This window comes from Staurois parvus, unplaced genomic scaffold (genome assembly GCF_062004578.1).
Source record: "Staurois parvus isolate SC_StPar_1 unplaced genomic scaffold, SC_StPar_1.0 ptg000263l, whole genome shotgun sequence".
Classification (NCBI taxonomy): domain Eukaryota; kingdom Metazoa; phylum Chordata; class Amphibia; order Anura; family Ranidae; genus Staurois; species Staurois parvus.
In genome coordinates this window covers 615,525-903,882 of record NW_028318059.1, presented here as the reverse complement: position 1 = coordinate 903,882, position 288,358 = coordinate 615,525, and the positions used below count along the sequence as shown (strand labels likewise).

At 42.2% G+C, this 288,358-nt stretch overlaps 1 protein-coding gene and 1 long non-coding RNA gene across 2 annotated transcripts; both read right to left on the bottom strand.

The window, feature by feature from the left end:
* Window positions 1-491: 491 nt before the first annotated feature.
* Window positions 492-968, bottom strand: LOC149459324 (uncharacterized). Its single transcript, XR_016313295.1, has 2 exons — window positions 787-968; window positions 492-677 (listed from the first exon to the last, which is right to left on the bottom strand). It is a non-coding gene; the product is annotated as an uncharacterized LOC149459324 (long non-coding RNA).
* A 60,101-nt stretch (window positions 969-61,069) lies between these two features.
* On the bottom strand, window positions 61,070-277,685 carry DUSP3 (dual specificity phosphatase 3). The gene is made up of 3 exons (XM_089681291.1): window positions 277,372-277,685; window positions 170,384-170,610; window positions 61,070-65,573 (listed from the first exon to the last, which is right to left on the bottom strand). Exons 1-3 carry the CDS (start codon window positions 277,491-277,493, stop codon window positions 65,368-65,370), a joined length of 555 nt encoding a protein of 184 aa, XP_089537417.1. The 5' UTR covers window positions 277,494-277,685; the 3' UTR covers window positions 61,070-65,367.
* Window positions 277,686-288,358: the final 10,673 nt, after the last annotated feature.

The following is a 288,358-nucleotide window of genomic DNA, read 5'->3' as shown; positions in this document are numbered from 1 at the left end:
ATTTAAGTATTGCCATTTGTTAAGTGGTGGCTGGCTGTGCGTGGGGGTCTGGACATTTCATACGTCATGACAACGTTGTCGTGTTTTAATAGGTGAATGGTGGAGGTATTTTTTTTCAGTCATCTTTTATACTAATAATAGATTTCTTTTGGTCTTAACTTATTTTTGTTGCAGTATTGATTTAGTTATGAGGGTGACACCCCCTGATTTCTTAAGGTGAGTTGGTGATCCATTCAGAGCAAAAATAATGGGTGTGTACCTCCTGTTTCTCTGGTTCTCAGGTTTTTAATTTTTGAGATAAATTCACCACCTGTGATTGACAGCCTCAGCTCTGTTTCTATGTGCTTTGTGAAGGGAGGTGTTCCGTTTGCCTCCACTCAGCTCTCCTCACTGAGTATAACGTCGGCTCCCCGTCCCCTGCATTCTGGAAGCTCAGACAAGCTGTAAAAAATCTGCAGTTTGAAGGGCTGTAGAGATGAGAAGACAGCAGATAAATAAGAACAACTTTATGTAGGAGAATTTGCTTCATCTCTGTGTATCACCTGAGGCTAGTCACTTCACTTGGTATACAGTATGAAAGGGTTTACAACCACTTTAAGGTCAGCTGATTTAGTATTTAATATCCTCTTCTCTAATGTTCTAATAGCCAAAATTAGAACATTAATGGCGTTGATCATCTAGAAAAAAAAGTAGTATTTTAAAATTACTGAAGGGGGGGGACTAATAAAGCTGCAGTATAGCAAAAATGAAAAAAAAAATCCCTACAGCTATAGTTGCATCAGTTACCTGTAATGAAACATGTCATGCAGGCATCTGGATCCTGGAGAAATCTTCATTACATGGATGCCAGTCCTTTTCCTATCTCTGAATTTCCAGGGCAGCAATGGTTAACAGTTTCAGATGGTCCGATGGGGACATGTTCTCTGCTTCCTCCTCCTCCTCCTCCTCCACTGAGCAAAGTTTTTTCATTGATTACACTGCATGTAACATGATCTGTAAATGGGGGAGAGAATCCTCTAACTGGTCAGTCTCTCTCCATTTAACACCTTCAGTTACAGACAGTAGTGTCAACATTAAACTTAAGGCCATGCAGATTAGTCCTGTTCACTATTCCAGCCCTATATATTATAGCAGTCACGGGACTTCTTTATAAAGATACAAAAAAGGCGTTCCCTTTTTTTTTACATTGCAATTTTAATAGGAGATGCTTCCCTAATGTGCACAGATGTTCTTTATATGGAATTAGGAATATGGTTGTACCTGGTCTACCTGAAGGAATGTTACAGAATATACTGACAATAAAAATCAAATTGGAATCTCAATTTATAGTGTTAGACATAGAACTATAGATGAACGAAAAATGTTGACTGGGCTTCTATTACAGAAACTGAAGATGTAGTAAAACAATAGAATTATTTTCTTCATAGCCATAAAACACCTGTTTTGTGGCAAGTTTATATTTAAAGACACTACAATGAGAAATAAACCATGCATTAAAGATCTATTTTTAAGATAAAAGCAAGCATATCTGCTTCTCAACAGACCACAATTCCTGATTACAGTATATTCAAGACAAAATGATTATGCATCTTTACGTTCCATCTCTAGTGATGAGACTGAGCTATGGCAGCAGACACATTAAATTATTATTATTATACAGTATTTATAAAGCGCCAACAGTTCGCTCAGTGCTGTACATTACAAAGGGAGACAGAACATGCGACAGTACAATAACAATACAATGTGATACACGAGGGGATCGAGGGCCCTGCTCCTTTGAGCTTACAATCTAGGAGGGAGGGGATAGTGGTACAGGAGGAAATAGTTGTGGGGGATGGGGTGGTAGGAGTAGTGGAGGAGGTCGGCAATTAGCAGGGGGTGGGGTAGGCTTCCCTGAAGAGGTGGGTTTTCAGAGTGCGCCTAAAGGAGAGGAGAGTAGGTGATAGTCTGATGGATGGATTGGGGTAGGGAGTTCCAGAGGATGGGTGACTCCCTGGAGAAATCCTAGGAGGTGTGCATGGGAGGAGGAGACCAGGGAACTAGAGAGAAGGTCTTGTGAGGAGCGGAGTATGCGTGTTGGGTGGTACTTCGATATTAGGTCAGTAATTTGGGCCAGTATTATGGACAGCTTTGTACGTCAGGGTTAGGATTTTGAATTTGATCCGTTGTGCAATCGGAAGCCAGTGGAGGGATTGGCAGAGGGGGGTGGTGGAAACGGAGCGGTTGGTATGGTGAATGAGTCTGGCTGCCATATTCAGGATCGACTGAAGCGGGGATAGCCTGTGGTGAGGCAGGTCAGTGAGGAGGGAGTTGCAGTAGTCCAGTCGTGATATGATGAGGGAGTGGATGAGCTGTTTAGTGGTTTCTGGGGTGAGGAACATGCGGGTTTTGGCGATGTTGCGGAGGTGGAGTCTGCATGAGTTTGTTAGAGATTGGACTTGGGGCTGGAAGGATAGGTTGGGGTCCAGAATGACACCAAGTACTCTGGCCTGCGGGGGTGGGCCTGATAGTGGCATTGTTGGACGTGATGGAGAAGTCAATGGGGGGTGGTGTGCGGGCTGGGGAGAAGACTAGGAGCTCGGTTTTGGAGAGGTTCAGTTTAAGGAAGTGGAGCGACATCCAATCTGATATGTCGTTTAGTAGGTTTGTGATTCAGGCAGAGACTGAGGGGGTGAGGCGAGGGGTTGAGAGAGAGATTTATAAATAAGTAAAATCTTCAAGTTACAGTATATTTTGAAAAGCAATCATGGCAAAGTACATATTTCCTGATAGTGTCTGGTTACTGTAGAGAACAGTTGAGAGGAAATATTCTTATATGCTCTTATACTATTATGCACTACTATGCACTATTATTGGCATTAATATTATTAAAGCAGTAGTAAACTGAAAAAAAAATCCTCTTCCTGCAAGTTATTATCATAATGTGCTAGTGTGCATCACATACGAACACATTATGAAAAGCTTGCAATAAAACAAATCCCTGACAGGGCTTCCATCTTCTGCTGGCTGTGATGATGCCACTCCTGTGCATGTGTGCGGGAGACACCGCCATAGCACAGCTCTCTCAATGGATGGCATGGCATGCCGTCCATTGAGAACACAGTGAGCATGCATCAGTGACATCACTGGTGCTGCTAACGTAAATATCTCTTAAACAGTGCACAATTAGGAGATATTTACTGTACCCACAAGTAAGCCTTAATATATGCTTAACTATAGGTATAAATCAATAAAAGGACATTACTACCGCTTTTAAGTCAATTTAGTGAACCGTGTTGGAATGATGCTCTGCTGCACTTGGTGATCTCAAACCATGCAGAGCTTATTACGAATTTCCATATAAAAGAACATCTGGGTAGCAGTGACCATAACATGATTTAATTTGTTAGCTGTAAACAGCAAGCACATACGGGAAAAATAAAAATGCTCAATTTTAAGAGCGCTAATTTTCCGAGGCTGAGAACTACTCTCCAAGACTTAGACAGAGAGGGAATATTGGCATCGATAAACACAACACAGAAATGGGAGTTCTTCAAAAAGACGGTATGTGAACACACTGCAAAATATATTCCCATGGGCAACAAGTTTAAAGGCTAAAAATCAAACCTATGTGGCTTACGGCCAAAGTTAAAAAAGCTATAGATAATAAGAAAAGAGCTTTTATTAAGTATAAAAATGGAGAAATGCTATCATCATTTAAACATTACAAAGAATATAACAGAACATATAAAAAAGGAAATAAGGGCCACAAAAGAATGAAAATGAATGACAGATTGCTAAAGATAGCAGGACCAACCCCAAAAATTCTTCAAATATATTAATAGTAAAAAGGTTCGGTCCAAGCATGTAGGACCTTTACAAAATAATCTAGAGTGGGTGACTGGGGACAAAGAGAAGGCAAATTTATTAAATATCTTCTTCAGCTCTGTGTATACAAAGGAGCCTGGGGGAGCGCTTGTCCATAATGGGCATGGTATTGACACAGCTCAGATGATCCACATTGGCTCACAATTGATATGATTTAAAACTATTTAGACAGAATAAAGGTGAATAAAGCATCTGGACCGGATGGCATACACCCACGGGTACTTAAAGAATTGAGCTCTGTCATTTCAAAGCCATTGTTTCTAATTTTTAGGGACTCTTTAATGACTGGCATAGTACCACTGGCTTGGCGTAAGGCCGATCTGATGCCAATATTTAAAAAGAGGTCAAAATCTTTACCAAGTAATTATAGACCTCTTAGTTTACCTTCTATATAGTTGGGAAGATACTGAAGAGCAGGGGCGGACTGACAACTCATGGGGCCCGCAGGCAATAGGGGATCATGGGGCCCGTGTCCTTGCCCAAACTCAAAAAGCCTATGAAAAAGGTACCGGGGCATCTCATGGGGCTCCCTACTGACCCCTGGACCTCGGGCAGTGCCCGATTTTCCAAATGGTCAGTCCACCCCTGCTGAAGAGTTTAATAAAATACCACATAGATGAGTTCTTGCTGGAAAAAAATATTTTAAGCAACAGATGGCATGGAAAGACAGAAGTTGTCAAACAAATCTGATTTCTTTTTATGAGGAGGTGAGCAAAACCTTGGACAAGAGGGGTGGACGTGGTATACTTGGATTTTGCAAAAAATTGGACACGGTTCCCCACACATGGCTAATGTGTAAGGTAAAGTCTACGGGCTTGGAAAAATCCATATGGGATATGTGAGACGTCTTTAACTATAGCAAGTTTTTCTTCATTTAGTGCTGCAACATAGTTACATAGTTGGCTGAACAAAGACAAAAGTCCATCCAGTTCAACCATTAAAAAAAAAGTTATAATCCTATACCCACAGTTGATCCAGAGGAAGGCAAAAAACCCCAGCAAAGCATGATCCAATTTGCTCATGCAGGGGTAAAAATTCCTTCCTGATCCCCCAAGAGGCAATCTGATATTCCCTGTATCAACTTTACCTATAAATGTTAGTATCCAGTTATATTTTGTGCATCCAAGAAAGGAATACAGCCCTTTTTTAAAGCAATCCACTGAGCTGGCCAGAACCAACTCTTGAGGGAGTCTATTCCACATTTTCACAGCTCTTACTGTGAAGAAACATTTCTGTATTTGGAGATTACATTTCTTTTCCTCTAGACGTAAAGAGTGCCTTCTTGTCCTTTTGTGATGACCTCAAGGTGAATGAACCACTGATGTATTTATACATGTATATCATATCCCCCCTTAATCTCCTCTTCTCAAGAGAGAATAAATTCAGTTTATCTAATCTTTCCTCATAGCTGAGCTCCTCCATGCCTCTTATCAGTTTGTTTGCCCTTCTCTGCACGTTCTCCAGTTCACCATTATTCTTTTTGTGAATTGGTGCCCAAAACTGAACTGCATGCCCAAGGTACAGTTTTCTATCGGTATTATCTTTTGAATACCTACAGTGGATATAAAAAGTCTACACACCCCTGTTAAAATATCAGGTTTCTGTGATGTAAAAAAATGAGACAAAGATTAAATAATTTCAGAACTTTTTTCCACCTTTTTAATGTGACCTATAAACTGTACAACTCAATTGAAAAACAAACTGAAATCTTTTAGGGGGGGAAGTAAACATAAAAAACTAAAATAATATGGTTGCATAAGTATGCACACTCTCTTATAAATGGGGAGGTAGTTGTGTTCAGAATTAAGCAATCACATTCAAATTAAATAGGAGCCACTACACACCTGCCATTTTTTACAGCACCTTTGGTTAACCCCAAATAAAGTTCAGCTGTTCTAGTAGATTTTTCCTGACATTTTCTTAGTCGCATCCTACAGCAAAAGCCATGGTCCGCAGAGAGCTTCCAAAGCATCAGAGGGATTTCATTGTTAAAAGGTATCAGTCAGGAGAAGAGTGCCAAAAAATTTACAAGGCATTAGATATACCATGGAATATAGTCACCATCAAGTGCAGAAAATATGGTGCAACAGAGACATTACCAAGAACTGGACGTCCCTCCAAAATTGATGGAAAGAGGAGAAGAAAACTGGTGTGGGAGGCTGCCAAGAGGCCTAAAGCAACATTAAAGGAGCTGCAGGAATATCTGGCAAGTACTGGCTGTGTGGTAGATGTGACAACAATCTCCTGTATACTTCATATGTCTGGGCTATGGGATAGAGTGGCAAGACGGAAGCCTTGTCTTACAAAGACAAACATCCAAGCCTGGCTAAATTTTGCAAAAACACATCTGAGGTCTCCCAAATGCATGTGGAAAATGTGTTAAATGTCTTATGAAACCAAGGTTCTACTTTTTGGCCATAATTCCAAAAGATATGTTTGGCACAAAAACAACACTGCACATCACCAAAAGAACAGCATGCTGGTGGCAGGATCATGCTTTGGGGCCGTTTTTCTTCTGCTGGAACTGGGACTATAGTCAAGGTAGAGGGAATTATGAACTGTTCCAAATACCAGTCAATACTGGCACAAAGGCAAGCCAAAATGTGATTGCAACTAAATGGAATTTATAGGCACTTGAACCTCATAATTTTGTAAAATCTTCTCTTTATTGACAAGTCACATAGTTACAACATAACAGATAACAATGATATCTAAAATATGATACTGAATAAGTACCACAATTTACAACAAGAAATTGCACCTCAATATTTGTATAATTTGAAGTCCTACCACTCCTAATTGACCATATAACCTGATTGGTACCAAAGTGGATCATTAATGGTTAGGATGATCTTGTAGTTGATTGAACACATATATTGTCATAGTACAGAGCTAGTACAACCTCAGTTGAACAGTGGCTCTACATGTTTCACGACTCTCGCTTCTTCAGGAGCTATGAAAAGGTGCATCTACAATAAAACTAAATTTGATTGTTGACCTGTGTATACAAATATATAATCCAAAAACAAAGTAAACTTCTATATCTACAGAATCATAAACTGGACAAATATCCACTTACAGTTGTTTGCACTAAAAACACATATTTTGTAGTTCGTCATCAGAGGGAACAAAATGTGTGAGGTGGGTATCCAGACATGGAGGCACATCAGGGAGGCGGGGCAACATCATGTAATAACATTGCATTCTGATATGATCAACCAAAATTGTAGTATTTAGCAAATTGCTAAGCATAACAGTGTGTAGACATGCATCTACTACGTGCACCAAACGCACTCAAAATGAGGCATAATCAAACATCGTAAACAAAAAAAGATGAAAGATGTGTATATATACTTACTAAGTCACATAGGTTGGAAAGTATTAATTGGTCTCCAAGCAGACCCTAAGTAATATAATGGATTTGGTAATTTTCTGAAAAAAGGGAAATGGGTAAATGATGCCCCGCATTGTCCCCTATGCTGGGGGATGTCTGTCATGACAATAAAAATAAAAGATTGGATAAAGGTACCTCCAAAAAATATGTATAGATATCTGGTCATCAATGAAGACCCCAATAAGTCAGTAAATGCGTACTCTCCAATCCCCGCTGGACACAATGAAAACTGGTAAGGCCTGCACACCCATTACCTCTCAGTATGGGCAACACTGTAAGGAACAAAACCCAAAGTCAATGTCCCTCCCTTTTATAGCATTAAAGGCCCTTATAACACCTAAATTGTACCCCCCAAATGAGGCTTGACCATTACTTCCATATCCATTACCTGGGATCAAGCTGGCTGTGTCCACTCTGGACAATAAGGCCACGATAGTGGCTCCACAGGTGCCGTTGTGCCACCTCACACTAAATATCCCCGATCCGGGTGCACACACTACTGATGGCAGCATGTGATGTCACACAATCTGACCCAAAAGGATTGCATGCGTGCGGGTGAGCCTCGCAAGTGCAGTGAGATGGTCGCCTTCCCTTAAGCCAGCCACGGCACTGGGAAGGACCGCACATGCGCAGAAGGGCAGGACCTCCCTACCGAGGAACGCACAGTCGAGGGTGGGGAAAGGCATTCCCCAAACCTCCTTATGAGGGCAGCAGTGCATGACCACATGTCTGGACACAATACCCACCACAACTGCTCCCCCTGATCAGTAATCATTTCGACAAATTACAACCTTAAATATAACTAGGCATGTGAACAAGTGTTATCTTACATACTGTATGTATACATTCCATTAGAAATTTCATTCCAGAATCTTCACAAATAAGCCTTGAATTGTTTTGCACCTCTGTTTACTGGGACTTTGACACTTCTACAAACTCTAGATGTTAACTCCTATATCTCTGCTTAGTACCTTAAAACTCCAATCAAATTTCCCAGAAAAGGCTTATAAGACAAAATTTCATTAATGCCCCGGGGGTGGGTGGCATTGAGACGTTCAATCCACAATATTTTTTTTTTAAGTATTCTTTTATCCTAATTCAAATCCCGTGGGTCCTTGGGCACAACATCCAAAAATCATATCTGTGAGGTATCAAATTTATGGTACAATCCTAAATGTCTACTAACTGGAGTTAAGACTTTACCATTACTGGAATAATACATATGATCTTTGATTCTTTGTCTAAATTGGCGAATAGTTTTCCCAACATAAAAGGACCCACACGAACATAGCATAAGATAGATGACCCCCTATGTATCACAGTTAGCATAAAAACATGGAGTGAATGGCTCCCCATTAGGTAAATCAAAAGGCCTACCCTGCTGTATGCACGGGCAAAAAGAGTATTGGCCACATTGAAAAATGCCTCTCTGGTCTATATAGACGGCATGTGATTTTTATCTCCTATGGATGGAGTTTTCCTGAAGACTATCTCTGGTTGTTTTTAAACATATTTGGTTAATTCTGGGTCCTCAAGAAGTAGATGCCAATGTTGCTGCCATTTGAAATCCTCAAATATTGGCACAAAACCTTCAGGCTTCTGCTAGAAAGCTGAACATGAAGAGGAACTTCATCTTTCAGCATGACAACGACCCAAAGTGTACATCCAAATCAACAAAGGCATGGCTTCACCAGAAGAAAATTAAAATTTTGGAATGGCCCAGCCAGAGCCCAGACTTGAATCTGATCGGAAATCTGTGGGGTGATCTGAAGTGGGCTGTGCACAGGAGATGCCCTCGCAATCTGACAGATTTGGAGTGTTTTTTCTCCACACATAGTGTTGTGTGTTCTTCCCAAACAACTCAATCTTGGTTTCATCTGTCCACAGTATATTTTGCCAGTAGTGCTGTGGAACATCCAGGTGCTCTTTTTCAAACTTCAAACGTGCTGCAATATTCTTTTTGGACAGCAATGGCTTCCTCCGTGGTGTCCTCCCATGTACTCCATTCTTGTTTAATGTTTTCCTTATTGTAGATGTGTCAACAAAAATGTTAGCATGTGCCAGAGATTTCTGTAGGTCTTTAGCTGACACTCTGGGATTCTTCTTTACCTCATGCAGCATTCTGCGCTGTGCTCTTGCTGTCATTTTTACAGGACGACCGCGCCTAGGGAGAGTAGCAACAGTGCTAAACTTTCTCCATTTGTAGACAGTCTGTCTTACCGTGGACACATGAACATCAAGGCTTTTGGAGATACTTTTGTAACCCTTTCCAGCTTCATGCAAGTCAACAATTCTTGATCGTAGGTCTTCTGAGAGCTCTTTTCTGCGAGGCATGGTTCACATCAGACAGTGCTTCTTGAAACCAGTAAACCCAAAACAGGTGCGTGTTTTTTAAGGGCAGGACAGCTGTCAGCAACACATCCAATATCATCACACTGATTGGAGTCAAGGTTGGCTCACTCCTGGCTCCAATTAGCTCTGGGAGAAGTCATTAAGCTAGTGCCTCACATACTTTTTCCTCCCTGCACTGTGAATGTTTACATGTTATGTGCAATTAAACCATGACAACATCTAATGTTTGTGTAGTATTATGTTCAGCAGACTGTGTTCTTCTATTGTTGTGACTTAGATGACGTTCAGAGCACATTTTATGCCCAATTCATGCAAAACTCCACGTAATCCCAAGGGGTTCAGATACTTTTTCTTGCAACTGTATACTAAAGGAGTATATATCTCTATCCCATCCATCCATCCATCTGGGGTTGTACACCCAGGTCCTTAGTACTGATTACCAGCCACATGTATGCTTATGAGCACGATCGTTTCCCTCATGCAGTACGATCGTTTTACTGTTTATACAGCAGTCTCCCTGCACAGCTATAATATGCGCTTCCCATCCACGGAAAAATGGCAGACCTCGAGCCGCGCATGCCCATTTGGAACAGCTACCCACTGTCTAAAAGGTGGTTCTCATGGACAGCTATTTAATGCATTCCCCATCCACGGCAAAATGGTGGATCCGGAGTTACTCCGACAAAATTTAATTTAATTCTCATTTTTGTTTTATTTTATTACTTATATCTGAACTCTACCAGAGGACATTTTAGTACACCCGTTAGGTTTTTGTGCTAGAAATCGCACAAATATTATTATCTCTAGTGCTACACCCCATATTATATTGTTTATTTTAAAGGTTTTAGATTGGTACCTTTTGGTGTTTTAGCAGCTACCTTTTAGGAGCGCTCACTATCTCTATTTTTTTAATAACCATAATACATCAATAATCACTAATAAAACAATGTCTAGTTCAATATTTAAGCCATTAGGTGTTAAAGCATCAGTAAGGAAAATCCATTTGGTTTCCCTTTTTTAGAGAATTCCCTCACCCTAGTAGAACCTCGCCAAGAACGGGGGATGGTGTCAATTCCCCAAAATTTAACACAAGAAGGATCCCTATTATTATACTTTCTAAAATGCAAGGACACACTGTGATATTTAAATCCGATACATATATTGTGTAAATGTTCATTAATCCTTTTCCTAAGATGCCTTTTGGTACGTCCAATATGGATGAGACCACATGGGCACTCTAATGCCTAGACAACATGAGTTGTCTTGCATGTGATGAAAGCCGAAATCTCAAATAACTTCCTATTTGTCCTAAATTTGGCGAGTCCCCTGAACTTATTCTTCATCCTGTTACATGCAGAACATTTACGGCATGAAAAGACTAGTTACCTTGAGAAGAAACCATCAAACCAAACAAACCATATTCACCAATGCTCTATTTATTTATCTTCAGGAGGACTGAGAAATACCAGGTACTTCTGTGTATCCTTCTCACCTTCCTTCCAGGATGCAAATCACTGCCATGTGAAGGAAAAGGGAGGTCATTAAACCTAGAAATAGAAAAAATACGAGCGCTGGATAATCAACCAGAGAGCGGCTAGCATGAAAGGCAAATACCAGGAGCTTCAAAAGTAATATATATGTGGCCACATCAGGATTGGTTAAACTCCCCCTGGTGGTGAGACGACTACACGCCTTCTGATATCTGGTGTCCCTGAGGTTGTGATGTTTGCCCGGCTGATGCAGGCCTGATGACCACTCTATGATCCAGTTCCAGTTTGCAGTAGCCGGATGACCAGGAGTTGGTTAACACTCAAATGCGCATTAAGATTGTGCTCTCTGGTTAGTGCAATCTACACTCATTTCTGCGGGAGGAATATGGTCACAGAAGTCACATATTGTGTCACCTTTTTGTCCTAAAAATGTTTATGTATTATGCACCACAAGAACACTCTTGTTAAAAGATTTATATTCACCATCATTAGTATTTCTGGACTTTTTAGATAATTCTTAAGATCCTTTCTAATATTAAGTGGTGTTTACTTTATTACCTGCACCAAATGTTTTTTTTGCATGCATCATTGTACTTATTAGCGCTGCATGGTTGTTTGATATAGGTCATTAAACCTGTGTAAGCTCTTAATCGAACCTTACACAAGGTTTATACTAGTGAGGGGTGGTCCTTTCTAGATAACTTGCCACTTTGCCCTGAATGGGGACAACTGTAGGTAGTGGGTTTACTCCACTTTACTTATTTATTTTGGTGCCTTTACTATTGGTTTTGCAAACAAGGTCAGAGGCAAAAGAGCAATGTGGCAGCGGGGAGTGAAGAGGATTCTTATTCTCAGTGGCAGTACTGTTAGCCATCTGCTTAGAGAAAGATACCAGAAGTTTGTTTTAAAATGTAATTTAATAATATCTTAATTGTCTCTTTATATAAAGTTCACAAATCCAAATTCTGTCTTTACTTATGATACACATATTCTAGAAATTAGCAATTACTCAGGTTGCCATGTGTACCAAAAGGGACTGATCCCATAGTTGCATAATTTTTAACACCTAGGTTTCTTCCAATTTTGGGCAATTTCTGCTGAATCCGTCAAAATACTAGTTGTGGATGGCTTTGCAAGCACCGCTTGGCTGTACATAAGTCAATTTAAAAATCAACTGAACCAGGTGGGAATTAGCTAGAGAAAAGTGCCTGCATCCTACCAGATGTATATATCTATAAATGTTGCGCTCCTATTATCCAATTATATAAAGTGTGTGAAATATACTATTATATATACAAACTGACAAAAAATTTTTCAATATATCAATAAAGTGATCATAATAAAAAACAAAAAATAAATCCGTTTATCAAAAAAAAAGTGCACATTTGTGATAAAATGATTAAAACATAATACAGTGACTTTCTGTGAAACCTTCAGTGAAATTAAATGTGCGCTCACCTCCTTCTAAGCCTATTATACAGGCTTAATAAACTTTTGGTTCACATATCCTGGAACCTACTAGAATTGCTGCAGTATATGATGGATGTTGGGAACTTCTTGCAAACACCTTTCCCCTTTAAACTCTCTATATCCCTGCAAGGATTTCTCCCTCCTTCAGCAAGTTGGTGAGTTTGGGAGCAATTACAAAATACAGGTGTGTGTAACTTGCAAGCCAAACAAAAAACTTTAGGGATCACTAACAATTAACACATACTCCAACTGTGCAATTTAAACCATATATCTATAAATGTTGCGCTCCTATTATCCAACTATATAAAGTGTGTGAAATATATACAAACTGACAAACAATTTTCAATATATCACTAAAGTGATCATAATAAAAAACAAAAAAATAAATCCATTATCCAAAAAAAGTCCAAATTTGGACTTTTTTTGGATAAACAAATTTATTTTTTGTTTTTTATTATGATCACTTTATTGATATATTGAAAATTTTTTTTTGTCAGTTTGTATATATAATAGTATATTTCACACACTTTATATAGTTGGATAATAGGAACGCAACATTTATAGATATATGGTTTAAATTGCACAGTTGGAGTATGTGTTAATTGTTAGCGATCCCTAAGGTTTTTTTGTTTGGCTCGCAAGTTACACACACTCCTACCAGATGTAGTCACTGTTCAGCAGAGCCGCTGTAGTCAGGCAGCTAGAGAGTGGAGCAGCTGCTGAATGGAATTGCCTTCAATGAAGATTCCTCTGTCCATGCTGTTTAGCATAGATGGGGTATCAATTAACCACTTATGTGATAAAGTGCAAAGTGATCACTAATTATTTATCCTAACCATCTGACATGATAATGAAATAAATAATATGTTGTATAAGGTATATCACCACCAGGTGATTGTAAATGGTGAAAAATTGTCCCAAAAAAGACATGAGGATCTCTTCAGGATCACAATCAACGTGCATGGGTAACTGATCTGAGGGTGCCAGATGAAGTGACTAAATAAGCAAAATGCGCACTCACCAGAAGTGCGCTATAAACACACATTTGAGATAATATCCTGTCTCATCAGGTATACTCAGGTCATCTGCTCCCAAGTTTGGCCAGGTTCCAATACACCGTTAGGGTCCTAAGGCAGGTATCACAGCATCTGGTCAAGTCTGTGTGAGGTTCTCTGGGGTCCCTTAGCGTGTATCACCGCATTTGGTCATCACTCAAATGGGTTCTGCAAATGATGGCGCTCACAGAGGAGAGCCCAATGAAAGACACCAAATAGCGTGATACTGCAAAGGGGTGATTTTTATTCCACTGAAAACAGGTAATATAAAAGGTAAAATACACTGACCATGAATGTTCAGGATGGCCACCAGCGGTGGCGTGACGTCTAGGATGCTGTAGCCCCCCTGACACGTTTCGTGCTAGGCACTTAGTCATAGGGTGCGGGCTTACAATAATCAGTATAATAACGTAGGTCAATGTAAAATAACATCCATTAAATTACAATTAAAAAATAAAATAAAAATAGTCCATAAAGTTCTGATTTTATTTCTACTATAATTTACTTATCAGTGTGCATAAAAACATACAAAATCTTTATAAAACTTTTATAAAATTCTATAAGATGAACCCCAAAAATAATGCATAAAGATAAAAATTAATAAAATAGTTAAAAGATTTGCGCTGATAGAATTTTATAAAGATTTTGTATGTTTTTATGCACATCGATAGGCTTTATTTCTACTATAATTTACTTATCAGAACTTTACGGACTATTTTTATTTTATTTTTTAATTGTAATTTAATGGATGTTATTTTACATTGACCTACGTTATTATACTGATTATTATATGGATTGTTTTAATTTATACATGTTATTTATACTGACATATACTGTATGTTTATTATATTGATTTTATTATCATGTGATTTTATAATGTTTCAGCTCTGCTACATTGAGTTCACAGTTCTTTATATAACTTATTATTCATTATTTATTGATTTAATTCTTGTATATACATATAATCAAGATTATTCAATTATTTGAATAGCAGGGAGTTAATTGTGGTGCATAAAAAGTCCTCCTTTGCTCACATTAGATATACATTGACGATCCTTAACTTACTTCCTTATTTCGGGCTGAAGTTTTCTCCCTTTAATTGAATATTATTGTGAACCGAGATAGATGGCAGCCGAACTGTCTCATTAATCTGTGTTACCTGCCAATAAAATGCCGCCACTGTGCGCGCATACCCGCCATAGACACAGGGACATGTTACTGTGATTCCCGGTCTACGGCAAAATGGCACGTGACATATTGCGCATGCGTGGGGAGTCGGCAAAATGGTGGGCGCGATAATCGCGAGCGCCATTTTCAAAGATAAATAGAAGTGCTTAGTCATAGGGTGCAGGCTTACAGCAGGAGATGTCTACGTGCCTAGCACGAAACGCGTCAGTGTGGCTACAGCATCCTAGACGTCATGCCACTGCTGGTGGCCATCCTGAACATTCATGGTCAGTGTATTTTACCTTTATATTACCTGTTTTCTGTGGAATAAAAATCACCCCTTTGCAGTAACACGCTATGTGGTGTCCTTCATTGGGCTCTCCTTTGTGAGCGCCATCATTTGCAGAACCCATTTGAGTGATGAGCCAACGCAGTGATACACGCTAAGAGACCCCAGAGAACCTCACACAGATGTGACCAGACGCTGTGATACCTGCCTTAGGACCCTAATGGTGTATTGGAACCTGGCCGAACTTGGGAGCAGATGACCTGAGTATACCTGATGAGACAGAATATTATCTCAAATGTGTGTTTTATAGCGCACTTCTGGTGAGTGCGCATTTTGCTTATTTAGTCACTTCATCTGGCACCCTCGGATCAGTCAATCATGCACGTTGATTGTGATCCTGAAGAGATCCTCACGTCTTTTTTTGGGACAATTTTTCACCATTTACAATCACCTGGTGGTGATATACCTTATACAATATTATTTATTTCATTATCATCTCAGATGGTTAGGATAAATAATTAGTGATCACTTTGCACTTTATCACACATATGTTCTTGTTTTAACGCTGCACCTTTCTTTGATTATCTACATTTTAAGGTTGATTTTGGTTACCTTTGGTGTACCAGCAGCTGTTTTTGGTAGTAGCGCTCGCTGATACTTTCTTTGTATATATCAATTAACCATTGTCCTCCTGAGGATTTACCCCCCTTCCTGACCAGGCCTCTTTTTGCTACTCGGCGCTGCACTAATTCAACTGATAATTGCGCGGTCATTCAATGCTGCTCCCAAACGAAATTTACATCCTTTCTTTCACACAAATAGAGCTTTCTTTCGGTGGTATTTGATCACCTGTGCGCTTTTTATATTTCACGCTGTAAACAAAAAAAGAACAAAAATTTTGAAGAAAAACAATATTTTTTACTTTCAGCTATAAAAAATATATAGTAAACTCAAAGTTAGTTATAAATTTAGGACAAAATGTATTCTGCTACATGTTTTTGGTAAAAAAAAATCCCAATAAGTGTATATTGATTGCTTTGTGTGAAATTATAGCGTCTACAAACTATGGTATAGATACTGCAATTTACACCCTTTTGCTATACAGCACTGCGCTAGTTTAACGGACAATTGCGCGGTCATGAAATATGGTACATAAATGAAATTTTATGTCCTTTTTTTTCACACAAATAGAGCTCTCTTTTGGTGGTATTTGATCACCTGTGCACTTTTTACTTTTGGCGCTATAACCAGAAAAAGCTTTGAAGAAAATATGGTATAGATAATGAAATTTACACAGCTTTTACTTTCTCACTGCCCATCACATTTCTTGAGGTGCTAAAATACCAGGATAGTACAAACACCCTCAAATGATGCCTTTTCGGAAAGTAGACAACCTAAGCTATCTGCTGAGAGGCATATTGAGTCCATGGAAGATTTATTTTTTTTCCACAAGTTTCTGGAAATTGACAAAAACATATTATTTTTTTTTTACACAAAGTTGTCATTTAAATGATTTATTTCTCACACAAGCCATGGGTATATGTGGAATTACACCCCAAAACACATTCTGCTACCGAGTATGGAGATACCACGTGTGTGATACTTTTTTGGGAGCCTAGCCACATACAGGAGCTTGAAATCCAATGACCACTTTGAAAGCCTGAAGGTGCATAACTTCCTCATTACACTTCCTCAATACCTATCACAGTTTTGAAGGCCCTGACATGCCAGGATAGCACCAAACCCCCCCCCCCCCCAAATGACCCCTTTCTGGAAAGACACCCCAAGGAATTTAAAAAAAGCCATGGGTATATGTGGAATTACACCCCAAAACACATTCTGCTACCGAGTATGGAGATACCACGTGTGTGATACTTTTTGGGAGCCTAGCCACATACAGGAGCTTGAAATCCAATGACCACTTTGAAAGCCTGAAGGTGCATAACTTCCTCATTACACTTCCTCAATACCTATCACAGTTTTGAAGGCCCTGACATGCCAGGATAGCACCAAACCCCCCCCCCCCCAAATGACCCCTTTCTGGAAAGACACCCCAAGGAATTTAAAAAAAGCCATGGGTATATGTGGAATTACACCCCAAAACACATTCTGCTACCGAGTATGGAGATACCACGTGTGTGATACTTTTTGGGAGCCTAGCCACATACAGTAGCTTGAAATCCAATGACCACTTTGAAAGCCTGAAGGTGCATAACTTCCTCATTACACTTCCTCAATACCTATCACAGTTTTGAAGGCCCTGACATGCCAGGATAGCACCAAACCCCCCCCCCCCAAATGACCCCTTTCTGGAAAGACACCCCAAGGAATTTAAAAAGAGGCATGGTGAGTATTTTGCAGATCTATTTTTTTTCTCACAAGGTTTTGAAATATAAAAAAAGAATAGAAAAAATGTTTTGTTTTTTTTTTCTTCATTTTCCAAAAACTTGTGCCAACAAATGAGATCTGCAAAATACTTACCGTGCTTTTTATCAAATTCCTTGGGGTGTCTTTTTTCCAAAAAGGGGTCATTTGGGGGGTTAGGTGCTATCCTGGCATTTCAGGGCCTCAGAAACTGTGATAGGTAGTCTGGAAGTGTAATAAGGAAATAAAGCCCTTTAAAAGCCTGACGTTGCTTATTGGATTTTGGGGTCCTGTTCTTGGCTAGACTGCCAAAACGTCTCTCACATGTGGTACCCACATACTCGGGATAAGTAGCAGAATGTATTTTGGGGAGTAATTCCACATATACCCATGGCATTTGTTTGAGCAGTAAATCATTTAAGTGACAATTTTGTGTGAAAAAAAAAAAATATACAAATATTTTTTTTTTTGTCATTTTCCAAAAACCTTTGGTAAAAAAATAAATTCTTCTATTGATTCATCATGCCTCTCAGCAAATAGTTTGGGGTGTCTACTTTCCAAAAAAGGGTCGTTTTGGGGGGTGGGGGCATTCTATGCCCAGCATTAGAAGTTTATGCCACACATCACTCACTCTTCTAACCACTTGAAGACCAAACCTTTTCTGACACTTTTTGTTCACATGAAAAAAATCTCTGTATTTTTTGCTAGGAAATTAATTTAAACCCCCAAACATTATATATTTTTTAAAGCAGACGCCCTAGTGAATAAAATGGTGGGTACTACAATTTTTTATGGCGCATAGTACTCGCGCAGCGATTTTTCAAAAGCAAAAAATACACTTTGTTTACTTTTAATGCACAAAAACACAATATATTAGCCAATTATTTGGTAAAATATAAAAGATAATGGTATGCTGAGTAAATAGATACCAAACATGACATGCTTTAAAACTGTGCATACCCCGTGCAATGGCAACAAACTGCAAACATTTTTAATATCCATAGGCAACGCTTTAAAAGCCTTTAAAAGCTACCATTTTAGATTTACAAAGGAGGTCTAATGTTAGAATCACTGCCCTTGATCCGACGTTCACTGCAATACCTCACATGCATGGTGCAACCGCTGTTTACATACCGGCACAGAGTCAAGGCTTGTGCACACAGGTGTGCGCACATGGGAGGGGCAATTTTTTTATTATTTTTACATTGTACCTTTCATTTTCTTTTTTTGATCACTTTTAATGCTATAACAGGGAATGCAAATATCCCCTATAACGTCAATGGGCATTGTCATGCATTCTTTTTTGAGAAATCTGGGGTCTATCAGACTCTGGATATCTCCTCTGCCCTTACATTATCTAATCAAACCAAAATCGGTGTGATCAGATGCTTTCCCAATTTACAAATGGCGCTGTTTATATCCTGCGAAACTGAAGTGATGAAATGCTTGTAGCTTGCAAATTCTTAGACTATAGAGATGATTGACACCACTCTGGTCTCCAATGAGCTCTATGGTCAGCTGGCAGAAACACCGGCTGCATTCTCAGGTTCCCCTGATGGCATGGGACTGCCCGAGAAGGCCGTGGGAGGCAGCGGGGGAGGGGGGGGGGGCATCATTTCCTGCTGCTTGTAAAAGCAATCCTGCAGCTAATTAGCCACTAGGAAAGCCGATCTCCAGCTGAAAAAAACAATACCAGGATGATGCCTGGAGCTGTAGGCATCATCCTGGTATAACCATTCAAAGTCCAGTGATGTACCAGTACGTTGCTGGTCCTTGTTGGGTATATATACTATATTCTTCTTCTTTTATTTTTTTTTTTTGTATGCAGCCTGTGGACTGAATGAAAAAAATGAGAAGAAATCTCTGCCAGAGAAAGTGTGTGGTATGCCCACCATTTAGAATATACCGTCCTGCATCCACCCACTTCTAATGGTCACACTTTGCCACAAGTGCCTGGTCCAAGATTGAACAAATGTCTAAATAGTGGCACACTTGAATAAAAATTGTCCACGTAGAAGTGGTACCCCATATGGAGAAGGATGACACCAAGTCCCAAACTATTTTGCCACTGCTCCCCATGTAGTCTGGGCATCCAGGGGGCTCCACAAGACTATCTTTTCCCTCGTAAATCCAAAACTTATAAGTATAGGCTGTCGCCCTCTCACAGGTCTTCTACATCTTGACCCCATATCTGGCACGCTTGCAGGGGAGAAATTGAATGCAAGGCGGCCAGAAAAATTAATGAGGGACTCATCAACGCAGATGTTTTGCTGGGGAGTATAGACATTTGCAAATTTTTGGTTAAGGTGATTTGCGAGGGGCTGAATTTTGTGGAGCTGGTCAAATTCAGGGTTACCCTGGGGATGACAGTGTATTGTCGTTGAAATGCATAAAACACATTATGCTCTCATATCTATGCCTGGCCATGGCAGCAGAGAACACGGGCATAAGATCATTCGGGTCTGCAGACCAATACAACTGCAATTCATTTCTTTTAGTAATGCCCATGTTGAGGGTTAGGCCAAAAAAAAATGTAAATTCGAAAACCGTAATGCGTTTCCATGCGAATGGTCTGGCAAGGTTTGAATTTGGGTTGGCGGCGATATATTGTTGTGCATATAAATTGCTTTGATCCACAATCAACGCATACAGATATTCCGTGAAAAACAGCTCCAAAAATGTGAAAGACCAGGATGTACTAGACCGCTGGTACTCGCCAGTTCATCAAAAGGTAGAGCGGCACTAGTACTGGCACTCTGCTGCATATGAGAGTCATCAAAATTTACCGGCAAGTGCTAACAGAGATCAGGCCTGATGCTGCGAACACTGCGGTTGTGTGGGCAATGTATCAAGTGACAGTGACCTACTGACACTGCACTTGCTGGGGGAGAAGGGGGGTAAGTGTAGGGGCTAAATGCAGGTGCCGGGGCTGATCCCGCTAACGCTGTGTTTTTGGGGATGCTATACTAATGTGAACGCTGGTATAGTGCTGATCTGATCAAAGATATTGACCCGATCAGACACTATACTAGCAATGGAGGTTTATTGTGCATGAGCGTGCTCCTGGCAATCAAGGGGTCAAATGTGATGACTGGTGTACTGACAGGCAATCTGATGCTATCTGGGAGGGGCGGGAAAACCACGGGAGCACGAATCACGTGTGTGTGTGTATGTATATATATATATGTGTGATTTTACACACCCATGCCGCCCTGTACAGTAGTAGTATTTCTGCTATAGGGCGGTCAGGAAGCGGTTTGTGTTACGTCGCTGCGTTACTTTAACTGACAATTGCGCGGTCATGCAACACTGCACCCAAATTAAATTTACATCCTTTTTTTCCCACAAACTGAGCTTTCTTTCGGTGGTATTTGATCGCCTGTGCATTTTTTATTTTTTGCGCTATAAAAAAAAAGACTGACAATTTTGAGACAAAAAACAATAATTTGGACTTTTTGCTATAAAACATGTGCAGTAAAAAAATGTAAAAATCAAATTTAGTCATAAATTTCTGCCAAAATGTATTCAGCGACATGTCTTTGCTAAAAAAAATTCCAATACGTGTAAATTAATTGGTTTACGTGAAAGTTATAGTGTCTACAAATGGCGGGAAAGATACTGCGATTTTTAATTTTTTTTTCTAAAAGTAATAATGGCAGTGATCAGCGATTTATAACAGTGATCAGCGACTTATAGCTGGACTGCAGCGAAACATTTTGACACTGGGAGGGAACTGACTTGGGGTCACTGACATCCCCAGTGACACCAATAGAGTGATCAGTGCAAAAAAAAAAAAACACTGACACTGTACTAATGGCACTGGGGAGGAAGGGGTTAACATTTTTTAAGGTAATGAAAGGGTTAACTGTGTGAGGGGAGTGTTTTACTAGTGGGTGGGGGGTGTGTACTTCAGGGGATGCTGATCCAGAGAGATAAGCTCTTCTCTCAGGATCAGCGTGTGCTTGGAACTGACAGATAGCAGAGCTGCAATGTAAACACTGCAGCCGTGCTCTTTGTCAGTGATTCCCGGTAATCGCCGGGACTCGGCGGGTAATGACCTGCTGGGACCCGGTGATGGACAGTCGCTACTGCGATCGGCGGGACAGGTAGGGCGGGCACACGCCTCGTGCACGCCCCCTACCTGTTTTGCAGAGTGACATTAAAAGATGGCGCTGTGCGCACAGGTGCCGCCCTGCCGCAGTAAAAACACTGCGGCTGGTCGGCAACTGGTTAAAGCCCATGGGATGAGCACGCGGAAACTGAGCCATGTATGGCTAGTATAAATTTTGGTGCATCTGGATTAACAGCTGGTCAGTCTGATTGTAAAACTGCTGCATTCCGAATCTCTTCCTACTGAGCACTGGCCATCAGATGTCAGACTGCAACTCTAAAACTGCAAATCACATCCTAAAAAATAGGTCTTCCATCTTGTTTTGCCACATAACATTGTTGTGTGCTGTAAAATGAAAATCAAGGGAGGTAATATGATTCATGCAACTATCAACAAAATGAATCACCTCTTTAAAAGTTTATTGAATCCATCTTTAATTTGTAACTACTGACTGAGCACAAAGAATACACACTGACTTTAATTTTTTTAGATATTGTTTCAATGGCTAAATAAAAAATGAGCTGCACAGGAGTGGTTTTGAATCTCCTGTAACAGTGTAGTCAGTGTTGAATTTCTGACCAATAGGCAGTTGCCTAGGATAGCAAGGCTGACAGCATCGCAGCATGTGGGTAACCTTGTGCCACCCCTATCAGTAACACATTCTGATATATAAGTAAAGGTTCCAGACTGCCACTTGCCAGTGTAATACAGCTGGGCCCTCATTGTTGCTGTCTCTACACAGTTTAACCATCTTTGCCGATTTTTGAACTGTGGAGATACATTTTAGTCACTTTGAGGGGACGGTCTGCCCTAATTTTCTAGTCATTGGCTCTAGGCATACTGGTGTAGAAAAGCATATTTGTCTATTTTTGCTGTTCTTTCCCTGAACTTTGAAGTGTGTTGTGTGGCTATGACATCAGCGCATGTTAGTGTGATACAAAATCTAGCCAGTTGACTGAGATAGGGGAAGGTGGTACAGGACAAGTGACCTAGTGTAATTCAAGCCTTGGCCGTAGTGACAGTGTTCTTTTCCTTTGCTGTTTACATTGTCCAATTAGAGAAGGTGGAAGGATCCAGTGGGCTGTTTGGCTTCTTAAACCAAGCCCAAGCAAGTGAAAAAAATTATGTAAGTGTCTTGCTTACATACTGTATGTATAGTAAGAAGAAATGGCACCTGGTCATATTTACTGTCGCAACAAGGAAAGCAAAGCTATCACAAAGAAGATTCTGTGGAGACAGGCATGATTCTGTGCTAGGAACTTCACCTGTTTGTCAGAAAATTAGATTTTTTAACACCTGAACATTTTTAATATGGTGCATTACCACAAACTATGTAAGTTAAACTAAACGGAGTATATATCATCAATACCCTCTCCTCCAACCCTCACCGGCTCTTCTCCACCTTCAACTCTCTGCTCTCTCCGCCCCCTCCTTCACCCAGTACCTCACTCACCGACAGGGGCGGACTGACCATTTGGAAACTCTGGAACTGCCCGAGGGCCCGGGGCCAGTAGAGGGCCCCATGAGATGCCCCTGGTACCTTTTTTGAGTTTGGGCAAGGACACAGGGGCCCCATGATCCCCTATTGCCCAGGGGCCCCATGAGGTGTCAGTCCGCCCCTGCTCACCACCCACGAGATTGCTAACCACTACAAAGCAAGATCGACGCAATTCACAGGGACATCACCACTGCTCAGACTTCCGCCCCACCTAGCATCCCTCACACAAAAACCCCCTCAACACTCCTCTCCCTTGACCTCGCCACCGTTTATACCTCTACCCCGCCCAACACTCCCCACACTCAAACCCCCTCAACACTCTTTGACCCTGCTACCACTGACGAGGCCACTAAGGTCTTCTCTAAATCTCGCCCTACCACCTGCCCCCTTAACCCTGTCCCCACACAACTCCTACAATCACCCTCCTCCTCCATCCTACGCTCCCTCACATCTTCAATCTCTCCCTCTCTACTGGCACATTCCCCTCCCCTCTGAAGCATGGGCACATCACTCCCATTCTTAAAAAACCCTCCCTGGATCCCACCGACCTAAACAACCTTTGACCCATCTCCCTGCTGCCATTTACATCCAAACTCCTTGAGTGCTTAGCCTATAATCGCCTAAGCTCCCACCTCACGACAACAACCTCCTTAATCCCCTACAATCTGGCTTCCATCCCCTACACTCCACCGAAACCGCCCTTCTCAAACTCACCAATGACCTGCTAACCGCCAAAGCCAAAGGCCACTACTCAGTGCTACTACTCCGCTACTACTCCTCGACCTCTCTGCAGCTTTCAACATGGTCGACCACCCCCTCCTCCTCAAAAAACTATACTCTTTTGGCCTCAGAGACTCCGCTCTCTCCTGGCTCTCTTCCTATCTATCACAACGCTCCTTCAGTGTTATCTATAACACTGCTACCTCCCCCTCGCTCCCCCTCTCTGTTGGGGTCCCCCCCAAGGTTCTGTCCTCGGGCCCCTTCTCTTCTCCATCTACACCTCCTCCCTTGGTCAACTGATACACTCCCACGGCTTCAACTACCATCTCTATGCTGATGACACTCAAATCTATCTCTCCACCCCTCACCTCACCCCTTCAGTCTCCGCCCGAATCACTAGCCTTCTGAATGACATATCAGACTAGATGTCACTCCACTTTCTCAAACTAAACCTTGCTAAAACAGAGCTCCTAGTTTTCCCCCCAGCCTGCGCCCCCCCCCCGACCTCTCCATCACGACCAACAACGCCACCATCAGCCCCACCCCGCAAGCCAAAGTACTAGGTGTCATTCTAGACTCCAATCTGTCTTTCCAGCCCCAGATCCAATCGCTGACAAATTCATGCAGACTCCACCTCCGCAACATCTCCAAAATACGCACGTTCCTAACTCCAGAAACCACAAAGAAACTTATCCACTCCCTTATCATATCACGACTTGACTACTGCTACTCTCTCCTTGCTGGCCTACCCCAACACAGGCTATCCCCGCTTCAGTCTATCCTGAATTCTGCGGCCAGACTCATCCACCTCACCAACCACTCCGTATCCGCCTCCCCCCTCTGCCAATCCCTCCACTGGCTTCCAATTGCCCAACGCATAAAATTCAAAATATTAACATTGACGTACAAAGCTGTTCATAACACTGCCCCAAACTACATCACCAACCTGATATCCATCTACCACCCAACACGCACTCCTCACAAGACCTCCTACTCTCCAGTTCCCTGGTCTCCTCCTCCCATGCCCGTCTCCAGGACTTCTCCAGGGCTTCCCCCATCCTCTGGAACTCACTACCCCAATCCATCAGACTGTCACCTAACCTCCTCACCTTTAGGCGCACCCTGAAAATACATCTCTTCAGAGAAGCCTACCCAGCCCTCCCCTAATTGCTGATCTCCTCCGCTCTACCCACAACTCCATCCCCCACAGCTATTTCCTCCTGTACCACTCTCCCCTCCCTCCTAGATTGTAAGCTCCAAGGAGCAGGGCCCTCAAACCCCTCGTGTATCGCATTGTATTGTTACTGTACTGTATCCCACTATAATGTACAGCGCTGAGCAAACTATTGGCGCTATATAAATACTGTATAATAATAATATCTTGTATCAATAATTAGGGAGTCCCACCAAATTCTTATCTGCTGAGTTGATCACCTCCAACAGTATACATGTTGATTTGCTTGACTGCCTCAATATTTTGTTAATATAAATCACATCAGCAAAGACAACTCAAGAAAACTAAAAAAAAATTCCATCAGGCAGACCTTGTGTGAATCCTTCATCTGGAAGTGCTTTACCCTCAGTAAACCAGGTTTGTTTGTGTTTTTTTTTTTTTTGCCATTGCATGTGCCTAGCTTATATGTTGTTACGACTGGGATCTGAACCCAAGTCCTCTGCTGCATCCAGAAGTAGCTCATGTGAGATGCTAGACAGTGTGCTGTCTAAACTCTTGGGTAATCTTGTCTCTCACCTTGTTTCTGGTGAACCTTGCATTCCTTGCTCCTCCTAAGATCTTCCTATTTAAGCTATACCTTTGCACTTCCTGTTTGCCAGAAAATTGTACACTCTCCAGCTGATATCTTGCTCCTTTGCATGCCTGCAGCTGTCCTTATCTCCACTCATTACCAACCATTGGAGATAACAATTGATCCCAACCTGCAACCACTTGTTACCAACCTAACTGCTATGTCTGCTACTTGGAGGCTCACCTCCTGTCCTGGTGGGGCAATCCTGAGGACCATTACCTGGGAGCCTACAGAACAATCCACCAGCGTGCTCACAGCCTCATCCATCTAGCGGTCCAGGACCGGTACTGATGACAGCCATATATACACAGCGTGATGGGCCCATTTAAATCTTCCTTTTGTGAGTGCATTACTTTGTGACCATTAAAACATTTTTAATACTACATCTAGATGGCACTTGTTCTCCATCCCAAGGGTCAAGGATGTATGGCTATAGCTGAATATTGGCTATAGCCTAAATGGATGTGATTAGAATCTGAGCTTGCTCACTGTACTGTATATACTGTATATGTTTGCCACTGTTTTTTACTCACAGCATATGCAGTATTAAGCTCCAGTACATAAACCTAAACCATCTAATCATAAACCACAGGACATAACATTTTTAAAAACACTTCCATTACATATACTTTCTGTCTTCACCTAATGTCAATAAAGCACATGGGAGCGAATTACCAACAATTGAGACTAGAGATGAGCGAATCGAACTTGGCGAAGTGGAATTCGTTTTGAATATTAGGAAAAATTCGATTCGCACCGAATCCGAAAATTAGCAAACTTCGGATGCGCGAATCGAATTTTCCCCGATCGGCCGATTTTCATCCCTTCTACAGCCGGCAAAAAGTGTCCCTGCAGAGAGCTCCGCTATTTCTGACAGTTCTCTGACAGTTCCTTCACATTTACAGCGGTTGAAACATTGTATCTATTTGTTTCCATTTAGGATACAGATGTTTTTATTCGGAAACAAATAGATACAATGTTTCAACCGCTGTAAATGTGAAGGAACTGTCAGAGAACTGTCAGAAATAGCGGAGCTCTCTGCAGATACACTTTTTGCTGGAATGGAATTCTTCTTATTTTCATCCTACTTCTTCTTCTTCTTCTTCTTCTTCATCCTCATCCTCTCCTTCTTCTTCTTCTTCATCCTCATCCTCTTCCTCTTCTTCTTCTTCTTCATCCTCATCCTCTTCTTCATCCTCATTCTCTTCTTCTTCATCCTCTTCTTCTTCATCCTCATCCTCTTCTTCTTCATCCTCATCCTCCTCTTCTTCTTCTTCTTCATCCTCATCCTCTTCTTCTTCTTCATCATCATCCTCTTCTTCATCATCATCCTCTTCTTCTTCTTCATCCTCCTCTTCTTCTTCTTCTTCCTCATCCTCATCCTCTTCTTCTTCTTCTTCTTCTTCTTCTTCTTCTTCTTCTTCTTCTTCCTCATCCTCATCCTCATCCTCTTCTTCTTCATCATCCTCATCTTCATCATCCTCATCCTCTTCTTCTTCTTCTTCTTTTTCCTCATCCTCTTCTTCTTCTTCTTCTTTTTCCTCATCCTCTTCTTCTTCTTCATCCTCATCCTATTCTTCTTCTTCTTCTTCTTCCTCATCCTCATCCTCTTCTTCTTCTTCTTCTTCTTCCTCATCCTCATCCTCATCCTCTTCTTCTTCTTCTTCTTCTTCTTCTTCCTCATCCTCATCCTCTTCTTCTTCTTCTTCTTCTTCCTCATCCTTATCCTCTTCTTCTTCTTCTTCTTCTTCTTCTTCATCCTCATCCTCTTCTTCTTCTTCTTCTTCTTCATCCTCATCCTCTTCTTCTTCTTCATCCTCATCTTCTTCTTCTTCCTCATCCTCATCCTCTTCTTCATCCTCATCCTCTTCTTCTTCTTCCTCATCCTCTTCTTCTTCTTCTTCATCCTCTTCTTCATCCTCTTCTTCTTCTTCTTCTTCCTCATCCTCATCCTCTTCTTCTTCAATTGAAGCTGCTTCTGCTCCGCCACTCTGCCATTGGACTCTTGATAGTCGTCTCCCCACACTGCTGCTGGGGGGACTTTTTAACATAGGCCTCTGTATGGCCTTCAATTTAAGCTGCTTAGGCTTCGCCACTCTGCCATGGGCCCCTGTACCGCCTCCTCATGCTGCTGCCAGGTCCAGAGTGTGTCATGGGTCCCTGTACGGCCTCCCATTGCTGCTGTCTCCATCGCCACACTCTGCCATGTGCCACTTTCAGGTCTCCTCACACTGCTGGTGGGTTCCATTTTGTCATAGGGTGTTGTATGGCCTCCCATTGCTGCTGCCTCCACCGCCACACTGTGGCTCCACACTCTGGTTTTGGCCCCGTGACTGCCCAAATGAGTGAAGTGTGCGGTGATTCTAAGATCGACGGCACTCATCTGCATGTCATACTGACTGACAGTATTAGTTCTCTTCCCCAGCAGACTCCAAGGGCATTTAAATTAAAGGTACAGTGTTCTGCACTAATATAAAGGCTCTCTGAAGCCTAGAAACCCTTTTAATAAGTTAAATTCGCAGCGAATAAATTCGCATCGAATCAAATTTATTCCGCAAATTCGGCGAATCAGCCGAATCGAATTTTTGAATAATTCGCTCATCTCTAGTTGAGACAATAAAAACTCCTTTTGGGGGCCACACAAATGACCCCTTCAGATCAGCAGTTCCCAGGTGGATTCACTATGTGAGGCAGAAGATGCCATAGGAGGAGCCACTGTGCATACCTGTCCATGATATGTAAATCACTGCCACCAGTCTGCCGCAGTGGATAGTGATAGGTAGTGGGCAGGAATGGCAGTTGTGACACACAGGTGGTAGGTGGGTACAACATTGTGGCCAACTTTTGGCCACCATCTATATCCAGTTGTGGGTGGGCTTGGTGATGTCATACAGATCAGCTCCTACAACTAGTCAGTCAGTTTCAATGGAAGAAAAAAAAAGGAACAGTCTTACCTAAATACAGTAGGTATAGAAAAGAATCATCCCCCTTTAAAATAATCACAATTTTATTGCTTTACAACCTGAAATGAGGACAGACACGGTTTTTGTTTTATCCAGCTGTATTTACTCAGTGCAACATATAACATCCAAGTGAAAGATATAACACCAACATATTAGAACAAACTTCAGAAATTCAAAAACAGAATCACTGAGTTGGAAAAAGGATCACCCCCCTTCAAAAATGACTTGTATACTCAATCAGGTCTAGCTAATCACCTTCTTAATAGCACAAAAAGCCATTTGACTTTAAACTGTGATCAGCTGTGGTCATTTTGATTAGCTCAGCATGAAAAGCTTTCCTGGAGCATTTCAGTCCCTGATACAATTGAAGCAAACAATCAACTAGCAGTGGCAAGGCACTCTCAAGATCTCCGGGATAAAGTTGTGCACAGACACAATTCAAAGTCTTTATCAATGCCTAAAAGCACCATGAAGTCTATTATTAAAAAGTGGAAAGTATTTGGAGCGACGTCCTGATCCAGGGAGAGTCTGCAGTTGCAGGAATTTATGACAAAGGGTGGTCATTGTGTACATGTGACAACAATTTCACAAATGGGGCTTGTATGGGAGGGTTACATAGTCTGGCTGAAAAAAGACAAAACTCTATCCAGTTCAACCATAAAAAAAAAGTTATAATCCTACACCCACAGTTGATCCAGAGGAACACAAAAAACCCTGCAAAGCATAATCCAATTTTCTCCTGCAGGGGAAACATTTCTTCCTGATCCCCCGAGAGGCAATCAGATATTCCCTGGATCAACTTTACCTATATATGTTAGTAACCAGTGTTTTCAACACAATTCTGTGTATTCAAGAAAGAAACCAGGCCTTTTTTAAAGCAATCCACTGAGCTGGCCAGAAGCAACTCTTGAGGGAGTCTATTCCACATTTTCACAGCTCTTATTGTGAAGAAACCTTTCGGATATGGAGATTAAATCTCTTTTCCTTGAGACGTAAAGAGTGCCCTCTTTGTCCTCCTCCAAGGTGAATGAACCACTGATGTATTTATACATGTTGATCATACCCCCCCCCCCCCCGTAATCTCCTCTTCTCAAGAGAGAATACATTCAGTTCCTCTAATCTTTCCTCATAGCTAAACTCCTCCGTGCCTCTTATCAGTTTGGTTACCCTTCTCTGTACTTTCTCCAGTCCCCCAATGTTCTTTTTGTGAATTGGTGCCAAGAATTGAACTGCATATTCCAGATGAGGTATAACTAATGATTTGCACAGAAATTATCTATGTGGTCTTTTACTAAACTCTCCAGTAGACCACATTGGCCTTACGCCAATCCAGTGGAACTATGCGAGTCATTAAAGGGTTCCTAAAAATTAGAAACAATGGCTTTGAAATGACAGAGCTCAATTCTCTAAGAACCCTTGGGAGTATGCCATCCAGTCCAGGTGCTTTATTCCCCTTTATTCTGTCTAAATATTTTTGGATCATATAAATTGTGAGCCAAAGTGGATCAGCTGGAGCTGTGTCAATACCATGCCCATTATGGACAAGCGCTACCCCATGCTCCTTTGTATACATAGAGCTGAAGAAGATATTTAATAAATGGGCCTTCTCTTTGTCACCAATCACCCACTCTAGATTATTTTGTACAGGTCCTACATGCTCTGACTGGACCTTTTTTTACTATTAATATATTTGAAGAATTTTTGGGGGTTGGTCCTGCTATCTTTTGCAATCTGTCATTCGTTTTCAATATTTGCAGCCTTTATTTCCTTTTTTGCATGTTCTGTTATATTCTTTGTAATGTTTAAACGATGATAGTGCTCCTTTATTGTTATATTTAATAAAAGCTCTTTTTTCTTATCTATAGCTTTTTTAACTTTGGCCGTAAGCCGCATAGGTTTGATTTTTAGCCGTTTAAACTTGTACTCCATGAGAATATATTTTGCAGTGTGTTCACATAGTCTTTTTAAAGAATTCCCATTTCTATGGTGTGTTCATCGATGCCAATATTCCCTCCCTGTCTAAGAATGGAGAGCAGCTCTCAGCCTTGGAAACTTAGCTCTCTTAAAGTTGAGCATTTTTATTTCCCCCCCGTATGTGCTTGATGTTTACAGCTAACAATAAATTAAATCATGTTACGGTCACTGCTACCCATATGTTATTTTATATGGACATTCATAATAAGCTCTGCATGGTTTGAGATTACCAGGTACAGCAGAGCATCATTCCTAGCTGGGGCCTCTATGAAGTGTACTATAAAATTGTCTTGTGGTAGGTTTATAAATGTTTGCCCTTTTAACTGTTCCTGCAGTACCATTACTCCAGTTAATTAAAATCCCCCATTATTATCACTGTCCTAGCCCTTGCAGCCCTTTTGATCTGTGCAAGGAGCTGAGTCTCCACCTACTCATTAACACTGGCAGGCCTATAACAAACTGATTACCTTTGTAGTATGCAGCCCCATTGTGCAGTTCCACCCATAATGCTTTAGCCTCATCACACACTCCATCAACTAGGTCCTCTTTCCAAAGATTGCAAGAAAAAAAATCCACTCCAAGAAAGGTCACATGCAGTCACCACTGAGCTTTGCCAAAATGCACCTTGAAGATTCTGAGGCCACACTGACAGAGAGATCCCAACAGACTAAAGACTGTAATTAAAGCAAAAAGTAGTTCAACAAAATGCTGACACAAGGTGGTCGATCCTTTTTTCCAACTCAGTGATTCTGTTTTTATTTTTTTTTCTGATATGTTGGTGTTCTGTTTTTCACTTAGATGTTGTTATAAGTTGCACAGCTGGGTAAAATAAACTGTGTCTTCATTTCAGGCTTGAAAGCAACAAAATGTGATTATTTTAAAGGGGGTGATTCTTTTCTGTACCCACTGTAAGATGCTGGATGAACTATTGGTAACCCTAGGTGTGACAGTTAATTAGTGGTCATGGTCCCAATACAACTAAAATGTTTAAAACCCGGAACAAATCAGCACATGCCCAGGAACCCAGCTAAAATGGTTGGAGGATCTACTATATTTAACTTTTTTGGTTGAACTAGATGGACTTTTGTCTTTTTTCAGCCAGACTAACTATGTAACTCTAAACTTTTTTTTACATTTTTAATTCAGTAAAGATACCCTTATTTACCCATTATCTGCTTTATATTTCTTTGAAGACTGCTGTACAACAAATATTTAAAACAACAAAACACTTTTGTGCTTGTGCAGCTTTAGTATTCTTTGTTCTTCATTCTCCATAGCGCTATTCTTTTGGAAAGATATGGAGCACTATCCCAAGTAACCCTGGATGCAAGTTCTTTGTCACCAGGAAAAGATGCAAACTCAGTATTGGCTGCTGCTCTGCCTATTCTCCCAGTATTATCATCTCCAACTGTTCTCCCAGTAGTCCTCACAAGAACTCATGCTCTTAATCCTCTATTTTCCTTCTGGTCTTTGATCGGCTTATGCCTTCTCTCCCTTTCCTCCTTGACCCAGTTATCTGCTGCTCTGCTAATCTTCTAATGCTCCATGGTCATCTGCTTTTGTTACACCCTCCTAGTCTACAATCTGGTGCCATTTTCTTCTTTTCATCTACCCAATTCACAGTCATTTGCCACTCTTCTCCTTTCTCCCCACTCTACATGGTCAACACTTCCTCTGTTCCATAAGCTTCCCCCACCAGCACCCAGTTGCTATCAGTTCTTTCTGTATCTCCTTAACCATTTCATAACACAATCTATTTCTACCTACCTCCCATAAGACCACCTAACACCTGACCAAATAGTGAATATAAATATACACTATATTTCCAAAAGTATTGGGACACCCCTCCAAATCATTGGATTCAGGTGTTCCAATCATCTCCATGGCCACAGGTGTATAAAATCAAGGACCTAGGTATGCAGACTGCTTCTACAAACATTTGTGAAAGGATGGGTCGCTCTCAGGAGCTCAGTGAATTCAAGCGTGGTAGTGTGATATGTTGCCACAAGTCCATCTGTGAAATTTCCTTGCTACTATATATTCCACAGTCAACTGGTAGTGGTATTATACCAAAGTGGAAGCCACTGGGAACAGAAACTCAGCCATGAAGTGGTAGGCCACGTAAAATGACAGAGCGGGGTCAGCGCATGCTGAAGAGCACAGTGCGCAGGAGTCGCCAACTGTCTACAAAGTCAATAGCTAAAGACCTCCAAACTTGGTGTGTCCTTCAGATTAGCACAATAGTGCATAGAGAGCTTCATAGAATGGGTTTCCATGGCCAAGCAGCTGCATCCAAGTCTTACATCAAGTGCAATGCAAAGAGTCGGATGCAGTGGTGTAAAGCACATCACCACTGGACTCTGCAGTGGAAACGTGTTCTTTGGAGTGACAAATCATTCTTCTCTGTCTGGCAATCCGATGGACGTGTTTGGCTGTTGCCAGCAGAACGGTACTTCTCCTGTTTGTGTAGGCCAGTCAAATTCCTGTACCCCAAAGCCTTGACCTCAATCTGATAGAACACCTTTTGGGATGAATTAGAGTGAAGACTGCAAGCCAGACCTTCTCGTCCGATATCAGTGCCTGACCTCACAAATTTGCTTCTGTAAGAATGGTCAAACATTCCAATAGACACACTCTTAAACCTTGTGGACAGCCTTCCCAGATGAATTGCAGCTGGTATAGCTGCAAAGGGTGGGTCAACTAAATATTGAACTCTACGTACTAAGACTGGAATGCCATTAAAATTCATGTGTGTGCAAAGGCAGGCATCCCAATACTTTTGGCAATATAGTGTACTGTATATATAACCATTTGATGTGGAATTAAATTTGATAAATCAAAATGAAATAAACGTATAGAGCATAAAGTAATCAAGGTATGTAAAAAAAAAATAGGACACACCTACTGAAAGTATAAATAAGTTGTTAATCTTTGTAATGCACTGTAGACATTGAAGTCTAAATAAAAACTAAGGTGTAAATGTGATAAATGTTTGTTGCAAAGAAAAAAGGGAATATGTGATAACATAAGATATGGCACAGGCTGTTCTGAAAAGATGATGAAAAGAAACTGTACAAAGTGAATAATGAAAGAACTAAATACTTGTAAAGAAGCACTATGATCAAAAACAGGCTGAATCCAAAAATGTTCAAATTGCTCTGTAAGGCCTTTTTTACACTTGTGGTTGGTGTGGTAAAAACACATGGTTGAGCTGCGTTTTTAACTGCTTGCAAACAGCTCTCTCTTAAGACAAGGAAACTCATACAAATGAGCGCAGAGAGGCCACTCCAGGTGGAAACATGTGAACAGTTAATCATTAACTCACCACTGCTGCCTTGTTAATCATTTGCATGATGAAGAGAACTGGAAAACATAGGCGCTGTGGAAAATGCTCTCAGACAAGCACCTTAGTGATGGTGCATCTTTATTGGGTGAGACAAAAGTCTGAGAGACTTGACAAAGCACAACTGCGCGAAACATATCGTCTTGGTAACCCTACATATGCTCCCAGCTGAAGCCAACGACGACATGTTTCGCGCAGTTGCGCTTTGTCAAGTCTGAGAGACTTGACAAAGCGCAACTGCGTGAAACATGTTGTCTTGGTAACCCTACATATGCTCCCAGCTGAAGCCAACGCCGGACACTGCCTTCGCTTGCCATGGTGACACCACCCAGGACGCTGGTACGCTGACACCACGTGATTTGAAGCTGACAGGAGTATTCTCTGATCTCAGCTCCCCTCAGAGCGGATAGGCCGTCCATTGGAGTCACACTGTCCACTTCAGGCTGGTCAATTTTATTATATTTGCTACTTTGTCTCACCCAACAAAGATGCACCTTCACTAAGGTGCTTGTCTGAGAGCATTTTCTACAGCGCCTATTTTTTCCAGTTCTCTCTAAAGACGGGCATGCAATGGAGGGGATGTACATACAGTTGTGTTCAAAACAATAGCAGTGTGTTGAAAAAAGTAAATAAAGTTTAAAATCCTTCTAATAGCTTTTATTTCCATACATACAAATGCATTGGGAACACTAAACATTCTATTCCAAATCAAACATGAAGAAAAATATATCAAATGTGTGTTGTTCCTCTAAAAAAATTTAAGAAAAGTGAATATTAGACTGTTAAAAAAAAATAGCAGTGTTTGTATTTTTTTTTACAAATTCAAACAAACATTCACTATATAAACTGAAAAATGTTAGAAGATTTTGCTTTCCTTTGAATCACTTAATTAATATTTAGTTGTATAACCACGGTTTCTGAGAACTGCTGTACATCTGTGTTGCATGGAGTCAACCAACTTCTGGCACCTGTGAACATGTATTCCAGCCCAGGATGATTGGACTACATTTCACAGTACTCTATTTCTTGGTTTTGCCTCCAACTGCATTTTTGATGTCACCCCACAAGTTTTCTATTGGATTAAGATCCGGGGATTGGGCTGGCCACTCCATAACGTCAATCTTGTTGGTCTGGAGCCAAGATGTTGCACGTTTACTGTGTGTTTGGGGTCGTTGTCTTGTTGGAACACCCATTTCAAGGGCATCTCCTCTTCAGCATAAGGCAGCATGACCTCTTCAAGTATTCTGATGTATTCAAACTGATCCATGATCCCTGGTATGTGATAAATAGGCCCAATACTGTAGTATGAGAAACATTCCCATATCATGATGCTTGCGCAACCATGCTTAACTGTCTTCACAGTGTATTGTGGCTTGAATTCAGTGTTTGGGGGTCGTCTGACAAACTGTCTCCAGCCACTAGACCCAAAAAGAACAATCTTCCTTTCATCAGTCCACAAAATGTTGCGCCATTTCTCTTTAGGCCAGTCAATGTGCTCTTTGGTAAATTGTAACCTCTTCAACACGTCTTTTTTTCAACAATGGGACTTTGCGGGGGCTTCTTGCAGATAGCTTGGCTTCACATAGGCGTCTTCTAATTGTAACAGTACTCACAGGTAACTTTGATCTTCCTGGAGCTGATTGTTGGCTGAGTCCTTGCCATTTTGGCTATTCTTCTATCCATTCGAATGGTAGTTTTTCGCTTTCTTCCACGTCTTTCAGGTTTTGGTTGCCATTTTAAAGCATTTGCGAGCATTTTAGCTGAGCAGCCTATCATTTTCTGCACTTCTTTATATGTTTTCCCCTCTCCAATCAACTTTTTAATCAAGGTACGCTGTTCTTCTGAACAATGTCTGGAACGACCCATTTTCCTCAGAATTTCAGAGAGAAATACACTGTAACCAGCATGTACAACATTTGCTGCCTTCCTTCCTTAAATAAGAGCAATAATTGCCACCTGTTTTTCAAAGAATGAACAACCTCACTAATATAACTCCACACTGCTATTATTTTGAACATGCCCCTTTCATTTAGTGATTCAATTACACAGAATCAGCAGCATGCATGTCATGACTGTTGGATTTCTATTACTCTACTACACCTGCTAGTAAATTATTTGCCATGTAGAAATATAATTTCTACCAAAAACAGTGATTGATCAGGTTAGTGATGTCTGACTGCTATTATTTTGAACACAACTGTATGTGGCTGCCACTATGTTTTGCATCATGGTGTGGAAAAATGATCTCAACTGTTGCATTCTTCATGCAGTACCCCCTGCTGGACGAAACCCATTCAACTGAATTAAGGTGCCCTGCAACAACGTGCAATACATGAATTTGCAGCATTCTGATGTGGAGTTTAGGGTGTTAAAACAGTGGGTGAGCAGCCCATTATATGCCTCTTCACTGCCTGTCCAATGCTCTATGAAAAGAAACCCAAACATGGATCATTCTTCAGAAGGCATCATATGCATAAATGAGGACTGATTACAAGTGAATACAGTATTAGAAAAAAAGTTTTTTTTCACTTACCGTAAAATCTTTTTCTTCTATTAAGTTCATTAGAGGACACAGGAATAGAATAATTCTTAGACATTTTTATTATATTGTCCATAGAGGAGGCTGGGACACTAGTAAACAAAAAACTGTTAAGTCACCCCCTCTAAAATTCCACTTCCTAATGTCATACCTCAGTTATATGAGCAAGCAGTATATAAGGCCAACAACACAAAGGGGCGGGACCAGAATAGACTTCAAGAAAAAAATTACAGTAATCAATTTAGTCCATTGAGGGACACAACAATGTAGTAAATCGTAGACACTTGGCAATAACCAATGAGAGATCCAACAGACCATACTACCGAAATCTGACAAGAGCAGCACCTCACTGAAGGCCTGATGACGAAGGGCCAATCAAATATAGAAAATTATCAAGATGCCTGCTACAAGAGTTTAGAGTAGCAGCGTGAGAACCCAAACTGCAAAAAGTCCGGAAGTGACGAAACGCGTTAGCGGAGTGACGTCAAGACGCACGTACGTAGACCGGAAGTGTCGCCACGGCCATTTTGTTGGTTTTCAACACATGGTTTTCTATGGTGTTTGGTTGGAAAAGTTTGAAACCATGTCTGGAGCTGATAATTTTAAATCTAAATGTAAGTGATGAATAAAAAGTTATCCCTATGCTTGGAATATTAGTCCTGAGACCCTTCTTATCTCTCTGAGGACCTTGGAAAAAATATCTTGGAAGATAAGGTGGAGGAATACTTTTCCATAGTATTGTCTGAGCATTTTCAATACTCATAGAGGGTAATAGTATTTAGTACTACTGTGTGTTGGTTGATGGTAGACACTGATTTGCAGTGACCACAGAGTGCTCACAGTTTGATGTGTGTGATTATATGCACTATAATAAAATATTTTTTTTTTTTGCACAAAAAGCTTTTTTGAAGTGTATTTTGGTTGCACGGGGTGATTATTGTTATTATTATTGAGGTAATGCACTAGATATTTTTATATTTTTTTATTTTGAGGTGCGTTTTGGATGAAATAGCAGACAATCCTTTCAGTGGATGAAAAGAGTGAATAAATTTGGGATATTTGTGGACACTATTTTGGACTTCTTTTTGGACATTTTTTTGGATCAGTGGGACTTTGTTGCACATTATATGTTTAAAATTAATTTATTTTATTTATTTATTTTCGTAATTCACAAAAAGATTGTATATATATATATATATATATATATATATATATATATATATATATATATGACCACTAGAAGTATTGTGTGATGTTGTCAAGGACAGACTTGAAGGGACACCTCTCCTTTAACCATTAGCCGCCCGGCCAATGGCCGTTTGGCGGCTTCAGATGTGCTCCTCCATTCCGGGTGCACGCCATTTGGCGTGCTCCCGCACATGCGCCGTTTGCGCTAGTGCAGAGTGGCGCAGCAGTGCGATCTGTCGCCGGCCGTGCACCTCGGACACGGCCGATGACAGATCCGAGTAGCTCCCGTTGCTGGTACCATGTGACCTGCTGTGACCAATCACAGCAGGTCACATGACAGTTGTATACATGGATGGCTTCATTCATGATGCCATCCATTGTATACTAGTGCCTAGCTGTGAATGGTCACAGCTAATCACATGCACATGTCATGTGATTAGCTGTGACCAAATCACAGCTAAGCACAAAAAAAAAAAAAAAAAGCTGAATGAATCGATTTCATTCAGGTAAATGCTTGCTTATAGCAAAGTAATTCTTTGCTATTAGCAAATTGTGTAAAAAAAAAAAAAAAATACTGATCACTTCCCTAAAGTAGTACAATGTTACTATGGTAACATTGTACTATTTTGGTCATAGTAAAATATAAAAAAAAATCTTAAAAAAAATAAACAAAAAATGTAATAAAAAATTAAATATAATAAAAAAAATATATATATATATATATTTTTTTTTTTCATACTGTCACCAGTCAGTGTCCCTGTTCACCGCCATGCTAGTTATATGATGACGCTGTACTGCACTGGTGACACTATGTAAAAAAAAAAAAAATAGTGACAATAATTTTTTTCATTTTCGGAAAAATTATGACAAAAAAATACAACTTCAAAAAACTCGCCATGCCTCTTATGAAGTACATCGGACTGTCTACTCTGCAAAAAGGGGTCATTTGGGGATATCTGTACTATTCTGACATTCTTGGACCTCAAAAAATTAGATTGGCCGTCAGTACTTCAGGATTGATCAATATTCAGATCTATACCATAGTTTGTGAACTCTGTAACTTTCCTACAAACTAAATAATACATCCTAATTTGGGTTATTTTCACCAAAGACATGTAGCAGAATACATCTCGGCCTAAATTTATGAAGAACAATTATTTATTTGTAAACTTTTATAACAGAAAAATGTGTTTTTTTTTCAAAATTTTTGGTCTTTTTTGTTAATTTAGCAAAAAATAAAAAACCCCAGCGGTGATTAAATACCACCAAAAGAAAGCTCTAGTTGTGTGAAGAAAATGATAAAATTTTAGTTTGGGTACAGTGTTGTATGACCGCGCAATTGTCATTCAAAGTGTGAGAGCGCTGAAACCTGAAAAATGGCCTGGGCAGGAAGGTGTAAAATTGCACGGTATTGAAACGGTTAAAGAATGAATAAAATCAGATGAGCCTTGGTTGTATCTTTGACAGCCCAAGCATAAACCCAAAGTGCCCTCCTATCGCTCATGCAAGACACAAGCTTGCTAGAGACCATAATAGCTGAATTGGGGCTCCAGAAATTTCATTCAAAAGCTCCAGGACACAAGGGTTTGTCCTTAACATAGGGGGTCTCTTTTATTAGATTTCATCCACGGTGATATGAGTTCACAAATCTGGTTGTTGTGTTGGCAGCCAATTCAAAATAAATGGACTCCCTTAATTCAGTGCATAAATGGGAAAATGTAAGGGCCCCGTGCACACTTCAATGTCAATGTGTATTGCAGCAACGTGCATGTTACTGGAACGTATGGTAGTGCATTACTGCGTTGTGGATCAACATGTGGTAGAGCTGTGCTGTTTTAGCATTTTGGGGTGCCATGCAAATAGAATAGCGCAGCTAATCACTGACACGTGTAATATTATTGCATCACAATGAACATGTGTTATTCAGCCTTTACTGTTCACATTGGATCCTGCACCTCTGCAAAATAATGGTCTCCTTACTTTCAAAGATCATTCTTCTATCTTTCAGTGCCAAATAATTAGACTTTAAACTTTGAATTCGTGCATCCGTCACTTGTCTTCACAAAATACATCATGTTGAAGAGCTAATCATTCACTTTCAGGACCTCAACACATGCTCGAATATTTCACTTCACCAAGAAATTTACTCTTCAACTTTAACAAGGAACTGAAGCTCTGATGAAGGACTAGTGACAAGTGGGTTTCCTCCCACACTCCAAAGACATGCTGGTAGGTGAATTGGATCCTGTCTAAATTGGCCCTTGTATGTGTATGTATGAATGTGAATTAGGGACTGTAGATTGTACACCCCTTGAGGGTTAGGGAGTGATGTGAATGTGCATATATATGTAAAAAAGTGCTGCATAAATTGACGGAGGTATATAAGTACCTGAAATAAATAAATAATAAATAAGTATTCCCTGTGCCAGCAGCGTGTCCTTGTGTGGAGGCAACTATCTTGGTAGAGGAAAGGCTTTGCTCCTTCTTGTCAGATCCTTTATCAAGGAGAACAGTGAGCAGCACAGTAATTACTGTACATCTCCAAATCTCACCCCAAATCCGAACATTAGCACCCAAAGGCAGAAGAGCTTTAGATTCACACTTCATATGTACAGCTATGAGGTTCTAGGCACAAAAGTGTCTAGACACGCCCATACAGTATATTAGGAAGTGTACTGCTATTTTTCAGGAGTAATTCTAGACAAAAGGTACATTTTTAGGGTACTGCTTGGACAAAACTGACATTTCTAAATGTTCCCAGTAACATAGAAAATCCTCAATGTTCCCAATAACATAGCAAATCCTCACTGTTTAGTTCTGCTTCAAAGGATTACACGCATGATACTACACAGAGTATAGATGTAATCCAACCACAAATTACATATAAATGAGTCACTGCTTATCTCCATTGATTTTTATATTACATCCCCAAGAATCTCTATAATCGCAAGCCTGCTTTACTTTTGCCTCCATTATTTTTTTAGACTGGTACACATCTTAACCACTTTAGCACTGGGTCTATTTTTTTTTCCTTTTTGTTTACATATAGAAAATTCTTTAAAACCCCAAACATTATACTTTTTTTTTTTTTTGCTGGAATGGTTTTCAGTGACATTATAAAACATTTGCAGGGGCTGAATCTGCCTTTTTTTCCCTCTTTCTTGGATTTGGAGGATGTCTACGAAAATGGGTTTTCCTGAACCTTTCTTGGGAGGGTTGTTTTGTGGGGCACACTCCTAGTGTGGGAGATTTTGGTTCTGGGTAGAATGAACGGGATTAGTCCCAAACATTACCATTTCTGTATATGATATTTCTTTGGTGGGATGCTGGTCCCTTTTTCACTGTACCAATGCAGGGATTATTATAACATTTTATATTCAAATAGTTTTTATTGAAGTTTAAACATACATAAGTAATATATGATAGTCGGACATTTTGGTTCACATCGAGAATAACATTATACGAAATATAAAGACAAAAGAAAAAGTTGGAGGTTCCCCACCAAGTGGCCGGGGAACCTGTAGTTCTGTGATTCAGTTACATGAGAGGTATGCTCTGTATGTTGTGAACCATTCTAGGAGACTAGTGGGACATAAAAGTGGGGAGAACATGAGGGTAGTGGAAAAACTGGGAAGGAAGTGGGGGGGAAAGCACCAATTCTAAATGAGCAGAGATTATTGTATTCCTTTCGAATAGTAGTCATTTTATTGAGCAACTGGGGTTATTTAACCATCGTGACCAATGGGCTATAAATTTATGATAGGAGGAGTTATAAAGTGCGGTTCTTCTTTCCATCTCGCATTGGAGGTTGAGATCGGAGATGAGGCGGGATAATAAAGGAGTTGTGGTGGATCTCCATAGTTTGGTGATGTTAATTTTTGCAGCTGCTAGAATATGGATGATAATAGTGCGTACACTTACAGGGAATATGTCTATTCCAACGTGGAGAAGAGCTAGGGCGGGATTTGGAGTAATTGAAGTTCCTGTGAGTGATGAGATGATCTGGAAAACCTTGTTCCAATAAGATTTAAGGGATTTACAGTCCCATAGTATGTGAAGGAGAGATTCCTTTTCTCCACAGTGTCTCCAGCAGAGTTGTGAGTGTTGAGGGTAAAATTGTTATAATTTAGTTGGTGTCAGATACCATTGGTGTAGAATTTTCAGGTATGTCTCCCAATGGGAGCTACATTTAGAGGCTTTAAAAGGTGACAGTGAATGTTTTTTCCCAAGTGTTTAGAGTGATTGGTTGGGAGAAATTCTTTTCCCATTAGTGAATAGAAAGTCGAAATTCCTTTCTTAGGGTATTGTGTCTTTTGGAAGAATTGTCCTGCAGTTGCAGGAATTTCTATTTCAAATGGTAATTGTGTTTTGTGAAGAGAGTGGGCAATTCGCATATAGGTATATTGTTCTTTGTCGGGAAGATGAAATTTCTTTTGGAGGACGGAGAATGAGTCTAGTTTGTGTTTTGTGTAGAGATCTTGGATATGAATTATACCAAGGCTGCTCCATGTTGATATGTTTAAGTGAGGAGTGAGAAGGCGTAGGGATGAAAAGGGGGTGGGAATTTTCACATTACCCTTGTTTGCTTGATTGTGGGCTGAAAAGTCAAACCAAGCATTTAAAGAAGCCTGGAAACACGGGTGCGTTTGCAAATTTTTAGGTAGGGTTGTCCTGGGTATGTACAGTATGTCTGTTATTGTGTGTGGTGAGCATAAGGAGTTTTCTAATTTGGTCCAGATCTTCTCGTCGGTTGGGTGCCACCAAAAGAAGAGTTGGTCTAAGAGGACTGCTTGGTAATATGATTTTAGGTGGGGGAGACCTGTCCCACCTCTGGAGGGTGGGCGTAATAATAAGTTAGTGGAACATCTGGGTCTTTTAGAATTCCATAGAAATTTATTCAGCATAGCTTGAACTTTAGAGAAGAAGGTATGAGGGACTGGTATAGGAAGCGTTCGAAAAATATATAGTATTTTAGGTAATATACACATTTTTATGGTTGCTACTCTACCTAAAGTTGATAGTGTGGTAGTGCGTAAATTTTTAATTTCTTGGGGGATGGTTTCTAGTAATGACTTGTAATTAGTTGCGAAAAGTTGGCTAGTGATTGCGGTAAGTTTGATCCCTAGATAGGGTATGCTATGTGATTCCCAGGTAAAGGGGAAATGTTTGGAAATTAGAGTTTTAGTATCAATAGGTGTATGCAGGTTGAGTATAGATGATTTGGGTTCGTTGAGTTTATAATTAGAGATGAGCGAATCGAACATGGCGAAGTGGAATTCGTTTCGAAGATCAGGAAAAATTCGATTCGCGCCGAATCCGAAAATTAGCAAACTTCGGATGCGTGAATCGAATTTTCCCAAAAATGGCGGCGACATGTGTGGCAACGGAGCGGGGATCTCTGGGAAGGCGCGCAGACAAGGCGCGCTGACCCATAATGCATTCATTCATGACGTGATCGCATTAGCCAATCAGCAGCCAGCCAGCCAGCACTGTGTAATGGTGGAGCTATAAATTGTGGCCATCTTAGAATTCTCCATTAGCCTCCGGTCATTCAAGAGAGACAGACCTGTCTGTATTAGGGACAGAGTTAGGGCCACAGAGACTTTAGGGCCACAGAATCGTTACTCAGGGACACAGAATCGTTACTCAGGGACACAGAATAGTTACTCAGGGACACAGAATTGTTACTCAAGGACACAGAATTGTTACTCAGGGACACAGAATCGTTACTCAGGGACAGACACAGAATTGTTACTCAGGGACACAGAATTGTTACTCAGGGACACAGAATCGTTACTGAGGGACACAGAATCGTTACTCAGGGACACAGAATCGTTACTCAGGGACACAGAATCGTTACTGAGGGACACAGAATCGTTACTGAGGGACACAGAATCGTTACTCAGGGACACAGAATCGTTACTCAGGGTCACAGAATCGTTACTCAGGGACACAGAATCGTTACTGAGGGACACAGAATCGTTACTGAGGGACACAGAATCGTTACTCAGGGACACAGAATCGTTACTCAGGGACACAGAATCGTTACTGAGGGACACAGAATCGTTACTCAGGGACACAGAATCGTTACTCAGGGACACAGAATCGTTACTCAGGGACAGACACAGAATCGTTACTCAGGGACACAGAATCGTTACTCAGGGACACAGAATCGTTACTCAGGGACACAGAATCGTTACTCAGGGACACAGAATCGTTACTGAGGGACACAGAATCGTTACTCAGGGACACAGAATCGTTACTCAGGGACACAGAATCGTTACTGAGGGACACAGAATCGTTACTGAGGGACACAGAATCGTTACTGAGGGACACAGAATCGTTACTCAGGGACACAGAATCGTTACTCAGGGACACAGAATCGTTACTCGGGGACACAGAATTGTTACTCAGGGACACAGAATCGTTACTTTCTGCTTCACAACCACTATTGAATTAAAGAGTATGTCAGACAACACGCAGAGGAGTGGCAGAGGAGGCAATGTTTCAGGAGCGAGCAGACGTGGCAGCAGAGGAAGGGGTCGAGGCAGCACTAGTCGCAGCCAGAGGCCAGTGCTCCCGGTGTCATCCAGCGGTCGTGTCTCCACCGACAACCCTGCCGTCATCGATTGGTTGACTCGGTCGTCTTCCTCTTCCCAGGTCACCTCTGACACCTACAGCCAACGGTTGGTGGGTACGTCAGACACAACCATTAGTTGGCATGGCCCGGGAGCAAGCCCACTGAAATCACGTGTCCTCTACCTGCCCCTGTCCTTTGGTGTTCCCTCACCAAGCGAAGTATCGCATGCTGTGGGCTCAGCCCCACTGTACAGTGAGGAAGAGCTAACAGAGGGCGGTCAGGAACGGGGGGAGACATCTGCCTCTTCAGCAGCCAGGCGAAGAAGTAGTGGCGAGGAGAGTGGCTCGGTAGCCGGTCTAGAGACAGGTCTGTCTCCTGACCCACACGCAGCCGAGGGGGCTAGTAGTGACGCGGAGACCCTAATTGATGATGATGAGGCTGATCGCACTTGGCAGCTTCGTCGTCATCAGGCTATTGCTTCCGCATCATCAGGAGAAGAGGGTGCCAGCTTGCAAGAGAGCAAAACAGTCGGTGGGTTGCCCAGGAGGCAGCAGGGTCGCAGCAGTGTCAGTGGAGGCAAACGGCCACGGAGTAGAGCACCAGCTCCACTGCAGCCTACCACCACGGCCAGTAGTGGTGCCGGTGTGCACGGAGGAAGTAGCAGTCAGCCAGTGAGGAGTAGCGGGGGCAAAGTTTCCTACTCGGCGGTGTGGCAATTTTTCGTCAAGCCGCCCGAGGAAGTAAACGTAGCCGTATGTCGACTATGTGGCCATATTCAAGTGTGGCCAGGGGGCCCATGTTGGGACTACAGCGTTGCGTCAGCATATGCAGCGTCGCCATTCGGTGGCCTGGGAAAACCGTGATAAAGATACGGCGGTTCTGCCTGCCCCAGCCCCCGCTCCATCACCCGCTCCGTTACTTGCTCCATCACCCGACGTCAATCGCCCTCTATCAGCCAGTCAAGGCTCCAACACCTCTGCTGAGGGGAGTTGTCGCTCGTTGGCATCTTCCGCTCGTTCAGATGCTCCTTCTCCTGCTACTCCTCTTCACGGATTCCGTCAGCAGTCTTTCTTGGAATCCGTTTCCAAGAGACAACAGTTTGCGAGCACGCACCCGACGGTGCAAAAGCTGAACGTCCTCCTGTCCAAGTTGCTGGTGCTGCAGTCCCTCCCTTTCCAAGTGGTGGACTCAGCACCTTTCCGAGAAATGATGGCTTGTGCCGAGCCGCGGTGGAGAGTGCCAAGCCGGCATTTCTTCGCCAAAAAGGCAGTGCCAGCCCTGCATTCACATGTAGAAGAGATGGTGGGCCAGTCTTTGAGCATGTCGGTCTCTGCCAAAGTGCACGGCAGCGCTGACGTGTGGAGCTGTAACTACGGTCAGGGACAGTACATGTCATTTACGGCCCACTGGGACTTGGACAGGTCACGCCGCTTTTGCCTCCACGTTTGCACGTCCTTGGTCCAGCAAAGATGTCCGCCTCTACCACCTCTTCTTCCGCCGTGTCCTCAGCCGCCACCCCCGTGCCAAGTCCCATTACCCGACCGGCATATCACATGTGCAGGGCGCAACGGTGTCACGCTGTGCTGCACCTGGTATGCCTTGGCGAACGTAGTCACACAGGGGAGGAACTTCTGAGTGTAATGAACAGAGAAATCGACAGATGGCTGTCTCCGCGCAAACTGAAAATCGGAACCATGTTGACCGACAACGGAAAGAACATGGTGTCTGCTCTGCGTCAAGGAAGGTTGTGCCATGCGCCATGCATGGCTCACGTGTTCAATCTGGTTGTCAAGCGGTTCCTAAAATCCACCATCCCACTGCAAGACATCCTTAAAATGTTACGTAAACTTTGCATGCATTTCAGCCATTCCTACACCGCAAAGCACACCCTCCTTGAGCTGCAGCGGCAGAACGGAATTCCACAGCATCGCCTGATCTGCGACGTTGCAACAAGGTGGAATTCAACCCTACATATGTTAGACCGCCTTTACGAACAGCGAAAGGCCATCACCGATTTCCTGATGTTACAAGCGGATAAAGGTATTCCCCTGTGTAACTTAGATGTCAGCCATTGGCAGCTCATGCGTGACACCTGCCGCTTGCTCAGGCCCTTTGAGGAGGCCACGCTATTCGTGAGTCGGCAGGACTATGGGATGAACGACGTCATTCCTCTGTTGCACGTCCTGGAACAAATGCTGTTAACAATGGCTGGTCAGGGTGCGGTAGACGTGGTGCTCAGGAATTATTGAGTGAAATGGGTGGTTTTTCCACTCAGCGGACAGGAGTGGAGGAGCAAGAGCATCTGGTAGAGGAGGAGGAGGAGACAGAGGACCCAGACGCACCATGGCAGTATGCTGTGGAGATGGAGGCAGGGAGTCCCTCGCATTCCTTGGCACAAATGGCCCATAGCATGCTCGGTTGCGACAGTCGACGACTATCAAGAGTCCAATGGCAGAGTGGCGGAGCAGAAGCAGCTTCAATTGAAGGCCATACACAGGCCTAGGTTTAAAAGTCCCTCACAGTTAATTCCAATAACGAACTCTACTCCTCCGTGCAATCTACTTACGAGACCCTGGGCAGGTCTGGGTCCAATTTGTGGTAGAGACTGGTTTTGTTCAGCCATGCTTGAGCGAGTAATAACAGGTCTGTGCTGCCCTTTGGTGTCTGGCTTAATGCGCACAACACTGAACGTCCCAGCGTTTGTCAACGATTTGCCGTTAAGTGATGCAAACCCGCTGAACCACGTTCATGAGGAGCCGGTACAGGGGGCCATGAATCAGTATGGACCTGGCAGCAGCGTGAGCAGACGACAGAGGCACATGGCGCAGGGTGGCGGTGTAGGCAGCATTATTCTGAAGCCATACACAGGCCTAGGTTAAAAAGCGGAAGCCGTCAGCAGCGTGAGCAGACGACAGAGACACATGGCGCAGGGTGGCGGTGGATGCAGCAGTATTCGGAAGCCAAACACAGGCCTCGGTTAAAAAGCGGAAGCCGTCAGCAGCGTGAGCAGACGACAGAGGCACATGGCGCAGGGTGGTGGTGGAGGCAGCAGCAATGGAAGGCCATAGAGCACCCTATCACAAAATGGAACCCACCAACAGTGTAAGGAGACCTGAAAGTGGCACATGGCAGAGTCTGGCGATGAAGTCAGCAGCAATGGGAGGCCGTACAGGGACCCATGACACACTCTGGACCTGGCAGCAGCAAGAGGAGGCGGTACAGGGGCCCATGGCAGAGTGGCGAAGCGTAAGCAGCTTAAATTGAAGGCCATACAGAGGCCTATGTTAAAAAGTCCCCCCAGCAGCAGCGTGGGGAGACGACTATTAGTCGTCTCCCCACGCTGCTGCTGGGGGGACTTTTTAACATAGGCCTCTGTATGGCCTTCAATTTTAGCTGCTTACGCTCCGCCACTCTGCCATGGGCCCCTGTACCGCCTCCTCATGCTGCTGCCAGGCCCGTAATCTGCCATGGGCCCCCGTACCAACTCCTCATGCTGCTGCCAGGCCCGTAATCTGTCATGGGCCCCTGTACCGCCTCCTCATGCTGCTGCCAGGTCCAGAGTGTGTCATGGGTCCCTGTACGGCCTCCCATTGCTGCTGTCTCCATCGCCACACTCTGCCATGTGCCACTTTCAGGTCTCCTCACACTGCTGGTGGGTTCCATTTTGTCATAGGGTGCTGTATGGCCTCCCATTGCTGCTGCCAGGCCCGTAATCTGCCATGGGCCCCCGTACCGACTCCTCATGCTGCTGCCAGGCCCGTAATCTGTCATGGGCCCCTGTACCGCCTCCTCATGCTGCTGCCAGGTCCAGAGTGTGTCATGGGTCCCTGTATGGTCTCCCATTGCTGCTGTCTCCATCGCCACACTCTGCCATGTGCCACTTTCAGGTCTCCTCACACTGCTGGTGGGTTCCATTTTGTCATAGGGTGCTGTATGGCCTCCCATTGCTGCTGCCTCCACCGCCACACTGTGGCTCCACACTCTGGTTTTGGCCCCGTGACTGCCCAAATGAGTGAAGTGTGCGGTGATTCTAAGATCGACGGCACTCATCTGCATGTCATACTGACTGACAGTATTATTTCTCTTCCCCAGCAGACTCCAAGGGCATTTAAATTAAAGGTACAGTGTTCTGCACTAATATAAAGGCTCTCTGAAGCCTAGAAACACCCTTTTTACACGTTAAATTCGCAGCGAATATATTCGCCTCGAATCGAATTTATTCCGCGAATTCGGCGAATCAGCCGAATTGAATTTTTTAATAATTCGCTCATCTCTATTTATAATACGAAACATCCGCATAACTACGGATATGTGAACTTATCGAATGAATTGATTTATAGGGGTTTGTAACCATAAGAATAATATCGTCTGCGAAGAGACTTAGTTTGTGCTCATGTTGATACATTTTAATTCCCGTAAAGTTTGAGTCATTTCTAAGATTGGTTGCTAATGGCTCGATGAGTAAGGCAAAAATTATGGGGGATAGTGGGCATCCTTGTCTGGTACCATTCGTTATACAGAAAGGTTGTGAAAGTGTGCCGTTAGTCAGTACTCTGGCGGTGGGCTTGGAGTAGAGGGATAGTATCGCTGAAAGCATCCAGTCTGTTATTCCAAATTTTTGTAATGTAAGGTTCATAAATTGCCAATGAATTCAGTCAAATGCTTTTTCCGCATCTAATGATAGAAGAAGGGATGGTTGTTTTGTGGTCTCGAGGTGATGCAATATGGATATAATTCGTCTTGTTGCGTCTGGGGCCTGTCTACCGGGTATAAATCCCACTTGATCTGGGTGGACTAATGTAGGTAGATATGGGAGTAATCTTAGGGCGATTATTTTGGCATATATTTTTATGTCTGTATTAAGTAATGAAATTGGTCTATAATTTTGTACTAATTAGGGATCTTTGCCCGGTTTTGGGATAGTGGTGATTATGGACTGTAGCATGTCCGGAGGAAATTCCCCATAGGTTGCGACATGATTATATAAGGCCGCTAGGTGGGAAGTAAGATTGGGTGCTAGTGATTTGTAAAATTCGTTAATAAAACCATCGTTTCCTGGTGATTTGTTTAAAGGGAGAGTATTTATAGTTTTTTTTTAATCTCTAAGGGTGTTATCGGCATAGAGAGAGATTCAAGTTGATGAGGAGTGATACAAGGAAGATTTGTGTTTTGTAGAAAGTTTCCAATGGAGTTGTTGGTTGGATTGTGTTTGGGTCATCCTTTATATTATACAGATCTTGGTAATATTTCGCAAACGCATTAGCTATGTCCTGTGGGTTTGTTAATATGGTGCGAGTGTTAGGGTGTTGAATTGTGGAGATTTTAGCTTTAAGTCGTTTTTGTTTGACAATTTTGGCGAGGAGTGAGTTTGCTTTATTTCCTAGTGCGTAAAATTTGTTTTTTGTTTTTTGAAGATTGTTATCATAATTGTGGAGTAGGATGGTTCGTAGTCTGTTTCTGTCTAGGGTGAGGGCCGCGGACGTGGAAGGATTTGGGTTCTTTTTGTTTATCTCTTCATGTGCGCGGATGGAGGTCAGTAGTTGGTCAATTTGTTGGGATCTGTGTCTATTTGTGCGGGAATTCAATTGTATGAGGATACCTCTCATGTAGGCTTTGTATGTTTGCCAAAGTGTAGTAATAGAAATATCAGGAGTAGAGTTTGTTTCAAAAAAAAGGTTGTGAGCTTCTAGGATATGTTTCAGGTTTTCTGGGCTTCTCAGTAGTGAAGAGTTCAATCTCCAGATGGGTGGTATTGCTGAACGTGGATTGTCATCTAAGGATATACTGATTGGAGCGTGATCTGACCAAGTTATGATACCGATGTTAGATGATCTCACATGCTGTAATGTCCATTTGTCAGTGATGAAATTGTCGATTCTTGAATAAGAGAGATGAGGAGGGGAGTAGTAGGTGTAATCTCTCTCAGTGCCATGCTGACATCTCCAGATATCATATAAGTCGTGGTCATGTAACAAATGGTTGAAGTCAGGCTTGGTGGATTTTTTAGTGGAAGACGAATCTAAGAGCGGATTACCCATAATGTTAAGATCGCCTCCGATGATAAGTCTGCCTTGTTTGTGTTGTGATATGATTTTGTGGAGTTTGCGGAAAAAAGACAGTTGTTTGCTGTTCGGGCCGTATACATTCACTAGCGTGTAGATGATATCGTCTATTTGGCACACCAAAATATGGTAACGACCATGCGGGTCGGCTATGGTTGAGATAGTTCGGAATGCAATAGAGTCTTTAATGGCGGTGAGAACTCCATTCTTTTTTTTAGTATCAGTTGCCATAAATACTTTGGAGAATCTGTGTAGCTGTATTGTAGGAATTTTTCCTGTGGCAAAGTGGGATTCCTGTATAAAGAAGATGTCGGCTTGGGATTTCTGGACTTCTTTGGAGAGCATCGATCTCTTGAAGGGAGAATTAATGCCTTGTACATTAAGGGATGTGATTTTAATCATTTAATGGTCTTTTCTTGAGGTGTATATTTGAGTGGCGTGTTGTTTGAGAGAATCGTAGCTCAGTGTATGGCCATATGCGAGAAGAGAGGGTTCTGATTTTGTTATGCGGAGTAGGTTCAATTGGTGGATTAGAATCAGTCTTCCATAAATATTCAAGGTAAGCAGGTCTAGAGTTAATGTTGAGTACTAGGTGGTGCCACATTAGGGGAAGGTAAGGGACACAAAGAACAATAGTAAAAAAAATCTTGCGCAAAATGCAAGCAAACCAAGTAGCTTCCTTAGCTACTGCAAAACGGGGGGTTTGAACGGGCTTTGACCGTCAGAAGGGTCAAACCAGATGTAAACACGTAAAACAATTTTCATCGGTTCTAGGCCGATCGCCAGTAACTCGGTATTGAACTAGAGCCTCTGGGGAAGAGCGTGAATATAAGTTTGTTTCAACTTATCTTGATCTTCGTCGTTAGTCATGTTGTCTCCATATGTTGGAGGGAAGGTAGTGCAGCTCCCTGCGAATCTCTGGGTATAATGTTCCATGTTTTAAGTAGGTCTAGGTCTGCTTCTAGAGATTTGATCGTGAAAATTCTGCCTTGGTGTCGCACTGTTAGCTTCGTGGGGAAACCCCATTGGTAAGCTATGTTATGGTTTCTTAGGGCCTTGGTAATGGTAACCATTTTTTTCCTGTTGAGAAGTGTAGCTTTTGATAAATCAGCATATAATCTAATATTTGCATGTGTTGTTGAGAGTGACGGTGGATTTCTGGCCGCCGTCATGATTCTCTCTTTGATATGATAGAAATGTATACGAGCCAAAACATCTCTTGGAATAGCAGCGGATAGGAATGAAGGTTTGGGCAACCTATGGGCTCGATCGATCGCCAGCTCCAAGTCAGGGATCGTTGGAATGAGAAGCTTAATGTACTGTTGTAGATAAGGTAGTAGTGTCTCATTAGTAACAGATTCAGGTATCCCTCTAAATTTAATGTTGTTGTGGCGCGATCTATCTTCTAGATCGGCAAGTTTTAGGTTGATTTGTTCAATTTCCGAAGTGTGATCTGCGTGAGCATCAATCAAATCGTTATGTGCCGTTATGATATCTCCCATATTAGTTTCTATATGCTGTATTCTGCGTTCTTGTTAACCTATAATGCTCGTAAGTTGGTTGAGCGACGTGGAAATATCAGTATGTAGGGTCTGACGTAATGATGATGTCAGGAATCAAGGAATGACCAGAAAGGTGTGGACTGAAACAGGGAAACACAGGGTTCAGGTATAGTATTGTAATACAGGTTATTATTAGCCACCCAGATATATATATATATATATATATATATATATATAAAGGCACAGTGAACAAACCAACCTTTCACTAATCTTAGTAGGTGCAGGAACACAGGCGTAGTCAGGGCTGGAGAGGTGGAACGGTCAGGCCGGCCGTAGGGTTCTGTAATGACCGTTTGGTGGTACCTCTAGTGGTCCCCAGGACAGGATTCCCCAGGGAGCGGAGTCTAAGTCCCAGTCTGCTTATTCACCAGGGCCCCTGATGGTGGGGATGGACTTGGAGCAGACAGGAACCAGGTCGCGGCCCCTGAGTACACCTGCTAGTGGTAGAGGGATCCGCCAGAGGTATGTGCAGGTACAGCTGGATCCGTGCAGGATGGATGGATGGCAGAGTAGTTAGCGTGGTCAGACGGGCCAAGTCAGCAACGTGCGGGCAGCAAGGTACCAAAAGGAGCAGGCAGAGAATGGTCAAGGTCACAAGCCGGGTTCAGTAACTCACGGACAGCGCGGTACAGGGGATCAGGCAGAAGGATGGTCAGGCAAGCCAGGGGTTCAACAGGAGACGGTCAGCAGAGGTCAGGATCAAGCCAAGTCAGCAACGGAGCAGGAACACAGGATACCAGGTACAGAGGCTCATGGGAAAACATACACCAAGGCCCAGAGCACAGGCCTGATCATGCCTTAAATACACCTTTCTGCAATCAGCCCCAGGTTTGGCTGATTGTGAGCTTCTGGCTGCTAAAAGCACCCGCTGGTCAGCTCTGGTACTGCAGCCCACACGGCAGGTGAGTCCCACCACCAGTGCCGAGAGCACCCGCTGGTCAGCTCTGGTACTGCAGCCCACACGGCAGGTGAGTCCCACCACCAGTGCTGAGTCCATTCCTGACAGTTGAGAGCATGTTTCTCATGCAAATCTCTGTCAGCGGTTGGTCTGATGCAGGGAACGCATCAATTTCAGTAAAGGCTGCGTGTGGCGTTGGAGATGGGAGATTTAGGGCCTGATTGTCAGGAATGGACTGGCCAGCAATAGTGGGACTCAGCTGCCTTATGAGCTGCAGTACCAGGGCTGGCCAGCGGGTGCTCCCAGCAATCAGAGACTCAACCTTGCAGCCAGTCAAACACCTGGAACTAATTATACTGGTGTATTTAAGGGACATTCAGACCTGGAGACTCTGCCTTGGTGTTGTGTTTCTCCTGGGCCCTGTATCCTGTTCCTGCTCCCGTCTGATTCTCTGCTGACCCTGCTCTGATCCCTGGCTTGTCTGACCATTCTCCTGCTCCTGATCCCTGGCTTGTCTGACCATTCTCCTCTGCCTGACCCTCTGTACCACGCTGCCCGCTACCTGCTGAACCTGGCTTGTGACTCCGACCATTCTCCGCTTGCTTCCCCTGTACCTACCTGCCCGATTGATATTGACCCGGCCTGCCTAACGACGCTTGCATTGTATGTACTGTCATCTGTGGGTGGTTGGTTTGGTTGCACTGTGTTATGTTTTAGTATTGCACTGCGTTTATGTTTGTATTGTTAGTGTTAATAAATTACATTGTTTATAACATATCTGAAGCCTGCGTTTCCCTGCGTCAGTCACACACCTCTGGTCACACCCGGGAGCCCTGACACTGATATGCAGGGTCAGGGTCATCATCTAAGCGTGGCCGAGATTTGGCTGGGCTGCTGGTTGTGGGGGACAATGGGGGTGACAACTCATCAGGGTCCCCTGGGTATAGCTGCTGCCTCAATCTGGGATCCGTATGCTGGGCCCTGTAGTCCTCCTCAGTGCTGCCTCTGTCTCCCTGTGTGCTGTTGCGGGCGCCATCTTGGATTCCCGGCCCGACCGCCGGGAAGAAGTTTGTCAGCTTCCCGGGTTGCCCTGGGGTTTTCCTCCTGCGGGGCATATGAGTAGAGGTGCGGGCACCCTTCATGAAGGGCTGTAAGCCGTTAGTGGTCCCCAGGGTCGGTGTGTGCCGCTTAGTGCTGGCGGATGGACGGAGCTGCCTTCAAAGCGCTGCCATCCCGGAGCCGGCCGCGCATGCGCCCCCCATTTATAACATTTTAATGTATACCCCACTACACGTTTTGTAAACATGTTCCAAATGTATTCTGCACTCTTCTTTTTTTTTTAAGAATAATAAAAATGACAAAGTATTTTTCAAAGCAAAGGCCCTAGTGAATAAAATTGTGGGTGTTGCACAAGGTATATGCGTTTGAGAAAAAATACACTTTAGAATTTTAATGCACCAAAAGACAATATAATATAATTTGGTAAAATTATAAAAGATGATGTTATGCTGAGTAAACATGTCACACTTCAAAAATGTGCACACCCATACAAAGGAAGCAAACAATGTACATTCTATTATCCATAGATGATGATTTAAAAGCCTTTACAGGTTACCACTTTAGAATTATTCAGGTCAGAGTTATTGCTCTTGATCTTACTATCTCGGTGATATCTCACGCTTTGGTGCGATTGTTGTTTACATACTGAAGCAGAACTGCCCTGTAGATTTGCCTTTGCGCATGAGCTCGGGGGAGGGAGGCAGGGGATGTTGGATGGGGGGGGGGGTCAGGGGCACTTTAATTTTTATTTTTTTTTTTTTACACTGTCACTGATTTTTTTGAATCACTTTTATTGTTATCACAATGAATGTAAACATCCCTTGTGGTAATAGGTAGTGGCAGGTCCTCTATGGAGAGATCTAGAGAGATCCCAAATCTTTTCATTGCCTTTAAAAGCTTCGGACCATACCAAGATTGTTATGATCTGATTTTGTTGATATCTGGAGAAACCAGAAGTGATTAAATACCATACCAAGATCGTTATGATCTGATTTTGTTGATATCTGGAGAAACCAGAAGTGATTAAATACTTGTCACTTCTGGTTTCTCAAACCATAGAGATGATTAGGGCCATGGAGGTCCCTGGTCAGCTGGCAGAACTGCTGGCTGTGCATTTGGGTCTCCCACTTGTAAAAGCAATCCAGCGGCTGCAAAAAACAATACCGGGATACCCACGGCTGTAGGCATCATCCCAGTATAACCATTCAAAGCTGGACGGCATACCCATATGTCACTTAGCATTTGTCTTATCAAAGTACTTATTTAAATGTCTTGGTAGAGAAGTCAAGCTCAGTGCTGTTGCTGTGAGCTTAATACCAGGTTTAAGAGCTGGTAAAGGGCTAATAAAAGTGATTGGGTCTAGACTAAAGCCACTCAATCACTTTTACAAGGCACCCAAATGAATGCCCCCCTTCTACCAGCAGCACCCGCAGTGGTTCCCAGCCCCTTCAATTCCACTGGGAGCCTGGGACCATGGGAAACTGCTTCCTTGGTGAGTGCAGGAGGAACTCAGGAACATCCATTCCCCAATCCCTCCTGTGACTAATGACCCCAGAAGCAATGTGTATTATGTCTCTTCTGAGATCACAGCTGTCATTCCCTGGCTAGTGTAGCTGAGGATGCAGCTCTTCAAAGACAACCTGCGTTTAAATAATTGCATTGGAGGGAAGGGGAGAAGATAGGGGCCATGCTTGTTAGACCCCTTTAATATAGTAATAAAGTAAAAAAAACGTGTGAAAAAAGAATTGCATAAAATAAACAATTTAAAATAAAATGAATGCACCCCATCACATACCCTTTATAAAAAGCTCAGTGTAGGTTGAGCACAAATACATAAACATCAATTGTGATAAATATGTGAGCTAGTGTTGCAAATGTTGGAATGAGAGCAATAATTCTAGGGCCATAGTTTATGGTCGACTCTAACCTGATGAGCTGTAAAGGCTTTTAAAGCATTGTATATGCAGAATTCTGGGTACCATAGTTTTTTTTGCAATTTTACAGGCTTGAACAATTTTATTGATGTTTGGTAGCTATTTTTTAAAAAATGGGTATAATATTGTATTTGCACCATTTTTATTTTCGAGGGTCTCTGCTATAATTTCTAACAATAAAATGCAGATTTGAACTTGTGTGCAAAAAATGAATAATTGCCCTGCTAGACAAATTGATAGAGAAATTTTACTTGTGTTGAGAAAAGACAATCCCCTCTGGGTGATCAATGCACATTGCTAGAGTTTGGTAGAATCCCTGCAGATTCATTTGTATTGCTCTGAAGTAATAGCGGTTTGTTTCACAATGTGCAGACTGATTCCGAATGGGAGGGTCTGGTTCATATCAGTTGGTGCACTCTCCTGTCCTGATGAAAAAAGCTGCCTGTATCGTTTTAAAAGCATTTAACCCTTGGGGAGTATCTCGCCAAAACTGAAATTCTTATTGCAGTGAGTGCCTAAAATTTGACATGCATCTTAACCCCTTGACATCACACAAATATGCGGCATCACAGAACTAGGCTTTTTTTTCCCCTGGGGCCACATATTTGTGTACCTGTCATTCTGCTAGGATTGTGCCGCACAGTGCGCTCCCAGCACAAAGACCAGGGTGTCACTGAGAGCCCCGGGTCATGTTCTAACCAACAGGACCCGGGAGTACAGATTCTCTCTGTCAGAAGTTAGAGAGATACAATGTATCTCTCTCCTCCATTCATAGAGAAAAAAAAGTTTGTTAAAATAAATAATAAAAAATAAAGAAATACCTAGATCAAGGTTCGATCTAGTTCAGTGCCAGGGTAAGTGTTTGGGTCAAAGGTCAGGGTCAAAAGGTCAGGATTTTTTAAAAATTAAAATTGGTATCAGTGTTAGTGTGTTTTTAGGTAAAAACAAAAGGCGCACTATTGTTTCTGGGCTGTACTGCGGGTACAAACAACAAATACCATACACATATATGGTATCGCTGCAATTGTCAAGAGCTGCAAAATTTTATTTTGGGTTGTTCTTTGGTGGTAGGTTATGGTAGTAACAAGAAACACACAGCTAAATTAAAAAAAAATATTTTTTATTTTATTATTTTGTGCCAGTTTTCCTTTGATAATAAAAAAAAAATCAGGAGATATCCATTACCATTTACCACCAAATGAAAGCCCAATTTTGTCCTGAAAAAAAACAAGATATAATTCACCTGGATGTACAAAGTAGTTGTGATGATATGTATGGTTTTACTAACACGTCAACTTTGCAAAATTGTGCTTGGGCATTAAGATTTGTTTTACCCATAGGCATGAAGGGGTTAATGCAGACATCTAGGAAAATTAATGAGAAAATCACACAAGCAGAAAATGACATTTCTTGGGGTGTTCTGTAACCAATAGTGTACAGAACACCTCAAGGTAGCCATATTGCATTAACATTATGGAAAACGGCAGCAGCTGCAGACTGAAAAGGAAAGATAATTTTAATTAATATTAAATTACAATATGGCTTGTGTAGCAATTGTATATGCTATATTTTTTTATTTTCTATATTTTTCCCTACAAAAGTGGAGTTACCCTTTAAATATTACCAAATATTTTTAAACAGGTACTGTTGAAAGAAGAAAGTACCAAAGAAGCTGCTGGACTCATTGTACTGTGCTCTTAGCCCTGGTTCACACTGCTGTTCATCACAGAAAGTCGCATGACAAATCAAAACACAATTATTTCAATGGGTGCCGTCTTAATTGCAGCGGCTCAGAAGGGGCTATAGTGTTGGTGTGAACTAAGTGGCATGTTTGAAGCCAGAGTGAATGGGAAATCAGTCCCTTCGCCAAAAAAATATTGATTTCACATTCACCCTGGATTCAAGAAAGCCACTTTGTTCACACCAACAGTGGAGCCCCTGCTGATGTACTTATTCCCGCTGTCTCTAACCTCAATTGGTTTAACTCTCCATGGATGACTACTTTTTGTAACAGACTCTTTCATTCCAGCAAGGTTCATCATTGGCTTACAGAATTCAAATGCCAGAAATACTCAGACACGTTGTGTATCTACTCTATAAACCTCTACAACTGCCCAGCTCAAACAATGTCATCCACTTTGTCTGCTTGGAAGAGGGAACTTAGCACAAAGCTCACCTCAGAGGATTGGCGAGGATCGCCGATCCCCTCACATAGCACTGCTTTTGGTACTTCCTGGACTAGACACTCAGCAAAAATCCCTGCTCATATGGCATTTCCTCTCAGCTGGCAGACAACTAATCTCCCAATGTTGTAAGTCCACCGTCAGCACCCTTTGGTGAAATGAGTTGCTCAAGTTAATGATATTATGAGAATAGAATTACTTGAGTTTGATATGGACACCTCCCCCAAGTTTTTCATCCTGTGGACAGTGTGGATTATCTACTCAGATCCCACCGCCTTAAAAATTAGGTTGCATTCCTTCCCTTCCATCTCCCTTCTGCATGTTTGGAAATTTCTGCCCTCTGCAATACTTTTTTTTTTTTTCCTGATGTTCCTGTTGCAATATTCTGCTCAGGTATGGACCCTGCTTTCTCTTTTCCTTCTTTCTCCTCCCTCCCATGCTTTTTTTATTATCCCTTTTGTTTTTGTATATCTCCTAGTAGCTTCCCTTTACTATGTCCTCTTGGTCGGTATATTTAAAGAGTTACTAAACCCAGGACCCTGCATTTACTATATCTGGTCTCCCACAGTACATGGAAGTGCAATTATTTTAGTAACTATAAACTGCTAAATACCTTTTCTCATAAGCAGTCTTGTGACTTCTATCAGTGTCCATCTGAGCACTGAATAAGGCTGCCAGGAGAAGTTTTCATTCTTCTCTAGAAGGATACAGAACCCCTGACCTTTGTCTGGACAGCGCTGATTGGCCCTACGCTGATCACATGCACTCTCCCAAGAAAAAAAAAACCTCTCTAGCAATACACACCAAACTGAGCATGTGCAGAGTGACTCCACACAATGTCTTAGGAGATAGGAGGGGGGAACTGGAAGGGGAAGATCAGAGAAGTCAGGATCAAACAGCGTGTTTACACAATGCAGAGGATTAATCCCTTAGGTCCTACAGTGAGTATAATAAGCATGCTTTACTGCATCTGCAGACTGATTTTACTGTTATAGGTTTAGTAACACTTTAAGAAAATTATGAGGCTCCAACATGACTTTCAACATTTATATTTCATGGCCTGTGTTTTGGCAATATCTGCTTGTTTGTCATAGGCGATGGCATTTCCTTTTTTGGTCTCACAGCTTCAATTGTTTTGATTGCTATATACAGTCAGGTCCATAAATATTGGGACAGCGACACAATTCTAACATTTTCGGCTCTATACACCACCACAATGGATTTGAAATGAAACGAACAAGATGTGCTTTAACTGCAGACTGTCAGCTTTAATTTGAGGGTATTTACATCCAAATCAGGTGAACGGTGTAGGAATTACAATAGTTTGCATATGTGCCTCCCACTTGTTAAGGGACCAAAAGTAATGGGACAGGATAATCATAAATCAAACTTTCACTTTTTAATACTTGGTTACAAATCGTTTGCAGTCAATTACAGCATGAAGTCTGGAATGCGTAGACATCATCAGACGCTGGGTTTCATCCCTGGTGATACTCTGCCAGGCCTCTACTGCAACTGTCTTCAGTTCCTGCTTGTTCTTGGGGCATTTTCCCTTCAGTTTTGCCTTCAGCAAGTGAAATGCATGCTCAATCGGATTCAGGTCAGATGACTGACTTGGCCATTGCATAACATTCCACTTCTTTCCCTTAAAAAACTTTGGTTGCTTTTGCAGTATGCTTTGGGTCATTGTCCATCTGCACTGTGAAGTGGCGTCCAATGAGTTCTGAAGCATTTGGCTGAATATAAGCAGATAATATTGCCCGAAACACTTCAGAATTCATCCTGCTGCTTTTGTCAGCAGTCACATCATCAATAAATACAAGAGAACCAGTTCCATTGGCAGCCATACATGCCCACACCATGACACTACCACCACCATGCTTCACTGATGAGGTGGTATGCTTAGGATCATGAGAAGTTCCTTTCCTTCTCCATACTCTTCTCTTCCCATCACTCTGCTACAAGTTGATCTTGGTCTCATCTGTCTATAGGATGTTGTTCCAGAACTGTGAAGGCTTTTTTAGATGTCGTTTGGCAAACTCTAATCTGGCCTTCCTGTTTTTGAGGCTCACCAATGGTTTACATCTTGAGGTGAACCCTCTGTATTCACTCTGGTGAAGTCTTCACTTGATTGTTGACTTTGACACACATACACCTACCTCCTGGAGAGTGTTGTTGATCTGGCCAACTGTTGTGAAGGGTGTTTTTAGCACCAGGGAAAGAATTCTTCGGTCATCCACCACAGTTGTTTTCTGTGGTCTTCCGGGTCTTTTAGTGTCACTGAGCTCACCGGAGCGTTCTTTCTTTTTAAGAATGTTCCAAACAGTTGTTTTGGCCACGCCTAATGTTTTTGCTATATCTCTGATGGGTTTGTTTTTTTAGCCTAATGATGGCTTGCTTCAATGATTGTGACAGCTCTTTGGATCTCATCTTGAGAGTTGACAGCAACAGATTCCAAATGCAAATAGCACACTTGAAATGAACTCTGGATCTTTTATCTGCTCATTGTAATTGGGATAATGAAGGAATAACACACACTTGGCCATGGAACAGCTGAGAAGCCAATTGTCCCATTACTTTTGGTCCCTTAACAAGTGGGAGGCACATATGCAAACTGTTGTAATTCCTACACCGTTCACCTGATTTGGATGTAAATACCCTCAAATTAAAGCCGACAGTCTGCAGTTAAAGCACATCTTGTTAGTTTCATTTCAAATCCATTGTGGTGGTGTATAGAGCCAAAAATGTTAGAATTGTGTCGATGTCCCAATATTTATGGACCTCACTGTATAACTGCCTTGTTGTCAATTCTGTTACCACCCTATTAATCCGCTATACTGCTTATGGCTATATGAGCTTTCCATTTATCCACAACAATTTTTTTTTTTGTTACAATAAAAAATATATTCACCCTTAATTGTTGCAGCTTAATTTGTTCCTGCACTACTTTTCTATGCCTTCCTTGCAACTGACTGCATCAAGTCACAATGCAAAGTTGCACTGGAAATTGCATGACTTTTGAGGTCGCAGCAGTGTGAACAGAGCCTCATTCTGCACCTCCTTTTTTTTTTTTTTGTCTCAGCAGAAATGCAGGAAATCCTACCTTCACCTTTCCAAATTCCACTCTCTCTTGCTCAAACAACATTCATGACTTAAATATTCATTCTTGTATTTTATTAAAATTAGAGAATAAAACACAAACTCTTTTGCAGTAGTTGTTTAATCACACAAAACATTGACGTTAACATGCACAGGCAAATGTGAGTCATTTTAGTCTGTCAATAAAGCACAGATTTCACGTTTACCTATGCATGCCTCAATCATGTAGGCACCCGTATTGTAAATTAAAAGACACACAGTTAAAAAAAATATCACACATTACAGCTATCAAGACTGATAGAATTGTTTCATAAAAACAGGTGAACTTAGTTAAAAATGAATGAGTCTATGTATGAGTCTATGTATCAAAACAGCATGGAAGGATAAAATGATCACATTTGTTCAGGCTCTGTGGAATTATTTTAGTATTCAAAATATTGTGCTTAGCTTGAGTGAGGTATCTCAGTGCAGTACTTATGAATATCTAAAGCTAAAACGTTTCTGTATTGAACTGTTTTACCAAACTGTAGAGATTGTATTGCTGCCAATGTCTTTTAGGAGCATGCGCCAAGTTCCTATTCCAAACTCTGAACTTGTGATGGCATTTGGTACAAGACTTCAGTAATCTCGCCTTGCCTGTTCCTGTAAAACTTGCCTTGTCATCTCTAGATTCTCCTGTTGCTGACCCCTTCACAGATTACTCTCCCCAACTGCTGTCTGTCTTGACCCTCTCTTGGATAATGATCTTCTCTTTGATGCCTGTTCTGACCCTCACTTGGATAACAGACTCTGCCCACTGCCAGCCAGTCCTGACCACTGCATGTTTTGCATCCTCCCATTCCTTGTCCTGGACTCTCCTGCATTAGGCACCTGCTTTGTACTTTTTCCACATTGTGAGGATATTCACCTCCTTGCTCCAGTGTGATCAGATAGCAGTGAGGGATTGGTGAGCTGTCCAATCACACTACTCAGCAATAAAAACACAGATTTAAACAGGATCAAGTGCTATGTTCACTGGTTCCCCTGGATGATTTAACAAGGGTTTTAGAATTCTGTCAGTACTTGTTCTTTATACTCCATGCACACTGGGCCTTTTAATAACGCTGGTAACGTTAGCTGTGTAAAGTCACGTTAAAAACCTGAGTTTTTCAGCATTTTTTCATTAGCGTTTAGCCGCGTTTTTTGCATTTTTTTTCTCTAAAAAAATCCAAAAACGCTGGTTTGCCGCATTTTTCAACGTTAGATCGTTTTTCCAGCTAAAAAACTCCTCTAGAAACCCACTATTTCTGGGGTTTTTTTTCCAGCCAAAAATCCCCCCTGCCAAAAAAAGGGGATTACCATCTGTGTGCATAGACACATAGGATAACATGCCGGGGAGTTTTCTAGCTATAGAAAAAAATGCCAAAAGCCAAAAACAGCAGCTGTAAAAACCAGTGTGCATGAGGACTTAGGGCCAAAGTCCACTTTTTAATTTAGAAGAGATTTCTCTTTTTAAATCTACATTACGTCCCACACAGGAAAAAAATGTGTTTGCATAAGTTGTTACTGATCAAAGGTAATTTTATATTGATGTATTAAAAAAAAAAAAAAAAGTCTATATATCTTTCTTCACAGGGGTATTGATGAAGTCAGAAGTATCCACCCCCCCATGCACCCCTTTAACAAAAGATTATATACGATAGGAATTTATTGCTATAAAGCAATGAAAAATATAGAATAATCTGCTGTTGAGGGGGGGGGGGGGGTAGGCAGGGCAGGACTGAATCAGATATGCCCTACTCAAAGATGGCTGACCTCCTTTTAAGTAAACTTGGTGCGCTATGCATTGCATGTATTTCATTTTTAATACTATAATACAATATTTTTGTTGCCTGTAAGACCATTAAGAATATTATATGTGTCCACACTTCTAGGCAGCAGGGCTATAATAACTAGTAAAATGTAAAGGTTTCCCTGTGGTGCGAAACATGTAGTGAATGTGGTCCACAAGCACTAGTGTGGGCAATACTGGCATAATGTATTTGTCATTTGTCAAAAATATCTTTTCTTTCTAGGAGTGTTAAATTCTATTGTATCTAGTATCTTGGGTATCAACTTCCCATTATGCTAGGTGGTGCAGTAAATTAAATTGTGGAACTTTCAAGGCTTGTTCACACAATGTGAAGGCATACATGTCGATGTGCCATAAGCAGCACATTGCACTGTAACCTTTTTTGGTTAAAACTTTATCGAAATGTCATACAGTTCCACTAGCCGAAGGGCAGTGCAATTCAGTGGATTATGTTTTACCACACTGTGCTGAGAAAAGTACTGCATGCTGTAATTTTTTTCAACACACACAACCAGCAAGGTGGTGTGCACTGCCATAAAAGGAACAAGGCTTGTCTGTGCTTCGGGACTGTGCTGGGCAAAGCTGCCCAGTATGGCACAATGCATTTGGTATGGCCGTGCCTTCAAGGTCCCTGATAAGCACAATGCATGTAAAAGGTTAAACAAATAATGTTAAAAATCATTGCGTACCTTTTGTTAATATGCAAGTTAAAAAAATCTAAATTATATAATATTTTTTGCAGCATTCAACCATATCTTTACCCATTATATTATTAAGAAGTCATCAATGAATATCCACCATGTCTTGTCTTTTACTCATTTAATAATAGGGAGTTTGTAATAAAGGTTTTCTCAACATGTTTCTCAGATCATAAGTCTGCTTCTTCAGAAGATAAATTAGAGGTGAAATATGACGATATCTGGAAATGTTTATATATAATATATTAATACTCTTTCAATCAGAACTATTAATAGTTAACCATAGATATAGACGTTGTGATGAAGATACTGTGATACAACTTACATCAATGTGCATAGAATCTCAGTGATATTTGGTCCACATTAAGATATGCCTTGGGAAATCCCTCTGTACTATATGTTTTATTATTCTTTTTTTTACTAATAAAATGTGGAAATTTTGATATGTTTTCAATGCATTGCATTTACCTTGGAAGTTACCAACATGGAATGTGTTCTACTGTCACAATGTATGCTCAGTTGAAAAGTGAGACGCTTAAAATAAAAATACTGAACTGAAAAATCATTAGAGGATGCTTCCTAAAATTCTTCTTAAAACTTCCTTCACAGCGATACTACTTCAGTATCACTTCTGAGGCTTGCAATAACAGTGTAGATAAGGCAGCGCTTTATACCTATTATTAAATGTGTTGATACATAGACCCCAAAAATATCAAACAAAATGAACCCAAGAGGTTGAAATAGAAAAGGTTAATATTGAAAACAGAATGGCATTGAACAAAGCAGTGCTAAAAGGAACGAGTCATGCTGGTTACAGTAGTTATCAGTGAAATAGATGAAAGGTAGTCCCTTATGTTTTCTTTTGTATATAATTGCTGTTGCGAGAAGTGGTGGTTACAAAAAATAAACCAAACTAAAAAGGATTGTTCAACTGGACTTCAAAAAGTATACAGCTAAGTGTATTTGGCAACTCAGTTACGAAAAGACGAACAACATTAAGCCACTAGGAAGACCCTAACTAAATATTTTTATATTTGTTGCTTTTAATTAAAGTGATCCTATCATCCACACCCAGTGGAGGTAGCCATTTTTGCCTTTTCAACTGAGGTGTGAGTTAGTAAAAGCTAAGTCCACACAGATAATATTCCACTGCTTACCTTTTAAATGCTATTATTAATCTACAGCCTGTGTTCTTCATATGTATAGTATAGCTAGCTTACTCTACAAACTGTAGATTTTCAAAATCTACTAATATTTCCTTACCATTTCCCAAACTATAGAACATCTACCACAACTCTACTACTAAACACCTACCCCGTTGTTCCTCAGTTACCAAAACAGCAGATTGTCAGAGTAATACTCTACAAAGTTTAGTTATCCCCAGAAGGAGATGGAGAGACATTAAAGAACTGACCCACCTAATAGATTCCCACCATGTCCAATCGCCATGCACAGACATGTACCTGAGCTCTACTGCCTAAACACCTACCCCATGTTTTCTCAGTGCTAGAGATATAATCTATATAGTTTAGTTAGACCCAACAAGAGATGGACAGTGAGAAAAGGATTGATTTCCACAGGCAGCTCAGGCACTTCTAATTCCTACGTTTAGCCTATTTCAAAACTTCAGCTAGATGACAATTTAAAATAAATAAGAAATGCTCAATTGCAGGTATCAACAGGTTGAATGATCATCGGGGTGTATTTTAGTGTAGACTCTTTTTTATTTGTTTGGAGTTGTCTTTAGAATACAATCTCACCCCTACAAAAATGGCCACCTCCTCTGTATGCAGGTTATGGTGTCTACTTTAAAATTCCTGCTATGGGAATACATTGTACTTATAGCACTAATACGGTAGTTCTGGGGTGGTATTAACTCTTGACCTTTCCCTCTGACACAAGCTTTTCATTGAGCTGGCAAAGCTGTTTCAGAAAACCATCATTAGGTCCAATCTCCCTCTTCTGCCTGACTGTAGCCACAGCTGTTTTTACATCCATCTTATGACGTAGCATGAGGTATGCTATGACCAACGTGGGAGAACGGCTGTAGCCCTCACGGCAGTGGACAAAGACCCGACCTGAAAAGGGAAAAACAAAAAGACACAGATTTGATGTAATTAAAATCAGATGAACGTAAACAAGATTCTAATGAAAACAATGACAATGTGGTATTCTGAAAAAAAAACTTGTGTTTCATGTTTTACAGTAAGCAGGATTGCTCAATTTAATATTCAGCAATGACAGTTTATATGATCAATTACATGACTTAAAGTGTATGTATAGCAAAAGATTGTTTTCAGTTTTGGATAAAATAAAGAAGGATCAAAAACCCTATCAATTGTTTGTTCCTGTGTCGTCTGGGATGAGGATATTTCCTTTTGCTTCCTGTTCTGCAGATGCAGCAGGTAGAGAGCGGAAATCTCAAGAAATGTAGAATTCTACCTTTATATATTGGTTTCTGTGATGGAATGCCTGGCACCCAACTTGTGCCTTCCATCAGAGAACTGCTTCCTCGCCACTGGACACAGGACCAAGGTATTATAGCTGGGCATTGCAGCCAATACTAGGCGACACTAGCTTGATGCAAACTCTTTATTGAACAGAAATTCAGTTTCTATACACTTCAGAAATATTGACCCCCCCACATGAACAATAAAACAAATATTACATCCTACACTGATTAGATAATGAGGTGAAGCTGATGGCAGTCTGATCATGTAGGAACCTCCAGGAGGACTTGCCAACAGACCCACAATAGGTGACTCAATTAACAAGGGAATGCACATTTAGGAGGCACACAATGGGAAAAGATAAGAAAACACATAACACCTTAATAAATACATTGGAGCAAGAGTCACCACATCAGGTCGTTTTGCTAATTACATCAACATCTTCTTAGAGTCTCTGAGTCTGGGAAGGAGGGGGTTGGGCAGTCAATGCTAGTTTGGGCACAGAGACCTCAAATGTGTATGTTGATCCTCCAGTTCTCAGAGTCTGTGTTTTGGGGAGACATGAACTTGAATCCCACGTAAACTACCCCAAAGGTCCCCCCCGAGACACACATTAAAGAATAGAACCCCCTCAGATGCCAGGGCCATGGTCAGTAGGCAAGAGGCTAGCCTGCAGTACCCTCCAAAAGCCCCTGTCCTGGTTGGTTCTGTTACAGTTTCCCATCGATTTTTTGTTTTTGTTTTGGTGATAATGGTTACTAGGACAAATAGAGAGGGCAACTCTCCCAAAGAGGAACACAGACAGCAAATAAAACTTGTAACAAATATATTCCCTTCCCTAGACCCCTACTTCCACAGGTGGGGGGTACATACTGATACTATATTAATAATAATAAAAAAAAACAAACAAAAAGCCAGCACTTAACCTATAGACCCCAAAGTTTTTTATTGAGATCCTGTGATGGATTTGGTAAAATGCCTATTTCGTTTCCTATTGAATATATATATATATACGCTATTTCTATAAGTTTTATAAATATTTACTTTTATACTTTAATACATATGTTGTGTGAATATTTTCTGCCTGCTGGGCTTTGTGGTACTTTAAGAAATCCTTGCTTAAAAAATATTTGCTCACAGGAACAGACCCCCTCCCATCGTGTGATTTGGAAGACAAAAGAATGTTTTTCTCTTTTTAAGATAAGACTGAAGAAGATCACACCTATACCATGACGGAGATTGTTTTCGTGTAAAGTGACCAATCAAAGACTAATATAATCCTTATGCTGTTATCACGTGATGTTCGCATCATTTTTCATATATAAACTCACGGTTTCATTTCAATAAATTAGAGAGAAGTTTTCACAGACCAAATGTGTCAGTGTGAGTTTCTTCATGTGCGCACATTCCAAAAGCTGGCCAGCATCATAAATTAGGACAGGAACAGATAAGCACTGGACAATTAAGTCCAAGACTAAAACAATTTGGTGCCGAAACCCGGGAACTGAATAATGAACCTGCAGCCAGCCGCCATGAAAAGGCGTTCGGTGTCAGTCAAACTGGACAGGCCGGAGAGCTTGATCACCTCTCGGAGCATGGTAAGATATATTTTGCTATCTTACCATTGCTTATCCTGTCTTTGTTGTTGATTCATACCTGTGCCTAGTACGGCTGCTAAAGGTCAATAAAGGCAGGTAACCTTGTATGCCCGGAGTTTATTTACATATACCTGCATGTGCTTATCTGTTACCTGGGTCTCTGTTGTGTGTTTTTATGTATCAGTCTTGAGGTGGAAGAGGAGTGGACCTACTGAGGGTTTTGACACATAATTTCTCTTGGGTGTGTGGTAACCTTGTGTGTTGACCACAACAGAGGAGGTGTCGGTTTACGCTTCACTGTAGTGTGACAGCGGGGTGCCGTAACTGTTTGTTTGGGTTACGATGGATGAGTTACTCAGTGATCTGTACTCAGAGCCCACCAAGATAGACTGCTATGTTATGTCCTAAATGTGTGTCTGTAAGCTAATGTTTGCCATTCATATCAGAAGGTTGGGGTTTGTTAAGGGTTAAGGAAAGTCTGGACAGCAGCCTGTGAAGTGTCTTAGATTTGTTAGGAAGGACCAGGGACAGGAGATGGGTCAGACGCTGATAAGACCCCTAGAAAGGAATGTTAGCACGTGACCTGGTTGCACAGAGGGAGGGGGAGCAGTATGTTAAAGGGATTAGTTAAGTTAGAAAGTATGTGGAATCAAAGATAAGGAGGTATGAAAAAAAAAAAAAAGAGAAGAAAGATGTCTTAGTTGACAAACATGTGCTGAAGACAGTAAGAAGTTTGGTATAATGTAGCCAAAGTTATCCACAAAGCGTAGTGGACAGAACAGGTATTGCTACAGGGAACAAAAAAAAAAAAAAAAAAAAAACTGTTTATGTGTACCATTAATGTGTTAAATATTGAAAAGGATTACTGGCATGTCATATTGTGAAGGAAGTGAAGCAGTTAAAAAGTTATCTAAAGTAACGAAAGTTTGTAAGCTGAAGGTCAGGACTGGCATAAATCATTGTAGGAACAGAGAGGAATGTTATGTGAAAAAAGGTTTGCTGAACGTGACAGAAGCTTGGTAAAAAAAAAAACAAAAAACAAAACTGTAAAAGCGTCGCATAAAGGATAGTTGGAAGAAATTCAATAAAATGGCGATTGTATAATGTATCATAAAAGTGAAAATGGAAGCCCTATGATGATAGAATTCAGGACAAAGGAGGGGAGGGACAGCCCTGCCCTTTTGTCTAACGCCTACTTTATTCCCATAACCCCAGCCCTGCCCAGTACACTTCCTGCTAGCAACCATCTTGCTACACCTGTGTTGTCATTTCCTGCCCTGCCCAGTACACTTCCTGAAGGCAGCCATCTTGCTGCTCCTGCTTTGTCCCTTCCTGCCCAGCCCAGTACACTTCCTGGAGGCGGCCATATTGGTACACCAAATTAGACAAATGGAAGGCCAACGCCTTGAGTGAGCCGCCTCTACCCAGTGTGTCCGGTCTTACAAGTCAATGGTATATTCTACGTAGCACCGGATGTGCTGAGCAGAATCCCAAGTTGTCTATGGTCCACAGGACCCGAAGATATTGGACATTTAAAAAGGTACCCCCAATTATGGTGGAACTGAAGCCTGGAGCTCCCCTACCCAGGAAACCACAGTACCCACTGAAACCAGCGCAATCCAAGGCCATTTTGAAGCAGGTCAAGTCCCTTGTGGCAAATGGTGCACTCATACCTTGTACCTCTCCATGTAATACACTTTTGTTCCCGATAAGAAAAGAAGACACCCAAAGGAGAACCAGAGTACAGGATGATACAGGACCTCCGAGCAGTGAATGAAGCCACTGTCTTAGAGACACCTATCGTTCCAAATCCCCGCACTTTACTTACAGGGGTATCTCCAACAGCAAAGTATTTCACCGTGGTGGACCCGGCAAATGCATTCTCCAGCGTTCCCTTGTATCCTCCCTGCAGATACTTCTTCGCTTTTATCCATGAGGGGCAGCAATACACCTGCACAGTTATGCCACAAGGGGGCGAAAAATTCCCTGAGCCAGTTTGCCAAAGCCATGACCACCATACTGGGCACGTGGCAAAAGGAACATTCGGCAGTGGTCCTTCTTCAATATGTGGATGACTTTTCCGCTGTGCTGATGACCTGCCCATGGCTGAAGAAGCCTCAGAGAGTTTACTATGTTACTTGGCACACCAAGGCTGTAAGGCCTCTAAACCGAAGTTGCAATGGTGCTCTACAACAGTCGTATTCTTGGGCCACTGCCTCTCACATGGAACAAGGCATCTTACGGAGGAAAGAGTTAAGGCCATCCAGAACTTGCCACTCCCTTTAGGCCAGAAGCCATTCCATGCCTTTCTTGGCCTCATATCCTACTGTAGGTCATGGATTCCTGATGTTTCTTGGTTTATGCAACCACTCTACAATGCTCTCAAATCTGAGCCCTTCCATCTGTCCGAAGAGGCCGACTCCAATTTTTTGGCTCTAAAACGTTTATTTTCTTCAGCCCCAGCCCTAGGTCTACCAGACTACGAGAAACCTTTCAAACTGTTCATGTCTGAACGCCAAGGCCATGGCACAGGAGTATTGGCCCAGTCACACGGAGACTGCCTACGATCCGTAGGCTACTACTCATGCCGTTTAGACCCAGTGGCTAGAGGAGCACCCTTGTGTCTGCGTGCAGTTTTTGCTGCTCCAGCTCTGCTGGATAAGACCTCTGATATTGTACTGGGACATGAACTTGTTCTTCTGGCACCGTATGCCATTGCTGCCATTTTAAACCAAGTCCAACCTAAACATTTGTCCACAGCGAGGCATCTTAGACTACAGTGTTCCCTCCACCTTCCTGATAACGTCACTCTCCTACGTTGCCAAACCCTGAATCCGGCCACTCTCCTCCCAATTGCTGAGGGGGGTAATGAAGGTAATGCAGAAAGTGGAGAGGATGATGGAGCCACTGAGCCTCATAATTGTCTTGAAGTGATGAAAATGGAAATCTTCCATCTCCCCACAGTGAGTGAAACACCTCTGCAGGATCCAGACTTCACTTTCTTTGTTGATGGTTCCAGATATGCAGATGAAGGAGGCAAATATTATACAGGATTTGCGGTCACTACTGCAGACACAGTCCTACAGGCAAGAGCCCTATCGCCTGCAATATCTGCACAGGGAGCTGAACTTCAAGCACTTACAACAGCATGCCAGATGGTGGAAGGAAAAAGGGCCAATATCTACACAGACTCCAGATACGCCTTTGGGATGGCCCATGACTTTGGACCCATATGGAAGGCAAGAGGATTTATGACTGCGGCAGGTACATCCATAAGACATGGAGCAGCCATTGGACGACTGCTGGAAGCACTCCTTCTACCCATTCAAGTGGCTATTCTGAAGGTAAAAGTTCATGGGAAATTAAACTCTTCAGAAGCCAAAGGCAATAATCTGGCAGATTTGGCGGCAAAACGAGCGGCCATGGGACCACCAGAAATGGAAGGAGAGGTGACCGGAGAGTGGGAACCAATGTTCACTTTACAGACCTTACCTGTGGACAGAAACTACTTCAAGGAACTCCAAGAAGCAGCAAGTCCAGAAGAAAAAGAAAGCTGGAGACGGAGAGGAGCTATTCTCAAAGACGGTCTGTTTGAGTGCAACAAGAGGCTTTGTTTACCCAAGAATATGTTTCCAGCTGTAGTCCAGTGGGCACACGGAGCAGCCCATCTGTCAAAGAGCCTCATGAACTCTGTCATCAACAAGTACTATGTAGCGCCTGGAATCACCACATTGACGAACAATTTTTGCAGAACATGTGCCATCTGTGCAAAATGCAATCCGGGACGCACAGAGAAGACACCACAGAAACACTTGGCCAAACCCCTATACCCTTTTCAAAGGATACAAATTGATCATATCCAGATGCCAAAGAGTGGGCGGTTGAGTACACCCTAGTGGTGTTGGACATGTTTTCCAGTTGGCCAGAGGCCTTTGCTGTAACTAACATGATTGCCAAAACAACTGCGAAGAAACTCCCCACTGAGGTTGTATGCAGATATGGGCTTCCAGAGGTGATAGAGAGTGACCAGGGCCCTGCCTGCACAGCTTCAGTAACCAAAGAAATATGGGCGGCATTAGGCGTTCTCTGGCGTTCCAGTTCTCTGGCGTTCCATACCCCCTATCACCCCCAAACTAGTGGGAAAGTAGAAAGAATGCTAAAAGTAGCCCAAGAGACTGGCATGAGTTGGCCAGACAGTCTGTTTATTGCCCTATTTAGTGTCAGATACACACCAAGAGAGAACACTCCCTATCCCCTTATGAGATTTTGTTTAGCTCATCCCCCAGATTTGGTTGTTATTTTCCACAACAGTTGCAATTACAATTTGATGTGTTAACTGATTATGTGACTGTATTATTACGTGAATTAACCCGTATCCATGTCCAAGTGTTTTCTCCATTCCAGATTCTGAGTCAGATACAGGAACTCACAGCCTATTACCCGGAGACTGGGTATTAATAAAGACATTTATGAGGAAACATTCCCTTGAGCCAAGATATGATGGTCCATTCCAAGTTCTGCTGACCACAGCCACTTCTGACAAGGTGGCCAGGAAGAACACTTGGATACACGCCTCCCACTGCAAGAAAGTCCCGAACCCTGAGGGAAAGGCGTCATCTACACCATGACAACTATGTTGTATATCCTTTTTCTAATGAGTCTGACAGAGGCTCAACAGGTGGATATCACTGAAATAGGTGACTCCACTATATTTTGGTACAACTCATCCAACACTCATGTAGCTATTTTCACCTTTGATTTCTGTAGTATAGATCCCATGTGGTGCTATGACCATAATCTATATGATCTTGACATAATGAGCATGTTCCGATAGTAGTGAGTAAATATACATATGTGTCATGGATGATTACTGGGGACCAAAAGATTAGAACCAGATTGGAAGGGATTTGGACTGGTGAGTATGCCCTTGCAAAGGCCATTATGCCTCTCCACATCCTAGCAGAGAATACCCTGACCCAACGCCTGGCCGTAGGAGGAAACGAAAAGCTCCTTCTGGCAGTTTTGACCCACATGTGTATAGATGCTATTGGAATCCCAAGGGGGGTGCCTAATAAATTTAAAGCCAGAGACCAAGTAAAGCAGGTTTTGAATCCCTGATTCCCATGATAACTGTTAATAAAAATGTAGATTGGATAAATTACATATACTACAACCAACAGAGGTTTGTGAATTACACCAGGGATGCCCTTCAAGGAATCGTTGACCAGCTAGCCCCTACATCCTACATGACATTCCAGAATAGAATGGCTCTGGACATGATTTTAGCAGAAAAAGGAGGTGTCTGTAAAATGATAGAAGGAACCGGAACATGTTGTACATATATTCCTGACAATACTGGCCCGAATGGTAAGGTTACTCTGTCTATAAAGAAATTGGAAGATCTGTCAGTTGAGTTGAAAAAGAATTCAGGGATCACAGACTTGTGGGATCAATATTTCATTTGGATGAGTGGGTGGCAAAAGATACTTGCCCAAATAGGGGTAACTGTACTAATAATTCTGATTCTCCTGGTCCTGGTTGTATGCTGTCTTATACCATGTGTGAGGAAATTGATGAGCAAAGCTGTAGACAACAGAACATTTACCTTCCTGAACCAGGAGCAAGAGGATCCCCATATGATAGATGAAGGAAAACCTTATACCCCATTACGGTCCCTCCCCGCCAACAGTAATCTCACAATTTTGTAGGGATAGCATCTGACTTCCTTATGTACAAAGTCTGTGGCAAGGGAGGTGATGAAATAGTCATCACTTGTCTAACGTACGGCACAAAAGAGTTACAAGGTACATAAGGACAGATGAGCGAGGCTTTATAGGGACAGAGTAAAATAGTCATTTTAAGGGGGGACTGTGATGGATTTGGTAAAATGCCTATTTCGTTTCCTATTGAATATATATATATATACGCTATTTCTATAAGTTTTATAAATATTTACTTTTATACTTTAATACATATGTTGTGTGAATATTTTCTGCCTGCTGGGCTTTGTGGTACTTTAAGAAATCCTTGCTTAAGAAATATTTGCTCACAGGAACAGACCCCCTCCCATCGTGTGATTTGGAAGACAAAAGAATGTTTTTCTCTTTTTAAGATAAGACTGAAGAAGATCACACCTATACCATGACGGAGATTGTTTTCGTGTAAAGTGACCAATCAAAGACTAATATAATCCTTATGCTGTTATCACGTGATGTTCGCATCATTTTTCATATATAAACTCACGGTTTCATTTCAATAAATTAGAGAGAAGTTTTCACAGACCAAACGTGTCAGTGTGAGTTTCTTCATGTGCACACATTCCAAAAGCTGGCCAGCATCATAAATTAGGACAGGAACAGATAAGCACTGGACAATTAAGTCCAAGACTAAAACAATCCTACTGCAATCGTGGCAGCAAATACAAAATACAAGCTATAATACACCACAAGAGTTTCGGGGCTACAACAGACTTTTCTGCTATTATAAAAAAAAAGGGTCCCGAAATGTTGGTGGTGTATCATGTCTGGTTTTTCATATACTGATGTCACCATCACGATATGACCTTATCTAAATTCTGAGGTTTATGAGTTGAGTACTGGGTTTTTCTGTTTTTGAGCAATAAATACCTGACAGGTGCCCTAAAGGCCTTGTAACACAAGGCAAGCCACTACTGTACTGAATAGGGACACTCACTGCCCTGCACTGTCAGTCAACAGCAAAGTGGACCTGAAGGGAAACTAGTATTTCAACCCCTACTACAAAATTTGTCAGCCATGCTCCTGGCAATGTGAGTACACTGAGGAGGGAGGGTCCAGTATAGACACTCCTCAGTGCATGTCCCCAACAAATTAATGCACCTGCAATTTTACTGCAGCGCCCCAATGAAGTTATAAAGAGAGAACAGCCTGTTTGCCCTTAGCAAATTAACCCCAATGTGTGTAAAGCCATCCTGGTTTACATATTTACACCCCATAGAAATTGTTGATCTCTCCAACATATTTGAAGAGGCAACACCAGAGATCTTTATTTAAAGAGTAACTCCAGTTTTGTTGAGAAAACAACCATTCCTCTCTGGGTAATCTACAGTCAGGTCCATAAATATTGGGACATCTACACAATTCTAACATTTTTGGCTCTATACACCACCACAATGGATTTGAAATGAAACAAAGAAGATATGATTTAACTGCAGACTGTCAGCTTTAATTTGAGGGTATTTACATCTAAATCAGGTGAACGGTGTAGGAATTACAACAGTTTGCATATGTGCCTCCCACTTGTTAAGGAACCAAAACTAATGGGACAATTGTCTTCTCAGCTGTTCCATGGCCAGTTGTGTGTTATTCCCTCATTATCCCAATTACAATGAGCAGATAAAAGGTCCAGAGTTCATTTCAAGTGTGCTATTTGCATTTGGAATCTGTTGCTGTCAACTCTCAAGATGAGATCCAAAGAGCTGTCACTATCAGTAAAGCAAGCCATCATTAGGCTGAAAAAACAAAACAAACCCATCAGAGAGATAGCAAAAACATTAGGCGTGGCCACAACAACTGTTTGGAACATTCTTAAAAAGAAGGAACGCACCGGTGAGCTCAGCAACACCAAAAGACCCGGAAGACCACGGAAAACAACTGTGGTGGATGACCGAAGAATCACAGTGCAGATGGACAATGACCCAAAGCATACTGCAAAAGCAACCAAAGAGTTTTTTAAGGGAAAGAAGTGGAATGTTATGCAATGGCCAAGTCAATCACCTAACCTGAATCCGATTGAGCATGCATTTCACTTGCTGAAGACAAAACTGAAGGGAAAATGCCCCAAGAACAAGCAGGAACTGAAGACAGTTGCAGTAGAGGCCTGGCAGAGCATCACCAGGGATGAAACCCAGCGTCTGATGATGTCTATGCGTTCCACACTTCAGGCTATCATTGACTGCAAAGGATTTGCAACCAAGTATTAAAAAGTGAAAGTTTGATTTATGATTATTATTCTGTCCCATTACTTTTGGTCCCTTAACAAGTGGGAGGCACATATGCAAACTGTTGTAATTCCTACACTGTTCACCTGATTTAGATGTAAATACCATCAAATTAAAGCTGACAGTCTGCAGTTATAGCACATCTTATTTGTTTCATTTCAAATCCATTGTGGTGGTGTATAGAGCCAAAAATGTTAGAATTGTGTCCATGTCCCAATATTTATGGACCTGACTGTATGTAAACAGATTCCTCCCTTTTGTTATTCAGAAGAAAGAGCTGTTTGTTTGTCTGTGTCCATGTGCAAAGTGAATGTGAATGGGAGTGATTTTATCATTATCAGCTGTTGCACTTCCAGTGTTCTGAGGAAAGTGGCAAGATCTGAATTCCTTTAGACCTAATTTCCTTTTGCACATATCTCACCAAAAATTAAATTTTTGTTGCAGAGGATGCCCTAAATCTGAATTGTGTCTCAGTGCAGACTTCTGGGGAAAATCAGAGCCAATCACACAAGCACCACATGGCATTGCTGGGGGGGGGCATTTACTAAAGTGCATAAACGGAGTCTAGGCGCACGCCCGTAGGATAAAGTCTACTTTTCATTGGAATCCATCTACTTTTAGACGGCAAAGGCATTTACTAAAGAAAGCGTCTAACAAATAGACACAAAAGCAAATTTACTTATAGACACAATAAAGGAATCCGTCTAAAAAAAAGCAGACGTCCTAGAAGCACATTTAAAAGGAATGAAAAATCGCCGTAGAAACATGTTCACATTGAAATTTGGTTTCCCAAATATCTGGACTTAACTTTAAAGAATATACACGCATAATTCGGTTTACAAATTTAATTCATTCTGTGAGCCTTTTTGTATAGCAAAAAAATTGTAAATGAAAAGCCATTCCCTTTAGGAATGCATTGAAAACCGGAAAAAAGTAAATGCTACTAAAATATTGCATTAATTATTTTATCAAGTAATGCTGTATTTTAGCAATGACAACTATGTGTTAATGTTTCAGCTGTCAGTGGGGTTAAAAAACGGTGTGGGGTCCCCCCTCCCATCCATACCAAGCCCTTCGGGTCTGGTTTGAATTTTGAGGGGAACTCTATAGTTACATAGTTAGTCAGGCTGAAAAAAGAAAAAAGTTCAACCATTAAAATAAAAAAAAAAAAATATAATCCTACACCCAAAGTCGATCCAGAGAGAGGCAAAAAACCCCCCAGCAAAGCATGATCCAGTTTGCTCCTGCAGGCAAAATAATTCCTTCCTGATCCTCCGTGAGGGAATCGGATATTCCCTGGATCAACTTTACCTATAAATGTTAGTATCCAGTTATATTCTGTGTATCTAAGAAACAATCCAGGCCTTTTTTAAAGCAATCCACTGATCTGGCCAGAACCAACTCTTGTGGGAATCTATTCCACATTTTCACAGCTCTCACGGTGAAGAAACTTTTCTGTGTTTGGAGATTAAATCTCTTTTCCTCCAGACTTAACCACATGCCGCCCAGCCACCGCATATAAACGGTGGCAGGGTGGCGCTCGTAGGCAAAAGCACGTTTTAGAACGGCTGCCTTCAAAACAGGTAGGGGGCGCGCGCGAGGGCTGCATTGTTTACACACAGCCTGCTCTGTGACAGTTCACCTACAAGCTGCAGAGGGAGAGAAGAGTTTCTCTCCCTTGATCAGCTCCCCCCTCCCCCGTCCAGTACACACCCCCGCCCCCTAGTAAAACACTCCCCTTACACAGCAAATTCTAAAAATGTTAACCCCTTCCTCCCCAGTGACATTAGTACAGTTTCAGTGGTTTTTTTTCACTGATCACTGTATTGGTGTCACTGGGGATGTCAGTGACCCCAAGTCAGTTCCCCCCCAGTGTCAAAATGTCTGCCTCAGTCCCGCCATAAACCGCTGGTCGCCGCCATATGTCGCTGATTGCCGCTATATGTCGCTGATCGGTGCCATTATTAGTATAAATAAAAATTAAAAATCCCAGTATCTTTCCCGCCATTTGTAAACGCTATAACTTTCACGTAAACCAATTAATTTACACGTATTGAGTTTTTTTTTTAGCAAAGACATGTCGCAGAATGCATTTTGGCAGAAATTTATGACTAAATTTGATTTTTGCATTTTTTTTTTACTGGACATGTTTTATAGCAAAAAGTCCAAAATATTGTTTTTTTTCCCTCAAAATTGTCAGCCTTTTTTTTATAGCACAAAAAATAAAAGACGCACAGGCGATCAAATACCACCAAAAGAAAGCTCAATTTGTAGGGGAAAAAAAGGATGTAAATTTCATTTATGTACTGTATTGCATGCCCGCGCAATTGTCCGTTAAACTACCGCAGTGCTGTATAGCAGAAAAATGGCGTAAATTGCAGTATTTATACCATAGATTGTAGACGCTATAACTTCCACACAAAGCAATCAATATACACTTCTTGGGATTTTTTTTACCAAAAACATGGAGCAGAATACATTTTGGCCAAAATTTATAACCAACTTTGAGTTTACTATATATTTTGTATAGCAGAAAGTAAAAAATATTGTTTTTCTTCAAAATGTTTGCCATTTTTTTTGTTTATAGCGTGAAAAATAAAAAGCGCACAGGTGATCAAATTACACCGAAAGAAAGCTCTATTTGTGTGAAAAAAAGGACGTAAATTTTGTTTGGGTGCAGCATTGCATGACTGCGCAATTATCAGTTGAATTAGTGCAGCGCCGAGTAGCAAAAAAGAGGCCTGGTCATTAAGGGGGGTAAATCCTCAGGAGCTCAAGTGGTTAAAGAGTGCTCCCTCGTCGTGGATACAGAGGGCAGGGGAGGAGCCCGAACATGGCGGCCGAGGAGAGCGTGAGGCACTAGCACTTTGCTAGGCTCCGCTTTCCATCCTTCTCAGGGACCCTCGGAAACAAAAAAATGAAGGGGCAGACTCACCGGAGTTAGGTGGGCCGAGCAGGAGAGGCTGGAGAGCAGGGGAGCTGAGTGGCCCGTGAAGAGAGGCAGGAGCCGGGTCAGCCGGGAGACGAGGAGACGCGGCGGGACCATGTGACAAGCCGCGGAGGATCTCTGGGAGGAGGTGAGACCGGCCGGCATCCCGAGCAGAGAGGGAAGTGCCGGCTCACTCCTGGCCTCATTCCCCGGCGTGCAGACTGGCCCTGGACCCTGGAAAATTGTGAGAAGCAGCCTGTAGCCTTGTGATGACCTCCAGGTGACCGAGAGGCCAAAGGAGACCCGGAGGAATCCCCCTGGGACTGAGAAAGGCCCTTTACCCGACGACCAGAGCCTCTTACAAGTAAAGAGACGGGTGAGTGTGAGCGGCTGGGGCTTTTTACATACTGGAATATTGTGTGTGTACTATAATCTCCTGTGGCAGAGGGGAGGAAAAAGGTGAAAGAGAGGAGGGGGGATTCCCAAGGGTCAAGAAGAGGTGGAGAAGAGAAGAGGAATAAGGAGACACAGAAAAGTAAAATAAAAGGAAAAATAGCAAGGCAAGGCTGGGTTAACAAGCCATAGACATATGACTTATATTTGTATAAGGGGTCATAGAAGAAAACAAGACCCATAGAGGACATGAGGAATAAAGGAATTAAAGGAGCAGGGCTCAAAGGGTCCCAAACGGGAACGATCAAGAAATATACTACTCAAGGAAATAGTACTCCAGAAAGGCCCCAAGATACTAGTGAAAAGGGTGAAATGGAAATCAGTCTGGGAAGTAACCCTAGATTATCACTGGACATGAATAGCAGCTGTAGTCAACAAACGGTGGAAAGGCTGGAGAAAAACGAACCTGAGGGTGAACTACATGTACCAAATAAAAAAGAGATGACTGAAATGTTTCAAAGTCTGGAGAAAATGATAAAGCAAGAAATGACATCTATTCGGAATGATTTGGGGCACCTGTTGCTGAGAGTGGAGGAAACAGAGGAGAAAGTTAAAAATCAGGCCCAAACCATTGTTAAACTAGAAAGGAAGATAATAAATATGGACTTTATTCAGAAAAAACTTCTTTATAGGATGGAGGTTCAAGAGAATAAAGAAAGAAGGAGTAATCTTAGGGTACGAGGAATCCCAGAGTCTGTAAAAGGGGAATCACTGTATGAACTAGTTAGTAAAATTCTAAACTCCATAATGGATAGAGCGGAATCAGAAGTGATTAATCTGGATGGAGCGTTCAGAACAGGAAAGTTCAAACAGATCATGGGGAAGGAGAGACCGAGGGATACAGTTGTTCAATTTCAAAAATCTGGGGACAAAGATAAGATTTGGAGGAAGATTAAAGGAAGATCAATAATTAAATATAGAGATTTAGATATCCAAATCTATGCGGACTTAACATCAGAGACCCTATGGAGAAGAAGATCCTTGAGACCTTTATTGGAACAAATGAGAAAGCAGAAGGTGCAGTATAGATGGGGAACCCCAGAATGCCTAATTGGATGGAGAAACGGAGTCACAGCCTATCTGAGATTTCCAGAGGAACTGAGAGTCTTTTGTGAGAGATTGGACTTGCAAAGAATGGAAATAGAAGGATGGGAAGAAGAAAAAAGAGAATTAGAAGATATAAGAAAAGAGGACTGGCTGCGGGTTATGGGAAGAAGAGGGGGCGGTTTGGGGCGGGGGAGAGAGAGAGGGGAGAAATAGAGACTCAAATTTTTTATTTTTTTTCTCTCCCTTCCACTCTCCTCATTTCCCACCCACCCCCTTCTGAAAATAGGGTATTTCTTCTGGACTGATTTAATCTTTTTTTTTTTTTTCTGAGTCAAATTTTTAGAGAGAGGTAAACTGGGGAGGATGGAGGAGAGGTGAGCCGCCCATGGGCGGAGGTCAACCCCAAAGTCTTAAATCAAGGGTGGGAATGATCCCACAAATGATTAGTAGGCACTTTACAAGCCTAAAAAGGGGTGGGGGGAAGGGGGGGAGGGAGGGGACGAGAGTTGGGTGGGAGGGAGGGAGGGGAGGAGGTATTGGGTAAATACTCTGCATGACAGAAGGGATAAAGAGGAAGAGGCAATCTGGAAGAGAGATGGAGTTAATTGGGAATGATGGAAGAAATACAGTTTATAACCTATAATGTGAACGGGCTGAGTTGTCCAGGGAAGAGATTTAGGATGTTTAATGAGTTACATCATAGGGCTACGTCAGTGGTATTTTTACAGGAGACGCATTTTGAGATAGAGGCAAACGTGAAATTGAAATCCAAACACTACCCAACATGGTACTATGCAGATTCTCCAATTAAAAGAGCAAAAGGGGTTGCAATAGGTTTGGCAAAGAATATGAGATTTGAGCTAGAGGATAGAAGAACCGACCCGGAGGGGAGGTTTTTATTCTTAAAAGGTAGTCTCCAGGGGATTGAGTGTACTTTAGCCAATATATACTGCCCTAATAAAAACCCGGAGATGTATATGAAGGGTCTGCTGAAAAAATTAATGGAATTTAAAAAAGGGCGCCTGATAGTAGCTGGAGACCTAAATTTCTGTATGGACCCACAAAAGGATAATACCTCTTCCGTGCAAAGAGAGGGGAGTAGGTCTCTGAGAGCTCTGAAAAAAGTGATGCATGAATATCAACTAGTGGACACTTGGAGAATAAAGCATATGAAAGACAGAGACTATACCTTCTTCTCTAATGCACATGAGATATACTCGAGATTAGACTACATCTTAATAGACCATCAACTTATAGATCATCTGGTTAAAATTGACATAGAGACAAGGACATTCTCGGACCATGCTCCGGTTGTAATGAAAATGGGATGGGGAAGAAGGTGGACGGGAGGATTAGGGTGGAGGTTAAATGAGGGTCTTCTTCTGGATGAAGATGTAGTTCAGAAAATCGAGAAAGAGATTAAGGTATACTTTAAGGAGAACGAAACAGAGGAAGTATCGATAGCTACAGTCTGGGAAAGCCATAAGGTATTCATAAGAGGAATCTTGATTGCGGAGGGAGCAAGGAAGAAAAAGGAAAGAAGAGAGATGGTCAGTGGGCTCTTAAAAGAAATATTGGACTTGGAGCAGATCCATAAGAAGAAAATAACAAAAGATACGAGACAGAGGTTATCGGATAAAAAAGATGAGCTAGAGAGGTTGATGGATGAGGAGAAGAGAAGAGTATACAACAGGGTTTTGAACGAGAGATATAGATGGGGGTACAGACCAGGAAGATATCTAATGAGAGCTTTGAATAAAAAGAAAAATAGGAACTATATAGAAAAGATAAAAAGTTCAAAGGGGGAGTTGGTCCACTCAAATAAAGAGATTATTAAAGTGTTTATGGAGTATTACAAAAAGTTATATAATATTAGCCCCCAAGGCCCCCTAAAAGAAGCCCAAGAGGGAATTAATGAAAAAAAGATGACATACTTAAAAAATGCGGGATTACCAAAACTAAGTGAAGCACAGTTGAACTCCCTAGATGCAGAAATCTCCCAGGAAGAAATTAAAATAGCATTAAGAAGCACAGGGGGGGGAAAAAGCCCAGGCCCGGATGGATATACAGTTAAGTACTATAAGAAATTTAGTGAAGTACTGCTACCCAAGTTGGAGAAATATATGAATGCTCTGGGAGGTGGGATGGAAGTGAGGAGAGAATCCCTACAGGCCCATGTAGTACTTATTCACAAGGAGGGAAAAGATCCATCTCCGTGCTCCAGCTATAGACCTATCTCATTATTGAACACAGACACTAAACTGTATGCAAAGGTGTTAGCAAACAGGTTGAGGGATCTGATGCCTGAATGGATCCATGGAGACCAGGTGGGCTTTGTACCGGGGAGAGAAGGTAGAGATAACGGCTTGAGAACCCTGATGCTTATTCAGAAAAGTAGAAAAGGGAAAGCCCCGGTGGTGCTCTTGTCAATTGATGCAGAAAAGGCATTTGATAGAGTGGACTGGGGCTTTATGATGGACAACTTAAAAGTGCTGGGGATAGGTGATAGAATGCGAGAGTGGATAAGTAAATTATATAGGGAGCCTACTGCAATCATCACGGTAAATGGGGAGAGATCAGAACCCATCGGAATGTCTAATGGTACAAGACAGGGCTGTCCACTGTCCCCTCTGCTATATGTATTGTCACTCGAACCTCTGTTGTCAATAATAAGAAATAGTGGATCGGTAAAGGGAATTCAGATAGAATCCATAGAACATAGAGTAGCGGCATTTGCGGACGACTTATTGTTCTATGTGGAGAATCCCCGAATAACTCTCCCAAATATAATGAAGATACTGAAGGAGTATGGTGAACTATCAAATTTAAAAATTAATCCAACGAAAACAGAGATTCTGCATATTAATATACCAAAGAATGAAAAAGAAAAACTACAAAAAGAATTCCCCTTTATATGGAGAGAAAAAGAGATAAAATACCTAGGAATAAAACTCACTGCCTCATCTAAGCATTTGTATAGATTAAATTATATCTCTGTGATAAATGAGATCAGGGAAGATTTAAAAAGATTAGAAGGAGGAAACCCATCCTGGATAGGACGTATAAACTTAGTCAAAATGGTAATTATGCCTAAAATACTGTATAGATTTCAAATGGTACCAATTAAAATTCCAGAAGCCTTCTTTAAGATAATGAAAAAAATGTTAACAAGATATATTTGGAAGAATAAAAAACCTAGAATAGCATATGAAACATTGAGTAGGACTAAAGAGAAAGGGGGAATGGGCCTACCAGATGTCAAGAGATACTATAAAGCAGTGGTTTTAGCAAGAATATATGACTGGACATTTAACCATAAGGGGAAAAGTTGGGTAACAATTGAAAATGATCTTAGTGGCAATAGATTGAGTCAGATGATATGGGTTCCACCACAGTTCAGGGGAATTAAAGAAAGCACAAGTATCTACACTTTAAATGTCTTTAGGGTATGGGACAATTTACACAAAAACATGAAATGGGAATTTCATTCTATATTAATGCCTCTCACAAATACTGAGTACTTCCCCCCGGGAAAGAATAAGATATCAGGGAGATGGTTTAGAAAGGAGGATACCCAACTTAGAGATGTTTTGGTGGAGGGAGAATTGAGATCACTTAAAGAGTTAATAGAGAAGAAGGGAGATATTTTTATTAGAATAGATGAGTGGAAATATCATCAATTGAAAAGTTTTATTGGAAATCTACCGAAACCCCTGAGAATAAGACGGGAGTGGAATATGTTTGAAAGGTTGTTAGAGACACGAAGGGATGGGAAGCACGGTATCTCAAAAGTGTATAGAATACTCACAGAATTGGACACAAACACAAAGTTAATTTTTATGACAAAATGGGAAAGGGATATGGGAGTTGGGTTTGATGAAGATAGACAGAGAAAGATGTTTAGATTGATACACGATAATGTTAGTATGAGAGAGGTTGAGGTTAATTATAAGTGTGTGACAGGATGGCACATTACACCGAGTGTAGAGCACAAGATGAATGGGGAAAACTCAAATATGTGTTGGAGAGGATGTGGAGAGATAGGCACAGTGTTTCACATATGGTGGGAATGTCCGAAAATCCAGGCTTTTGGGAAGATAATAGTTAAATTAATTGAAGAAATAACTGGAATTGACATAGGGTTAGACCCAACGACGTGCCTCCTACACAATGTGGAGACATCTGTAAATAAATATAAAGATTCAGGTATTTGGTACTTCTTGAATGCGGCGAAAGGGTTGATACCCAAGTTTTGGCGGAAAGCTGAGGTACCGAAGGAGGTAGACTGGATTAATAGAGTAAACCAGATAGGTAGAATGGAAAGATCATACCATATGCAAGAAGACAGGATGAGAGTTTATTCCAGGAGATGGGAAAAGTGGGAAAGAGCAGGATTGAAAGAGAAATATAGGAAGATATGAACTAGGATGTTAGCAAAAAAATTAATAAGCCTCAAGAGATTAGAAAGGGCTAGAGCCTGCAGAGGGGGAGGAGGGGCGGGAGGGGGGGGGGGGGGGGGGGTAGTGGGACGGGAAGGAAAAGAGTTTTTAGTAAGGGAAAGGTAGAAATGTTATATAATTGTTTACTTGTATGAGAATTATTTCCCTTTTTTTGTTTTCGTATTAATATGAAAAATTTTATAAATATTAAAAAAAAAAAAAAAAAAAAAAAAAAAGAGTGCTCCCTCGTCCTCCTCTGTGATGACCGCAGGGTGAATAACTCTACACTGTGCTCACTATATGAACCACTGATGTATTTACAGTGAAGGAAATAAGTATTTGATCCCCTGCTTATTTTAAAAGTTTGCCCACTCACAAAGAAATGATCAGTCTAAAAATCGAATGGTAGGTGTATTGTAACACTGAGAGACAGAATAGCAACAAAACATTCAAAAGAAATGCATGTCTCCAGGCAGCTGGGACCACAGTCACCAAGAAAACAATTGGTAAAACAATTGGTAACACACAACGCCGAGAAGGATTGAAATCCTGCAGTGCCCGCTAGGTCCCTCTGCTCAAGAAAGCGCATATCCAGGCCCGTCTGAAGTTTGCAACTGAACATCTGAATGATGCAGAGGAAGACTGGTTGAAAGTGTTGTGGTCAGATGAGACCAAAATCGAGCTCTTTGGCATCGACTCAACTAGCCATGTTTGGAGGAGGAGGAATGCTGCCTATGACCCCAAGAACACCAACTGTCAAACATGGTGGTGGAAACATTCTGTTTTGTAACTTAGCATGCTCATGGACTTTGAATTTTAGGAGATATTACTAAAATGGTGGTCCAACGGCACTTTTTTAGCAACATCTAAAAATAAACTTAAGCCAACCCCCCTCAGCTGTCCACACGCACAACACACCAAACCAGCTCTGCTGGAAAACTCAAACTTACAATTAAAAGGAATACAAATGTTATGCTGTGTTACTAAATGAGACGTGTTGGGTATATGTATCGTAATCCCAAATGTTCACAATATTATCCCCCAAAATGTGTTCGCCCCTGTCAATGTTTGTTGGTTTCACTTTGCAATAGTGACGTTACCCTCTCTTTTTTATTTACAGCTTTTTTCACTCTGATTTTGGTACACATAGCACATTTTGGAGGATAATAGGACAGTATTAGTATTGCAATCCTTTGTATTGGGATACATAGAACCAACACACATCTGAATTGGCAACATAGAACAACATTTGTGTCACATTTGAGATATCTGGCTTGTTACACTGACCTTGCCCAGGGACTTAGGGTTCTGTCTAAATTATCCCTAGTATGTGAATTAGAATGGGGCCTTGCCCATGCTACTTCAAGGCTGGGCCTTATGCGAATGTCAAACGATGGTGCAAGATAAGGGCCTGGACTAATGATTTATTTGATATTGCTGGTTTGCAATCTGCCCCTTTTGGGAAGGGTTTGAAAAGCCATGAGCTAAGATTCCAAAGGCAAAAAGAGTAAGAAAGTGTGTGAGTGAGAAGGGGGGAGTGCCCTTTGGGCTAAGTCACTCAATGGGCACAATTCACTAAGCGGAATCTTATTGCATCCAAGTATGCAGTAGGATCCCGCACAGCATTTTTTTAAAAAACGATTGCGTTCCCTAAAAAACGCTACCGAAATACTGCATGAGTTATTTTATCTAGTCATGCGGCCTTTTAGTAGTGAAAACCATGCGTTGTTTCAGTTGTCAGCGGGGTTCCCCAATGACAGCTGAACATAAAAGAAAGAATTGCCGGCAATTAAAAAAAAAAGCACCTTGTCCCCATGTTGATCACATCGTGACTGACTCTGGATCTACTTCGGGGGACATTCTTTTCGTTTTCTTCTTTTAATAAAGGACTTGTCAAAGACTGTCTCCTGTCTTTTTTCACACTAGTTTTTTTTGTGAATGCGTAGCAGTACCATGTAGTACTCCATATTCATTCACATGGGGGGGGCGGGATCTGGGGGCTTCCAGATTCCGATAAGCCCATCACCCGCAGGCCCCCACAACCACAGGCCAGGGTTGTGGGGAAGAGGCCCTTGTCCCCATCAAGTTGATAGCATGTGGTCTGGTATGGTTCAAGATGGGGGTGGGGGGCGCTTGCACGTCTCTCCCCTTTCCTGTCCTGCTGGGCTGCATGCTTGGATAAGGGTCTGGTACGGATTTTGGAAACCCCACGCCATTTTCTGGTTTTCATTTTGGTGTGGGGCTTCCCCCGAAAATCCAAACCAGTCCCGAAGGGCTTGGTATGGATGCCCACGCCATTTTTATTTTTATTTCTTAAATGTTGACCTTTGTTTATTTTTAGATTCAGCTGACAGTGGGGAACCCCACTGACAGCTGATGGCTCACAGTTTTTGGGGGACTCCGAGGCCCCCCATTCCTTAACAACTCATGACAGTACTGACAGATACCAGTACATACTGCATGCCTGGCCTGCTACATAAATACCGAATGCATTTATTTCCTTTGGAGAATTAACTAACCCCCATTCACATTGGTGCAACTTGGCATGCGATTTGCATGCCCTGCAACTTGCAAATCGCCAAACGCACCCTATTGTCTGTAATTTGAGTGGTCATATTGGTGTGCTTCCGACTTGATCGGAGCCACACCGACTTCAAAAGTAGTACATGCACTAATTTGGTGCAATTTGCATAGACATCTGTATCAGATGCCTTGCAAACTGCATCCTAAAATTGGCGGTCCCCCGATCACGTCAAAGCCGATTTTGAAATCGTGCGACTTACACTTCGGTCACATCAAGGCCGACTTTGAAATCATGCAACTTCACTGTAAGTCGCACGATTTCAAAGTAGGGGGACATGTCGATTTTAAATTCGTTTTGCAAGACATCTGACACAGACGTCTATGCAAATCACACAAAAAGTAGTGCATGTACTACTTTAGAAATCGACTGAAGTCAGAACTGTACCGATTTGACTGCTGTAATTGTGGACAATAGGGTGCGACTTGACATGTGATTTGCAAGTTGCCTGGCATGCAAATCGCATGCCAAATTGCCACGATGTGACCGGGGGCTTACAGTGAAGTCGCACGATTTCAGGTGACTTGCCGATTTCCTTGTGATTTGCAAGACATCTGACACAGATGTCTATGCAAATTGCACGAAAAGTAGTGCATGCACTACTTTAGAAATCCGAGCGGCTCTGACCCGCACCGATATGACCGCTTTAATAGACAATAGGATGCGACTTGGCCTACGATTTGCAATTTGCCTGGCATGCAAATCACATGCCAAATCGCACCCGATTTGATGGGGGCTTAAGGTCTTTTTATGCAGTATTTCCGAATTTCAGGAAATACCGCATAGCAGCAATAGCGAATTGACATTTTCAGTATCGCATGCGAGATGTGGTCATGTGACTGACTTAACTCATGTGAGAAGCTTTAGTGAATTGTGCCCATAGTGTCAATACATTTTGCCATGGGGTTCCCCTTCACATCCCTGTTCAATTTTCTGTTGTATGCTGCACAGGTACACTTGTTTTACTGTTGATTTATTTCTGGCCATGCTAATGGACTCTGATTTGTGGGGCCTGTAGACCACAATTGATGCACATAACCAAGGGTTAATGCATGTGGAAAGAGGATTGGTGCCGGCTAATCAGATGCAATGTTTCTCAGACCAAATGAATGACAGTGGTGGGTGTGGCCTTCATTGGGCATGGGGCCTTGTTTGGCATGCTCCAAATCCAACCTACAGTATATTATATAAATGGTTGCAGTAGCTAGGGTGGCTTGGCCTGGTAATAGGCCAGATTATTTTCAGCAAGTCCTTCCCTGTGATTTTTTTTTTTGGGGGGGGAGGAGAGATAATGGGCCGAATTGCCCCAGACTCCACCAAGGCTGTGTTTTGATGTGGGCTGCAAATGTTTTGCATTTTGTCCTTCTATAAAGTGTGTTTTGGTGTGTATTATTCTACAATGATTGTGTGTTTATGGTTTGGGAATATCTTTTGATACTTGCCTTATTCGTAACACTAACAAATGTCAATTGCTCTGCTCTTACAACTCCTAACTTTGATATAATTTGCTTGCTTATTTAGACCGATATGCAGCTTTATACCAAACATAATCAGAAATGTATGTGTGGGGGACTTGGGGAGGTGGGAGGCGTTGGTTGTGATATTTGCACTTTAATATGCTGTTTTATTTAGATATTTTGATCTCGAGACTGTTTAGTAAATAAATAATCCTGCATCTAACCAACTGATTGTGTGTGCTAAGTTTATTGCCCTGAAAATGTTGTCCGATTCATATTACCCGTTTGTTTGCTGCTGTATCCTGTTAACGCACTGTTCATTAGGTGTGGTCTTTTAGATCGTAAGCTCTTATAAGCAGGACCGTTCTATTTTAGCAACATAAATCCTACTGGTTTCTTTTCCCCAAGAAATTGAATGCACCTACTTGTTGCTGCTATCAAAATAAATGTTGACTATGTATTGCATCAATAAATCTTTGCACTACGTATTTGAATTTTTTGTTGATTGCATGTTCTAGTTGAATGTATTCACACCCACACCACTTCTTTTGACCTATATAATAGTATGCACAAATATTTAGATTGCACATATGCAAGTATTTGAAAAATACCCAACCAAAAGCACCCTCTTGTACTACAAGATGGAATGTTCTGTAAAAATGAATGCAGCTAATAGATAAGTAGTGTTCAATGTGCAGCTAGCCATTATTTTGAAACAATCCTCCTAACAGTAATAATTTGTGACTTAAATGTGTTTTGCCTTTGGCCCTGTGCCACAAACGAATTCACCAATGTGATATCGGCATACAGGGAAAACCGCTATGGTGTACAACAAAGAACCATAGTGACTGCCAGACCGGAAATACATCATTACATTTGTGGAAGGACGTTTGCGTACACCCAGAAGTAGTAGTGGGAGCTGGAAGGATAAATTTACTAGAAATAGATATGGCAAGATCTCTGTTCTCCACAGAGAAGCTGCTGCTCATTTGCAAAGTAAGTGTGGCCATTGCTCTAATATTCATGGCATGTGGGGGTGATGTGATAGGTAGATGCTGTTTTTTTTTTTTTACACAGGCCAATGTGTAGATTTGCGGGGGCTAGCTGCCCATCACTTAGGAAGTAACGTGTGTATGCACATGTGTGCTGTTTATCTGCACATTAGCGTTCTGGTATTTATCGGTCACAGATCGTAAGCATCCCAGCACCTGGGCCTTCATGTTTAGACTTGGCATATCTGTGTGTATAATGTATGCATATGTGCCAAGAGCACTTTTTCTGTGTGTTCCAGGCACATTTCCCAGGGCCTCAGCCAAAGCTCCCAAGTTTTCTGATCATGTGACTGCTTTGACAGCCAATCACAGTGGGCACGTCACGAAACTCTGCCTCTCAGCATCCGATGTGCCAAAAGGTTGGAAACTTCTGGGAGTTGTACATGCTCACGTAAATACAGTGTGGATGGTATGTGTGTATATATCTTAATTTGGTAAAGCTCAGCACACGCTGATGGTGTTCCACAAATCATGGAGATTACTTTAAAAGTCCCCAACAAACATTTTCTAATGTGTGTGTGTGTGTGTATGTATATATATATATATATATATATATATATATATATATATATATACACACACACACACACACACACACACACACACACACACACACAGTTTTGTTCAAAATAATAGCAGTCAGACATCACTAACCTAATCAATCACTGTTTTTGTTAGAAATGATATTTCTACATGGCAAATAATTTACTAGCAGGTGTATTAGAGTAATAGAAATCCAACAAACCCAACAGTCATGACATGCATGCTGCTGATTCTGTGTAATTGAATCACTAATTGAAAGGGGCATGTTCAAAATAATAGTGTGGAGTTCTATTAGTGAGGTCATTCATTCTTTGAAAAACAGGTGGCAATTATTGCCCTTATTTAAGGAAGGAAGGCAGCAAATGTTGTACATGCTGGTTACAGTGCATTTCTCGCTGAAATTGAGGAAAATTGGTCGTTCCAGACATTGTTCAGAAGAACAGCGTACCTTGCTTAAAAAGTTGATTGGAGAGGGGAAAACATATAAAGAAGTGTAGAAAATGATAGGCTGCTCAGCTAAAATGCTCGCAAATGCTTTAAAATGGCAACCAAAACCTGAAAGACGTGGAAGAAAGCGAAAAACTACCATTCAAATGGATAGAAGAATAGCCAAAATGGCAAGGACTCAGCCAACAATCAGCTCCAGGAAGATCAAAGAAGGTCTAAAGTTACCTGTGAGTACTGTTACAATTAGAAGACGCCTATGTGAAGCCAAGCTATCTGCAAGAAGCCCCCGCAAAGTCCCACTGTTGAAAAAAAAGACATGCTGAAGAGGTTACAATTTGCCAAAGAGCACATTGACTGGCCTAAAGAGAAATGGTGCAACATTTTGTGGACTGATGAAAGTAAGATTGTTCTTTTTGGGTCTAGTGGCCGGAGACAGTTTGTCAGACGACCCCCCAAACACTGAATTCAAGCAACAGTACACTGTGAAGACAGTGAAGCATGGTTGCGCAAGCATCATGATATGGGGATGTTTCTCATACTACGGTGTTGGGCCTATTTATCGCATACCAGGGATCGTGGATCAGTTTGAATACATCAGAATACTTGAAGAGGTCATGCTACCTTATGCTGAAGAGGAGATGCCCTTGAAATGGGTGTTCCAACAAGACAACGACCCCAAACACACCAGTAAACGTGCAACATCTTGGTTCCAGACCAACAAGATTGACGTTATGGAGTGGCCAGCCCAATCCCCGGATCTTAATCCAACAGAAAACTTGTGGGGTGACATCAGTGATTCAAAGGAAAGCAAAATCTTCAAACATTTTTCAGTTTATATAGTGAATGTTTGAGCTTGTAAAGAAGAATACAAACACTGCTATTTTTTTGAACAGTCTAATATTCACTTTTCTTCAATTTTTTTTTTAGAGGAACAACACAAATTTGATATATTTTTCTTCATGTTTTGATTTGGAATAGAATATGTAGTGTTTCCAATGCATTTGTGTGTATGGAAATAAAAGCTATTAGAAGGATTTTGAGCTTTATTCACTTTTTTCAACACACTGCTATTATTTTGAACACAACGGTGTGTATGTGTATATATATATATATATATATATATATATATATATATATATATATACACACACACACACACACACACGCATGCTGTCCTGCCATAGGCCATGTACTATGCCAGCGTAGCACATGCATGCACCATCATGAAAATATGTCATGGTGTAATACAGGGGTCCTCTACATATGATCTGCATGCTGAAACCTGTCCGCAAAAGTTATTTCCCCAGACCTTCCAAAAAAATTACCAAAAACTTCTCCAGGAAATAGCTAAGTTGCTCGCAGGCGGGTAGGAGCCAGCCAGTGGCAGCAAGATGAGGAATCACCACGTGACTTCAGGCTGATTTCTATGCAGCCAGAAGAGCAACAGGAGAGGAGGAAAAGAGCACACCAGGTACAGTGTACAGTGCATTACAGTCAGGGCCACTGATAAGGGAGTACCCCTGGCCCTCCTGTAGGGGGCCTGGCCCCAGGGCCGCTGATAAAGGGGTACCCCCGGGCCTCCTGTAGGGCAGCTGACAATCCCATCTGCAGCTGCTAAATTCCATTATTAGCCTCCTGTCATTCTATCACACAGCGACTCAGTGTTATGTTAGAGGCGCTCCTACTCTGCTCCACAAGTTTGACACTTTCAAGTTTCCTTCTGTTTATAGTTGATAGCAACTTTGTTTCTTCCTCACCCCCAGACTGCTGATCCCTTTCTGTTCACTGCTCAGTTCTTTTTATGTAACTATTTATTTACTGATCTAGTTAATGTATCCCATTTTCTATCACCTACAGCTCAGATCTAGCATCATTATAAGATTCCTAATTGTATCTCACCACTAGTCTGATTGCATTCACAATTCCTGGTCAGTCCCATTCCCTTACCTATAATAACCTTTAGGGCCAGTTCACACTACATGCGTTTTCAGCTGCTTTTTTCTGCATCCAAAACATACAGAAAGTAAGTTATATGGTTGTCAATGTCATAGTTCACATCAATGCTTGTAGTTCCAGTGTGTTCCAGTTGCAGAAAAAAAAGTAGAACAGGCTGCATTTTTTTCTGTACAGAACTGTACTGGAATGCGGTAGAACGCATCAAAAATGCACCGGAACACACCAAAAACGCACCGGAATGCACCAAAAATGCAATGGAACGTACATGTCCCTAATTAAATTGAAGAAAAAGAGAGGGGGAAAATGCACTGGAACTTATCAAAAACACACCGGAACACGCTAAAAATACACCACAAATGCCCATGCGAAAATGCATCCAGAACACATCTAGACTGCATTTCTATTGTGTGAACTGGCCCTTAGGACTTGTTCACACCATTTGTGGTGCAGAAACGCATGCAAGAGCATGCATTTTCCTGCACAGCAAAGAAATACAATGACCTCTGCAGATGTGCGCAGGCACCACGAAAACTTCATTGCACCTCCACACTTCTAGTAAATACAGACGCATTCACAGCCACCAAATCGCATGTTACCTCACTACTGTGCGGTTAGGTGCAACACACGTTTAAAATAATATGCCTGCAGTATTTTTGCATGTTCCCACATGTTAGGCAGCCCATTGAAATGAATGGGCTGAGGAAAAAAAAATGTCAAAAATGCCACATTCACACAGGTTCTCTGACCTGTACAGCATGAATGAGTGGTTTGTTCACGTGGCTGGAGCCACCTGTTACTCTATGGGGACACAGCAGCTGTATGAACACAGGTTTTAATCTGACAGGTGTGGGGAAGTGGCCCTGAATGCTCAATGTATGTGTTTAGGGCTGTACATCTGCTTGTCAAATTGGGACCTGCAGCATTTCCATAGTGTAACATAGGTTGCCTGCAAACAGCTCCAAGCGGCTCCAGCCACATAAACAAACCACTGATTCACATTCTACAGGCCACAGCACCCATGTGAATGAGCCCCAAGACATCAATTACGCACAGAACTTTATTTATTAACTTAGTACAGTTTTATCATTTTAGATTTAACAGGAATTTTGTTGGGATTGTGTCCATTAATAAAGTTTTTAGTGTATTTTTACCATAAATAGAATTTTGATCTTTTCAAATATCATACAAATCACAAAGTATTAGCAGAATGTTAGAAGAGATGAAAAAAAAAAAAAGAGGCTAGAGATAAGACACAGCAAAAGCAAAGGGGGAAGGGGGACAACACTCACATCACAGAGGGAGTCAAGCTTGAGCTGATAGTCATAAAACTGTTGGATAATGATTGAGGAATCCCATATCCAAATTCAGGCCATTATCTCTTGTGTCAAATAGAATTATCATTCTTAGTTCCAAAGTTTTTCTTTCCTGAATGGATTTGAAATTTCCTTTAAGAACTAAAATATTGAGGTCTCCCATTGTGTGGTCTGGTTGTGCGAAATGGTGTCCCACAGGTGTGCAGAAGTCATCTTCTTTATGTCCCTTGATGGTATGTCTGTGCAAATTCATCCTTGTTTGAACTTCTGTCCTGTTTCGCCAACATAAGATCCTTTGCTGCATTTTCTGCACTGGATAAGATACCCAACATTACTAGAGGTGCAGCTGTATGATCCAGAAATATTGAAGATCCCTTTTGAGTGTCTGACACTTTTTGATGGATTGATTTGGTTGCACAGTTTGCAGTGTTTTTTATTGCAGGGTTTGCTTCCGTTATTTGTGACATCTTGATCAGAAGGAAGTTTCCTACTGATTAGTTTATTTCTGAGGTTGGGGGGTTGTCTGAAGGCCAGTATTGGGGGTTGCTGGAATATTTCTTTCAGTTCCATCCTCTGTTATGATGGGTTGTAAATCTTTGATTATTTTTCTTATCCCTTCTAGTGCTGGGTTGTATGTGGTTACTAGAGGTACACGGTTGTTTGTTTTTTTCTCTTTGTACTGAAGTAGATTTTCTCTTCGGGTTCTCAAGGCTGTGTTTATGCTGGTGTTGATAGTTTTGTCCTTGTAACCTTTCTTATGGAAGGCGTCTGCTAGTGTCCCGAGATGTTTTATCTCTGTCTCTTGGGTCAGAACATATTCGGTGGTATCTAATGGCCTGACTGTGTATGATGACACGTTTTGTGTGTTGGGGGTGGAAGCTAGAACTGTGGAGGTAGTTGCATCTGTCAGTGGGTTTCCTGTATATTGAGGTGTGAAGCGTATCATCCCTGATGTATACTGTGGTGTCTAGGAAGTTGACGTGTGTGTTTGAGTATTCCATTTTTAGTTTGATTGATGGATGAAAAGTGTTGATCAATGAGTAAAATTGTTTTAGGTTTTCTTCACCTTCTGTCCATATGTTGAAAATTTCATCAATATAACGATAGTCTCTCTATGGTTTTTGTTCCATGCTGTTCAGGAATTTTTCCTCCAGGTCAGCAATAAATAAATTGGCATATTGGGGAGCCATTTTACTTCCCATCGCAGTACCCATACATTGAAGATACAGTTGCAGGAAAAAGTATGTGAACCCCTGGGGATTATGTGGAATTTTGCATGAATTGGGCATAAAATGTGCTCTGAACGTCATCCAAGTCACAACAATAGAAGAACACAGTCTGCTGAACATAATACTACACAAACATTAGATGTTGCCATGGTTTAATTGCACATAACATGTAAAAATTCACAGTGCAGGGAGGAAAAAGTATGTGAGGCCCTAGCTTAATGACTTCTCCCAGAGCTAATTGGAGCCAGGAGTGAGCCAACCTTGACTCCAATCAGAGTGATGATATTGGATGTGTTGCTGACAGCTGTCCTGCCCTTAAAAAATACACACCTGTTTTGGGTTTACTGGTTTCAAGAAGCACTGTCTGATGTGAACCATGCCTCGCAGAAAAGAGCTCTCTGAAGACCTACGATCAAGAATTGTTGACTTGCATGAAGCTGGAAAGGGTTACAAAAGTATCTCCAAAAGTCTTGATGTTCATGTGTCCACGGTAAGACAGACTGTCTACAAATGGAGAAAGTTTAGCACTGTTGCTACTCTCCCTAGGCATGGTTGTCCTGTAAAATGACTGCAAGAGCACAGCGCAGAATGCTGCATGAGGTAAAAAAGAATCCCAGAGTATCAGCTAAAGACCTACAGAAATCTCTGACATATGCTAACATTTTTGTTGACACATCTACAATAAGGAAAACCTTAAACAAGAATGGAGTACATGGGAGGACACCACGGAGGAAGTCATTGCTGTCCAAAAAGAATATTGCAGCACGTTTGAAGTTTGCAAAAGAGCACCTGGATGTTCCACAGCACTACTGGCAAAATATACTGTGGACAGATGAAACCAAGATTGAGTTGTTTGGGAAGAACACACAATACTATGTGTGGAGAAAAAAATACACAGCACAGCAACATCAAAACCTCACCCCCACTGTAAAACATGGCGGAGGGAGCATCATGGTTTGGGGCTGCTTTGCTGCCTCAGGGCCTGGACGGATTGTTGTCATTGATGGGAAAATGAATTACAGAGTTTATCAAGACATTTTGCAGGAAAACGTACGACCATCTGTCTGCCAACTGAAGCTCCGCAGAGGATTGGTGATGCAACAGGACAATGACCCAAAGCATACAAGTAATTCAACAAAACAATGGCTGCAACAGCACAGAATACGCCTTCTGGAGTGGCCCAGTCAGAGTCCTGACCTCAACCCGATTGAAATGCTGTGGCATGACCTTAAGAGAGCGATTCACACCAGACATCCCAAGAATATTGCTACACTGAAACAGTTTTGTGAAGAGGAGTGGTCCAAAATTACTCCAGATCGTTGTGCAGGTCTGATCTGCAACTACAGGAAACGTTTGGTTGAGATTATTGCTGCCAAAGGAGGGTCAACCAGTTAATAAGTCCAAAGGTTCACATACTTTTTTCTCCCTGCACTGTGAATGTTTACATGTTATGTGCAATTAAACTGTTAGGATCCGCCAGGCGGAGCCCTCCGTCTGCCAGCTGGTAGACCTACCCAGAGCGTGGGGTCTAAGCCCGGGCTGTGCTTTCACCAGGGCCCCTGATGGTGGGGATGGACTTGAAACAGTCCCGGGCCAGGTCACGACCTCTGAGCGGGCCACCAGCGGCCGAGGAGGCCTCCGGGGATGTATGTAGGTACCAGGAGAGCCAGCTGTGAAGAGGATGGCGGCCCCAGCAGGGTGGTACGGATTGTGGCCCGTGGGGTAAGCGGGGTACCGAGTCGGCGGGCTAGGAGTAGTCGGATCACACGCAGGGTCAGCCAGGTAAATCAATCCGTAGGGACAGTCGGGATAAGCCGAGTCAAAAACGCAGGAGCAGGCAGAATAGTCAGAACAAAGCCGGGTCAATCACAGGAGCGGGTAGAATAGTCAGAACAAAGCCGGGTCAATCTCAGGGGCAGGCAGCGTAGTCAGGGTCAAAAACAGGGTCACAGCAGGAGCAGGTATTCAGGATCACGTATAGACCTTGCGGCAATTTGTGACAGTGCAGGGCATCTTTAAATAGTGCGCCCTGCACTGTCATTGGCTGGCTAGGACGCGCCCCCGGCTGTCATTGGACGCCTGAGGCGCGCCCGCGGTTTCTACTGCGCATGCGCGGCGTCCTGTCAGCCGCGGCTCGCCGGGACCTAGTTCCTGTGTCCCGGCGTGATCTGCCGCCACTGCGTATGCGCGGGGGACCGAGCCGCGATTGCGGCAGACGGAGCCGGGATCCCTGACATAAACCATGGCAACATCTAATGTTTGTGTAGTATTATGTTCAGCAGACTGTGTTCTTCTATTGTTGTGACTCAGATGACGTTCAGAGCACATTTTATGCCCAATTCATGCAAAACTCCACGTAATCCCAAGGGGTTCACATACTTTTTCTTGCAACTGTAGATGTCTTTATTGAAGGCAAAGTAGTTGTGTGAAAGTATGAATTCAACGAGCTGTGTAACATCCTCAGCAGTGTATTTGTGGTTTGGTGAGGATGATAAGGATCATCCACAAACTGTATGGAAAAAGGGTAACTATCAGAATACAAAAGCAGTCTTTGTTTGAAACCCTAACATCATTGGACCCTACCAACATTAACCAAATCAAGAATGAATTGGAAACTTTACAAAGACAAAACACAAAAACTTGCCATGAATGGGAAACAAAAAAAACTTCAGAAGTTACACCAAGAGCAGACCTTTTGGATACAACCTAAACATAAAAACAACCCAACATCTATACCTTCTACTATTAGTGACCTGAAATCTAATCTGGAATCCCAAGGTACCCATTGTGTACATGCTGACCTGACTAAAAATGTGGATATAACAGAGGAACTTGGAATCATCAACTTGTCAAATTATAAACTTTCTGAACCAGAACCAGGCTGTATGCTTGGATAAGGGTCTGGTATGGAATTTGAGGGGACTCCTACACCATTTTTTTTTTAATTTTGGTGTGGGGGTTCCCCTCAAAATCCATACCAGACTCGAAGAGCTTGGTATGGATGGACCCCACATAGTTTTTTAATTAGTTTTTTTAAATTGCCGGAAATTCGTTCTTACATTCAGCTGTCAGTGGGGAACCCCTCCTGACAGCTGAAACATTAAGGCATGTTTTTCACTACTAAAATACTGCATGACTTGATAAAATAACTCATGCGGTATTTTAGTAGTGTTTTTTTGTGAATTCAAACTTTTTTTAAAAAATGCTATGTGGTTTCCTATCGCATATTCAGATGCGGTAAGGTATCGCTTAGTGAATTGTGCTCAGTGAGCCTCTCACCAGGTCCCCTACTAACCCTGGGTCCTCAGGCAATGCCCAAATGGTCAGTCCGCCCCTGGGCTCGAGTAAGCATTAGTGTGCATGGGGGAGGGGGACCTTGTGCCTTTCCAAACACTGTAATTGCTCCAAGAATGTTTACTTAAACTCCTGAAATGGTAAAGAATGAAAAAGACACTCTAGCTAGCCTGCACTGAGAAGTGATTGTCATGATGAAATGTCAATGATTTTTTGCTCTCATTTTACAGGAGTGGTCCTGCTTGCGGTTCAAGCTAGGAGAAAGCCACCTTTATGTCTTCCACTCTCCTTCATTTGTGGACAGTGGATATTTTGTGGCGCCAGGCCAGAAATGGCATCAAGGGCCTGCATAAACATCCTGGCATGCCAGAGGTGGCTTGGAAGCAGCACAGCAACTTTTCCCTCCATTTCCTCTATGCTGCTTTTGGGGGTGCATAATTGCTTCTCGTTCCCGAATGGGGAGCTTGCAGGCATGTGTTCACATCAGGCCATGTATTTGCCTTTTTTTGTGTCGAATAAAGACTATATTTTTGTTCCTAAAAACAGTGTCATATACTCTTATTCTATTTCCTAGACTTAAGATGGCCAGATAATATGCAGTCGGATTGCTGAAAAGTCAGTACAATTTCCTCCACATGTAGCTAAAGTCTGTAATAGGAGGACCTACCGGAACAATCCATTCATTTAGAATGGGCCAGGCCCATACAGTACATAATTGAGTTTTGCTATGAAGGAGCATTCACATTTGGAAACCTGAGCTCATGTGATTTGGGTCCAACTATTTCAGGTCATTGCAACGTTTTGACTAATGCAACTCAACATAGATCAAGCATAAATAAAAGTCTACCTTGTCCATAGAATAGCCACTGGGAGGTCCAATCTGGGCACACAGATCTGGCCTATGCATAACTGGGTACATTCTGGCAAATGGGAATTTGGGATGCTTTATAATACTAAGGGGTTAGTTCATGCTTGCTTCAGGGGAAACATTATTAATAATCGTTGTATTTTCAGTAGAAAACATGTCCGATTCCTAGATACTTTGAGGTACATAGCAGAGGTTCAAGGTATTCCATAGAAGAAGTTATTATTCTTCCTAACTATACAGGTGGCACAGACACAAACATACACCAGTCAGCTCTTCTACTCCCTTTCCACTTTCTAGTCAGTAGCCAAAATCTTAACTGATTGATCAATATTCCTGGCACTGACAGAGCCCAGGATATTGACCTCCATATTTTGGGCTTTCACAATAGTCTAACATCAAGAAGCTTACAATCTAAGGCCACAAATTCATGCATAAACTAGGCCCAATTAACCTAACAGCATGTCTTGGGAGTGTTGGCAGAAACACACCCGAACAGAGAAAGCATGCAAACTCCAGACAGGTGCTGCAATGACTGGGATTAGAACCTATGACCCAAGTGCTGTAAGCTATGAGTGCTAACCACTAAGTCACTGTAACAGACAGAGTTTGAGCTGGAATATAGAATAGTAACATGATTAAAGAGAATGAAGATATAGAATTAGATTGGGAAATTGGAAATAGACATTAAAATTATTTTGGATATAAGTCTGAAAATGTTTGACATTCAAAAATAGGATGTATGACTTTGTAACATTGATTAGGAAATGTATTTTTGGGCAATCATTTTTGGAGAAAAAAAGGCAAGAAAATTAATAGAGGCAACAATAATAGCAGCAACCCCCCCCCCAAAAAAAAATAAAATAAAAGGCCATTAAAACAAGCACACCTGCAAGGTTTCTCATCTGGCATACAAATAAATGCAACGGGAGAAAGCCTGCGATTGTGCCCCACCTAGGTACCATAGCCGTCATTGCTCCTACAATTGTGTCTAGTCAGATCAGACATTTATCAAAGACAATTCAGTCTACCCGTAGACCTTTTTATGTTAATCACTGAAAGATCTTAATTGATTTAATTGGGTCTGGCTGAATGTTCAGTGTCTGCTGCTGGACACCATTCTTAGTAAATCAGGTCCAATGCGTCCAGGTTGCCATATTGCATTAGATTTTACAGAAATTTACAGCTCTGCAGATTGGAAAGGAAATGTAGTTTTTAATAACATTCAATTACAATATGACTTGTGTAGCAATTGTATATGCTATATACTATATTAGTCTGGAAAGGAATGTTTCTGGGTCTGGATCCAAACCGCAATCACACCCGATGTACTGACTGCCTATCTCATTTCTTGAGGCCCTAACATGCCAGGACAGTACCAATACCTCCCAAATGACCCTTTTTTAGAAAGTAGACAGTCTAAGGTACTTAGTAAGAGGCATGGTGAGTTTTTTGAAGTTGTAATTTTTCCCACAATTCTTTGGAAAATGAAGAAATATTTTTTTTCCACAAAAATGTCATAAGTTATTTCTCACACACGGCATAGGCATACTTGCAACTACACCCAAAAACACATATGCAAAATCAGTATTTTTGCTAGAAAAACTACTTAGAACCCCCAAACATTACATATTTTTTAGCATAAGCCGCAGAGAATAAAGTGGGTTCTGCATTTTTTTGTGTCACACAGTATTTGCTCAGCGGTTTTTCGAACACAATTTCTTGGGAAAAAATAATGAATTTTAATGCACACAAACAGAATATAATATGCATTTTTGATAAAATACAAAATATGGTGTTGAGCCAAGCAAATAGATACCAAACATGTCATGCTTTAAAACTGCACATGCTTGTGGAATGGTGGCAAACTACGGTATTTAAAAATAACCATATGCAACACTTTATAAGCCTTTACAGGCTACCAGTTTAGAGTTACAGAGGAGGTCTGATGCTACAATTATTGCTCTCCCTGACATTCACCGCAATACCTCACATGTGTGGTGCGATTGCAGTTTAAGTATGCATATGGGATCAGTGCATATGTTCTCCTTTGCACATAAGCTCAGGGGGGAGGGGGATGGGGGTTGGGGACACACTATGGGACACTGGTACACTATGACAGATGTTGGTCGATTGACAGATGTTGATGTTGCAATGGGACACTGATAGATGCTGATGTTGCAATGGGACACTGACAGATGTTGATGGGACACTGGTAAACTGTCTGAGGGATAAAGCCATCATGGAATCATGCTGCTGCTTGGACCTGGGTTCTGACGAGGCGTATAGGTATATCCAGTCAGAATGCTGTTTGTCCCACCCGGCCATTTATGTACAGATTATTAAAATCAATGCATCATGTCAATTCTGTCATTTGTTCATGTATATTACCATTATCTGTAGACATTGTTTGACTCATAATCTAGTGTTTGCCTGTTCAATTACCATAGGATGCACTTATTTTTTCACATGACTGTACATGCATGTGCAGCATAAACAGAAAATCTCAAAAGGTAAATTTTTTCATTTCCCTCACATTCCTTCCTGCATTTCAGTATAGCTATCTAGCCCTGCAAGTTATGACTTGTCTTGATATCAGAAAATGAATTCATACTCTACAACTTGATCACAAAGTGAAGGAAACATGGTGGTTATATAGCTACAAATTGCAACAGTAGCAATAAACAGAATAAATCGACCTGTCAAGCCTGGAATTTAATTACTGCTGATGTTCACACTTTGCGAAGGAGAAAAAAAAAAAGAGCCAAGAAAGAACCACATCTAGGACATCAGTTTTCTGCCAATGAAGATGACTGCATGTGGTCGTCTTTGCATTGGAATGGTTGTGTATTTGATATAATGTCTTTTGCTAATGTTTATTTAATGTGACAATTAGGTTTTCTTTCAACAGACATAAAACATCTTTTCAAATGGCAGCTGAAGAGCAAAAAAGTGATGTCTCAACTAGTTACGGCTGCAGAGGAAAGGGAATACATATAAAGGCGATAGAATAAATTAGAATTTTGGAAGTCTTGCAACCTATTCAATTTTAGGCCTGCTGATAAGGACTCCTGGAGTGTGAATGTCAATGAAGTCTTGGCTTTTTTTCCCATTTACAAGCACAGTGGCATTTACGGTACCTTAGAGTAGAAAAACTAAGGCTACCCAAAATAGATTTTTCCATACTGGATAGATGCTACACATTACAACACACAAGTGTTCATATGTCATTGGTAAAATGGTCGTAAGGCATTCTTGATTGAGGTTGTCATGCTCCTTATGCTGAATTCTTAAGCACTCTGTTTAACTTGTTCAGCTTAACCCTGTAGTGACTGAGGGTAAAACAAATGTTAATACCTGAACAAAATTTAGCAAATTTGACATGTGTTAGTAGAACTGTACATATCATCACAACTACTTTGAGTATCCAGGTGGATTATACCTTGTTACCCGTAGTACAGCCCAGAAACACTAGTGAGAATTTTGCTTTTTTTCCCCCCACCTAAAACACACTGGCACTGACTCATTTGATACTAATTAAAAAAAAAAATCCTGCCCAAAATATACTGACCCTGACCTTTGACCCAAACACTACCCCTGGCACTGACCTATCCACTTGCCGACCACTCATGTACCTGATACGTCACTAGACTTCAAGAGGTTGTACTGGGATGATGTCTGTAGCTGCGTCCGGTGGTCGGTTGTCTTGTAACAGCAACTAGAGAAACTAACTAGCCACTTGATTGCTATTACAAGCAGTGGGAGGGGATTTCCCCCCTCCCGTGGTTTTAACAGGATCTCCCATCCCACCGGGAGCCCCGATTGACCAGCCGATGCTTCCACCAGCTGATCACAGAGCCAAACCAAGACTAGATCAGCTTTATTCGGCTCTATGGTATAGTGACCCAGAAGCGATGACCTTACATCGCTTCTGCTTAACTTGGAAATAAATGGCACCATTTTTAAAAAAGAAAAAAGCATTTAATCACACTAAGATTGGTGTGATTAAATACTTAAGGACAGGGGAGGGATTTGGGGTCTTACTGACCCCAGATCTCTCCATAAAGAGTACCTTTATCTGACAGCAATAACAGTGATCGAAAAAAAAAAATGTTTTTAAAGTGACAGTGTAAAAAAAAAATGAAAGTGACCCCGTCCCCCCGTGCTTGCTCGCAAAGGGGAATGTAAACATTGATCCCACACACATGCAAACAATGATCATGCCACACATGAGGTATCACCACAAACGTCAGATCATGGGCAGTAATTCTATTACCAGACCTATTCTGTAAATGTAAAGTGGTTAAGGCTTTTAAAGCATCGCCTATGGATAGTAAAATTTACATAATTTGTTGAAGTTGCGTGAGCGTGCGCAATTTTAAAACATTACATGTTTGGTATCTATTTGGCGTAACATCTTTTATATTTTACTAAAAAATGGAGTATTTGTGTTTTCTTGCATTAAAATTCAAAAAAGTTTATTTTTTCCTAAAAAATAGTGTTTGCACAAACAAAAAGTTGTGCAAATTCTGTGTTTCACAAAAAAATTGTAAAGCCCACCAATTGAATCTCTAGGGCCTTTGCTTTAACCAGTTCCTGCCAGCCCTTTAGCAGACTGATGGATGGGCGGGACTCTTCGCCTTCGCAGTGGACATGAGATGATGTCCTCTCAGCCATGGCGCTCGTGTGTGCCCCTGACTGGTAGTGAGCTGTGTCCCTCGGACACAGCGCATCACTGATCAGGGTAAAGAGCCAATGATATTGGCAATTTACCATGTGATCAGCTGTGTCCAATCACAGCTGATCACATGTAAACAAATGCTGGTTATAAGCATTTTCTTTCCTCAGTGCTATCACTGTTTGAGGAAAAGAAAGCCAATAACCGGATTTCCTGTGACAGGGGACATTTACACTGATAATCAGGGTACTGGTCATCAGTGTCCTGATTATCAGTGCAGCTTCATCAGTGTTAATCTGTATCCCATCAGTGCAGCACATTAGTGCGCATCAGTGAAGAAGAAAATGTACTTATTTTGAAATTTGTATAAAAGAAACTAAGAAAAAATTTTTTTTTCCTAAATTTTGAGTTTCTTTTTCTCTTATTTAGAAAAAAAAACATTGGTAATTAAATATCACCAAAAGAAAACTTTATCCATCTCAAAAAATGAGATGTAAAAGCACTGGAAGTGGAAAATTGGCCTGGGCAGGAAGAGGGTGAAAGTGTCCAGTAGGAAAGTGGTTAAAAAATATATAGTGCCCAGCATAAATGAGTACATCCCAACAGATCCGTCAGAATCTACATTTTCTATTGGACACTATACTACGAAGTACTCGCACAAATGTGGGCTATTGATTGCAAGCAAGATTTGTTAACCACTTCCCATCCGCCCTATAGCAGAAATACTGCTACAGGGCAGCACAGGTGTGCAAAATCACGTATATTTATGTGAATTTGCATTTCCAGGTAGGGGGCACGCGTGTGTCCTACCCGTGCTACCATTCGCGGCCGCGGACGTCAATCACCAGGGCCCGGCCGGTGCTTACCGACAATCACCTATGGGGAGGAGGGCTGCTTTATTTACTAACAGCCCTCCTCCCACTCAGCTCGAGCACACTGCTCTGGATTGCTGTTCAGTGTGAGTACAGTGAAGCACACACCCCCTGCCCCCTAGTAAAGCACTGCCAGCACACAGTTAACCCTTTGATCACCCCTCATTGTCAACTCCTTCCTGCCCAGTGTCATTGATACAGTATCAGTACTTTTTTTTAGCACTGATCACTGTATTGGTGTCAATGGGGATGTCAGTGACACCAAGTCAGTTCCCCCCAGTGTCAGAATACACTGACAGAAGTCACTGATCGCCACCATTATTAGTAATTAACAAAACAAACAAAAAAAATTCCAGTATATATACCGTTTGTAAAAGCTATATCTTTCATGTAAACCAATTCAATTTTTTTTAGCAAAGATATGTAGCAGAATACATTTTTGCCTAAACTTATGCTGAAATTTGATTTTTAAATTTTTTTTTACTGGATATGTTTAACTGTTTCTGCGCCACCTATAGTAGAAATACTGCTACAGGGAGGCACGGGTGCACAAAAACACACACACATACAGTTGTGTTCAAAATAATAGCAGTGTGTTGAAAAAAGTGAATAAAGCTCAAAATCCTTCTAATAGCTTTTATTTCCATACACACAAATGCATTGGGAACACTACACATTCTATTCCAAATCAAAACATGAAGAAAAATGTATCAAATTTGTGTTATTCCTCTAAAAAAATTGAAGAAAAGTGAATATTAGACTGTTCAAAAAAATAGCAGTGTTTGTATTCTTCTTTACAAACTCAAATATTCACTATATAAACTGAAAAATGTTTGAAGATTTTGCTTTCCTTTGAATCACTTAATGAATATTTAGTTGTATAAGCACTGTTTCTGAGAACTGCTGTACATCTGTGTTGCATGGAGTCAACCAACTTCTGGCACCTGTGAACAGGTATTCCAGCCCAGGATGATTGGACTACATTCCACAGTTCTTCTCTATTTCTTGGTTTTGCCTCAAACTGCATTTTTGATGTCACCCCACAAGTTTTCTATTGGATTAAGATCTGGGGATTGGGCTGGCCACTCCATAACGTCAATCTTGTTGGTCTGGAACCAAGATGTTGCACGTTTGCTGTGTGTTTGGGGTCGTTGTCTTGTTGGAACACCCATTTCAAGGGCATCTCCTCTTCAGCATAAGGCAGCATGACCTCTTCAAGTATTCTGATGTATTCAAACTGATCCATGATCCCTGGTATGTGATAAATAGGCCCAACACCGTAGTATGAGAAACATTCCCATATCATGATGCTTGTGCAACCATGCTTCACTGTCTTCACAGTGTACTGTGGCTTGAATTCAGTGTTTGGGGGTCATCTGACAAACTGTCTCCGGTCACTAGACACAAAAAGAACAATCTTACTTTCATCAGTCCACAAAATGTTGCGCCATTTCTCTTTAGGCCAGTCAATGTGCTCTTTGGCAAATTGTAACCTCTTCAGCACATGTCTTTTTTTCAACAGTGGGACTTTGCGGGGGCTTATTGCAGATAGCTTGGCTTCACATAGGCGTCTTCTAATTGTAACAGTACTCACAGGTAACTTTAAACCTTCTTTGATCTTCCTGGAGCTGATTGTTGGCTGAGTCCTTGCCATTTTACTATTCTTCTATCCATTCGAATGGTAGATTCGCTTTCTTCCACGTCCTTCCGGTTTTGTTGCCATTTTAAAGCATTTGCGATAATTTTAGCTGAGCAGCCTATCATTTTCTACGCTTCTTTATATGTTTTCCCCTCTCCAATCAACTTTTTAATCAAGGTACACTGTTCTCCTGAACAATGTCTGGAACGATCCATTTTCCTCAGAATTTCAGCAAGAAATACACTGTAACCAGCATGTACAACATTTGCTGCCTTTCTTCCTTAAATAAGGGCAATAATTGCCACCTGATTTTCAAAGAATGAATGACCTCACTAATACAACTCCACACTGCTATTATTTTCAACATGCCCCTTTGATTGATCAGGTTAGTGATGTCTGACTGCTATTTTATATATATATATATATATATATATATATATATATATATATATATATATATAGTTTCTTGTTGATCACACAAAATTATACTTATTTAATAACACTCAGCAAATAATTAAATATGACATTGTTGATACATGGCATAGTAATAGTACTGTAACTAATTCTTAGGCTAGGTTCACACCTATGCAGTTTGCGTTTGATCCGTTTCTGCAGTGCTTTTTGCGGTGCATTTTACATTTTTGCACATGCATTTTTGATGAGTTTTTAATTTTTTTTTTCTTGTTGCTAGGCAAATTAAAACGCAAAATGCCTCAATAATGCATTAAAAAAAAGGCATCAAAAACGCACTACATGCTTTTCTGCAGCATCTCCATTGAAGTCTATAGAAACAAAAACACAACTTTTTGCATTAAAGTACCTGACTCTTTCCAAAAAACAACCAGGTGAAAACGAGGAGATGTAAACGTGTCCCATAGGAAATCATGTTAAATAGACTGTAGTGCATTTCTGCAAAACGCTGTGGAAAATGCTTAGGTTTGAACCTAGACTAACTCATAACCAATATCACTAACTCTAATACATTACACAAAATAACTGTTGGGGAAACAGATCTGGGGATGGATTTGGAGAATGTGAGTAGATCACTAGAGCACTGTAAAATTAAAGGAGATGTACAACCAAAGCTTTTCTGGCTGTACGTCTCCTGTGGATCACAGGAGTACAGTTCGTTCTGCACTCCTGTGACCCATTTTCAGCTGACAGCAAACTGAATCCAGCTGTCAGCTGACATCCCTTAGCCGGTCCAGGCTTTAAAAACTCTAAGCAATCTACTCAAAGCCTGAAGCAGCCGCTCCCCCTCCCTCCGCAGCCCAGCACTCCAGTGAGCGTGGGCTGTGAGAACTCAGTGATTAGCGGTCATGTGATCGCTGAGTTCTCACACTTAAAGCTTGTGGGGGGACCGATGCTGCAATCCACCTAGGTAAGTATAACTGGGGGGAAAAAACTTATCTTTTAAAGTACTTTTTATTTTTAGGTGTACCCACACTTTAAAAAGAACAATATGGGACATTGACAGAGGGGATCCACACTGGAGACGGAGTTTATACCAGGAAACCATTTAATATGGAATGAGTATGAGTGCTGTTGACCATTTATGGTCATTTGCTAAAAGGCTCTTTTAATGGTGGTGCACGGTGGTGGAAGCACTGGTTTTACACTTGGAAATAGAAGTGTGGAGACACCATGGGGTTTATTTACTAAAGCTGGAGAGTGCAAAATCAGACTCACTTCTGCATGGAAACCAATCAGCTTCCAGGTTTCATTGCCAAAGCTTTTTTGAACAAGCTGAGGTTAGAAGCTGATTGGTTTCTATCCAGAAGGGAGTCTGATTTTGCACTCTCCAGCTTTAGTAAATAAACCCCCTTGAGTCAATACATGAACTGTTATATGCTATATAGTTTTTATTTGGTGAAAACCTTATGAACCTAAGTACTAGCACTTTAATTTGTAGTTTGTTATGCACTTGCACTTTTTTTTGTATAAGGTTCATATCTATGCACTTTTTGCATTTTACATATGAACTGTGTGTCTTTATAATTTGTATTTGAGAATTTAGCACTGCTTTAAAGTGGTTACACAGGCTGAAGGTTTTTTACCATCATGCATTCTCTGCATAAAGGTAAAGACTTTTCTGTGTGCAGCAGCCCCCCCCCCCCACACCTAATACTTACATGAGTTCCATCACAATCCAGCGATGTGCGTGAAAGCCTCTGCTCTCCAGGGACTCTCCCTCCTCATTGACTGAGACAGAAGCAGGAGCCACTGTCAATCACAGCCAGTGAGGAAATGAGGAAAGAGAGGTGCAAGGTAGAGCCGTGGCTCTGTGTGTGAATAGACACATAGAGCAGTGTCTCAGGAGCGAGCCTGCTTGGGTGCTCCCATTGCAAGATGCTTGCTGTGAAAGTACTTGGCAGGAGGGAGGGGAGAGTGCCGACGGGGAACCTGCACAGAGCAGGTAAGTATGATATGTTTGTTATTTTTTTTATTACATAGCCTTTAATAAAAACACTTTAAAGAGTTTGGAAATAATTGGTATCACAATCGTATGGTGGCAGCTTCATTCTGTGTTTTTTTTAATTAGATTACTCGAGTGCAACTTATTTTCCTATTTTTTTTCTTTTGTCCAGGAAACTTGTTTACTTTATGCAAACTTGGTGGCATTTGTGAGTGGCCGACCCTAATGAACATGCCCATTCTTCAGTCTGATTAGCTATGTAACTATGAGGGGTTTGATGTCCAATATGTCATCTAAATATCCAATATTTTATTACGATACCACGATAGCTGCAATGTGTATAACAATGGCACATTGTATCCACATACAGATGGCAAGGCAGATGGATGAGACACAAGCCTTCATCCTGTCAAATGGCAACTCAGAAACTGACAGCACATAAGAGCTATACAGTTGGTAGAGAATGCTGTTAGCGTGGGTTTGGCCGGACATAGTTTAGGACTAGTATTTTAGTATTGCATATTCATACCATGTATGAAAACTTTTTGGAATCATGGAAATGTTAAGGGTCATTTATGTAGTTGTACATTTCACAAAACAAAAAATTTACACTGCTTATTTGAAAAGAACCTGGCAAAACCAAATATGAGAGAGGTAAGCAACTAAGGGTTACAGTTATGGGCCAGGCAACCTCCTGTCTGATAAACATCACATGTAAGCATTTGCAATTGGTAAAAGTGTAAACGGGTGACTTCAATTTTATCTTCATGAATTTGTAATGTGTAGCTGTGGTGGCATTAGACTGCTAAATTAAATGCATACAATGGTTTTATCGAATTAAAAGAGTTGGATGTGAACCTACCAACCCTTAATAAAATAAGTATAAAAACTGACATCTCAAAGTTAAAGAGTGTTCAACAGCTTCAGATAAGTTGAGCTAGATATCTACAATACAAGTTTTCTATTTGTTTTGGAGCTGTATTTTTTCAGTTACTCTGTTGATAAGTGGACCACTACACAAAAAATTTATTTTCTGACAGTAATACCAATTTCTGGGTACCCTTGGGGTATTTCAGACGCTACCTACTGGTATGGCCAGATTAACTAGTTAATTGTAAGGGAAGTAGAAACAAAGTATCAATTGGTCACATGAGGTGTTTTTAACAGATTATTATTTTAAAACAAAATCCTTTTCCATTACACTGGAGTTTTCTCCCATCCTTTTAAAGTGAAAAATGGATTTGCCCTTGCAGTCCATGTCATCTAAGATATTAGAACCTGTTCCCAGTTTAAAAGGTTTAGTGGCATACTGGTGGCAGCTAAAGAAGAACTAGGTATGAACAGTTATTGGAAACACCTTTAACCACTTGCCCTCCTGAGGATTTACCCCCTTCCTGACCAGGCCATTTTTTGCATTACAGCGCTGCATTATTTTAACTGACAATTGCGCAATCATGCAACGTTGCACCCAAATAAAATGTACATCCTTTTTTTTACCATGAATTGAGCTTTCTTTTGGTGGTGTTTGATCGCCTGTAAGGTTTTTATTTTTTGCGCTATAAAAAAAAAAGACCGACAATCTTGAGAAAAAAAACAATATTTTTTACTTTTTGCTATTAAATCCAGTAAAAAAATCAAATTTCGTCATAAATTTAGGCCAAAAAGTTACTTTGCTACATGTCTTTGGTAAAAAAAAAATCCCAAAACATGTAAATGAATTGGTTTACGTGAAAGTTAGAGCGTTTACAAATAGTGGTATATATACTGGATTTTTAAATTTTTTTTTACTAGTAATGGCGGCGATCAGCGACTTATACCGGGACTGTGGCAGCCATTCTCACACTGGGGGTAACTGACTTGGTGCCATTGACATCCCCAGTGACACCAATACAGTGATCAGTGCTAAAAAAAAAATCACTGACACTGAACTAATGGCACTGGGTAGGAAGAAGTTAACATGAGGGGCAATCAAAGGGTTAACTATGTGCAGGGAGTGTTTTTCTAGGGGGCAGTGTGTTGGTGCTTCACTGTAAGCACAGTGTTTTGGATGGCTGTGCTGTGCACATCCATCCACAGCAGTGTACCCGAGCTGACAGGGAGGAGGACTGTTACCAAACAAAGCAGCCTTCTTCCCCGTCGGAGATCCTCAGTAATCACTGGGCGCCGGCGGGTAATCAGTGGTTGGAACCCGGAGACTGAAAGACGTGGCTGCGAATGGAGGCGCGGGTAGGGTGCGCGTGCGGCTCGTGCACGTCCCCTACCCACAAATACAAAATCACGTATATATACATGATTTTGTGCACCCCTGCCACCCTGTAGCAGTATATCTGCTATAGGGCGGTCGGGATGTGGTTAAAGTGGTAGTAAAGTCTTGTTTATTTATACCTACAGGTAGGTACAGTAAATATGTCCTAAACGTGCTGTCCATTGAAGGAGCTGTGCCACAGTCGAGACTAGTGCGTGCATGCACGGGACTGACATCATTGTGGCTTGGCCGCAGTCTGAGAACCCAGAAGGAAGACTGGGTGAAGATGGAAGCTCTGGGGAACCAAGGCTTTGTTTTCAGGTAAGTCCTTCATAATGTGCCAGTATACGATGCATTCTAGCACATTATGCTCTTAACTTGCAGGGAAAAGATTATTTTGTTTTATTTTTTGCGGTTTACTACTGCTTTAAAGAAAAAATGTGCATGGGCAAATTTCAGGTTTGCTTTAATAGCTGCCTTTCTGTCAACTTCCCTCTGTTACACTTGAGATGCACCATCCCACCAGCATTCGGAGCAGGCAGGTAGGTTAGCCAGGAAAAGAAGCAGCTTTTAAAATAATTGTGTTGTGTACTAGGTACAAACATCTACAATTGTTATAGCAATCTTGTCACTGTACAAAAGTAAAAAATCAAAGCAAGCTATATCTGTAAAAGAATACAGTATATACATGCCTGCTTTTTGTACCACTGGACTCCTATTCAATGCTGGAAGAGCTTTCTGCTGAAATCCCCACTCAAATTGACACATTGGTACAGACACACATTAACGTCACTCGCTGTGGTCCCTCGCAGCTTTTACTGGTTTTTCCTGCTTACCTCTGCTTCACTACTGTATCCTGTAATGAATGGAGGTCAAAAGATGGAACCAGTAAGAGCTGTGGGGGACCCATCAGATCAACAATCCTGGAAGTGTTAGTTTTAGTGCAAACTTCAGCAGTACATTTCTCAGCATCAAAGACTTTTTATAGCGACACAGGAAAAAGAGAGAATGTACTTTCATCTTTGCAGCTATGGCTCAAAGGATTTTCTTTTAAATATAGAAACAGCGTTATTTTAAGGTAAACATGTCATGCTCTTGTTTTTATTAAATTAGCAGCAAGTTCTAATATCTGTTGGAGGATATTTGCACATAATGGTCTCCTACCAGGGGCAGACTGACCATTGGGAAACTCGGGCACTGGCCGAGGGCCCAAGGTCAGTAGGGGGCCCCATGAGATGCCCCTGGTACCTTTTTCATAGGCTTTTTGAGTTTGGGCAAGGACACAGGGGCCCCATGATCCCCTATTGCCCGGGGGCCCCATGAGTTGTCAGTCCGCCCCTGCCTCCTACTATTCCCTCCTCCAGCAATAATAGCTCTATGATCCTTTCCTCGCTCCATCCAATGCTGCCACTATTTCCACCTATGCGTCTGCCAGATCCAACAACTCTTTGGCCACAGGACAGCCACTAATGATGTAACTCCTGTGCATTGCCCCCTCTATTTTGGGGATGCTGAGAATGAGTCAGGATGTACATTGCATGGTGCCATGCAGTGTACACTGTCAGGGATGTTTGAGAAATTGTGTCAGCTACAGTCTATCAATCGCTCAATCAATGTAACAGTGCCTTTAATACAAAATAAAAAATAACTAAGTGACGTATTAATTATTCCTGAGATTCTTTGCCCTATGTGGATATTTTTTTAAAAATACGGACTGCGAAACTATAACATTAATTAAAATTTATTTTACAATAGTCACTTTACAAACACCATAAATCCCAGTGAAATCGGTATATGACACAGACACTAAGATTTCACTCAGAATTAATTTCTAAAGAATCAGTTACCACATCTGTATACTATTACAGCAAACAACTACTTCCCCCTCATAGATACCCTAACTAGCTTTATTAAATTTGGCAGACAATCTGCATTTAACCAACTATATCCTTTGGTCCACTGCTGCTGGATCTGTCCGTCTAAAATTTTGCCAGTATGGCTAAAATATAATATTCTAATCATTAAGGGTCAGGATATCACAAGGGGGGTAGCAAATTACTCAGTAAAACAATTGCAACTGGAGAACGAACAAAAAGATAAAGAAAATCAGAAGCTATAGTTACCCTCCCAAAGTAAATGTAATGAAATGCAGGGTAGAAAAGATAGGCCTTAAAATGGATACTGACCAAACCCTCAAAGATGACTGCCAATCAATGGGTGGAGACGGGCCGAGCTTAATGTGGAGTCTGTTTTCCCAATTCCCAGTTTGTATATCCCTCTCTGAGCTTGAATGTCTCTACTGGCTCCCTGAGCTTGCTATAGATTAATTGAAAACAATACCCCTATTGAAACCTGCCCAGAGGGTGTAGCTGATATTATTTACTTACTTATCACTGATGGGTCAGATTATTGATTGACTAATTATTTGTATAAGCACCAGCCTAAACTTGGCCACCAGGTGGCACTCTGAGACCAGATATCTCTATACTCAGGCTTTTAGGGAGAACTAGTTTTCTAGCATCTAATCTGTATAGGATAAACTCACATTTATTCTATAAATTCTGAACTATGTTATTTTACTTGGAGAACATATAACTGTCCTTCTCGGAGGATTTGGTGTTTTTTTAATTTGATATTTAATCTTTTGGGTATATTACCATCTAAACGGGAAATCTTAACTACAACGAGGTGTAATTTCATACACAGAGATCCATAATTTAAATATTAATGATACACACAAAAATTATCTGAACACTTTAAACTATTTCCATTTTCACTATTGGGTATGTCTAAATTCTAAAGCACACATATTCCTAACAATAATAATTACAAACATAAAGACCGAACTCCTTTTTTCAGATAGTAGGACATTTTGCCATTATTAAATAGATGGCATATGTCATGATTAATATGATATATACAGTGGATATTAAAAGACTACACAACTCTGTTAAAATGTCTGTGATGTACAAAAAAGACACAAAGATAAATCATTTCAGAACTTTTTCCACCTTTAATGTGACCTATAAAAGGTACAACTCAATTGAAAAACAAACTGAAATCTTTTACGGGGAAGAAGTAAACATAAAAAACTAAAATAATCTGGTTGCACAAGTGTGCATACCTTCTTATAACTTGTGATGTAACTGTGTCCAGAATTAAGCAATCACATTTAAAATAATGCTAAATAGCTCTCAGTACACACCTGCCATCATTTAAAGTGCCTCTGATTAAACCCAAATAAATATCATCTGTTCTAGTAGGTCTTTGCTAACATTTTCTTAATCGTATCCTACAGCAAAAGCCATAGTCCACAGAGAGCTTCCAAAGCATCAGAAGGATCGCATTGTTACAAAGGTATCAGTCAGGAGAAGGGTACAAAAGAATTTACAATGCATTAGCTATATCATGGAACACATGAAGACAGTCATCATCAAGTGTAAAAAATATGGCGCAACAGTGACATTACCAAGAACTGGAAGTCCCTCCAAAATTGATGAAAAGAGAAGAAAACTGGTCTGGGAGGCTGCCAAGAGGCCTACAGCAACATTAACTAGTTGCCGACCGCAGATAGCCGAATGACGGCTGCACTGCGGCCGGCCAGTTCTGGGTGGACGTCATATGACGTCCTCCCAGAATGCGCTCTCCTGCGCGCCCCAGGTGGCGCGCACCCGGCGATCTCCGTGATCGCTGTGTCCTACGGACACAGCTGATCACGTGATGTGGTAAAAGGCCAATCACAGCGGCCTTTTACCACATGATCAGCGGTGTCCAATGACACGCTGATCACAGGGAAATGCAAGTGCCGGTCCTCGGCTGCACTTTCCTCACGCTGTCAGATCGTGAGGAAAGTACTGCCGAGAACCGGCAGTTGTCAGAGCGAGGATCGGCACCGATCATCAGGGCACTGATGATCAGTGCCCTGATGATCGGTGCCCAGCAGTGCCACCCACAAGTTCCGCCCACCTGTGCACAGCAGTGCGCCCACTAGCTCCGCCCACCTGTGCCCAGCAGATCACCCACCTGTGCCCAGCAGTGCATCCACCTGTGCCCAGCAGTGCACCCACCTGTGCCACTCTGCAGTGTCACACACCTGTGCCCAGAAGTGCCACCTACCTGTGCCCAGGAGTGCCACCCACCTGTGCCCAGCCACCTGTGCCCACCAGTGCCACCCACCTGTGCTCACCGACCAGTGCCACCCACCAGTGCAGCCCAGCAGTGCTGCCAGTCAGTGCCCAGCGGTTGTGCCAGTCAGTGCCGCCAGTCAGTGCCCAGCAGTGATGCCAGTCAGTGCCGTCTATCAGTACCCATCATCAGTGTCACCTATCAGTGCTGCATATTAGTGCCGCCTATCCGTGACACCTCATTAGTGCTGCCTATCAGTGCCGCCTATCCGTGCCACCTCATTAGTACTGCCTATCAGTGCCCTTTAGAGCTGCCTATCAGTGCCCATCAGTGCCGCCTATCAGTGCCCATCAGTGCTGCCTCATCAACGCACATCAGTGAAGGAGAAAAATTACCTGTTTGAAAAATTTTATAATAGAAACAAAGAAACTTTTTTTTTTTTTTCAAATTTTTTGCACTTTTTTTATTTATAGCGCAAAAAGTAAAGCGCCCAGTGGCGAATAAATACCACCAAAAGAAAGCTCTATTTGCGAGAAAAAAATGATCAAAATTTCATATGGGTACAATGTTGCATGACCACGCAATTGTCAATCAAAGTGCGGCAGCGCTGAAAGCTGAAAATTGGCCTGGTAAATAAGGGGGTATAAGTGCCTGGTAGGCAAGTGGTTAAAGAAACTGCAGGAATATCTGGCGAGTACTGGCTGTGTGGTTCATGTGACAACAATCTCCCGTATTCTTCATATGTTTGGGCAATGGGGTAGAGTGGCAAGACGGAAGTCTTTTCTTACAAAGAAAAACATCCAAGCCTGGCTAAGTTTAGCAAAAATACATCTTAGTCAAGGTGGGGGGAATTATGAACAGTTCCAAAAATCAGTCAATATTGGCACAAAACCTTCAGGCTTCTGCTTCTTCACTAGAAGATTAAAGTTTTGAAATAGCCCATCCAGAGCTCAGACCTGAGTCTGATCGGAAATCTGTGGGGTGATCTGAAGAGGGCTGTGCGCAGGAGATGTCCTCGCAATCTGACAAATTTGGAGTGTGTTTCCAAGGAACAGTGGGCAAATATTGTCAAGTCGAGATGTGCAATGCTGATAGACTCATACACCAAAAAGACTGTGTGTTGTAATAAAATCAAAAGGTGCTTCAACAAAGTATTAGTTTAAGGGTGTTTACACTTATGCAACCATATTATTTTAGTTTTTATTTTTACTTCCCTCCACCTGAACAATTTCAGTTTGTTGTTCAACTGAGTACAGTTTATAGGTTGCAGTTCTGAAATGATTTATCTTACATCACAGAAACCTGACAATTTAACAAGGGGTTTTATATCCATATATATATAGATAACAGGGATTCACTATTTAAAGTCCTTACTTCTGAACATGTCCATGATATCTAAAGTTATTTTGCCTGATAGAATTTATCATATCTTTGGCTTGTAAACAGTTCTTTGTAGGTGCATAGATACAGTATGTAATATATAGTTGTGTTCAAAATAATAGCAGTGTGTTGAAAAAAGTGAATAAAGCTCAAAATCCTTCTAATAGCTTTTATTTCCATACACACAAATGGAACACTACACATTCTATTCCAAATCAAAACATGAAGAAAAATATATCAAATTTGTGTTGTTCCTCTAAACAAAGTGAAGAAAAATTGAATATTAGACTGTTCAAAAAATAGCAGTGTTTGTATTCTTCTCTACAAACTCAAACATTCACTATATAAACTGAAAAATGTTTGAAGATTTTGCTTTCCTTTGAATCACTTAATGAATATTTAGTTGTATAAGCATTGTTTCTGAGAACTGCTGTACATCTGTGTTGCATGGAGTCAACCAACTTCTGGCACCTGTGAACAGGTATTCCAGCCAGGATGATTGGACTACATTCCACAGTTCTTCTCTATTTCTTGGTTTTGCCTCAGAAACTGCATTTTTGATGTCACCCCACAAGTTTTCTATTGGATTAAGATCTGGGGATTGGGCTGGCCACTCCATAACGTCAATCTTGTTGGTCTGGAACCAAGATGTTGCACGTTTATTGGTGTGTTTGGGGTCGTTGTCTTGTTGGAACACCCATTTCAAGGGCATCTCCTCTTCAGCATAAGGCAGCATGACCTCTTCAAGTATTCTGATGTATTCAAACTGATCCATGATCCCTGGTATGCAATAAATAGGCCCAACACCGTAGTATGAGAAACATCCCCATATCATGATGCTTGCGCAACCATGCTTCCCTGTCTTCACAGTGTACTGTGGCTTGAATTCAGTGTTTGGGGGTCGTCTGACAAACTGTCTCCAGCCACTAGACGCAAAAAGAACAATCTTACTTTCATCAGTCCACAAAATGTTGCGTCATTTCTCTTTAGGCCAGTCAATGTGCTCTTTGGCAAATTGTAACCTCTTCGGCACGTCTTTTTTTCAACAGTGGGACTTTGCGGGGGCTTATTTCAGATAGCTTGGCTTCACATAGGCGTCTTCTAATTGTAACAGTACTCACAGGTAACTTTAGACCTAGATAGAAATATCATTTCTACCAAAAACAGTGATGTCTGACTGCTATTATTTTGAACACAACTGTATATATTACAACTGTATAATAAGGTCTTAACCTTCTGACTTGCAATAGAATCCGTAAAATTGACTCTATTTGAATATTTTAAATATAAAACAGATCCAATCTCTTCTGTAGCAAGGCTTCAGGCATTTCCTTTTTTTAGTTTCGTTCCCTGTATCTTCTCGAATTGTTAATTGTTTTGTCCACAAGTGGTACGATGCATATAAATCTCTGTACCAGAAGTCCTTTTTCTTTCAGCTGGTCAAATAACATTTGTTGGTTTGTAAACATAGACCAGTTTCAGATTAACCGCTTGCTGCCCACCCACAGTAGTTGAACTGTGAGCGGGCATGAGCTCCAGGCCATGCGGCGAACCTGTATGCAGTGATCTTAACCACACCTCTGAATGCAACAGGTGACAAGAGGTACAAACTAAACACAACCAAACTTCTAGATGAATAGAGCAATCACACTCAGAATGTAAAACCTGTGATAAGGGGCCAGAGGGCGTAATCCTGACAATCATATTCTGAAGCAGACTCTGGATGGCAGCACTTTTGAATCTCTGCACTGCCTATTTCCATCTGAAGCTGTCTGAGAGGGGTGCCCCTTACCATGACACTGGATATTGAGCCTTTATTGTTATGCTGCCCTTTTATTTTTTTTATTATAAAATGTTTAATGCGCTACTACACTCTTGGCCCCTCTGAGCTACTTTGTTCATTGTAAGAACTATGCCCATCTTTGGGGAAAAGGGTTTCCCTGACCTCAGTGCCAGGTTGGAAATCCACCACATCAGGGAAAGTTTGAATTTGTAGGTCAGACGCATTGGCGTAGTCCAAGGATCATGTCTGTTTATTGCATGCTGCCAAAGACCCTCATGCAAGCACAAATTGAGGGTTGACCCTTGGACCAGAACATAACAACAAAAGTTTGTTTGGAAGTGGAAAAATTCTGGAAAGGGTCTAAAGTCAAAGCCAGGCCTAAGTAGGCTATGTGAGTCTGTGAATTAGTTCCAGTGAAGGCTTGAAAAGGTTGAGGAACTCCCTGAATTTCTGCAGGGTCTGCACTGTCTCCTGGACACTGGCTGTCAGGGTTGGGGAGGACTTGTCCATTAACAGGAAATCACCCAGTTATCCCACAGCATGAATACCCTGAAAACAGAGTAGACCTAAGACCGGTGCGAACACCTTGGTGAAGGCCAGGGGGTTGCTAATCAGTGTATTGTGACTACAGTGGGAGCTGCTGACAGAATAAATGGCCCTGAGGGGGGTTATTCCTTCATCTGTTAATTTTTTTTTGTTTAGCCAGCTGGCTGAACATCCCCCCCCCCAAAAAAAAAAACTATTTCTTTTTCTTGGTGGAAATTGTTGCATTGTCTCTATTTCTGCTTCTTTTATATTTCCCAAAAGATAAAAAGCCAAAATAGTTTTTTTTATAGAGAATCTCAAACTTAATTACACTGATAAAAATCCTTTTAATTCCCCCATCTCCCACTGATATATCACTGTTGATCCTGCAGTCAGTAGTTGGTCAGAAGTACCCCAATCTTTTCATCTTGTCTTAAATTTAGGAAAATCTCCATTTTCATACAGGAGATCTGGCTGTAGATGAATTTGAATGATCTTACTCATTCATAATACTGCGAAATTCGCTGCCATCTTGTCTCCAATTTGTGTAACCTCGACTCCACAAAGGACCAGTGTTTGGGAATGAGGTACATTAGGAACATACTGAAGGTTGAAGCAAAGTACTGTGGTATAGCACTGGTCAAAATGGTAAACTTGGAAGGCCAATACCCAGCCATATCTTTTTTTTAATTTTACCAGACTGCAGTCAGTCTATAACAAGAAAAAATGATTTCATGAAATAAAAACTTTGATTGCTAAAATAAATTAAAACATATTACAAATGTTTGTTGAGACCCCCTTCACATGTGAGCATTTTGCAGCTCGAAACTCAGAAATGCTCAACAAAATCCCATTATTTCCAATGGCCGCTGTTCACACTTTCTGTTCTGTTGCCTGTAGCAAAATGCCTGTTGCTCAAAAAATTACTTGTGCTACTTCAGGCAGATCTGAGCATAAAATACTGAGCAATTGCTTATCTCTCATAGGTAATAAATTAGATAAATATTAATTCTCTTGTATTATTCGACCAAAAGGCAAGTTCTGAACAAAATTAGCACATATTTTTTTTCCCAGTATATCTATTAAAATGAAAAAACCTTACTCGCTATTCCAAAGTCCAAGGTTCCAATAGATACATTTTTGTACTTACTTAACCTTTTTCCTGAAGTCCTTGCTAGTCTCTATATGACCCCACCTCCAAACATGCTTCAGTTTAGTGGGCAAGTAGTAGAAGAGCTAATGACACAGAAGATTCAAGAAAAAGATTTTATGGTAAGTACAAATATCTCATGTTTTTATTATCGATTGAGAGACACAGGAACAATTAGAATATCCAAAAGCAGCACTGCAGAGGTGGTTATCACTGATCCTGGGGGGAGGTATGTGGCTATTATCTTGGACATCCATTCCCATTGCCTAGCCCTGGTAAATGTATATATTCCCCTATTTTCTCTAGTTCTATCCTCTATGAAACATTGGATAAATTAGCACCCAACTCATAGTTACATAGTTAGTCTGGCTGAAAAAAGACAAAAGTCCATCCAGTTCAACCGTTAAAAAAAGAAAAAAAAAAAAGTTATAATCCTACACCCACAGTTGATCCAGAAGAAGGCAAACAACCCACCAGCAAAGCATGATCCAATTTGCTCCTGCAGGGAAAAAAAATCCTTCCTGATCCCCTGAGAGGCAATCAGATATTCCCTGGATCAACTTTACCTATAAATGTTAGTATCCAGTTATATTCTGTGTATCTAAGAAAGAATCCAGGCCTTTTTAAAGCAATCCACTGAGCTGGCCAGAACCAACTCTTGAGGGAGTCTATTCCACATTTTCACAGCTCTCACTGTGAAGAAACCTTTCCGTGTTTGGAGATTAAATTTCTTTTCCTCCAGACGTAAAGAGTGCCCCCTTGTCCTCTGTGATGACCACAGGGTGAATAGCTCAACACAGAGTTCACTATATGAACCACTGATGTATTTATACATGTATATCATATCCCCCCTTAATCTCCTCTTCTCAAGAGAGAATAAATTCAGTTCCTCTAATCTTTCCTCATAGCTGAGCTCCTCCATGCCTCTTATCAGTTTGGTTGCCCTTCTCTGTACTTTCTCCAGTGTTCTTTTAGTGAATTAGTGACCAAAACTGAACTGCATATTCCAGATGAGGTATTACTAATGATTTGTACAGGGGTGATATGATCTCTCTCTCTCTGGAGTCTATACCTCTTAATACAAGAGAGGATTTTGCTTGCTTTAGAAACCGCATAACCGTGTCTCATGCCATTATTAACCAATTCAATACCGTGCAATTTTACACCTTCCTGCCCAGGCCATTTTTCAGGTTTCAGCGCTCTCACAATTTGAATGACAATTGCGCAGTCATGCAACATTGTACCCAAACTAAAATTTTATCATTTTCTTCACACAACTAGAGCTTTCTTTTGGTGGTATTTAATCATTGCTGGGGTTTTTATTCTTTGCTAACTTAACAAAAAAGACCGAAAATTTTGAAAAAAAACCCACGTTTTTCTGTTTCTGTTATAAAAGTTTGCAAATAAATAATTGTTCTTCATAAATTTACGCCGAGATGTATTCTACTACATGTCTTTGGTGAAAATAACCCAAATTAGGTTGTATTTTTTAGTTTGTAGGAAAGTTATAGAGTTCACAAACTATGGTATAGATCTGAATATTGATCAATCCTGAAGTACTGACGGGTAATCTAATTTCTTGAGGTCCAAGAATGTCAGAATAGTACAGATATCCCCAAATGACCCCTTTTTGCAGAGTAGACAGTCCGACGTACTTCATAAGAGGCATGGCGAGTTTTTTGAAGTTGTATTTTTTTTGTCATAATTTTTCGGAAAATGAAAAAATAAAAAAAACTATTTTCACTATTTTTTTTTACATACTGTCACCAGTGCAGTACAGCGTCATCATATAACTGGCATGGCGGTGATCACGGACACTGACTGGTGACAGTGTGAAAAAAAAAATATATATTTTTTTTATTTTAAGTTTTTTTATTAAATTTTTCTTCTTTTTTTTAAGTTTTTTTTCTCATATTTTACTATGTCCAAAGTAGTAAAATGTTACCATAGTAACATTGTACTACTTTGGGGAAGTGATCAGTATTTTTTTTTTTTACACAATTAGCTTATAGCAAAGAATTACTTTGCTATAAGCAAGTATTTAGTATTTCAGGGTTTTTTTCATTTTTGTGCTTAGCTGTGATTTGGCCACAGCTAAATCACATGACATGTGCATGTGATTAGCTGTTACCATTCACAGCTAGACACTAGTATACAATGGATGGCATGAATGAAGCCATCCATTGTATACAACTGTCATGTGACCTGCTGTGATTGGTCACAGCAGGTCACATGGTACTGGCAATGGGGGCTGGTAATCAGATCTGTCATCGGCCGTGTCCGAGGTACACGGCCGGTGACAGATCGCGCCGCTGCGCGGCTCTGCAAGCGCGCGAACTGCGCATGTGCGGGAGGACGCCATATGGCGGCCTCCCGGAAAGGTAATACATTTTTGCGGATGCCATTTGGCCATAGGCTGGGCGTCAAATGGTTAAGCTTGTGATCCAACAGAACTCCCAGATCCTTCTCCACCATTGATTCCCCCAGTTGTACTCCCCCTAGCATGCATATTCTTAGCCCCCAAGTGCATAACCTTACATTTATCAACATTAAACCTCATTTGCCACATAGTTGCTCCCTTGAAAGTGTTTGTCGCCAGGGATTTTAACAATATATTAGATTATGTCCTAGACACCTCCAATCCACATAGGTCACTCAATCATTAGCTATCCCACTGGGCTCTCTCCACGGGCCTCACTGAAATTTAGTAATGGAAGCACCCTACCACTAAATGTTATTCCTACCTGTCCCCAGTGTTAGCTTCCTCCTCCAGAATTGATCTCACATTCTCTACTGCTGCCAGAGATACTGGATTCTTCATACCTTCCGAGGGATTATCAGATCATACACCGCTACAGGTGATCCTGCAATTGAAGAAATGTAGACCTCCTGGGTTCTGATGTCTATCATCTGGTTGAGTGGGAGAACAATCGCATGAATCCTTTTGGCAGGTCAACGAGGGGTCTTCTACAACATATATACGGAATGGGATGCCTTAAAGGAAGCTACTAGAGGGATGTGTATTTCTCCCCATAAGGAAGCACGAGTCAATCATAATCACGCTACCTCTTCTTTACAAGCCAAAGTGCAAGAACATGACCGAGTTCATGCTATTTCATCCTCCCCAGAGAAGTGGCTAATTTACAATTTGGTAGGCAGGAATTCCATCTGCATTAACTGGATCTCACCCATTGCTCCTTGTGGCAGAAGACTAAGTGTATTTTTGAAAAGGGGGACAAAAATGGGAAGCTGCTAGCACTTCTCACAGCAGATGCCGTGCCCCTAATAGTCATCCCCTGTATTTCCTCCCCCACTGGTGAATTAATAACATCTAGGGATGGTATTCTCCAGACCTCTGTGTCATTCTATTTGGACTTTTATTCACCTATAGCACCTCAGGAAGACCTAATGGCTATCCTTGAGCCGTTGTGCTTACCTACCTTGCCTGCTGAGGGTTGCAGCTTACTAAATGCCCCCTATAAGGAGGAGGAAGTTGCTACTGCTCCTTTCCTAACTGCAAGGCACCTGCCCCTTACGGGTTGCTGGTTGAATGGTATACCTAAAGAAAGTGTTGAACTTCTTTAGCCAACGATCCCACTGTTATATCATGATTGTTTTAAGCAAGGCTATCTTCCTCCCTCCTTTTATGAGGCCATGTGGTACTTGTAGCCAAAAAGATAAAGATCCCCTTCACTGCGCGTCATATAGGCCTATTTCCCTATTTTTTAAAACATGGATTTTAAGATCCTTACGAAAATGTTATCTAGTTTGCTCATGTCTGTCCTCCAGTATGTTATTTTCACAGATCAAACAGGCTTTATGCCTCAGAGGACTACAGACATAAACCTCAGAAGGGTTATTTTCTCATATCCAATTCAGCCAGGAAATATCTAGTGGGGGTATATCAGTGTTTTTGGACGGACACTCCCCATCCAACCTGATGGAGCTTGAGAGGTACTGCAAAGAAGAATGGGAGAAATTGCCCAAAAATAGGTGTGCCAAGCTTGTAGCATCATACTCAAAACGACTTGAGGCTGTAATTGGTGCTAAAGGTGCTTCAAAAAAGTATTAAGCAAAGACTGTGAATACTTATGTACATGTGGGTTTTTTTTTGTTTTTTATTTTTCATAAATTGAAAAGATTTGAAAACTAACTTCTTTCACATTATCATTATGCGGTATTGTTTGTAGAATATTGAGGGAAAAAATTAATTTAATCCATTTTGGAATAAGGCTGTAACATAACAAAATGTGGCAAAAGTTAACCGCTGTGAATACTTTCTGGATGCACTGTACCTCGCTGTCTGCAGTCTTGTCTATTTTGAACACTTTCACCACATTAAAGTGAATTGGTGCAAGTCCCAAGTCTTATCTCTTAAGGTTCCCTCTCCCACCATTTGTTCTCCTGATAACTGTCCACTTCAATGGGTTGATAAGGTCAAATACCTGGGTCTCGTAATATCCAATTCAGTATCTGATTTTAGTTCTATTTCTCTTAATGTTACCCCCCACTCCAGACTAAACCACAAACTTCAGGCCTGGCAGAATCTCCCACTATTCCTGATTAGGAAAATTAACATACTAAAGATACATACTACTCTTTACATCTGGAGGAAAAGAAGTTTAATTTCCAAACACAGAAATGTTTCTTCACAGTGAGAGCTGTGAAAATGTGGAATAGACTCCCTCAAGAGTTGGTTCTGGCCAGCTCAGTGGATTGCTTTAAAAAGGCCTGGATTCTTTCTTAGATACACAGAATATAACTGGATACTAACATTTATAGGTAAAGTTGATCCAGGGAATATCCGATTGCCTCTTGGGGGATCAGGAAGGATTTTTTTTCCCTGAAAGTGCAAATTGAATCATGCTTTGCTGGTTTTTTTTTTACCTTCCTCTGTATCAACTGTGGGTACAGGATTATAACTTTTGTTATAACCTATAATGGACTTTTGTCTTTTTTCAGCCAGACTAACTATGTAAAGATGAAATTCTTCCCCTTTTTCCTTTACATTTTCAGGAATTTGCCTGTGTGGATCCCTAAAACTATTTTTAAAAGTATAGATCATTTGGTCTCGTCTTTTCTGTGGCAAGGGAGCAACCCCCGAATCAAACTGCAGATGCTTCAGCAACCGTGGAAAGAGGTTAGTTTAGCAGTGCCTAACTTTTTTCGTTACTTTTTGGCGGATCAGCTGGTCTTTGTACATAGGTAGTATGAGGATGAAACAGCTGAGGCTGCTATTGTCGGATCCTACGAGGCACTGTCTCATCTGGTATTTAGGGGATGTAAAGCCCCCTATTCTCTTAGGGCATCAAAGCGCTCTACTATCTGGGCGTGGGAGATGACTAGGTGGGCTGAAATCAGGGATGTTCACATTGTATCGCCCCACATGCTATTGTGGAAAAATCCTCAGTTTCTCCATTTTTACACCTATTCCGACCCTATCACTTGGACGAAATTTGAAGTAAAAAGGTTTAGAGACATAGTGAGGGACAAGGTGCTGTTCTAGTTTGATGTCCTGAAGTCCCAACACCGGTTACCTACCTCCCACCTATTTAGTAACTTACAGTTTGACATGCTTTTTATGCCTAATTTGGATTCTCCAGGATGTCTATGAGGGTTGGGGATCTAGAGGCCTTGCTATGGAAGGAAAAACTGTCCAAGGCACTATTTACCATATACAAACAGTTGTTTATTGATACTGGCAAGGTCCTCATGCCATGTCGGAATTCCTGGTTGGTTGCTTTCCATCAGACGGATGGTGACGATTGGGATGATATATGGGAAGCCCCCTTTACTAGACTTGTGTCAGCAAGAGATCACCTCATCCACTATAAATTCCTGTATAGAATATATCTGACTCCAGCCAACTTCATTCACATATTTTAGGATTGCACGGCTATCCAACAATATTGGCTGGAGGTTGTGCAATGTGTTCAGCCAGTCACGCCGCTACATGTCCAACCCTTGGTTGAAATTTGTCTCCTTGGCCTGGCTGACTCCTTAGCCCCCACAAAGGTGATATGTACATTACTGTTCTACTATGTTAGAAAGCTTATTATTCTCTCATGGAACAAAAAAACTACCCCCCCGTCTGTGTTGGCCTGGAAAGCGCTCATTAATAAAGCTTTATCCACATATGCCAGCAGAGGTGAGCCAGCTAAATTTGACAAGGTGTGGGGTGGTTAGGTAAGCAACATATCTATGGTATCTGATTGAGAATATGTATCTACTGTGCTTTTTTATCTAACTCAATATTGCCTTGCCTTTTTTTTATGTGTTGTAAATGTACTTTAAGACCCATCAAGTTGCTTGTTTTTTTGTAGTTACAGTTGTAACTGATGCTTTGTATACTATTGTTGAAAATCAATAAAAAGAATTTCCAAAAAAAATAATATCTCAAAGTAGTCCAGCTGAGGGTGGGTGTCACAGCCGCGTCCCCCCCGTCAGGGTGACCTTCCCCCCCCCCATGTCTCTCGTCCTGCCGTGGCTCTTTGAAGCTGAGCCGCGCAGGACAAGAGGCGTGGCCCCTCTCACCTCTGCCACTATCTTGTCCCCATCCGGCAAGGCTGGAGGAGGCGGGATAGCGAGGTTCACACCTCTCTGTGGACTGGTGGGGACTTCCTGCAGAGATGAGAGGAATCACGGCGACAGGCTGACGCCGCACAATCCCTGTCATCCGCAGCATGGGCACGGGAAGTTCCAAACTCTGCCTGAGACCCCCAAGTCTAGGGGGAGATCGACCACACCTGCCTGAGACCCCAAGCTAAGGGGAGATTACCTGCCAGCTGCCTGAGACCCCCAAGCCTAGGGGGAGATTGCCTGCCAGCCTGCCAGAGACCCCCAGCCCGGGGGTAGATTGCCTGCAAGCCTTGCCTGAGACCCCAGCATAGGGGGGAGATTGCCTGCCTGTTGCCTGAGACCCCAGCATAGGGGGGAGATTGCCTGCCTGTTGCCTGAGACCCCAGCTTAGGGGGGAGCTTGTTTGCTTGCTGCCTGAGACCCCAGTCCAAAGGGAGAGACCCCTCGCCTGTCCTGGACCTCCAACAGGTAGATGTGTCTTACTTTCTTATCCCTGGGAGACCCGACACCCTGTCGGATCCATGGGCATATGCTTTCCCCTGTTTTCCCTGCTCTGTACCTGTGATGATCCCCTAACCCCCCTGTTGGATTACAATCGTCTACAGAGACTTTTTCTTTGCTCTCGATACTGGACTCCAAGTGTTTTAGCCCCTCTTTGCTATTCCCCTACTGGCGAGATCACCTTCCCTGCCATTTCCCCATTGAGTGACTGTCATTTTGTTGTCTCAATAAAGCTTTGTGCGTTTGCCATCTGCTCTGTGTGTTCTGTCCTGCCTACCCTCCGTCACAGTGGGCAAAACCCATTAAGAGACCCAGCAAATGTAGAGATTATATTACAAGTGTATCTGAATGAATTATACCCTTAAAGAAAACTAGTCAAAAAAAAGGTCCACCAATATAGAAACTGCCACAACAAAGTGGAGGGCGCCAAGGGCAACTTGCACTCCAGAACAGGACTGATAATCACAATTAAAGGAAAGAAAGTGCTACCTGAAAGAACCACATGCCTCAAAAAGTAAATGGAGGATCACCTGTAATCCACAAGAAAATAAAAAAAAGGTGGAAATGCACCCTATTTGAAGTAGAAAAAAAACGAAACCAAAAACTAACGTGGTCAACAGAAAGTAATGTTTGAATGCATTACGGTAAAAACCTTAAGGCTTTACCACCACTTTAATAGTTCCATAGTTACGTTGAAAAAAGACACTAGTCCATCTAGTTCAACCAATTAAAAAAAAACAAAAAAAACCACACACAAATAGAAAAGCTCTATATACATAATCCTATAACCAGAGTCAATACAAAGGAAGGCAAAAAAAACAAATAAAGCATGGTCGCTCCAGCAGAGGAAAAAAAATTCCTTTCTGATTTCCGAAGAGGTAATCGGATATTCCCTGTATCAACTAACCCTGGTGGTTTTACCTCTAAATATTAGTATCCAGTTATGTTTTGTGCATTTAGGAATGTATCCATCTCTTTTTTAAAACAATCTACTGAGTTGGCCAGAACTAGTTCTTGAGTAAGCCTTTCGACTTCGGTTAGACCTTTTTTCCTCCAGACGTAAAGAGTGCCCCTTGTCCTCTGTAATGACCTGAAAGTGAATAACTCTTCACCAAGTTGAGGAGGCACGCTGAGGGGGAGAAGATGACAAGCTGAGCAGGCACACTGAGGAGGAGGACATGGAACTCTGAGGAGAAGCAGACAGGAGGAAGAGTCGTGCTGCGATTCATGGGAGAGGGAGGCACAGAAAGCTCATTGCCAAACAGGGAGATCAGATAGAGAACTGCGGACTGGCGCAGAGGGAGACTAAGGTGGAGAGCACTGACAGCTGGAGAGGGTGGAGCAGCCAATGACAGGTGAGAGAGGGTGCATGAGTTAGGACCGTGGACCGGAGCTGAGGGAGACAGAGTTGGAGAGCACTGACAGCTGGAGAGGGAAGAGCAGCCAGTGACAGGTGAGAGAGGGCGCAGGAGTTGGGACACATAGGAGGGTGCGGGTGCTGTGACAGAGCAGCTGGCATTTGACAGGTGGCAAGGGACATACTGACAGGAGGAGCTGCAGGCATGCTGTGAGTAACTCTGAGTACCAGATGTAAATTGGAGTACTGGGAAAAATCTGTTAGTGACTTGGAGTACTGGGAGTAATAAAAAGTACCTTGGAGAACTGGGAGTAACTGCAAGTGCCTTGGAGTACTGGGAGTAACTGCAAGTGCCTTGGAGTACTGGGAGTAACTGCAAGTAACTTGGAGTACTGGGCGTATTGGGAGTAACTCTAAGTAACTTAGAATATTGGGAGTATCTTGGAGCATTGGGAGTAACTTGAAGCATTGTGGAAAACTGAGATTCCTAATATGTGATGTAGCGCAGCTGACAGATAATAAAAACATGTATAAATGTGTGAATTACATCATAAAAAGCATCAATCCATCAAACTGTACCATGCTATAATACTGACAATCCATATATGGTAAATAAAACGCATATACATTGGGGCAAAAAAGTATTTAGTCAGCCACCAATTGTGCAAGTTCTCCCACTTACAAAGATGAGAGAGGCCTGTAATTGGCATCATAGGTAGACCTCAACTATGAGAGACAAAATGAGAAAACAAATCCAGACAATCACATTGGCTGATTTGGAAAGAATTTATTTGCAAATTATGGTGGAAAATAAGAATTTGGTCAATATGAAAAGTTCATCTCAATACTTTGTTATATATCCTTTGTTGGCAATGACAGAGGTCAAACGTTTCCTGTAAGTCTTCACAAGGTTGGCACACACTGTTGCTGGTATGTTGGCCCATTCCTCCATGCAGATCTCCTCTAGAGCAGTGATGTTTTGGGGCTGTCGCTGGGCAACACGGATTTTCAACTCCCTCCAAAGGTTTTCTATGGGGTTGAGATCTAGAAACTGGCTAGGCCACTCCAGGACCTTGAAATGCTTCTTACGAAGCCACTCCTTCATTGCCCGGGCGGTATAGTTGGGATCATTGTCATGTTGGAAGACCCAGCCATGTTTCATCTTCAATGCCCTTGCTGATGGAAGGAGGTTTGCACTCAAAATCTCACGATACATGGCCCCATTCATTCTGTCCTGTACATGGATCAGTCGCCCTGGTCCCTTTGTGGAGAAACAGCCCCAAAGCATGATGTTGCCACCCCCATGCTTCACAGTAGGTATGGTGTTCTTTGGATGAAACTCAGCATTCTCTCTCCTCCAAACACGACGAGTTGCGTTTCTACCAAACAGTTCTATTTTGGTTTCATCTGAGCATATGACATTCTCCCAATTCTCTTCTGGATCATCCAAATGCTCTCTATCAAACTTCAGACGGGCCCGGACATGTACTGGCTTAAGCAGGGGGACACGTCTGGCACTGCAGAAGCTGAGTCCCTGGCAGTGTAGTGTGTTACTGATGGTAGCCTTTGTTACGTTGGTTCCAGCAGGTCATTTACTAGGTCCCCCCGTGTGGTCCTGGGATTTTTGCTCACCGTTCTTGTGATCATTTTGACCCCACGGGGTGAGATCTTGCGTGGAGCCCCATATCGAGGGAGATTATCAGTGGTCTTGAATGTCTTCCATTTTCTAATTATTGCTCCCACAGTTGATTGGTTCACACCAAGCTGCTTGCCTATTGCAGATTCAGTCTTCCCAGCCTGTTGCAGGTCTACAATTTTGTTTCTGGTGTCCTTCGACAGCTCTTTGGTCTTCACCATAGTGGAGTTTGGAGTGTGACTGTTTGAGCTTGTGGACAGGTGTCTTTTATACTGATAACAAGTTCAAACAGGTGCCATTGATACAGGTAATGAGTGCAGGACAGAGGAGCCTCTCAAAGAAGAAGGTACAGGTCTGTGAGAGCCAGAAATCTTGCTTGTTTGTAGGTGACCAAATACTTATTTTCCACCATAATTTGCAAATAAATTCTTTCCAAATCAGCCGATGTGATTGTCTGGATTTGTTTTCTAATTTTGTCTCTCATAGTTGAGGTCTACCTATGATGCCAATTACAGGCCTCTCTCATCTTTGTAAGTGGGAGAACTTGCACAATTGGTGGCTGACTAAATACTTTTTTGCCCCATCTGGGATCCCCCAGATGTAACTATATTAAAGAAAAGGACCTCCAAGGTGGTATTCGCAGAAATACTGCCTGCACCTCAAGCCACACCCAGAGAGGCAGCATGAGCTAAGAGAACTTAACAAGTGGCTGAGGAATTGATGAAAGAAAGAGTTTTGGGTCCCTGGAGAACTGGGCTGACGTTTAAGTCAGATACCAGCTCTATAGTAGGGACAGACTGCACCTTAATGGGGAGGGTGCAACTCTGTTGGGGAAGAGGATGGCCAAAGAGTTGGAAAGGCTTTTAAACTGGGTGTATGCGGGGGGGGGGATCAGAGGAAGCAAAGGTCAGAGGGTGCTATAACCATAATAAATAAACCCAGGATGAGTGGGTAGGTAAAGCATAATCACAGCCACAAAAAAAACTAAAAAGGAAATTATAAAATTAAGAGGCATGTACGCAAATGCTAGAAGTTTAACTAACAAAATGGAGGACCTGGAGCTGCTGATACATGAGGAGAATTTTGCCTTCATAGGAATATCAGGAACTGGGTTTCATAGCCCACATGATTGGTCAGCATCTAACAGGGACATTCCTTGTATTGGAGGGACAGGGAGGGTAAAGAGGAGGGGTTTGCCTGTATATTAAAAATTATTTGCTAGTAAACGTGAGGGACGACATTGCAAATGGGGTGCAAGATGAGGTGAAATCCATGTGGGTGGAATTCCAAACAGAAGAGACATGCAGGAAAAAAAAAAGTGGGGATATGCTACAGGCCCCCTAACCTGAAGGATAAGGTTGGATCTCCAATCACAGGTAGAAATGGCAGCAGGGCAATGTCATCACAATGGGGGACTTCAAACTACCCAGATTTTTGACTAGGCAGAAGAACTGCTGACTCATATAAGGCCAGTCATTTCTTAAATGTCTTACATGACAACTTCATGAGCCAGTTGGTGGATTCCCCGACTAGAAAGAATGCATTGCTAGATCTATTAATTACAAACAACACAGATCTGGTCGCAGATGTGAAAATATGGGACACCGTGGGAAACAGCGATCATAGGATAATTACATTCAGCATAAATCAAAGGAGGCACAGGGGTAATACAAAAACACTGAACTGCAAAAGAGCCAACTTTTCTAAACTACGCTCAATACTACAGGAGATTAAATGGGACCAAATTCTAGAAACATTGAACACTGAGGAAAAATGGGAATACTTTAGGAACATATTAAATAAAAGTATTATCCAGTGTATTCCATTGGGCAATAAATATAAAAGAGTGAAGGCTAAACTTTAACATATGAAAGAGAAAAGAATGGATTTCAAGGAATATAAGGCAGAGGGGTCATTGTCAGCATTCCAACACTAGAAAGAATACGATAAAGAATGTAAGAGAGCAATCAAGGTGGCTAAAATAGACTATGAGAGACACATAGCAGAGGAGAGCAAAAAGAATCCCAAGAAAATTTTAAAATACATTAATAGTAAAAAAGCGAGGTCTGAAAATATTGGATGATTAAGGAAATCTGCTTACAAATGACAGGGAGAATACATTCTTATCAGTTTTTACAAAGGAAAAGGAGGGGTATAGCAAACAGGACTGTATCATTAGTAACACACCACAGAATGTACCCTTGTGACTAACAGAAGACAATGTCCAAAAAAAGACAAATACATCTCAACACAAATAATAATAAATCACCAGGACCAGATAGCTTACACTCAACAGTCCTCAAACAACTCAGTCAGGTTATAGCCAGACCGTTATACCTAATTTTTATGGACAGCATACTGACAGGAATAGTACCAACTGATTGGCAAAGGGCCAACGTGGTACCACTATTCAAAAAAGAGCATATACCTGGGAACTACAGACCAGTCAGTCTAACATATAGTATGTTTACTAATTGAGGGGATGATAAGAGACTACATCCAAGAATTTGCTGAAGAAAACAGTATAATTAGCAGTAATCAACATGGATTTCCGAAAAGTCGTTCTTGTCAAACCAGTCTGTTAACATTCTATGAGGAAGTGAGCATCCATCTGGATAAAGGAAGGGCGGTAGATGTGGTGTGTCTGGATTTTGCAAAAGCGTTTGATACAGTTCCACATAAAAGTTTAAATTACAAAATAAGATCTATAGACATGGACCACAGGGTTTGTTCATGGATAGAAAACTGGTTACAGGGACGTGTCCAATGGGCGGTGATAAACATCGAGTACTTGACTGGACTGAAGTGGTAAGTGGGGTACCACAAGGCTCTGTCCTGGGGCCAATTCTGTTAAATTTTTTTCATAAATGATATAGATGTTGGTATAAAGAGCTCAATCTCGATACAAGGCTAAGTAGGGCAATAATTTTACAAGAAGATATAGAAACTTTCAGGGATGTTCAATTTGTATCGCCAGTTGCCCGGAACATGTAGCTTCTTTTAACCTTTAGCCCTGCTGCGGGCAAGCGCAATGTTAAAATTATTACACGTTTAAGTCGCCATAAAGCCCCTTTTGTTTTTAAAAGCCCCAGACATTCCTAAAATCACCTCAGCTGTAAATACCGTTTTGGCTAATTTTTTTTTTTTTTATCTGGACAAGTAGATTGGAATTTTGTCCCTGGACAAGTAGTTTTTTTAAACATTTCCACACCCCTGATTTAGAAGACCCTCATTAAAATAATGGGCAAATACATGGCAAATTAAGTTTAATGTAAAATGTAAAGTGGGGGCTAAAAGTATGAACGCAAATTACTCTCTAGGAGGAGAAACTCTGGGGGAATCCAGGATGAAAAAATATCTTGGGGTCCTAGTAGATGGCAGGCTCAGCAATGGCACATTGCAAGCTGCAGCAAGCAAAGCAGACAAAATATTAGCGGGCATTAAAAAGAAAATTTATTCAAGAGATAAAACTATAATCCTGCCACTTTACAAAACTCTGGTTTGGCCGCATCTGGAGTATGCTGTCCAGTTCTGGTCACCAATCTTCAGAAGGGAACTGGAGAGAGTCCAGAGAAGGGGACTGGAGGATCTCGGTTATGATGAATGATTACAAGCACTAAACTCATTCTCCCTGGGGAAGAGACTCTTAAGAGGGGATATGATAGCAAAATACAATTATCTTCATGGTGATTCTAGTATAAGGAATAAACTATTCAGTCTCAGGGAGTGTAATAAGACACGGGGCCACTCAATGAGATTGGAAGAGAAGTGGTTTAACCTTAAACTGCGTAAGGGGTTTTTCACTGTCAGGGTGGTAAGGATGTGCAACTCACTTCCACAATTGGCAGTGTCAGCAGGAAGCAGATAGGTGTTAAAAAACTCTTGGACATGTATCTTGACAAACATGATATACAGGGATACAGGCAATGTTCTTGACATGAACACACACACACACACCACCCACAAAGGTTGAACTGGTGTCTTTATTCAACATTACCAACTATGTAAGTTCACTATATGGATCACTTAGGTATTTATACTGTACATGTTGATTAAATCCCCACTTAATCTCCTCTTCTAAAGACAGAATAAATTCAGTTCACCTAATCTTTCCTCAAAGCTGAGCTCATCCATGCCTCTTATCAGTTTGGTTGCCCTTCTCTGCACTTTTTCCAGTTCATGGATATCCTGTTTGTGAACTGATGACTAAAACTGAACAGAGTATTCCAGATGAGGTCTTACTAATGATTTGTACAGGGGTAAAACAATATCTCTCGCTGGAATCCATACCGCTTTATCCACATCAGTTTCAGAAGATTTTACCCCCCTTCATAACCAGGACATTTTTTACACTGTGCTACTTTAACTGGTAATTGCGCAGTCATGAAACGCTGTACCCAAAAAAAAAATTATATATTTTTTTCACACAAATAGTGCTTTCTTTTGGTGGTATGTGAGCACCACTTTTGCAATATAAATGAAAAATACCAAAAATGTTTCTGCTATAAAACCAATATACAGTTAGGTCGATGGAACCACCTGCCTGGAGTTTGCATGTTCTCCCTGTGACTGCGTGGGTTTATTTCTGGGTACTCTGGTTTTTCCTGCCACACTCCAAAGACATGCTGGTAGGTTATTTGGCTCCTGTCTAAATTGGCCCTAGCATGTATATGTATGAATGTGAGTTAGGGACTTTAGATTGTACGCTCCTTGAGGGTTAGGGACTGATGTGAATGTACAATATATGTATGTAAAGCGCTGCGTAAATTGACGGCGCTATACAAGTACCTGAAATAAATAAATATATTTGGACACAGGCACAATTTTATATTTTTTCAGGTATTGACCAAAACATATTCAAGCTATAGTTATATATAGTTATATGGGCTGAAAGAACACGCTCTCAGGTTTAATTTGAGGGTATGCACATCCACATTGGAGGAAGGGTTTAGGAATTATAGCTTCTAAGAGTAGCCACTCCCCCCCCCTTTTTTTAAGGGACCAAAAGTAATTGGGCAATTGAATATAATCATAATTAAAATGTATAATCATAAATCAAATTTTTTATATTTTGTGGAGAATCCTTTACTGGCAATGACTGCCTGAAGTTTGGGACCCATGGACATTACCTAAGACAGGGTTTCCTCCTTTATGATGCTTTGCCAGGCTGTAACTGCAGCTGTCTTCAGTTGTTCTTTGCGGGTATTTCTTCCTTTAGTTTTGCCTTCAGCAAGTGAAATGCATGCTCAATTGGGTTAAAATCAGGTGACTGAATCGGCCATTGCAAAATTTTCCACTTCTTTTCCTTAAAAAGCTCCTGGGTTGCTTTTGCAGAGTGTTTTGGATCACTGTCCATCTGTATTGTGAAGTGCCGTTCAATCAACTTTGCTGCATTTGGCTGAATCTGGGCTGACAGTATCTCTCTAAACGCTGCTGAATTCTTCCGGCTGCTTCTGTCACATCATCAATAAGCACCAATGACCCAGTGCCACTGGAAGCCATGCATGCCCATTCCATCATACTGCCTCCACCATGTTTTACAGATGACGTTGTGTGTTTTGAATCTTGAGCTGTCCCAAGCCTTCTCCACACTTTTTTCTTCCCGTCATTCTGGTACAGATTAATCTTAGTTTCATCCTTCCAAAGAATGTTTTTCCAGAACTGATCTGGCTTTTTTAGATTTTTTTGGCAAAGTCTAATCTGGCTTTTCTATTCTTCAGGCTTATGAATGGTTTGTACCTTGGGGTGAACCCTCTGTATTTGCTCTTGTGAAGTCTTCTCTTGATTGTAGACTATGACAATGATACGCCCACCTCCTGAAGAGTGTCCTTCACTTGTCTGGATGTTGTGAATGAGTTTTTCTTTACCATAGAGGGGATCCTGCCATCATCCACCACTGTTGTCTTCTATGGACGTCCATGACTTTTTATGTTGCTGAGCTCACCAGTGCATTCTTCTTTCCTCAGAATGTACCAAACTGTTGATCTGGCCACTCCTAATGTTGCTACTATCTCTCTGATGGATTTGTTTTATTTTTGAAGCCTTACAACAGCCTTTTTCACTTGCATGGACAACTCCATTGAACACATTATTTAGGTTCACAGCAATAGATTCCACATGTAAATACCACACTTAGAATCAACTCCAGACCATTTACCTACTTAACTGATGAAGAAATAATGAAGGAGTAGCCCACACCTGGCCATGAAACACCTTTTGATGCAATTGTCTAATTACTTTTGGTCCCTTGAAAAAGGGGGTATGGCTACTCTTAAGAGCTGTAATTCCCAAACCCTATCTCCAATTTGGATGTACATACCCTCAAATTAAACCTGAGAGAGTGCACTTTCAGTCCATATCCACTATATAACTATAGCTTGAATATTTTTTGGTAAATACCTGAAAAAATCTACAATTGTGCCTGTGTTCAAATATATATGGACCTAACTATATGAACCGAAGACTATGTAGCAGCTTTGCAAACCCGAGCAACTAACACCTGGTGGCGGATAGCCCAAAATGCCCCCACACTCCTGGTAGAGTATGCTTTCACCTGAAAGGGTGGAACCTTGCTCTTCAAACCATAGGCTAGAATGATTAACTGATGAATCCACTTAAATATAGCTGATTTGGATGCCGTCTGTCCTCTCCTGGGTCCATCAGGCAAAATAAACAAGGAACCAGTCTTTCTAATATGCGCCATCATTCTCAAAAAGACCTTATTGCCCGAACTACCTCCAGGGCATGCAAAGATCTTTCTTTTGCCGACTAAGGCCTAGGAAAGAATTAAGGCAGAACAACGTCCTGATTGAGATGAAAACTAGAAACCACCTTTGGCAAAAAAGTCGGATGAGGCCGTAACATCACCTTATCCTGATGTAAAACCAAAAATGGCTCCCTACAAGAAAGGGGCCAGCACCGATGCCCTTCTTGCAGAGGTGATTGCCACCAAAAACAGAACCTTTAGAGTTTGCAGAACGGCATTTCTCTGATAGGTTCACATGGTGGTTTCTGTAAAACTGCTAAGACCAAGAACAAGTCCCAAGGACACAGGGGCTGTCTGACAGGAGGAAGTGTACGCATTACTCCCTGTAAAAAAAGTACAAACCAAAAAATTAGAAGCAATTGGTCTTTGGAAGAAAACAGCCAAGGCTGAAACCTGGCCCTTATTAGTACCAACAGCCAACTTATTTTCTACTCCAGATTGGAGAAAAGATAAAATTCTCCCAATCAAATATTTCTGGGGTGCCAATTTTGATCCACACACCAAGAAATACATGCCTTCCAAGTTCTATAATAAATGTTACTAGAAACCAGCTTCCTAGCATTCAACATTGTGTGGATAACCGAGTCTGACACTCACCTATCTTTCAAAATTTGAGTCTCAGCAACTATGCCATCAAATTCAGTGACCGTAAAGCTGGGTGCAATATAGGTGTACTCACTTTTGTTGCCAGCGGTTTAGAGATTAATGGCGGTGTGTTGAGTTATGTTGAGGGGACAGCAAATTTACACTGTTATACAAGCTGTACACTCACTACTTTACATTGTAGCAAAGTGTCATTTCAGTGTTGTCACATGAAAAGATATAATAAAATATTTGCAAAAATGTGAGGGCTGTACTAACTTCTGTGAGATACTGCAGGTGCACAGTATTGTCAGTATCTTTCTGTGCAGTTCTTGTATACCTAATCTTACTTCTAATGTTTCATTAGACTTTCAAGGAACCCTTTTTCTGCAATTTGTGAAATTGCCTATGAAGTTTATTATTTTTCTAAACATGAATAAATGATTATCCTTATGAAAGGTACTAAAATGCTTTCTTGGCACTCTCCAATTTGCTTTTCATATGCTACTGACAATCTTTGTGCCTAGTTAATTCAATGACTTAAATGTTTTGCTTAAATATTTTGAGAGTAGGCCAAGAATCTCATTGAAGTTCAGTTCCATGACAAGTTCTAGACTTTGGAGAATTACAAAAACACAAGGAATTGTTGTAATATGCAGCTCTGACAGTGGCAAGACATTGGTTCAAACAGGGAGATTCAGGGGCTGATTCATGCAAACAAGAACAAAAAAAAACATGTTTGTTGTTGCAGCACCCTGATTACTCTTCGGGTTATGTACACTGCAAGGTAGGGGGGCTGGAAGAGAGGGGCAGAAATCAATCCTTTCCCTTGCAAGCCAAAACTGTGTTGTGTCAGGATGCTCTTGTCAGGCAAGGAGTCGATGGGAAATCTTTCCAATACATATTATTAGAGTGGGCAAAAGTTAGAACTTCTAACAATGTTTTCATAGCTGTTCATGCTCCCTTATCCAGGTGAAACCACCCCCTCCCATACAAACATTTATTGTATGGTACTATTGTGCTCACAGTGACTTGAAGTGAGGAAGAAACTTTCCAATAAGGTCAGGTAAGAGATAAACCTGTAGAGGTAAATATTTATTTAGGTGCAACAAGGGTTCATCAGATAGTGGGAAGCAATCGTGTAGCACATTCAATAGTGATATAATTGAGGGGAAAAAACTGAATTAACCACATCCCCACCGCCCTATAGCAGAAATACTGCTACAGGGCAACATGGGTGTGCAAAATCAAATTCTGGGTAGGAGGTGCGCACGAGTCGTGCGCCCTATCCATGCCGCCATTCGCAGCCACGGCTGTCAATCATCGGGCCCCAGCTGATAATTACTCGTCGGCGCCCGGTGATTTCCGATGATCACTGATGGGAGGACGGTTTTGTTTACTAACAGTCCTCCTCCCTGTCAGCTTGTGCACACTGCTCTGAATGGCTGTGCAAACCACAGCCATCCAGAGCAGTGTGATTACAGTGAATGACACCTAGTAAAACACTCATGTTAACTCCTTCTTGCCATTAGTACAGTGTCAGTGCTTTTTTTTTTTTTTTAGCACTGATTACTGTATTGGTGTCACTGGGGATGTCAGTGACACCAAGTCAGTTCCCCCCAGTGTCCGAATACCCGCTGCAGTCCTGCAATAAGTCGCTGATCGCTGCCGCCACATCCCAGAGGCAGTGCTGCGGACACCCAAAAAAGGACCCCAGGAAGTAAACAGGAGAAGAGAAAAGGGTTGCCGTGATTGCAGCTTGGGGCAAGTACTGTAAAACTGGCTTTTGGATAGGCTTTTTTTTTTTTCCTTTCATATCAGCGGTTAGAGGGGGCAGGAGTGCTGGGAAGAGCGATTGTTAATATTGTGGAGTTAGGCTTTAAGAAAAGAAAAACCTCTGCCCAGAAGAGAGATAGAAGAGAGATAATAGAAGAGAGATAATATTCAGGTGGAAAAGCTAATTGCCCTTCTCATACATATTTTACTTTTGTTATAAACTAATCTTTGAGAATTTACCATAATGAGTGATATATTACAGCTCCCAGCATATCCCATGTTGTATAAGCAAAGAGCATCTTTCCTGCATTCACAGAATACAATTTATAACATAGGTAAATTTCATGGTTCAGTGGCAAAAAAGAAGATAAAATCATGCCAATTTTATGCATTTCTCCAGTGTCGAGGCTACAGACACTGGCACTGTGTGAGGCTTGTAAAATGAAAAGTAGATTAAAGATTAATAAATTCTTCCAATTTATAGTTGAGGCCAGATATATTTTAAGGCAAAGACTTTTTCTTGGCAGAAGCACATAAAAGGGTTCTTTATATAGTGCAGTCAAATGGCAGATATAAAGGCATAGAAATACCAAATTACTTTTCACTTTTTAAATCACCCCTAAATGATTTCTAAACCCAGGAACAAAAATGTACAATATTGCAGTTTATGAGGAAGTGTATTACTGGTTTCTATGCAGAAGGGAGTCTGATTTTGGACTCTCCAGCTTTAGTAAATAAACCTCATGGTGTCAAATTGGGGGCCCTCCAGCTGTTGCGAAACTACAAGTCCCATCATACCTCTGCCTTTGGGAGTCCTGCTTGTAACTGTCAATCTTGCCATGCCTCATGGGACTTGTAGTTTGGCAACAGCTGGAGAGCCGCCATTTTGACACCCGTGATCTAAAGGCTAGAAAGTGTCAATTTATTACAATAAGGGCTTGAGATATGTTTCCAGCCATGAAAGATCACTATGAATGCTTCATTTACTGCAACATATGAACAACCCAAGAGCAAGACCAAATTGCAATGCCTGTGGCAAGTAGAAAAGCTTTTGGAGTATCTATGAGATACTGGATGGTCCTTATAACTTTTGTATCATCTAATGTTGGTATTCTTCCATGATTTTTATCTGGAAGTGTTTCCAAGGGTCATTGATGGCCATTTAACCACTGGCCCTCCGGATTTACCCCCTTCCTGACCAGGCCATTTTTTGCTATCCAGTGTTGCTGTATTTCAATTGGTAATTGCGTGGCCAAGCACTGCTGTACCCAAACGAAATTTATGTCCTTTGTTTTCACACAAATAGAGCTTTCTTTCAGTGGTATTTGATCACCACTGGGATTTTTATTTTTTGTGATATAAATTAAAAAAGACCGAACATTTTTTAAACTTTTTTTTCAACTTTCTGTTATAAAGAAATATCCAATAAACTCAAGTTTAGTCATCATCAATTTAGGCCAAAATACGTGCATATTTATTGGTATGTGTGAACGTTATAGCCTCTACAAACTATGGTATACAGTATATATTGGAATTTATGCAGCTTTTACTTTCTGACGACCTATCACATTACTTGAGGTGCTAAAATGCCAGGGCAGTACAAATAACAAACTTTGTCACTTAAATGATAAATTGCTCGCACATGCCATGGGTATATGTGGAACAACACCCCAAAATACATTCTGCTACTTCTCCCTAGTAAGGGGATACCACATGTGAGAGACTTTTTGGCAGCCTAGCCACATACAGGCCCCAAAAATCCAATGACTACCCAGGCTTTCAAAGGGCATATTTCCTGATGTCACTTTCTCATTACCAATCACAGTTTCAGAGGCCCTAAAATACCAGGATAGTACAAACCCCCCCCCCCCCCAAAAAAAAAATCACTCCTTTTTGGAAAGTAGACACCCCAAGGAATTTGATAAGAGGCATGGTGAGCATTTTTCAGTTATCATTTTTGTATCAGGGTTTTGAAAAAGAAAAGCAAAAATTTTCATTTTCTTTCTTCATTTTCCAAAAACTTGTGGAAACAAATGAGATCTGCAAAATACTCACCATGCCTCCAAATACCTTGGAGTGTCAACTTTCCAAAAAGGGGTCATTTGGGGGTGTGTTTCTACTATCCTGGCATTTCAAGGCCAACATTAGAAGCTTCTGCCACACATAGCCCACTCTTCTAACCACTTGAAGACCAAGCCTTTTCTAACACTTTTTCTTTACAGTTTTTGCTAGAAAATTACTTTGAACCCCCAAACATATATATATATATATATATATATATATATATATATATATATATATTTAAAGCAAAGGCTTTAGAGAATAAAATGGTGGGTGTTGAAACTTTTTGACACACAGTATTTGCGCAGAGATTTTTTTGAAAAAATAAACTTTTTTGAATTTCAATACATGAAATCACAATATATTGCCCAATTGTTTGATAAGATATAAAAGAGGATGTTATGCCAAGTAAATAGATACCAAACATGACAAGCTTTAAAATTGCGCACGGGGAGGTGGCTGTGATTATTATTATTTTTTTTAATTATCTTGCATTTTTGTTATTTTTACACTGTCCATTTCATTTTTTTGGATCACTTTAATTGTTATCAAAGGGAATGTAAATATCCCCTGTGATAGCAATGGGCAGTGACAGGTACTCTTTTCTGAGAAATCTGTGGTCTATTAGACTCTAGATCTCTCCTCTGCCCTTAAAGCATCTGATCACACCAAGATCGTGTGATCAGCTGCTTTCCCAATCTTAAAACGGCGCTGTTTATATCTAGCGAAACGGAAATGGTGAAATGCTCATAGCATCCGATTTCTTAGACTATTGGAGCTATTCTGGTCTCCAATCAGCTCCATGGTCAGCCAATGTGTGTGCTTGTAACATCCCTTCCCGCTGCTTTTAAAAGCGATACAGTGGCTAATTAGCCACTAGGATTGCTTTTACATTAAAGCTAACTGCCAGCTAAAAAAACGATACCAGGATGATGCCTGTAGCTGCAGGCATCATCACGGTATAACCACTCAAGGTCCAGTGACGTAGCAGTATGTTGTTAGTCCTTGTTGAGCATATATGTAACAGTAGAGAACATGGGCATATGATGAATCGGGTCTGTGGTTTAATATGGCTGCAATGTGTTCTTTTTTGCAATGGCCATGTTGAGGGTTAGGCCTAAAAAGTTTTAAATTCAGAAAACGTGATAGGTTTCAATGGGAATTGTCTGGCAAGAGCTGAATTTGGGTTGGCGACCATGAATTTTTGTTGTGCATATTTGGCCCACAATCAATTCATACAAATATGTGAAAAACAGCGGAGGGTCTAAACGCTAGTGCTGGCAGTGAAGGGGGCTGATCCTAACACTGCGTTTTGGGGGACACTATACTAAGTAGGCAGTTTTCTGTTCGTGATCAATATATTGATCAGTACAAACACTAGTAATAGCAGTGATCAGCGACCTACAGTGTGAGTGCAATAGTGTAAGGGCAATCTAATGCTAGCTAACCCTGGCTGGGATGGGTACTTACAGACCTTGACGCTATCTGAATTTTTCTACATACTGACACGTACTAATGGCAGTGGCTGAGTGACTGGGGTGATCAAAGGCTTAATAGGGGCGATCAAATGGTTAAATGTGCTAACGTGTGTGCGTGTAAAATGTAGTGCTTGTTCTCTCTTCTCTCCCTGGACTGGCATAGGGAGCAGCAGGGGATTGCATGCACACCCGGAAATAGAAAGCAACTTAAGGTAAGTTGCTTTCCTAGAGCCGACAACTATTTTATTTCATTTTTTTTACATTATTTTTCTTTTTTAACTATTTTTTAAAGATAATGCTTTTATCAGAGTAGTGCAATGCTGCCATAGTAACATTGTACTAACATTGATTGGTTCCAGCTAGTCACATGGTGCAGGGTGCTGTGATTGACCCATGTATCATGCAAGAGCTGTGGGCCAATCACAGCTCACCAAGAAAGAAGCAAAGTTGTTATGAATCAACCTTGCCCGCTCAGGTGCACAGTGCCCCCCCATGTTAGTACAGGCAGATTGATGTACCGATTTCTTTGCCTGTAGCTGCCGCCTGTCCACAATAAAAGTACTGTGATCAGTCTGCAAGTGATTAAGAGAAACAGTCTAGCAATTATGTAGCTTATTACCCTGCCACTCTTAACTTGAATGTTAATCTTCTACCTTGGTGGTGAATTAGTTTTAATAGCTACAGTACCAAGGTTTTCATTCATTAAGGTAAGAGGACTTAAAGAGGAGCTTCACCCAAAAGGGAAAGCTCTGCTTTAAGGCCTCCACTGCTCCTGTTTATGAAATGGCATTTTTTTTGGGAGGGGGGAGTAGGTACTTAATTTTGATAGGTACTGCTTCCATTTCCGTCCTTACCGCTAGAGCGAAAGTTCTCCTCCCTCCCTTCTCTCCCCACAGCCTTCTGGGATATGTCAAAGGTCCAAGAAGATTGCGGGACCATTCACAATGCGCAGCATAGCTCCCGCATGAGCAGGGGGCACCAGGCTGTGAACCAGCAAGCTTTCACAGTCGAATGCCCATAGCTAAGATGCCAGCGCTGGAGACAGAAGATGGGAGGTGAAGGTGGCTGGGATGAGGACAGTGCTGTATCATGGGACAGATGAGTGGCTGTTTAATAAAAGTCAGCAGCTACAGTTTTTGTAGTTGTTGACTTTTAAATTTATACACAGAAAACTGGAGCTCTTCCTTAAAAATAAAACATTTTAGGAGTTTTTTCAGTCAAATGTGAAATAATGGGTATGTGTATTTTCATTTTCAGCCAATACTGTGGCTCTCATTTTTAAATTTGACAGACTGGAATTTCCTGTTTCATCTGTCCCCTGCCACCTTTAAGACCAAGAACCGAGCGAACAAAGACCACTGATAATTCAGTTCTCAGTCTTCAGTGAGCAGAGAGCGGATAACTGTCAGTCACTGGCTCTCTGCTCTGCCCCTCCAGTACTCACTGGAGTGCCGGGCTGTGGAGGGGGCACGAGCGGCTGACTCAGATTCTCAGCAGCTCACTGAGAGATTGAACCAGCTGCTGTTTAGGCATCTGGGTGGGTCACGACATTATATTCAGGATCACTCCAGAGCATGGACTGGCTGAGTGACATTAGCTGACAGCAGGATTTAACATGCTGTCTGCTGAATATGGGTCTCAAGAGTGCAGGAAAAAAGTGCACTGCTGTAACCTACAGGAAAAGAGCTATGACCATACTTCTCCTTTAATGAAAATGAGTAAAATGAACTACTGTAAAATACCTGGACCTGGAGTAGAAGATACAGATATGAGTAAATCATTGAATGAAATCTTGGTTGCTTTTCTGTAATACTGGAAACTATTCAAGGTATATTTAAGAAATTCCATGGTCACAATGTGATGAGTGCTCCTGTCTTTGCATTTAATATAATATATTTTCCTGTTTCTAAACACTTGGTGCTGAAAAACACGCTGTATACATTTTAATCAATATGGAAATGTTATAATTATGCTAGACAATATACCATTAAGTAGCAGATGCCAAGCTCTATTGCTAATAGATCCTGTGCTTATCGCCATCAAGCTGTATTTTTCATTAATAATGTTCATATAGATTGGTCATCTGCCAAATGTAGTGAACACTGCAGCTGTGCTGGACTGTATTTATGGTAAACATTACATTTCTATTTCCAAAAGGAACAATTTATAATGACAACTACAGGCAATAATCCTAGGTTTTTGCTCCATCTACATGTAGATACTATGATTAACATTATTTCCATTGTTACTAAATTTGTATGCAGAAAATCACTACACTTTGTATGAATTATTTTCACTGAATGTTATCAAAAGACTCTGCTTTACTTCTTCCAATGCAGCTAACACCTATCCCCTTCTTAAGAATTATAATCCTTTGTTTATCTCTGTGTGGTCTACCACAGTGACACCTCTCTGTATGAAGCTCACAGAATATCTGTACTTCAGACCAGAGGCATAAATAGAACATCAGTTGAAGAAACCATGAAAGCCCCCCTGACCTCTGCTCCTGGGACCCTTCCTTTTGAGCCTAGGGCCCTTCCCTCCAAGACCAGGGCCCTTTATTCTTCCCATTGTGAGGCCTCTTATTACAGTCCCACAGCAGGACCCTTAAACATGTTCTGCAATGGGCCCCATTCCTACCGTCTTTGGTAGGGTTGCTAATTTTTCTTCAAGCCAAACCCAAACAATTTAGTGGTGCACGGCAATTATTTTTTACACTATACATATATTTTGTGATTATATATCATCCCTAATTCCCTAATTATTTGGATTTAATCACAAGAGTGCCCCTTTACATCAGAGTCAACAGAGTTCTCTGTTTACATCTATTTTCCAAAGAGGTCTCCTTTACATCTAAATTGGCAGCGTTCCCCTTTACATCTGAATCCACAGAGTTCCCCTTTACATCTGAATTCGCAGAATTCCTCTTACATCTGAATCCGTCTGCTCAGGCAGTCTGAATCTTTCATCCTCAATGCCTGCTGCTGGGCTTCGGGTTTCCCACTCACATCCCCCTTCTGAGGCACAGTGCTGATGGGGATTGGAGTGTGGGCGGGCAGACACAAAAGGAGAGGGGCAGGAAGAGGAGGAACAGATCAGCTCTCTCTCTCCTCTCCCAACAGTGTGTGTGTGTGTGTGTGTGTGTGTGGGGGGGGGGGGGGCTATACAACTGCAGCCTGTAACCCAGCTGGAGAGCCACTGTCCGGGCCCTTGGGGTCCCCCCTACACTGTAATTCTGCCACTACTTCTTAACCTTTTTGCCGTTATGACAACTTTTAAAAGTATGCAAAATCTCAAGACACTCCTGTCTACAATGTAAAAAACATGGGATGGGAAACCTGAGCCTTGGAGAATGCACACAACTGTCTTGATGAAATTAACTTCACATTAAAAGCCCCCTTCATATCAGAGGTTCCCCCATCACACATAAGCCCACCCACCCACATCAGAGCCCCTTCTTCATTTCAGTATTTCCCCATACGTGACAGCCACCCAGTCACAGAGTTCCACCTATACATGACAAAGGCTCCCCATTGTCACAAAGCCCGCTATCCAATCACAGAGCTCTCCTAACACGGAGTCCTCCCAATTACACTGTCCTCTCTTTACAAAAAGGATCAATAAAAGATAATTTATGGTAAATGTTAAGAGTTAAAAGTAAGGTTATAAAACCTGTCAGGTTCTCTTGTATCCCATTGGGGAGATTTTCCTTCACTTCCTGCCCCATAGCCACAACAAGAAGTAATCACCAGGGTCACATTAACTAGTGTTCCCATTGGACGATTTATCTACTATTCCTGCTCTAGTGACCACTTAAAATATGGTATTTTCTTTCACTTTCTATTTGGTGATAATGGTCATCAAGACACCATAGAGGACGAGGACACAACAAGCAAAAACGAAAAAAAAACAAAATTGACAGATGTTTATTCTACTCTAGAACTAAAAAAAGGCTTTGACTTCAGTTACACTAAAGTTTAGGGGTTAAAGGCTAAGTTCAGCTTTTAGAATATATTACATGTTACACCCATATTTAGTGTGCCAAAAAATGCAAAATGGTATTAATTTAACAAGTTAAATACATTTTTAGGGAGGCAAATTAGTCATACAGTATAGTTTCTAATGCGAGCAAAATCCTCTCTTGTATTAAAAGAGGTATAGACTCCAAAGAGAGAGATATCATATTACCCCTGTTTAAATCATTAGTAAAACCTCATCTGGAATATGCAGTTCAGTTTTGGGTACCAATTCACAAAAACAACATTGTGGAACTTGAGAAAGTAGAGAGAAGGGCAACTAAACTGATACGAGGCATGGAGGAGCTCAGCTATGAGGAAAGATTAGAGGAAATGAATTTATTCTCTCTTGAGAAGAAGAGATTAAGGGGGGATATGATTAACATGTATAAATACATCAGTGGTTCATATAGTGAACTCGGTGTAGAGCTATTCACTTTGAAGTCAGCACAGAGGACAAGGGGGCACTCTTTACGTCTGAAAGAAAAGAAATGTAATCTTCAAACACGGAAAGGTTTCTTCACAGTGAGAACTGTGAAATTGTGGAATAGACTCCCTCAAGAGTTGGTTCTGGCCAGCTCAGTGGATTGCTTCAAAAAAGGCCTGGATTGTTTCTTAGATACACAGAATATACCGTATTTTTCGCTCCATAAGACGCACCTGACCATAAGACGCACCTAGGTTTTAGAGGCAGAAAACAGGAAAAAAAAAATCTGAACTAATGGACTGCAGACATAGTAGAGGAGATGACCAGAGACTGCGGACAGTACTGGGATGACCAGAGACTGCGGACAGCACAGGTGATGACCAGAGACTGCGGACAGCACAGGGATGACCAGAGACTGCGGACAGCACAGGGATGACCAGAGACTGCGGACAGCACAGGGATGACCAGAGACTGCGGACAGCACAGGGATGACCAGAGACTGCGGACAGCACAGGGATGACCAGAGACTGCGGACAGCACAGGGATGACCAGAGACTGCGGACAGCACAGGGATGACCAGAGACTGCGGACAGCACAGGGATGACCAGAGACTGCGGACAGCACAGGGATGACCAGAGACTGCGGACAGCACAGGGATGACCAGAGACTGCGGACAGCACAGGGATGACCAGAAACTGTGGACAGTACAGATGACTGCTGACCTTTGGGGAGGTGGGGAGCGGGTACCTGAATTTGACAGGTACCCACTCTTACTTCCACAGAGTTTTTTTTTTATCTTACCTGTTCCTCGATCCAGCCGCGCGCTGTCTTCCCGGCTTCTGTAGTGTGGGCGCTCAACGGACCCGGGTGCCCAGTGCGCATGCGCGAGAAGCGCTGCGCTTTGTGATTGGACCGGCGGCTTCTGGGATCTGTCATGTGTCCCAGGTACCGCCTTACCATTCACAAAGAGCACTGCTTCTTGCGCATGTGCACTTGGGACCCGGCTGTCACGCACACTACAGAAGCCGGGAAGACAGCGCGCCGCTGGATAGAGGAACAGGTAAGGTCCCACTGCAGAGCTGAGCAGCCGGCCCAGTATTCTGACACGGCGGCGGTGGAAATACCGGACCGGCCGCTCTATATTCGCTCCATAAGACGCACTGACATTTTCCCCCCTTTTTTGGGGGAAAAAAAGTGCGTCTTATGGAGCGAAAAATACGGTAACTGGATACTAACATTAATAAGTAAAGTTGATCCAGGGAATATCCGATTGCCTATCAGGGGATCAGGAAGGAATTTTTTCACAGCAGGAGCAAATTGGATCATGCTTTGCTGGTTTTTTTGCCTTCCTCTGGATCAGCTGTGGGTATACGATTATACCTTTTTTTTTTTCGATGGTTGAACTGGATAGGCTTTTGTCTTTTTTCAGCCTAACTATGGAATACCCTTTTCCACATTAAGGGGTCTATATACAGCAGTGAATGTACTTTTATTGAACATTCTCTTCTGGATAATCTTCCTTATGTTCTAATTGAGAGTGGTTGATTTTCTACCTTGGCCTCTGGGGCTTCTTTACATCCTGTACTGAAAATCCTCTGTCTCCTGGCCACGCCTGAACAGTAGATTCCCACAGATGTTTATGGGGCTTGTCTCTTTGTGTCTTATGGCCGGGAGAAAAAAACAGAGAAGCCCCGCAGAAGTCTATGCGTCTCTATTGCACAGGCATAGCCAGTAGGCAGAAGGCTTGCTGAAAGGCATGTGAACAATCCCCGGAGGTCATGGGTGTCAGAGTTTGGTAAGTATGCATTTCTGGAGAGGACAGTGGGATTTCTAATGTCAGCAGGTGAGCAAAAAATACAGTAAGTGCACTTTGTATGAAAGTGTGCTCATTCTTTAGGTTGGTAAAGGGTCCTTTAAAACACACATCTTACTATACACAAAATACACACCTTCAGACCATAAAAATAGTCTGACTTTGATTAAGAAAAAACTGTAAAATATATAGAATGATAATTATTATCTCAATCCAGTCTCTCTCCAGATTGTCATCTTTTGGGATGCATTGAAAACTAGTCTAAAAATGTCCTCCTGTACAGTCCTAAAAGACTTGAGCTATACAGGAAAAAAACATTTTTTTTTGAATGGACTCGGAGATAAGATTAAACTCTTAGACCCTATTTACATATCAGAGATGAATTAATCGCTTTATTTATGCACAAGAAGAAGGCCATGGGACAATTTGTAAAGATTAGCGGTTCTACAAATCTAATAAAGCTGTCCAGTTGCTTTTTATTCTGCTCAGATCCATCTGGGAAAAATCCATTCCAAGAGAAGATTAAATAGATTAAACAATCTACTTTGAAATATTAGTAACATGTTTAAATAATAATTGAATTATTTATATTACATGTCAGAAGAGGACCTGTCATGTCTCCCAGTATTTCTGGTTTGAAGTTTCTGACTTGTATGATAAATGCTGTCATGATAAAAACAAATTTCTACATACATAGGCGTAAAATGTACTATTAACACTAAGGTTATGGGGGCCACTTTATGAACTTTATCAAAGAACTACAGTGGATATAAAAGTCTACACACTCCTGTTAAATTGTCAGGTTTCTGTGATGTAAAAAAGTGAAACAAAGATAAATAATTTCAGAACTTTTTCCATCTTTAATGTGATCTATAAACTGTACAACTCAATTGAAAAACAAACTGAAATATTTTAGGGGGGAGGGGAGTAAACATAACAATTTGGGACAATTTGTAAAGATTAGCAGTTCTACAAATCTAGTAAAGTTGTCCAGTTGCTTTTTATTCTGCTCAGATTCATCTGGGAAAAATCCATTCCAAGAGAAGATTAAATAGATTAAACAATCTACTTTGAAATATTAGTAACATGTTTAAATAATAATTGAATTATTTATATTACATTTCAGAAGAGGACCTGTCATGTCTCCCAGTATTTCTGGCTTGAAGTTTCCAGCGACTGCAGAAACAGACTTGGAGCTATTAAATAAATCATGGAGGCCAAATTAAAAATGTAAACATTAACGCCTCTGACCCGATGGGTTTGGTGCTTCCTTCTAAAATATCTACCTTGATTTGCACTTACAGAAGCTTTAAAGTCTATTCTGGTTACAGGACACAAGCCTTCAGGAAGAGTATTTAGCATCACTCAAATAATAAATTAAAATAAAGATCTTTTTCTTCCTGAGTCATATCATCTTATAATGGTTCTGAATCTAGACATTAGAGCAAACTTATGTCGAAAGAAGGGCTGCAATTGCTGACCTCCTTATGAAACTGCCAGTGCTTTTCATTCATGCTGGTACACTGACCTGAGTACCTTCTGAGCTACTGGCCTGCGACAGGCATGTAGTCAGTGAAACCAGAGCTCCTTAATAACATACCTGTTCTGGGTGAGTGAGTCAGTAAGTACTAAAGCCATTGGATCAGTGTGACAATGCCCACAACCCCGCAGTGCATGCATTTAGTTACTGAATTTGATGGAAATCTTTATTATGTAAGGTATAAAACTATAAAGTGTGTGGACAGGTAAATGTTGCATGTTTTGGGATGCATTTAGCTTTTGTAAGAGATCAGGTTGAAAAGTTTCTGAGGCCATACTAAGTTCCTCTATGGTTGTATGTTGATCTCATTCTGACCTGTATTTAACCTCCTTAAAAGATTCTTCAAGGAGTGGTTGGATATGGAGAGAAGTGCTTTTCCATTGACTTGTATGAGAAATGCTGTCATGATAAAAACACATTTCTACGTACACAGACATAGCATGCACTATTAACACTAAGGTTATGGAGGCCACTTTATGAACTTTATAAAAGAACTACAGTGGATATAAAAAGTCTACACACTTCTGTTAAAATGTCAGGTTTCTGTGATGTAAAAAAGTGAGACAAAGATAAATAATTTCAGAACTTTTCCACCTTTAAAGTGGAATTCCACTCTTGCTGTCAAAAAATAAAAGTCAGCAGCTACAAAAACTGAAGCTGCTGACTTTTAAAAAACAGCCACTTACCTGTCCCTCAGTGTGTCCCCTACAGCCCGTTTCATCGGCCGTCTTGTATTCCAGGAGGTTGGCACCTTCAGTATGGGCACTCGGTTGTACATGTGCGACAGGCGCACTGTACATGCGCGAGTAGCGCTGCGCTTCATGAATGGTCCTGTAGTCTTCTGGGACCTGTCACGTGTCCCAAAAGACTACAGGGAGGGAGGACACCTTCCGCTTCCGATCGCCTAGGTGATCGGACCGGAAGTGGGAACAGGTACCTGTCAAATTCGGTTACCCATTCCCCCTGCCCCCCAAAAGGTGCCAATCCTTAATGGGGAGCAGTCCTTAAAGCGAAACTTCCCCTTTTGGGTGGAGCTCCGCTTTAATGTTACCTATAAACCATACAACTCAATTGAAAAACAAACTGACATATTTTGGGGGGGGGGGGGAGTAAAGATAAAAAATTAAAATAAAGTGGTTGCATAAGTGTGCACACCCTCTTATAACTGGGGATGTAGCTGCGTTCAGAATTAAGCAATCACATTCAAAATCATGTTAAATAGGAGTCAGTACACACCTGCCATCATTTAAAGTGCTTCTAATTAACCCAAAATAAAGTTCAGCTATTCTAGTAGGTCTTTCCTGACATTTTCTTAGTAGCATCCTACAGCAAAAGCCATGGTCCACAGACAGCTTCCAAAGCATCAGAGGGATCTCATTGTTAAATGTATCAGTCAGGAGAAAGGTACAAAATAATTTCTAAGGCATTAGATATACCATGGAACACAGTGAAGACAGTCATCATCAAGTAGAGAAAATATGGCGCAACAGTGACATTACCAAGAACTGGACGTCCCTCCAAAATTGTTAAAAAGACAAGAAGAAAACTGGTCTGGGAGGCTGCCAAGAGGCCTTCAGCAACATAAAAGGAGCTGCAGGAATATCTGGCAAGTACTTGGATTGGCGTAAGGCCAATGTGGTGCCAATATTTAAAAAGGGGTCAAAATCTTTATCAAGTAATTATAGACCTGTTAGTTTAACTTTTATATTTGTGAAGATACTGGAGAGTTTAATAAAAGACCACATAGATGAGTTCTTGCTGGAAAAAAAATATTTTAAGCAACAAACAGCATGAAAGATTCATGAAAGACAGTAGTTGTCAAAAAAATCTAATTTCTTTTTATGAGGAGGTGAGCAAAACCTTGGACAGAGGGGTGGCGGTGGATGTGGTATACTTGGATTTTGCAAAAGCATTTGACACAGTTCCCCACACATGGCTAATGTGTAAGGTAAAGTCTACGGGCTTGGAAAAATCTGTATGCAAATGGATAGAAAACTAGCTAAAAGATCGTATTCAAAGTGTAGTGGTTAATGATTCATACTCTGAATGGTCTAGGGTTGTTAGTGGTATACCCCAAGGTTCAGTGTTGGGACCCTTACTTTTTAATATATTTATAAATGATATAGGGTCTGGGATTAAAAATACCATTTTAGTCTCTGCAGATGACACCAAACTGCGCAGTGGAATAACGTCCTTACAGGAAGTCTTCAATTTCCAAGCTGACCTCAATGAACTGTTTAATTGGACAACTATGTGGCAAATGAGGTTTAATGTTGATAAATGTAAGGTTATGCACTTGTGGGCTAAGAATAGGTATGCATCATACATACTGGGGGGTACAACTGGGGGAATCAATGGTGAAGGATCTTGGAGTTCTGTTAGATCACAAGCTTAATAATGGCATGCAATGCCAAGCTGCGGTTTCTAAAGCAAGCAAAGTCCTCAATTGTATTAAAAGAGGTATAGACTCCAGAGAGAGAGATATCCTATTACCCCTGTAAAAATCATTAGTACCTCATCTGGAATATGCAGTTCAGTTTTAAGAGGCATGAAGGAGCTCAGCTATGAGGAAAGATTAGAGGAACTGAATTATTCTCTCTTGAGAAGAGGAGATTAAGGGGGCATATGATCAACATGTATAAATACATCAGTGGTTCATATAGTGAACTCGGTGTAGAGCTATTCACCCTGAGGTCATAACAGAGGACAATGGGGTACTCTTTACGTCTGGAGGAAAAGAAATGTAATCTCCAAACACGGAAAGGTTTCTTCACTGTGAGATCTGTGAAAATGTGGAATAGACTCAACAGTTGGTTTTGGCCAGCTCAGTGGATTGCTTTAAAAAAGGCCTGGATTCTTTCTTGGATACACAGGATATAACTGGAAAATGTATATTATATAGGGTGAGCTTGTTAGAGCCCAACCTCTGTAGCTGTAGGATAAAGATGCCAAATGGATATCAGGGATGGATGAATGGGAGCAGTAACACTGAGGCAGCTCTTCTTAGAGTGGAAGCAAAGCTCTAATGTAGTAAACATGAAAAAGAGAGGAAGGCGCCTCTAAGTGCAGTTTTGACAATTTATTAGTGAGCAATAGATAAATTGCACTTACAAGATAAATAGTTAAAAAGACTCATCGTGTGGTGTAATAAGATCCAGGTAAGGCATCCAGCCGTCCAGCAGCAAACTCTGTCTATAGGATCAGGAAGTAAAGCCTAGGATGTGCCTGTGTATAAAAATGAGGCTAGGAGAGCAGAGTCGGATCTGGAGGTGAAGGGGGGCGGTAACACATTCCGGAGCATGCTCAGTAGGCTCCTTCTTCAGACTTGAGCCCCAATAGAATGCTGGCATTTTTATAGTGTGAAGGGAATGGGAAGGAGACAAGTAGTTTCTGGCTCCTAAGGATATACATGTTTTCCTGCATTGTGCAGAAATAAATACAGATATAAAAACAGAAATAAAAACACAAGAGAGAATAGATCTAATGTTTTTGGGTTAAAAAGTATACGAGTGTGTATGTATACATATAATAACATATATCTAAAAAAAAGGGCATATTCGACATAAGGGAAATAGAAAATGACAATTAAATGAATTATAAAAATGATTTAGAATAGAAAAATGGAGGTGAAAATAAATGTTCATAATAAGGAATAAATCAATGAGATAATGAAAAAGGTAGATTATTTTACCATAAATAAAAAATAAATATAAAAGCAAAATTAAAAACAAAGGTAGAAAAGCGCATTTTAATAAATGGACTTGCTATAAAATAGTATGTGAATTTTGTGTATCTTCCTATTATCCCTTTGTGATGTACTAAAATGGATCGTAGTTAAATGAGATAGGGATAAGGAAGGGATATACCTAAATTTGTTGGAGGAAAGGACTACTAGTGATAAAGTACAAACAGCTGTATAAGGATATTGTGTTGATATTTATAACCACTATTTGGAAGGCGGTAGTATAGTCATATTAAACCGTAATGACTATCTTTCGGAAGTGCATAGACTACATTCAGATACAGACACATATACTAAAATAAAAAGTGATCCACTCCTTACATTCAGTATCGAGGCCAAACAATTAGCAACCCAAGCGTTTAATGATGGTATAATTTCTAAAATAGAAATATCCTTTGTGATCCGAGAATGTTACTACACGTCGTATTTCTATTGATTGCCCAAGGTGCATAAAAATACCACCAATCCTCCTGGCTGACCCATAGTGGCCGCCTCTTTACATATCTATACCCCACCATGTTGACATACGGGCCATACAACATTTTTTATCAGCGGATGCTACCATTAACCCTAGACAGGCCACATTTGTTCTCAGTGCTACACTATTTTGCCTTACTCATAACGATTTTCAATTTGATAGAGATTTCTTCTTGCAGCTACAAGGCACAGAGATAGGAACTAATTTTGCTCCCTCATATGCCAATCTCACTATGGGCCACTGGGAACATCTTTATATCTGGCATAACAACCCATATCTATCCCACATTGTGTATTATGGTCACTACATTGACTATAGTATAATTATTTGGGATGGAAACATTACTGACATTCAGGACTTTGTATCCTATTGTAATATCAATGATATGGGCCTGGCATTTACCCATGTAGTTGACAAAGACAACCTAGCCTTTCTTGATCTTGATATTTATCACAGCAACAATCAGATCCATGCCAGGAACTACACCAAACCCACAGCCAGAAACTCTTTTTTACATTAGAAACATTCCTAAAAGCCAATTTTGTAGATTGCACCATAACTGCACCCAGCAATCTGACTACATTTTACAAGGTACAATACTTAAAAATAAATATATCGAGAAGCGTTACCCATTGAATGTTGTAGAAGAAGCCCACACACTTTATACTAATGGCTCTACAGCATCAGAACATCCTACTGACAATATGCCATCACAGATTAGATTTGTCACTCAGTTCCATAGTCATCATAAGCAAATGGAATATACTACACGCAAACACTGGCCAATCTTGCACCAAGACCCTTACTTCAAATCACTTTTATCACATCAACCCAAGTTTTCGTACAGGAAAGCTCCCAGCTTAAAAGGGAAAATAGCACCTAGCAACTTAAAACTAGGTATGTATCAGTGCAAAAAACCCTTATGTAAGACATGCCAATTTATCCATCATGGACAAAAGGAGTTCACTGTCAAAGAGATTATATCAGATTAAGGAATTTTACACATGCTCTTCTGATTACGTGATCTATTGTCTAATTTGTCCTTGTGGTCTGAAATATGTGGGTAGAACCATGCGTACCCTTCGTAAACGTTTTGGAGAGCACCGTCACCTTATAGAGGATGGAAAAGATCAGCATAGCGTACCCAGACATTTCATTGAATGCCACGGAAAATTCACTGATGGTCCTAGTATGTGGATCATTGAAGGAATGCCACAGGACCTCCCTCTGGCAAAGCGCTTTTTGCGTCTCTGTCAGAGGAAAACTTTTTGGATCTACACCTTGGATGTGTTATTCTCTGGTGGCCTAAATGAAAAGCTTGAAATAAGCTCTATTTTATAGAGACATTCGCTTCCTTCCAAATGATGGTTATATATATCAACACAATATCCTTATACAGCTGTTTGTACTTTATCACTAGTAGTCCTTTCCTCCAACAAATTTAGGTATATCTCTTCCTTATCCCTCTCTCATTTAACTACGATCCCTTTTAGTACATCATAAAGGGATAATGGGAAGATGCACAAAACTCACATACTATTTTATAGCAATTTATTAACTTGTTGCCATCCAGCCACTGTATTAAAATGGCCACAGGGCGGCACCGTTGTGCAAAATCACATTTTAAAACGTCATTTTGCAAAACAGGCAGGGGGAGCACGAGGTGCGCGTCCGCCCTACCCGCGCCGCCGATCGTGGCCACGGGTGTCAATCATTGGGTCTCGGACGGTCATTACCCGCTGGCAATCAGTGACAGGGGGTATGGCTGCAGTGTTTACACTGCAGCTCTGCTCCCTGTCAGTTCCCAACACACTGTTCCTGAGAGCAGAGTTTAGCTCTGGGGATCAGTGTGTTCCTGTGAAGTACACACCCCCCGCCCACTAGTAAAACACTCCCCTCACACAGTTAACCCTTTGATTGAAGAAAAAAAATGTTAACCCCTTCCTCCCCAGTGCCATTAGTAGAGTCAGTTCCCCCCCAGTGTCAAAATGTCCGCCGCAGTCCAGCCATAAGTCGCTGATCACCGCCATTATTATTATTAAAAAAAATCCCAGTATCTTTTCCGCCATTTGTAGACGCAATAACTTTCACGTAAACCAATTAATTTACACTTTTTTTTTTTTTTTAGCAAAGACATGTTGCAAAATACATTTTGGCTGAAATTTATGACAAAATTAGATTTTTACTGGACATGTTTTATAGCAAAAGTCCAAAATATTGTTTTTTTTCTCAAAATTGTCAGCCTTTTTTTTTTAACAGCGCAAAAAATAAAAACCGCACAGGCAATCAAATACCACCAAAAGAAAGCTCAATTCATGGGGAAAAAGAACGTAAATTAAATTTGGGTGCAGTGTTGCATGACCGTGCAATTTTCAGTTAAAGTAACGCAGTGCCGTAACACAACCCGCTTCTGTAACCGCTTCCTGACCGCCCTATAGCAGAAATACTGCTATAGGGTGGCATGGGTGCGCAAAATCACATATATATACATGATTTGTGCTCCCGTGGTTTTCACGCCCCTCCCAGATGGCGTTAGATGCCCATCAATACACCAGTCATCACATTTAACCCCTTGACTGCCAGGAACATGCTCATGCACAATGAACCTCCATTGCTAGTATAGTGTCTGAACGGATCAATATCTTTGATCAGATCAGCACTATACCAGCGTTCACATTGGTATAGTGTCCCCAAAAATGCAGTGTTAGTGGGATCAGCCCTGGCACCTGCGTTTAGCCCCTACGCTTATCCCCCCCCCTTCTCCCCCAGCAAGTGCAGTGTCAGTAGGTCACTGTCACTTGGTAGATTGCACACAAAACCGCAGTGTTCACAGAAGCAGGCCTGATATCTGTTAGCACTTGTCGGTAAATTTTGAGGACTCTCATATGCAGCAGAGTGCCAGTACTAGTGCAGCGCTACCTTTTGGTGAACTGGCGAGCACCAGTGGTCTAGTACATCTTGGTCTTTCACATATCTCTTAGATTGTAAGCTCCCAGGATCAGGGCCCTCCTAACCCTCTTGTATTGAACTGTATTGTCTCCCGTTATACTGTAAAGCTCTGAGCAAACTGTTGGTGCCATATAAATCCTGTATAATAATAATACCAGCACTGCAGTATTACTTGGTGACGTGGCGAGTCCCATAAGTCCAGTACAAGCCGGTGCGGTGGCGAGCACAAGTATTGTCCCGCAGCCACCAAGAATTTGCACACAGGCCCATAGAGCTCCTAGTATCCTTCTGCATGTGCTTGCAAATCCCAATAGACAGACCACGAATTCTGCAGCACCTGTACTTCCCCCATTCACTGCCCAACCGGAATTCAGGTGGAAATAGCAAAGTTAACTACTCCCCTTGATTTTTGGAGCTGTTTTTCATGGAATATCTGGATGCATTGATTGTGGATCAAATCAATTTATATGCACAACAATTTATCGCCACCAACCCAAATTCAAACCTTGCCAGACCAGTCACATGGAAACTCATTACGGTTTCCGAATTTAAAATTTTTTTGGGCCTAACCCTCAACATGGGCATTACTAAAAAAATGAATTGCGGTTGTATTGGTCCACAGACTCAATTCATCATATGCCATGTTCTCTGCTGCCATGGCCAGGCATAGATATGAGAGTATAATGTGTTTTATGCATTTCAACGACAATGCACTCAGTCATCCTTGGGGTAACCTTGAATTTGACCACAAAATTCAGCCCCTCGCACATCACCTTCACCAAAAATTTGCAGATGTCTATACTCCCCAGCAAAAAATCTGCGTTGAGTCCCTGATTAATTTTTCTGGCCACCTTGCATTCAAACAATTTCTCCCCAGCAAGCGTGCCAGATATGGGGTCAAGATGTAGAAGACCTGTGAGAGGGCAACAGGCTATACTTATAAGTTTCGGATTTACGAGGGAAAAGGGGAGCCCACTGGATGCCAAGACTACATGGTAGTGTAGTGACAAGATAGTTTGGGACTTGGTGTCATCCTTTTTCCATATGGGGTGCCACTTATACGTGGACAATTTTTATTCAAGCGTGCCACTATTTAGACTAATGAGATCTGCAAAATACTCACCATGCCTCTTTTTAAATCCCTTGGGGTGTCTACTTTCCAGAAAGGGGTCATTTGGGGGTGTTTGGTGCTATCCTGGCATGTCAGGGCCTTCAAAACTATGATAGGTATTGAGGGCTGGGAGTATCCGCTGCCACCCCCTAATACTCTGGGGCCCAGATTACCCACTGTGCTGTATGCTGGAACTGCTTTGCTGGGGGGCCCCACGATACCCTGCCTAATACTCTGGGGCCTGGATTACCCACTGTGCTGTGTGCTAGAACTGTTTTGCTGTGGGCCCCATGATACCCTGCCTAATACTCTGGGGCCCGGGTTATCCACTCTGCTGTGTGCTGAGGAGGTTCACACCCCCCCTTTTTGTTTCTGTCGCCTGCTGTGAGTCAGGACATACCTGCCGGAGCCGTGAGTGTCCGCAAGCCACCTACCTCACTGGAAGCCGCCTGCTGCTGAGCACCCACAAGTCGCCTACCTCCCTGGAAGCCGCCTGCTGCTGAGCGTCTGCAAGCCGCCTACCTCCCTGAAAGCCACCTGCTGCTGAGCATCTGCAAGACGCCTATCGTGAGTGTCCCTAGAAGCCATGAACTGCCCCTATTGTGCGCTCAGACCACCCTTAATATGAACTGCCCCTATTGTGCACTCAGACCACCCTTGTCATGAACTGCCCCTATTGTGCGCTCAGACCACCCTGGTCATGAACTGCCCCTATTGTGCGCTCAGACCACCCTTGTCATCAACTGCCCCTATTGTGCGCTCAGACCACCCTTGTCATCAACTGCCCCTATTGTGCGCTCAGACCATCCTTGTCATCAAATGCCCCTATTGTGTGCTCAGACCACCCTTGTCATCAACTGCCCCTATTGTGCGTTCAGACCACCCTTGTCATGAACTGCCCCTATTGGTGTCCCTAGAAAGCTGTGTGGGAGGTTTGCTGAGGCCAGGCCCCACATCCAGAGTCCCGTTGAGTCCCCGTGAGGCTGCTGTTGTCCCTAGAAAGCTGTGCGGGAGCTTTGCTGAGGCAAGGCCTCACAGCCAGAGTCCCGTTGAGTCCCTGTGAGGCTGCTGTTGTCCCTAGAAACCTGTGTGGGAGCTGTGCTGAGGCCAGGCCCCACAGCTAGAGTCCCGTTGAGTCCCCGTGAAGCTGCTGTTGTCCCTGGAAAGCTGTGTGGGAGCTGTTGTGAGGTCAGGCCCCACAGCCAGAGTCCCCGTGAGGCTGCTGTTGTCCCTAGAAAGCTGTGTGGGAGCTGTGCTGAGGTCAGGCCCCATAGTCAAGGTCCTGTTGAGTCCCCGTGAGCCTGATGTTGTCCCTAGAAAGCTGTGTGAGAGCTGTGCTGAGGTCAGACCCCATAACCAAGGTCCAGTTTAGTTCCCATGAGCCTGCTTACTGTGAGTGTCCCTACAAGCCACATGTTGCGGAGTGCCAAGAGCTGCCCCGATTGAGTGCCTTCCATAGTTCAATAAAGCTTTGTGTGTTTGCCATCTTCTTTGTGAGTTCTGTCCTGCCTACGCTTCCGTTACAGTACCGTATTGCATGACAGCACAATTGTCCGTTAAACTAGCACAGCGCTATATAGCAAAAAAATGGCGTAAACTGCAGTATCTATACCATAGTTTGTAGACGTTATAACTTTTACACAAAGCAATCAATATACACTTATTGGGATTTTTTTTTTACCAAAAACATGTAGCAGAATACATTTTGGCCTAAATTTATAACTAACTTTGAGTTTACTATATATTTTTTATAGCTGAAAGTAAAAAAATATTGTTTTTCTTCAAAATGTTTGGCTTTTTTTTTATTTACAGCGTGAAAAATAAAAAGCGCACAGGTGATCAAATACCACCGAAAGAAGGTTCTCTTTGTGTGAAAAAAGGACGTAAATTTTGTTTGGGTACAGCATTGCATGACCGCGCAATTATCAGCTGAATTAGTGCAGCGCCAAGCAGCAAAAAGAGACCTGGTCATTAAGGGGGTAAATCCTCAGGAGTGCAATTGGTTAAAATGCTTTACTAACTTTGTTTTTTATTTTGCTTTTATATTTATTTTTATTAATTTTTTATTTATGGTACAATAATCTACCTTTTTCATTATCTCATTGATTTATTCATTATTATTAACATTTATTTTCACCTCCATTGTTCTATTCTAAATCATTTTTATAATTCATTTAATTGTCATTTTCTATTTCCCTTATGTCGAATATGCCCTTTTTTTAGATATATGTTATTATATGTATACATACACATTCATATACTTTTTAACCCAAGAGCATTAGAGCTATTCTCTCGTGTGTTTTTATTTCTGTTTTTATATCTGTATTAATTCCTTTACAATGCAGGAAAACATGTAGGTACTTAGGACCCAGGAACTACTTGTCTCCTTCCCATTCCCTTCACACTATACAAATGCCAGTGTTCTATTGGGGCTCAGGTCTGAAGAAGGAGCCTACTAAGCATTATCCGAAACACTTTACCGCCCCCTTCACCTCCTACATCCGACTCTGCTCTCTAAGCCTCATTTTGATACACAGGCACATCCTAGGCTTTACTTCCTGATCCTATAGACAGAGTTTGCTTCTGGATGGCTGGATGCCTTACCTGGATCTTATTACACCACACGATAAGTCTTTTTAACTATTTAACTTGTAAGTGCAATTTATCTATTGTTCACTAATAAATTGTCAATACTGCACTCAGAGGTGCCTTTCTCTCTTTTTCATATAACTGGATACTAACATTTATAGGTAAAGTTGATCCAGGGAATATCCGATTGCCCCTTGGGGGATCAGGAAGGAATTTTTTTCCCTGCAGGAGCAAATTGGATCATGCTTTGCTGGGGTTTTTTTTGCCTTCCTCTAGATCAACTGTGGGTATAGGATTATAACTTTTTTTTTAATGATTGAACTGGATGGACTTTTGTCTTTTTTCAGCCAGACTATTTATATAAGTATGTACTGGCTGTGTAGTACATGTGACAACAATCTCCTGTATTCTTCATTTGTCTGGGCTATGGGGTAGAGTGGCAAGACAGAAGCCTTTTCTTACAAAGAAAAACATCCAAGCCCGGCTAAATTTTTCAAACACATCTGAAGTCTCCTAAAAGCATGTGGGAAAATGTTTTATGGTCTGATGAAACCAAGGTTGAACTTTTTGGCCATAATTTCAAAAGATATAGTTTGGCGCAAAAACAACACTGCACATCATCAAAAGAACACCATACCCACAGTGAAGCATGGTGGTGGCAGCATCATGCTTTGGGGCTGTTTTTCTTCAGCTGGAACTGGGGCCTTAGTCAAGGTAGAGGGAATTATGAACAGTTCCAAATACCAGTCAATATTGGCACAACACCTTCAGGCTACTACTAGAAAGCTGAATATGAAGGAGGAAGGACTGACTTCCACAGCCCAGACCTGAATCCAGGTGAAAATCTGTGGGGTGATTTTACAACTTAAAATCATACTAGTGGCTCTGATAATGGTTTAAAAAATATAATCCCTTGTAGGGTTAGAGCAATACAATGTTCCCAAGAAGCCCCGATCCGTTTCAATCATTTCAATTTAAGAATTTCTTCAGGGTGCATGAAAACCAAAGGGATCTAAAACAGCAATTGAACAGCTGATGTCTATTACGGTGATCTTAAAAACACTGGCATTCAAAATAGGATTGCATGATCCAGCATTCGATGGTATGAGCAATTAGGTGGACAAGAGTGGTCACATGTACAACTCATAATATTGGCGTCAGAGAGGGAAAAGCAGGCCACCCTCCCAAATCCTTCATATATGGATTCCCTTGGTGATCTAGTCAATAACACACCTCCTGTATTAGAGCACCCCATTCTTGACGAGGAAGCAACAGGACTGTGCATGTAGGTAAACATGTGCAGTGGACGTAAGCTTGATGGAGTGAATTTTCCACCTTATCTCATAACACTAGGTAACAAGCCTGTTACATCACTTAGCACAAGGAATCCTGGTAGAAGCGACACTCTGCCCATGAGTGCCCACACGTTCTCCTGCCTATCGTATCATGTACTCTATTGCACCAAGCTTGCAAGAATTGTATTGAGCCAAATGACTTGGCAAAAACAGTCAGATAAACATATGCTTCCTGCCAACAGTAGCAATATACAGTGGGGATCGAAAGTTTGGGCACCCCAGCTAAAAATTTGTATTAATGTGCATAAAGAAGCCAAGGAAAGATGGAAAAATCTCCAAAAGGCATCAAATTACAGATTAGACATTCTTATAATATGTCAACAAAAGTTAGATTTTATTTCCATCATTTACACTTTCAAAATAACAGAAAACAAAAAATGGCATCTGCAAAAGTTTGGGCACCCTGCAGAGTTAATATCTTGTACTGCCCCCTTTGGCAAGTATCACAGCTTCTAAACGCTTTTTGTAGCCAGCCAAGAGTCTTTCAATTCTTGTTTGAGGTATCTTTGCCCATTCTTCCTTACAAAAGTCTTCCAGTTCTTTGAGATTCCTGGGCTGTCTGTCACGCACTGCTCTTTTAAGGTCTATCCATAGATTTTCAATTATGTTGAGGTAAGGAGATTGTGAAGGTCATGGCAAAACCTTCAGTCTACGCCTCTTGATGTAATCCCCCGTGGATTTCGAGGTGTGTTTAGGATCGTTATCCATTTGTAGAAGCCATCCTCTCTTTAACTTCAGCTTTTTCACAGATGGCATCAAGTTACCATCCAAAATTTGCTGAAAATTTATTGAATCCATTTTTCCTTCTACTCGTGAGATGTTCCCTGTGCCACTGGCTGCAACACAACCCCAAAGCATGATTGATCCAACCCCATGCTTAACAGTTGGACAGAGGTTCTTTTCATTAAATTCTGTGCCCCTTCTTCTCCAAACGTACCTTTGTTCATTACGGCCAAAAAGTTAAATTTTAACCTCATCGGTCCACAGAACTTGTTTCCAAAATGCATCAGGCTTGTCTATATGTTCATTTGCAAAGTTCAAACGATGATTTTTGTGGTGAGGACGTAGAAGAGGTTTTCTTCTGATGACTCTTCCATGAAGACCATATTTGTACAAGTATCTCTTTATAGTGGAATAGTGTACCCCAACTCCAGTGTCTGCCAGATCTTTCTGGAGGGATCGTGCAGTCAAACGCGAGTTTTGAATTGTTTTTCTCACAATCCTGCGAGCTGTTCTGTCTGATATTTTTCTTGGTCTTCCAGATCTTGCTTTAACTTCCACTGTTCCTGATGACTGCCATTTCTTAATTACATTAATTACAGAGGATATTGACATCTGAAAACGCTTTGCTATCTTTTTTTTTTTTAGGCCAAAAAGTTTAATTTTGGTTTCATCTGACCAGAACACCTTCTTTCACATGCTTGCTGTTTCCCCCACATGGCTTCTTGCAAACTGCAAACAGAAATTCTTATGGCTTTCTTTCAACAATGGCTTTCTTCTTGCCACTCTTCCATAAAGGCCAGATTTGTGGAGTACACGACTAATAGTTGTCCTGTGGACAGATTGTCCCACCTGAGCTGTGGATCTCTGCAGCTCCTCCAGAGTTACCATGGGCCTCTTGGCTGCTTCTCTGATTAATGCTCTCCTTGCCTGCCAGTTTAGGTGGACGGCCATGTCTTGGTAGGTTTGCAGTTGTGCCATACTCTTTCCATTTTTGGATGATGGATTGAACAGTGCTCCATGAGATGTTTAAAGCTTGGGATTTTTTTTATAACCTAACCCTGCTTTAAACTTCACAACTTTAATTCTGACCTGTCTGATGTGGTCCTTGGCCTTCATGATGCTGTTTGTTCACTAATGTTCTCTAACAAACCTCAGAGGACTTCATAGAACAGCTGTATTTATACTGAGATTAAATTACACACAGGTGGACTCTGTTTACTAATTAGGAGACTTCTGAAGGCAATTGGTTCCACTAGATTTTAGTTAGGGGTATCAGAGTAAAGGGGGCTGAATGCAAATGCACGCCACACTTTTCAGATATTGATTTGTAAAAAAAAATTTGAAAACCATTTATCATTTTCCTTCCACTTCGCAATTATGTGCCACTTTGTGTTGGTCTATCACATAAAATCCCAATAAAATACATTTACGTTTTTGTTTGTAATATGACAAAATGTGGAAAATTTCAAGAGGTATGAATACTTTTTGAAGGCAATGTACAGTGGGGATCGAACGTTTGGGCACCCCAGCTAAAAATTTGTATTAATGTGCATAAAGAAGCCAAGGAAAGATGGAAAAATCTCCAAAAGGCATCAAATTACAGATTAGACATTCTTATAATATGTCAACAAAAGTTAGATTTTATTTCCATCATTTACACTTTCAAAATAACAGAAAACAAAAAAATGGCGTCTGCAAAAGTTTGGGCACTCTGCAGAATTTATAGCATGCACTGCCCCCTTTCCAAAGCTGAGACCTGCCAGTGTCATGGATTGTTCTCAATCATCGTCTGGGAAGACCAGGTTATGTCAAGCTCAAAGGTTTTAAATGCTCAGACTCATCTGACCTTGCCCCAACAATCAGCACCATGGGTTCTTCTAAGCAGTTGTCTAGAAAACTGAAACTGAAAATAGTTGACGCTCACAAAGCTGGAGAAGGCTATAAGAAGATAGCAAAGCGTTTTCAGATGTCAATATCCTCTGTTCGGAATGTAATTAAGAAATGGCAGTCATCAGGAACAGTGGAAGTTAAAGCAAGATCTGGAAGACCAAGAAAAATATCAGACAGAACAGCTCGCAGGATTGTGAGAAAAACAATTAAAAACCCACGTTTGACTGCACGATCCCTCCAGAAAGATCTGGCAGACACTGGAGTTGTGGTACACTATTCCACTATAAAGAGATACTTGTACAAATATGGTCTTCATGGAAGAGTCATCAGAAGAAAACCTCTTCTACGTCCTCACCACAAAAATCATCGTTTGAACTTTGCAAATGAACATATAGACAAGCCTGATGCATTCTGGAAACAAGTTCTGTGGACCGATGAGGTTAAAATTGAACTTTTTGGCCAGAATGAGCAAAGGTACGTTTGGAGAAGAAGGGGCACAGAATTTAATGAAAAGAACCTCTGTCCAACTGTTAAGCATGGGGTTGGATCAATCATGCTTTGGGGTTGTGCTGCAGCCAGTGGCACAGGGAACATCTCATGAGTAGAAGGAAAAATGGATTCAATAAAATTTCAGCAAATTTTGGATGGTAACTTGATGCCATCTGTGAAAAAGCTGAAGTTAAAGAGAAGATGGCTTCTACAAATGGATAATGATCCTAAACACACCTTGAAATCCACGGGGGATTACATCAAGAGGCGTAAACTGAAGGTTTTGCCATGGCCTTCACAATCTCCTGACCTCAACATAATTGAAAATCTATGGATAGACCTTAAAAGAGCAGTGCGTGACAGACAGCCCAGAAATCTCAAAGAACTGGAAGACTTTTGTAAGGAAGAATGGGCAAAGATACCTCAAACAAGAATTGAAAGACTCTTGGCTGGCTATAAAAAGCGTTTACAAGCTGTGATACTTGCCAAAGGGGGCAGTACAAGATATTAACTCTGCAGGGTGCCCAAACTTTTGCAGACGCCATTTTTTTTGTTTTCTGTTATTTTGAAAGTGTAAATGATGGAAATAAAATCTAACTTTTGTTGACATATTATAAGAATGTCTAATCTGTAATTTGATGCCTTTTGGAGATTTTTCCATCTTTCCTTGGCTTCTTTATGCACATTAATACAAATTTTTTGCTGGGGTGCCCAAACTTTCGATCCCCACCGTACATATATATATATATATATATACACATACATACATATATATATATACACATACATACATACATACATATACACATACATATACATACATACATATATATACAAATACACACATACATACATATACATATATACAGTCAGGTCCATAAATATTGGGACATCAACACAATTCTAACATATTTGGCTCTATACACCACCACAATGGGTTTGAAATGAAACAAACAAGATGTGCTTTAACTGCAGACTGTCAGCTTTAATTTGAGGGTATTTACATCCAAATCAGGTGAACGGTGTAGGAATTACAACAGTTTGCATATGTGTCTCCCGCTTGTTAAGGGACCAAAAGTAATGGGGCAGAATAATAATCATAAATCAAACTTTCACTTTTTAATACTTGGTTGCAAATCCTTTGCAGTCAATTACAGCCTGAAGTCTGGAACACATAGACATCACCAGACGCTGGGTTTCATCCCTGGTGATGCTCTGCCAGGCCTCTACTGCAACTGTCTTCAGTTCCTGCTTGTTCTTGGGGCATTTTCCCTTCAGTTTTGTCTTCAGCAAGTGAAATGCATGCTCAATCAGATTCAGGTCAGGTGATTGACTTGGCCATTGCATAATATTCCACTTCTTTCCCTTAAAAAACTCTTTGGTTGCTTTTGCAGTATGCTTTGGGTCATTGTCCATCTGCACTGTGAAGCGGCATCCAATGAGTTCTGAAGCATTTGGCTGAATATGAGCAGATAATATTGCCCGAAACGCTTCAGAATTCATCCTGCTGCTTTTGTTAGCAGTCACATTATCAATAAATACAAGAGAACCAGTTCCATTGGCAGCCATGCATGCCCACGCCATGACACTACCGCCACCATGCTTCACTGATGAGGTGGTATGCTTAGGATCATGAGCAGTTCCTTTCCTTCTCCATACTCTTCTCTTCCCATCACTCTGGTACAAGTTGATCTTGGTCTCATCTGTCCATAGGATGTTGTTCCAGAGCTGTGAAGGCGTTTTTAGATGTCATTTGGCAAACTCTAATTTGGCCTTCCTGTTTTTGAGGCTCACCAATGGTTTCCATCTTGTGGTGAACCCTCTGTATTCACTCTGGTGAAGTCTTCTCTTGATTTTTGACTTTGACACACATACACCTACCTCCTGGAGAGTGTTCTTGATCTGGCCAGCTGTTGTGAAGGGTGTTTTCTTTACCAGGGAGAGAATTCTTCGGTCATCCACCACAGTTGTTTTCCGTGGTCTTCCGGGTCTTTTGGTGTTGCTGAGCTCACCGGTGCGTTCCTTCTTTTTAAGAATGTTCCAAACAGTTGTTTTGGCCACGCCTAATATTTTTGCTATCTCTCTGATGGATTTGTTTTGTTTTTTCAGCCTAATGATGGCTTGCTTCACTGATAGTGACAGCTCTTTGGATCTCATCTTGAGAGTTGACAGCAACAGATTCCAAATGCAAATAGCACACTTGAAATGAACTCTGGACCTTTTATCTGCTCATTGTAATTGGGATAATGAAGGAATAACACACACCTGGCCATGGAACAGCTGAGAAGCCAATTGTCCCATTACTTTTGATCCCTTAACAAGTGGGAGGCACATATGCAAACTGTTGTAATTCTTACACCGTTCACCTGATTTGGATGTAAATACCCTCAAATTAAAGCCGACAGTCTGCAGTTAAAGCACATCTTGTTTGTTTCATTTCAAATCCATTGTGGTGGTGTATAGAGCCAAAAATGTTAGAATTGTGTTGATGTCCCAATATTTATGGACCTGACTGTATATATACACACACATATACAGACACACACACACACACACGTGACACTCGAAAAATTAGAATATCGTGCAAAAGTTAATTTATTTCAGTAATGCAACTTAAAAGGTGAAACAAATATATAAGATAGACTCATTACATGCAAAGCAAGATAGTTCGAGTCGTGATTTGTCATAATTGTGATGATTATGGCTTACAGCTCATGAAAACCCCAAATCCACAATCTCAGAAAATTAGAAGATTGTGAAAAGGTGCAATATTCTAGGCTCAAAGTGTCCCACTCTAATCAGCTAATTAAGCCATAACATCTGCAAAGGGTTCCTGAGCCTTTAAATGGTCTCTGAGTCTGGTTCAGTAGGAATCACAATCATGGGAAAGACTGCTGACCTGGCAGTTGTGCAGAAAACCATCATTGACACCATCCATAAGGAGGGAAAGCCTCAAAAGGTAATTGCAAAAGAAGTTGGATGTTCCCAAAGTGCTGTATCAAAGCACATTGATAGAAAGTTATGTGGAGGGAAAAGTGTGGAAGAAAAACGTGCACAAGCAGCAGGGATGACCGCAGCCTGGAGAGGATTGTCAGGAAAAAGCCATTCAAAAGTGTTGGGGACTTTCACAAGGAGTGGACTGAGGCTGGAGTCAGTGCATCAAGAGCCACCACACACAGACGGATCCTGGACATGGGCTTCAAATGTCGTATTCCTCTTGTCAAGCTGCTCCTGAATAACAAACAATGTTAGAAGCGTCTTCCCTGGGCTAAAGAAAAACAGACCTGGTCTGTTGCTCAGTGGTACAAAGTCCTTTTTTCTGATGAGAGCAACTTTTGCATCTCATTTGGAAACCAAGGACCCAGAGTATGGAGGAAGAATGAAGAGGCACACACTGCAAGATTCTTGAAGTCCAGTGTGAAGTTTCCACAGGCTGTGTTGATTTGGGGAGCCATGTCATCTGCTGGTGTTGGTCCACTGTGCTTCATTAAGTCCAGGGTCAACGCAGCCGTCTACCAGGAGATTTTGGAGCACTTCATACGTCCTTCCGCAGATTAGCTTTATGGGGATGCTGACTTCATTTTCCAACAGGATTTGGCACCTGCCCACACTGCAAAAAGCACCAAAACCTGGTTCAATGACCGTGGGATTACTGTGCTTGATTGGTCAGCAAACTCGCCTGACCTGAACCCCATAGAGAATCTATGGGGCATTGCCAAGAGAAAGATGAGAGACATGAGACCGAACAATGCAGAAGAGCTGAAGACCGCTATTGAAGCATCCTAGTATTCCATTACACATCAGCAGTGCCACAGGCTGATAGCTTCCATGCCACGCCGCATTGAGGCAGTAATTGCTTCAAAAAGAGCCCAAACCAAGTACTGAGTACATATGAATGCTTATACTTTTCAGAGGTCCAATACTGTTCTATATACAATCCTTGTTTTATTGATTGCATGTAATATTCTAATTTTCTGAGATTGTGGATTTGGGGTTTTCATGAGCTGTAAGCCATAATCATCACAATTATGACAAATCACAGCTTGAACTATCTTGCTTTGCATGTAATGAGTCTATCTCATATATTAGTTTAACCTTTTAAGTTGCATTACTGAAATAAATAAACTTTTGCACAATATTCTAATTTTATATATATGTGATTTTGCACAGCCCTGCTGCAGTAGTCCTGCTATAGGGCAGTGGAGAACCGGTTAATCTATCCACTCATGAGACTCTCAAAATTATAGAGTTATGACGTAGCCACGGCAGCTTACACACATATTTGCAAATGTGTGAAAACTAAACCCCTTGTTTTAACGTGACCTGTTAGACAGGGTTAATTTGATTTGTAGCAAACTGGCTGGTAAGCTAGCTGGAAACTTTGGTTTGCAGTTTTTTGACAAGCGTTGCCCTTCCATGTGCTCCTTGTTGGAAAGGCCAGTTATAGATTGGGGTGGTTGTCATTTGTTTGAAAAGTCAGCAGAACTTCACTTCATTCACTAAGCTAAATGAAAATAATTTTTTTTTGAGTAGAATATACAGTATGGCAGATGTAAATTACAAATTAAATATCTAAAGGTACTCACCATCTTTTTGCGACAATGCTTTATCAATGAAGTCTGAGGCTTCTTCAAAGTAAGAGCTGAGGTCAAATGTTGGTCTGTCATTAGCTTTAATACCATGGTAGGTAATGCCTGTTCCTTCATAGAAAGCAGTATTTGTGTTTACATGCATGAAGGAATTCCCTTCTGCAGCATTTAGGATGTGAGTAATTCCAAGGCGTTGTAATCTCATTATGTTCTGGGCAATAAACCTGAAAGACAAAATGTTTCTACATTAAAAAAAATCCGGCTTTTTTATTAACACACATCAACAAATCAGAATGTATCTTTATGAGCCAGAAACAAATAGGCATTTGAAATAACCTCAGTCTCCACTCTTGAACTGTTTCTGCATCCTGTTTACATCCACAGTGTAGTGATATCATGAGAGATAACATGACACTTACTTTGAGTATGGAGACTGAGACAGAGCTCTGTCCAGCACCTCCCTGCAACAGCAGATCATCACTTAAATGATCTATTAATGGCTGATTGCACTGACCAAATCCAGACCTTGAAGAAAAGTAAGGATAAAAAGATACAATAATTTTCTTCTTTTTTTTTTTAAACAAATCAAGATTTCCCTACCTAGATTAATCCCCAAGACCCAACAAGAACATACTAATTTACTGTGTAAGTTCCGAATTCTTACAGTGAATATAAAAAGCCTATGAAAAAGTAATCCTATGCTAATGTGTGTCTTCGCCAGCCCAACTTGATTTTATCTTAATGTTATGCTACCAATTTAGCCAAACCAATATTTTTGCCTGTGTGTACCGCAATACAGTGTGGAAAAGGGAATATAGCTCTCCTAAAAAAAAAGTTATACGTTTACTTTGAGCTGCATTATTATTATACAGTATTTATAAAGCGCCAACAGGTCGCTCAGCACTGTACATTATAATGGGAGACAGAACATGCGACAGTACAATAACAATACAATGCGATACACGAGGGGTTCGATGGCCCTGCTCCTTGGAGCTTACAATCTAGGAGGGAGAGGATAGTGGTACAGAAGGAAATAGCTGTGGGGGATGGAGTGGGAGGAAGAGTGGAGGAGGTTGGGAATTATCAGGGGGTGGGGTAGGCTTCCCTGAAGAGGTGGGTTTTCAGGGTGCGCCTAAAGGAGAGGAGAGTAGGTGATAGTCTGATGGATTGGGGTAGGGAGTTCCAGAGGATGGGTGACAACCTGGAGAAGTCCTGGAGGCAGGCATGGGAGGAGTAGACTAGGGAACTAGAGAGAAGGAGGTCTTGTGAGGAGCGGAGAGTGCATGTAGGGTAGTACTTGGATATTAGGTCGGTGATGTAGTTTGGGGCAGTATGATGGACAGCTTTGTACGTCAGTGTTAGGATTTTGAATTTGATCCGTTGGGCAGCCAGTGGAGGGATTGGAAGAGGGGGGTGGTGGAACGGAGCAGTTGGTAAGGTGGATGCGACTGGCTGCCATATTCAGGATTGACTGAAGCGGGGATAGCCTGTGGCGAGGCAGGCCAGTGAGGAGGGAGTGGCAGTAATCGAGTCGTGATATGATGAGGGAGTGGATGAGCTGCTTAGTGGTTTCTGGGGTTAGGAACGTGCGTATTTTGGCGATGTTGCGGAGGTGGAGTCTGCATGAGTTTGTTAGTGATTGGACTTGGGGCTGGAAGGATAGATTGGAGTCAAGAATGACACCATGTACTCTGGCCTGCGGGGCGGGCCTGATGGTGGCATTGTTGGACGTGATGGAGAAGTCAGTGGGGAATGGTATGCGGGCTGGGGGGAAGACTAGGACCTCAGTTTTGGGGAGGTTCAGTTTAAGGAAGTGGAGCGACATCCAATCTGATATGTCGTTCAGTAGGCTTGTGATTCGGCGGAGACTGAGGGGGTGAGGCGAGGGGTCGAGAGATAGATTAGCGTGTCGTCGGCATAGAGGTGGTAGTTGAATCCGTGAGAATGTATGAGTTGGTCAAGGGAAGAGGTGTAGATGGAGAAGAGAAGGGGCCCGAGGACAGAGCCTTGAGGGACCCCAACAGAGAGGGGGAGTGAGGGGGAGGTGGTAGCATTATAGGTAACGCTGAATCCTCCTAGAATGAGAGAACCATCTTGCGTCCGTCATATTACTATATGGCGGGCGGAAGGTGGTTAATATTCACACATATTAGTTACAAATAGCAGCGCTACATCTCTTAGCACTATTATCTTTTGTCCCTGATTGCTAGGATGCAGGCAGCCTCTGCCATTTTGCATCCTAGGTTATTAAGATGCAGTCAGCGTCTGCTGCCTAGCATCCAAGGTTGCTGGGACAGAGACGGCCATTCAGTGCCGACATTTCAATTTAGAAATATGTAATCAGGCTAACTGCACATTGCTGATATTCACATGTTGACCCTGGAAATTTGTGCTGTATGCTGAACACATGAACTTTAGCACAATTACCTACATTTAGCGCAAAAAAATAATTACATATGCAGGACTATAGATGCAGATTTTTCTATTCTATTTTGACTTTATGGATCAGATCGCAGAGCAAATTTACTGATTTTTACACAACTGTGTGCACAGCAAACAAAAATTCCCCCAAAAAATTATGTACTGATAAAAACATGGCATTTTTTAGCAATATGAACTGTAATATGAAGTTCCCCATAGTGCTGTTAGCTGGAAAGCATTTATGCTATGACTTCTGCTAGAGAAATAGGATGCTACGTGAACATCAATTTTGCTGTTCTAAGTGAATCTGTGAGGATTAATTAGTTGCTGCAGAGTCTATTTAGTTCTCCTCACAAAGTCCTAGGGGGTGTTCCACAAATATGATAAGGCATGCTAAATATAAGATATACATAAAAAGTACCCTGCACTCTGTACTCTCAGTGCCAACCTGGTACCTGATTTTGTACTTCATTGGTCATACAAATGTGTAAGAAGGCTTTGTACATTTCTGTATATTTTTGCACAGAAAATGTCTCATATATAGTCAAAACAGACAGGCAAGATAGAATAAATACTTCTAGTCTGTCATCATTTCGAGAAAAAAAAAAAAACATGCACAAATGGAAGAAGCACCAGATAAAGGAGTCCACATTCATTTGTTAGTTTGCACTAAATCATTTTGCATGGCAGCCAAGCTGGCAAAACCAACATACTCAAATGCACCATGGCACACTTAAAATGTAACTCCATTTTTTTTTTCTTTTTTTTAGAAAGATAAACATTCCTCTCTGGGTGATCTATGTACATTGCAAGGATTTTAACTTTGGTGCAGATTCCTACCTTTTGTTAATTTGAAGAAATAGCTGTTTGTTTGTATCGATGTGCAGAATGAATGTGAATGGGAGTGACTTTTTCATTAATGATCAGCATGCAGGATGAGGAAAGTGGAAAGGTCTGAATCCATTTGGACATGATTAACCCTTTGGGAACATCTCACCAAAAATTACATTCTTGTTGCAGGGGATTTCTAAAATCTGACTTGTATCTTAGTGCAGACTTCTGGGAAAATAAGTGATCCAATCACACAAGCAGAAAACAACATTTACAGGGGGTGTTTTGTACACCATCTGTGTACAGAATGCCTACAGGTAGCCATGTTGCATTGCAATAAACAGAAAATTACATAACTGCAGACTGAACAGGAAAGGTAATTTTTAATAACATTCAGTTACAGTATGACTTGTGTAACATTTGTATGTGGTATATTTTTTATTTTATTTGCAATTTTTTTTCCCACAAAAGTGAAGTTACCCTTTAAAAAAAGATTTCTAAAGACCCTTTAAACCTGTGAAGTGAAAAAAAAAATGGAAAAGAGGCAAATACTTTTCTTTCACAGCGCTATGATAAAAAAAATAATGAAATGTTCTTTTGAAGAGCCAGATTTTTGCTTCTCTGGCCTGCTTAAATTAACCTTAAATGATATTTATTCTCCAAAAAAAAATCCAATCACATCCACTACTTAATGGCCCTGTTATGTATTTTTTTATGAAATCGTTTCTAAATGCATTTTTCTGCCTCCTTGTAACATCCTCTGTGAGCTCCTGAACTTTTAATTTTCCCCATAACTTCTGTTTGTTGAGAATGAGCAGTGCATGTTAGTTGTGGTCATGAGCACTGTTCTATGTGCACAACAGACTACAGTCCTTAAGTTGCTCATACATGGATCTTTTTTTTTTTTATTCAGCCGCAATGCTGAATGAAAAAACCAATCTGATACCCCAATCCACACATTCTGTGTGGATGGGAGAATCCCCCCCCACAGTTTCTTTGTATTTTGACGGTTGGGAGACTCTCCTACCTTCCTGCTGCCACAATGCACTGATCAGTACCACAACCTATTGGCTGCAGAGCTGATTGAACTGAAATTTTCCAGCAGTTCCGTTCGTGAAAAGTTGATCTATAGATTTTCTAATGAACAAGAACCGCCAGACATGTATTAGAGTTAAACCTGTTCCTGCTGAATTGGTCAAAATTTGATCCACATATGATCAGCTATTGTCACTGGTCCAACTTAGAAGCAAGCGAGAGGAGCAGACTTTGTTCCTATATACAGTGGGACCATGGAGAGCAAACGCAGCCACCCTTTAAAAAAGAAGCTGGATCACAGCAGCAGAAGAAAAAGAATTTGAAGATTTGGAGGAGGCGGAGAACAATAGAAGGGACATAGAGCTAAACCAAAGTTTAGTGTTACTTTATGTACTTTAACCACTTCCTGCCCGTAGGACATCATATTGCATGCTAGAATTGCAGCTACAGGTACCATCCCAGTATCTTTTTTCTTTTAGCTGGCAATGGTCTGTAATGTAAAAGCAATCCTAGTGTCCAATTAGCTGCAAGATTGTTTTTACAAACAGTGGGAGGGGTGCACCCCCCCCCCCCTTCTCTGATGCCTTCCCAGGCTCTTCTGTCCCATTGGGAAGCCCAAAACCGAAGACGGATCACCACAGAGCTCAAGAGGAATCCGAATGTCCCCCATCATCTCTATGGTATAAGAAATCGGAAGCAATGAGTATTCACTTCTAGTTTTGCAGGATGTAAACAAAGCCATTTTTGGCTAGAGAAAGCATCTGGTCACACCGATCTTGGTTTGATCAGATGCTTTTAAGAGCAGGGGTCTAACAGACCTCTGATATCTCAGTAAAGAGTACCTGTCGCTGCTTATTACTATCACCAGAGCTGTTTATATTACTTGTGATAGCAATGAGTGATCAAAAAATATAAAAAGGGACAATATAAAAATAAATATAAAAAAAAAAAAACATTTTAACATGCCCCCGTCCTCCCATACAAAGGCAAATGCATACGTAGTGTACACATATGTAAACAGTGTTCTTACTACACATGTGAGGTATCGCTGTGAACGTTATAGCAACAGCAATAATTATAGCACCAGACCTCCTGTGTAACTCTAAACTGGTAACATGTAAAGGTGTTTAAAGCGTTGCCTATGGAGATTTTTAGGTACCATAGTTTGGTGCCATTCAAAGAAGCATACACAATTCTAAAGGGTGAAATGATAGGTATCTATTTACTTGATGTAACATCAACTTTCATATTTTACAAAAAAATGGGTTTATATTGTGTTAGTATGCACTAAAATGTATTAAATTGTATTTTATCTAAAAAAAATTGTGTTTGAAAAAAACTGTTGTGCAAATACAGTGTGAAAAAGTAGCAAAACTCAACATTTCATTCTCAAGGGCCTCTGCTAAAAAATATATAATGTTTGGGGGTTCTAAATTATTTTCTAGCAAAACACTTTTTCATGTAGGAGAGAAGTGTCAGAATTAGCCCAGCAGGGAAGCAGTTAAAAATGTAAGAAATAGCAAGCTGTTATCCAAAATTATTTGTCTCAGCCAAAAAACAACAAATGATTGGAGGATTCCCACCATCCCTAAAACACTGAAACATAGTATAATTCTGTTAGAACTATGTACGGTGTTTCAGTTTTCAACATTGAAAAACTAATTTACTGCCCCTCTTGGGAGGATTACAAATTTCTCTTTTTAATAATAAGAACCATTACTTCATTCCTCATCCCAAGGAGAACTCTCTATCTGCATTTTGTGAGAGGGATACAGTGTCATCTTTCAAACAGTACACAAATAAATCGAATAAAATGGAATATGCAAATATAAAGTCACATTCTTCTATTACATTTTATCACCTAAATAAATTAAAGCCTGCCTAGGCTGCTCTCCTAATCCCTGTAGAGGTCTTTTTATTATTCTACTGCCAATCTTAACAAATGCCTCTCAACAGTATATAGTAAATAAGATGAAATGTATATTCAAAGGTTTATATGTGTGTCCTTCATTGTTGCATTTGACAGGCAGCTCAGAGGCAATATGTCACCTTAACACTTTTGTTAAACATTGAATGCGTGCCATGCCGCAACCGCATGCTATACACATGGTTGCAGAGCAGTTCTGGCACAGCCCTATTCACTTTTAAGACCTCAAGCACACTGGGGCTCTTGTAAATGCTTTTTTTTCCTGGCAGGAGAAAAGCAGCTTCAAAAACATGCCCTTGAGAGTGTATTCACTTCATTGGTCAGAACATTAATTTATTCTGACCGTTGAAATGGCGAAAAAAAAAGGTTCATGCGCTAAAGGCCTTTTTCTGCCTCTAAATGCCCCTGCCTTTAAACTCCTATGGGTTTATGGACACATAGGCTAACGTGGGTGTTTTTGAGCTCAAGTGTGCATGAGGCCTAATAGGTTTTGTTAGGTGGAGGTACTGACTCTGGAATGCAATGTGTCCTATCAGTTATACCACATCGGCATCAGCAATTGGGATTTACTTTCACTTTCACTGATAACAGAAAACAGGAAAGATAGAGAGGGTAAACCTTACTAAAGCAGGCACAGGCAGCAATAAAAAAAACTTGATAGCTGTTGAAATCCCTCTCCATTCCAAACTAAAAAGTAAAAAATTGCCTTTAGATCTACGTCAAGAAAAATAAACCCACAATAGTAAAACCAGTCTGTATATGCAGTAACCCTAAGGGGTTAATCCTCTGCATTGTGTAAAAAGGCCATTTGATCCTGACTTTCAAATGTCCATGTCTCCTGATAAGATAGACTGAACTGTAGTCATTCTGCACATTCTCAGCTTAGTGTGTATCGCTAGAGAGGTTTTTTTTTTTCTTGGGAGAGTGCATGTGATCAGCACAGGGCCAATCAGCACTGTCCGGACAGAGGACAGGTGTTTTGCATCCTCCTAGAGCAGAAAGAAAACTCCTCCCACAGGTTTTAATCAATGCTCTGCTGAACACTGATAGAAGTCACAAGACTGCTCTAATTGCTGATGAGAAAAGGTATTTAGCAGTTTATATTTACTAAAATAATTGCACTTCCATGTTCTGTGTACTGTAGGAGACCAAATATAGTGAATGCAGGGCCCTGGGTTTAGAAACACTTTAAAGAAGCTTGCACTAAAAACGCACATGTTTGTGCATCTTTATTGCATGTTTTTGTGCATAAGCGTTTTTTTTTCACAAATACTCCCCGCATTTTTGAATTCCCAAATTACCACAATGCATTAAAAACTTAGTTCCAGTCACCATTTTGATTGAGAGAGAGCATTGTGAGAGCAGAAATACATTTTTATTTTTTACTGCATTCATCACGGATTCCCTTTCTTTAAAGCAGTGCTACTGCTTATGTTATGGAGGCTGCTACTTCTCAGAATGCAGCTGCAGCACAGGCCAATTTGTCATTATTGCTACTGGACACATCCTTTGCTTTTGCACAATATTCTATCTGAGCCCACTGAGGCATCAACGAGATCCCAGGAATGCCTTGTTTGCAAATGGTCAGCATGCAGTTCATGCCCAGCGTCCCACAGCTGTGGAAATCGTTGCATGGTGGCAATTAGCTACATTTGGATACTGTCCTTAGCCATTTTCTAAGAACAAAATGGTAGTACCACGACCAGCTCTCAAAAGGACATGTAGCAGAACAATAGGAGGCAGGGCCACTGTGAACTTCGTATACCTCCCACGGCTTCCAGTATTTTCTTTACCACTGTATATGAAAAAAAAAAGTTTTGCTTATGCGTCTTTTCTGCTTAACAACTCTCCTCAAAATTATACGTTCGGTGGGGGTTTTTTTCTGCTTGTAAGCTCATATGCCTGCAAAGTCCTATAAACACCTATAGTGTGCATTAACACTTTGGCTAACATGGAGAGAAGATTCCAGACAGAGAAAAAGCTCAAAGGCCTGTAGGAGCAGCTTCTTTGAGCTGTAGTGTGCATGAGCCCTGAGGCTTTTTAATCTGTCTTTAAACTACTATACATTTTTTCAAGAGTAGATTGCCCGCATAGTACAAGTGAATCTTGTGTAGCACCCTCATAGATAGGCAGATGCCATGACCTATTTTTGGCGGGAGGGGTAAATGTAGCACCCTCCTAGATGGGTGCTAGGATATATGGATTTGAGTTGGTTCCTCTGCTTAACAGAAGAACTGTTAGGAAAATTGAATTAGGCTTTCTGCTTAACAGAGCACTGCAATTGTTTAGTAATGCCTGCTCAGTGAGTTCATGTGCTGCTAGTTCTGCCTCTGCCTTCCTCTGTATCCAAGTAATTTATGAAGGTTCTGGATGTATAGGTGAAACTCATGCAAAACACAATATGAATATCAATGCCACTCTAGCAAATCCCAGGCAGTGTAGCCCTGAAGGATGGTGGGAGAGGGTATTTATTCTTTGGGCACACTGAGCCCGGGTCTTTTCTGGAGAGGATTGTACCAGCTTGGGGGAAGACATGCTGCGTCCCCAGGCACCTGCTGCCATGCGGCCTCAGTTGGGCGACCTGAGGGCTTGAAGTTACATAGTTAATCTGGCTGAAAAAAAAATACCAAAGTCTATCCACTTCAACCAAAAAAAAAAAAAAAAAGGATCCAGATGCAGCTATGAGGGCCGTGGCGTAACGCGTAGAAGCGGCGTGGTGACGCACTTCCGGTCCAGCGCCATCTTGCTACTCCAGAGTGTTTTCAGTACACCCTAGAGAGGTGATACACACTGAGAACTGTCTTTCCTGCAAATTGTGAGTCTGTACTTGGCGGTTTTATCTATATTAAACCTGTTATGCAGTTTTACACTATGGAGGATCTTTGTGTTTCTGTTGCATGATCCCAATACCACGAGTTTATAAGGGTATATACAGTACCGTCTGTCTATGAGAAACAACTGAAGGTGGAGTTAAGGCTACTGAGAATGGTAGAGCTATCTGTATCCTGAAAGGAACGTGCAGGATCCTGGGTGATTCATAAGGCGTTGTGGCCCCTGTGGGTCGCAGGGGGACGGTGAGCGGGCATGCCTGCCATTTAGGATATCTCTCACCACCTGCACCAACACAGGAGCATGTTTTAGAAGAATTATGTGTGCCATTTATATGTGAAATCACTGGTTGCTGTGGACATTAGCTATAATATCACCTATTATGGTGTTTTTTTTCCCTGTATAGGGAATCACTGTGTGCCACTTTATCTTGGAATTAACACTTGAATATTCTAATTTGATAGTGATTGCACTAATTACTTACAAATGTCACCTGAATAGATTTGGATGTTATCTTGTATCACTATAACAACTTGCACTAAAGGTAACAGTTTTACGTATAGCGCTACTTCACTTTTATATTACAATAATTTTGTCTGTCTTAAGGGGAGGATTGGATGTTAGCAGCCGTGTGTGTTTTTTTAGGCATAGCAGTGCAGGAGGATTTACCAAATATTGAGAGAATGGGATAGCTTACGTAGAGGTAGGCCAATGAGGAGGGAGTTATAATAGTCAAGGCAAGTGATAACAAGTGAGTGAATAAATTGCTTAGTGGTTTCAATTATTATATTTTGAAGATGTTACGGAGGTGTAGTCTACACGATTTGGACAGTGATTGGATTTGGGCCTGAAATGAAAGGTCAGAGTCCAGGATTACACCTGGTACCCTGGCATAAGGGGAGAAACTGATGGTTGTGCTATTGATCTTGATGGAGAAGTCAGGGGAGAGGGCATGGGCTGGAGGGAATAATATGAGCTCAGTTTTAGAAAGACTGAGTTTGAGGCTTATCATTGAAGACAACAAGAAAATGTGTGGGTGTGTGTACCTGGCTGTGGAACTACCTTGTACCTGCCTGCAACAAAAAAAGAGAAGACCTGGTCAGTATTACAGTGGCTCCTATGGAAGTAGTGTTACACTTGCACTGTTTGCTTTAAGTATGATCACCAGCAAGTCAAGTTTAAGTGAGCTGCTGTTGTGGAGAAAGGACAGCTGCTTGCTGAAGAGTTTCAACACTAGTGCTTAGGAGGAAAGATTTTTCTGTCAAAAGCTTCTCCAATCAAGATATCCAGAACTACAACCTGGAGGGGGTGAACCGCTTGTTTATTATGGACACTGCAAAGATCTTTAATTACTGGACACTTTGCAAAGATCTTTGCTCTGAAAGTTATTTTGCCCAACGGAGGAAGGTTCCCCTGCAGCGTCTTCATTACTGCTTAAAGGGGCAGATGTTCCTGACACCACAGGGAGCAGTGTTGCTGCAGCTGCCGGGTGAGCTAGGCTTCCAATCCTCTGTCTCAGCCCCTGGACTTTGGCTAGCAGAGCCTGGGCCTCAGCTTTGAAAAAGGACTTTAACTTGTTTGCTGAGTCTATTTTTCATTACATGCTTAGGTAGCCAGATTAGTCAGGATGTCCACCTGTTTTCTTTTAGGGCCCTGAGAGACAACATGTCAAGAGTTTGCCCTTCAGGGGCAGTTCCTGTGGTTTTGTCTGCTACAAGAATGTTTGCAGCAGATGCGGTAGTGTTGCTTATGGTAAAAGGAGGAAGAGGATACTCCCATGCCTTATTTGTAGATAGGATGTCTAACCAATGTGTTTGTACAGTGTGTGTGTGTGTGTATATATATATATATATATATATATATATATATATTTATTTTTATTTTTTTTTTTTTTTTTTTATTTTTCCCCTTTTCCTTTTCCTGTAGGACTGCAAGGAATCGGTATGCCTCGGCTGAGGAACTCTATCGTTCTATTACTGTATATTGATGAATAATGCCTTAAGTATTGTTAGCTAGCCTAGGATGTAGTTAAGTATGTGGTTGTTTATTTTACTCCCCCAATTATTTACATTTTTGGGGTGCACAAAAGTTGCACTTGGTAGGGATCTATCAAAAAACCTGTGTATACACAATTGTACAGCAGATACTATATTTTTGCACTACCAATGTATTTGTATTTATTGCCTATATTGGCTCTGTACATTTGTTCACATCAAAATGAGCACGTGCAGAGTGACTACAGATTCAGTCTGTATCATGTGGACATTTCAACAAGAGGAGGAACAAGAAAGGATCAAACAGCATTTTTACACAATGCAGAGGATTAACCCCTTAGGTTCTACAGTGAGTATAACAAGCATGCTTTACTGCATATACAGACTGATTTTACTGTTGTGGGCTTAGTGAAACTTTAAGAGAGCGCTGCAATTGTTTAGTAATGTCTGCTCACTGTGTTCAATTGCTGCTAGTTCTGCATCTGGCTTCCTCTGTATTCAAGTAACCTAAGAAGGATCTGGATGTATAGGTGGAACTCATGCAGAACACAGTATGGATATTAATGCCACTTATTCTTTGGGCACAGTGAGCCCTGGGGGTGTTTCCTGGAGATAACTGTACCAGCCTGGTGGGAGGCATGCTGTCCCCCCAGGAACCTGCTGCCATGCAACCTCAGGTGGCTGACCAAAGGGCCTGAAGTAAGAGAGAGAGACCCTGGTTCTTCAGAAAGCTGACTAAGGGGACCTATAGTGGCTCTCTCCTTGCTCCCACAAGCTTTGATGAGGCAGCAGGAGATTTTGGCTCTTGCTGCTGTCAATCAAATCCTGTGAGATGGGAGTGTGGTGTAGGCCTGAGCCTGTGTGTGTTAATGGATGCACACAGACCAGCTCAGAAGCTAGCTCACAGGTGTGCCACTACAGGAAGAGAAGGAGCCTATAATGCCAGCAGGGGACCCCAGAAGAGGAGATTCTGGGCTGCTCTGTTTATTTAAAAAAATAGCCTTTACAATCACTTAAAGATATTAAAAAAAAACTAGATTGGACACTGAATTTTCTACAATAGACTTCTAATTGACCCTGAATTGAAATTTAGCTGAAGAATAAATCATAACAAGTCATGCCATAACATTTCACACAGAGAGCAAAGTACAATGCAGACGTTCGTGAATGGCGCAGTGATTATTGCTGAAACTTGGCGATCATTCACTCAAATCTGCAGGAGATGCAGTAGGAGTTTTTATTTTTAGTTTGCACAACAGGACAGCTTAAAAAGTAACAGATGTCACCTTGTACATAGCATAATACAAAAGTGGGTCAAATCCTTGTGCAAAAAATAACTGAAAGTCATCAGGATACAGTACTTAGTAAAAGTGTTGCCATTTTCTTTATTCTATATTTCTATTCTGACGTTTTTTTTTATTAAATGAACCGGTCTGTTGTCAGGTATAATAGTATAAAAAAAAAAGAGTTTGGAACAAAATTGGACGAGCAAGACAAAAAAAAAGGGATTTTGTAAAATTTGTTATAGAAAACGTGTGATTGTAATATTTGAATTAATTGTTTGATTTGCAAAGTAAAATTAATAAAAAATGTAATTAAAAAAAAAAAAAGTATAAGAAAAAAAAAAAGAAAAAAGCTACTCTGTTACACATGTTGTGTATGTAAAGTCATTGGTGTGAGAAAATAATAACATTCTAACTAAAGGTGATCTCTCATTATGACTATAGTCTCCAAACTTTCCTCCCCTGTACAGCACGTCCCTGCAGAATTTTCCCACTTATTTCCATCCAATAACTAGAAAACTCTTCTTAAAGTGTATTTCCACTCTTGAAGTCAGATTATAACACCTACTTTATATTTGTTACATGTCCCAATTCTCATAGCATAACTTAATAAAACAAATTTAACAACTGGAGTTAACCAATTGTAAATGCTCTTTTCTGGAAACATCAGAAAAATCCTACTTAAAGAGGAGCTCCACCCAAAAGGGGAAGTTCCGCTTTAAGGACTGCTCCCCCACTCCCCATTAAGGATTGGCACCTTTGGGGGGCGGGTATCCGAATTTGACAGGTACCCGCTCCCACTTCCGATCCGTTCACCTAGGTGATCAGAAGCGGAAAGAGTCCTCCCTCCCTCCCTGTAGTCTTTTGGGACACGTACAGGTCCCAGAAGACTACAGGACCATTCATGAAGCGCAGCGCTACTCGTGCATGCGCAGTGGGTACCCGGCTGTGAAGCCGCAAGCAGTCAAAGCCGGGTGCCCACACTGAAGATGCCGGCCTCCTGGAATACAGGACGGCCTGTGAAACGGGCTGCAAGGGACACACTGAGGGACAGATAAGTGGCTGTTTTTTTAAAAGTCAGCAGCTACAGTTTTTGTAGCTGCTGACTTTTATTTTTTGACAGGGTGAGTGAAACTTCGCTTTAAGCTAACCACACACCTCCTGAAATTAGGGCACAATGTCATAGTGATGCCAGGTATGGAGCAAGATAGATACAAAATAGAGGACTGTTTTCACTAAGAGGACATTGCTGCATTTAAGCATCATTTTACATGGCACCGAGGATGCACCCTGGATTTTATATAGGATTTTAAAACAGAATAAAAAAATATTTATATAAAATGACGTTATATTCTAACACAGCATTTACTGACCTAGAATCAAAGCCTAACATTAGAAGTCGGACAGTAGATACCTTGGTATTTCATTTCCCCAAACTTCTTCAGTATCATGACAAGGCAGTTTGATCTTCAGTTAAATGAAGGCAGTGGTCATCCTGGGGATAAAGTAGTTTTATATGGTGTTGGAAGGCAACATGTTTTATATCAGACAGTTATGGATTTTTACTGCCTGGTTAACAAAGAGCTATTTGGCCTGTTGGATGTGGGAGTCACTTTGGGTGGGGGGCCCATGGAACACAGCCCCCTTTGGAGAGGTGGGGAGACCCCTGTCTCAGCTCCCCATATCCCAATTTTGTGTAAGTCACCCTGTGCCTGTTAGGGGTACAGGGTGGAATGTTCTAATATTGGGGTGGGGGGTGTTCATTGTTCACTGCCATGGGGCTGCATCCCATTGTTCTAGTGTGTGTCTTGCTTGGGAGCAAACTATTATGGGATGTATGGGTTTGTGTATTGTCTACTGCCAGGTGGTGTATCCCAATGTTCTATTTTGTGTCTTGCTTGGGAGCAAACTATTATGGGATATATGTGTTTGTACTGGCTTGGTGGGGGGTATTTCCAGCAGCCCTTCCCCCTGATGGGACGGCCTGCTGATGTGTTTCCTGTTACTGGATTTATTTCCCCGCCCTGTGTATTTATCTTGTATCTATGTTAAAATAAAGCAGTCCATTTTCTGTTTTAGTACAAGTCTGGTGCTGTTTCGTTTTGCATGGTCAGCGGTGGTGTCCGTGGATCTGTGTTCGGACAGGGAAGTGGGAGGCTAACGGAAATACCCTAGTGCAGTCGGAGTCCAGTTCCGTTACAGATGTTATCTTGGAATATCATTAAAACAATAATTTACAAAAGGGCATGTGTAACAAAAGACTGCATACCAAAATCCTGGTCCTGGGAATTCATGCATACCCCCTAGTGGTGGGGCATGGAGATAACAAAGACTCAGCCCAGATTTGCTGGTGATGCAGAGATTAAAATGACTGACTGCATGACTTATAGCAAGAAAGAAGGAACCAGATGTGGACTGGAATGTTGACCTAGGTCAAGGCATTTTGATCGCAGGCTGACACTGCCCCCTAGTGGAAGACAGCAACATACTTCCTGGAGGGTGGTTGGGGTGATACCATACTTTCTAGTGATTAGGGAGGACAGCCCCCTTATAAGTTATGGATTGTCGCTCATTGGATGGAGGACTACACAGGGTGGGCAGAGGGCATTGTGTGGGTTGTGTCTGTGATTGGTTTAAAATGCAAAACCCAGACATGCTTTCGCTCTCTTTCTATGCAGAGTCCAGCCAGATACTGAACTTCGAGGACGAACTTACGTAATGTATCATCTTTGCCTTTTTTTTCTATATGCTCTATAATATTCGTTTAGATTTCTCTGTTAGTGTTTTACTTTCTTTGTAAATAAATTAGACCTTGCTTCTGTGAGCGCTGTGTATATTATAGTTAATACTGTAATATATTACTACCATCAATATTGTCATAGCTTAGATATACTAGCTAATTATAGAGACTAACAAGATACATATTTTTAATATAAGTAAGGGAAATTCAAAAGCCACCCCCTATTTATGTCATATGGACTTTAAGTAAATAACAAACAAATTAAAGCCCAGCTCCAGCTAAAGGGATTTAAGCATGTACAGCAACAGTTTTGGTTTTCTTATGGGAAAAAGGTTTAGTGTTTGTAAAGGCAACATTTTTATCTTTTAAAAATAACAAATATGTTATACTTACTTGCTCTAGGCACACAGTCCCAATCCTTCTCTTCTCGAATCCCCTGCTGAGTGCACCCTAGCAAGCTGCTTGCTATGAAGGCACTCATGTGTACCCACTCTCTGTGTCCATAAGAGTGTGGCCCAGCCCTGCCCCCCACTTTCTCCTCACTGTCTATTATTGACAGCAGCAAGAGCGAGAGACCTGGGGGATCTGCTGCTATCATGAACATAGCTGAATTGGGATCAGGCTCAGGTAAGTATTAGGAGAGCTGCACACTGAAAGATTTTTACCTTCATGCATAAAACGCATGAAGGGTAAAAACCTTCAGCCTTTGGAACCACTTAACATCCTATTCATAAAACCAGAGAGGCGTAAGCACCTCCAGCAGTGTTAGGATTTGTTCCAAGCCTAGTAACTATAATTTCTGATAATCCAAACAAATGGAAACCTCCGCGCTAAACCAAATATACAGTCAGGTCCATAAATATTGGGACATTGACACAATTCTAACATTTTTGGCTCTATACATCACCACAATGGATTTGAAATTAAACGAACAAGATGTAATTTAACTGCAGACTGTCAGCTTTAATTTGAGGGTATTTACATCTAAATCAGGTGAACGGTGTAGGAATTACAACAGTTTGCATATGTGCCTCCCACTTTTTAAGGGACCAAAAGTAATGGGACAATTGGCTTCTTAGCTGTTCCATGGCCAGGTGTGTGTTATTCCCTCATTATCCCAATTACAATAAGCAGATAAAAGGTCCAGAGTTCATTTCAAGTGTGCTATTTGCATTTGGAATCTGTTGCTGTCAACTCTCAAGATGAGATCCAAAGTGCTGTCACCATCAGTGAAGCAAGCCATCATTAGGCTGAAAAAACAAAACAAACCCATCAGAGAGATAGCAAAAACATTAGGCGTGGCCAAAACAACTGTTTGGAACATTCTTAAAAAGAAGGAATGCGCCAGTGAGCTCAGCAACACCAAAAGACCCGGAAGACCACGGAAAACAACTGTGGTGGATGACCGAAGAATTCTTTCCCTGATGAAGAAAACACCCTTCACAACAGTTGGCCAGATCAGGAACACTCTCCAGGAGGTAGGTGTATGTGTGTCAAAGTCAACAATCAAGAGAAGACTTCACCAGAGTGAATACAGAGGGTTCACCACAAGATGTAAACCATTGGTGAGCCTCAAAAACAGGAAGGCCAGATTAGAGTTTGCCAAACGACATCTAAAAAAGCCTTCACAGTTCTGGAACAACATCCTATGGACAGATGAGACCAAGATCAACTTGTACCAGAGTGATGGGAAGAGAAGAGTATGGAGAAGGAAAGGAACTGCTCATGATCCTAAGCATACCACCTCATCAGTGAAGCATGGTGGTTGTACTGTCATGGCGTGGGCATGTATGGCTGCCAATGGAACTGGTTCTCTTGTATTTATTGATGATGTGACTGCTGACAAAAGCAGCAGGATGAATTCTGAAGTGTTCTGGGCAATATTATCTGCTCATATTCAGCCAAATGCTTCAGAACTCATTGGACACCGCTTCACAGTGCAGATGGACAATGACCCAAAGCATACTGCAAAAGCAACCAAAGAGTTTTTTAAGGGAAAGAAGTGGAATGTTATGCAATGGCCAAGTCAATCACCTGACCTGAATCCGATTGAGCATGCATTTCACTTGCTGAAGACAAAACTGAAGGGAAAATGCCCCAAGAACAAGCAGGAACTGAAGACAGTTGCAGTAGAGGCCTGGCAGAGCATCACCAGGGATGAAACCCAGCGTCTGGTGATGTCTATGCGTTCCAGACTTCAGGCTGTAATTGACTGCAAAGGATTTGCAACCAAGTATTAAAAAGTGAAAGTTTGATTTATGATTATTATTCTATCCCATTACTTTTGGTCCCTTAAGAAGTGGGAGGCACATATGCAAAGTGTTGTAATTCCAACACTGTTCACCTGATTTGGATGTAAATACCCTCAAATTAAAGCTGACAGTCTGCAGTTAAAGCACATCTTGTTCGTTTCATTTCAAATCCATTGTGGTGGTGTATAGAGCCAAAAATGTTAGAATTGTGTCGATGTCCCAATATTTATGGACCTGACTGTATATAAAAAAACCATACAGTGGGGCAAAAAAGTATTTAGTCAGCCACCAATTGTGCAAGTTCTCCCACTTAAAAAGATGAGAGAGGCCTGTAATTGGCATCATAGGTAGACCTCAACTATGAGAGACAAAATGAGAAAACAAATCCAGACAATCACATTGGCTGATTTGACAAGAATTTATTTGCAAATTATGGTGGAAAATAAGTATTTGGTCAATACGAAAAGTTCATTTCAATACTTTGTTATATATCCTTTGTTGGCAATGACAGAGGTCAAACGTTTCCTGTAAGTCTTCACAAGGTTGGCACACACTGTTGCTGGTATGTTGGCCCATTCCTCCATGCAGATCTCCTCTAGAGCAGTGATGTTTTGGGGCTGTCGCTGGGCAACACAGACTTTCAACTCCCTCCAAAGGTTTTCTATGGGGTTGAGAGATGGAGACTGTCTAGGCCACTCCAGGACCTTGAAATGCTTCTTTCGAAGCCACTCCTTCGTTGCCCGGGCGGTATGTTTGGGATCACTGTCATGTTGGAAGACCCAGCCACGTTTCATCTTCAATGCCCTTGCTGATGGAAGGAGGTTTGCACTCAAAATCTCACGATACATGGCCATACTATTTATTCTGTCCTGTACATGGACCAGTCGTCCTGGTCCCTTTGCGGAGAAACAGCCCCAAAGCATGATGTTGCCACCAGCATGCTTCACAGTAGGTATGGTGTTCTTTGGATTCAATTCAGCATTCTCTCTCCTCCAAACACGACGAGTTGTGTTTCTACCAAAACAGTTCTATTTTGGTTTCATCCGACCATATGACATTCTCCCAGTCCTCTTCTGGATCATCCAAATGCTCTCTAGCAGACTTCAGATGGGCCCGGACATGTACTGGCTTAAGCAGGGGGACACGTCTGGCACTGCAGGATCTGAGTCCCTGGCGGCGTAGTGTGTTACTGATGGTAGCCTTTGTTACGTTGGTCCCAGCTCTCTGCAGGTCATTCACTAGGTCCCCCCGTGTGGTCCTGGGATTTTTGCTCACCGTTCTTGTGATCATTTTGACCCCACAGGGTGAGATCTTGCGTGGAGCCCCAGATCGAGGGAGATTATCAGTGGTCTTGTATGTCTTCCATATTCTAATTATTGCTCCCACAGTTGATTTGTTCACACCAAGCTGCTTGCCTATTGCAGATTCAGTCTTCCCAGCCTGGTGCAGGTCTACAATTTTGTTTCTGGTGTCCTTCGACAGCTCTTTGGTCTTCACCATAGTGGAGTTTGGAGTGTGACTGTTTGAGCTTGTGGACAGGTGTCTTTTATACTGATAACAAGTTCAAACAGGTTCCATTGATACAGGTAATGAGTGCAGGACAGAGGAGCCTCTTAAAGAAGAAGGTACGGGTCTGTGAGAGCCAGAAATATTGCTTGTTTGTAGGTGACCAAATACTTATTTTCCACCATAATTTGCAAATAAATTCTTTCCAAATCAGCCAATGTGATTGTCTGGATTTTTTTTCTCATTTTGTCTCTAATAGTTGAGGTCTACCTATGATGCCAATTACAGGCCTCTCTCATCTTTTTAAGTGGGAGAACCTGCACAATTGGTGGCTGACTAAATACTTTTTTGCCCCACTGTATATATTATGTTGCAGTTCCTCACTGTTGTGCATTCAAACATCAATAGATATCAATATAGAAAAAGTGTAGCGCAACTACAATGTGTATACTCCAATATAAATGTGCAATAAAATTGTGTTTGATGCATTCACATGCGTTTGTCTTTTTTATAAAAAAAATTTTTTATTGCACATTTATATTGGTTTATACACATTTTTGTTGTGCTACCCTTTTTCTAAATTGATATAATTTCTGATAAACAGCTTGATTTGCATGAGTGGTTGGCAAGAATATAAATAAAAACCTGTGAAATAAAAGGGGAACTATTATCCTGAATACTATCATAACAGGGGTGTGGAAATTTTTTTAAAAACTACTTGTCCAGGGAATAAATCTGGGTCCCAATCTACTTGTCCCTCATGACAATCTACTTGTCCTGATAAAAAAAAAGAAAGCAATTTTAACCCAAGCCATATTTAAATCTGAGGTACTGTTAGGAATGTCTGGGATATTTAAAATCAAAAGGGGCTTTATAGCAACTTAAACGTTTAATTTTTTTAAGATTGGGTTGTATATTTCCTCCTCCCCTCCCTGCCTGTCTCCAGCACCGTACCCAGGAACTAGCAGGGAAGAGAGAGACCTTGCAGTGTAATGAGCACTGATTGGGATGCTCCTCAGGAAAGGGGAGTGTCTGTCTTATCCTTTATCCAGAGCCGTTTTTGTGTTTTTTGTTTTTGAGTTTTTTGCACACGTTTAAAAAAATCATTTTGTGCTTAAAGATTGCACAAAACCCCCAAACATGATATATTTTCCAAAGGCAAAGACCCTAGAGAATTAAATAGCGGTAGTTCCAATTTTTCATGTTGCAAGATATTACAGGAGAGGTCTAGTAAACACAAAATTTCAGTAAAAAATACTTTTAAAATTAATTACCATATTTTTTGGTAAAATATAAAAGATGAGGTTGCGCCGAGAAAATAGATAGCCAACATGTCAAACCTTAAATTTGCATGGGCTCGTGAAATGGCAACAAACTTCAGTACCCTATATTTTCTATAGGTGACGCTTTTAAAGTCCCTTATAGGTCATTAGAATAGTGTTATGGAAGAGGTCTGAGTAGATGCTAGAATTATTGCTCTCATTTTGGCATGTGCTGCGATATGTAACATGTGTATCGCAATGAACATTTTCATGTGTAGGCTCTCTGGCGCGTGATTTTACTTTTGTACATGCGTGGGGTTCAAAATTTTTTTTGTTCTTTTTTGAGGGGATGTTATGTGCTTGGGTGCAACTTTGATCTTTTTACTATTAAAAACATTTTTTTTTAACTTAACTTTTTTTTTCATCACATAGGGGCCAAAAAAAGTCCCCTATATGATGACCCCCAATGTCTCCCCTGAATGTAATGCAGTGTACATCACACTGCATTACATTCTTTCCCAGTCCCGATGGCCGGGAAATTTGTGAACGGAGACCCGGAAGGGACATCATAACATCAGGACAAGTGCCCGCTCTCCTCCTTCCGCTCTATCTGCCTGCGCACACTGAGCCAGTCCCGGGCCCGCAGATGGGCAAGCGGAGCCCAGGAGTCTTAGCGAGCGGGGGGGGTTCACACGGGGGGGGCGGAGGCTGGCACCGTGGTGAACTTTGTGAAAGCAATCGGGCGGCAGCGCTGCCATCCAAATGCTGCACCTGACAGGTAAGCCCTGCTGCTTCCCCGCAGCAGGGCTAAAGGTTGAAATAAGCTACCTACCAGCACCCAGAACTACATGTCCCAGGTGTCGGGCGATACAAATTCAACATCCCTGTATTAACCACATACAGTTACCATAATATAATATTTTTTAGTTATAGTGGGCTTAGCCAGGTTATCTAGTAACAAGCCTTCCAAATGCGGATGCCACTGCCCATAATACTTTCAAGATCTCTAGAAACTGACATCCAGATGCCTGCAATCTGTAGATTACCACTCTTTTTTGTTTTCAAACTTTTATTATGAAAATGGTACCTAAGGTACATACAAGAGACAATGAAAGGCACTGTAATAACAGGCTTGAAACAAAGTGGACAAGTATAAAAAGATATCCTTATGGCAGGAAAAAAAAAATTTCCATATACCATATATAAGTCTGGTAGAGGGAGACTGTACATAAACCATGGGTTCCACCTGGCATCAAAACGTAGTTTTGATTCATGAAGCATGTGAAAGATTTGTTCCATCAACATAATAGCATCCATTCTACAAATAACTTGTGAAAAGGGTATTGACGGTGACTTTCAGTTGTATGTTATTACCCAATGCACAGCCACACAAGTATGTATCGAATTCTGCAGAGGTCGGGGAAGAGAGGGGATTGAGGTGAACAATAGGCATTGGGATTGAGTCAAAGTTATCTGCTCCCCAATTAGTTTAGAGGCAAGCTCTGAAAGCTAAATCCAAACTAGAGACACCTTCTCATGGCTCCAAAAAAAATGATGAAAGGACCCAACCTGAGGGCAACCACAGAAGCGGTGTTGGGGAGTCTAAGGATATATACAAGAGAGCTTAAGAGGGGTATCGGTATCTTGAATTGTTAAAGATTTGGTACATCTCCTGAGATTTATCCACATAGTGTCCCATTCCTGCTCCATAAATTGCTCCCCAAGCTCCTCCTCCATTAAATCATGTACTGCAGTACTGTTGGACCACAGAAGTCCATGCAAAAAATATGGCATAATAGAGGAGCTTTCAAATCTTAAGTCATGGTACCTTAGAGTCTAAAATATTTTATTCAACTAAGTGTGTTTGTCGATAAGCCAAATAGTAGAGCCAAATAGTAGAGGGGTAAATAATAAGTCTTGAGTATCTAATGGCCTTATTTTGCCAAATAAATTTGTTTAAGTCTGATGGAATTTTGATAGATATACGTCTTGCTAAGTCTTGTTGGTAGGGCTGAAATAAATATAACAATTTTGGAAGAATGGTCATTTTTACTGCCGTTGCGCTTCCAAGAAATGATATACGGAAAGTCGACCATGATTTAAGCAATTGTTTGACTTTAGAGAAAACAGGAGGATAGTTATATTGAAACAGTTGAAAAAAGTCAGTTAATCCCCAAATAGGAGATAACAGATGGAGACCAAATAAATGGAAAATTAGTACTCAAAGATTCTCTCATGGGATGGGGCAGGTTAATCAGAAGTGCCATAGATTTGTTAAGATTGACAGAGAGACCAGTTCAAGTAGCAAATTTAGATAGGAGAACCATCAGATTAGGGAGAGACACAGTAGGTTGTGTAATATAAAGTAATAAGTAATCAGCGTACATACATTATTTTTAACTCTCAGTGCCCTTCCCTTGACATCAGGGTGAAGCAGAATGGCAGTGGCCAATGGCTCAATCGCCAAAGCGAAAAGAAGAGCCAAAAGCGGGCACCCTTGTTTTGTACCCCTCCCTAGAGAGAACTCGGAGATACAACCAGGTAGCCAGATTTGTGTTTTAGGTTGAGCATACAAAGCTTTAAAGCCTCTAACAAACTCTCTGCGTCAATCATAATGGTGTAAAAGTAAGGCCACATAGTTTCAGGTTACACTATCAAAGGCTTTGTTGATATCCAAACTTAAGAATAAAACTACCCTAGAAAAAAGGTTAGCATCTTGGATTACATTGGTGGCCAATCTAATATTGTCTGTGATCTGTTTATTGGGGTTAAAACCTGATTGGAAGGGTGAAATAAGGGTAGAGATAATAGAAGAAAGACTATCTGCTAGAATCGTGCTGAATAGTTTAAGATAATTAATTACTAAAATAGGACTGAAGTATTGAAGAAGAGAGTGGTTTTTGTTAGCCTTGGGTAAGAGGGACATATTAGCAAGTAACATTTGGACTGGAAACGAATGGCCTGACAGCACATAGCTCAATAAGCGAACAAAGTATGGGGAAAGCTCAGAAGCAAACATTTTATAATAACTAAAGGTAAAGCCATCAGGGCCAGGAGCTGAGGCTTGAGAGATTTAACCCTTTCACTGCCACGTCCGTACAGTGTATGGACCTACTTTCCTCCTGTGATATACTGTAAGCTTATGTCCACTTCAGTGACCATGACCTTGCAGCAGAAATGTTCAGCAGACCCTGCTAAACAAAAGTATAGCTCTGATCAGTGGCTAATCTCTGCCCTGTGTCTCCCATCTCTCCACCCACCTCTGCTGACTTCTAAAAAGTCCCCCCCTCTAACTTTCCCCTACCACAGCCTTAGCCTGGATGCCCTGCTTACTCTCCCCCACAGCACTGATCCCCCCCCCTCGCAAAACCACAATCTCTCTGTGGCTGCCCTGCAGCTGCCAGCTTCCATCCTCTGCCTTTCCCGCTGGCTTTCAGGTGTCCCTCCTTGAAGCTGCTATCTGGCTCTCCCACCGCTGCAGCCGTTGACAGATCACCCTCAGCTTGGAGAGGGGGGCACCCTTCCTCTTCTGAGAGCAGGGGCTGGTAAACATGTGTTTACCAGCCCCCTTCCTTTCCTCAATGAATATAGACAGCGATCAGATTGCTTCTGCATTCAATAATCACTGACAGATAGTAAATTGTTTTTACTATCTGTTAGCTTGTGAATGAAACGGTTTCATTTTATAAATGAAAGGAGTCTATACAGACTTCCTATCTCATTCATCTTCAGTGCAGCTCAGGCTGCAGAGAAAGGGACTGTCTTCAGTCCCTTTCTCAGTCTCAAAAAAGAGACATTAGAGGTCTGTTTAGACCGCTGATATCTCTCCCAAACAAATATTTAAAAAAAATGTAATATGCATATATAGATTCACACTAGTGGGGGCTCGCATTTGTGTAGGCACGGCAGCCCTTTCATTTGAATGGGATTCCGTGCTGCTGTTTTGTACAAAACAAAAGGTGCATGCACCATTTCCGAAATGCATCCGCAGGGAAACCACATGGTCTTTTTTACCATGTGGTTACCGCAAAGGGGATCACGCTATGTGCTGAGATGAATGGGGGTGCCATTCAGAATGAACACACAAAAAATTAATGAACTCACAAAAAAATAAAATGTAAAAAAAAAAACGTACCTCTACTAATCAAAAAATTAAGTTGTAAAAAAAAACAAAAAACACATAATAAGGGTAGATTTAGACATGCGTCTAAATCTCCCTTGCTTCTGAAGCATGACGGCATCACTGCCTATTGCAACTTAAGGGGGGGCATTTGGCAGGCAGCAGAAATGCACATAACTGCGCATTTTTGCCGCCCCCAACTGCAAGTCTAAACAAGGCCAGAGGTCTCGTTCACGTGGGGCATACTACAGCGAGGCCATGTTTAGCTGCACCGGGATACCCAGGTGTTCCGTGCACCCCATGCTGGCAGTCCCATTGATGTCAATTGGGACGCAGCAGTTGCACGGGAATACACATCTACTGCTCCCAACTTGACATCCATGTGAGTGTATGTCCCTGAACTCACACTGTCTGCATTTGGGGCCATGGACCCATACTCGCATGGATGTCAGACCTGTACTTGCAGCTGCTGCATCCCAGTTGACTTAAAGAGGACTAGCTGTGCATCCCCATGCGAGTAAACATGGACCTCCATGGACATAAACTGTGGTACACCCTACTGAATAAGGCCTTAGCAGGAATTTTATCAATTATGTTGTGGTTTTGTATGCAAATAAGGATTTTAGTGGGGGTTTTTTAAGTGAAAATAGTGATTTGATAAACATTTACGCAACTATTGTGGTGCCAAAAAAAAAATATCACCTTTTTATTCTACTGGTCATGTGCTTTTAGAAAATATATGTTTTTTTGGTATTTTACAAACTTTGAAAGCTGTAAGTGAAAAATTAAAACCTCCAGATTTTTAGAGGAATTTTTGCGTATGTACGATTTTCACCATTTCGCAAAAAGTCACAATTTAAATATTGACAAATATTTGGTAAATATTACTTCAAAACATGTTGAGCTTTTATATTTTGTAGGAATTTAGCAGGAATTTTGTAAAAAATTGCTGTGTTCCTTTCTGCTAATAATGATTTTAGTGTATTTTTAGCGGAAATACTGTTTTTATAAACATTTGCGCAAATATCGTGGGGTCTTAAAAATCAGTAGCACCTTTTTTTTTATTCTACTGGTCATGTGATTTCAGAAAATATATGGTTTGGGGGTCTTTTACAAATTCTGAAAGCTTTAAGTGAAAAATAAAAACCTTCAGATTTTTAGAGAAACTTGCATACAAGTTTTCACCATTTCGCAAATGGTGCAATTTAAAATTGACAAATATTTCTGTTTTATTAACTCAATACAGGTTAAACTTTTATATTTAGCAGGAATTTTATTTTATGGTTTGGGGGTCTATTACAAACTCTGAAAGCTGTAAGGTAAAAATGAAAAAGCAATGGAAAAATTACAAAAATGGTCTAGCCAGCTGTGTTTAAAAGTGGAGCACAGGGCCTGGCAGCGAAAGGGTTAAGAGTGGCCTGTAATTCTACATCTGTGATGGGGGGAATTAAGTTTCGTAAGTTGAGTGGGAGTAAGGGTGGGGATAGGAATATTAGCAAACCCCACTCCTCCTCAGCGGCCGCCGTAGAAGGGAAGACCCCGGGGTGTCTTTCTCCTGGTACTCTCCCGTCACTCCACAGGCTCCGACCGTCCCCGGGACTCCGCCGACCCTCTCCAGCAGGTGAGTCTCTGCCTTCAGTGCAGCTGATCCCTCTAACGAGGCCCCATAGGGAGATAGACAAGGGGGAGGCTAACGGAGAGTACTAACTACACCCTCTCCCGTGCCGCCATGTACAGGCTCCACCCCCTCCTGCTACCTCCTGTCTCATTAGCAAACCAAGATAAAGCATCAGGTGGAATAGAGGAAGATAGAGCTAAAAGGTCAGAATAGTATTTTACAAATGTATCTAGGACCTCTTTTAGGTGCGTGATAAGTTGGCCCGAGGTGGTACGTATCTTGTAAACATGAGTGGGACAGATAGTTTGATTAAGCTTTCTGGAAAACATAGAGGAAGAGGTATTACAATAATAGATTAGCAATCTTAAGCAAGCCATAGACAAGTCAAAAATTGAATGAAAATTCTTAGTCGTTCATTTTTTGCATCATTAGTGTGCCAGCTGCGACACGTGATCTTTGTGTCACAATCAAAAGTGCCTGATTCAAAATGTTGGATTTTGTTTCGAAAAACTAAACAAGTGATGGCACAATTGTATGCGCCATTTTAATTTTTTGATCGACAGAACATTAGACTAGTATATGTCCTCCCTTAGGAACAGGGAATCATGCCAGGAGACCATTATTATTATTCCATTAAAGCACACAAAGCTTTGCACTTCTAACATACTATGGTGATCGCACCGGTTTGCCTGACCCAGTTGCTGAATATCAGTTGAATATCAGAATTCTGTAAACCTTAGTACATCCTGCTCAAACTGTAATATAGCATTTGTCATGGCAAAAATAATCCTGATGTATTCCTTTTACACAAGAGGAGTGACAGTTATACTGTACATCTCCCAGTATACATTTTATTCTAGATATGTACATCAACAGGTAGAGCATATAACTATTTGAATAGGGAGTACATACCAACAATAAAAACTGGGCAATAAAAGAAACACTATGAGGTTCCCCAGCCTCAAAACAGATCCCAAAGGGATAATTGGACAATAGGTCCACAAGGAAAGACTAGCTGGTCCAGGAATTACAAAAAGCCAAGCCTTAAACTTCCGACCATGTACATTGTCAGAGGTCTTTTCGGCATCCAAAGTAACTATAGCGATATCTCTCTGGGGAGGGTGGTAAGCTTATTCTAACACTGTACAGAACTTACGATTATTTGTTACCCATGACCTATCCTTAATAAATCCTATATGGAAGGGGTGGAGTAAATATGTAAGTGAGGATGTCAGCTGCTTTTGCTATTATTTTGGACATTTTTTTCTTCATCTAAGAAAGTTGCACTAAAGGCAAATCTTTTTTGTTCCAATGTTTGGATAGCATGGGGAAGGATTAGAGGTTTTAAATTGTAAAGGCTGGAGGTTTTTTACCTTTGTGTATCTATGTATGAAGGTAAAAAACCTTCTGTGTGCTGCTCCCCCCACAGAGCCCCCAATACGTACCTGAGTCCCCTCTCAATCTAGCCATGTGCACGGAAGCTGCCTGCCTGTACATTTTGCTGTACAACACGATAAAGACCCCACTGGTATTAAAACTGTGGGGATCGATGAGTTTATGCCCCATTGGAGGGGGAGTAATAATAGAGAAATACCATTGCGTGATGTGCTGGATTTACTAGATGAAAACCTATAGTCCCTTTAAAGTAATTATTGAATGGGACATCAATTGTTTCATTAATAACAGTTTGGGTAGAATTAAGAGTTTTAGTGACGATGGAATAGAGAATCAATTTAGATTTTTTTGTGCATCATTTTTATATGAAATAGTGATCTATATGTGCTCTTTGTAGTATGAAATAAATATACCAATTTTAGGGTGTTTTTAATATATCTGATGTATTTCTGGATGTATTTTTAGACGTTGTTATTTAATTGAGAATTATATTATAGTATTTTAATGCATTTAGTAATATATATACTCATTTCTGCAGATGGCACTTTTAGCATGAATAGTATTCATATATTTAAAAAACAAACTGTAGTGAGCGCTCTAATATAGCTGAAGCAGCTAGAACACCTAAGGCAACCACAATGCCTATGGAATATAAGTATAAAGATAAATAAAATGGTGCAGCGCTTGTAAATAAATCCAATGCTGAAACAGCAAGAAAGCAGCAAGAAAAAACAACAAACTGAAAGTCAATCAAGTGTCCTTGGTACTCGCAGGGGTAGTGAGGATATCCAGAGCTATACTGCCTCAAATAATAGCAATGCGCACTCACCAGAAACGCATGGATTATGCGCATGTAACAACGATCATCCTAGATGATGGATCCGTCATAGAGCGGGTGGTGGGCATCCCTCTCATGGTGGGTCATCCAGGGCTCCAACTCAGGTCCAGAGATCCCCTTAAGGTCAGCCAAGTAATCCTCTATGGTGGTGGTGATCCCTCCTCTAGATGGCATAGGCACCCTCTCTGTGGGAGTGATAGCTCCACATAGGAGCCCCAAAAAACAAGTGCCAGAAATAGTGTAGTATGTTCAAAAATATAGTATTTATTAAAGAGCTAAACACAGGGTAGTATGCATGTCACAAAAAACGATTAAAAGTGCAAACAGCAGTACTGACCCATTCAAAGATGGCCGCCGGGCCTCCTCGTGGCTCCGGCGGTGAAATGACGTCACGCTCTGCACAGCTCCTCCTTAGGCCTTTCGTGCTATAAGCACATCATCAGAGGGGAGGCTGTACAGATGTGCTTATAGCACGAAAGGCCTAAGGAGGAGCTGTGCAGAGCGTGACGTCATTTCACCGCCGGAGCCACGAGGAGGCCCGGCGGCCATCTTTGAATGGGTCAGTACTGCTGTTTGCACTTTTAATCGTTTTTTGTGACATGCATACTACCCTGTGTTTAGCTCTTTAATAAATACTATATTTTTGAACATACTACACTATTTCTGGCACTTGTTTTTTGGGGCTCCTATGTGGAGCTATCACTCCCACAGAGAGGGTGCCTATGCCATCTAGAGGAGGGATCACCACCACCATAGAGGATTACTTGGCTGACCTTAAGGGGATCTCTGGACCTGAGTTGGAGCCCTGGATGACCCACCATGAGAGGGATGCCCACCACCCGCTCTATGACGGATCCATCATCTAGGATGATCGTTGTTACATGCGGATAATCCATGCGTTTCTGGTGAGTGCGCATTGCTATTATTTGAGGCAGTATAGCTCTGGATATCCTCACTACCCCTGCGAGTACCAAGGACACTTGATTGACTTTCAGTTTGTTGTTTTTCTTGCTGCTTTCTTGCTGTTTCAGCATTGGATTTATTTACAAGCGCTGCACCATTTTATTTATCTTTATACTTAGTATTCATATATTGTTCTGATTAACATTTCTAAATGTAAATTATTTATTTGTGATGATCTTGGTGGTAATTTTTAGTATGCATTAAATTTTGATTGATATACTGGCCAAACGCTGTCTCTATTAATTGGTTTCATTTTCATTCCATCTTGTGTTCATCCTGTATATGTTTCTGTGCTGATGTGGCTGGAAGAATCATCAGTGACCTCTGGAGACTGTAATGTGCAACCTATTTAGACAATACTGTGTGCCTTCATCCCTACTCCATAGCCCCTTGGAAGATATCCTGTAGTACAAACTCAAAGGATGGAGTTTAGTAGTGATGTCATCATGCTGGGAGGACTGGCGGCTGCTTGTACCATGCTTGTTTCTTTTCTCTGTGACTACATGCTAAAATTCAGTTGGGATGGACTTTACTATGTGCATTCTCCTTGCTCTCTTCCATGTATGAGATATTGTGCTTTATAAGTGTGAAAGCCATCCATCCACTGGGGATCTGAGTGTTCCTGGGAAGTGCTGTGTACTATGTCATTATCACTATTGGGGATTGAGTGGGATCTTGGTTTTATCCTTAAAGTGCTTTAAGACCTCCTATATATTTGTGGTGGATTTTTACTTTACTTCTTGGGATCCATTTATTTGGAACTATTTGGGGCTTTGAATGCTTTTTAGATTTTTTTAACCTGTATTTATGCATGTATAAATATATATTTTTATGTGTGTACTTAAAAGACGTAAAAGTGCAAAGGTGAGCCACAATGGGGCATTGTAGTAATTAAGAGTACACCTTTTGTAGTTGAAGTAGGAAGGATAGTTTAGTACATTTATCATCGTGTTTCAGTCGAGTCCCCGCAGAAATACATTGGCCTCCCAAAAAACGTTTTATATGTGCTTATTTGAAAATATTCTGTAAGAGCCCTAGATTACTTGTTTATGGATATCCACGTTTGAGGAGGGACTCATTCAACCTCCAATGACATTTTCTAGTGTGGGTAGTTGAGAAAACCAGTTCCAGAGTTATGGGACCAGAATGTTTAGCAATGTGGCTGAGACAAAAAAGTGATCTAACCGGGAACAAATTGTATGCACTGCAGAGTAGAAAGTGAATTGTTTGTGAGGAGGGTGTTTATTCCTTTTCCAATAAGTGATATTCCCTCACCAGTTTACAAAAAGAGGTAGATAATGTAGATGTCTGAATGGCATGGGGTCAAAGAGAGACCACCTGTCTCTGTGTAGTGATGTAAATTCATTGCCAATCATGATGAACACTGGCTGTCGACCTGCAATAAAAAAAAAACGAAGCCCTCTGAACAAGACCACTCCCATTGCTTGACACACACCAAATGATGTGGTCACCTGATGATATCATGACCCTGCACCATGACATCACTCGGAAACCCCATCCCATAACAGGCCACACCCTAAGACAAAACCCTTTGACTCCATTTAAAAGGGGCTTCCAGATTCCAAAAGGCTACCCCCCGCACCTCTCACAACCACCTGACCCAAGTGTGTGCGGAGAGGCCCTTGTCCTCATCAACATGGTGACAAGGCTCTTTGCCAGAGGGTGTCCCCCCACTGGCAAAAGCCCCCATGTTAAGGGCATGTGGCCTGGTCTGGTTTGGAGGAGGGGGTTTACTCTCATCCCCCACTTTCCTGGCCTGCCAGGCTGCATGCTCGGCTAAGGGTCTGGTATGGGTTTTGGGATGCCCCACACCATTTTTTAGGTGTGGGGTCCCCCCTTAAAAGCCGTACCAGGTCCAAAGGCTCCCTAACACCTGATGATTCATCCCTGCAGCTGAAAGCAGGGATAAATCACTGGTTGTTAGGATGCTGGCAGATGCCAACTCCTTAACAACCATTGACTCATCACTGCTGGCTGACAACAGGGATGAGTTACTGGTTGTTAAGACACTGGCGGGTGCAGACTCCTACCAACCAGCATAAATCTCTTTGAAAAAACACATCAACATTTGCATGCAGATGCAATTGTGATGCATGTCCATTGAAGTCTATGGACCTCACAATCATACTGCACCAAACCAAAGTCACACAGGACCCTTCTTAACCACTTCAATTTCGGACACTTTCACTCCCCTTCCAGTCCAAGCCAATTTTCAGCACTATCACGCTTTGAGTGACAATTACGTCATGAAACACTGTACCCATATGAAAATTGTATCATTTTTTGAGACAGATAGAGCTTTCTTTTGGTGGTATTTGATCACCACTGGGTTTTGTTATATATTGCTATATAAATGAAAAAATACTGAAATTTTTTTTAAAAAATATTTTGTGCTTAGTTTTTGCTATACAGTTTTGCAAATAGATCATTTTTCTTCATAAAAGTAGGTCAAAAACTAGTCTGCTACATTTTTGGGATAAAAATAACCCAAAACAGTTTATTTTATTTAGTCTATGTGAAAGCTATAGAGTCTACAAGATATGGGACATATATTTGGAAATTCATCAGTTGAGATCCTAAAATGCCAGACACTGGTATGTCATATAGCAATGATCAGGACATTAGCATGAGGCATGGCAGTGATCAGGACGCTGGTATGGAAGGTGCTGGTATGGTGTATGGCGGTGATCAGAGTGCTGGTATGGTGTATGGAGGTGATCAGGGTGCTGTTATGGCATATGGCAGTGATCAGGGTGTTGGTTTGGGGTATGGCGGTGATCAGGACATTGGTATGGTGTATGGGGATGTTTGTGCACACTGGGACAGGTGACAAGGCCTCCCTGCATTATTTGATCTTGTGGGGCAGTGATCAGGGACACAGGAACACTAAACTAGGGCACTGGGGTGGCAGGCTGTACATTCACACATTGCAAGATCGCTTCTCTCAGCTCTCACATTGGGAGCAGAATGGAGCGATCTTTACTTTCATTTTCATTGTTTACTATGTGAGTGCTGTGATTGGTCACAGCATTCAAATGGTAAAACAGCATGTGATCGCCCAAACACAGTGGTAATGTGATCCGCTCTGTGAGCTGCGCATGAGCCATCGATGCGGGCTGACGTACAGAAATGTTATCCCACTTTGGCGCTGCTTCCCGTCCGCCATCTATGTAGAATGGGCAGATGGGAAGAGGCTAAAGTCAAATCGCAGTCGAACTGCAAGCTCCATAGAAACTACTGTTATTTCACTTGTCATGCAATTCAATGCAATATAAATTACATTAAAAATTGCATCAGTATGAAGCAGGGCTAAGAAAGACAATATGACCCATGTTGGGAGCATAATCATTCAATATGGTGAGGGGAGTGTCCACAAGTGTGCAAGTGTATTAAAATATAGAAGGCCCTCAGGGTACACTTTGGAAGAAAGCACTGTGAGAGGACATGTGTTCCTAATCAGAATTGTAATATCTGCTTATACTGAGTGGTCTGAAGCTGAGATGAGAATGAGAATGAGAAATGTTTTAAGACCAACTTGTAATGTAACTTCTGTATCCAAATAACATCAGCACGCACGAGAAGCCTTATATTCTTTCAGAGCCAACCGGGCTTCTTAATAGAATTTAAGCATTTGACACTACATTACATTATTTTCAAAGCCATTGTATTAATAGATTGTAAATAGCATACTCATACCAGACTGGAAGTGGAGATTTCAATGGTGCAAAAAGTAGCATTGTTTAGAAATTTAAAATAAGTTACATACAGAGAAGCATAATCAAAAACAATCAATAACATAACAATAAACAAGACCAAGAAAACATATATAGTTGTTTCAAAAACCTGAGAGGTTCAAGAATCTCAGGGCACCATTAACACTCCTATGGTACAGTTGGGGGGAACATGGGGTCAACAACACCAAAGCGGATGCAGTTGCCTGCTAGCCATAAGAAAAGATACTGAATCTAAACTTAAATGTCATTAATTTAGTTCATATGGGAATGCATAGGTATCCACTAAGGGATTGGAGACTATAGGCCAAAAATCACATACAGGGAAGAAAATAATTATTTAATCTCCTGCATATTTTGTAAGTTTTCCCACTTACACATTGGTGTAAGGCTAATGTGGTGCCTACATTTAAAAAGGGGTCAAAATCTTTACCAAGTAATTATAGACCTGTTGGTTTAACATATATAGTGGAGAAGATACTAGAGAGTTCAATAAAAGACCACACAGATGAGTTCTTGCTGGAAAAAAAATATTTTAAGCAACAAACAGCACGAATTCATGAAAGACAGAAGTTGTCAAACAAATCTGATTTCTTTTTATGAGGAGGTGAGCAAAACCTTGGACAGGTGGGTGGTGGTGGACGTGGTATAGTTGAATTTTGCAAACATTTTTGACACAGTTCCCCACACGGCTAATGTGTAAGGTAAAGCCTATGGGCTTGGAAAAATCCATATGTAAATGGATAGAAAACTGGCTAAAAGATCGTATTCAGAGAGTAGTGGTTAATGATTCATACTCTGAATGGTCTAGGGTTGTCAGTGGTATACCCCAAGGTTCAGTGTTGGGACCCTTACTTTTTAATATGTTTATAAACTATATAGGGTCTGGGATTAAAAATCCCATTTCAGTCTTTGCAGATGACACCAAGTTGTGCAGCAGAATAACGTCCTTACAGGATGTTTCCAACTTACAAGCCAACCTCAATGCACTGTTTAATTGGACAACTATGTGGCAAATGAGGTTTAATTTTGATAAATGTAAGGTTATGCACTTGGGAGCTAAGAATATGCATGCATCATACATACTAGGGGGGGGGGGGGTACAACTGGGGGAATCAATAGTGGAGGAGGATCTGGGAGTTTTGGTAGATCACAAGCTTAATAATGGCATGCAATGCCAAACTGCGGTTTCTAATGCGAGCAAAATCCTCTCTTGTATTAAAAGAGGTATAGACTCCAGAGAGAGAGATATCATATTACCCCTGTACAAATCATTAGTAAAACCTTATCTGGAATATGCAGTTCAGTTTTGGGCACCAATTCACAAAAAGAACATTGGAGAACTGAAGAAAGTACAGAGAAGGGCAACCAAACTGATAAGAGGCATAGAGGAGCTCTGCTATGAGGAACTGAATGTATTCTTTCTTGAGAAGAGGAGATTAAGGGGGGATATGGTCAACATGTATACATACATCAATGGTTTATATAGTGAACTCGGTGTAGAGCTATTCACCGTGAGGTCATCACAGAGGACAAGGGGGCACTCTTTATGTCTGGAGGAAAAGAAATTGAATCTCCAAACATGGAAAGGTTTCTTCACAGTGAGAGCTGTGAAAATGTGGAATAGACTCCCTCAAAAGTTGGTTCTGGCTAGCTCAGTGGATTGCTTTAACCACTTGCCATCCTAAAGATGTACCCCCCTTAATGACCAGGCCTCTTTTGCTATTCGGTGCTGCACTATTTCAACTGATAACTGCGCGGTCATGCAATGCTGTACCCAAATGAAATTTACGTCCTTTTTTCACACAAGTAGAGCTTTCTTTCGGTGGTATTTGATCACCTGTGCGCTTTTTATTTTTCACGCTATAAACAATAAAAGACCAAAAAATTTTAAGAAAAACAATTTTTTACTTTCGGATATAAAAAATATATAGTAAACTCAAAGTTAGTCATACATTTAGGCCAAAATGTATTCTGCTACGTTTTTGGTAAAATAAAATCTCAATAAGTGTATATTGATTGCTTTGTGTGAAAGTTATAGCGTCTACGATCTATGGTATAGATACTGCAATTTACGCCATTTTTTTGCTATTCAGCGCTGCACTAGTGTAACTGACAGTTGCGCGGTCATGCAATATGGTACATAAATGAAATTTATGTCCTTTTTTCACACAAATAGAGCTTTTTTTGGTGGTATTGGTCACCTGTGAACTTTTTATTTTTGGCGCTATAAACAAAAATAAGTTTGGAAAAAAACAATGTTTTCTCATTTGTCAAATATCCAAAAAACTAAAATTTCATCATAAATTTAGGCCAAAATGTATTCTGCTACAAGTTTTTGGTGAAAAAAATCCCAATAAGTGTATATTGCTTTGTATGAAAGTTATAGCATCTACAAACTATGGTATAGATAATGGCATTTACACAGCTTTTACTTTCTGACTGCTCATCACATTTCTTGAGGTGCTAAAATACCAGGATAGTACAAATACCCCCAAAGGACTCCTTTTTGGAAAGTAGACACACTAAGCTATCTGATGAGAGGCATATTAAGTCCATGGAATATTTATTCTTTTTCCACAAGTTTTTGGAAAATGACAAAAACATTTTTTTTTTTTTTACAAAGTTGTCATTTAAATTATATATTTCTCGCACAAGCCATGGGTATACGTGGAATTACACCCCAAAATACATTCTGCTACTTCTACCAAGTATGGGAATACCACGTGTGAGACTTTTTGGGAAACTAGCTACATACAGGGGCCTGAAATCCAATGATCACTTTGAAAGCCTGAAGGTGCCTAACTTCCTCATTTCACTTCCTCACTACCTATCACAGCTTTGGAGGCCCTGAAATGCCAGGATAGCACCAACCCCGCACAAATGGCCTCTTTTTGGAAAGTAGACACCCCAAGGAATTTAAAAAGAGGCATGGTGAGTATTTTTTCACATGAACAAAATCTGTATTTTTTGCTAGGAAATTACCCCCCCCCCCCCCCCCCCCAAACATTATATATTGTTTAAAGCAGACACCCTAGTGAATAAAATGGTGTATGCTGGAAATTTTTTTGTCACATAGTATTCGCTTAGCAATTTTTCAAACGCAAATTTTTTTTAAAAAATACACTTTTTTTTTACTTTTGCACAAAAACACAATATATTGGCCAATTATTAGGTAAAATATAAAAGATGATGGTATGCAGAGTAAATAGATACCAAACATGACATGCTTTAAAACTGTGCATGTCCCGTGCAATGGCGACAAATGTCATACATTTCTAATATCCATAGGCAACGCTTTAAAAGCCTTTACAATCTACCATCCACTGTTTACATAACGGCACATGGTCAACACTCGCACGCGAGGGCGCTTTTTTTTTTAAGTTATTTTGATTTTTTTTATTATTTTTACACTGTCCCTTTCATCTTTTTGTTAATCACTTTTAATGCTATAATAGGGAATGCAAATATCCCCTATACTTTCAATGGGCATTGTCATATATTCTTTTTTGAGAAATCTGGGGTCTATCAGACTCTACATATCTCCTCTGCCCTTACATTATCTAATCTCACCAAGATTGGTGTGATCAGATGCTTTCCCAATTTACAAATAGCGCTGTTTATATCCTGCGAAACTGAAGTGATGAAATGATCGTAGCTTCCGATTTCTTAGACTATAGATGATTGGCACCATTCCGGTCTCCAATCAGTTCTATGGTCAGCTGGCAGAAACACCGGCTGCATTCTCAGGACTGCCCGAGAAGGTTGTGGAAGGCAGCGGGGGAGGGGGGCATCTTTTCCCACTGCTTGTGAAAGCAATCCTGCAGCTAATTAGCCACTAGGATTGCTTAAACATGAAAGCCGATCGCCGGTTAAAAAAAACGATACCAGGATGATGCCTGCAGCAGTAGGCATCATCCTGGTATAACCACTCAAAGTCCAGTGATGTACCAGTACGTCTTTGGTCCTTGTTGGGTATATATGCTATGTTTTTTTTTATGTATGCAGGCAGTGGGCTGAATGAAAAAAAGAGAAGAAATCTCTGCCAGAAAAAATGTGTGGTATCCCCACCATTAGAATATACTGCCCTGCATCCACCCACTTCTAATGGTGGGCACAGATTAGGTTGCACAGTACCACATGCACCAATTCCAAGATTGTACTGTATTGTCTAAATAGTGGCATGTTTGAATAAAAATTGTCCACGTATAAGCGGTACCCATATGGAAAAAGGATGACACCAAGTACAAAACTATCTTGCCACTACTCCCCATGTAGTCTGGGCAATCGGGGGGGGCTCTATGTGATCTTTTCCCTCGTAAATCTGAAACTTGTATAGCCTTTTGCCCTCTCACAGGTCGTACACATCTTGACCCCATATCTGGCATGCTTGCTGGGGAGAAATTGTTTGAATGCAAGGCGGCCAGAAAAATTAATGAGGGACTCATCAATGCAGATTTTTTGCTGGGGAGTATAAACATCTGCAAATTTGTGGTTAAGGTGATTTACGAGGGGCCGAATTTTGTGGAGCCGATCAATTTCAGGGTCACCCCGAGGACAACAGAGTGTGTTGTTATTGAAATACATAAAACACATTATACTCTCATATCTATGCCTGTCCATGGCAGCAAAGAACACGGGCATATGATGAATTGGGTCTGTGGACCAATACAACCGCAATTCATTTTTTTTAGTAATGCCCATGTTGAGGGTTAGGCCCCAAAAAAATTTTAATTCGGAAAACGTAATGGGTTTCCATGCAATTGGTCTGGCAAGGTTTGAATTTGGGTTGTTGGCATTAAATTGTTGTGCATATAAATTGCTTTGATCCACAATCAATGCATACAGATCTTCTGTGAAAAACAGCTCCAAAAAATCAAGGGGAGTAGTTAAATTTGCTGTTTCCAACTGAATTCCAGGTTGGGCAGTGAATGGGGGAAGTACAGGTGCTGCAAAATGTTTGGGCTGCCAATCGGGATTTGCAAGCACATCCGGAAGGATACTAGGGGCTCTACGTGCCTGTGTGTGAATTCTTGATGGCTGCGGGTCAATACTTGTGCTCGTCAGCGCACCAGCTTGCACTGAACTTATGGGACTTGCCACGTCACCAACTGATACTGCAGTACTGGTATGTGAAAGACCATGAGGTACTAGGCTGCTGGTGCTCAATATTTCACCAAAAGGTAGAGCGGCACTAGTACTGGCACTCTGCTGCATATGAGAGGCATCAAAATTTACCGGCAAGTGCTAGCAGAGATCAGGCCTGATTCTGCGAATACTGCGGTTTTGTGTGCAATGTATCAAGTGACAGTGACCTACTGACACTGCACTTGCTGGGGGAGAAGGGGGGGGGTAAGCGTAGGGGGCTAAACGCAGGTGCCAGGGCTGATCCCGCTAATGCTGTGTTTTTGGGGACACTATACTAATGTGAATGCTGGTATATTGCTGATCTGATCAAAGATATTGATCCGTTCAGACACTACACTAGCAATGGAGGTTTATTGTGTATGAGCATGTTCCTGGCAATCAAGGGGTTAAATGTGATTACTGGTGTACTGACGGGCAATCTGACGCTATCTGGGAGGGGCGTGAAAACCACGGGAGCGTGAATCACGTATATATATATATATATATATATATATATATATGTGTGTGTGATTTTGCGCACCCGTACCGCCCTGTAGCAGTATTTTTGCTATATGGTGGTCAGATAGCAGTTAAAGAAGCAGTTTGCGTTACTTTAACTGACAATTGAGTGGTCATGCAACGCTGCACCCAAATTAAATTTACAGACTTTTTTCCCACGAATTGAGATTTCTTTCGGTGGTATTTTTTTAATACTAATAAAAGGGGGCGATCAGCAATTTATGGTGGTGATCAGCGACTTATGGCTGCGATCTGCAACTTAGCAGGACTGCAGCAGGCATTCCGACACTGGGGGAAACTGACTTGGTGTCACTGCCATCCCCAGTGACACCAATACAGTGATCAGTGCTAAAAAAAAAAAAAAGCAATGGCACTGTACTAAAGGCACTGGGGAGAAATGGGTTAACATTTGGGGGCAATCAAAGCATTAACTGTGTTATGTGAGTGTAGGGGGAGGGGGGTGTGTGCTTCACTGTAAAGCACACTGATCAGGATGGCTGCGCTCTGCCATCCCGAGCAGTGTGCCCACACTGACAGGGAGGAGGGCTGTTGGTAAAAAATGCAGCCCCTCTCTCTGATCACCGGTAATCACTGGCCGGGACCCGGTGATTGACACCGGGGGCTACTAACGGTAGCGCGGGCGCATGTCCCCTACCCAGAAATGCAGAATGACGTATATATATATATATATATATATATATATATATATATACATACATATACACATATACACATATACACATACACACAGGGCCTGCCCTGCAGCAGTAAATGCACTGTGGGCGGGTCTAAAAAAAGGCCTGGATTCTTTCTTAGATACACAGCATATAACTGGTTAGTAACATTTATAGGTAAAGTTGATCCAGAGAATATCCGATTGCCTCTCGGGGGTTAAGGAGGGAATTTTTCCCCCTGCAGGAGCAAATTGGATCATGCTTTGCTGGGTTTTTTTTTTGCCTTCCTCTGGATCAACTGTGGGTGTAGGATTATAAATTTTTTTTTATGGTTGAACTGGATGGACTTTTGTCTTTTTTCATCCAGACTAACTATGTAACTTACAAAGAAATGAAGGGTAAATAATTTTTTTGCAAAGGTGTATCTTAAATAATAGAGACAGAATATCAACCAAAAATCCAGAAAAAAACACATGGTACAAATGTTATAAACTGAGATGCAGTTCAGTGAGTAAAAAAAATATTTGATCCCCTACCAACCAACAATAATTCTGGCTCCTGCAGCTATGTGCTCATGTGGTACACAGATTAATCCTGTCAATTAAAGAAGGTGCTCCTAACAACAACTTGTTATGTGTATAAAAGACACCTGTCCCCAGAATCTCTTTCTTCTATTCGTACCTCTCTCATCATCATGGGCAAGACCAAAGAGCTGTCAAAGGATGTCAGGGACAAGATTGTAGACCTGCATAAGGCTGAAATGGGCTAAAAGACCATCAGCAAGAAGTTTGGTGAGAAAGAGACAGCTGTTGGAGTAATTATTTGAAAATGGAAGAAATACAAAATAACCATCAATCACCCTCGGTCTGTAGCTTCATGCAAGATTTCGTCTGATGGGGCAAAGATGATCATGAGAGAAGTGAGGGATCAGTCCAGAACTACACAGGAGGAGCTTGTGATTGATCTCAAGGTAGCTGGGACCACAGTTGCCAAACAAACCATTGGTAACACAATATGCCGCCATGGATTGAAATCCCGCAGCTCCCACAAGGTCCCCCTCCTCAAGAAGGCACATGTACAGGCATGTCTGAAGTTTGCCAATGAACATCTAAATGATTCAGGGAAGATTTGGGAGAAAGTGCTGTGGTCAGATGAGACCGAAATGAGGAAGAAAAATGCTGACTATGACCTTAAGAACACCATCTCTACAGTCAAGCACGGAGGTGGAAACATTATGGTTTGGGGTTGCTTCTCTGCCAAAGGTACAGGCCAACTTTATGCATTGAGGTGACAATGGACGGGTCCATGTATTGTAAAATCTTGGATGAGAACCTTCTTCCCTTAGCCAGGACACTGAAGATGGCTCAAGGATGGGTCTTCCAGCATGACAATGACTCAAAACATACTGCCAAAGCAACAAAGGATTGGCTCAAAAAGAAGCAAATTAAGGTCATGGAGTGTCCTAGCCAGTCTCCAGACCTTAGTCCTATAGAAAATTAATGGAGGCAGCTGAAACTTCGAGTTGCAAAGCAACAGCCAAGACACCTTAAAGCGGAGCTCCACCCAAAAGCGGAAATTGCGCTTTAAAGACTGATCCCCAACTCCTCATTAAGGATTGGCATCTTTGGGGAGCGGGTACCCGAAATTGATAGGTACCCGCTCCCACTTCTGCTGCAATCACCTAGGCGACTGGAAGCAGAAGTTGTCCTCCTAGCCTCCCTCCACGTAGTCTTCTGGGACACGTGACAGAAGACTATGGGGCCATTCAGGAGCACAGCGCTGCTCGCGCATGCACAGTGGGCACCAAGCTGTGATGCCGCAAGCTGTCACAGCCGGGTGCCCATACTGAAGATGCTGGTGCCTGGAACACCAGACGGCTGGTGAAACGGGCTGCGGGGAGGACACTGCGGGATCGTGGGACAGGTGAGTGGCTGTTTTTTTACAGTCAGCAGCTACAGTTTTTGTAGCTGCTGACTTTTATTTTTTTACAGTGTGAGTGGAACTCCACTTAAAGGATTTAGAGAAGCTCTGTAAAGCAGAGTGGACCAAAATGCCTCCTGAAATGTGTGCAAACCTGGTAACCATCTTACCGTCTTACCGCTGTGCTTGCCAACAAGAGTTTCTCCACTAAGACATGTTTTGCTTGGGGATCAAATACATATTTTATTCCCTGAACTGCAACTCAATTTATAACATTTGTACAATGTGTTTTTTTCTGGATTTTTGGTTGATGTTCTGTCTCTATCATTTAAAATACACCTATGATAAAAAATTACAGACCCTTCATTTATTTGTAAGTGGGAAAACTTTCAAAATCTGCAGGAGATCAAATAATTATTTTCCCCACTTATCTTAAACGCTTGCCCGCCACCCTATAGTAGAACTACGGATACAGGTTGGCAGAGCTGCAGAAAATCATGTACATATATGTGATTTGCATTTCCGGGTAGGGAAATCGGCTCCCCTGCTACCAATCAAATAATGTGATGAGGAAGCAGAGGGCGGTCCGAGCTGCCCACTCTGTGTCAAAAGATACAGGCAGGGCAGCTCGGGATCGAGCCCACACAGGTGCCCTCATAGAAAGTAGATTTCTATGGAGGCATTCACCAAAGAGGAGGAGCCTGGTGCATCAGCAGGGGACCCCAGAAGAGAAGAATCGGGGCTGCTCTGTGCAAAACCATTGCACAGAGCAGGTAAGTATAACATGTTTGTTATTTTTTTTTTTTTGGTAATCTTTTGTTTATTAAGTATTGGCAAATATTACAGGTCAACAATATAGGTTCAAAATGTATTTGGACATGTGTATCAACATGCGTACAGCCCAAATATTCTGAAAAAAGTACAACATAATGCCCAACAACAACAAGGGGGAGAAGGTATAATGAGAAACAGATGTCATGAGGCATAGAGGGCAAACACAATGTCAGAACTTTCTTTTCTACAAAAGCCCCTAGAGTACAGTGAGATATTAACAAATGTATTTAAAATAGCAATGTATCATGTAGGATATCAAACAGCTTAATTCAATTCAGATATTATTTTAAAAAAATAAGGTTTATTATTACTTTAACCACTTGCCCTCCTGAGGATTTACCCCCCTTCCTGACCAGGCCATTTCCTTTGTTACAGCGCTGCGTTATTTTAACTGACAATTGCACGGTCATGCAACACTGCACCCAAATTAAATGTAAGTCCTTTTTTCCCACTAATTGAGCTTTCTTTCGGTGGTACTTGATCGCTTGTGAGTTTTTTATTTTTTGCGATAAAAAAAAAAAAAGACCAACAATTTTGAGAAAAAAAACAATATTCTGGACTTTTTGCTATTAAACAAGTCCAGTAAAAAAATTTAAAAAATCAAATTTCATCATAAATTTAGGCCAAAATGTATTCTGCAACATGTTTTTGCTAAAACAAAAAGTGGGTAGGAAGGGGTTAACATGAGAGGTGATCAAAGGGTTAACTATATGTAGACAGTGCTTTACTAGCGGGCGGAGGGGGTGTGTGCTTCACTGTAAGCACACTGATCGGGATGGCTGTGCTGTGCACAGCCATCCCGAGCAGTGTGCCCGAGCTGACAGGGAGAAAGACTGTTTGTAAACAAAACAGCCTTCTTCCCTGTCAGAGATGCTCGGGGTAATTACCGGCCAGGGCCCGGTGATTGACAGCAGTGTCCGGGAACGGCGACGCGGATAGGGCGCACACACCCCCTACCGGGAAATGCAAAATTACGTATATATATAGGATTTCGATCACCCGTGCCCACCTGTAGCAGTATTTATGCTATAGGGTGATTGGGAAGCAGTTAAACATGTCAAGTAAAAAAATTTTAAAAATCTGCTACGTCTTTGCTAAAAAAAATCCCAATACATGTAAACGAATTGGTTTACGTGAAAGTTATAGCGTTTACAAATGGAGGTATAGATACTGGAATTTTTTTTCTACTAGTAATGGCAGCGATCAGCGACTTATAGCGGGACTGCGGCGGACATTCTGATACTGGGGGGAACTGACTTGGTGTCACTGACATCCCCAGTGACACCAACACAGTGATCAGTACTTAAAAAAAGTACTGACACTGTACTAATGGCACTGGGCAGGAAGGGGTTAGCAATGGGGGGTGATCAAAGGGTTAACTATGTTCTGGGAGTGGTTTACTAAGGGGCGGTGTGTTGGTGTTTCACTGTAAGCACACTGCTCTGGATGGCTGTGGTGTGCACAGCCATCCGGAGCAGTGTGCCCGAGCAGACTAGGAGGAAGACAAAACAGTCCTCCTCCCCATCCGTGATCATTGGAAATCAACAGACACTGGTGAGTAATTACCGACCGGGACCCAGTGATTGACAGATGCACAGCGGCCTACCCGGAAATGCAAAATCACACACACACATGATTTTATGTACACGTGCCACCCTGTAGCAGTACTTCTGCTATAGGGTGGACAGGAAGCGGTTAAGGATGTGTCCACCTTCTTGTATTTCACAGACACTGTGTTGCATGACAGCCTTGTTGACAATTAACCTAAAAAAGGAAGCTTCTTGAGGTTTTCGTTGAGATCAACCTCCTGTAGCATTTGTCACTACCCCTCTCGCCAGAGTTGGCTCTATTGGGTATTCATGAGGATGATCACACCATGCTAAACTTCTAATCTCCTACCTACTATTTTACGCTAAAAAAGATGTTGCTTAAATGGACCTCCCCAGCCCCTCCAGATTTGTTGGCCTGGGAGGCAAGGGTGGATGCCGCTCTACCAATGTATAAAATGGCGTACATTAATCAGGGTTGTGCTTGCAAGTATGATAAAGTGTGGGCTCCATGGCTGTCCTTCCCTGCTCCCCCCGTATCCCTTTTGTAGGGATCCTTCCCCCCCACTTCTCTCTTTCTCTCCTCCCCATTTCTTTTTCTTTGTCCCATCCCTCTGCTTCCCCAACCCTCCCCTCCTCCCTTTTATTTTTCCTCTTTTCTCATTAGTCCAGTTCTTTATTTATGCTGGGGGGTTAGAATTGCTAGAGGTTTGTTGTACTGGTTGCTATATTCTGTCCATGTGAATCATCTATACCTGGTTTTGTCATTGCTTCTTTTAGTGCTGTACTACATGGATGAACAGTCTTTGTTCATCACTCTCTTTTGTTTCCTCTTCTCTGTAGATTGTGTTTCACATTGTACCATGTTGATCTTTGTATATATGCTGTATTGTATGTTTGGTTAATAAAGCAATCCATTTGATGAAAAAAAAAAAAAAAAGAGAAGGAAGCCCCAACAGTAATGAACACCGGGATTCTGGAGATTAGAGGTGATACGTTTCAGCGTTTAGAAAGCATAGAAAGGGAGAGGTCGCTAGAGATTTGTATTTTCTCACCCTTGTAGTCGATAACTGATTTGTTGCAAGTGTCTGCGAGAAGTACTTCCTTACTGTCATAATAATGAAAGCGCAAAATTATGTTTCTTGGTCTGGCACTTGCTGGTTGTTTAGAGCCCAGTGAACAGCATAAATGCCCATCTATATAGTGATGTGTGGAGTTAAGGTGGTAAATAGGCCCAACAAATAAGACTGAAGCTCCGTGTCAGCCACTGATTCTGGAACCCCTCTAATCCAAATGTTTTGGTGTTGTTCCCTATTCTCCAAATATTCCTGTTGGAACTGGAGCTAGTATACATTTTGTCTCAAGGCATTTACATACTGAAAAAGTTCATCAAATTTAATTTCCAAATGATCTGTACGCTCCCCTTACAAAGCAATAATACCCCTGCAGATCCTGTGTAATCTTGCCTACTTCTGTGGAAATGCTGCATGTGATGTTCTGTAGCAGGACATGAAATCTATCTTCATAGATTCTTTCATAGGAACAGCCCTGCACTCAAAGGTAGAGGATCAGGTACTCCCGTGATACTAGACTTGCAGCGTAGCTCTGGTATTAAGCATATGTCATGTTCAGTTGCTGCGCATGCACCCCCTAAGTTCACCTTTGACAAAAAATTTAAAATGCACATATTTTTTGCAATTAAAAAAATGTGCATGTATTATTTTTTGTATGGGCGCCTGCAAAGTATTTCACACCACGATTCACTATGTCAGGCTCCTGCATAATCTCCCTCCAGCATTCTGCCCATACCTCTGTATAGGCTTTCAGTTGGAAAGCTGAAGTGTTAATAGAGTATGAGCACCCTGATTAGCATGCACACAGCGCAATGAAACTACAAGTCCATCTGCCATGGTGGCAGGCAGGACTTGTAGTTTATTCATTCACAGGTATCTGTGACAAGGCTGTGTGGGTGCTGATTTAAAACATGACAATGTTTGGAGAAAATGGGTGAGGGGATGGGTGGGGTGCTGAACTACATGTTACACCCTAAATATGGGTGTAACATGTAACACATTCTGAAGGTGAACTTAAACTGTAAGTTTCTATCATTTTAAAAATAAATATATTACTATTTTTTTCATATTTACCTCTACTAATTTATAATTCCTTTAATTCGATTCTATGTCAAGGAAACACAGTGAAAACATCACTGATATTAATAGTGTTGCCATATTTTTACTGGTCTCATGAGCCATTCATAGACTGCTAGAACTGAATAAAACATCTTATCAAACTTAATGTTAAAAACCAGCAAAAATAGAAAAATTTGATAGTTGGGAAATACATTTCTGTTCACTGTTCATTAAGGAAACTTTAGCTGACTCTAAAACCCAAAGGAAACATTTTCTTCCTTATTGTGACAGGTGGTAATTGTGTCAACTTCCAAGTGGTTTGAGTAAAGTGTATATGCAAATCTAAGGACAATACCTCCTCCGGGATCTGTCAGTTTCAACAGCACTCTGAAATGAAGGTGTTTAAAAAAGAATCTAAGAAAGGGATTCATGTATGACAGTTTATGCAAAACCCTAAGACTCACTTAAATGTTTCCACTAGCCCGTCAAATATACTCATTAGAACCTTGATCAAATAGCTGTGCCACTAATAATTCAAGCAAGTTAAATGTATGGAGTTTGTCTCATGTAGAGCTGAAATTAGTAATACACACATAATCCAGCAAATTAAGATTTGATTAACAGGCGCATGCTTATCTCCTGCAATAACCTGGGCTTCTATAATAATGCAAACTACTTTGTTCATGTAAGCTCAAAAAGAGAATACTGCGTTCTAAAAACAAAATGTTCAAATCCATGTGAATGCAATTCCACAAAACTTTTTCAAAACCTTCTTATATTGGCATAAATATTAGTTGTTCTACACAATGTTGCACTTTAAAGTGGCATCTTTAAACTCTAACACAGGGCTCGACAAATCCCAGGTTCCAGGTCGCCATGGCAACTAGAAATTGCATCCTGGCACCTGGGTTCACACACTTCCTCACATTGACTGCAATGCAAAAAATGCCCCCTGTTATTTTCAATGCAAACCCCCCCCCCCCCCCGTTGACTTTAATGTAAAAATCATGTCCCATTGACTTCAGTGCAAAATCGCAGTCTGTTCACTTCAATAAAAAAGAGCCCCCCCCCCCCGTTGTCTTCAATGCAAAAAGCCCCCCCATTGATTTCAATGCAAAAATGCCCCCCCACCCCTGTTGACATCAATGCAAAAACGCCCCCGTTGATTTAAGTTGCCAACTTTTTGGCAGAACTAGTACACATGGTTTGTAGTTGCCACATTATTATTTGCTAATGGGGGCAGCTAATAGTTTTATTTATTTTATGTGTTGTTTTTGATTTGTTAATGTAAGCCTTCAGTAAAAGAGAGTTCTCTTCACACCACAGGAGGTTCCTCTCTTGCTCTAATTACAGGGATGTTGAATTACTATTGCCCTACGGCCGTGACATGAAGTTTATTTTTACACTTAGCCCTCATGTCGCCTTCCGCGGGCTATCCCCATCGACTAGTCGGTGCTTCCGCCGGCTGATCATAGAGGCGGCAGTGGCAGAACCCACTTCAGAGCATGCCAGGGACAGATCGGCAGCTCCTCCCCAGCAGAGATCAAGCGGCTCCCAAGCGTCCTACTCATCCCGACCCCGAGGTGGAGCCTGCTGCGAGGCTCACAGTGATTGGGTGGGACTCGATGAGGGGGTGTGGCCGACCTCAGAGGTGATTACACCTTGCCACAGGTGTGCTGTAGTGAGAGAAGGCAGCAGGACTAGTATGTGTGCTGTGTAGCAGCTATTGAATGGAGAGATAGTAGAAAAGCACATGCTAACACCTATTGCTAGAAGATCGTGAGTGGACACGGTTAACCGTTTTTTTGCTGGCAGATGAGATCCCAGTTGGAAGTGCATGAATAACCCATTCAGATCTGTGTTGGAAGTGTATTATTAACCATTTCATTGCTAGCAGATCCCTGATGGAAATATGCATTTCCATTTGGGATCAGTTAGTAGTGAAATGGTTAATCATACGCTTCCAACACAGATCTGAAGGGTTAATCATGCACTTCCAACTGGCATCTCATCTGCCAGCAATAAAAGGGTAAATCATTTTCTGTTACCAGGGATCTTGCAGCAATTAAACTTTAATTGCTGGAAGATTCCTGGTGACTGTATCACAATTAACCAAGTGGCAGAACTACCAGGGGCTCAAAGGTTACACTTGTGATCGGGCCCTGGTGTTCCACCACCATGGGAGGGCCCCAAGATGACAGGAAAGGGGCCTGCTGCGGGATCATAAGAAAGGGCCTTAGGATCAGTGGAAAAGGTCCCAGGACCAATAAAAAGGGCCCTAGGGGCCCTTCGTGGTTTCTTGCAATGGGGCCCTGAAGGTTCCATCTTCACCTCTGAAAGGCAGACAAAGACCAGAACCCCTCTGTCCAACTCTATGATATCGGAAACAGGAAGTGATAACCATACATCACTTCCAGTTTCTCCGGTGTCATTTTTCAAAATGGAAAGCATTTGATCACACTGATCTTGGTGGACATCAGCCAACCAGTACCATTAGCCAATCCCTCATTACACTTGACAACCTGATGTCAATTAACATATACTCTATAAACACAAGAGGCCTTAACCAAGCAACCAAAAGACACTCCCTATGGTGTGAAGCCTGCCCATTATGAGCAGACATACTCGCAGTTGAAGAGACACACTTCCAAACTGACGAGGCTCAAAACGTGACCATAAGGATTTCCTACATATATTTAGGTCTACTTACTCTTCAAAAAAGAGAGGTGTACTGTTGGCAATCAGGAACACGGTGTCCTTTACTCTGCACACATCCTTAATTGTCCGAAATAGCCAATTTGTGATCATAACATGCGATATCAACAACAAACCTTACATGCTAGTGAATCTCCAAGCTCCCAACACCAAACAACTCCACTTCTTACGTAAAGTGTTCAGAAAGCTTTCTGCTATCAAATATGGCAATCTACTCCTGTGTGAGGACTTCAACCTTACAGTAGATCCACGTATGGACATGTCCACACTTCCCAAAGGTCGTAACTCCCATGTTAAGATCCCTATTCCAAGAAGATGTATATGATATTTGGCGCTGTCTACATGCTAACGAAAGAGATTATACTTTCTTCTCCTCAAGGCATCAGTCTTACTCTTGTATAGATCTTTTTTTTTCTGATAAATGGTTACTAAAGCAAGTATCCTGTTCCAACATCAGATATCACGTGGTCTGACCACACAGCTATCGCTATTTCCCTGGTGGAAAAGAATACTTGCCCTCCTGTCAATTTATGGCAATATAACAACAAAATACTTAAATACTCAGATAACAATGCTTTGCTCTCTCAGCATCTTAGGGAATATTTTTCACTAAATGACACCACTGATGTTAACGTTTTTACGGTATAGAATGCTCATAAAGCATTCATGAAGGGTGTCATCTTAAAATTGTGTGCCCAAACCAAACGCAGTGGCAATATTCGTTATAATACCTTATTAAAAATCAATTCATGAATTAGAATCCAGAAAGAAATCTAAACCCAACAAAGACATCTCTAACTTCCTTTATAAACTGCAGACAGAACTCGGAGAACTTTTAAAACTCCAACATGAGAAATACCTACGATTCTTAAAACTTTAATACTACGCACAAGTAACGGGACAATCCCCAGACTGCACTTGGGTACTTCCGTTAGGATACCGCTTCCCCGTCTGAACACCGACCACAGACACCACAGCAGACCATACAAGACTAGACGACACCAGTCTTGAAGTAAACCAGGAGGTAGACTAGTTTATTTGAACACAGATACAAGATATATACACTCAAGGGGACAACCCCCCTCCCTGAATAATGACAAAGGGCGGGGCAATCTTCCTTTAGTAACAAGAGACACACCAGCAGACAGTCCCATCAGGAGGAAGGGCTGGAGACACCCCCCACCAAGCCAATACATATAAACACATACATCCCATAATAGTTTTCTCCCAAGCAAGACACACAATAGAACAATGGGATGCAGCCGCATGGCATTAAACAATCCACAACCCCCACCTATCTACATCACCCTGTACCCCTAACAGGCACAGGTTGACTTACACATAAGAGGGGTCTCCCCACCTCTCCAAAGTGAGCTGTGTGCCACGGGCCCCCCACCCAAAGTGACTCCCATCACAGCACATAATAACAACAGACTTAAAGCCCAACGCACTAAAACTATAATTACCTATATCATTCACTAACCTAAAACTACTAAACCCCCAATCAATTGCAGATGTTTTTGCAGACTTTTAAAGCTCCCTCTATAATCTAAAAGATGATACATCCACACCTCAACCTAGCGATTCTGAAATCGAGACTTTTCTGTCCTGTTTAAACTTACCAAGGCTGGATAACTCACAACTTGCACAATGAATGGCTCCCTTTACTTGAAATTACCAATATAATTAAGACCCTCCCTGCGAACAAATCACCAGACCCAAATTAAATCTGATAAAAATGGTAGTTGTTCCAAAAATCTTGTATAAATTTCAAATGATACCAAATAAACTTCCAGAAGTATATTTTAAAATAATTTAAAAAAAATGATAACAAGATATATATGGAGGAATAAACAAACAAGAATAGGTTATGAAATTCTATGCAGAAATAAAGAGAAAGGCGCACTGGGAGTACCAGATTTTAAAAGATACTATAAAGCGGTAATAATGACGAGAATTTTTGATTGGACGCATGATGCAAAAAGCTGGGTTAAAATTGAAAATGTACTAAGTAAAACTAATTTAAGTAGGATCATGTGGTTGCCCACACAACACTGAGGATTAGCAGATAGCACAAGTTGGTTCACTTTAAATGTTTTAAGAGTTTTGGATGTATTGCACAGACAGAAGGGATGGGAATTTAATTAATTGTTAATGCCATTAGGATCCACAGAGTTCTTTCCCCCCGGGTAAAGAGGGTATCACAGGGAAGTGGATTAAGAAAGAAGATGCACAATTAATAGATATAATGGTGGGGGAGGAAATAGGTTCACTCAAGGAATTAGAAAAGAAAAAGGGAGAAGTTTCCATGAGAATGGACGAGTGGCGTTACTATCAATTGAAACACTTTGTAGGGAAGCTTCCAAAACCCTTAAGAACTAGAAAGGATTGGAACCCTTTTGAACGGCTATTAGATACACGGGGAGATGGGAAACACAGAAATTTCTAAAATATATAAGATTCTCACTGAAATAAGCACAGATATAAGGCCACCATGTAATGTATAGAAAAATGGAAAAGGGACACAAGTGTAATAATAGATGAGGAAAAACAGAAAAAAATGTATAGATTAATTCATGAAAATATAAACATGCGGGGGGTAGAAATGAACTTTAAATGTTTGGCAAGATGGTATATTACACCGAGCGTGGCACACAGATTGAGTGGAGATAATTCACCCTTTGGCGGGGATGCAGTGGTAGAGGCACTATGTATCACATATGGTGGGAGTGTCCTAAAATACAGGAGTACTGGGAGAAAAAAAGTGTGCCTGATTCGGAAAATTACAGGAGGTTGACATCATATTAGATCCAGAGACTTGCCTTTTTCATTGCACTGTGCTCTCAGTCAAAAAGTATAAAGAATCTGGAGGAGACAGGAGGTGCCAAAAATAGAGGACTGGGTTGATAGGGTGGATCAAATATGTAAGATGGAGGAACTTTACCATATGAATGAAGATAAGATGGAGAGATATTATATTAGATGGAATAAATGGGAGGAATTTAGGAATTCAAAAAGTTAAAGTTAAATATAGAATGTATGGGGGAATAATTCAAAATAATAGGAGTATACCTTTTTCTTCTCTTTAGAGCAGGCATATCCAAAGTCCGGCCCGCGGGCCATTTACGGCCCGGGGGTCGGTTTAATACGGCCCTCCAACAGCCCTCCCTGCTCTGTGTAATGTGGCCCTCCCACGGCCCTCCCTTCTGTGGCAGACAGTCTTCTGCTTGAGAACAGTGCGCATGCGTGACTGCGCCGCGCTGGGAGCGACAGAGGGCGGTGACGTCAGGGCCGGGCTTCCAGCGTGAAGTGTGTTTCTCTTCCCCTCCCGGCTGCCGAGCAGAGACTTCAGCTCCAGCTACCTTTTTTACCCTTCACATTAGTGCAGGTAAGTTTTTTTTAAATTTATTTTCAATACATTGTGAAAACTCAGCTGTCAGTTGATCTTAATGTTATGAAATGAAAAGTATGTCATTTGCAATTAACTTGGCATAAAATAATTTATTTGCATTTAATTGTAATGGTTCAAAGAATGTTCGGAAAATGTTCGGCTCTCCACCATGTTCACTTCATCCAATCTGGCCCTCTTTGAAAAAAGTTTGGACACCCCTGCTTTAGAGGATGTGGATCTCCAGAAAGGATTAGGAAAATACAGAGTGGAGGGGGGTTGGTTGGGGAGGAGGGTTGGTAGATAGGAGGTGGGGGGTAGAGGGAGTAGAAATAGGTGATATGATTATTGTATTGTAATTGTGTTAATGTTTTAAAAGAGTAAGTTTGTATAAATTGTTCACTTGAAAATTAATAAATACATTTTAAAAAAAAATCACCAGGCCCAGATGGCTTTACTAATGGATATTATAAACTTTTTCCCAACACCCTTGCTCCGTATATGTTAAAGATATTTAATGCAGCACAAAATCAAGCTTCATTCCCACAAGAGATGCTTAGAGCACACATTATTGCACTCCCTAAACCTGGAAAAGATCCAAATACCCCATCCAACTTTAGACCCAACTGTTCACTAAATTTAGATATCAAGGTATATGCCAAATTGCTTGCCTCTCGACTCATGAACATTATACCATCACTAATACAACCAGACCAACTTGGATTTGTCAGAGGAAGACAAGCTCCTGATGTAACCAGACGCATCACAAACATTTTACATTGTGCAGAAAAATTCAGAACCACCTCTCTGGTTGTCATTTGATGCAGAGAAGGCATTCAACAGTGTACACTGGGGATACATGCAGCATGTGCTCCAAAAATTTGGCTTCCAAGGACCTATACTATCGGCGTATGCCCCTCGGCGCAGGTCTATATTTCTAACTTGTTCTCTGAACCATATTTATTCACAAATGACACCCACCAAGAATGTCCACTATCACCACTCATCTTCAACTTAATGATTGAACCACCAGCAGAGAAGATCTGCTCTGATCCTATGATTACTGGTTTTACATTTCACAGAAGACAGCATGTTATAAACCTGTCATACTTCTTTTGACAAACCCCACAAAATCTTTACCCCAAGCACATAGAATTATTCAGTGCTATTTCATATTATAAGGTAAATTTCTCCAATTATCTTACCCTTAATTTAGGGACTCCTGAGAAGAACTCTAAAACAAACCTACCCATACACATGGACCACAACTAGTGTGCCATTGTTTAGGCATCACACTGACCCCCACAATATCCACTTTAGCCAACGCCAACTTTAAAACTCTCTTAACCAAACTTGAAAAAGAAATGCTTAATCTTTCCTGTTATGAACTATCCTGGGCTGGCAGAACGGCAGCCTTTAAAATGCTTATCTTACTGCAGATACTTTATCTCTTCTGCACTCTCCCTATACCACTCAAACCATCTATTATCAAAGCAGTAACAACTATTCACGAGAAATTTATATGGCAACAAAAGAGAGCTAGATGCGTGTACAGTCAACTTATCAAACACAAACTGGCGGGAGGTATAGGTATGGTAGATATTAAAGACTATTATCACGCAGCTCTTTTAGACCACGTCACTGGTTTCAACCAAATACTGATGCCCTATGGGTGGACATTGAAGCCACCCTAAACGCCATGCATAACTTGCATGAACTATTACTACCAAACCTTTGGACACTTCTTCTTGACAATTTTTCCCCTACCACTGAAGCTTCATTGAGTGCATGGAGGGCACTTCAATCAGGCATAGTTCACGCTAAACCAGACCTTAGGATCAAATTGCCTATTGAGATCTTTAACACATTACTACCTCACCTCATCCTAACTGGTCCCACCTCAATCTGAGATAGATGGAGGATCTCTATAATGGCACCAAACTTAAAAAGTTTGGGGACATTTATTCAGAATATAAATTATCCCAAGCCAAATAATTTCACCTATTCGGTATATGTCACTACCTAGTATCTTCCCTTTGCAGCCAATCCTAATACACTCCAAAATCTGGAACTTCTACCAACATACCCCTAACCCTTCCAAATGTATTTATTTTTATAATACGTGCCAAAATAAACTATTTTTCTTCAAAACTGCCCATATATCTGCTTGGGAGAATAATCTACAACAAAACTATACAATAGAACAACGGAGAACTGCCCTACGATACTCTTACAAGATCTCTAAATCTGTAAACCAAGGGGAGCGAAACCAAAAGAAAAGTAAATAGATGGTACCTCACTCCGTACCATATAGCTCAATTTACTACAGATGGATCCCCTCTTTGCTGGCGTGGTTGTGACCAGACTGGCAACTTATTGAACATACTTTGGTCATGAAAAAGCCTGAGAAGCTTCTGGAGAAATGTGTTCTGTCTCCGCTCCAATGTTACTGGGATTTTTAATTCACCTACACCGGCCCTTGCGGTATTAAACATTACCACAGACACCTCCTCTCATGAATACCGAAAATTAATTTCTAATATATTACTTGCAGCTAGATTGGTAATAATATGACATCGGAAAAAGGAGATAGCGCCAAATCTCTCAGAAGTTCTAACGACTGTACAATTGCACTATACTTTCGAAAAAATTTTAGCTATCAAGAATGACTCACTAAAAAGCTTTGAACAGACTGGGCTACCGTGGTCCCAATGGTTTCCCAAAAACTCAAATGGCAACGATAATTGTTGAAATGCATATACATGTTTACAACTACTATTACTCTTTAGAAATCAATCTCTATTGTACTTCTTATTTCGTGATGTAATAATGCATACTACCAGCCCTGCAATCTTTATTTCTTGCTCTCATTGTTATTTTTCTCTTTACTTGCAAACCTGCAGTTGCAGGACTCTGTACTGTAAAACTTTAATAAAAAAAACATTAAACAGAAAACCACTGTGCAAATACTGTGTGACATAAAAAATTGCAACATCCACTAATTTATTCTCTAGGGCCTCTGCTTTAAAAAATTCTAAGACATTTTCTAGCAAAGAATAAAAAACATTAAAAGTTTAATTCACCATAAAGCACCTTTCGTTTTTAAAAACACCTGATAGGTTGCACAAGTGGCAACCTATCACGGTAACACGCTTGAATTTACTGAGCTCCTGAGAGCAGCATTCTTTCACAAATGTTTGTAGAAGCAGGCTGCATACCTAGGTGCTTGATTTTATACACCTGTGGCCATGGAGGTGGTTGGAACACCTGAATTCAATGATTTGGAGGGGTGCCCCAATACTTTTGGCAATATAGTGTATATACATACACTATATTGCCAAAAGTATTGGGACACCCCTCCAAATCATTGGATTCAGGTATTCCAATCACCTCCATAGCCTCAGGGGTAAAAAATCGAGCACCTACGCATGCAGAATGCTTCTACAAACATTTGTGAAAGAAGGGCTTGCTCTCAGGAGCTCAGTGAATTCAAGAATGGTAAAATATTCCATGGTCAACTGTTAGTGGTATTATAACAAAGTGGAAGCAACTGGGAACATCAGCAACTACCAAGAAGTAGTAGGCCAGGTAAAATGACAGAGCAGGGTCAGCGCATGCTGAAGTGCACAGTGCGCAGAGGTCGCCAACCATCTGCAGACTCAATAGATAAAGACCTCCAAGCTTCGTGTGGCCTTCAGATTAGCACAAAAGACCACAAAGAGCTTCATGGAATTGGTTTCCATGGTCGAGCAGCTGCATCCAAGCCTTATATCACCAAGTGCAATGCAAAGCATTGGATACAGTGGTGTAAAGCACACTGCCACTGGACTCTAGAGAAGTGGAGACGTGTTCTCTGGAGTGATGAATCACGCTTCTCTGTCTGGCAATGTGATGGACGTGTCTGGGTTTGGCGGCTGCCAGGACAACGGTACTTGACTGACTGCATTGTGCCAAGCATAAAGTTTGGTGGAGGGGGGATTATGGAGTGGGGTTGTTTTTTCAGGGGTTGGGCTTGGCCCCTTAGTTCCAGTGAAGGGAACTCTTAAGGCGTCAGCATACCAAGACATTTTGGACAAACTGATGCTACCAACTTTGTCAGAGCAGTTTAGGGATGGACCCTGACAAATGTGCTCCTGGAAGAATGGCCAAACATTCCCATAGACACACTTCTAAACCCTGTGGACAGTCTTCCCAGAAGAGTTGAAGCTGTTATAGCTGCAAAGGGTGAGCTAACTCAATATTGAGCTCTACAGACTAAGATTGGGATGCCATTAAAGTTCATGTGTGTGTACAAGCAGGCATCCCAACACTTTTGGCAATATATAGTGACGCTGGATGGCTGGGTGGCCCCTATCCCACACCACCAGGAACATCGGTTGACTTTACTATATGAGTCTGTCATGCTTTGACTTCTTGTAAGTGGATTTGTAACTTTGTATGTGAATAAAACTGCCAATACTACACTTAGAGGCACCTTCTTCCATGTTTTTCTGCACTAGAGCTTTGCCTCCAACTCTATGAAGAGCTGCCTCGGTGTCTTTTTTGGCTTCCCAATCCCTGATATCCATTCTGGCACAACCCTAGTGGCTACAGAGGTTTGGTTCCAGCAGGTGCGCCCTATGGACTATACATTTTGCTACACTGGCACACAGGCAGATTAAGCAGCAGATGAAGACACATGAGAGGCCTCCTCAGGGGATTCCTTCACCATGGTGTCATGATTCCTCAAACCCTACATCCTTCACCTTCTCCTCATGAAACCCCAGAAAGGATAGTAGCTGTAAATTACATGCATCTCCTGTGGGGGCATAGACCTAAACCTCTTGCAGTCATCTCTCCGCAAATACTTATGGATATTCACCAGCTAACACAGTGGAAAAGGTGGCTGAGAATTCCTCCTTTGACATGAAGGTCCTGAGGTAAGAAACCGAATGTTGCCTGAGAGCCAGGGCTGGTTTATTGCCCCATAACTGTGTTTGTGGAAGGAAGACTCTCTCCTGAAAGAACAGAACCCCTTTGGTCCTGATCCTTCTAGTGACACAAAAACCAGGCTTGCCAGGTCCACAAGGCGGCAAAATACTCACAATTCTTAAAGGTAACACCAAGAGGGGTAGCCTTACAGCGTTCAATCACCTGGAGACGTAGGGGTACTCAGTCACGTTGCAACCCGTGCTGTGAAGGAGCTCAAAGTGTGTCCTACTCCTGTCTGCACAGTAGACAGGCACCCTAAGCTAAGCTAAGGAAGGAGCATCTTGTACTAATGAATGCCCACAATGCTCTCTAATGGTGACAGCCATAACCTTACACTTCCAAAGGCACCAGAGGGCAAAAAAAACACCTGCCCTTTTGTCTCTCCAGCACCAATTTGCAGGGAATAAGCACCAGGGGACATCCCCTCTCAACAGGGGAAGTTACACATACATGGCTCAGAGCAGGAAAACCAACTCAATCTTCACCTTCTCCAGGATAAGCATACCCAATGGGTCATCAAGGTATTGGCTCTGCCACAGCAGACCATGGCCCTGGATCTGTAAAACACCCTACCAGCTAACTCACAGATAAAACTACTTTCCTTAGTGAGTGGAACAACAGGATTTAGTGCCAGTGCAACTTACAGGCCTTCCCCATTTTTCCACTGGGGTCCAAGTACTGTCCCTCAGGGATACAGGCATCCATAGGGACTGATCCAGAGAACTAACACTATTGTAGAACAGCAGAGAAAGACAGGTCAAGTAGAAATGTGTTAGTCAAAGTAGAAAAGGCTCTTCTGTGTCCTTTGATGTACAATTAAGAAATCAACATTTCTGTTTATATAGATCATGCATATACCATACCAAATTTTCAAAAATCTATTCAAGTATATCATATTTATCTGTAGGCACTATTTGAATCAAGATCCAATGTTTTCCTGTTATAAATATGTTGGGTGCACAAGATAACCAGATTACAATGGGAAATTGTGAATGGAGCTGTACTGTTCTTTACTTGAATTTAAGCTTGACCTATTGAGTTCCGTAAGCAACAGGAAAAGAAGGGTGATTTTTTAAGGAAAGAACAACTTTAAAAAAAAAGTAAAAGGAATCTAAGTCTGAGGATGAATATAAGAATACAAAATAGTAATTTGCAATATTTCATATTTATAAAAAATGTATATTGTATTTATAAAAAAAAAAAAAAGGGAAAACATTTTTTTTTTAAAACAGTATTTTAAATTTTAGAATATATGGAAAAAGCAAGTACATATTCCACTTACAATTAAATTTAAGGCAATGTAATGGTTTCAGATACGCAAAATACCCCGTTTTCCACAGGGCATGCATGCATTTACCGACTGAAATGCAATGGTGCTGGATAATTCTTTGCGATTACAATAAACCTGTCAGAAACCTGAGCAATTCAAACAGATGTTTTTGACATGCAGGTTCTATGGGAGGTAACCTCTGCTTTATGTGATTATTCATTGTAAGCATCTATATTTTTTTTGTGCATGATGTAGTAAGATCTCTTCATTATTATTTTCACATCTGCCACACCCTTTACAAAACCAACACTGCTTTATTTCCTGTAACATAGGGAATCCAAAGGTGAAGATAAAGCCACTTTCACTTCACAGACCCCTATGCCATGTACCGTATTTTTCGCCGTATAAGACGCACTTTTTCTTCCCCAAAACTGGGGGGGAAAAGTTGGTGCGTCTTATACGACGAATAGAGAGAGAATCCGTGAGGCGCGGCCTCGGCCGTAGGAAAGGCCGCGGCTTTGGCCTATCTCTGGAGCAGTCGGCCATCCTAGTACACCCGGCGGTGCGCGCTGACGTCATCACCCCCACTGCTCGTGGATCCTACCATAGCGCGGATCTACAACAGGTGAGGAGCGGGGCAATGCAATGTTACTGGCTATTATTACTATGCTGGGGGCAATGTTACTGGCTATTATTACTAATGTGGGGGCAATGGTACTGGCTATTATTACTATGTTGGGGGCAATGTTACTGGCTATTATTACTAATGTGGGGGCAATGTTACTGGCTATTATTACTAATGTGGGGGCAATGTTGCACTGGAACAGTGATGGTGATGACGAGTGGGGGCAATGGTGGACATTATGTGATGAGTGGGGGCAATGGTGGACATTACGTGATGAGTGGGGGCAATGGTGGATGATGTATTAAACAAAAAGACAAAACGTACCGGTATGTTTGTCTTGTTGTTTTTTTTTTACTGATCCGAAAAAGATCCAATCCGTGACTCCTGATCCGTGGAACGATCCGAACCGTGAGTTCTTTCATTTCTGGATTTGTTACATGGTTGGCATAAAATTGTTCTTAAACTGCTGTTAACTTTATACAGTTGATATAAAATATTTTACTACAGTATTGGGTTCAGAATCTTTTTTTTCTAGATTTTCCTCCTTTAAAATTGGGTGCGTCTTATATTCCGGAGCGTCTTATATGGCAAAAAATACGGTACATCTCCTCTCTCTTTGCTAACTTGCTGGATGACATTTTTGCTGACAACCTCAGCATTGTTAGGGCAAGTGTTGATAGGGGAAAGCAGATACATTCTCCTGCAGGTGACATCAGTCTAAAACACTATACAGACCATTCAAAATGTACTGATAGGTGCATCCGACCTTCAATTGACCTCCTAACCTGATTTTGCATTCCCTTTGACTTGTATAAGGAGATATCCAGTGCTGACACAAGTAAAATTTCACAGACAGGGGGCACAGTCGCAGATGGGAGGGGCATTTTTCCTGCATGAGTGCATTTTCTGCTGGAGTGTGAAGCAGCAGTTGAACACAGCAGTTAACAGGGTAACTCAAGCAGCAGGGATATGCAACTAGGAACTCTACTGCACGCTGGATGGACTGCAAACACCCTGGGAAACATCTCCTACAAGTCTGATTCCCACTCCATGTACCTTTTAGTATGCCGCCTCTACTCCCCCTTTTCATATTACTATCCTGTGTTCTCAAAATTTCATTTCTTTACCTCTCTGCTACACTTCAAAGCCTATACATCTCACCCTCACTGCTTCCATCTCCCTACTACTGCTCTCATCACCTCCTGCTGATACTTTACTCACCTGCTGACCCAAACACCAGGACAGAAAGGCACGTGCACTCATATTCATCCCGCTCCCACCTTACGTTCTTCACCCTCCTTCTCCTAACCTCTGGGGATATCTCCCCAAACCCTGGTCCTCCAGTATCTCACCCCCACACCAGGCACCCTCCTTCCTCCAGGAATAGCCGCAATCCACTCAATTTAATCTCTATCCCCGTGCTCCTAAAAAACACCCTCCCTTTTTCATGAGCACTCTGGAATGCCCGCTCTGTCTGTAATAAGCTCTTCTCTGTCCATGACCTTTTTGTCTCCCGCTCCCTTAATCTACTAGCAATTACAGAAATCTGGCTTCAAGAAGCAGATTCTGCTTCTCCTGTAGCACTTTCCTATGGAGGCCTTCTCTGGACTCACTCACCCAGAACCAGTGGTCAGAAAAGAGGTGGGGTTGGTTTGATCCTATCCCCACTGAGCACCTTTCAAGTCCTCCATAACCCTCCCTCTATCCTTCTCTTCTTTCAAGACTCACTGCATTCATCTCTTTTCTCCCATTTCTCTGAGGATTGCAGTGATCTACTAGCCTCCTGGACCGATGTCCCGCTTTCTTGATGACTTCTCTGCCTGGCTACCCTACTTTCTCTCCTCTGAAATACCCACTATCATTCTTGGAGATTTTAACATTCCAATTAATGTTAACAACCCAGCTACATCCCAACTCTTCAACCTAACCTCATCTTTTGCCTTAACACAATGGACACAGTCCTCCACTCACACTGGGAATAGATTAGACCTTATTTTCTCCCATCCTTGCACTCCCTACAACCTCACAAATACCCCCTTTCCTCTCTCTGATCACAGTCTCATCACCTTCACAGTGTCCTCGTCTTCAAACACCTATCCTTCCGAAAAGCAAACAAATACCCGCAGAAACCTTCACAACTTAAAAACTCTTCTCTTTACCACTCTGTAACTGACCGCCTCTATGACAGAATCTCTCCCCTGTCCTGCCCTGACCTGGCCACTGCTGTCTACAAAAGTTCGCTTTCATCCACACTAGACTCACTTGCTCCTCTAACAACACGAAGCCTCAGGCCCCAACCATTACAACTGTGGCAGACTGACGACACCAGAAATCTTAAGTGACATAGTTGTGCATTGGAGCGATTGTGGCGTAAAACCAAATCTCAGCAATCTTTCACCCTATATAAATCTGCTTTCTTAACATACAATTCCTCCCTCCATGCTGCCAAACAAGCGTACTTTGTCATTCTTATTAATACCTTGTCATCCAGTCCTCATCGTCTCCACTCTACTTTAAACTTTCTATTTTCTCCTCCTCCACCCAGTGCCTCACTCACTGATTACGAGATTTCAAATCATTTCAAAAACAAGATTGATGCAATTTGTAGAGGCATCTACACTGCACAGACATCTATCCCACTTAGCATACCTTATACTAGACCTCCCTCAACACTTTCCTCTCTTGATCCAGCTACTACTGAAGAGGTCACTAAAGTTTTCTCAGATGCTCGTCTCACCACCTGCCCCCTGGATCCTGTCCCCTCACAGCTACTATGGTCACCCTCTTCTTCTATCCTATGCTCCCTCACTCACATCTCCAATCTCTCCCTCTCTAATGGTGCCTTCCCCACCCCTCTAAAGCATGCACACATCACTCCCATACTTAAAAAGCCCTCACTGGACCCCACAACCTGAACAACTCAAGACCCATCTCCCTGCTCCCGTTTACTTTTAGAACGTTTAGTCTACAATCGCCTGAGCTCCTACCTCACTATAAAACAACCTTCTTGACCCTTTACAGTCTGGCTTTCGCTTACTACAAACTGCCCTACTAAAACTCACTAATGAGTTACTAACTCCTGAAACCAATGGCCACTACTCTATTCTCGTACTACTTGACCTCTCTGTGGCTTTTGATACTGTTGACCATGCCCTCCTCAAAAAACTCCACTCTCTTGGCCTCCGAGTCTGCTCTCTCCTGTTTCTCCTCCTACCTATCGCAGCACTCCTTCAGCGTTACCTATAACTCTGTCTCCTCCACTTCCTCTTTCTGTAGGGGTCCCTCAAGGTTCTGTCCTTCAACCCCTTTTCTTCTCCATCTACAACTCCTCCCTTGGTCACTTGATAAACTCCCATGGCTTCTGTATGTTGCTGACACACAAATCTATCTTTCTACTCCTCACCTCACCCCTTCAGTATCCTCTCGCATTACTAACCCTCTAAGTGACATATTGGCATAGATGTCACTCCACTTCCTCAAACTCAATCTTTCCAAGAATGAGCTCATACTATTCCCTCCAGCCCATGCCCTGACACAGATGTCTATGCAATTCGCACCAAAAGTAGTACATGTACTACTTTAGAAATCGGTGCGGATTCGACCAAGTCGGAACCGCACCAATTTGACAGCTGTAACTGCTGACAATAGGGTGCAATTTGGCATATGATTTGCAAGTTGCATGGCATGCAAATCACATGGCAAGTTGCACGCGATGTGACCGGGGTGTAAAGCAAGGGTAGGCAACCTTTTCAGTACACTGTACCAAAAATAGTTAGTGTGAAAAAAAATGTCAACTTCAAACTCTCAATCACAAAAAAAAAAAATTAACATCCTGCACTTTCACATCTCAGATCATTTCCAATTCCTGCAACTTCACACTTCAGATTGGCCCCAATTCCTGCACCCTCACACCTCAGATCACTGTACCCCCTCCAAATCTGTTCCCTCTGTACCCCCCTGCTCATCTGTTCCACCACTCTATCCCCCTGCTCATCTGCCTCACCATTGTACCACCTTTCTCATCTGCCCCACCACTGTACCCCTCCAGCTCTTCTGTCCCAACACTAACCCCCTGCTCATCTGTCCCACCAATGTACCTTTTTCATCTGCTTCACCACTGAACCCCCCCTGCTTATCTGCCCCACCACTGTAACCCTCATGCTTATCTGCCCCACCACTGTAACCCCCCCGCTCATCTTCCCCATCACTGTTCCCCCTGCTCTTCTGTTCCACTGCTGAACCTCCTTCTCATCTGTCCCAATACTAAACCCGCTTCCTCATCTGCTCCACCACAGTACCCCCCTGTTCATTTGTCCCACCACTGTAATCCCCTGCACATCTTTCTCACCACTGTACTGGCCCACATAGAAATATCAGCAATGCACAGTCAATGGCACTTCTGCTGTTGATTACACACTATTGATGTTTACATGCCAGCCTTGCATATAAGTAACCTTGGCCTTCCTTCAAGGAGTGAAATGGGAGAAAAATAGCTGTCAGTGTTTCCTCACCTTGCAGTGCTGGCATTAAGTTCACTGGTGTGGGTGACTAGTGTCACCGATTATCTTAGTCATTCGTGCACCAGTCTAATTATCCTAAGCACACAGACAAAGAGCAGTGCAGAGACACCTGCTCCAAACACCAATGATCGGCTCTGCGTCTTCCTGTCCTGTTCTCCTTGCACCAACTCCCGTGTTCTAAGCCAGACCTTGAGCCCACCACATTGTGCCATGACCTCTGAAAAGCCAATCCCAAACCTGCTTGCAGCTCCATGCCTGAAATACCTAAGCCCCTCTGACTGCCATGACAACCACCAGCCAATCATAGAGCGCCTGCCATTGATCTGGGCGCAAGCACATGAATGACTCATTCACAGGGCTGACATGTAAACATCAACAGTATAATCAGCAGTGCAAACTCCACTGACTAAACATTAATATTTACATGTTTGTTGGTAGTGGCTAATAGGTTGCATTAATGCTATATGCATATAAATGTTACACAAACATTGCATGCATGCAGCTTACAGACAGCTAAACACAGGATCTTGCTGACAGAATTTGCCAGCAAGATCCTTTGTTAATTACATATGCTTCACCTGAATGACCCCTAAATAAGTCATTTACGTGGAGCAAGCATGAAGCCTTTGCAATGTTGGGGTACCTGTGTAAATACTTTCTTGAAATCACTGGTTAACCAAACAATGAAAAAAGACAAGGATGAGATCCCTGAACCCTGCAGCTCCAAAAACCAAATTCATCAATAGAATTTCCCATTTCTTCAAGTTCCCCATTATTTACAGTACCTAATTAATATTTTGTAAGAAATTCTCTAGAGAGGCTCATTGCCATGTGTTATTGAATTTGCTTTGTAAGCTAAATAAGGTCAGGGACATCTGCAGTAATGGAGTGTCAGATGGTCTTCCTGTATTCCTCAGAGGGTGAGTGTGTGTGTCAGTTGGGAAAACATTTTATTTTTTTTTTAAATTATGCAATTTATGTAACTCTTCTTTATTTTAACCTTATTCAACAACTGAAACTGGAAATCAGACTTACAGTAGAAAGACCTATTGGTTGCTGGCCTTACACCTGTATATTGTTTGAACAAGAAAAGATCAAAACGGTTTATCCAAGAATTCAACAGTGCTCTCATGGACTTGAATAATTTCAAATGAAGTTTAATTTGAGTACCATGTCAATGTCTCAATTTTCAACTGACCAGCAAGATTAGCTTTGACAATGGCAGGTGCATAACACCTTTTTTTTTCTAGCTATTTCAACAATTAGAAATGTGTTCATTACCATTAGATTCTGTCAAAATGTCCATCCTCATGCTTCAATTTTTCTGCTCGCTCGGCTCAAAAGCAATTGTCAATCAAATCTGCTCCTTTTAACTCTTGGATAACTGAAAGAACGTTTCAAAAATGAAAGTTTTTTGAAAATCTACAGTGGTAAGGCCAGCTTTATTCTGTCTGTTGATTTGACTTGTTTTTAGTACTGTACACCACCTTCCAAATCCGGCACATTTCTTTTTTCAATTGTAAATTGTGAGCCATCACAGGTCAATTCAGGTGCTTTTCAGGAGAGCTGAAAAGAGATGCCCAGAGAAACAACTACAAGAATGGAAAGTATATAAAAGGTAGCTACTGTGGAAGAAAACCAGGGACTCAGAAAATAAATATGTTGGTGTGTAGACATCATCAAGAATAAATAAAAGCAGGGTCTTGATTTCCACACCTGCATCATTGTTTGAACTGAGAAAGCAAAGCAGATCCTGTTCCTAAGTAAAAGTACTTTCTATATTGCTCACAGCCTCCTCCAAATATCCAAATTGCTTTTCTTGGCTTCTGTTATCTGACTTCCTGTTAGAGGGTGACTACATTTGTTCTCCATGATCCCACTGGATGTAGGAATGTAGCCACCTTCTCCTGCTCGCTCTTCAGATGGACTAGGGATTTAAGAGAACTGGATGACATTACAAGGAGACAGAAAAATGCAGTAAGAAACAATTTCATGAAGAATAGATTACAGTTATAGATGGTATGTATGGATTATTTTTGGAGAATAACAGGGATGTGCAAATCATATTTCCTTACGCCTGGGACAGTGTTGGGCGCAGGGCAGGTTTTTTTTTTTTTTTTTTACATTTAACCCTGCTGCGGCCAAGCAGCAGGGTTTACTTTATCCATTGCAATTTTCACATCAGTTATGAGTGCAATTGTCAAAGGTAGTTGTTCAGTGGTTCAGGTGTGATTCAAATCTGTCTTCTAGCCACTTCTTTGGAAAACTGGTTAATAATCACATCCTATGTGAATAGTTATCTCAGAATGCCACTATACTTTATGCTGTGCGAGTTGGTAATGCATCGTTCTAAACCAGCCTTTCTCAACCAGGGTGCCCAGGCACCCTGGGGTGACTTGAGGTTTCTTCAGGGATGCCTTGACAAAATGTTTACAAATTGGCCCAAACTTGTATATAAGCCAGCGGGTGGAACAAGCCTGCCTTTTAGTTACACAAAGCCACAGGTTTTGATTTTGTACCATTAGGACCTTCTAGCTGCCGGCATCCTGACAACCAATGACATCATCATTTGATAAGGAGGATGTTGGTTGCCTGCACAGCATTCTAGTTTGACCCTCCCCTGCCCCTCTCTATCAGTGCTGGGGTCACATTAGCTCAGTGATGGAGAAAAACTGAGGGAGAAGAGAAGCATTGGAATACTAGTCAGTACCAGTGTGCAAAAGTGTATTTGCTTTGGAAGAATAAATCCCCTCCAATGTTGGGTGTCCTACGTATGTGAATATTGCTGCATTATATAAAAACTATTAGAATAGTTTTTCACATTTTATAATGGGGTGCCTAAAGACTGTCCATAATTTCAAAGGATGCCTTGACTGAAAAAAGGTTGAGAAACACTGGCTTATATAATCACTTACAGAGTATGCAGCTTCTTTATCGTTTAATCCTTGCCTACATTCCCCTGCCCAGGTTTCCTCTCTTAGGGTGGCTTCTTTCTTTTGTAGCATTTTATGGAGCCACTCTTTTGTATGCATCAACAGAAGTACACAGAGCAATAGCCATGGATTGCAAGGCACTCCCCTGCTCTTCCCTCTTGGCGGGAGACTGCTCTGTCCACTATTAACACTTTTTTGTGAAGACTGGAAGTTAAGGAAAGCAGAACAGAGACAGCAGGAGCCAGCATCATTGTAAGTTGTAAAGTGCAAGTGCTGGGATAAGAATTTTAATGAACAGTACTGAAGAACTTTATTTTAACATGATCAACATGTCAAACTAAAAACTGGTTCACATATATATATGCGGATTGCATGCGGTTTGAACCGCATCCAATCCACATGACATGTGAAATAACATTGCTTTGTATGGTGCCTGTTCACATATGTCCAATGCACTGGCGGTGTGGATTCAGTGTGGTTTAAAATACAGTCCTGTACAATTTCTGAGCAGTGCGGTCCAGTTGAAGTGCAGATTACAGGCTATTGACTTCTACAGGAACAGTTCCTAAACCACATGTAACGTTCATGTGAATGATGTAACGTGCATGTGACATAAATGTACAGATTTGAGTAGATAAGGTGTGATCAGTAGCAATATGTAATCGGAACTGTAGGGACATTCCACTGTCATTATGGATGTATATTCAGTCCTTGTCATTGGGGAAATGAGGTACAATTAGCATCAATTAGGCTGAAAAGCCCGGCTTCCGAGATGTGACACTTTTTGTGTTAAAAAGGTTGTCACCTTCTGGTGAAACCAGTTTAAAGCCAGTAGCTCCAGCTTCATAACAGCAGGGAGCTAAAAGGTATATCCATACATCAAAAGGGGTATGTTTAATCTCTCATAAAAGCTAAAATATTAGTTGCAGAGAGTTGAACATGCTCCCTTCTTGTAGGGCATTCTGTAGGCTACATCGGCACTAAAAATTATATTTGTGGTTTAGGCAGAAGGCCAGGAAAATGCAGGAAATGGTTAGGTGGCGCTGGATGGTGACAGTCGAATGGTGTTTGGTACTGTCGCGATCGGACTGATGTGCTTGTGTCGGAAATCCAATCCCCGACTTGGTGTTTCAAACCGGTCTTGGCCTGATTGAACTTGGGCAGGTCAACACCCAGAACATCCTGTGGGCAGGTACAGGAACCCCCCCATGGTCAATTGGCCGAGGGCTAATGTCCCGCCTACGTCCATATCCCCATAAATGGGGTACCCGGACACTGGGACATTTGCGATTCGTACGGAGCTGGTTCGATTGACCAACGGATTGCTGATTCTCTGACTTGCTCCAGTCGCAGGGTAAATCCTGGTAAAGTTTTACTTCTGTATTTTATTCCCTTTTATTTTATAGTGAATAGTCATTTGTGTGTCTTCTTGTATTTTTTGTATTTCTGTACATTTTTATATTTTGTACATATTTTATGCACTGCCCACTTTTGGGATATTAAATCTTATCATTAATTAGTGACTTCTGTGTATTTAAGCACGTGCTCATATCTTCGGAGAGATTGGATTGGAGAGATTAGATTGGATTAGATTAAATTGTATTGTATTTTAGTGCCTTTAAACGCTCGGTCAAACTCATTGCCAATCTGTATGCAATTGCACTGTGTGTGGGCAGATTGCGTGCAGATTGTAAAAGGTAACAGATCGGCCAGACGGAGATCTGTGTGTGTGTGGGGTGTCCCAGCAGACCATTCTGCGGATAAACTGTTGGGTGGTGGCAGGCTACCTTTTGTGGTGTGTCTGGTGTGGGGGGGGTGTGGACAGTGGAAGGGTGATTAACTCCGGGGTTCAAGCTGTAGGTAGCTGGAGGGATCATAGAAGGGTGTGTAATTACTAAGCTGTTCCTCAACTCTAATCAGTGCACCAGTTTGTATGTAAGATTTGTATCTGCCAGTGTGTGGTCTACCAGCTGGATTGAAGTGGAGTCTCCATCTGGTGGTGGCCAAAGGTAGTGCGGGCTGTGAAAGTGTGTCACAGCTGATCTTGTATACAGTTTTATATATATTGAAAGTTAAGTCCCCTTTATTCCCTCTTACCCCGTCACGGCCGCATGTGCGCTCCTCGGTTAGCTAGTTGCTGTGGGCGTGGCGTGTGGGTGGATACGTGACACCGCATATATGTGAACAGGATAAAATCCTTGCCTAATCCTGTGCTGAACCTGATGTAAAACGTACATGAACCGCTGAATCACTACTGTGTCAATTATCTGTGAATTCTATACTTCAATCCGCACCGCACGTGTGAATCAGCTCTGAGGGTTTAATGCTACTTTAAGGCTAAATGACTGACTTCTTTCTTGTGTCGTTACAGGCCTGATACCAGGGATGACTGCTCTGATATTCATTCATCACTATACTAGACAGAAGTCATAGGGAGTAATAACATCTCCCTTCCCCTAAACATTCTGCTACCTTCTCCAGGTCCGGTGAATGAACTACTCAACACTGAATAAAGCTTTTTTCTGGCATGCTCCTTTAAATGAGTACTTTAAGCAAAGGAGCATGAGGAGGATTTAATTAAGATTTCAGGTACATATTTTTTATTTACTTGACAGTTCATATTGGTTGTGTTTACTCTTTCATAAACATCATTTTTAAGCCCACAGCCCGGAGCCCTGCTCTAATTAGAATCCCTGTCCTATACAAATCTGAATATGGTGCTGGCGTTTTTGCTATTAATGGGAAAAAAATCCATACACTGGATAAAACGCTTGAGCGAAGCAGCTTGCATCTGTATTTTTCATATTTCCATATGTGCGCATCATATTACATATTCATGCCTCATTAGACTATTTTTAGCAACTTTACAAGCAAGTCAAAAAGTATTTGGCAAGTTATGCAACTACTGGAAAATCTATTTTTATTGAGACAAATTCTTCTACGAGTCTACAGAAGTCACATCATTTAGAAAATAAGATTTGCTGCTCATCTTACTGAATTCCATATGAAATAGTCTGAAGATAATTCAGCCCTATGTCTCATCTTTGGGCTGCTGGCTATTTTCTACCCTTGTTAGTGCAATTATGTCTCAGGATGCTTGATATTGTCTGCTGGAAACATAAACCATTTAACACAGCTACTGAGTTCTTCCTGGACACAACGAAACACTGACAAATTTAACCAAAATCAGGTTTTCATAAAAGAAATGAAATACTAACAAATGCAAAAAATCCAGAGAAAATATTAGGCTAAACACATGCCATTAAAAGTGAAAAGAACGAACTGCACAGCATGTATTGGCTTGTTTGAAGAAGATGTAAACCATAGTTTGTGGTGCATCATAAACTGCCACAACTTTTCTGATCTCCTTTGGCCTCTTTGCCTCTTCCTGCGGGAATGCTCTTGCTCATGGTTCTAGACCAGCTTTCTGTTGGTGACTGCAATCCATTTCTGTACAATAAACATCAGCATGGCTGCTTGTATCCTTCATACAATGGAAAGGAGCAACCAAAGAGGTATTAAACCCCAAAACAATTCTTACATGTTGTAGCTACATTAGTTTTCTTTTTTTTTTCTTCTTATTTCTCTTTTATTTTTACCTGGTGATCAGCCAGTAACACACATCCTGTCTTAGAGTGTCTCCACTCTGGATGGAGTAGCAACTGAGACACCTTTGGACAACAATATTGTCAATCAGGAGAGAAGGTAGTGTTAGTTGTACTAGCAGCTCTAGATGGGCTTGACTAACAAATTGAAACTGAACTCTAGCTAACACTTTTTAAAGCAGAACTAAACCCTCCTATTTACAGCAGCAGTCACTAAATGCTGGATCGCGGTCCACGAACGGCCCTGGCAGTGCTGCAGCCTGGACCGCCAGCCCGCAATGACAGATCTGCCGCTGAGCAGGGCGGTTGTCATGGTAACATGACATCACGTATGCGCCCCCCCCTTTCAGCTCACTGTCTCTCCAGCTCCTGCTCCCTGCCTGTACACAAGCATCCAAGAAGGATCCCAACACAGCTCCTCTCTGCCCTCAAGGTAGGGTGCAGTCTTACAGGGGCACTCTGATGGGCATACCATGTGCCCATCAGAGTGCCCCTTATTTTATGTTAAAACACAACTCATTTGATGGTATGACAGTTTGGTTGAGAGCACAAGCAATTGTCACAATTATCATTCACAACATGATCTGGGAAACATATAAGGGACCTAAACCTAACAAAGAAAAAACTGCTTAGCATACATTCCCAGCACGCTCCAGCTGTGCCAGAATGATGAACTTCATGCACATGCACAGGAGGACGTCATTCCCCAACTGGCCAATCAGGAGGCCATAATACATGGGAAGTAGCCTGGGAGAAGGTGAAAGCAGCCGGCATGGGATTTACCATCACAGGAATGAGGTGATATTTCTGGGAGTTTAGTTCTGCTTTAAATCGAAGGGTTTAGTGGAAACTTTAAGCAGTTAAAGCAACAGTATTTTTTCCTTTTGGGACAAAAGTTTTACATGAATAAAGAATAGCTGGTCATTGTAAGCACCCCTATCGATGATAAATGGTTTGTTGAAGTTAAAGTAAGTTGAAAAATAACAGATTCACTAAAAGGATCAACAGATAAAAACAGAGGGGAAATTTAAATCTTTCGCCTCATTGCGCGAGACACATGGCCTGCCAACTTGCAAAATTTTTAGATACTTACAATTGCAACACTTTTACACTCCGTACACTACAACAAGCAGCCAGATCAACACCATGTCTCCCTTTGAACAAGCTTGTCACAATGACCGCCATAGACGAGGCCTCATCTTATGCTTGTACTCCCTTCTAACAACCTCAGTCATCATGTCTTCTCCTTCATACACCCGCAAATGGGAGGCGGACCTTGACTGGCAATTGGACCCCTCCGAGTGGGACAGTATATTGTCTAATACCAAATCATCCACACAAAATATAGTAGCTCTAGAAACCAATTATAAAGTCTTAGCCCGCTGGTACTTGGTCCCAGCGAGAATTGCAAAGTACACACCAAATTACTCCCACGCTTGCTTTAGAGGCTGTGTAGACCCGGGTACACATTTCCATATCTGGTGGGATTGCCCGGTAGCCCAAGCCTTCTGGGCTGACGTCTTTAGTATTTTGTCCAGGCTTAGCGCAAAAACGCATCAGCCAGACCCAGTCACAGCTCTGCTCAATTTACAATGCTAACTTATCCTGCAAGTTACCACGGCAGCCAAACAGGTCATAGCCAAATCTTGGAAATCTCCCTCCCTAAGCATCGTAGTTGTTAAAAATAGAGTTACACAGGCTATAATTCACGCAAAAGTGGAAGCTACAATTTTAGGCACCATCCCTAAATTCTTGAATGTTTGGAACCCATGGTTTGAGTGTTTTCTCCGTCAAACTTCGACGACTCACTTCTTAATCCATGATAAACCTCTTTACTTTATGCTACCTTTGTACCATCTTATACCTGCGCCACACATTATTTCATTTCTTGTAACTATTTGAGGAGCCATTCACCACCCCCCACTTTCCTTCGGACCTTCCCTACTTGTTTCCCCTCCCCCCCCCTGGTTTCCCTTTTTTTTCTCCCCTATTTACACCCACATGTTCCGATCCCCTTACACAGCATTGGGGAGTATGTTTCTCCTTCTTTCCAAATTCGTCTTGTAATTATGTATAATGTTTCTGCTCACCTTGTGCCATTTGTAATGCCAAATTGTCATACCAGCATTTTCCTCCTCTCCCCTTCCTTATATAGACATAAATACCACTGATACTGCTGTCTATGACCTTATGTTTGCGAAATGTCTTTTACCTTTGTCGTTTCCCTTGGTAAAAATACAATAAAATATTTGAACAAGAAAGCAGAGGGGAAAATCCTAAAAAAAGATCTGGTAAGCTGCAATTAAATACATTTTTTGTTTTTGGGTGTAATACTGCTTTTAGAGAAAGGAACACAGCATTGTCACCTTATAACAGGAAGTGCCTAAACAAAATCCTTTCTGGCAGGATCACCCAAAATAAAAGCTGCAAACTAAAACATTACAAATGGCTTTTGAAATTATATTAACATGTTATACATGACATGAGATTTTTTTTAATTGGGTGTACATGTACTTTAAAAACCTAATGCTTCATGATGACAATGTCTACAGGATGTACTTGTACTTGTTATTTATAGCAATCATTATCTTCCTATGCTGCACTATCATTTACAGAGGAAAGGGAGGGCCTGGTTGATATGGTTAACAGGAAGAGTTCTTGGTTTAGAAACATTTAATGCCCCTTTCAGCCCACCATGCTATGGTAAAGTGCAAGTGGTTAAACATAATGATAAAAGGTGAGGGGGAGTGCGCCATACTGGCTTTACAAATCTCACCATTGAAACTTAATGGTATCATCAGCAATGAAAGAAATCACTATAAACACTATCATTTAGATGATCCTGATAAACAATAGGGACGACCTCGGGCATGTTCAGATCCTTAGTCCAAACTCACCTTATGAGCAATCTCACCAAGAAGCTGCCACTGTACGCGGCCAGTCATCTGTATATACTGTACAAGTGGCATGTATAAATGTGGCAATGGAGTGGGGAATGCCCCAGTTGTAAAGGATTGGCCCAGTTTGGGTGACAGTTTCCTTACAGGCTTGCTCACGAGGGTTCCGACTAGGATCCAAACACACTCAAGCTCAGTCCTAATTAACAAAAACCAAGTTAGTATAACATAAGTTTAATAAAATGGTCCAAGGAGTATACAAGTCCAAAGTTTAAAGATAAAATACACACATGCTTATGGTTTTACTGCCTAACAATACAGTATGTATTCAACCTGTCACCGACACTATAGGGGAGACTTCATTCCAATAGGAGCACAGGCAACATTCAAATTAGGAAGGATTCTAACATTACCAATTATAGCCAAAACTAAAGAAAAAGAAAGTTCTGCTTGGAATTTGACTAGCAAATATGAAAAACTGAAGTTTAGGTGTGGATATTTTTGCATAGATAAGTATTTATGTATGTGCTATACCTGGCTGGCCTCCATGGAAGCTAGAATTCTCTGTAGTAGGTGCTGCTACTATAATGATCTTCACTGGCTTCTGGGTCCTGTGATGAGCATGGGGGTTCTATGAGAGGGGGTTGGGTTGATATAAAGGGGGTGTAGAGCTGTGGGGGGCTGTGAAGGGAGCCAGTTCTGTGGGGGGTGATGTGATGTGAAGACAGAGCGCATGGGGGGTGATGTGATGTAAAGAGGACAGAGCGCAGTATGGGTGGGTGATGTGAGGAGGACCAGTGCTGTAGGAAGGTGATGTGAAGAGGGGCAGTGCTGTAGGGGTGTGGGTGGTGACGTAAAGGGGAGGGCAGGTGATGTGAAGGGGCGGAGGACAATACTGGGGAGGGATGATGATTTGAAAGGGGGTTAAGGACACTGCTGTGAACAAAGGGGGGGGTGTTATGTAAAGGAGATTCAGTATAAAGCTGCGAAGGGGGATGTGAAGGGGGCCTGAGAATACTACTCTGAAGGGAAAACTGTGATGTGAAGTGGAGAACTTTGATGTGTGGGGGACTGAGGACACTGATTGATTGTAAGAACATGATTGATTGTGATATAAGGGTGTGCTGTGATGGGAAGGATCTCTTTGCACAAACATGTGATTCGAACCTTTGCTGGAAGAACATTTTACTGATCAGACCTCCATAAATTGTAATTCAATACCCCTACTTTAGACGGACCAGAACAGATATAAGTGGATGCTGTCCATTTACGTCAATTCCGTTTATGTCCCCTTTCACATGAATACTCCGATTAGGTACGCCAGTCCGTTTTTCAGGCGCACCTGGTCGGAACCTCCATTCTCCTCCAGTGGCAGGTGTAAATGGACATTTGTTCGTTTGCATCCGCCTACTTCTAATCCGAACGGATGGCAGTTGGGTGTAAACAGACAGGCAGTCCGCTTACATCTGACCACACACACAGGAGTGGACTGTGTCTGCTCTGCATAAGCACGGACCTTTCATCTGCCTGCTAAGCGAGGATCAGAGGATTCACCTGTGTGAAAAGACCCTTATACTTCTGTCACCTCTTCTTCAACAACTAAAAAATGGATGAAAGGACTGACGGGTCTCAATACATGTAACTGTTTTTAGCCAAGAGACATATTTTTTTGTTTATACTTTTGTCATGTATGATTAGTTTCTTCAACAAGTATAAAAACAGATGCAAAAAGGAATGTAAAATAGACTGAACTGAAGACGGATGTAAACTGAACTGTATTGTAAACAGATGTAAACTGAATTGAACTGAAGACGGATGTAAACTGAACTAAACTGTAATGTAAACGGATGTAAACTGAACTGAAATGTAAACAGATGTACATCCAACCACCCATAGAGGAAAGTGTGCTGTGTTTGTGACCGTACTGCATAAATCTGCCTGTTCAGTGGGGATCAGCACACAGATCCTCCCGCTGAGCAAGCAGACACCTAGCAGAGCCTGCCTGTGTCGAAGGGGCCTGAAGTATAAATGGATGTAAACTGAACTGAACTGAACTATAGTATAAATGGATGTAAACTGAGCTGAATACAGATATATACTGAACTGAAGTATAAACAGATGTAAACTGAACTGAAGATGGATGTAAACTGAACTGAACTATAAACTGATGTAAACTGAACTGAACTGAAGATGGATGTGACCTGAATCATATTCATCAGACTGAACTGTGACTGAACTGATGTTGCCTATGTGGAAGGACCCTTACAGGGAATGTGGTTCTCATTTACTCCAAAATTGACTGCTAAAAATAAATGTTTTTTGATGTACATTTTAATGATGTTCACCATGTCATCGTAAATACTGATAATGTTCGGAAGAACGGTCAGACGTTTGAAAAATGCAGGGTATGGCCAGCTTAACCCCTTCCTGCCTAAAGGCAAAACAAATCATAACACCTAAGCACAATTTTGCAACTCTGACATGTGTTAGCAAAACCGTACATACCATCACAACTACTTTGTGCATCCAGATGGATTATACCAGTTTTTTTTCAGGACAAATTGGGCTTTCATTTCGTGGTAAATGGAAATTGATATCTCCTGATTTTTTTTTTGTTACCAAAGGGAAACTGACCCAAATTAGTAAAAAAAATTTTTTTCTAATTTAGCTGTATATTTCTTGCTACTACAATAACCTACCACCAAACGACAACCCAAAATAATTTCTCCTGCTCCTGAAGATCGCAGCAATACCACGTGTGTGTGTTAGTTGCTGTTTGTACCCACAGTACAGCCCAGGAACAATAGTGTGCAATGTGCTTTTTTTTTTATCCTGCCACCAACTGACACTGATACTAATTTAAAAATTAAAAAAAAACCTTGACCAAAAAAAAAAAAACTGACCCTGACCTTGACTCAAACACTAACCCTGGCACAGACCTAGATCATACCTTGATTTAGGTATTTTTATATTGTTATTTTTATTTATCTATTTAATTTAATTTTTTTACAAACACTTTTTTTTCTCTCTGAAAGGACAGAGGTACAATGTATCTCTCTTCTCCATTCAGAGAGAGAAAACAAGGGGGGTGGGCTACAAAGTGACTGATCACTGTGATAGAGACTAACACAGCGATCAGGTGACCCGGAATCAGGAGTTTTGGGTCGCTAGAACAGGACCCGGGGCTCTCACGGACACTCCAGTCAGGTACGCAAATTAGCAGCCCCACAGAAAAAAGCCCAGATTTGTGAGGCTGCTAATTTGCTTGCAGTCGGCGTCAAGGGGTTTTTAAGGTATCAGAACGGAAGCATTTTTTCTGATTGGTAACTGTCATCACCATGATTTCTGGAGGGGGCTGGTTTGCTACCCCCACTTACTGTATGCATAAGGCTCCAAACTAAATAAAGGAATTTCAATGCTATGTACACTACACCATTTTATATCTACACTGGTTAATCACAGAAAACCAGGTATTCTAAAACCCAAAACCTAGCCCTAACCATCGGTATATCACCGACAGATAAAAAACAGTCTTGGTGAAGAGCCAAGGGAAAGTGAATTAATTAGCTGAGATTAATGTCTGCTTGGATCAATACAGAGCTCCACTTCATAGGCAAATCAATGATTTCAGAGCAACACATGTGCAAGCTGATAGCTTGAGAAAATGTAGCACCGTAGAGAAGAACTCTTAGTCAAACTGCAATTTTATCTACAAGCCCAACACTTTTATGTGCCTAGGAAACACTAATGACATTGGAGTTACACTCTCAGGCACTATGTCTTGTCATCCTAGAGAGCACATTGAGCTGCAAATGTGAACACTGACTGATAGACAGGTGAAGGAAAGACTGACACTTCTAGAGGTCAGAAAAAAGAAGATGGTTTATTATGTAGCAATGATCGAGACTAAAATGTAATAAAATGATCAGATCTTTAAAGCTTAACTCCAGGCAGATACAAAGATACAAATTAATGCAGCTCTGTCTTCATGAATATATCATTAAATACATGTTTAAAGCTGAACTGCAGGCACAGAAACTTCAATTAAAATATATTCATCGATTGCCACAAAGAATATATACCCATTATGTGTGCACCAACTGCCTTTGTAAATCCAAATATTACCTTGGTAAAAGTAGCAGTACCATTATTACTGTGCTGTACATAGCCTGTAAAGACATCACAGGTATGGGAGGGGCTACTCAACTCCATCCAGTACAGGCTGCCTACAGTAAACAGGAGGGGCAGACACAAGACCAGTCACCCTGCACAAGGCGAGAGCGCAGCAGTGATTGGTCTTTATTAGAGGGAGTTCCTGCACAGAGGTAAAGTCTCACATTGGATTACTGCACAGATCTGGACAAAAGTCCCAGAGTTCAGCTTTAATGTACTTGAATTTAACTTGGTATCAGCCTCTTGCTGTCCCATATAAAACAGTGCTCAGACTGGAGGATGGGGCAGGACTGGAAGCCAACTGGGTTTGCTGGATACAAATGTGTTAACAAGAGGCAAAGAACATGTTTATGGAAAGAGAAAGCAAAGTAAGCAGAGACATGACGTCATGGAAGATTTACTAAAACTGGAGAGTGCAAAATGTAGAGATCTGTGACATAACAGGGTGATAAAGAGCTAACAGCCTGTATGCAGATGAACTCTTAAATAACATAGATTTCAATCAGCCTGATAATTTCACTTGTTTCCTTTTGTACACAGTGGTCACTGGAAGTACAACCTATTTATGGCAAGAAGACATAGATTCAGGTGCCAAAAAATAGCACAAAGCTTACTCAGCATTACTGTGACTATGTCAGCAAGGACAATCATAAAGCAATGTACTTCACTAAAATTCAATTCATTTTAACCTGTGGCTCCACAATTGACCTCCAACTGCCATTTAGCTTCATGACATAATTTCAGATACTTTCTAGTTCTTTTTCATATATCAGTGAAAAAAGAAATGGTAATTTATCAAAAGTAAACTCCAGGAAACTGTAATTTAACCTGTGAAATGATACAGTCCACAGAGCTTAACTGACCAAAGCTCCTTTTATGTTGTCCAGACTTTACTGTAGCAAGATGATACTTTGCAAGCTTGTTTTCTGTGAACCCTGTCCTGACTCGTTTGCATTAACAGGCCAGGTATTCACAAAACTGTCTGCTCCATCCTAAGTTTTGCATTGAGATAATTCCTGGCACCGACAGCAGTCATGGAGGCACACGGGTCTGCACATGCGCAGAACGCCAATGCTCCCCACTGTTATTGACCCGGCCTGTCTGACCACGCTTGCTACCCTGCCATCCATCCGTCCTGCACGGATCCGGTCACCACTGCTCAGGCCTATCCGCCTCTTCATGTCAGGCTCTCTACCAGTGTATACCTCTGGCGGATCCCTCTACCACAGGCGGGTGTACTCAGGGGCCGCGACCTGGTCACTGTCTGCTCCAAGTCCATCCACACCATCAGGGGCCCTGGTGAACAAGCAGACTGGGACTTAGACTCCACGCTCTGGGGAATCCTGTCCTGTGGATTGCTAGAGGTACCGCCAGGCGGTGTCTGACAGAACCATACGGCCATGACTGAGCCTGGAAGAGGACCATCCCCACTGGAGGATATATGCCAACATCTGGCGGCGCTGACCCAAGCCGTCAAAACGCTACAGGAGGGCTACACACATCTAGAGAACCGTATCCAGACATTAGCCTTATCCAGCCGCTACGACCCAGTACACAGTTACTCCTTCTGCGGCCGGAGAGCCTTTGGAACCTCCTTCCAGAGCAGTAGTCTCGTTACCCCCACCGAAACCCCGCGTACCATTGCTGGAACGTTTTGATGGGGATCGAGGGAAATTCAGGGCCTTTTGTAACGCGTGCCAGCTATATTTTAACCTGCAGCCGCGGACATTCTCCACCGAGCCTGTGAAGGTGGGGTTCATTGTCTCATTGCTACAAGACGAGCCCCAGGGCTGGGCTCACTGACTAATGGAGACACACGATCCACATCTGGAATCCGTGACGGATTTTTTTCAATGAGATGGCAGTTTTATATGATGATCCGCAGCGGGCAGCTTCAGCCGAAACGGCCCTGTACTCACTTAGACAGGGTAGCCGGGCAGCAGAGGAATACGCTTTGGAGTTCAGACGCTGGATGGGGGACACCCATTGGAACGATGCTGCCCTGCGCCACCAATTCTGCATGGGCTTGCCCGAGTCCCTTAAGGATGAGTTAGCCAGAGTGGGCCTACCCGACTCCTTAGAGGATCTCATCACCCTGGCCATCCAGATCGACCGCAGACTGCGGGAACGCAGACTAGAGAGGTCCAGCCAGGGTCAGAGACCAACATGGGTACTCCCTCATGTTCCAGTCCACACCAGGGGGAAGCCGGAATTCGGAGACTGATGATGTGCCGGAACCCATGCAGCTCGGATTGGCACGACCATCATTGTCAGTCGAGGAACACCAGAGACGACGGGTAAATAACCTCTGTCTCTACTGCGGGGAAGCAGGTCATGTGGTACGTTCTTGCCCAGCAAAACTGAGTAAGTGTGCTTCTGTTTTTTCCACTGTGTCCTCCAACTGTTCTAACCAAACTACTTAGCCGTACCGATTTTTTTCCAGCTTCCAGGAAGCGATGGCAATTGTTGATTCTGGAGCATGTAGTTGTTTTGTTGACATAGACTTTGCAACTCAACAGAAGATCCCCCTCCAGACAAGGGAATGTGGGTTGAACATCTTTTTAGCTGATGGGTCGCACATTAAATCAGGGTTAGTAGACCGGGAAACCCCGCCTATCTTCACTACAGTGGCTGGCCACCATCGGGAGTTCCTCAGTCTGGATGCCATTGCATCCCCTCTATTTCCAATTATTCTGGGGCTCCCCTGGTTGCGTGCACACAACCCCCAGATTAATTGGAAGACCGGGTCAATCCAGTTTCGATCACCTTACTGCCAGGAACATTGTTATGCCCGGACCTCCTCGGCTCCCCAGTCCCTCCTATGTATAGACGGAGACGCCGAGCTAATCCAAGTCATTCCCCCGGCCTACCACAGCTACCTAGTTGTATTTAGCAAACAAAGGGCAGACATTCTTCCCCCACATCGAACTTACGACTGTCTCATCGACCTTCTACCAGGATCTGAGATCCCTTTCGGACGGATATTCCCTTTATCTGAGCGGGAACTGGGGGTACTGAAGAAGTACATTGACGAAAACCTCCAAAAAGGGTTAATTCGCCCCTCCACATCACCAGCCGGAGCTGGAATCTTTTTTGTTGAAAAAAAAGATAAGTCCCTAAGGCCCTGCATAGACTATCGTGAGTTAAACAAGATCACGGTAAAGAATCGCTACCCACTCCCTTTGGTTCCAGAGCTGTTCCAAAGGTTAAAATCAGCAGCAGTGCTTACCAAGCTAGATTTGAGGGGCCGTATAACCTGGTCCGCATAAGGGAGGGGGATAAATGGAAGACCACATTTCGTACTAGGGTTAGGCACTTTGAGTACCTGGTCATGCCATTCGGACTTTGCAATGCCCCAGCCACATTCCAGCACTTTATCAATGATGTATTCAGAGATTATCTAGACATTTTTGTGATCATCTACTTAGATGATATTCTGATCTTCTCCTCTTCCCTGGAAACCCATAGGGGTCATGTCAAAAGCGTGCTGGAGCGTCTACGCCAACACGGGTTGTATGCTAAAGCAGACAAATGCAGCTTCGAGCAGCACAGCATCGCTTTCTTGAGGCTGATCATCTCCACCACGGGGGTTGCAATGGATCCCCAGAAAATCTCTGCGATTTTGGAGTGGCCAGTACCTACTGACAAGAAGGGCGTTCAACGCTTCATAGGTTTTACTAACTTCTACAGGAAGTTCATTAGAAACTTTTCGTGTCTCATGTCTCCCATTACCCAGCTCACCAAGCAGGGGGTCCGTTTCCGGTGGACACCTGAAACACAAGCGGCATTTGAGGCCCTGAAGGAGCTATTTACTACAGCCCCTATCCTAAGCCACCCAGATTCCTCTCTACCATATATATTGGAGGTCAATGGTTCTGAGAACGCAGTGGGGGCCATCCTGTCCCAGAGAAGGGGCACCAAAGAACTCATGCACCCAGTAGCATTCTTTTCAAGAAAACTCACGTCAGCAGAAAGAAATTACGACATAGGGGACCGGGAACTCTTGGCTATTAAGACGGCGCTGGAAGAGTGGAGGTACCTGCTGGAGGGGGCTACGCATCCGATTTTGATCTTCACAGACCACAAGAACTTAGAGTGCTTGAGGACAGCCAAGTGCCTGAGACCACACCAGGCGAGATGGGCACTTTTCTTTTCTAGATTCGTGTTCCATATAACGTATAGACCCGGGTCCAAGTATACAAAGCCCAACGCTCTCTCGCACCTGTTCGAGGATCCGGAAGAGGTCCCTAAACCAGACACTATTCTGTCCACTGGAAATTTTCTCGCCCTCCAAACCGAGCTAAGCTCCAGGTTACAGACCGCATTCATATGAATGCCAAACCCACCTGGGGTTTCCCTACAGAGCAAGGAGGGTTTTTTTTGGAAAGAGGGGCAGATCGTGGTACCCAAGGAGGTACGTACAGTAGATCTGGGATACTGCCATGACCATCCACTGGCAGGTCATTTTGGAGTTTTTAAAACCCTAGAATTGATCCGGCGTACATTCTGGTGGCCGGGCATGGTCAAGGATTGTGAACTGTACGTGAAGACCTGCGCCACTTGTCAGAGGAACAAGCCCACCAGAAGTAAGGCCTGGGGTTTACTACAACCATTGCCCATACCTGACCGGCCATGGCAAATGATCTCCATAGATTTTGTAGTGGAGCTCCCACCTTCTCAAAATCACTCAGCAATTTTCGTAATCGTGGATCGCCTGTCAAAGATGGCCCATTTCCTACCATTAAGAAATGGCACAAATCTTTGTGAAGGAAGTGGTAAGGCTTCATGGGATTCCAGAAGACATTGTCTCAGACCGTCGAAATTCTGGAGAGCTCTATGTGAAGTCTTAGGAATCAGACTGTCCTTCTCATCCGTATGCCACCCACAGACAAATGGGCAAACTGAAAGGACGAACCAGACGTTGGAACAGTACCTAAGATGCTATACGTCATTTCTCCAGGACGATTGGCTGGCGCTCTTGCCATTAGCCAAATTTGCGTACAATAACGCAAATCATTCTTCTACGGGGCAATCCCCATTTTTCGCGAATTACGGGTTCCATCCCACGTTCTTGCCTGATTTGATTCCAGAAAGCCCAGTTCCTGCTACACAAGATATGCTGAATTATTTTTCTGCCAACAACAAGGTGCCTCAAGAAGCAATTGCGAAGGCCCAGGAGGATGGTAAAAGGGATTTTGACAGAAGAAGAAGAGGCGAACTAATCCTGCAATTGGGGGATCAGGTCTGGTTAGCGACGACTAATTTAAAGATGCCATGCCCTGCTAAGAAACTGGGGCCGAAGTTTATGGGTCCATTCCGGGTGAAACGGAAAATCAATGAAGTGGCTTATGAACTTACACTTCCTGAAACCTTTAAGATTCTCCCAGTCTTCCACGTGTCGCTACTAAAGCCAGCAACGCCAGATCCCTTCCCTGATCGGAGGTCCAGACCCCCGGGAGGCTGTAACTATTGACGAACAAGAGGAATTTGAGGTAGAAGCAATCATAGATTGCAGGAAGAGGGGCAGCCAGACACAGTTCCTGATTAAATGGAAGGGTTATGGTCCTGGGGAGAATTCATGGGAGCCAGCCCAAAATGTTCACGCCCCCAGACTTATCAAGGAAATTTATCGCAACCACCCACAGAGGAGAGATCAGTTGGGCATCCGGAGGATGCCTGTAGGGGGGGGGGGGGAATGTCAGCAGTCACAGAGACGCACGGGTCTGCGCATGCGCAGAACGCCGATGCGCTCTAATCAGCAGGCACTTGGACCTAGGCGGCGGCCGTGCATGTGCACTTGCGATCGCGGACGCGCGCCTGGCACCAATGACAGCGCAGGGCATGCTATTTAAACCAGCCCTGCACAGACACTAGTTGCCGTGTGGTCTTATTACCCTGTTCCTGCTCCTGTGTACCTGTTGATTGATTTGTTGCCGACCCTGCTTGATCCTGACCTTTGCTGACTATCTCCTGCTCTGATCCCTGGCTCGTTTGACTACTCTCGTGGATATCCCTATTGATCTGAACTCCTGTTACCGAACCCGGTGAGTGACCTGACTACTCTTTGCCTGCTGCTTTGTACCGTGCTGTCCCCACTGTTATTGACCCGGCCTGTCTGACCACGCTTGCTGCCCTGCCATCCATCCGTCCTGCACGGATCCGGTCACCACTGCTCAGGCCTATCCGCCTCTCCACGACAGGCTCTCTACCAGTGTATACCTCTGGCGGATCCCTCTACCACAGGCGGGTGTACTCAGGGGCCGCGACCTGGTCACTGTCTGCTCCAAGTCCATCCCCACCATCAGGGGCCCTGATGAACAAGCAGACTGGGACTTAGGCTGGTCATACATTATACAATTTTCTTGAGATTTTTGGTTTAGATTTACCAAAAACCATATAACAGGAGCTCAAACCTAACAACACTTTCAATTGTATCCAGTTAGGCGGGCTCTTGCACTACATAGTTGAAGGTAAATCTAAAGGAAATTGAGCAGAAATTGGACAGAAAATTGTAAAATGTATTGCCAGACTTAGAATCTGCGCTCTGAGGAATCCTGTCCTGTGGATTGCTAGAGGTACCGTCAGGCGGTGTCTGACACACCCTTCATTAGGTCTCTTCTGTGTAAACCTCTCTGCTGCTCCCCTCCACTCCCAAACCCATGGTACTTATTCTCCTATGCTCCTCCTGTGTACTCTTTCTGATCCTTCAGCTTACCCCTCAATGTTTTACTCTAGCTCCTGAGCTGTCATGCATGAGGTTGCAACCCCATCTTGGAGCATCATGGAGTAGCAATGCTGGCCTCAAAGTCAGGCCCTTGGAAAAAAAAAAAAAAAAAAAACACTGATTAAACTTATTCACTTTTACAAATTGTAAATGTATAATACATCTATATGATTGTCCATATGTGGTGCATGAAGTTATGCTTAAAGACCAACTCCAGGCAAATAAAAAAAACTATTTAGTGCAGCAGGGATGTGCCTACACTGCGTGGGTTAATTGCTCACTTTGGTCTGAACAAAATAAAAAATTCTTGCTCGATCCTCCACCCCTCCCTGCAGCTTCTTCTCCCCCATTCTCCAGCAGTCTAGGGTCCTAACATCATCAAGACCAAAGCAGGCTCTATAGCCCTGCATTGGACGTGCTGACTCCATTGGACAGTACACCGCCATAGCATGGGAGAGCACCATCTTCCAGGTGAGCGGAGGATCAGGTAAGGTAGGATCTCCTCTTCCCTAGAAAGAAATCAAGCATTTAACTCTTGCAGAGCAGTCTCAGCATCACAGCAAGAGATCATTTTTTAGTTGGGCTTTAAGTGAATAAACCTAGAAAATATTAGATTAGTTTACTGCAGACAGGAAAAGAGGTTTCTGTTTTGATTGGTATGGCTAATGGTCCTTTACACAATTATTTCTAAATTAGATTGGTACCTTAAAGTGGAACTACAAGAATGCTCCTATCCTTTTCAGCTGAAGAAGCTGCCATCTTAGCCTATGTTTTATCTGCAGATTCTTGCTGCCAGAATCACCAGTTTACATTTAGCTGTGGCTGCTCTGCCCATGTGAGTGAGTGAATGAATGAATGACATGCTGAGGTTGTCTGTCGGTAAACACACGTGCACTGATTACCTGTGGTTAGGGACAGATTTTCAGTGTTGGACAGATGCAGCCCGGCTTGGATTTCCATCCTAACCACTGCCAGCCACTACAAGTGCAGGTATATGCAAACAACGATGGCTCCTCTCAGCTTGTCATTGCTTTGTACTGGTTGAGTGACCACCATTGTTCACATAGAGCTGATTTCCCAGCTGCAGGAATCTGTGGATTCTTGATGCTGCAATCTGATGTATTCCTCTAATCACTCTTGTGAAGGAGGCACACAAACATTCATAATCTGTCTGTGGAACAATCTTTCTATTGTAAAATTGTAGTACAAATGTGAACTGTGGCATCTGGCAAATATGAATGGCTGTGCTATTGTAGAGGGGATCGGGAGCACATTATGGGCATCCCCCACCTTTAATAAGTAAAACAATAGCAATTAACCGAGAGGATCTCAACTGATTGACTCACTCTTTCTAGAAGGCTCAGTCAGAAGATGTCTTCCATTGTTGGGTGGAGCCTACAGACATACACAGGTGTCCATACACAGGCAGCTTGAAGGAAAACTTCAGTAAATATGAGTATGAAAGCCACCAGGTGGTAAGGGAAATGTGATCTTTACACTGAGCTATCCTTTCCCAGATACGATGCTGGTAACACAACAATACGTTATCTCAGTGCTTCTGGTCTATGCACACTCTACTTTTTGTACCTGCCATTTCCTGAATGGAATTAATTGTATCAATGAAAGTCATTGGGGTCACTGTCACTGGAGCCAATGTTTGCAGCAAGTAATCCCAATCATTAAATTGTTTCTAGAGTCATTTTGTTTTCAATTAAAATAATAAAAATGTTATACCTACCTGTTCTGTGCAATGGTATTGGACAGAGCAGCCCTAAACCTGCTTTTCTGGGGTCTTGACCCTATCTGCTCCACCCCTTCTCAGTCTGCCCCATAGCAAATTGCATGCATCCATAGACACACATATGTGCATGAGAAATACAGGCCGATAATTATCCATCATGCCATACCATCAGGGAGGCATTTGATTGGCTCAAAATGTATTCTGCAGCAGGACAACAACCCCAAACATACAGTCAATGTCATCAAGAGCTAAGAAGAACAAGGAGTCATGGAAGTGATGGTCTGGCCCCCACAGAGCCCTGACATCAACATCATCAAATTTGTCTTGGATTAAATGGAGAGACAATAAGATATGAGGCAGCCTACATCCACAGATCTGTGGTTAGTTCTCCCAAGATGTTTGGAACACCCTACCTGCCGAGTTCCTTCAAAAACTGTGTACAAGTGTACCTAGAAGAATTCATGCTGTTTTGAAAGCAGAGGGTGGTCACCAAATATTGATTGGATTTGGGTTTCTCTTCTGTTCATTTACTTTCCATTTTGTTAATTGATAAAATATAAACTATTAACACCTCTATTTCTGAAAGCATTCTTCATTTTCAGCATTTTTTCCACAACTGCCTAAAACGTTTGCACAGTACTGTAGGTCTACACTTGGACAAAAAGGTTAGAAAAAAGGGCAAACCCAGAGGGGTGTGTTTACTAAAAGCATATAGACCAGTGTTTCTCAACCGCGGCTATCTACCTGTCAGTCACAGGCAGCTGACAGGTAGATCGCTAGGACACATGCAGAGATAAGCAGGAAAGCAGCTGACCTAACATTGGCTGTCCCGTGCCTGCCCCTCCTCCCCTTCTGTCCATCCTAGGTGCTTGTATATGACATCATTTGGGATGGACAGGATAGGAGGAAGGAGGAGAGGCGGGTAACAGCACGCCACTGAAGGACTGAGAACAGCTGCCTTTGAAGCCAGTATAAGAAGAAAAAAGGCGGTACTGTTGTGTGCCCACCTGTGTCCCCCACACTGTACCCAACAGTCTGTCCCATACAATTTGCCCTGTCCCATGGAATGTGCCCTGTCCCATGGAACGTCCGCTGTCCCATGGAACGTGCCCTGTCCAATGGAATGTGCTCTGTCCCATGGAATGTGCCCTGTCCCATGGAACGTCCGCTGTCCCATGGAACGTGCCCTGTCCAATGTAATGTGCTCTGTCCCATGGAATGTGCTGTCCCATGGAACGTGCCCTGTGCTCTGTCCTTTGAAATTTGCCCTGTCCCATGGAACGTGCCCTGTCCCATGGAACGTGCTCTGTCCCATGGAACGTGCTCTGTCCCATGGAACGTGCTCTGTCCCATTGAACGTGCCTTGTCCCATGGAACGTGCCTTGTCCCATGTCTTTTGAAATTTACCCTGTCCCATGGAACGTGCCCTGTGCTCTGTCCTTTGAAATTTGCCCTGTCCCATGGAACGTGCTCTGTTCCATGGAACGTACCCTGTGCTCTGTTCCTTATAATGCGCCCTGTCCCATGTAATGTGCCCTGTTCCCATGTAATGTGTCCTGCTCCCATGTAATGTGTCCTGCTTCCCCCTCACGTAGTGTGCCCTCCTGAGCCCCTGTAGCCTGCCCTGCTGCCCCCCCCACACACACACACACACACAAACACACAAACACTGCACCTCTAAATAAAAAAGCACAAGTTTCAAATTAAACAGGTCGTTTTAATATTTATTCTTTTATTTAATGCTATTGCTAAAAATAATTGTTATTATCAACAGCTCGCTGATCATACCAATGTTCTGTGAGCTGTAGATGTGAACATAATTTCAGGAGTTCCTCGAGATCTCAAAAATTTTGTCAGGGGTTCCTCAAAAGGAAAATGGTTGAGAAATACTGATAAGGACTGTGCACTTTGGAACAGTATTTGCACTCATTTTCCCCAGAACTTAGTGAATGTGGTGAACCTCTGCAAATTTACATCATTCAATCATGTGCAAGCAAAAATTTTCCCATTTTCCTTGCAACTGATTAGGCATTTTTTACAAAGTGAAGCTTCACTACATTCACTCAGCTCCAAGGAAAATTTCAGAGATCAACTGTACTTACAAATGCTGAGGAATGCCCATTTCCTGAAACCAGAAATGATGTCACCAAACCTGGAAGTGACATCATCAAAACAGGACGTGGCCCTTTTTCCTTCGCCTGTTTGCATTTTAAGCATTGTTGCATTCGTTTGGGAGACTATTTTGAGCCCATTGTGAAACCTTTTCTGCCTTTCTGGGCTTTTTATTTTTTAAATGTTGAAAATTTAAAGGGGCTCTTTTCTTTTAGTAAATCCACCCCAATGGACCACTTAGCCTATTTCTTCCACCAGTCTTAGAAGTTTCTCTGTAAATAACACATTACAATTTTCTTCCACGGTTTCTTACAATTTTTTCTTGAGTTTTTTGGAAGATTGCAAGCTCTAGGATTTTAACTAAAATGTAAATTAAGACCAACCTCTGGTTTAAAAAAAATAAATACTATGAAAGTTTTTTTTTTTTGGTTTTTTTTTTTTACTTTGCACCACTCTCTGTACATTAAAGGTAAGCATTGGTACCTAAAGGACTTGAATTCATCTAGTAGGTTGTACCTTGGTTGCCCAGTGTAATTAATTATCAGCTCACATTCACTGACTACCTTACACTAAAACAAAAGCTACCTGTGGATGCTATGGGCAACACCCTCATTGTTGCCAGTATAAAGAAATAGATTCCACGCCATCTGACTGATTACATTTTCTCTTACCAAAGGAAGACTGCATTCGTTTTTTTTTGGTTGTTTTTTTTTTTTTAATTCTAGCTTTCAGTATTTTCTAATTCAATGAAGAATATGAAGCTCTAAAACATTAGACCTGCCATTAAGTAGGTTGAAATTGTAAATACATTTACGGGAAGGGGCATGCATTACTGGAATAAATTTCAATCGCAAAGCAGAACAACAATTCGGTAATGATTTGCAAAAAGAAACATTAGAAACAGAAGGTGTGTAGTATTCTTCAACCTGTATACAGCACGTATAACAATTTAGTTTAGCTTTACAGTAAAAGTTATAAACACATATAAAAAAGAATAATCAGGGACATCTCACCAAGCAAGAAGACTTAGGGCAAATATGGAATGTGAGATCTAGGGTACATGCACATGGATGTTTGCAGACAAAAATGTCCTGTTGCATAATATTTCCACTGTTTTCCCGTGCCCAGAGAAACACAGCTAGTGCCTTAGGCTGGCAACAGGATAGCTGTTTGTGGTTTTAATCCTGTAAACAGCCTATGACATATTCCCTCAAACATGAAACCTCCACATTTGGGAAATATGTCACATGCGCGTAAATGCTGATCAAAAGATCACTAACAAAAAAATTAGTACAAGCGCATACAGCAATTTACTTCTGAAATCAGCTACAGTCGGGTCCATAAATATTGGGACATCGACACAATTTTAAAATTTTTGGCTCTATACACCACCACAATGGATTTGAAATGAAACAAATAAGATGTGCTTTAACTTTAACAGTTTGAATATGTGCCTCCCACGTGTTAAGGGACCAAAAGTAATGGGACAGAATAATAATCATAAATCAAACTTTCACTTAATACTTGGTTGCAAATTCTTTGCAGTCAATTACAGCCTGAAGTCTGGAATGCATAGACATCACCAGACGCTGGGTTTCATCCCTGGTGATGCTCTGCCAGGCCTCTACTGCAACTGTCTTCAGTTCCTGCTTGTTCTTGGGGCATTTTCCCTTCAGTTTTGCCTTCAGCAAGTGAAATGCATGCTCAATCGGATTCAGGTCAGGTGATTGACTTGGCCATTGCATAACATTCCACTTCTTTCCCTTACAAAACTCTTTGGTTGCTTTTGCAGTATGCTTAGAGTCATTGTTCATCTGCACTGTGAAGCGGTGTCCAATGAGTTCTGAAGCATTTGGCTGAATATGAGCAGATAATATTGCCCAAAACACTTCAGAATTCATCCTGCTGCTTTTGTCAGCAGACACATCATCAATAAATACAAGAGAACCAGTTCCATTGGCAGCCTTACATGCCCACGCCATGACACTACCACCACCATGCTTCACTGATGAGGTGGTATGCTTAGGATCATGAGCAGTTCCTTTCCTTCTCCATACTCTTCTCTGCCCATCACTCTGGTACAAGTTGATCTTGGTCTCATCTGTCCATAGGATGTTGTTCCAGAACTGTGAAAGCTTTTTTAGATGTCGTTTGGCAAACTCTAATCTGGCCTTCCTGTTTTTGAGGCTCACTAATGGTTTACATCTTGTGGTGAACCCTCTGTATCCACTCTGGTGAAGTCTTCTCTTGATTGTTGACTTTGACACACATACACCTACCTCCTGGAGAGTCTTCTTGATCTAGCCAACTGTTGTGAAGGGTGTTTTCTTCAACAGGGAAAGAATTCTTCAGTCATCCACCACAGTTGTTTTCCGTGGTCTTCCGAGTCTTTTGGTGTTGCTGAGCTCACCGGTGCGTTCCTTCTTTTTAAGAATGTTCCAAACAGTTGTTTTGGCCATGCCTAATGTTTTTGCTATCTCTCTGATGGGTTTGTTTTGTTTTTTCAGCCTAATGATGGCTTGCTTCACTGATAGTGACAGCTCTTTGGATCTCATCTTGAGAGTTGACAGCAACAGATTCCAAATGCAAATAGCACACTTGAAATGAACTCTGGACCTTTTATCTCAGGGCTCCTCAAACTACGGCCCGCGGGCCACATGCGGCCCACCGAGCACATTCATCCGGCCCGCCGGCAGGGGACACTAAGTACAGGGGCAGGCCGGGGGCTGCTGTCTCTTACCTGGCTCCGGTCCCAGTCCCACGACGATCCAGTTCAGGATGCGCAGCTCCTTCACTCCGGCAGCTCCCTCACTCGATGTCCGAGCTGCCGCTCGGCTCCGCCTCCTCACCGGTGATTGGGCACCAGTACTGTAGCTCAGGAAAGGCACACAGGCAGCCAATCACCAGCGAGGAGGCGGAGCCGAGCGGCCCCGCGAAAATCAACGGAGGGAGAGGCCGAAGTGAAGGAAGGAGGACAGCTGACCGCCCGGTAAGTATGCCATGCAGATGGTATTGCTGCAACCAGGTATGCTGGCTGCAGCAGTACCATGCTGGAACAGGGGTCGACTAGTTAAGTGTCATTGGTGTCAGTGGGAGGAATAGTGCCCCATCATTGGTGTCACTGATAATAATGATGGGGCATTATTCCTCCCACTGACACCAATGATGGGGCACTATTCCTCCCCCCACTGACACCAATGATGGGGCATTATTACTTTCACTGACACCAGTGATAGGGCACTATTCCTCCCCCCACTGACACCAACGCTGGGGCACTATTCCTCCCCCCACTGACACCAACGATGGGGCACTATTCCTCCCCCCACTGACACCAACGATGGGGCACTATTCCTCCCCCCACTGACACCAACGATGGGGCACTATTCCTCCCCCCACTGACACCAACGATGGGGCACTATTCCTCCCCCCACTGACACCAGTGATGGGGCACTATTACTCTCACTGACACCAGTGATGGGGCACTATTACTCTCACTGACACCAGTGATGGGGCACTATTACTCTCACTGACACCAGTGATGGGGCACTATTACTCTCACTGACACCAGTGATGGGGCACTATTACTCTCACTGACACCAGTGATGGGGCACTATTCCTGCCCCCACTGACACCAACGATGGGGCACTATTCCTGCCCCCACTGACACCAACGATGGGGCACTATTCCTCCCCCCACTGACACCAACGATGGGGCACTATTCCTCCCCCCACTGACACCAACGATGGGGCACTATTCCTCCCCCCACTGACACCAACGATGGGGCACTATTCCTCCCCCCACTGACACCAACGATGGGGCACTATTTCTCCCCCCACTGACACAAACGATGGGGCACTATTCCTCCCCCCACTGACACCAACGATGGGGCACTATTCCTCCCCCCACTGACACCAACGATGGAGCACTATTCCTGCCCCCACTGACACCAACGATGGGGCACTATTCCTCCTTCCACTGACACCAACGATGGGGCACTATTCCAACCCCTCCCACTGGCACCAATGACATACTATTCCTCCCACTGACACCAATGATGGGACACTATTCCTCCCACTGACACCAATGATGAGGCACTATTCCTCCCACTGACACCAATGATGAGGCACTATTCCTCCCACTGACACCAATGATGGGACACTATTCCTCCCACTGACACCAATGATGGGACACTATTCCTCCCACTGACACCAATGATGGGACACTATTCCTCCCACTGACACCAATGATGGGACACTATTCCTCCCACTGACACCAATGATGGGACACTATTCCTCCCACTGACACCAATGATGGGACACTATTCCTCCCACTGACACCAATGATGGGACACTATTCCTCCCACTGACACCAATGATGGGACACTATTCCTCCCACTGACACCAATGATGGGACACTATTCCTCCCACTGACACCAATGATGGGACACTATTCCTCCCACTGACACAAATGATGGGACACTATTCCTCCCACTGACACCAATGATGGGACACTATTCCTCCCACTGACACCAATGATGGGACACTATTCCTCCCACTGACACCAATGATGGGACACTATTTCTCCCACTGACACCAATGATGGGACACTATTCCTCCCACTGACACCGATGATGGGACACTATTCCTCCCACTGACACCAATGATGGGACACTATTCCTCCCACTGACACCAATGATGGGACACTATTCCTCCCACTGACACCAATGATGGGGCACTATTCCTCCCACTGACACCAATGATGGGGCACTATTCCTCCCACTGACACCAATGATGGGGCACTATTCCTCCCACTGACACCAATGATGGGGCACTATTCCTCCCACTGACACCAATGATGGGGCACTATTCCTCCCACTGACACCAATGATGGGGCACTATTCCTCCCACTGACACTAATGATGGGGCACTATTCCTCCCACTGACACCAATGATGGGACACTATTCCTCCCACTGACACCAATGATGTGGCACTATTCCTCCCACTGACACCAATGATGAGGCACGATTCTTCCCACTGACACCAATGATGGGACACTATTCCTCCCACTGACACCAATGATGGGACACTATTTCGCTCCATAAGACTCACTTGGGGGGAATGTCTGTGCGTCTTATAGAGCGGCCGGCCCAGTATTCCCACCGTCGTTGTATGTCCGCAGTCTCTGAACAAATGCGGACACAGTACAGGAGATGACCATAGTTTTTTTTTTTTTTTTAAACTATAGTCCGGCCATCCAACGGTCTGAGGGACAGTGAACTGGCCCCCTGTTTAAAAAGTTTTAGGACCCCTGTTTTATCTGCTCATTGTAATTGGAATAATGAGGGAATAACACATACCTGGCCATGGAACAGCTGAGAAGCCAATTGTCCCATTACTTTTGGTCCCTTAACAAGTGGGAGGCATATATGCAAACTGTTGTAATTCCTACACCGTTCACCTGATTTGGATGTAAATACCCTCAAATTAAAGCTGACAGACTGCAGTTAAAGCACATCTTGTTCGTTTCATTTCAAATCCATTGTGGTGGTGTATAGAGCCAAAAATGTTAGAATTGTGTCGATGTCCCAATATTTATGGACCTGACTGTATAATTTATGAGCCAAAGCGATTTAGATGCACAGCAATATATTGCCACCAACCCAAATTCAGCTCTTCCCAGGCCATTTGCATGGAAACCTATTATGGTTTCCGAATTTAAAACTTTTTTGGGCCTAACCCTCAACATGGGCATTACAAAAAAGCATGAGTTGCAGTCATTTTGGTCCACAGACCCAATTCATCATAAGCCCATGTTCTCTGCTGCCATGGCCAGGTGTAGATATGAGACAATAATGCACTTCATGCATTTCAGTGATAAACTCTGTTGTCCTCAGGGTGATCCTGAACATGACTGGCTCTACAAAATTCGGCCCCTCAAACCGCCTCACTGAGAAATTTGCAAATGTGTATATGCCCCAGTATAATATCTGTGTGGATGAGTCCCTCATTCACTTTACTGGCTGCCTTGCATTCAAACAGTACCTCCCGAGCAAGTGTGCCAGATATGGGGTCAAATTGTATAAGCTCTGTGAGAGGGCCACAGGCTACTCATACAATTTTAGAGTTTATAAGGGAATAGACAGTAGAGCCCCCCAACTGCCGAGAATACAAGGGAGCAGTGGCAAGATAGTATGGGACTTGGGAGTCGTCTTTGTTCTGCAAGGGGTACCACTTATATGTGGACAATTTCTATACACGCGTGCCACTATTTAGACATTTGTACAATTATGGAATTGGATCATGTGGCACCGTGCGACCTAATCGCCAGGGCTTCCCCCAACAGCTTGTAAATGCCTGACTTAGAAAAGGGGAGAAAGCCTGTTTGAGAAATGATGAATTGCTCGCAGTGAAGTGGACTGGATGTCCTGTCTTCCATTCACACAGACACGATGACCCAAATTAGCACGGCATCTGGTGTTGTTGAAAAACCCCCGTGTCCACGATTATAGCCTTAAAGTGGTTATATAGGCTGAAGGTTTTTTACCTTCATGCATTCTATGCATGAAGGTAAGAACCTTCTGTGTGCAGCAGCTCTCCCAGCCCCCTCAATACTTATCTGAGCCTCATCGCGAACCAGCGATGTGAATGACAGCCTCAGCTACCCCGGGTCTCTTCCTCCTTATTGGCTGACACAGCAAGCGGGAGACATTGGCTCCCACTGCTGTCAATCACAGCCGGTCAGCCAATGAGGAGAGAGGGAAGCGGGGCCAAGCTGCAGATCTGTGTGTGAATGGACACACGGAGCAGAGGGTGCCCCCCTTGCAAGCTGCTTGCTGTGGGGGCACTTGAACGCCAGGAGAGCCTGCGGGAGAACCGAGAAGAGGATCAAGGCTGCTCTGTGCAAAATCACTGCACACAGTAGGTAAGTATAACATGTTTGTTATTTTTTAAAAAATGTGAACCTTTAGAATCACTTTAATATGGGAGTGATGGACTTAAATTACCAAATGATGAATCCATACTAAGTTTCCCGCAAAGTTCGACCCTGGTACAAAAAGGTGTCTATTTATTTACTTCAATTGGCTATATATAAAGTTTTTTTTTGTAATTTAAAAAGGCAAGTGAACAAAGTGGATCCTTCCTAAAATTTCAGGAAGAGATCATCATGGCCCTTTTGTATCCAGAAGGATACAATGTGGCCCAATTCCCAAATCCAGATGCAGTGAGCTGGCTGCATGAGAGGCATTTTTCGGATGTCCTCTCTGGTACCCAACCCAAAAGATGTCGTGCCTGTAGCAGACACGCAATAGGACACAACATCCGCTTTTTTTTTCCCTCCTGTCCTGGGCAACCTGATCTCTGCCTCAAGGACTGCTTCGGTCGCTACCACACACAAGTGGAGTATTAGTATAGGGCAAACCATGGCACAGTCTAGAGAACATATTCATCATTCTCACACAGGGTCTCGAAAGATGTTAGATAGTCAAGAAACAGTCTATTGCATTTTGAGAGACCCTAAAATCAGAGGCTGTTACAAAAAAATAAATAAAAAAGAAAAAAATTAATTAAAAATTAAATAATTAAAAAACTAAAAAAAAAAAAGTCATATTATTGAATTCATGCTCTATTGTTACTTTGTTTTATTGTTAACTGTTGCTGTTTGCTTTGCAGGAACACCATTCAGCTGCAGCACCGATCTGTTTATTCTGACAGCAACAGGGTCTTGACCTCATTATATATACGTAAGTGCGTGCAGCTGGATGAAATTTTTCATACGTAGTTAAAAAAAGAACATATATTCCCAAGCATGGGGTCCTGGGGTGTCAGTGGGTGGATCACCCCATGCTTCGGCATATTTTTTTTTTTTTTCTAGCAGAGATTTTTCATCCACATTGATCGATGTGAATGTATGAATCTCTTAAGTTCTTTTTTTCATTCAGCCCAGGGGTGAACAAAAAGAAGAACATTACAAGTATGCTAAACATTAAAAGTAGGTGGCTGCAGGGTGGTATATTCTAATGGTAGGCATTCCACACACTTTTTCTGGCAGAGATTTCTTCATCCACATTATGGATGTGAATGGAGGAATCTGACAGACTCTTTTTTTGTACATTCCCTTTGAAAATAAAAAAGTGATCAAAAAATAAATAAGGGACAGTGTAAAAATATATAAAGCAAAATAAATAATAGCAAAAAAAAAAAAATAATGCACCCCTGCGCTCTGCTTTAAAAATATATACAATGTTTGGGGGTTCAAAGTAATTTTCTAGCAAAAAATGCTGCTTTTGTCATCCGTACAGTGAACAGAGTGACAGAAAAAGACCTCATCAAGTTGTTGGAAGGGTGGGTGATGTGTGCTAAAGCTGGGCATACAATGCCAAGATAGCACAAACCCCCCCTAAATTACCCCTTTTTGGAAAGTAGACACCCCAAACTATTTGCTGAGAGGCATTCTGACTTAATAGAATAATTTATTTTTTACCACAAGTTTTTGGAAAATGCCAAAAAAGAAAAAAGTTTACACAAAGTTGTCACTTAAATGATATATTGCTTACACATGACATGGGTACATGTGGAAGTGCACCCCAAAACACATTCTGCTACTTCTCCCAAGTAAAGGCATACCACATATGAAAGACGTTTTGGCAGTCTAGCCAAGTACAGGACCCCAAAATCCAATAAGTACCTTCAGGCTTTTAAAGTGCTTTATTTTCTCAATACACTTCCTGGCTACCTATTACAGTTTCAGGGGCCCTGAAATACCACAATAGTACATCCCACCCCCCCCAAATCACCACTTTTTGGAAAGTAGACACTCCAATGTATTTGCTAAGAGGCATGATGAGTATTTTGTAGATCTCATTTGTTGCCACACGTTTTTGGAAACTGAAGAAAGAAAACAAAAATGTATTTTTTTCTATTTTTTATCAAAATCTTGTGACAAAAAATGAGATTGGCAAAATACTCACCATGCCTCTTATTAAATTCCCTGGAATGTCTACTTTCCAAAAAGGGGTCATTTGGGGGGGGGGGTAGTGCTAACCTGGCATTTCAGGGCCTCTGAAACTGTGAGAGGTCATGATGAAGTGAAATGAGGAAACTACGCACCTTCAGGCTTTCAAAGGGTTCACTAGATTTTGGGCTCCTGTATGCAGCTGTATGTGGTATCCCCATACTCGGGAGAAGTAGTGTAATTCCCCATATACCCATGGCATGTGTGAGCAATATATCATTTAAGTGACAACTTTGTGTAAAAAAAAAAAATTGTCATTGTCTAAAAACTCTAAAAAAAAAAATCTTCAAAGGACTTAGCATGCCTCACAGCAAATAGCTTAGGGTGTCTAATTTCCAAAAAGGGGTCATTTGGGGGGTGTTTGTACTGCCCTGGCATTTTAGCACCTCAAGAAATTTACTCAAAGTAAAAGCTGCGTACATTCCAGTATCTATAACATAGTTTGTAGATGCTCTAACTTTCACACAAACCAATGAATATAAAGGTATTGGGATTCTTTGTTTATCAAAGACATGTAGCAGAATACATTTTGGCTGAAATTTATGACTAAATTTGAGTTTGTTGGATATTTTTTATAAAAGAAAGTAGAAAATGTAGTTTTTTTCAAACATTTCGGTCACAAAAAAATAAAAAACCAGTGGTGATCAAATACCACCAAAAGAAAGCTTTATTTGTGTGAAAAAGGCATACATTTTATTTGGGTACAGCACTGCATGACCACACAATTACCAGTTCAAATAGTGCAGTGCCAAATAAAAAAAATGGCCTCGTCATTAAGGGGGGTAAATCTTCCGAAAGGGCAAGTGGTTAAAAAAAAAAATCAATATAGCAACGCAGCCCTATGCCACATATTACAATTTGGCGTCTCCTATTCAACCTCTATTGGCCCAGTTCCACTGACATACTTCTCTGTTCCAGTTAAAGTATTCTTCCCACCACCTTCTTCTGTGCAGCTGACACATGCAGCCAACTCCACTGCCCCAGAATAACCTGCTTTAATTCAATGGTCCCAAGCCATGGACATGGAATTTAACCTTCTTTTAAAAAACCCTCTGTATAGAGAGCTTGTCTCCCATGCTGCTGCTTTGTAACTAATCAAGTTTCCTGAATGGGTGCCACATTTGTTTGTGAATTTCTGTCCAATTATGGAAAGATCAAAAGGATCTTTTGCACATATTTCCTATTGTCATACCCTTCATAATCCTTTCCTGCATGTAATGCCCCATGTCAAACTGTCTTCACGCCTCTCCTCTGCATAATAGCTTCTGTCATACCCTCCATACTCCTCTCATACATGTACTGCCCTCTGTCATACCCTCTGCAATCTTCTCCTGTACATACTGCCCACTGTCATAGCCTCTGCATTCCTCTACTGTACATACCACTGTCATTTCTCTCCTGCACATACTGCCCACTGTCATACCCTCTGCATTCTTCAACTGCAAATACTGCCCACTGTCATACCCTCTGCATTCTTCAACTGCAAATACTGCCCACTGTCATACCCTCTGCATTCTTTAACTGCACATACTGCCCACTGTCCTACCCTCTGCATTCCTCTCCTGCACATACTGCCCACTGTCCGACCCTCTGCATTCCTCTCCTGCACATACTGGCCACCGTCATACAAGTCACATGCTTCTTCTGTACATACTGGCCACTGTCACACTCCTGCACTCCCCTCCTGAATATAATGCCCTCTGTCATACCTTCTGAACTTCTCTCCTGCATATACTGCCCCATCATACCTTCTGCACTCCTCCCCTGCACACACAGCCCTCTGCCATACCCTTCACACATTTCTTCTGCACATACTACTAATTGCATTGCCCCCTTCCCTGCACTCTTCTTCTCAATATGTTGACCACTAAGACACCACGTTAGCATTGCTTGTTATTTCCCCAACCTTTCTTGTCTTGGAGCAGGCAAATGTTAGCTAGTACCTTCTCTTTTCAGATATAGCCATGTAATTCAATCCACGTCCTGCCAGGTGACAGGGGATGAGCTATTCAGGCACCCATGTTGGGAAGAGGTATAAGAGCTTGCTTTCTTCACTTCCCATGTCCAAACAGATCAGCAAGGGACAACAGGAAGGGTAATATGTTTAGCTGGAGAGCAGAGAAGGTAAGTGAACTTCTTGTTTTTCCCTGCATAAGCAGAGCACTGGTTTACTTTAGTTTCCTTGCCATCAAGACATTCATATAAATTCCATTATTTTCAACAGTCTCCAGTTTTCAGTTTCTAGTTCAGATTTCTTTTTCTAGAAATAAAAGTGGTTTACTGCTGACCATAATACAATAATCTCCGTTATTACAGCCTGCTAGATTCAGTTTTGATGGTACATTTGAGCAGAGAACCTAGGAAGAGAGACAGCTTTTCCCTGTAGTGAACAGGTGCTGTGCTGACAAGTACCACTGGGTGGGAGAGCCTTCTATGTCAAGATAAATGGCTTACATACTCACTGCAAACCTGCAACCCAGGTGCCAACCTTGAGGCTCCATGCACATGGGGTGTTTTAATAACGCTGGTAACGTTAGCTGTGTAAAGTCACGTTAAAAATTTTAGTTTTTTTGCATTTTTGCATTAGTGTTTAGCTGTGTTTTGCCGTGTTTTTTGAACCAAAAACGCCGGTTTGCCACGTTTTACTGCGTTTCAGCGTTAGAGCGATTTACAGCTAAAAAACTCCTCTAGAAACACACTGGTCCTGGGTTTTTTTCAGCCAAAAAACGCTGATTACAGTCTATGTGTGCATGAACACATGGGATAACATGCTGGGGGGTTTAATGGCTGTAGAAAAAACGTCAAAAGCCAAAAACAGCAGCAATAAAAACGTCCAGTGTGCATGAGGACTGAAAGAAAAAGAAATATGCTATGCTCACAATCACGTGAAACTCCAAAAGACTTGTGTAGGTAGGTTGTACTTAACCACTTGCTGCCCGCCCACAGAAAATTTACTGCAAGCAGACGGCACATCCAAATGGTACATCACAAATTTCTGGCACGCATGCATGCGTTCGCTGCTTACTTGTGCTGTGATTGGACACAGCATGAGTTTGGCAGCAGGTTTCAGCCAATGATTTTAGCTGCTGATCGGATGTGGCCAATCACAGCAGAGTTCTGTATTTACTAACACACAGAACTCTGTGTACACAGAAGAGCGATCTGGATGTTTCTTCATAAAAGCTTGTGGACACAAGCTTTAGTGGAGAGGAAATGTGATCGGCACAGAGCCAATCAGCGCTGAACAGCCTCTGCATGGAAAAAACTCAAGAGAAGAATGAAAACTCAAAGAAGTATAAGAAAAGAAAGCGCCAATCAATAATATCAATCCTCTACAGCAGCAAACCTCTAACCCAAAATATTGGTGAAACATAAAAAAATCAACAATCGGAATGCGCTAAATATATCACACAAAAGTGTACAAAAGTCCCAACATCCTAAATACAATATATAAAAAATCTCCAGTGAAAACAATCCATAAATTGGTGTATAAAAATGTGTAAAAAAATGTCCAACACCCCAAACAAAATTTCTTCTTAAACATATAAGTGCACCGTGCTTAATCCACCACCAAATGAATGGAATAAACTCACCAGAGCTCAATGCTGATTAAATTATAAATCAGCACAAGCGTGTTTGCTCTGGGAGCGATGAGACTCCGACTCAGCTCCGTGAGGACGTCAGAGTGACAAAACGCGTAGGGCGGAGCCTATTGGATGACGTCAGGACGTTCCCTGGAGCTGTCGGCGAGGTGTCCGCGGTGAACGGGGCTCGTCCATTCTGTGTATCTGATCGCTTGTTATACCAGTGTCAGGTGGACACTGAACTTTGTGAGTAAGATGAGATTGTAATAAAAGTTAAATGGTTCTTACTTACTGCACCATCATGCCTTTTCTTTATTTTTGAGTGGTATTACTATATATTTGGAGGATGATCGCTATATAAGGAGTCCTGGCCATACTTCAGAGTTACTGCAGAGTATTGCTCCTGATATCTGGAAGTGTCTATACTACAGAGTGTTGCTTCATGATCTGCCTTCTCTCATCGCTCCCAGAGCAAACACGCTTGTGCTGATTTATAATTTAATCAGCATTGAGCTCTGGTGAGTTTATTCCATTCATTTGGTGGTGGATTAAGCACGGTGCACTTATATGTTTAAGAAGAAATTTTGTTTGGGGTGTTGGACATTTTTTTACACATTTTTATACACCAATTTATAGATTGTTTTCACTGGAGATTTTTTATATATTGTATTTAGGATGTTGGGACTTTTGTACACATATTATTTTTGATATATTTAGCGCATTCCGATTGTTGATTTTTTTAAGAATGAAAACTCCTCTTAGAAGCTGAACCAGCACACAAGTCACATGACCGCTGTATATCGCTAATGAATAAAGATATCTAGTGGTTTCACTTTACTAAAATAAATGCAGTACCATGTTTTATGTACTGTGGGAGACCTTATATTGTTAATTCAGTGTCATGAGTTTAGCATCACTTTAAATTTGCAGAGATTTACCCTCACTTCCTGTTTGGCTATGAGAAAGGAATTAAAGGTAAATCCCCCCAATGGGACACAGTTGGCAAAAAAAAAGAAAAACCTTACAGTAGTTATAACCCTCGCTTATGCTATCAAAAACTAAAAAAAGTTTTGCCTATAGTTCTATTTTAAGTCACATTCAAACAGTCAAATAGCAGGGCCAGAGCTGACTGCAGGCAAGAAACAGCAGACACTTGCTGGTGATTGTAATTGCTACCTGCACACAGGTGCGCAAACATCTGTAGCAGTGGTTACATTTGTTCTCTGTACAATTCAATCATATGAGCAGTTACAGTACATGTAAAAAGAGCCTCTGACTGACCCTGAGCACAGACAGTGTATCTGTGGAGTTTCGGCCACACAAAAACTGGCTGCGGCTAATTGCCCAGTTTTTAGAGTGTTGCTGCATCCAGGGGTGGTGTTTAGCCACCTCTGAACCCAGCAAATTATCCATTGTTATTCAGTTGTCAAATTGTTGCCAACATAGGGAACCAATGAAGAAGCCACCGTGAGGGAAACAATGAAGAAGTGAACATAAGGAACCAATGATCGCTACAATGGAAAGCCCATGTATTAAGACCATTCAAGTAAAGTGCCTATAACATGTGCCTGCAACAAGATGCAAAATGGGGTGGTTCAGTTAGCCTTTAGAGTGCACTTGAACATGAAGTAAACCCCATCTTTTTGACATCGCTCCTCCTACTCTTCAAGGACTAGTCTACTTATTGCCTGGCCACTGCAGGATCTCTACAAGCCTTGGATGAAAGCATCTAGCCTATTCTAGAGGGAGGAAACTCTATTCAGGACTAGAAAGGAAAGATTCCATATTTGTTTTGCATGTGCCCCTGATTTGATACAATATCCAACATTGACAATTTGACACCAATATTTGATGGCAATCAATTTTTCACTTATGTCTTTTACAGTATAAGGCTCACACTGACCTTATTTCACGCTTATATAAGTTTTATATAGATTTACTGCCTTACAGTTCTGATGAATAGGGGATCCTTAAAACCCCCCAAAACATTTGCTTACACAGAATATTATTAAATATTAAACAGACTTTGTATTCGGAGTTTAAAGCAGAACCAAACCCATTGATTTTAAGGTTTCCTAAAACAGTTACATGCGGTGAATGACAACTGTCACAGTGGCTTTACAACCTCAATCAAACTGTCAAACCATCAAATGACCAGTGTTATGACTGATCACATGTGCAGCACCATGGTAGCTGCAGATCAGACAGAGGCTAAGATGGCAGCTTCCTTCTCTGCAAAGGATAGGAGGGTTTAGTTCTGCTTTAAGGGTTTTATTTACAGAGAAGTGAATAGGACTTTCACCAAACATTCACTCATGGTGAATCAATTACTGTCATTTAAAACACATAAACCTGGAAAATTCACCCGCAATGAACATATGGTAAATGTCACTGCTTTATAAATATGTTCCTAAGGCCTCATGCACACAGGACGATTAAAAACCGTTCCTCCTCTTGGCAGCAGTGTTTTGGTAGAAAAAATGCCTGATGCTTGTCAAAGTGTCTAACGCTTTTAGGTGCGTTACAAGCGTCAAACGCTTGGGCGTCACAATTCATTTAATTGGCCAAAAAGTAATTTATTCTGGCCACTGAAATGAATACTCAAGCACTAAACGCGGCTAGCATTAATGCGCATCTAGACGTGTTTACATGCATCAAGATTTTTTTTCTGCCAAAACGCTGCTGCTGCTGGAAGCACTGCACTGGGTTTTTTTCCTGCTGGCAAATGCTACTGCTACCAAAAGCTTATAAAAGTATATGTGTGCATGGACACATCAGATAACATGGAGGGCCGTTTGGAAGCAGTAAAAAAAAAATAAAAAAAAAACCTTGAACAATGCCCATAGTGTTGGTTTTGTGCTCTTTCCTCAACGTTTCATTGTAGAAGTGGACCCTTACCCATTACAAGAACCTTTTTGGGTTCCTACCCCCTTCCTCTTACAGAACTTAAAAAGGTTTCACTATTTTAGGGAAAGTTTAGTACCTTTTACAGGCATATGCTGAAAGGCAGCACTACCTGATTTTTTACCTAGGTAAGAATTATATATAGACCCCCGCTGTCCCTGGAACCACCATGTCACACATTCCAGGAGGCAGGGTTTTACTGAGAGTACATGTGCGCGGTTAGGTTCTGCACATGTGCAGCTGGGCCACTGCTCTCTACCAGGTGTCTGGGACCTGGCAGAGATCTGTAGCATGTCTGCTCCTTCGTGGGGGGTTTCCGTTTATGCGCACAGATGCCGCAGGGCTCTACAAGGCCCCAGATACCAGAAACTAGTGGCATCTGTGCACATCCATCGGATTAGCCTTGTGTGTGTGCAGACATGGTGAGAGTCTCTGACAGATCCCAAATATTTGGCAGATAGCAGTGTCATGTCTGCGCACAGGCTAAAGGCAATGCAGAAGAGGGTGTGGGAGTAAGGTAATATAGTTGGGGTGATGTTCCTCTTTAAAGACCATCCTTTAATTGTGCTGCTGCGGTGTTTTGCTTGAGCTTATAGACAATGCATGGGCCTGCTTCAATGCCCCCTTTCCAGCAGTATATAGTCATGTACTTCCCCAGTGCTTTGTGAGAATCCCAGTGTGATGTTCTAGCTTACACAAGGCTGAAGATTGTCAGTCTGCCTCCATGTGACACTGCTGGGCCAATCACCAGGCAGGTGTGCTGTCACATGGGAGGAACGGGAGTCAGTAACAAGCTCCCCAGTACCTGAAATGCCTGCTGTAGCTGCACCTGGTCACTGAATGAAGCAGTGGGGGCGTGAAGGGAAGGGGAAGATAAAGCCTTGCTGTTAAAGGTCTGTGTACTCCAAGGTTGCTGTCGCTTGTTTGTCGTGACAACTAAGAGACAAACCTTGGTAAATAGGTGTGCTTCCAGCCCCAAAACACCCACTAGCATCAACCGACGGCTTCATTTATAACATTGAGCCGACATCAACATCCACTTTCTAGTCCACTTCTTAGTATTACAGCATACTGTGGCCAATTCATACCATGCAGGCCATGGTATGGAGCCTTGGTATTCTATGGAATGCTCCCCGTTTGATTGGAAGAGAACCAGTCATGAGATTTTTGACAAGCTGTGTGATGGTGCTATCCTTTTTTCTTTTTTTTTTTCAAAAACAATTTTTATTTTGCTATCCTTTTTTCAACAACTTCCATTCACTTTTATTACACTCTGGTACAGTGCACACTGCTGTGTTATATTATTGTGCGTGGGTATATTTTTATTAGGTAGTGGTATGACTGCAGTGGCCGTCAGAGGAGAATTTCTACAGTGCCATTTATAATAGGTGTCCAACACTTCACCCCCTCCAGCTTCCCCCCTTCTTACCTGATATGTAGGGTCATTCTTGAGTCACAGACTCACCTGTAGGGTTGTCCTGTTGTGATCTGCTGCTCAGGTGACACAGCCTCTGTCCCATCCTGCTATCATCAGGGGTTGCCTTTTCTGGGTTCAGGCAGGCAACCCCCAATGATGTGCGCCAGCTCCCACCACTTACTGCTGCGTGTCCCTGCTCCAACCTGCAGCCCCTGGGGATATCTCAGGAGGCTTCGGAGAAGAAGAGAGGCCATTCTCGCCTAGGTGAGAGTAGAGGCTGAGGGATGGGCTGACTTAAAAAAAGAAATACTCAGAAAAACTTTTTTTTTGTCTTTTTTGATTGTTAGGGGGTTGGAGTGCAGTAGTCTGTAAGTTCATCTGCTGTGTAAAAATCTGCATTGAAGAGGAAGTAAACTTTCCTATCCTTTACAGCCAAGAAAACATCACCAGGCCCAACACCAGGACCGGTTACCCCTATCATCAACCCACAACTACACCCTCCTCTCCTTCACAGACAAGGACGCTGCCATCTTGGCCTCTGTCTGATCTGTAGTTTCCATGGTGCTGACATCAGCCATTAGAGAGCATTGTTTTGAGAAACCATTACTATAAGTGGTTAAAGATACCAGCTAAAGTTGCTGCCCTTTTCAGGGAAAAACAGCCTTATAAACTCATTCCTATTAACCTCTTTAAGCCGACGGTACGCAAATATGCGGCCTATCGGTGGCTGGGCCTTGACGCATATTTGTGTGCCATTTGTAAACAAACATGCTGAGAGGCGTGCACCCTACGAGCTCCCAGCACATGTGTTGCTGTCCCACAGAAAGGTCCCGATCTCTCCTTGCAATTGGGACCTTTCCGATCATGTGACTGCCGTGACAATCACAACGGTCACATGGCCCTAAACCCTGCCCCGCCTCCCGACGTCAGAAACCCCTTAAAGGGCCAGGAGGCGTGAAAGGGTTAATTTCTTCTAGACTGTGTAATGCATACATGTGACGGCAAGAAAACTGGGATGTAATGTCCAGCTGCTGCACATGTGTCCATAATGGTGTGAGGTTGTGACAGCGTAGTCTCTGCACACTCCTTCCACACTGACTGATTTGTCATTGACAGCTCTCTGATTGGGAGCCAGCAAAACAGACTCCTGATCATATGACCACTGTGAGAGTCAATCACAGTGGTCACATGAGAGAAGCTGCACTACCTCCTGGCATTAAAGTGAAACTAAACCCATTGGTTTAACTACTTGCCTGCCGCCCTATAGTATAAGTACTGCTAGAGGGCGGCAGGGATGTGTAAAATCACATATACGTGATTTGCATTTCCGCTATTGGCAGCTAGTAATGTCAATCACTGAGTCCCGGCCAGTGATTCCCAGCTGACACTCGCCCATCTCCGTGTAAAGCTGACAAGGGAGAGACCTGTGTGTAAACAACATAGGTCTCTCCGCTGTCAGCATGGACATGCTGTTTTGTATTTCTCTGCACAGCAGAGAAATACAGAACAGCATGCCTCCCTAGTAAAACTGCACACAGTTAACCCTTTGTTTGCCCAAAAGTTAACCCCTTCCTGTCCAGTGTCATTAGTACAGTGTCAGTGCTTTTTTATCACCACTGATCACTGTATTTGTGTCATTGGGATGTCAGTGGCAGTTAGTCAGAATGCCCGCCGCAGTCCCGCTATAAATCACTGATCACCGCCATTACTAGCATTTAAAAAAAAAAAAAACAATTCCAGTATATATACCACCATTTTAGGCGCTATAACTTTCATGTAAACTAATTTATACATATTGGGATTTTTTCTTAGCAAAGACATGTAGCAGAATACATTCTGGCCTAAATTTATGATGACATTTGCTTTTTTTTACATTTTTTTATTGGATATGTTTTATAGCAAAAAGTAAAAAATATTTTTTTTTCAAAGTTGTCGGTCTTTTTTTGTTTATAGCGCAAAAAAATAAAAAACGCAGAGGTGATAAAATACCACCAAACGAAAGCTCTATTTGTAGAAAAAAAAAGGACGTAAATTTCATTTGGGTGCAGCGTTGCATGACCGCACAATTGTCAGTTAAATTAACGCAGCGCCATAATGCAAAAAATGGCCTGGTCAGGAAGGGGGGGTAAATCCTCAGGAGGGCAAGTGGTTAATGATGTCCCAGTACAGCAGCATTGAAGGCTGTGAATACCGGCCCTTTCACAAGGGCATTCTTATCAGATCCATTGTCTGATATTCAGCTGGACCTGATGAGAAGCCCCTTGGAGCTCTATGGGCATAAATGGATTCCGGTGTCTGTATACAACCACCTACCTCCAAGATGGACCACATCTGGAATAAAAGACAAGAGCGCTGGGTCCTTTTCCGTTTTTCTGCACTTGAACATGATGGATGGGAGATGTAAATGGACACCAGAATCTGTTTACATCCAGCCCCACTGCCATAATGTGGACACACACTGAGGACACAGGTGTCAATGTACTGACATCCAGCTGAACTCATGGATCATCCCCTATTGAATTGAGGGACCAGATCTGGGTGAAAGGGCCTGAATTGTCACAGTTGCTTGTGCTCTCAATGGAACTGTCAGGCCATCATGGCTGGTGTCATATCGGATCACATGTGCAGCTCCATGACAACAACAGATGAGACAGAGGCTAAGATGGCAGCTCCCTAGTCTGTGAGGAGAGAAGGGTGTAGTTCTGGGATTGGAGAAGGGTTACAGGTCGGGACCTCATCCCGCGCCTTTTCTCTGGAGAAAAGGCCCGGGAAGAGGTGGATGAGGTAACCGGACACACTCCTCTATACCCCACAATGACACCTGAACAACCTCCCCGGTTCCCCCACACAACCCCCAGCCGAACAGTCACTCACGCGTTGCCCACGTAGATCCGGGGGAAGACCTCGTTGAAGTGCTGGGAGGGAAGGCAGTAGAAGCCGCCATCGTTGGCCAGCAGCTCATTGAGCGCCTGAACCGAGATCTCATAGTCCGACATAACCACCGCCTCACGCCGACGACACCCGAGCCGGGCGGCCTGCAGCCTGTGACCCGCCCTCCTCAGCCGGGGGAGGAGGACTCCGAGGGACGGGGAGCGGGCTCTGTACACTCAGTTCCTCTCTGTGTCACCAATAGTAATAATAATCACAGGACTGGGCATCCCACTCTTCACACCGACCGGGACAGAGCACTGGAGGGGGGTCTATACACCACACCCTATAGGATAATAACATGGGGCAACCCACTCCTCACACTGACCCAGAACACAGCACTGGAGGGGGGTCTGTACACCAACACCCTATAGAATAATCATAATATGGGGCTCCCCTCTCCTCACACTGACCCAGAACACAGCACTGGAGGGGGGTCTATACACCACACCCTATAGGATAATAACATGGGGCAACCCACTCCTCACACTGACCCAGAACACAGCACTGGAGGGGGGTCTATACACCACACCCTATAGGATAATAACATGGGGCAACCCACTCCTCACACTGACCCAGAACACAGCACTGGAGGGGGGTCTGTACACCAACACCCTATAGGATAATAACATGGGGTAACCCACTCCTCACACTGACCCAGAACACAGCACTGGAGGGGGGTCTATACACCACACCCTATAGAATAATAATAATATGGGGCACCCCACTCCTCACACTGACCCAGAACACAGCACCGGAGGGGGGTCTGTACACCAACACCCTATAGAATAATCATAACATGGGGCACCCCTCTCCTCACACCGACCCAGAACACAGCACCGGAGGGGGGTCTGTACACCAACACCCTATAGAATAATCATAATATGGGGCTCCCCTCTCCTCACTCTGACCCAGAACACAGCACTGGAGGGGGGTCTGTACACCAACACCCTATAGGATAATAACATGGGGCAACCCACTCCTCACACCGACCCAGAACACAGCACTGGAGGGGGGTCTATACACCAACACCCTATAGAATAATCATAACATGGGGCACCCCTCTCCTCACACTGACCCAGAACACAGCACCGGAGGGGGGTCTGTACACCAACACCCTATATGATAATAAGGGGCTCCCCTTTCCTCACACCCACCAGGGGTGTATACACCAACACATTACAACATAATATACTGGGCTTCAATCTCCTCACACTGACCCAGACACAGTATAGAGAAGGGGAATATATACACTAACACCCTACAGAAGACCTGGCATCCCTCTCCTCACACCGACCCGGGTCACAGCACAAAGGAGGGGGGTCTATACACCACACCCTATAGAATAATAAGAATATGGGGCACCCCTCTCCTCACACCAACCCAGAACACAATACAGGGGGGGTTCTATATACCAACACCCTATAGAATAATAATAAGAATATGGGGCACCCCTCTCCTCACACCAACCAGGGGTGTCTATACACCAACACCCTATAGAATAATAATACCAGGCATCCCTCTCCTCATACCAACCCAGAACACAATATGGGGGGGGTTCTATACACCAACACCCTATAGAATAATAATAACATGGGGCTTCCCTCTCCTTACACTGTCCGGGACACAGTGTAGAGGAGGGGGGTCTATACACCAACACCCTATAGAATAATAGTACTGGGCATCCCTCTCCTCACACTGACCGGGGGGTGTATACATCGACACCCTATACAATAATAATAATACTGGGCTCTCTCCTCACACCGACCAAGACACAGAACAGAGGAGGGGGGTCTATACACCAACACCCTATAGAATAATAATACCAGGCATCCCTCTCCTCACACCAACCCAGAACACAATATCGGGGGGGTCTATACACCAAAATCCTATAGAATCATAATAACATGGGGCTTCCCTCTCCTTACACTGACCAGGACACAGTGTAGAGGAGGGGGGTCTATACACCAACACCCTATAGAATAATAATACTGGGCATCCCTCTCCTCACACCAACCCAGAACACAATATGGGGGGGGGGGTCTATACACCAAAATCCTATAGAATCATAATAACATGGGGCTTCCCTCTCCTTACACTGACTAGGACACAGTGCAGAGGAGGGGGGTCTATACACCAACACCCTATAGAATAATAATACCGGGCATCCCTCTCCTCACACCGACCGGGGGGGTGTATACATCGACACCTTATACAATAATAATAATACTGGGCTCTCTCCTCACATCAACGAGACACAGTACAGAGGAGGGGGGTCTATACACCAACACCTTATAGAATAGTAATATGAATACCGGGCTTCCATTTCCTCACACCGACCCGGGACACAGCACAAAGGAGGGGGGTCTATGCACCAACACCCTATAGAATAATAATATGGGGCTTCCCTCTTCTCACACCGACTGGGACACAGTACAGAGGAGGGGGGTATATACACCAACACTTTATAGAACAATAATAGGAATATGGGGCACCCCTCTGCTCACACCAACCCGGGACACAATACAGGGGGGGGGTCTATACACCAACACCCTATAGAATAATTTTAATATGGGGCTTCCCTCTCCTTACACCGACCGTGACACAGTGCAGAGAAGGGGGGTTCTATCGGGCGGACTGACCATTTGGAAACTCGGGCACTGCTCGAGGGCCCGGGGTCAGTAGGGGGCCCATGAGATGCCCCTGGTACCTTTTTCATAGGCTTTTTTGAGTTTGGATAAGGACACAGGGGCCCCATGATCCCCTATTGCCCGGGGACCCCATGAGTTGTCAGTCCACCCCTGGGTTCTATACACCAACACCCTACAGCATAATAATAATTTGGGGCTCCCCTCTCATCACACCAACTGGGTCACAGTACAGAGGAGGGGGGGTCTATACATCAACACCCTATAGTATATGAAATATGAATACCAGGCTTCCCTCTCCTCACACTTGCTGGGGACACAGCACAGAGGAGGGGGGTCTATGAACCAACACATTATAGAATAATAATAATATGGGGCTTCCCTCTCCTCACAACAACCAGGACACAGTACAGAGGAGGGTGGGCTATACACCAACACCCTACAGAATAATACTATCAATATTATTTATTATTAATATATAGGATTTACATAGCGCCAACAGTTTGCGCAGCGCTTTACAATATAAGGGAGACAGTACAATTACAATACATTTCAGTACAGAAGGAATATGAGGGCCCTGCTCGTGTAGCTTACAATCTAAAGGAAGGTCTTCCCTCTCCTCACACCGGCCCGGGTCACAGCACAAAGGAGGGGGGTCTATACACCAACATTCTATAGAATAATAAGAATATGGGGCACCTCTCCTCATACCAACCAAGGTGTCTATACACCATACCCTATAGAATAATAATATCAGGCATCCCTCTCCTCACACCAACCAAGAACACAATATGGGGGGGGGGGGGGGGTTCTATACACCACCACCCTATATAATAATAATAACATGGGGCTTCCCTCTCCTTACACCGACCGGGACACAGTGCAGAGGAGGGGGGTCTATACACCAACACCCTATAGAATAATAATAAGACCGGGCATCCCTCTCCTCACACCGACTGGGGAGTGTATACATCGACACCCTATACCAGTGATGGCGAACCCGTGGCACGCGTGCCACAGCCGGCACGCCGAGCCTTATCTGTGGGCACGCCAGGAGAATCCAGCGGCGAGCTGTCTTCCCGGCTGTAGTGTGCGTGACAGCCAGGTCCCAAGTGCGCATGCACAAGAAGCAGTGCTCTTTGTGAATGGTAAGGCGGTACCTGGGACACATGACAGATCCCAGAAGCCGCCGGACCAATCACAAAGCACAGCGCTTCTCGCGCCTGCGCACTGGGCATCCGGCTGTCCGACGAGCGCCCACACTACAGAAGCCGGGAAGACAGCGCGCGGCTGGATAAAGGAACAGGTAAGATAAAAAAAAAAACTCTGCGGAAGTAAGAGCGGGTACCTGTCAAATTCAGGTACCCGCTCCCCCTCCCTCCCCAAAGGTCAGCAGTCATCTCTGTACTGTCCGCAGTCTCTGGTCATCCCTGTGCTGTCCGCAGTCTCTGGTCATCCCTGTGCTGTCCGCAGTCTCTGGTCATCCCCTGTACTGTCCGCAGTCTCTGGTCATCCCTGTACTGTCCGCAGTCACTGGTCATCCCTGTACTATGTCCGCAGTCTCTGGTCATCCCTGTACTGTCCGCAGTCTCTGGTCATCTCCTGTACTTTCCGCAGTCTCTGGTCATCCCTGTACTGTCCGCAGTCACTGGTCATCCCTGTACTGTGTCCGCAGTCTCTGGTCATCTCCTGTACTGTGTCCGCAGTCTCTGGTCATCCCTGTACTGTCCGCAGTCTCTGGTCATCCCTGTACTGTGTCCGCAGTCTCTGGTCATCCCTGTACTGTCCGCAGTCTCTGGTCATCCCCTGTACTGTCCGCAGTCTCTGGTCATCTCCTGTACTGTTCGCAGTCTCTGGTCATCTCCTGTACTGTGTCCGCAGTCTCTGGTCATCTCCTGTACTGTGTCCGCAGTCTCTGGTCATCTCCTGTACTGTCCGCAGTCTCTGGTCATCTCCTGTACTGTCCGCAGTCTCTGGTCATCCCTGTACTGTGTCCGCAGTCTCTGGTCATCCCTGTACTGTGTCCACAGTCTCTGGTCATCTCCTGTACTGTGTGCGCAGTCTCTGGTCATCCCTGTACTGTCCGCAGTCTCTGGTCATCTCCTGTACTGTGTCCGCAGTCTCTGGTCATCCCTGTACTGTGTCCGCAGTCTCTGGTCATCCCTGTACTGTCCGCAGTCTCTGGTCATCCCTGTACTGTGTCTGCAGTCTCTGGTCATCCCTGTACTGTGTCTGCAGTCTCTGGTCATCCCTGTACTGTGTCTGCAGTCTCTGGTCATCCCTGTACTGTGTCTGCAGTCTCTGGTCATCCCTGTACTGTGTCTGCAGTCTCTGGTCATCCCTGTACTGTGTCTGCAGTCTCTGGTCATCCCTGTACTGTGTCCGCAGTCTCTGGTCATCCCTGTGCTGTCCGCAGTCTCTGGTCATCTCCTGTACTGTTCGCAGTCTCTGGTCATCTCCTGTACTGTGTCCGCAGTCTCTGGTCATCTCCTGTACTGTGTCCGCAGTCTCTGGTCATCTCCTGTACTGTGTCCGCAGTCTCTGGTCATCTCCTGTACTGTCCGCAGTCTCTGGTCATCTCCTGTACTGTCCGCAGTCTCTGGTCATCCCTGTACTGTGTCCGCAGTCTCTGGTCATCCCTGTACTGTGTCCGCAGTCTCTGGTCATCTCCTGTACTGTGTCCGCAGTCTCTGGTCATCCCTGTACTGTCCGCAGTCTCTGGTCCTCTCCTGTACTGTGTCCGCAGTCTCTGGTCATCCCTGTGCTGTGTCCGCAGTCTCTGGTCATCCCTGTACTGTCCGCAGTCTCTGGTCATCCCTGTACTGTCCGCAGTCTCTGGTCATCTCCTGTACTGTTCGCAGTCTCTGGTCATCTCCTGTACTGTGTCCGCAGTCTCTGGTCATCCCTGTACTGTCCGCAGTCTCTGGTCATCTCCTGTACTGTTCGCAGTCTCTGGTCATCCCTGTACTGTGTCCGCAGTCTCTGGTCATCCCTGTACTGTCCGCAGTCTCTGGTCATCTCCTGTACTGTTCGCAGTCTCTGGTCATCTCCTGTACTGTGTCCGCAGTCTCTGGTCATCTCCTGTACTGTGTCCGCAGTCTCTGGTCATCTCCTGTACTGTGTCCGCAGTCTCTGGTCATCTCCTGTACTGTGTCCGCAGTCTCTGGTCATCTCCTGTACTGTGTCCGCAGTCTCTGGTCATCCCTGTACTGTCCGCAGTCTCTGGTCATCCCTGTACTGTGTCCGCAGTCTCTGGTCATCCCTGTACTGTGTCCGCAGTCTCTGGTCATCTCCTGTACTGTGTCCGCAGTCTCTGGTCATCCCTGTACTGTCCGCAGTCTCTGGTCCTCTCCTGTACTGTGTCCGCAGTCTCTGGTCATCCCTGTGCTGTGTCCGCAGTCTCTGGTCATCCCTGTACTGTCCGCAGTCTCTGGTCATCCCTGTACTGTGTCTGCAGTCTCTGGTCATCCCTGTACTGTGTCCGCAGTCTCTGGTCATCCCTGTACTGTGTCCGCAGTCTCTGGTCATCCCTGTACTGTCCGCAGTCTCTGGTCATCCCTGTACTGTCCGCAGTCTCTGGTCATCTCCTGTACTGTGTCCGCAGTCTCTGGTCATCCCTGTACTGTGTCCGCAGTCTCTGGTCATCCCTGTACTGTGTCCGCAGTCTCTGGTCATCCCTGTACTGTGTCCACAGTCTCTGGTCATCCCTGTACTGTCCGCAGTCTCTGGTCATCCCTGTACTGTCCGCAGTCTCTGGTCATCCCTGTACTGTGTCCGCAGTCTCTGGTCATCCCTGTACTGTGTCCGCAGTCTCTGGTCATCCCTGTACTGTGTCCGCAGTCTCTGGTCATCCCTGTACTGTTAATTAGTTTGCACTACTGTACGAGTTGTTTTTTCTAAACCAAAAGCTCGATATTCAGGTTTCATTGCAGTGTTGGCACTTTGAAAGAAATAAATTGGTTTTGGGTTGCAGTTTGGGCACTCGGGCTCAAAAAGGTTCGCCATCACTGCCCTATACAATAATAATACTGGGCTCCCCTCTCGTCACACCAACTGGGACACAGTACAGAGGAGGGGGGGGTCTATACACCAACACCCTATAGTATATGAAATATGAATACCAGGCTTCCCTCTCCTCACACTTGCCTGGGACACAGCACAAAGGAGGGGGGTCTATGAACCAACACCCTATAGAATAATAATAATATAGGGCACCCTTCTCACAACAACTGGGGGATCTACTGTATACACCAACACCCTATAGAATAATATTAATACCAGACATCCCTCTCCTCACACCAACCCGAGACACTATATAGGGGGAGTCTATACACCAACACCCTATAGAATAATAATAATATGGGGCTTCCCTCTCCTTACACCGACCGGGACACAATATGGGGGGAGGGGTCTATACACCAACACCCTATAGAATAATAAGAAAGGGCTTCCCACTCCTCATACCAACCCAGGACCCAATATGGGGGGGGGGGGTCTATACTATACACCTACACCCTATAGCATAATAATAAGACAGGGCTTCCCACTCCTCATACCGACCTGGGACTCAGCATCGGGGGATATTCTACTCTGGATATACATAGTATGTGTACCTCACACATCATACAGGAAGAACAATACACATATAGGCTGTGTGAGGTACACACTAGGTATACAGGTATGCAGAGGACACTTATGGGCTATGTCAGGTAAACCCAGAAGGGACTGGAGAGAATCCTCTGAAATGGGTGTATGGTTTATTCCTAGGCTACATAGGGTATACCCTGGGCCACCATTACAAATTATACAGCCCACCTGACACTTCTCTCCCAATGCCCACCTTATCGCCCCTTTCCTCTATTCTGTGCTTCTAAGTCCTACAGTGCGCTCTTAGTACAATCCATCACATAGAACCTTTGCATGTACCACTGCGCAGAAGTCTGTAGCACAGAGGACACCAACAGCTAGACCAGGCTAGGCACCTTGCAGACCCAGTCGGGTCTGCTACAAGAGCACTGCCTGTACCCCCTGCTGTGGGTATACCTAAAAGTCACATAGGGTATATCTATAAACTATGTAGTGTATACATAGAAAAGAATGTAGGTTATACCCATTGGCTATATACTGTAGAATATACTTAGAAGAACATGTAGGGTATCATAGGCTATGTTGGGTATACTTAGAAGGGTGCATACGGTATACTCATAAGCCATGCAAGGTATACTTAGAGGGGTATGTAGGGTATACTCATAGGCTATCTAGAGTATACTTAAAATGGTACATAACTTATACTTGTAAGCTAATACTTAGTGTACTCATAGGCTACGTAGCATATAGTTAAAGAGATACATAGGCTATACTCATAGGCTATGTATGGTGTACTTAGAAGGGTATATATAGTACACTGATAGGCCATGTAGGTATACTTAGAAGGGTACATAGGGTATAGTCACAGGCCATGTAGGGTATACTTTGAAGGGTACATAGGGTGTACTCATAGGCTATACAGAGTATACTTAGATGGGTATACATGAGCTGTGTAGGGTATACTTAGATGGGTACATAGGGTATACTCCTAGGCTATGTAGAGTATACTTTGATGTGTATGTAAGGTTTTCTCCTAGGCTATGTAGAGTATATTCATAGGCTATAGTCATAGGCTATGCAGGGTGTACTTAGAAGGGTACATATGGTATACTCATAGGCCATCTAGGATATACTTAGAAGGGTACATAGGGTTTACTGACAGGCTATGTAGGGTATACTAAGAAGGGTATACAGGGTATATTTGAAAGGGTATGCATGGAAAGGTATGTAAAATATATTTACTAGGGTGTACTTTATAGGCTAAGTATGATATACTCATAGGGTATACATCTAACAGTGTGTAGGCTTTAGTTAGAGGCTATGTAGAGTATACTTAAAGACTATGTAGGATATACTTGGAAAGGGTATGTAGGGAACACTCAGAAAGAAAGAAAGCATTTCATACATTGGGACGTGTCCTTTTTTTGCATGCTTAGAGGTTGCCCAGTAGGAACACCAGCAGTCTTTTAGGGCTCGTTCACACTTGACTGTTTTACCAACTCTTGCCAAACACCCCTATAGCGTTTGGCAAGTGTTGGCCTGGCGTTTGTGGAGCGTTTTTTAACGCTCGGCAAACGCTCCGCAAACGCCACATGCGCGGTTCTGCGGCGGTTCCTAGGCATTTGCCGAGTGTTAAAAACACCCCACAAATGCCTATAATGAAGTTTGAATGCTGTTACCGCTCCGCAAACACCCCGCAACCGCGTCTCAACCGCACCGCAAATGCCGGCCGGGCGTTTGCGGTGCGGCACCATAGACTAGAATAGGAGGCTTTCTACGCCTCCTGACTGGACCAGAGGCGTCCGTTTTGCTGCGCCGCGACGCTACCGCTCCCGTTAGCACAGCACCATGTGCTGCAATGGGCAGAATTGTCCAAGGCATTTGGGAAGCGGTAAAAACACTTCCCAAACGCCTTTCTGCCACTTGCAAACAAGGCTAGTGTGAACGTAGCCTTAGAACCCCTTTCACAACAGGGCTTTGTAACTACAATTAAAGGTTTAGTCCAATTTTACTACTATACATCCTATGCAGGCAAAGTAAGTGCCTGTAGATAAAACAAACTGCATCTTTGACTAAAGTTGGATAATGACCTTGCTACAGGTGTCGATAATTTACATACCTTCCAAAGGCTGATTGGAAAATTCCTAGAGATGGCATCATTCAGTCCTGACTTGTTGCTGGGACATTGTTAAGGCACTCCCAGCTGTTACTGCTCACCCCTACCATCACTGGAGAGAGCTTTGAACCTCTGCATATAAGCAGTTCACTATCTTCTCTGTCGGAGCATCCCTGAGCTCGAAGCTACTATGATGGGGCGAGAGAGCAAATACAAAGCAGTTTGAACTGGATAAAAAAGTTCACTCCTGTGATGATGGGGGTGAGCAGTAATGAGTGCCTTAGCAACATCATAGAAACAAGGCAGGACAGGTGAATGTCATCTTGGGGAGTTTTTCTGCTAAGCTTCAGAAAGTATGTAAATGGCCTACACTTATAGCAAGGACAGTATTCAACTTTAGTCAGATTTGCACAGGCAATACACATTTTCCACTCTTGCATCCAAAGTCAGTGATCAGTCCATGACCTTGTTTTTTTTAGTTTTAAATAGGATGGAGTCAAGCAGTATATGGAATGCCCAATGAAACTGAAACAACTTGGAGGACAGAACTTCCTTTGTACAGAAAGTGAAGTCATATAGATCTTGAACTTTCTACTCCTTCTGGAGTGGCTTTTGTCTCTTAATGAATCAGCACACAGTCCTTACTAGGAGCACTCAGACCCCTTATATGAACCTCTTCAGACCCCAGATGAAAATCTCCTCATCCACCTGGCTGTCATGAAATGTATTCCAGGGCAAGGGATTCCTAGGGCACCTGACTGCCCTCTCCCTTGTAGGCCCAGGGGGTGTAGAGGTACTCACACTGTCCTGTTCGTGTAGCTTTAAGGGTGAAACTGCTTTCAGGCCTTACGATGGGCTGGCTTCTTCCCCTGCTGGCAGGCTGTCCTTGCCTGGTGACTGTGGAACAGTGGAGGTCCATCTTTCAAGCTCCCAGCCTGTATGTAGACCCCCCTTCTCCAGGGCCCCCTCTCAGGCTCCACTCCAGCACCTTCCTCAATCCATCTTGCACCCGACTCCAGGCTCTCTGCCCTTGTTAGCATGGCTCTCTCATATTTATGGGCTGGTCCACCATACTACCAGGGCCTCTTATCCTGGGATTGGTCTATCTTCCATGAATATGCAGATTGAGGTCTCCATCCTTCCACCCACTGGCTTCTGGAAGCTTCCATTGGCCTTCAGAACCAGGTGGATGTGATAGAGTTCCAACCTGCTGTGTCACTCAGTCTGACCTCACATTGAACAGACAGTAATTCAGGCTCACTAACTACCATGAGCCAAAAATAAATTTACCTTACACAAGCCACCCCTACAACATTATAATCTGTGAGGCATGGCATTACAGAACGGTGTGGTGTGTTTTGAAAGATACTGCTTGCTGCTTCTTTCATTTCATATGGAAAATGTGCATTACATTATACTGAAAGGTAATGTACTAAAACACAATGCTTGTTTAAATTAGAGTGCTTTTAGGCAAAAGGTCATTATTTGCGTTATATTTTAACACAGCAGATTACAAATACATTACACAATGGTATGAACTAAGCTAGAAATTAGTCTGTGTCTGGACTTTCCACACTAAACT

What these genes read in the sequence shown, in the direction of transcription:
- DUSP3 (XM_089681291.1), bottom strand. Translation starts at nt 277,493, where the DNA reads ATGTCGGACTATGAGATCTCGGTTCAGGCGCTCAATGAGCTGCTGGCC. An exon ending in CGGATCTACGTGGGCAACGC is followed by an intron (nt 170,611 to 277,371) that starts GTGAGTGACTGT and finishes TTTGTCTTTCAG; the next exon opens with GTTTATTGCCCAGAACATAA. An exon ending in AGCATTGTCGCAAAAAGATG is followed by an intron (nt 65,574 to 170,383) that starts GTGAGTACCTTT and finishes TTCCCTTTTCAG; the next exon opens with GTCGGGTCTTTGTCCACTGC.